We start from the raw sequence: 288,358 nt of genomic DNA on the forward strand, positions 1-288,358 counted from the left end.
TGCACTTGGGATCCACTGTTGCGTCACCAGCACTGTGTTGCTGATGAAAGAACAGCCCCATCTCCAGCATCACTGGCTTAGTGAAGGGTCTTCAGACCCATTCCAGCCCTCCCTAAGGACATGAGCATCCTGGTTTCCCTAAACATTCCTTGCCATTTCCCCTCACTGCTGTAAACAGTCGATAAGTCATTGAGAGATCAAGAGAGTTTACAATCTCATGGTGAAATAGTCCATTCACAATAGCTCACACCCGATTAATACAGCGTCTGAGATCTATGAGCATGGCAAACTTTTAATCTTCTGTAGTCATCACAGAGCAAAAGTGGGCTAGCAAGATGACTAAAGAGGGCAAAGAAAGGGGCTTGCTGCCAAGCCTGGCAGCCCTCCTAGCCCGCCAAACCTGAGTGCAATGCTTCAGACTCACGTGGTAGAAGGAGAGAACAAGCTCCCACGAGAGTGCATACAACCATAAGACGTGTGCAGCTGAGAATTGGACATAAATAAAATTCATGTCCACAAATAAAAGATAGCAAGCAGGTTCTGATATGCTTATGAGCCATGATGGGAAACTTACTAACAACAAGGAATAAGGCACCAACACATGCAATGAAGTATTTGATCTTAAAAACCATTAGGCCCCAGTTCTTCCCAGGCTGAACATCCAGAGGGAAAAAAAAAGCCCCAATGTTTATCAGGCTGAGCATTGTTTCCTTGTGTGAATTACAAGGGGTTACCAGTGAGCACTAGGGAGCTGCAGGGCTACACACTGGCTGCTCTTCCAGAGGTCCTGAGTTCAATTCCCAGCACCCACACGGCAGCTCACAACTGCCCACAACTGAAGTCTCGTGCGATTCAGTGCTCTCTTCTGGTGTGCAGACATACAAGCAGACAAAGTGCCCCTATTCTTAAAATATAGAAGCAAATCGAACTCAAAAAAAGAATTGCAGGTTTCGATACGAGTTCAAAGTGAAAGCAGGCAAAGTCAAGATTTCCTTCTGGACTATTGTTCGCTATTCACTAAATGCTGTGTGTGTCACTCTCTTGCGGATAAAATGGGCATCTGCTGAAAAGATGTCCAACCGTCCAAAGGACAGCGTGACTCTCAGCCTGATGTAGCCTGATGTCTTGCCGCTTGTAGCCACTGCCAAAGATGGAGACGCTTATGAAACTCGACCATCTAACATGAGTCATTCAACTTTCATGACTGTGGAAAAATCAAACGGTTAAAGTGAGTTATTCTCCCCATATGAGGTACCTTTAATTTTTAATGACTATTAATCATGTAGTCAACCCAACAATGCAGTTTCACATTTGACCACCAGAGGACGGTGTATGCCTGATAATTTGGGACCCTCTCACAAACTGAGCATCCTCAGCCGGCCGCCTGGCTCCTGCACCTCCCCTCCTTCACAAATCTCCCCTCTAAAGAACTGCGCCTGTGCCAAGAGCACGCGGATATTTAAGTCACTATTACATCATTTATATCCTCGCGGTGTCTCGAGCTCTCCATGTGCCTTCTGTCCCTCCGTGACTGATTTCATAATCCTCTTGTTGGGATTTGGACTTCATCATTTAGAGTCCTAAAAGTTGAAGACATCACCAATTTGTTTTAGAAGTATTTAAGGGCAGAGTGTGCCCTTGTCCTAGAGAATCCAGGACGCGAGAATCTCCGCAATGGAGGCCACCAGCACCAGGGATACAGCTAAGCCACACTGTTCGCTGACCTCATGACACAGCATCCTTACTGACTCATCGGGCTGCGTGGCCTCAGTTTTCTCAAAGATGCACGAGTAATTCTTTAGCTTAATTAGACGCCTCAGGTCACGGAGACCTGGAACGATTTGCCCTGTTATTTTTGAAGGCCTTTTTCCAATAAGAGGCTGAAATGTTTTCCCAGTGGGCTCATTAAGTCAAGCACTTGCTGTAACTACATGTCCAGTGAATGTGGAATCTTACAGACAACTCTTCCCTGGCAGGCTGGGTTAAGAAGGTATGTTGGCCCTCCCTTTCTCCTAGGGATGGAATTATACTGGGCAAAGGTGATGTTTGGTCATGAGACTGTGCTTATTTCAGCTCTGAAACACCTAGTGGAAAATCACAACACAAAGTCTACTGGAGACAGGAAGCTGGACATGTCTGACATCTCAGATCAAAAGCCAAGATGCTTTGCAGATTTGCTTCATTCACAGGCTTAGAACCCTGCCCCGCATTTAGGTGTTTCTGAAACATAAAGTAATATTCTGTATATACCATCCTGGCAATAAATCTGCTCACCTCGACATAAGCAGGGAACATATTTCCAAACTATGAGGTGAGGGAACATAAAATCGATCTCATACTATTTTGACAGGTCTATGTGGATCTTGGGAAGAGGTGGAAATCACAGCCAAGTATCATATTGGACACTTGCATACCAGAAGGACTTTCCGCAGGCGGCAGACAACACATGCCACGCTAGTAATTCTAAATACATCTCTTTTCAATGGCTGTGGCAAAAATTGTAGATGTCCAATCACCTAGGAGAAACTTTCATACAGAATGAGATGAATGTTTCTCCCTGAAAAAAAAAATGTTTCAAGACTTCAAAGCCAAGGGCGAAAATGTAATTTTCTCAGGTTGTGTGCCATCTTCCTGGACTGTTGGTTAGCTCCCTAACTCTGCTCTTTCAAGCAAACTTTCTTTTTTAAAAAAAAAAAAAAAAAACTTAAATAACATTTTTTCATTTATTTTACATACCAATCAGTTTTCTCTTCGTCTTCTCCTCCAGTCCCCTCCCCTTTCCAATCTACCCCCCTCCCCATCCACTCCTCTTCCATCTCCATTCAGAAAGAGACATGGGCTTGCACATCAAGTTGGGGGGCGGGGGGAGAGGAGGCAGAGGCAAGTAATCCAGTTTGTAGTACAGGCCACCAAAAGCCAACTAAGCACCAGGGAAAGGTCCTGGTACACAACTGCCACACACGTGCAGAGGGCATAGGTCATGCAGAGGGCATAGGTCAGTCCCATTCCACCTCCCTGACTGTTTGTCCAGGGTCCATGACCTCCAGTGAGCTCAGGTCAGCTGTCTCCGTGGTTTTCCTTGTCTCCCTCATCCCCCCCACACCCTCCCCACCCTCCACCCACACCCACCCCGCATGTATAACTTTCCTCAAGACTCTCGGAGCTCAGCACAGTGTCAAACAAACTTTCTAGAAATGTCTTTGAGAAGACCATCAGGGACAAAGTGCCCCAATCCCTCGTCTACAAGAGCGTGGCAATAAAACCTGTTCTGCCTATGAATTGGGGTTCAAAACGACCACAAAGAAAACCCTTCCGAGGATGAGAGTCTGACCCTTTCTGGATGATTCGCTTGCTGTCCATCAGTTCCGTGTGGAATGGATATCAATTTTATTAAATTAGGTTTGCTTTGTTAAACAAATTTGTTTTCAGAACTGAAAATTAAGCGCCACTTCTCATTCTCTCCCCGTCTCCCAATTTCTATTTTCTCATGCAGTCTTAGAGATTATTTCCAGTATTTCACTAATAGAATTCAAGGGCATCAATCTTTGTGTTTATCTTACATACTTGCTGGGAGAGTCTACAGTACATTCCTAGACATCATGAAATGGGTACACATTCAATGTTTTAATGGATGCCATCAAAACTCCCTACAGAAGGGTGTAAAGAAATTTCATCCCCACTAGCATTGCCTCACACTCTTGCCAGAGTGATTTTTAAACAGTTTCCCAGTGTGGCGAGCATCATTGGTGCATGTGTGACGTGTTCATTTTGCGTCTGTGAGCAGGCGTCAGTCATGCTTTCCTTGGGTTCAGCCCCTCTGCTTCCTTTTCTGGAACTTTCTTCCTAGTTATATCTTTCAATAATTGATTCTAGGGAGCTTTGGAATTTAGACCTACAATCTGTAAAACCAATCCCTTAGCCTACAGTGTCATCTGTGTTCATTGGTAGATGCTCAGTCTTCATTTGTTTGATTCACACACCAGAGAATCCTAGTTTGTGTCATTGTGGGCAGTGCTGACTTTGATGATTGGACTAAGGCTTCTTTCCATCAGATGTACAGTTGTTTTTACTGCTGTTTTGGTTTGGTTTGGGGGATTCTGTTTTATTTTGTTTGTTTGCTTTTTTCGAGACAGGGTTTCTCTGTAGCTTTGGAGCCTGTCTTAGAACTCACTCTGTAGACCAGGCTGGCATCAAACTCAGAGATCCACCTTTCTCTGCCTCCTGAGTGATGGAATTAAAGGCGTGCGCCATCACTGCCCAGCTCTTTTTATTGTTTTAACTATGATACAGTTTTCCGACAACTTTTATCTGATGACTTTAGCACTCACGGGGGGCTTTGCTTAAATTAATGGTTACATTAGCGGTTGCAAAGGGGAGTTATGTGACTGTGCCATTAACTATATATCATTACCCCTTATTCTTCTACAAACTAACTTCTCCCCATGCCCCTCATTTCTGTAGGCTCAGGAGTAAATTTCTTCAGCGTGGCCCCAGGAGCTCCTCAGGTCTTCCATTGGTCTTTACGCATGCCTTGCTTTGCGAGACAACACACCTTGGTCTTACTCTCACCCAAACTTGTAATCAGTTCCTATTTTCCAAAGATTAGCTCCTTTCACAGACAAGTGATTCCTAAGAGTAAGAACTGTCTCGTTTTCTTGCTTTCTGGAAACATCATCTCTCTTGTCCACCTTTATCTGCCATTATTTGTTGTGTTTTGGTTTTTATTGACACCTTCTGATATCTAAACAAATGTCACATGGTAGACACTCTGAGTTCCACGTTCTTAGTCAGGATCTTTTTCTGAGGTCTGAATTTTCTCAAACATTGCTAAGGGGGAGTCTGAAGATGGTCATTCAGTTTTTGTTCTGGTAGTCTCTTCCAGAATCGTTTTCAAGTGTCTACGTGTTCCAGGCCCAGCGACTTGTCTCTTTTCATCTTGCGTTGTTTCTTCAGAGAGTACAGACATCCTCCATCCTCTGCTGCCCAGGAAAGACAAGACTCAAGGAGAAAGCAAGTGGCTCCTCACTCCTCATCGGGTTGTTACCTGTGCTGCCCGGCTCACATGCCCACACTGCTCTGCTACAGCAAACAGCCAGGTGTTCCCCCTGCTACCCCACGTGATTCTCATTCTTGTCCCTAAAACTATTCCTTAATGCTGCACCGCAAACAACAGGAGACCCTTACTGAGGAAGAAAAACTGCGAAGTCAGAAAAGTGAGTCTCCTGTTGAAAGAGGAATTTGCCTCAACTTTAAACATTTCGTTTTTGTTTTTCTTAAAATGAGTAGCTTTGGGATTGATGATAAATTACTATGTGGTGCTTTCCCTAGGGTCATCCTCTGACCCAATTCCTTCTTCTAACCTTGAACTTAAACACACACATGTGCACTCACACAGAGGGAGAGAGAAAGAAGGAGAGAGAGAGCACCAAAAATTAACAGACTTTAGAGTTCAGTGCTTTATGGGAACTTGAATTATTATGCAAAATTGAGAGACACAGGATTATTCCACCTTTCCAAAGAGGAAGGTGCAGGCTCTTGGGTATATTTCGGGAATCTTCCTAGAATAAGCACTCAATGAGAAAGGAAGAGAGATGTCATGGGTGGACCGAAGCCAGGACAGTTCCTGAAAGGTTTCCATGCTGGGTCCAGGTTTTCATTCTCATTTTGCTCTCTAAAACCACAAGGTAGGGTACACAAGCAAGAGTTTACAGAAGCGTAAGTGGCAGTCAGCTGGTTGCTAAGGGCAACAACCCACTGTTTCAGCTCTTCCTCCAGGTTATTCTGTGCCAGGTAACAAGTGACTTCATGCTTGGCACATAGGCAGATAGGCAGTGTTTTAAGGAAATCACCAAATAAGTCACTGTCTAACCAATGAACTCTTCTACTTTACTCTGCTTTGGGCGTTTGTAGAGGCAGGAGCATTGGCAATGCGAGCCAACTGGTAACTTCTGCTTGGCTTCTCTTTTGGCACCGCTCACCTGTTTAGTGAGGTCTCTTTGATTTCAAGAGATATAAAACAACTTGAAGTAGACAGATTATTTCACAGTTCATGTATTTGTTGTCTTGCAGTAGTAAGAAAAGTCTTTGAAAACAGCAACCTCGGGGAAAGCTTTCCCTTGGGTTCGTAGTTCCAGGGTACGGTCAGTCCATCACAGCCAGGAAGTTTTGGCAGCAGGAGCTCTGGGGAGCTGGTCACAAAACCAGAAACATTTGTTGTGGTTGAAGCACGATTTGGGGTGTACTTGCTTCGGTGCCAAAATCTGCCAGGATGTGTTTTTATCTTAAGGAAAGACCAATCAGATGATTTGATCATGTTTATATTTCAGCTATAGAATCTTGCACAGGTCGTTACACATATTTTATATTCACTAAGGAGCTATTGAATGGTTTGTTTTGGTTTTTTATATTGATATTATAATCCAGATGCAGTGAAAACACTGAACTGGACCATTCTGAGGGTAGAAAAAAAAGTTCATTGGGTATCAGAGTGCCAAGGCTCTCTCTGGGGCAAGGGAGGGTGCAGAGAGAAGAGCAAAATAGTGGGGGGGAAAGGATATCTTATGCAACTGTCAACAGGGCTGTTTAGATTGACTGGGCACCATGCCCTGGCCCAAAGTGGCTCACCTTTCGGGTAGTTTAAAGAATGTTCCTGGTGATTCAAGGGAGGTTCCTAGTAAACAGAAACCCACTTTGAGACTTCTGTTTACCCAATAACAACCCTCTTTATCCAGCCACAGTCCAACTGTTGAGGACATTGTCATCAGTACTGCCATTCTGGTGACCATTTTAGGCCTAGCGTCCCTGTCCTTTAATGATGATAAGGCATCAATGCTATTTCCTGTTGGTTGGGGGCTTTACAAGAGGGAAGTCTCGAATGCAGGTCCAGAGCAGAGGCTCAAGTTAGCAGGTGAAGGTAAGGAGACCTAGGAAATTCCATCAGAAGCATCTAGTTTATGCGACCATAGTTGGGTTATTTCACTAATTCTCTCCTGGAGGAAGCTTCTGGGCTGTCAGCAAGTTGAGGGTTGGCCAGTTTTGCAGGACCAGCTAAGGCTAGGGAGATGAGTAATTGCATGGCTGACGTTGTTTCCTGCGTGGTGACTGTCAGCTGAGTGGAGTCTACTGGGACAGATATAGACTATGGTCAGAAAGTACAGCTAAGGACTTAGGAGGATCTCAGGCATATGTCTGAAATCTCCAGGCCTTTCTCAGACAAGAGATCTGGAGCCCACTTGAGCTGTGACAGATGGATCCAAGTCATGTCTCCCTAAACCTTACATGAATTTATTTTTAAGTTAACAAAAAGAGACAGGAGTTTTACATATATCAGCAGGACCATGGTCTGTAATCTACGCTAACATCATCAGTGTAGAGAAAGCAGTTAACAAGTCTCCAGACAGCTCGAGGGGACTCATGCCTTTGACCATAGCAAAAATAAGGCCAGAACAGTATTGGTGTGATAGAAGTGTGAACGTCCATCTGTAGTGAGAGAAATGTCCTGATAGGAAGGAGAACAAAGAGAAGAAGAGCTGCAGCACAGAAAGGATGGTTCTGGGGGAAGAAGCACAAACACTCGTTCTTCTTAGACAGAGGCCTGCACAGATGTAAATTGGACCCAGAAGTTTTCAGCTCAGTGGGGGACATTTTAAGTCTATATTTAGAAGAGAAATCAGCCAAAGGAAACTTAAAATTTTTTGAGCCTGTGACTATGATAATTTTATTTTCCTAAAAGCATTAGTCGTCAGTGTTTCTAACTGTTGTATCGCGGGGGCCCTTCTTCCATCCTGCCCAGCTCACGGCCACCCAGCTAGTTTATCCCCCGAAATAACCACATGGAAATTGTATTAATTAAATTGCTGCCTGGCCCATTAGTTCTAGCCTCGTATTGGCTAACTCTCACATCTTGATTAACCCATTTCTATTAATCTGAGTATCACCACAGGACTGTGGCTTACCTGGAGAGATTCAGCATGTCTGACCTGGTGGCTGGCTCCATGATGGCTCTCTGACTCTGCTTTCTTCCTCCCAGCATCCTGCTCTGTCTTCCCCGCCTACCTGAGTTCGTCCTATCAACTAGGCCAAAGCAGTCTCTTTATTTAACCAATGAAAGTAACACATAGACAGAAGATCCTCCTACACCATCTAACTGTCACCAAGACCAGATTAATCACTTATCAGAACTCTGTTGATCAGCATTAAACTTTGAACTTGGAAGTTTTGCCATAACACATATCATTTTAAGTCTCATTTTCCACATGCATCAGTTTCTCAAATCATCACAACTTCCACAAACTTCTATTTTTATTTCCCTCCTGAAAACATCTCATCTCTTTCATCTTTATTATAATTTGCGTGTTGAGAGTAGTCATTGAGTTTAATAAAGGAAGAGTAAAAAGCAATATGTAAGTCAGTAACTACAGCATGGTAGTTTTTGAGCCTTTTTTTGTGTGGAGGCCCAAAAATGTGAGCCTGTTTCCATCTTGACCAAAGGTCAGAGAGTTGAAACTTACTTCTATCCTTCAAAGTTATTGTCTGTTTCTACCTCAAGCAAAGGTCCCACCTAGATTTCGATCAGAGTTCTGTTCTCTCAAGGTTATTGTCAACAGGTGTGGCTAATATCCAGACATTGTCTTTCAGGAATAGAGAAGTAGATCTGTTTATGTCCAAACAAAAGTCTAAGGATCCTACTAAATTCCTACACCCTCAAAGAGACAACAATGGATTCAGCCTAGGGAGTGATTTTCCTACAAAATGTTTTGGTCTAGCGTGTGAGATGACTTGTCCTAGCAACAGAATGTTTAACTAAGAATGTAGCCTGCCTAGCAACAGAATGTCTAACTAAGAATGTAGCCTACCTAGCAACTGAATGTTTAACTGAGAATGTAGCCTGCAACCTTTGACTGGTATGTTCATTTCTTTGCTATCATATTAATGCAGTTTTTTTCTTAAAAAAAAAATCTTATTCCTACCCTTTGGTGTTGAGGTATTTTAAGCAATTGGAAATTAAACATGAGTGATTTCAGTATTCATTGGAACTCCTTCCCAGTACTATTCTGTGTTTTCTGTTTTATTATTTTCACTTGCATCTTTGTACTCTTTTCTAACTTTTCTAATCCCCATGCCCATACCCCGCTAAGTGGTATCTTTGTGATTGCTAGTTTCAGACATTTTTTTTATTTAAAACTCTCCTTCTAGCTCAACAGTTCTCAACCTGTGGATTGTGATCCCTTTGGTAAACCTCTAACCCCCAAAATATTTATATTACAATTCATAACAGTAACAAAATTACAGAACGAAATAGCAATGAAAATAATTTTATGGTTGGGAGGTGCCTAGTCTTACTGCATCTTGGTATGTCATGTTTGGATGGTATACATAGGAGGTTTGCCCTTTTCTGAAGAGAAAGAGAAGAGTAGTGAATTGGGGGTCAGAGAGGAACTGAGGGTGGACTGGGAGAAGAGGAGGCAGGAGAAACTACTGTAAGGATGTAAAAAAATAAAAATTGAAAAATTAAAAGTTGGTAACAATAACCCATCAAAATAAACCATGTTGCTGAAAGGAATATATTCTCAATAGTTCTAGAGACAGTTTAGTATCTAGAGGAAAAGCTGAATTTAAATGAGTTTAATTATGTTGGACTATTAGACATCAGCAATTGAAGGCAAGATTTTCCTTATTGTTTTTCTTTGTCCTGTTGACAAACCTTTTAGACCTCTGCTTTAATATCAATTGTGAATTCTTAAAAAGACTGGCACAATGGAGATCATACTTGAGTCATGCTACACAATGTAACCACAGAACACAAAATACAGTTCTTTCCACTACCAGGTTATTTGGGCAGCACATCTGTTACGCTGATTTTACGAGGGGAATAAGAATTCTGTTTTCCTCCAGTGTTTTTATGTGCTATGTCAGACACTTAGAGACCCAGGTCCCCTCTTCCTAAACATTCTGTTTGGAAGTCAGTTCTGGAAACAAAGCTATTCATATAACTTTCTGAAGTAGCACTCCCTACTCAAGTCTCAGACCATCTGAAAATCTGACTGTTAATTCATCCCCAGTGCTTTCTTCTGTGGATGGAAAATATGATGAGATAGTCAGGCTATGGTTCCAGGAACTGGGATGGAGGCAGCCAGCGTCTTGTGCACTGAGTGCACAGAGGAGAACAAAGAAACATCTAGATAGCAGCCCCAGGTATGCAGGTTTCTGTGGTGTCTGCTCCCCTTTCCTTCCCTAAGCTCACTTTAATTAGCCACCGTATTCTGAGCGCTAGCAGGAGACCAGGAAAACAAGCCAGACTGCAGACAGCATTCTTCTCCAAAATTATTGCTGTAGTCTTGACATCAGCCCAGTCAGAATAAAGGAGAGAATGCATTACATCATGTGAGAAGAGGGGAGAGTTGCCTCTTTCTCTTCTACAAAGCACAAGCGATGGAGAAACTGAAGTAGCTTATCTATTTGAAAGTCATGATTCACGGCCCCTTTCCAACCCTGGGCCGATGTTCATTTTCAGACCTCACTAGCTAACATACATTAACATTGTTCAGAATAGAGTCTGAATTAACATTAGGGTCATTATACAGAATTTTGAGACCCTTCTGCATGCCACTTATGTGAAATACAGCTGTAAGTTGGCTAAGGACCTTGCACCGAAGAAGTCTATGGAGCTTACAGTTATAAATGATGAATACAGTGGTGTTATGTGAGTGCGTACATGCACACACACACACACACACACATATGCACAGAGAGAGAGAGAGAGAGAGAGACAGTCAGACAGAGACAGAGAGAGAGAGAGAATGGGGTACAGATGAGTTTGTGTCTCCTGGAGGGGAAAATGTAGACAATGAATTACCTATTTTAAATTTAAAATAGTGTTTCTTGACATTTTTAAATTATCACACCTCTAAAGATCATTTTTAGATATGTTTCCCCTAATTGTCTCCTCTCCAATGAAATAAAATAAGCAGTAATAAAATTCAGCTGCATACGTTCAGATCGTAGAGAGCCACCAACCACCACAACATCTAAGAGTTTTCACCTTCCATCACCCAAGAGCCAACCCCTCGAGGTGCACTTGGAGGAACAGATCCACGGGAATGTGAGGAGATCTCCCTGCACAGTATAGAAGAAAACTTTCAAAAGATGGATTGGGAAAGCCTGTCAGGAAGCAAAACAGACTGGCTTTGAAATAAGGCTACAGTTTGTTGATGAAGGGAAAGGAGCAGCCAGGTGGGATGAACTGTGGCCCAATCCCAGCACCCTGCAGGGTGAGGCAGGAGGCTCACAGTGTGAGTTCAAGGCTATCCTTTGCCACATAGCGAGAAACTGGGGAGGAGGGAGAAATGAGGGAGAGAGGAATGGAGGGAGGAAGAGAGAGAGGGAAAAAGCAGTGAGTTAACGGAGCTTCCCAGTATTTCAGAGTTGAGAGAGAGAAACCCTGCCAAAGTTTCTAAATGGCCCTCCCAGCTCATATTCTTTAGGGTTATAAGATTAATTTTTATTTATTAATCTATACAACACATAGTTTTGATTACTATTAAAAGCTTACTGGAGCGCTTCCAACTGCTTGGGTTCTCATCAGTGGTGAAATCAAAGACAGTTGGTGTGGTGATTTGAATGTGAGCTTGTAGGGGCTAATTACATTCAAAATAATCTTATAGCCCTAATATCTTGTACCTACATTTTAAGACCCTGACATCCAGTCACACCTGCACCACTTTTCAATCCTGTCATCCTTGCTCGTGTAACTGCTTGTCTTCGTTAGCACAGTCCCTCCTGGCTCCTCTGGGAACCGTATTCTTTCTCAAGCCAGGCATCACGGTGAACGGCCTCAGTTGCCCCCACCACTCACTTCCCCGTTCTTTTTCACCAACCCACATGTTTCACTCACAGGGTTAGCTACTTTTCTCTTCTTTTTTTAATAACTACTTGTCTTTTAATTTGAAGTTGATGATTTATCAAACAGACCTTTATTCCAAAATTAGAAGAATCCACATAATTAAGAGTTATTAAAAGAAAATGTCAGGAAAAAAAGTGCCTTGGTCTTACACATTTAAAGGAATGCTTGTTTAAGTGTTTGAAATAATCTTAATTACTTTCTTATTTAAGTTAAAATTTCTTTTCATTTTATGTACCAGCCTCAGTTCCCTCTCCTACCTTCTCCCGTCCCCCCCTTTCTCCCATTCTACTCCCTATCCACTCCTCTGAAGGAGTAAAGCCTCTCTTGGGGAGTCAACAAAGTCTGGTATACCAAGCTGAGATAGAACCAAGCCCTTCCCCTGTATCTAGGCTGAGCAAGGTATCCCACCATAGGAAATGGGCTCCAAAAAGCCAGTTCATGCCCCCAGGATAAGTCCTGGTCTCACTGCCAGGGCCCTCCCAACAGATCAAGCCACACAATTGTCACTCACATTCAGAGGGCTTAGCTCAGCCCCATGCAGGACCCCCAGCTGTCAGTCCAGAGTCCCGGAGCTCCCACTAGCTTGGGTCAGCTCTCTCCGTGGTTTTCCCCATCATGGTCTTGCCTTTGCTCATGTGATCCCTCATCCCTCTCTTCAACTAAGCTCCAGGAGCTCAGCCCAGTGCTTGGCTGTGAATCTCTGCATCTCCTTCCATCAGTTACTGGATGATGATTTAGGGTAGTCACCAATCTGATTATAGGGGAAGGCCAGCTCAAGCAGCCTCTCCACTATTGCTAGGAGTTTTACCTGGGGTTGTAGCGCACCACGCCCATCTGTGCTCTACAGTTCATGAACCGGGCAAGGGGCTGGAGATTAAAACACACAAAGACACACATCCTTGAAACAAGAATGCCCCCTTTATTGTGTCCAAGGGCAGCTTATATAGGGATCCTTAACTGATAGCCACACCCCAGCCAAACCCACTAGAAACCACTCCCCTGCCACCAGGAACTCCTGAGGGTCTTGTGCTTAGAGCAGCTGCAAACATTACAAGTTGTTTACCAGAAATTCAGGATCTGGGGGGTTCACAGCTCCCAACGGGGGTCATCTTTGTAGATTCCTGGGAATTTCCCTAGCATCTGGTTTCTCCCTAACCCCTTAAATGGCTCACTCTATCAAGATATATCTTTCATTGTAACCTCTCTCCATTCCTCCCCCAACTCAGTCATCTCAAGTCCTCATGTTCCTATCCCCCATTCCCTCCCTTCTCCTCCTCTTTCCACTGTACCCAGGAGATCTCTCCTAGCTCACCTTCACAGGGAGATCCACGTGTGTTCCTCTTAGGGTCATTCTTTTTACCTGGCTTCTCTGGGGTTGTGGATTATAGCCTGGATATCCTTTGCTTTACATCTAATAGCCCCTTATGAGTGAGTACATACCATGTTCGCCTTTCTGGGTCTAGGTGACCTCACTCAGGATGGTTTGTTCTAGTTCCATCCATTGGCCTTCAGAGTACAGATGTCATTGTTTTTTACCGCTGAGTAATACTCCATTGTGTAAATGTACCACATTTTCTTTATCCATTCTTTGGTTGAGGGGCATCTAGGTTGTTTCCAAGTTCTGGCTATTACAAACAATGCTTCTATGAACATAGCTGCTCAAATGTCTTTGTAGTATGAGTGTGTATCCTTTGGGTATATGCCCAGGAGTGGTATTGCTGGGTCTTGAGGTAAGTTGATTCCCAATTTTCTGAGAAACTGCCATACTGATTTCCAAAGTGGCCGTACAAGGTTGCATTCTCACCAGCAGAAGAGGAGAGTTCCTTTACTCCACATCCTCTCCAGCATAACCTGTCATCAGTATTTTTGATCTTAGCCATGCAGACAGGTGTAAGATGGTATCTCAGAGTCATTTTGATTTGCATTTACCTGATGACTAAGGATGTTGAGCAATTCCTTAAATGTCTTTTGACCATTGGAGTTTCTTCTATTGAAAATTCTCTGTTTGTAACAGCACCCCATTTTAAAATTGGATTGTTTGGTATTTTGATGTTTCTTGAGTGCTTTAAATGTTTTGGAGATCAGCTTCCTGTCAGATATGCGGTTGGTGAAGATCTTTCCCCATTTTGTAGGCTTCCATTTTGTCTTATTGACTGTGTCCTTTGACTTACAGAAGCGTTCCAGTTTCAGGAGGTCCCCTTTATTAATTGTTGTTCTCATTGTCTGTTCTACTGGTGTTATACTTAGGAAATGCTCATCTGTGACCATGTGTTCAAGGTCCTTTCCACTTTTTCTTCTATCAGGTTCAGTGTAACTGGATTCATGCTGAGGTCTTTGATCCATTTGGACTTGAGTTTTGTGCATGGGGATGGATATGGATCTATTTGCATTCTTCTACATGTTGATATTCAGTTATGCCAGCATCATTTGTTGAAGGTGTTTTCTTTTTTACATTGTACAATTTTGGCTTCTTTGTCAAAAATCAGGTGTTCATAGGTGTGTGGATTAATATCAGGATTTTCAATTTGATTCCATTGATCCACGTGTCTGTTTTTATACAAATACAATGCTGTTTTTTTTTTATTACTATAGCTCTATATTTTAGAGCTTGAAGTCAGGGATGGTGATGACCCCAGAAGTTCTTTTATTGTACATAAATGGTTTTTGGCTAACCTGGGTTTTTGGTTTTCCATATGAAGTTGAGTATTGTTCTTTTGAGGTCTTTGAAAAATTGTGTTGGGATTTTGATGGGAACTGCACTGAATCTGTAGATTGCTTTTGGTAAGATGGCCATTTTTACTATGTTGATCCTACCTATCCATGAGCATTGGAGATCTATTTTCTGATACATTCTTCAGGTTCTTTCTTTAAAGACTTAAACCTCTTGTCATATGATCTTTCACATGTTTGGTTAGAGTTACCCAAGGATATTTTATGATATGTGTGGCTATTGTAAAGGGTGATATTTCTCTGATTTCTTTCTCAGCCCGTTTATCATTTGTATAAAGAAGGGTTGCTGATTTTTTTTTGAGGTAATCTTGCATTCAGCCATATTACTTAAGGTGTTTATCAGCTGTAGGATTTCTGTGGTAGAGTTTTTGGGGTAATCTATGTATATTATCCAATCATCTGCAAATAGAGAAAGTTTGACTTCTTCCTTTCCAATGTGTATCCCCTTGATCTCCTTTTGTTGTCTTATTGCTCTAAGCTAGAACTTCGAGTACTGTATTGACAGAGTGGACAGCCTTGTCTTCTTTCTGATTTTAGTGGAATTGCTTTGACTTTCTCTTCATTTGGTTTGATGTTGGCTGTTGGCTTGCTATATGTTGCCTTTATTATGTTTAGGTATGTTGTTTATATCCCTAATCTCTCCAAGATCTTTATCATGTAGTGTTGTTGGATTTAGTTGAAGAATTTTTCAGCATTTAATGAAATGATCATGTTGGGTTTTTTTCTCTCAGTTTATTTATATGGTGGATTACATTTACTGATTTTCATATGCTGAACCAGCCTTGTATCTCTGAGATGAAGCCTACCTAATAATAGTGGATGATTAGTTCATGTGTTCTTGGATTTGATTTGTCAGTATTTTTGCATCAATGTTCATGAAGGAGATTGCTCTTTCTTAGTTGCGTCTTTCTGTTGTATGGGTATCAAGGTAATTGCAGCCTCATAAAAAAAGTTTGGCAATGTTCCTTCTGTTTCTATTGTATGGAACAACTTGAGGAGTATTTGGTATTAGATCTTTGATAATCTGGTAGAATTCTGCACTGAAATCATCTGGCTCTGGACATTTTGTGATTGGGAGACTTTTGATGAAAGCTTTTATTTCCTTAGGGATTATAGAGCCATTAAAATTGTTTATTTGGTCTTGGTTTAATTTTGGTATATGGTATCTATCCTGAAAATTGCCCATTTCTTTTACATTTTCCAATTTTGAGGAGTACAGGTTTTTGAAGTATGATCTAATGATTCTCTGGATTTCCTCAGTGTCTGTTGTTATATCCCCCCTTTCACTTCTGATATTATTAATTTGAATATTATCTCTTGGCCTTTTGGTTAGTTTGGCTAAGGGTTTGTATATCTTGTGGATTTTCTTGAAGAACCGACTCTTTATCTCATTGAGTCTTTGTTTTATTCTTTGTTTCTATTTTATTGAGTTCAGTCCGCAACTTACTCATTTCCCACCATCTTCTTCACCTGGCTGAATTTGCTTCCTGTTCTAGAGCTTTCAGGTTTGCTGTTAAGTTGCTAGTGTGAACTTTCTCCACGTTTCTTTTATAGGCATTTAGTTCTATGAACTTTTCTCTTAGCATTGCTTTCATAGTGTCCCATAAGTTTGGGTATTTTGTGCTTTAATTTTTATTGAATTCCAGGAAGTCTTTAATTTTTTTCTTATTTCTTCCTTGACCCAGTAATGATTCAGTTGAGCATTGTACAATTTCTTTTTCTTTTCTTTTCTTTTCCTTATTTTTTGTGGGGGGGGGTGTTGCTTTTCAAGACAGCATTTCTCTGCAGTTTTGGAGCCTGTCCTGGAATTCTCTCTGTAGAACAGACTGGCTTTGAACTCTCAGAGATTTGCCTGCCTCTGCCTCCCAAGTACTGGGATTAAAGGTGTGTACCACCACTACCTGGCCCATTGTTCAATTTCCATGAGCTTTTAGGCTTTCTGCAATTCATGTTGTTGAATTCTAACTTTAAGCCATTCCTTTATTTAGTTAGTTAGTTAGTTAGTTAGTTAGTTAGTTAGTTTTTGTAACTGTTGAGGTTTACTTTGTTGCCGAGTGGTGTGGTCGATTTTAGAGAAGGTTCCATGAGGTGCTGAGAAGAAGGTACATTCTTTTGTGTTTGGGTGGAATGTTTTATAGATATCTTTTAAATCCATTTGAGTCATAACATCTGTTAGCTCCCTTATTTCTCTGTTACGTTTCTGCCTGACTGACCTGTCCATTTGTAATGCAATGCCTGCTCTATGTGTCATGTGCTACTATGTGTCATGTTCATGAGTCGGGCCATGGCCTGAAGATTGAAATCAGACAGACAGGGTAATGCCAAGAATGCTTTTTTTGTGTTCCAGGGCAGCTTATATAGGGTCTCCTTGACTAAAGGCCACACCCTAACTCTCAGATGCAAGCTCACCAGAAACCACTCTGCTGCCATCAGGAACTCCTGAGGGTCTAGTGCTCAGAGCAGCTGCAAAACAAGTTGTTTGCAGAGAGCAGCTGCAAGTATAGGAAAACAAGATGTTTACTCCAGCAGGTAGGGGGTCACAGGAAATTCAGGGTCTGGGGGTCCACAGTCCCCAACATCCATTGGTGAGAGTGAAGTGTTTAAGTCTCCCACTATTAGTGTGTGATGTTTGATGTGTAATTAAAACTTAAGTAATGTTTCTTTTCAAATGTGGGGCAGACTTTCAGGCAAGCCGGACAAGGGCCGGGAGGTTTAAACACACAAAGCTTGAGACAAGGGTAAAAAAGAATGCCCCTTTTATTGTGTACCAGAGCCGCTTATATATGGATCCTTGATCAATAGCCACGCCCCAGCCAAACCCATCAGAAACTACTCCCCTGCCATCAGAAACTCCTGAGGGTCTCATGCTCAGAGTAGCTACAAACAGAGGAAAACAAGTTGTTTTGCTCAGAGCAGCTGTAAGCATAACAAGTTGCTTACAGGAAATTCAGGGTCTGGATCCACAGCCCCCAACAATCCCAACTGAGAGGTTGAGACTGGAAGAGTGTAAATTCAAGGCAAGCCTGGATCCGCAGTTAAATCTGTCAGAAATTTGTAAATATTTGGAAACTGTGAAGAGATGGGCCATAGCCCAGTGGCAGAGTCCTTACCTAGCACGTATGAAGCCCCGAGTTTAATCGGAGTACCACAAAACACAAAAATCTCAATGCCGAGTGTGAACTGTGTAGCCACTGGGTGCAGCGGCCCAACCAAGTCACTAAAGACACACATGGCTTACTCTTCTCTGCCGTCTTTATTTCATTCAGTCTCAGGCCCAGCCCATGTGCCCCAAGACAACAGTAATGGATCCAGGAAGCAGATCTAGATATATCAACAGCCAAAGAAGGGCACAAGCCATCCGTACTATAGCTCCTTTTTAAAATACGAAAAGTGTCTCCCTCTGAAAACCATGCATCGCCTTGAGTCACGTGACCTGCACTGAGCAGACCTCTAACAGAGCATTCCTGCTGCAGATTTATTGTAGGACAACTGCCATTGAGCTCACAGCAGAGTCCAGAAATAGACAATTTACACTGGTGATTCTTTACCTGATAGGCCACAGCACAAAGACAAGAAAAATAATAATATTCAACTCAATAGATACTCATGACATGAACAAGGTGAACAGTTTGGCACTAAAACAATAAATAAACATTAAACCTGAACATAGTCCTTTCCTCAGAACTCCTCGTTGTTAGTGACGAGCCAGAAGATGCCACAGGCTACCACGAAAGTGACTTAGCTGTTACACTGGGTACAGGCTAACACTGAGAGCTCACTTCAGCAAAAGCCTTTCTCAAGCTGGACACGTTGTGACCCTCCTCCACCAGGCCGCCCTCCATTCACACCCACCATGTGGCTCAGACACCATCTCCAGCCCCAGCTGTTTTACTGGGGCAACCTGCACTCTTAGAATGTTCCCGACGGTTTCTGGAACCTCTCTACTATTTCTGGAAAATGACAAATGACCAGACTTGTTTTTTATAAAAAGTGACTCTTCTCTGGAAATAGAAGCTGTGGGTTTTGCTGCCAACAGCCAGATAGATAATTTACAAGCTTGCGTTCTAAGAGAATCAGAGGGCAGTAAAAGGGGATGGAAGTCTTTCCTGGCTCAGCACGTAGGACCCGCATACACAGGGCAGTTTTGGCTGCCCCCGTTTGGAGTCTGAGCCACAAGCTACATACTTTAGGATATTTAAAATGTTCTTTTTCTAAATCCACAGTTGGATGAAAGGGTGGCTCTTGTGAATGCTTTAATGTCATAATTCTTTCCCAACACTCTTAGGAAGATCAAACATGGATGGCAAACTTCATTGAAAATCACCTTATTTCCATCTCTGCTAAATCAAAGCAGCTTCACCAAGCAGGCGGTGTCTGGCCTTGTTGCCTTCTCTGCAGACACTAACCAGGAGGAGATAAATGGTGCCTGGGAATGGAGAGCGGAAGATGAAAGGGTCACTGTGTGCTCTTCTGCCAGCCGTTCTGTGCGACTCCTCTGGGTGCCTGACTCCACTCGGGCAGCCAGCAGGAGATGCCTGTTGCCATGTTTGTATTCCTCTACCTCTGCAAACACCCAGGACAACTAAATCTTAAGCTAGTCAATATTTCTTTTAGCTTAAGTCATTGGTTTTTATTGTGATATAGAAACATAATGAATAGCAAAAATAATACAAATGGAAAAGACAGAAGCACTTTGATATTCATATTTCTGACAACTCAGAGATAAGAGTTAACTTGTCGATGTATACATTTCCAGAACTGTCTGTGCATCAAAATGGATCTACACATACACATATTTTTTAATCAAAAGACTGTAATACATTTTAATTTACTAAATATATTTTGGTAAACACCATTATCCATGGTTATATATAATAGTACATTACTTTGCTATATATTAATTTAACAAATTGTCATTATCTTCTTAGCTGTAAATATATTATGTCCATTGTTCTAATTAAAGTCACATTTTAAAGAATGTCTGTCTATTTCTATTTGTTAATCTTTTAACTTTTTAAGAAAATATAGTTTAAAATATTATGTTTTCCAATACTTCTTTTCTGTCTAAAATGAAGAAGATAAAACAATCAAGAAAATTTGATGTCACTTGACATATTAAAAATGATATAAGTGTCACCTGGCATCATTGGAATATAGCTATATTTAGTGATTGTCTAGTTTTTATTTGTTTTTTGTTTGGTTGGTTTGGATTTTTTGAGACAGAGCTTCTCTGTGTAGCCTTGGCTCTCCTGGAACTTGTTCTATAGACTAGGCTGGCCTCAAACTCAGAGACCAGCCTGCCTCTGCCTCGCAAGTGCTGACTTAGAAGCATGCAGTTCTTTAGAGAGGTTCTCTCTACATGACTCTGGCTGTCCAGAAACTTCCTATGTAGACCAAGTTAGGGTTAGAGTTAGGGGTTAGAAGTTAGCGTTAGGGTTGGAGTTAGAGGGTTAGGGGTTAGTGGTTAGTGGTTAGGGTTAGAGTTAGGGTTTAGTGGTTAGGGTGAGATGGCTAAAGTTAGGGTTAGGGTTGAAATTTTAAAAGAGATTTGGATTTTCAAAGAGATGGTATTTTAAAGAGATTGAACTTTTGACGTGTTTGAATATGTAAGAGGCTTTCAAAGTTATTTATGTATTGTGGTATCAATTTTCCATCTTGGGGATGAATGAGAAAGAAAAGGTTCTAATTGAAAACGAATGTGCCTGTGTGTCACGTTGACAAGGGGTCAGCTGTACTGGCTAGTTTATGTCAGCTTGACACAAGCCAGCATCATTGGAGATGGGAGAGCCTCACCGAGAAAATGCCTTCGTCAGATCATGCTGTAGGCAAGTTTGTGGGGCATTTTTTCAATTAGTGATTGATGTGGGAAGGGTGGTCCTGGGTACAAAAAGAAAACAAGACATGAAGAGCAAGTCCATAAGCAGCACCTCTCCACAGCCTCAGCAACAGCTCCTTCCTCCAGGTTCCTGCCCTGCTTGGGTTCCTGTCCTGACTTCGGTTGATGATGAACTGTGATGTGAAAGCATAAACCAAATAATTTCTTTCCTCCCCAAGTTGCTTTGCTCATGGTGTTTCTTTGCAGCAATAGTAACCCTAAGACAGTGGTCAATGTAAGATATGAAAACATAATTCAATAAAGTCACATAAAGAAAATTACAGACCAATCTCCCTGATGAACATAGATGTAAATTCTCAGGAAAATGGTTGCAAACCGAATTCAAGATCACTTACAAAAGAGTGTTCCTCAGAACCAAGTTGCCTTAATTCTGGCAATGCAAAGATGGTTCAACATATGTAACTTAATAGTTATAATTCATCCCTAAATGGACTCAAAGACAGAAGCCACATGATCATCTTAAAAGCACCAAAAAAAGGCTTTTGTGGAATTCTAACATCTTTTCATGAAAAGAAAATGATAGTTTAGTCATGGGAGGAGCATGACTTGACACAATGAAGACTATGTGCAACAAGCTAACCTCTAACCATGATGCTTAAGGGAAATCTCAAAGCCTTTTCACTGAGATAAGGAACAAGACAAAGCTGTCGACTCTGTCTGCTTCTGTTCAATATACTACTTGAAGTGTTAGCTACAACAAGACAAGGGAAGAAAATAAATATAAAGATGAAAAGATGAAAAACAATATTTTTGTTTATAGATAATATGATTCCATACATAAGAGACCCCAAAGACTCCATCAAAATTTCTTAAATGACACAAAATTAACACACTAAAATCAATAGTCTTCCTATATGCTAATAACAAGCATACTTAAATTAACACACTAAGATCAATAGTCTTCCTATATGCAAACGACAAGCATACTTAAAAAGAAATCAAAAGAAAAATATTCTATTCGCAGCAACTATAAAAACAAAATTAAAATGCCAGGGAATAAACCTAACCAAAGAATGAAAGGCCTAGACAATTAAAACGTCAAGGCAGTTAAGACAGATACTGAAGAAGATGCTGGATGCTGAACCGCCCACATGACCTGAAGTTCCTACTACCTTCTAACAGTCCTGTGGGCTAGGGACCAAGTGTTATTAATAACACGTGAGTAGTGGAACGATATCCCACATCTATACTACAGCAATAATGTAAGGCTCACACACATATCAAGTATTTTCAATACTTTGTAAGTGGAGATCCTATGGGACAGACATGGCCTAGACAACATAAAAAGTAGCTACAGTCCTCATGAAGCACATGACAAGGAAACTTGTTAGAGAAAAAGGTTGATTTCAAACACACCAGCTCAAGGCATCACAATTTGTTGTAGTTTAAGTCCCAGAAGACTTTGCCTTCCTAGCATACCCACCAACAATGCTAACTAACTTGGCCTCCATGACTGGGTGACTGGTATCTTCATATTCTTGGTTTTTTGTTTGTTTGTTTGTTTGTTTGTTTGTTTTTGGTTTTTCGAGACAGGGTTTCTCTGTGGCTTTGGAGCCTGTCCTGGAACTAGCTCTTGTAGACCAGGCTGGTCTCGAACTCACAGAGATTCACCTGCCTCTGCCTCCCAAGTGCTGGGATTAAAGGCGTGCGCCACCACTGCCCGGCTAGTATCTTAATATTCTAAGAGGACTCTACAGCTACTTCATAGTCAGAACAATTCTCCATCTCCAATTAACTAGGACTCAAATCTGACTCGTAACTCTTTTTAAAACCTGGGTATCAAGCTTGGTTCAAAGTTCCTTTCTGCCTCATCTCTCCGTCACCCCATAAAGACATAGTGTCTAAAGTGCGGGCACGGATGTGGTTTCCTCCTAACTCATTTTTTCCTTGCCACAGACATTTGCCACTCTGGATTCAGAGAAGAATGGGACTAGAGATATGCAATGAAACCCTTTCCCATAACGGGGCAGCGTCTGCATCAACGGTGTACGTTGAAGCTTCAGGCTGGGCCTCTCTACGTTTGGAACCTTCTCTATCTCCAGGAGCCCCTCCACAAAAGAACTCACTCTTTACCTCACCACAAGCATGTGTCAAAACATTCAGAACCACAGCCTTACTCTTTCTTCTCTTCTCCCAGTGAAGGGAAAAAGCTGAAATGTACATCACATATTCAACAACAGATCACGTTTCAAGATTCTGCACCTAAGTAAATATTTGGAGGGAGAGGCTGACAACCTCCACTTTCCCAAGATGCCCTTGGTCTGCATGAGGGTGGTGTTGAGAATGTGTCACTCGGCTCCTTGGACAGAAAAGCAGTACTGCCTCCTCCAAGGGCAGGGAAGGGAGAGCATCAGCCGTAAATTTTGAGTGTTTACCCTCCCTCAAATTCTGGGAAAGCACGAAGAAATGGGGATTTGAAGGTAGCTGGTGATAAGTTATCATGACGACTGTCATACGGTAAGCCCCAATGTCTAATAGTGGCTTAGAGAACCTCAGTGCCATGTGTTCACAGCTTGGCTTTTAGACTCAATTCTGAGACAACAACAACAAAATAAATCAAAGTCCAGATTCTCTTCCACACCAGGTGGGTATTAAAAGCACCCTTAACTGTAGGTCTTAAAGTTTCTGTCTTCTCACAGCAAAAAAAAAAAAGATTTTTAGTCGTTTAAAGGTATGTTCCAGAAGAGTCTCCAAGTCAGAGTAAATAAAACCATCTGCCTTCTAATACTTCACATTTTATGGCTTCAAATGTGCTGTGTACAGCCAACCCCAGAGGAGGACAGCACTAACTCACAAGGACAGAGCCAGAGCGTGAGCCAGAACTTCCCACATATGGGCTGCCTGAGGCAGCCAGGGGCTCCAGATGAGCACAGCAATTCCCAGGAGAGGAGGACCCAAGGCAGGTGACTTCCACCCGAGAACATGAGGATGTCTCATGAACAGCGGACGTGAACATCTGATGGCATCAACTCTAACACAGCCCATAACAAGGCATGGGCCTCGCAGTCAAAGCCCTGAGCTGATGATTCGTCTCAGCTTTGCAGCAACTCTGTTGATTTCAGCAAGAAACAAAACTTTCTTTTTCCCTTTTTTTAAATTGATTTTATTGAGCTATACATTTTTCTCTGCTCCCCTTCCTTCCTCTCCCCTCCCCTTCAACCCTTTCCCATGGTCCCCATGCTTTCAATTTACTCAGGAGATCTTGTCCTTTTCTACTTCCTATATAGAAGAAACAAAACTTTCTGTACCTCTTTGTAAACACATGTAAAATACCCTATATATAGCCTTAAAGGTAATGTAGGATCTTGAAAATGTATGGCTTATATTGCACATGCAACTGTCCTTATTAATTTTTTTATTATTGAAAGGTTTTGGGATTGACATTCAAGGGAAGCACTGAGGATGATTTCCTTTGGGGTGGAAAGTTTGTTAGAAGAGTTATTAACACCATGGTCACATATACAGAAAAACAGATAACAGAAGCCCCAGGGAGAATTCAGGTCCCAGCCTCATGGGAAGACAGACAGCATGATGGGACTAGTCAAGTCCACAAGGCAGGCTAGGGATCTCTTCTTATAGGTCTCAAATAAAGGGAAGGCTTTCACAGCAGGAGCTTGGAGCCAGGCAAGGGAAGGAAGGTAATCTAGGGAAGGAGGATGTGTATCCAAGGACATATGGAGATTCAAGGGCAGGAACACAGATAGTGAAGGTGTACAATAAATGTGTGTGGTGGGAACATGTTGATGCTCTAATATCTTAGGAAATGTGACAACCTGAGGTCTATAGACCTCCTTGAATTGAGAATGGACCAGCCATTCTCCTGGAAGCTGAGCTCCTGGGATTCTATTTAGAGGGGTTAGAGCTTCACAGAGAGACCCTTAGTAGGGGTTGGTCATATCCTTGCATCCACAGTGCTTATAAAAAAGTAGCTTCTGCAGGTGGGCATGGCCTAGGGATAATCTACACTGGACCCTAATAATTGCATTCAATAATAATTGAATTAATCTATGACTTGTCTTGAAGGCTTTAGAAATGAGCGGGTGGGGGAGAGAAGATGCTAGTTCATTTTCTGTTACTACAATGAAATGTCGAAGTTCACAGTTTGAATGAGGAAAGTCCCCCATGGGCTTATGTATTTGAACACTTGACTCTCAGTTGGTGGCGCTGTTGGGGGAACCTATGGAACTCTTGGGAGTATAACCATATGGAAGATATCCATCACCGGGAGTGGGCTTTAGGGGTGACGTTGTGTCCTGCGTATGGTCTCTCTGCTTCCTCTTGCTGCCACAATGCCTGTCCTTCCTTGCCCTTGCACTAAAACCAACTCTTGAGCCATGAGCTAAAACAAACTCTTCCTTAAGATGCTTATGTCTGCCAGGCGGTGGTGGTGCACGCCTTTAATCCCAGCACTCTGGAGGCAGAGGCAGGCGGATCTCTGTTCGAGGCCAGCCTGGTCTAGAAGAGCTAGTTCCAGGACAGGCACCAAAACCACAGAGAAACCCTGTCTCAAAAATCAAAAAAAAAAAAAAAAAAAAAAAAAAAAAAAGATGCTTGTGTCAAAATTCTTTATCATAGCAACAGAAAAAAACTGCTGAGGTTTAGATCAGAATGGCCACCACAGACTCAGATATTTGAAGGTTTAGTCAGTATGGAGTGGCACTATTTAACTGGATTAGGAGGTATGGCTTTTCTGAAGGAAGTGTGTCGCTGAGGGTGAGCTCTGAGGTTTCAAGAGCTAATCCATGTCCAGTGGTTCTCTCTATCTGCTGCCTTTGGATCCCGTTCAGAACTCTTAGCTATCATGTCTGCCTACGTGTATCCATGCTCTCCACTATGAGAATAATGGACAAAAACTTTGAAACTGTAAATAAGCCCCAATTAATTATTTTCTTTTATAAGAGTTGTCATGATCATGATGTCTCTTTACAGCAATAGATCGGTGACTGAGACAGAAGCTGGTATCAGGAGTGGGGTATTGCTGTGACAGGCCTGACCATGCTGCTTGTTGGAAAGTGGACTTTGGGATTTTGGATTAGGAGAGCAATTGAACACTTTTGGTAGGTTTTTATGTGTCATACTAGAAGGAGCATGGAGACTGCTGCTGAAAGTGTAGATTGTGAGGGCCCAGCTCAAGAGGTTTCAGAGGAGAAGAATATTAGTAAGTGGCCTAGAGACTGTTCTGGTGATATCTTGGAAAAGAATGTGACCACTTTTGCCCTTGTTTACAATATCTTTCTAAGGCTTAATTGAAGAGTTTTGGATTAATGACTTTGATAGAGAAGGTTTCAAGACAGCCTAGTATTGACTGTGTCACATGGTTATTATCTCTGTCACATTGTCACTCTTATGGAAAGGAGCAAGACAGGTAAGGAAAACTATGAGGGTGCATGTTAAAGAAAAAAGGGGCACCAGGAAGTGTAATAGAGCTAAGTCCTGGGCTCAAGAATATAAAAATATCAAAGCCTGGTGCTAAATAGAATAGAGTAGTGACCTCATGACAAGACTCCATCCAGACAAGTTTCCAACTTGTGAAAAAGAATTAAAAAAAAAGTTAAGTTGTAAAAGAAATCGTCGAAAACAGAAAGCTGATGTAATTGAACAAGTGGACCATGTCCAGCTGCAGCAAGCAACAAAACTTGGCAGCTTCAGCTGAGTGGTTGTGTCTTCAGCATCAAAGACACAAGAAAGGGGTTGTGGGATCTGCTTATGTGACTGAAGAAAGCTGCTGTGGCCATCCATGTGACAGGGATGACCCTGCACGGAGGTCCAGAGAGGTCATTGTGAGGAGATGTGAAAGTGAAGGCTGGATTTGTTGGAGAGCGCAAGATGTGGAGATGCCCGAGTCTTGGGACACCTGCCAAGAACTGCTAACAGGGTGTGGAACCAGCCCAAGAGAAAGAACTGTGTTGCAATCAAGAAAGCTAAAAGAAGTGGGAGATCTGAAGAGTGCTTTGACATCAGATGTGTAGATTCAGAGTTTCGAGCTTGCCCAGCTGGTCTTTGGTCTTGATTTTGGCCAATATTCCCACACTATGGTCCTTTTCCTTTCTTTTGGAATGTCAATATGTGTTCTGTACAATTGTATGTTGGAAGTATGTGATCTGCTTTTTGATTTTGATTTCACAGAAGGTTAAAATTAAGAGATTGTCAAGTGTCTCAGAAGAGACTTTGGGCTTTGAAACAGTGTTGAGACTGTGATAGACTATGGGAACTTTTGAAGTTGGACTAAATGCATTTTTTTTTCATTTTAATTTATCTACAAACCTATGGGGGGCAGGAAATTGAATATGGTGGTTTGAATAAGAATGGCCCCCATGGGCTCGTATATACTTGACTGCTTATTCTAGGGAGCGGCACTGTCTGGAAGAATAGGAGGTACAGGTTTGTTTGGAGTAGGTGTGACCTTGGTGGAGGAAGTATGTGACCGAGGGTGAGTTTTGAGGTTTCCAAAGGCAAGCTAGGCCCAGCGGCTCTCTCTCCCTACTGGCTTCAGATTTCCATTTAGAAATCTCAGTTCCCATGTCTACCATGCTCCTGTGCTACCACGCTCCCCACTATGAGGATAATGGACTAAACCTTTGAAACTGTCAGCCAGCCCCCAGTTAAATGCTTTCCTTTATAACAGCTGTCATGGTCATGGTGTCTCTTCACAGCGAGAGGACTCTTAATAAAGCAGTAACTAATACAGAAATTGGTACCAGGAGAGTGGGGTTTTCGCTGGGAAGAAATTGACCATGTTGTGTTTTGGAGAAGCACTGTACTAGAAAAACAACTTAGTGTTCGGAGTTTAATGAACCATTGTAGTAGGAATGTGAGAAGGCTGCTGAGAGTAATACGGACAGTGGAGGCATGGTTTACAGAGTCTCAGGGGGGCTGGCACAAGGCTGTACTAGCGCCCATTCATGCGGTATTTCGGCAAAGAATCTGACTGCTTTATACCCATGTCTGGAAGTTTTGTATAAAGCTCAATTAAAATATAGTAGATTATTTTATCTGAGGAGCAAAATTTCAGGACAATAAGATTTTGAGTCTATCTGTGGTGTGGTATAGCTGATTATTCTTGTGCAGGTCAGCAGCGAAGAAAAGCTACAAATGAACACAGAGAGGAAAAAATTCAAATGTCCAGTCTGTAAAGAGAGCACTGGGAAACTTAAGTGTTGCCACAAAACCCTGTGCTGAAAAAGAGGCAGGAATTAGTAAATGGAATTGCGCATGAAAAGGAAGGCTCTTCTCTGCGCAGCTCTGCTCTGAGACAGTAGGAAGGGGTCCCTGCAGGCATGGCCCCACCCAGCTGAGAAAGAAAGTCTAAGGCGTTTCTTACTCCACGAAAGCAATTGGTTCTGAGTACAGAAACTGCACTAACTGTGATCCGGTCTCTAATGCATATTCTGTGCCATTGTATGCTGGAAACAGAGAATTCATTTTTGTATTTTACAGAGGATAATGGGTAGGAGAGTGCCTTGAACCTCAAAACAGACTTTGGGCTTTAGAACACTGTTAAAGACTATGGGGACTTTTGAAGGTGGGATAAATGCATTTTGCAATAGGAGACAGCCACAAGCCTTTGGAAGACAGCAGGATGGTTTGAACTGGAAATTTTATCTATAACCTCGTGTATTTAAACACTTAGTTCCCGGCTGGTGGCTCTCTTTGAGAGGATTATAGAACCTTTTTAGAGGGGCAACCTTGGTGAAGGAAGGAAGTACATCATTTAGGATGGAATTGAAGATTTCTTCAAAACCAACCTACTTCCTATTCTCTCTCTCTCTCTCTCTCTCTCTCTCTCTCTCTCTCTCTCTCTCTCTCTCTCCTGTCCATTTAGATAAAGATGTGAACAGCCAGCTTCCTGACCCTGCCACCCTGCTATTCCTTCCCTGACATTGGGGGCGCTCTCCCTCTGGACCTTCTGGAAACACAAAGCCAAAGGAATCCTTCCGTGAACTGTGTTTGTCAGAAGGCTTTCTCACCGCAACAGAAAAGTAAAAAAAAATACAATAAGATGATTAACATACAAAGAAAATAAAAGTTATATCACTCCTCAAATCTAAGAAGTTTGTATTTCCAGTGGTACCAAGGAAGACTAGAATAAGAAAGCCAGAAAGTAGTGGGCATAATCGACTCTTCCAGCAGAGTGCACAAAGGGACTGCAAAGCTGCTTATTGGGTCAGACTGTGTTAGCCTCACCCTTTGACTTCACCAAACTTTTCTCTGTGGAAACTGAGAGCCATGATTACGCCTATTCGCTAAGCTGGTGGAAGAATTTTTGAATACCTGCTGGGTCAGTGTTCTCTGGGGTAGCAGAATTTATAGAATGGCTCTCCAGAGAAAGCAAAAGAAAGGAGATTTATTAGAATGACTTAAAGGCCAAGGTTCAGCTGATCCAACAATGGCCAGCTGTGAATGGGAAATCCAAGAATCTCGTAGTTGCTCAGTCCACGATGCTGGCTGTCTCAGCTGGGCTTTAGTTTATGCTAGAATCCTGAAGAATTAGACTCTAACGCCAGTGAAGGAATGGACTTGTCAGCGAGAGTGAGGGCAAGCAGGCAAAGAGCAAAACTTTCCTTCCTCCATGTCTTTATATAGACTTCCAGCAGAAGGTGCGGCCCAGCTTAGATCTTATTTAAAGGTGTGCCTTTCCGCCTTGAAGATTCAGACTAGAGTGAATCCTCCTCCTTCAAATTAGCAAAAATCTCTCACATGTGTGCCCTCCACTTTCAACTATTAGTTCCAGATGTATAGTCAAGTTGACAACCAGAGTAGCCCTCACGCTTTCCCCTTCTCTGTATCAGTGTTCCTATCAGTGTCTACCGTTGCTATATGTGTTTGTTCCTATACTTATCTATTGTTCGCCCGTGTCTTGTTCCTGTGCCTGTGCTCTTATCTATGTCTGTTCTTCCCATCTGTGTCTATGCTTCTATATTTAACTATTGTTCCTACCTGTGCCCATGTTCTTATCTATGTCTGTGGTTCCTATCTGTGTCTCTGTCTCTTTCTGCATCTATGTTCATATCCATGCAGACAGGAATATAAACACAGACAGGACTTACAGATATGAACAGGAAAGTAGACCCAGAGAGGATCAATTGACATGAATAGAAACATTGACACAGACAGGAACAATAGTCACAGATAAGACTAGAGACACAGAAAGAAACCATAGCACAGACAGAAGCCATAGTCACAGATTGAACACAGACACAGAGAGAAGCAGACACATATAGGAACAGAGACACAGATAGGAACCATAGCACAGACTGAACTTAGATACAGAGTAAAACATAGGGAGAGATAAAAAAACACTATAAAAACATAAAAAGCACAGATAAAAACATAAACACAGATTGGAATAAAGAACATAATAGGAACATAGATACAGATAGGAACATAGATACAGAAAGGAACAATAAACAAAGATAGGAACATTGAATTCTGCCTATGATGAAATGTTAACATTTTGAATTTTGACATAAGAATACAAGCAATAAAAAAATCCAATGACTTTATTCATAATCTAATCTTAGACCGTGACCTGTCACTTTGAGACATATCCATTTCAAGAGAGCAGGTGTGGCTTCCGGGGAGAAATCTAGTCACACCTACCCACAGTTACACTCTATGTCTTTTTGCAGGTCCAACAGCAGATGCTAACAAGAGTCCCTGACTCCACCTCAACCACTATGGCACACATCATCCCATTGTCCAGCCCAGGATGGCCATTAGTTACAGCCTTCCTTCTTATCTGATGACTCCAAACAGTAGTGTCCCCAAGAACAGTCCTTCTAATAAAAGGCAAATCTCACCTTGCAGCATCCTTCTCTCCGGAGACCTATAAATATTCCCTTGTTTCTCTAGAACTGAAGTACCCATCTCTCCCTTCAGGAACCCCTCACACTATCTGTGAGCTGCCTCTGTTACTGAAACTTTTCTTTCTCCCCAAAGGATCGTTCTCATCCTTCACGGTCTCATCATCACCACCTGCAGTAAAGATGCTACAACTCGTCCTGTAAGGCTCTTCTAAGGTAGTGTAGCCCGGCACCTTTCTACAGACCCTTAAACATCTTACATTGTTTAAATAACACCAATGATGATGATTTTACATGTCATTGTTAAATCTTTCCCGAAACTCTAGACTTAATCAAATTGTATGCAGAATACAAGGAAACTAGAAGCTGAGAGACAGACCTAAATGTCATTCCTTGTGGCGATAAAAATGAGGAAGCTCATCACTGCACAAGTAACAGCCAAGACCAAGAAGAAAACACGCTGAAAGTTTTGTCTCTGCAGCAGATCCCTCCACTGACTAATCCTTGCTAATTAATACTTTCTCAAAAGCGCAGATCTGCACAGTTAGAACTCACTTGACAGTTTATGGTTGACCTCACACTTTCCTACCAATCTCAGAGCCATGCATACTGATTCTCTAAACCTGATGTCTGTGATACATTATTTTTACATTCTGTATCATTGACTGAAATTTCTTTGCCTAATTGTGTTCTATATAAACCTAATCCCTAATTCCTTTCTATCAGGAGAGCTCCAAAAAAGAATATTTAATTGATGAATTGATAAAAATTGCCAGAATTCAACATCTAATTCAAAATTAGACATTAAAATGTATGAGAAAAATATTGAAAAGATGCAAAAGACGGTCATACATATGCAAATCTGTGGAAATTAAAGAAACAGAATCAATTTCACTGGTCAATGAGAAGGCGATGAGAAATTTAATAACTGGCTTCAGGTTAGGGGAAAAACTACAAAGCAACACAACCCCTGGTATTTCACAAGAGGTTCTGGTGAGAGAAAGGGAACATTTCCTTATACTGAGAAATGACTAAACCTTAGTACTTACTGGCAATCCAAAATCAGCAAATGGACTTGTTTTTCTAAACAGTTTTTCCAATCATTGATCACATCCTTCAACACCAGCTTCCTACTCCCTCTTTCTGGAGATATCCAAGAGCCAAATGAAAACCATTAGAGTGGAGTGGCCGAGCAGAGGAGGCCCCAGGAGTGGGGGAAATGACAGTCCTGAGAGCTCCGGAAACAGGAAGAATATCTGATCTCACAGGACCAGAGGGGAGAGACAGACATGCCAGTGATGCTGGGTTCCATGTCCCCAGTGCGGTGAATGCTGCTGCTACCTCTGGAGATATTTTACACAAGAAAAATCAAAGGCTGAAGAGAAACGTAGAGAGAATTGGGGTAGCGTGCGTTCCTCCTCTCACGTATTCCCAAGCAATACTGTTGGCACAAGCAGTAGAAATCGTCGGGAAGCAAATAGACATCACACTGGTGCAAGGCTAAGGAAAGGGGCCCAAGTTCTGCTTGTGGCTGAATTTGACCACAAAGAGAAAGTAAAGAAGACTTTCTCCCATTCAAGTCCATGGACCCATTTAAATACTGTGAATAATAGGAGAGGTTTCTTTTCATCACCTAAAAATTATATAAGACGGTGACTTCCCCCTCCCTTTTTTGAGACAGGGTCTTACTATGTAGCTCTCTGGCATGTATACCTCAGACTCACAGACATCCACCTGACTCTGTCTCCTGAGTGCTGGGATTTCAGGTGTGTGTGCCACAGCCAGCTCTTAACTTCTACTGCTGTGTGGAGACACCATGACTAATGCAACCTATAAGCACTTTGTGTGGACCTCACCGTTCAGAGAGTGCATCGTGGCCATCCTGGCAGAGAGCATGGCAGCAGGCAGCAGGCAGGGCTGGTGTAAGAGCTGTAGCTGAGACCTTACATCTGGTCCACAAGGGCAAGACAGAGAGAGGGCTACCTGGGAATGGTGCGAGCCTTTGAAACCTCAAGGCCTGCCCCCAGGGACGCATCTCCTCCGACAAGCCATACCTCCCAACCCTTCCCAAACAGTTCCACCAACTAGCAACATGTATCATCAAATATGCAAGCATATGTAAGTATGAGAGACACACTTACAATATACAGCGGCCCAGCGTGGACTTTCCCGTTGCAGGTGGGAGGAATACAAAGAGAGCGATTAAAGATTGAACCAAAGCAAGACTGAACCCTAACAGGAAAACACAAAACCATGGCTCTGTGTTTGACCTTTTGGGATCCTGATGGCATGTTCTGTGCTCTATCAGATTTAGAAAGTCTCATATTTTTTTTAGCTCTGTTTACATATGTAAACTCTCTTGGGCTGATTCCACTTTAAACTCAATCATGTCCTCCTTTTCTCACCAGATTTCGCATTGCCATGTCTTTTTGCTCCATTCTCTCACCGCAAATCTGGCAAAGGTCAGTGAACATTAACCACAGCACAGCCTGAATGTTTGCTGTGTGTCCATTTCCTCCACCAAACAACTTAGTTTTTTACTTTAAATCCAGACTCACTCAAGCCTTTGAGGCAGAGTCAGACTCTGTCAGATTATCAGTTCCCTGTAGGGTCTGTGTTCCCTTTTAAAATCTCCTAAGGCAGGCCTTTACTACCCACATGTCTTTTGGTGTTCTGGTCTTTCAAACTGTAATCTTTTAAACACTGCCTGGCCCATTAGTTCCAGCCTCTTATTGGCTAGCTCTTACATATTGATCTAACCCATTTCTGATATTCTGTGTAGTACCACGAGCTGGCTTACCAAAAAATATCTTAACCTGCGTCTGTCTGGAGTAGGAGAATCATGGCGACTCACTGGCTCGGCTTCTTTTTCCCAGCATTTTGTTTTGTCTACTCCACCCACCTAAGGGTTGGCCTATCAAATGGGCCTAGGCAGTTTCTTTATTAATTAACCAATAAAAGCAACCGATTAATACAAGACCCACCTCCATCACAGAACAGTCCCTTAATTTCTGCTTACAGCAGTCTAAAGCTTCTTCAGTCCACAGTTCCAAACTGTCCCATGTAACCGCCACTAAACTAATCTGAAAGTCCCCAGGAACCACATGGTCAGGATTATCCCAATAACCCACTTCTCAACAGCAGTTTTCTGTATTGGTTAATTTTCTTGTTGCTGGGATTAAATATCTGTTGAGAAGCAGCTTAAGGAAGGAAAGGATTATCCTGGTTTACAGTGTGAGGCTATAGCCCATGGTGGCAGGGAAGGCATGGTGGCAGTGGCAACCTCTGATTGTGACAGCAAGAGCCTGGCGCTACTCTCTCAGTGTCTAGCCCAATCAAAAAGCAGAGACAACACTCAATGGGTACTCTCTGGGTCCTCAAAAGTTTGTCTGAGCCAGAGATTTTGAAGTGAAGAGAGCTAGGAAATATGATCTGAAGATTTTGAGGCCCCTGGCATGGAAGCAGGAGCAAATCAGAAGCCAGGGAAGTTCCAGCAAGAAAGAAGAAGAAATCCCTCAAGTACGAGGAAGTGCATTTTTCTCATGCAGGCTACTGCTAAGTCACCTCGCAGCGAGACCTTCTCTGACCACTTAGCTCATCCATCCATGCTCATGTATCTCTGCGCGGACACGAAAACCCGTGTGGGCAGGAACCCTGAATTCTAGTGCGTGGAGCCAAAAGAATCATTAGTTGAGGTGTTAATTGAAGGATCCACTGAGTTTCATTGAAGACTCTCTGAAATTTTAGAGTTTCATCTTTAAATGTTTTTGATTGAGTGACTAAGTAAACAAATGAGGAAAAAAATCCCAGTTTATTTCTTTATATTCCAAGTACTAATAGAGTCGTGGAGTTGTTGTGGAACATGGGAGGGAAGAGGGGAAACTGAATTAAGCAATAAAGTCACCAAACAAGTTAAGTCACTAACCTTTATACTCAGTCTTGGATCTGTTGCTAGCATCACTTCTAGCAAACAGTATCCTTTAACTTTGGACTCTGTATAGGGAAAGATGTGGCGCCGCTAACACCTAAAACCAAAGCATACAAAGGAGCGTGTCTTCACAACAAGGCAGACGCTGAAAAGATACCTGGTGTGTTTAATGAGAAGCTGAGGGTTTATTAAGGAAAAGGAAATGTGGTTCACAGGCCGCGTTAAGCAAAAATAACAAAAGCTCAATTCAATTCGTGCCCAATCAAATATCTCATTTCTTGGAGCCACAGAATAATTCATCACCGCAAACAGTCATTTCCTTATTATGGCTGAGGCCATATTTAATATTTGTCTTAAATGAATTGCGAAGCTAACAGCAATGTCATTTGAGGTCAAACATTTCACAAGTCTCCTTGGCAGAGCCCATGACAACATTTCAGTTTGGTTTTCAAACTATCGCAGTTGGACGGGGAAAGCGGCTCAGTGCTGAGTGCCTGCTCACATGCACAAGGCCCCGCTGCCCAGTGACCAGCTCTGCCAGAGAACAGCATCAAACCCTGTTTTCTGAGAAAAAGAGGGGAGCAGCAAATGAACCCGACGATAAGGGAACTGGTGTGGGTGAAACAGCCTTTGTAACGGAATAGCTTAGAAAAGGAAGCTGCTTCTTTCTCTGTCTGTCTCTGTCTCTCTATCTCTGTCTCTGCGTATCTCTGTGTCTCTGTCTGTCTGTGTGTGTGTGCACGCATGTGTGCACGTGTGCACGCACCCGTGTCTGTGTTGTGAGAGCGAAACCCGGATCATTGAGCATGGAGGCACTATGTAATATCCTCCATTCAACAGATGCATTGTTTGAAGAGTCCCTAGAACGAACACTTGGGGACAGTGGTGTTTCCAGAGCAGGTGTCGTGGCCTCATCCTGTCCGTCATGGGCTCATAAGAGAGAAGGGATGCTGGCTCCTGTGTCCTGCCTTGTGCCTGCTCAGACACAGAAATGGGTGGGTCCTGCAGACTAGGTGCGAAACAAAGCTTGGTTTTCTTCAAAAACTAGGAGGGCATTTCCATTTTTAATAATATGCTTAATATACTGTAAAATAGTACATAAAATTAATACGTATATCTACTCTCTGTGTGTCTGTATGGTAATAGGAAAGGAAAAATTACAAATTTAAATTGTTAACATGAATTTTGGCATTAATCTTTATATGATACAATTCCAGTTTTAAATTTCAATATAAGAACATTTTATTCGTGTGCAAAAATCATCAAAATTGCAAAATTCATTATTTCATGTTCATACATGAATATTTATTTTGCTCTCAGAAAAACAAAGAAAAAGCACAAAAGGAATGTACCCCCCTCCGTTTCCACCTTTGCTTTCTTACTACAGCATATTCTAGGGACACCCTTGACCTTTGGCTCACTGGTAAATCAGGAAAAACTTAAACAACAAGAAACTGAAAAGCTGCCCCGTTTTGTACATGTGTGTATTCATGTTGTGTAATGCTTGCATCTCAGGCCCTTCTAAGCCAGTGGTTCTCAAGCTTGTCTGAGCATGGTGAGCAACCATGCTAAGCCACACACCACTGGGCCCACCCCCCAGGGTCTCTGCTTCTCTAAAAGCCACTGTCCTAGCTGTCAGGTGGACCCAGTAAGAGCACAAATGCTGTGATTTAGAAAACGAATAAAATCTTCGGTTGTTGTTAAAGAGAATAAATACGTTCCTACCTCTAGCCCAGAAATTTATCTTCGGACCCAAGTGTTCTGAAGTGAACTTTACTAAGCAAAGGTGAGGTAGTACCTATTGTTGCTTTGTTCTGTTCTTAGGACTTTAATATTTATTTTACTTACCCCATGCCATTGTATCTGTGTGGAATTTGGAGGACCACTCAGGAGCTTGTTCCGTCCTTCTACCTTGTGAGCTCTGGGGCTCAGACTCTGAGGTTGGCAGGCTTGTTCAGCAAGCACTTTTACATGCCAAACCATCTCTCTGGGCCCAGTATCCATTCTTAAACATCCAACGTATGCCTAGCATCAGCACACTGGATCTCTTTTTTTGTCTTCCTATTTAAAAGTTTAGGCATGGCTATTTATTTTTAGCTTGGCAATTTTGGAAAGAATGTGAGTTTTTCCAGTTCAATGTAACATACAATTAAAGAAATTGTATTGCATTTAAAGAAAAACTCATGTAAAAATTACATGCAGAAAGCCAGGTATGGTGGCTATAATCCCTGCACTCGGAAGCTGAGACGAGAGGGTCACAAGTTCAAGACCTAGGATAGACGATAAGATTCTGTCTCCAAAGAAAATTATTTTCACACATACTTATAGATTTTTCTAGAACTTTAAAAATAAGCAGTATATATGAAATTAATTTTTCTAAGCACATTCACAGTAAGGCAGCTATGCTTTCCACCAATTATGTATAATTTTTGTTGAGCTGAAACCATGTGTTAAAATGTACAATTTGAAGTATCTCTTGACATTTTCTATGGTAGTGTAATAAATAGCATTTGAACCAAAACCCAACACACCTGAGAGCACTAAATATTTACTACACAGAAAGTAAATGATACTATGACTGCAATAAATGTACCACATATTAGTTTCCTAAGTTGTATGGTATACATTAGCATCCAAAGGAATTATTTTCACTTGGTAATTAAGGATTTGAAACTGCGAATTACTATGTATCTATGTTGAAGCTTAGTTTTCACTGATTTCACACTTCATATATTTTTATATTTGCAGAAGCAGGGTTTTTTTGAAGTGACAGTGTAGACTTATTTCACAAACTCCACTATTTGTCTCTGTGGAATTTATCCCTTCAGTTGTACAGGTTAAATGAGATAAAAAGGATTTTTTGTTGTGGCATTATCTTTGGATGAAGTTACTTTTTAGGATTTAATATTTCACTTCATAGCTAAGCACAGTCTTAATAACGACCCAACCCAGAAGTTTGTTTTGTGATGTTTTCTCTTCCTCTCAAAAGTCTGAAAAGTACACTTGGCCAAAATTAAGGGAATGAATAAATTGTTGGAGCTAATGAATAGTTGCTAACACAAAGGAAAGCAATTTGTGTGCAGCCACGGTAGATGTGAAAATCGGCAGGGTTGGCTGTTGGCTGAGTAGACTAGAATGGAGCGCCTATGTTCATCCCTGTATATTCCACCTGTTCTTCCCAGTCCTGTAATACAGCACCATCTTCCCTGGCTCGTCTCCTCCAGGTCCATCACAGCTACTCAGTACCAGAGGATGTCTGAGATCTCTCATTATCTGGTCCAAAGCAACCTCAAACACAAGAGGTCCGGCACACTAAGTCAACCTAGCTAGTCGTCGATCTGGAGCCCAGCTATCCTTTTCATTTCATCAATGCCTTCATTAGTCCTTGTTTCTCTCCTGGTTTCTAGCTTGCCTTCCCCTGTACACATGGTGTGTATGACACACATGGAATGTAGCTGCAACCATCACAGTGGTCACCATGCAAACTCTAAGAAAGCATTATATAACTCCGCAACTAAGTTCAGGATTTTCTACATGAACACAGATCGATTCTGTCACATCACATGCCTTCTGGTAGGGGAGACTCTTAAGACTCTACTAATAAATTGGCTTGTTGACGTAATCCTATGTCTTGCCTGACTCTGGTAGGACTGAGGTCACTGTGCACCCAGCATCTACCCTCCACTGCACCTGGTCCCAACACCTACACGCGCCTTGCATGTGCATAAATGATGCAGTAAGATATTTGATTGCTATAAGCATGTGACTAACTTGTGTGTTTAGAGGTAGGCAGACTGTGGAGAAGACCGCCCTTTGTACCGTAGAAAGGGAAGAGCCACCTGAGGACGTGGTGCAAGCAAGTAGCTCAGAGTCTGCCTTCATTAGCTTTTTCATAGTCCAATGGAGTTGTGGGCTGTGGTCTGCTAACCTCTGAAAGGCGCAGTAGGTGAGAAATTCCTATGGCTGCTGCCTGGTACCCAAACACAAGTAATAGAAAGTTATCTGAAGCGTAGATGAGATGTCCCAGGAGCTCCAGTAGAGAGACTAAGTGAGAAGGAAAGGGCATGTCTTTGTCCTCACAGCCAGGGCTGCTTACTCCAACAAGCTACATAGTTAGCAGAGTGTAAAGATTCTTAACTCACAGAGGAAATGTAATATAACAGAATCATCTGCCTTCATGTAGAAAAATCAGGAGCTCAATTGCATCGTTACATAATGCTCTATTAGCATCTGTGTGGTGACTTTTGGGATGGTTGTAGATACAGTCCATGTGTGTTATAAACACCATCTCTCAAGGCAAGACAGTAGCCTCATTCGACTTGGCTGATGATCCATGCATTGATGTCTGGGTTTTCCTGTGACAGTTTCTTTTCCTGTATTACTGCTCCACTCATCCATCCCACTCTTCTCTCACCCATTCCCACTGTTACTTTGTTTTGTTTTTTTTATGGTTGTTGTTACTATGTTTTATTAGGTCTTAGTAGAAGGTCTTAGTATCTACCCAAGACTGACTTGTAACTCACCATATATTCTAGGCTGGCCTCAAAGACAGAATCCTCGTGCTTCAACCTCTCTAGTGCTAGGCTTGTGCATGGGAGTCAACACACCCAACCCTACTAACTCTTAAGAGCACCCAAGTCTTTTTCATGTTTAGTATGGCTTTTTTTAAAAAATACTTACTGGCCTAGAAAACTTCAAGACAGTGGTTAAAACAAAAATTTGTCCTCCAAGTTTTTGGACAATTGTTGACTAACGATTGTGTCCCATATTATCTTATAATAATCAAGAATAATCAAGTTCATAATGTAATCTCAGATCAATAAGGCCGTTAGTGGTCATGAGACCCTAGACACAATTCTTAGTTTATATTTAAAATGTAGCTTTGTCAGGGACTGGTGTCAACAGTTCTTGAGAGCCCCTAGAAGATGTTTCCTTGCTCTGCGGAGCACAGAGCTGAAAAGAGAAAAACCATTAGCAGCCATTTCGTAAAGCACACAAATAGTCTTTCTAAGCCAAGCAAAATCAGGAAGAGAAGAGAACAGGTGAGAAAGGCTGGGGTGAAGGATTATAAACAGGGGTGAGGCAGAAGACCTCAGTGGGATTGGACTCCTGCCATCTGCACTTCCGTGAGCCTGGCGAACTCCTAAGAAGTGGATGACCCTATAAAGCAGCTGGCTTGTGAGCACAGCTGAGGGGAGAAACGGCTGTGAGCTGGAGTTCCTGGAAAAGCACTTGCCACTCAGCCTGACTCAGTGAGTGCCATTTCCTGACCTACGTAAGGTCAAAAGAAGGATCCAACTCTCTCATGCTGTCTCCTTACCTCCACACACGTACAGCGGCACACGCGCTCCAACACCCTCCCACACACATAACACGCTCATAAATGTAATGAAGTGTAATTTTTTTTTAAAAAAAAAGATGCCTCAAGAGTGAATGATTAAAACTCTGATTATAAAGAGTTAAAATGCCACAGATCCCAAGCCAATTTATCTTGGCTCATTTTTGTCCCCCTGAATAGCTATGATTGTCTATCTGACCTGGCATCCTTTCAACGATCAGGTCACAGCTCTGGAATGCATCAATGGACACGTGACTTTTCCCCACACAGAAGCTTAGCATGCCATCTTCTCGCACCCGCCACACAATTCTCCACACTGTGCTGTGACCCGCCTCCCTAACACTCCTACCAACATCTTGAGAAAACACTCCATTACTGATTGTCTTCTGTCACTGAGTACGGATGTGCATATCTGCCTCCACACTGGACCATGGGACTGGGACAACCTGAATCCACATTCCCAGGCCATCACCATGCATATTCAGCTCAGAATAATTCCTCTCTCTTTCTCTTTGTAGTGAGAATAATGTTTAACAGTGGGAGGTGAAAAGTCATAAGACTCCTTCATCCCAAACTGGGAAGCCATTAAGTTAGTTACTCATTTAAAAATTCCTTCATATCTGGGAAGGGCTGGCAGAGAAAAATAAATATGGTAAAGACATGTATGAAATTCTTAGGGAACTAATTACATGTTTTTAAAGGATATAATACAGAGGCATATTCCACTATTTATAAGAACATATCATATATTAAAGATACTTCAAATTTTGTAGAAATATTCATTAGTACATAATATTTTATCATCAAATTTCCCATTTACATTAAAACGAGAGGCTACACAAGAGGCTTGAATATTTCTGTAATCATGAAGAAAAAAGTTAGTTTTTAAAAATTAAATCAAAGAAACTGTGAAAAATTATTTGACATAATTTTTGACGGATTTTTCAAAGAAACGGAAAAGCACCATAAACCTTTTGAGGACACAGATGAGAAGCAGCCTCTCATTAAACAGTTGCCTCTGGGATTTAAGCCTCTGGCATTGCTTGCCACTTCCCCCACACACAACTGTGGCACAGAGTCCTGTCTGCTGGAGTCTCTAGGGATCCCAATGTGAGGAATAGCTCTGAGCGGGGGCTGGTCGTCCATGTGTCACAGCCTAGCATATGCTAACTGACAGTGAAGTTGATTACTAGATGTGGTGTGTTATCATTGACATGGTATTGTTTATAGGGTACATTGTATAATAACCCACATAAAACATGTGTGCAGAAGGTATTAGCATCAAGACTGGTGACAGCCAGAAAGACACGCTCTCAGACTAGGGAGCTTGTCAAGCCTGATAGGCGTTTATTGACATTGTTACCAATGATAACTTGGCAAGCAGACGATGTCAATCAATTTATAATCCTAGGACTAGAGATCACACCGACTTAATGACGGATGCTCGTTTCCATGATTCACATAATTTTACAAAAAAACATATTAGCTTTTTAACTGTTAGCCAACTTGACAAAGGGGTGAGAAGAGAGAAGAGTTGGTGAGTAATCATTTGCCCCAAAAGTCTGACACCAAAGTCAGATCCTTGGCACTCTAGAAAGAGAGAACAAACTGAGCAAAGCTGCTCTTTGTCTCCACATCTACCCCATGGCATGTGCCTGCACATCCATACCCAGACAACAGTAACAGATCTGTTTTTAAGAATAGGAATCTTGAAAGAAGAAATAGCTGAGTCTAGAAGCTCAGAACTCAGTGACTTAAAACAACTATATTTGCAGCTGCGTCTTAGCATCAACAAGTAACAGAGAAAACTGAAAGCTCCTCTCAGTAGCAAAGGTGGGTTCAAAACAGCCTTTTGGTAAGAACTGGCGTAAGATGGGTCGTTATGCACATTGTTAAAATCTCTGGAACGCCCATGAAATTTAAGAGTGTCAGACTACCTATTAGTGCAGCCGTGCACAGCTTTCTAACTAAATCAATGATTCTTGAGAAAAGACTGTCTAACTACAGCCTAGCAGAGGCAGGGTGCCTACATAAAGTCATTAAATGAGACAGAAAGAAAGGGACAGCACAGCAAATCAGAGAGCAGCATCCACAGAACCACCCCGAGAAGAGACCGTGAGTAGCTATTCAACGGTGAAACTGAGTGGAGAGGAAAAAAAAAACAAGAGCCCAGTAATGGCTCTGGGCTGCTACAGAAGTTGCCAGTCTAGCTAACAAACTATAAGATGTGTCAGTTTGTTTACACAATGGCCTGAATCCCAATAAGTCTCCAAAGGGGGCCCATCTTCCCACATCCGCTTCAGATATAGATTTTTTTCATGAGTCAAAGGAAGCGTCTTCCTCCAGAAGACTGGCAGGTCCTCCTCCTCCATGAGATGACTTCCAAAGAACAGATAGGGGGCCTTGAACTCCTGTTTCTCCCACTCTGGCCCCCAAGTGTTGAGATTACAAGCACATGTCAACACACCCATCAATATTTTGAAAGACTTCCATCACCAGTTGAGCCAGGAGTAGATCAGATTTTCCCATAGTGTGGTGAATAGTTACGCTTGGAAGTTTTTACTCATCTGAAATGTAATGAGAGAAATGAAGGTAGTGTGATTATCTTAATGAAATATAAAGAATTCCATTAAAAGAACTGTTTACTTAGGAAAGGGTGACTTTCTTAACTTCATCTTCTTAAAATCTCATTACATTTGCCAAATGGTGGTAATAAACAGTAACTTTCATTGTTGTTACTAATGTTTTTAATGTGGCAACATTAAGTCTCTTGATTTCATCTTATCCAAAAGTCCAAAGCTTCTTCTACACTCAAGGTGATCTCATGTGAACTTTCACAGACAAAGATAAGTCATTTACATGGAGTCGGAACTGACCATCTTTTGTAACCAGGCAAGGCTTCCAGTGGTCAGACTGGGTTGCCTTTGGTTGAGTTATTGGCCAACCAATTATCTTGTTGAGATCCTTAAACAACCCAGGCTGATGCTAGAACAGAAGGCGGCTCTCTGAAAACTCTCAGCAGGGCCTTGTTGCCAAGGACAACATCCATACAGCCCAATGAATATCAGGGCTCAAGCTGGTGCCTGCCTGGAGCCTTCACCTTACATTGCAGTCTTTTTGGTGTGAGAAAGCACTCTGCAGACTACAGAAAGAGAAAACTGGATGCCAACACAGTCACAAAACCCTCCACCTACAATCGGTGCTGCCTGAGAAATGTTCTGAGGCAATGATGGTGCAGAAAGTGTCAGAGTGGCCAACCAATGTCTGCTTGAACTCAAGGTCCACCCCATGAGAAGGATGTCATGCCTACACTGCCTGGGTGGCCAGGAACTGGAAACTGGACAGACCAGAGACCTAGGATTTATTCAAACATGACTGTTCTTAAAATAAAAAATCAGTGAAATCATTCCAATGATATTCTGCTGTCCTCATAGATTAGTGCCTTGTCCAATCATCATCACAGAGATTCCTTCTGGTAGTAGATGAGAGTGGATGTAGAGACCCAAACATTATGCAGAGAAAGTCTAAATTGAGAGGTATCTATTAGGTGCCTCCACTAGAAGATCAGGGAGCCCCTCAGAAGAGGGGGAGGGAATGTTATAGGAGTCAGAGGGGATGGAGGACACCTGGAGAACAAGACCCACTGAATCAAATAAGCAGGGCTCATAGAGACTGAAGCAGCAAGCAGGGGCCTTCATGGGTCTGCACCGGGTCCTCTGCATATATGGCTGATAGCTTGGTGTTTTGTGGGACTCCTAACAGTGGGGATGGTGTATCTCTAATTCTTTTGCCTGCTCTTGGGACTCTTTTCCTCCTGTGGGGTTGCCTTGTCCAGCCTCGACATGAGGGCTTTTTCTTAGTCTTATCATATCTTGCTTTGTCCTGTTTGATTCTTGACTCTTGGTTGCCTGCTCTCTTCTGAAGAGGAAACAGACGGAGTAGATCTGCAGGATAAGGGAGGTGGGAGAGGTGGAGGGAATGGAGGTGAAGGGAAGCTATGCTTGGGATGTATTGAATGAGAGAAGAATCTATTTTCAATTTTAATTAATTAATTAAGTTGTGCATTTCTAACACAATAAAAAAAGACTAAGCATTATCTTTGGGTGAAAAAAAAACACAGAAGGACAAAAATAAACCTTGAAGTCCATGTCTAGCATCTGTGGGATCACAATAGCATCATCCAAACTCCAACAGGAATTGGTAGCCCCACTCTTCCAGCTGTGATGCCCGCAACACACATGGTCTCTCTCGGGACAGTTCCTCCTGATACAATCCATTCTCCTCTGTGGACTTCCCACAGACATCTCCAGGATACTGGGGTCTCTGTTTCCCCCTACAGCTTTACATGTAGCTGTCTCAGGAGCTCCATGGGGGAATCTGACCTTACTTCATACTGCCTGACTTCGGTGGCTCTTTGGAACCTTGATGGACGTCTCTATGACCCCCTAACTCTTAGAGTTTTCATGTTTATAAAATCAGTACTGTATGTACCATGACAATTTCTGCTGATAGCTGGAAATAGATCCCCTTGGACCACAGTGGCATATATGTGCCTTCAAGGATGCCCTGTGGCAACACTTCTGTGGGAAGTACTGCTGAGGAGCAGGGTACCCTTAGGGGAGAGGCTCCTTGTTCTAGTGATCTCTTGTGTGCTTGCTATCTATCTATCTATCTATCTATCTATCTATCTAGATACCTATCTCTATCTCTCTGTCTCTGTCTCTCTCTTTTAATGAAAGTTTCACAAATTAGTTTACTCTCTGGAGCTCTTCATTGACTGAGTCAAGGCATTTTTGAGGGTTTTCTTAACTTCACTAATCTCTTCAATAATACAAGCCCTTTGTCAACAACAGGTTCTGCCCACAACTTTAAATCTGTTCATGCTCTTTTCCTCACCAATGGCACTTTTTTATTTGTATCTTTCTATTCCAATTTTTAGAAACCTCTTTCACTAAAATCGGAGTAGATGTGGTCTAAACATGCCACCAACTCCATGATTTATTGTCTTGGAATTTCCTCTACCAAACAAATTAGTCCATTGCTCTTCATTTTACAATCACTTGAGTTTTTGGATACTCACAGCCGGGTTTGTTTGCCATGATATAACATGAATGACATCTAGCCCAGTTCCCGACAGAGCCCTTGTTTTTCTCCATAACCTTATGAGGCCCGCCTTTCCGGCCCACACTTTTATCTGCATCCTGATCTTCTGAGTTCCCTCCAGATGGCCCATTAATCTCTGCTCACAGCACTGTAGGACTTCTCCAGCCTTCAGGTCTTAGCTTCCACATTCCTCCCACAAGCTAGTTCCAAACGCGTATGAATCACGCAGTGAGGCAGTCACAGCAAGGACTCATCTATATCTGGTACCAGTTTTACACATTCATTATTTTGCTTTTTAATATACTCAATATTCCCTTGTTCCTTGAGAATTTCACACATGCAAACAGTGTATTTCCAACTGTCATGTTTGCTTCCCTTCTTCACATATTAGTTATTTTTTCTTCTTACTGTGACCCAACCCCTGACAACGAGTAAGTTAAGGCAGAACTACTTATTCTGAGTCATAGTTTTAGGATACAGTCTACAGCAACAGACAAGGTATGATGGGGGCCCTTGTACCTGTGATAGTGGAAGCCTGCTCACATTCCTCCCAGCTGGGCATTTTAGAACAGAGATAAGACAGGAAATAGGAGAGACTATTGCCCTGAAAGCCTGATTAGCCCATCAATAACCTCTTCCAACTAGTCCCCATTTTGTCAGCGTTCCACAGCCTCCCAGAAAACCGCCATCACTTGAGGAACAAGTGTTCAAACATACGAGACTGTGAGGAACATTTAACACACAAAGCATAACATTAGTATTTTGGGTGTGTTGAATCTGATCAAATTTATCATTAAAACTAAAATCACTTGATATTTATTTTAGTTCTTTAATGCAGATTCTAAAAATCCCTTAAAATTGTATATCTAGTTCACATTCATTTCTCTTAGGCTTCCCTGTTCTAAAGTCAAGCTGTGTTTATGTTTAAATACAATTAAGGTGATGCTTTTGCTCCATTATACTGGCGCATGTCTGCAATACCATCACTCTGGAGGCTATGAGGTTGTGAGTGCATGAGTTTAGGCCAAGCTGAGTACATAGTAAGATGTCTCAAAGGAAGAACATAGACTGTTCTTTCTAATAAAGATTTTGATTGCACACGACACAGTCACATCAAAATATAACAGCCGACTGTTGTGTAGCAATTTTCTCCAAGATTAAAACCCTCCATCTTGCTCTTAGTCCATTTGCCACATTGCTGCTTTATCCTGTCGGACTTGAATCAGCTGAGCATTAATTTAAGGAGAGTGAACCTATAGTGTGATCATGAGGGAAGCAATTGAAACAGCTGATGATACTAAGGTCTATACAGAGTTCGCACTTAGCAAATATCATAGACTCTACAATGAAGGGTAGATTAAGAACAGAGATGCGTACATGCTTCTGTACACACCCATATATACAGAGGAGAGAAATTTGTGCTTTTTTAGCCATGCCTCGTTCTCTTTATACTATCAGTTATACAGAGGAATACTAAATCCACTTCGCCGTTAAATCCTTCAATGGGACATTCGGCATTATATGAGTTAGGACTTGGTTTACCACTTACTAGAAAATTTTCCACAAAAATAGTGGTTTTGGCCACTTTTCATCAAGAACAAATATGATTGGGGTTTGCATAAAACACCTTTTCAAACCCCTGCCCCTCTAACTACTCCATCCAACTCTATGTTCCGCAGTGTTATCAATATCATTCTCCAAAAGTCACCTCATCTTGGAATTGTTTGATTAATGCTAAATTAAGACAGCTAAAATTGCCTTTGGGTGGAACTTGGGAGTGATGAGTACCTCAAGAGTCTTGGTTGATTGGCAGCTGTCACCTATAATAGAACGTGAGCCACGTGATGAGCAACTTGACAGAAAGCTTCCTTTGCCCTTGGCCTGTACTTTAATCTTATCTTATGGCTAGCAAATCATTCTGGGAACCTCTCTACGCTGTGAAGCTCCGAGGAGATTTCACTAGCTTCTTGTGCTTGGAAAACGTAGGTCTACAATTAAAAAAAAAAAAAAAAAGTTAGCAAAATGGCTGTCTCCATTGCTAATCATGATAGTGACTGATAGGCACAGCGCCTTCCAGGTGGGGAGGGATGAGAAAGTCACAGGGTCTCTAGATCTGTAAGTGTGCTTGTGCAAGAAGGCTGTTCTGGCTCAACTCACTGGTTTGTGACAAGGAATAATTTTCTTTTTCTTTCCTTTTATTGATTTTTTTCTCTAAACTTGGTTTTTCTGTGTGATCTTGACTGTCCTGGAACTAGCTCTGTAGACCACACTGGCCTTAAACTCACAAGATCCACCTGTCTCTGCCTCCAGAGTGCTGGGATTCAAGGCATGCACCACCACCCTGCAAGAAGTGGTTTTCAGACAGAGAGCTTTGCTGTTCCTCACAGTGCTCCAATGGGCTTTACAGAGGAGCTCTAAGATTGGGGGTTGGGGTGGGGCATAGCTCTCTTAACCTAAGTCAGCGCCCAGTCTGGGAGGAAAATCAGAAGGATGCTTCGCCATGCACTGGCTGTGGCACCATGCATTCGACCAAATCACTCAATCATGTTTGTAATTGACTAGCAGAGGCATAAAGAGAAAGAAGAATGCACTCCAACTGTTCTTGTTCATACATACACATATATGCATAAACACACACACACACATATATATATATATATATATCTTCAAATTGCAAAACAAGAAAATACACTTTAACACAAACTTTAGGTAAAAAAAAATTGATGTCAATAATCAGACTTTTAAAAACAATGTCTAGCCAGGCATTGGTGGTGCATGCCTTTAATTCAAGCACTTGGGGGGCAGAGGAAGGCGAATCTCCGAGATAGAGGCCAGTCTAGTCTACAGAGAGAATTCAGGACAGCCAGGGCTACACAGAGAAATCATGTCTCAAAATAAAATAAATAAATGAACAAGCAAAAATAAAATAGTGTCTAAACATTATTCAACAGAATGTTTGACAAAAATCCAATGATTCTCAATTGGGGGCCATTTTACACCCTTTTTCCAATGTCTGAAAAGAACAGCCTCTAAAAACAATATATATTTCACTGACTTTAGTTATGTGAAGTCTATTTCTAAATAGTAGCCAAAAAGTTATTTTAATTGTCTCTTTCCCCTGTAGAAATCATTTATCTCATAGAAAGAAAACCATGACTCCCCTAGCCACGAGTTTTGACTGTGTTTACAGTACCATGCATGAATGTCCTTCTGTGTAACTGGACTGGAACCAATCAAGAGAGTGGGTAGTTCTACTCACAGACAGTCTGCCGTTATTGCCCAGGTGTGTCTTGTCTGGAAGGTCAGTGTTGTCGCAGGCAGGTATCAGTTCTGGGAAGGACCAGGGAGGCCTTTTTCCCCCAGCAGCATGCATAGCTGTTGCTATTACACGAACTGTTTCTCTATGCCCTACAGCCAAAGTGTCTCACCACCTACTGAGTTTGGAAAACCAGGGACAATGGCAATAGCCTATTCCTTTTCGAGTGCCTCTGGGCCTTACTGACCTCAACTCAAAGGGAGATAACCTGTGCCTCGGGTAACACTGAGATTTCTTTTGAAATTCATGGGAAAACCATGTAGATTTTTCATGCATGTGGCTTTTCTCAGTTTAAACTCTTCTCTTTAAACACTAGGATCTGTGTCCTGGAGCTCTCTCCACAAAGTCAGACATTCACCTGCCTCTGCCAGTTGAGTGCTGGTATTAAAGGTGTATACTGCCACGGCCACCACCACGGAATTTGGTTATATTTGGTTGTATTTTTAATTAGCTTTCAAACTAGCATAGTGTGTTCCATAAGGCTTCTTTATATACTCTTAATTTGGTTAACACATCCCTTATCCCTACATTGTTATACCCCATACCCTCATCCCTGCTTAAACCTTTGACTACTGGTCTCCACCCCTACACACACACACACACACAAACACATCCTCTTATATAACATGTGTGTTCGACAATCCACTCATTATATTTCGTATTGGGTTGCAAGATTTTGGGGATCCTGAAGAGTTCTATGCACACTCCCTCCTCATTCACCTACCTTCTTTCAAAGCCTGGTGGTCAGCGGGATAACCATTAATTCTAGAAATACACTGCTAGGTGAAAAATTAGAATTGTAGACTCTGCCTAAGACAAAATGATGCCCAGGGAAATGTTATTTGTATTTATATACTTTTCTTCTTCACCAGCATGCCAGTATTAAAATACTGTCGCGTGAAGGGTCGCCATTTGGCAGTTACCTGCTGGGCACTAGGGCCTGTGCACTGGGGACTGTGCCAGTCATCTGATGTGCCCGGAGGAGAGCCCAGAGCTGTCTTACAGAACTTGGATTCTCTTCCTGAAAACCTAGCTTTGGATAATAACTGCCAGCCCCAGAGTGCCTGGCTCCCTAGGATCTGAAGCCAGGAGAACTTCACTGTTCAGTCACAACATATCAAGGTCTCTGCTATAGTCAAACCAACATGCACAGTTTGAAATATTTGATTTTTCTGTTTTTTTCTCTGAGCCATATCTATTGCTCAGATTTCCAAATAAACTTAAAAGGCCACTGCAGTCACACCTTAATTCCTGATCTACAGTTGTGCCACAAGAGCATCCATAGAAGAAAAAAATGTTTTGCTTGGGGTTTACCTCGGCTCAGTCTGCTTCTAACAGTTTTGAGCAGGTCAGAGTTCTGTCAGTGTTCGTATATGTATGTGGAGATTTTTCAAGGCAGAGAAACAAGATGTTTAGAGGAAATGGACCTGTATGCTCTCAGAAACTTTCCTTCTTGTTGCCTGCATCTCTCTCTCTCTCTCTCTCTCTCTCTCTCTCTCTCTTCTCTCTCTCTCTCTCTCTCTCTCTCTCTCTCTCTGTGTGTGTGTGTATGTGTGTGTGTAAAGATATTAAGACTTTCAGAAAAGGGAATCAAGAGAAGAGAGGGGAGGGGTGGAGGGATAAAGGAAGGAAGGGAATGAGGGAGGGAGGGACAACGAGAGAGCGAGAGAGAAAGAACTGCCTTCTAGCTGCTAAGACAGCGGACAGAAATAGCACAACCACTGTGAGCTGTGCGCGACTCTTTGTATCCAAGACCACATTTTATCTACGTTCATTAATCAGTTGCTCAGAAAGAAGGAAATGACATCTGGTCCATTCTTCTTCTGCGTCTTCATTATTGGAAAATATTGTGAGTATGCTCAGCATCTAATTTTATGTGCCTTAGTGTTTTGTGAAATAATCACAAGTGCAAATGTTCCTTCCTTACACGTACGCGTTGAAGATAAAATGCATGCTCCGATAAAACTGCAGTCTTACTTTAGAGTCCTTCTGCTTAGCCGATTTCTGATGTTTGTCCTAGAATATTCTGCCATAATCAAAAGTTAAACAAAATTGGCATGTTTTAAGCCCATGATTAATATCAGGCAACTTTTATAATTGATAAGTAGTCTTTTAATATTGAAAAAGACTGTAGATTCTGTGCAAGGAGCATGTCCTGGGGAGTTCCTGATATTGGCTCATTTCTGTGTGGTTGTCGCACGCTGCCACCCTTAATATGCTCCCTGAGGTTTGCATCCACACACGGATGCAACCATGTAACTCTTCTGCCAGATTTTGCACGGGTCCTTGAAAGAAAAAACAAGAGAAAGAAAAAGCAGTGAAAAACATGGATAGCCAAGAAAATAAAAAGTCATTTTGCTTGTAATAGAATGGCAATTTTCCTTGGTGTCTGTAGCCATAGGTCTTTTTTAAAACAGGGAAGGAGCTGTTGTGTATTATTTCTCATTAAACTGTCATGTCTGGGTTAAGAAAACACTTATGTGTGTTCGAACAATGAAATAACTCAAACCTGGTACAGAATGAAAGTTTCTGAGTCCCCCTCATACCTTAGGATTGTGAGGGAGTAAACATCACCAAATTTAAAACACAAGCATGTTTATATTCTTCTGGCTCTCAGAGTCTACAAAAGGTTTGTTTATACTAAGATATTCTTAATTTCTCAGGATAACCTTCCATCTTAAATCTCTTAATTCTGACAGCATATAGTATACTTTGATGATTTTTTCCTCCTTTTCTCTACAGTACAAGTAATCTAAATAATCAAAGATTGAGATGGTTTCAAAACCAGAGGAATGTCTAGGAATCCCTGAGAGTGTTCTGCTCCTGTTTTTCTCTACCTCAGTCTTAATTATGACATTCCCACATGTAACTACAGTAAGAAAACCTCAAACTTCTCATCACCAAAAGACTGGTTCTCTCTAATTATAACCTATTACTTAATGGATCAGGGCTACACACACACACATGCACACGCACACACACGCACGCACGCACACACACATGCACACACACGCACACACACACACACACACACACGAGCTGTGCCCAAGCTTTTGATATTTGCAACAGGAGTCCCTTGAAATGAAAGATCAATTTTAGCATTTTCTATTCCATTTGAAGGAAGTGCATGATTGAGAGACCCAAAGAAATCCTCCTAGAACAGGTGTTCTATGATAAAGAATTTCAGATGTGTTCAGGACAGGCTAAGAAGGAATTTGGGCTGGTGTGCTACTAAAGACATTCCAAGCTATTAAAATGTTCCATGTGAACATTCTTTTGTTAATAAATTATTTTCATGGGCAAAATATTGAAAGTGATAAAGATGAAGACAATGTCAGAACCCTCCATCCTTTTACATTTAAGTTCTCTTAAGTTTAAAAAATAAAATACAGTGTAAGTTGTTGCACAGTCGCAAACTCCAAATTCTCCACATTCCATGTGGATGTGGGAATGAGGGATGAGGGAACCATGGTGATACAGAGATGAGGAGTGGGATTCTAGGCTGCTCACTCTATCTGAATAATTGGGGGACCTTGGGAGAAGCCCTACACTAGTAACCACAATAAACTCAGCCCACCTTTATTGTAGCCCATCACTCAACACTGAGTGGGGACTTTCTGTGCACACAGAAAGGACATGAGCAAGGTGATCATCAGTAGCAGAGAAGGGCAGGCTCCTAACCCCCCACTGCTGTCCTGAGCTGTGGGTTGTTTACTCTGCTTGCTGGGCTTGCTTGGTTCGGCTGTGTTGGTTGCTGTGTTGTGTTGATCCAATCCTCTGCTGCTTCGGAAAGGGAATGTGGTAGCATGGGAGACACCATCCTAACACGTTCAGCTACACTGCCATGTTCTGCTTCTACTCTTCTCAGCCATTAATTTACCATCTTTGAACCTTAGTTTGTAAAATGGCAATCAAATACTTCATGGTATCTACTTTCCAGGACCCTTGTATTCAGCCTTTGCTAGAAAAAAAAATTAAGTCTTCACAATAACAATTATGTAGAAACAATTCAGTAAGACCCAGGGACGTTTCGTGCCTTGTCATAAGACTCACACTAATAATGCCAAGAGTTGAGTGATTTGGGTTCGTGCTCTTCCTTCTGGACAATGATTGTCCACAGCAGGGGAGGCACAGATAATTGGGCCTTGAAAACAGCAAAATTTCCTATAGATGGAAAGAGCTCTTGGCCACGTTTAATGAAAAAGCCCAATTGAATGCCAGATGCTTTAATAAGCAATGAGATAAAGTGTCACTAAAACTTCAGCCTTGCCGAAGATTAACATTAACCCAGCACATTAACCCAGTGCTGCTCAGTGACACACACACAGCAGCAGAGCTGGGCTCAGGAAAGCCAGGCTTTTATCCTTCAGTCCTCTGCCCATGCTCTATGAATCGTAATAAACCAAAGTTAATCTGTAGTGTGATGCTACTTTAGCTATGTGAGACTGTGACATCAAAGGAAGCTGAGCAAAGGGCATGTGGGATCACACTGTGACATTTTTTAAGTTCTTGTGAGTCTACAGTTACTTCAAAATTACAAATTAAAAAAAAATCTCTGAATGTGTTTTATCATAAATCCTTATCAGAGATATTTTAAGTATTAAACAATATCATCAAGCAAAACAGTCATTGCACATGGTACTTTAAGGAGGCAGAAAACAAGGTAGGAGAAAGCAGGGGGCTTTAAAACAAGCTTGAACCATTTTTAGAATTCGTCTTCTTCTTCTTCTTTTTTCTTTGAGACAGGGTATCTCCTTGTTACTCTGGCTGTCTTAGAACTCGCTCTGTAGACCAGGCTGGCTTTGAACTCAGAGATCCATCTACCTCTGGCTCCAGAGTGCTTGGACTAAAGGCGTGTGCCACCACCACCAGGCCACTTTAGAATTTCTAAAGGACTAGCCCAGATGTTGAGGGCTTCAGCTACAGGTCCCTAAGGAGACCTAGCAGACCAGTGTAACTCTTAGCAACTCTCTAAGAAGAAAAGAAAAGCAAAGACAGACATCCCATAAAGGGCCATAAACTTGATGAAGACATTCAAAAAGACCCACACTGACTGACAGACTTATCCATGTCCAAACGTGGGAGAATAAGTTTACCAATGCACAGACCACAGGATGTCTAGTGTTCCTAGTCAAATCTGTAAAGGTTGCTACAATTTTGTGCTATTCTTACTCTGAATTTGGACTCACATTTTAAAGTTTCAAGAAGATAAGGAATTAATAAATCCTTACCACCGGAATAGAAGGAAACAAATTATGTTTGTGAAGCAAATAGGCATCCAGCATAATTTCATACCTCAGAACAACCTTGTTCAACTGAAGCACCTGGAGGTGGGTGCTTCAGTTAAGCTTGATCTTTTTCATTTAGGAAAAAAGTTGTTAGCATTTAAACAACTTATTTTCAAACTTTATAGTGATTGTTTTTATATTTCCCATTTACTGTGAGCTTTCCAAGAACCAGGAATCACGTCAAATGTTCACAAATGTCTCATGTTCCCCCATGACTTAGGAGATGTTCCTACCTTAATGTAGAAAACAAGAACTGCTCTGTAGCACATCCTTGGCTCCACTTTCCAAAAAGTGTTGCAAAAGAGATTTGCATCCAACTCTGTAAACAGCGCCCTGTCAGTAAAGCATAATTTGGTCCCAATATTTCTAAAATTATAGTATCTTAGAACTTAAAAGTACTGGAAAGACACCTTGATTGAGCTCACTTGCTTTCATACAAATTACATAGTACCCACTTCAGAATCTGAGCAACCCTAAGTCTCAAAACCAGAAATACAGGTGTTCTACCAGACAGGGCGAGGCCAGGCAGTGTACTCCTCCGCCCTCGGCGTTCAGGCACGTCTTCTTATGGACCGGTGAGGCTCCATGTACCAGTTAACACATACCAACAACCAGAGGATTAGGGTACAGATGTGAGCTACTTGTATCTACAGAAAACACTTTGGTTTCCAACCGTGTAGCAAATGCCACTAAATATCAGCTTAGTTCCTTTGTCAACTCCCTCCTTCCTTCTCCGTGGCTATGTCCTCCCTCGCTAGCTCTGCTGCCCCGGGAACACCTCTCTTACCTAATAAAGAGAGATCCAGAGCCACCCGGCACTGTTCAGTTCTACAGGTCCAGACATTGGCTCAGTCAGAACACCCGGAGTCCACCCCTGACACCAAGACCCCTCTCCGTCTTTGCTGAAGCAACAGGAAGTTAGGAAAACTTCAGATTTAGGTCTTCATCTCCAACCCCATAAACGAACAAACAAACAAAAAGATTAAGTAACAAGAAGAGGACCATACAGAGTAAACTCTCCTGTAATTTGTGTTAGGAAATGGTTTTTCTTGTTAAATTGTTCTGAGTTCCTTGCTCGTGCTCACTCTCCTTCTGCTCCTCCTTTGGATCGTGAGACTTCAGTCCAGTGCTCCAATGTTGGTCTCTGTCTCTGTCTTCTTTCATCGCCTGATGAAGGTTAATATTCAGGGGGATGCTTATATGTTTTTCTTTGGGTTCACCTTCTTATTTAGCTTCTCTAGAGTCACGATTTATAGTCTCAATGTCCTTTATTTATGGCTAGAAACCAAATATGAGTGAGTACATCCCATGTTCCTCTTTTTGGGTCTGGCTTACCTCACTCAGGATAGTGTTTTCAATTTCCGTCCATTTGTATGCAAAATTCAAGAAGTCATTGTTTTTTACTGCTGAGTAGTACTCTAATATGTATATATTCCATACTTTCTTCATCCATTCTTCCATTGAAGGACATCTAGGTTGTTTCCAGGTTCTGGCAATTACAAACAATGCTGCTATGAACATAGTTGAGCATATACTTTTGTTGTATGTTTGGGCATCTCTTGGGTATATTCCCAATAGTGGTAGTGTCGGGTTCATTGCCACTTGGGTTTCATTTTATAATTGATTCAATATTTACCTGCATTAACAGGGGTCTCTCATTACTTCAATCTTCTATTATAATGAATATTTCCTTTGGAAATAATCAAAAATTTTCTGAGTGTTCCTCATGGAGAAGAGGGCTCGCTCTCAGAGCTTTCACCGGCTGTTCTGGGTCACGTGACACCCCCGACTCTGGCTGTGGCGTCTTCCCTCTCTGCCTGTCTCTCCGAGTGGTTCTTCCAGGACTGTCTCAGGAACAAGAGCGCTCATTCACTGTAGAGCCCGACCTCAGCCTCTTCCCCAAGTCAGCTCCAGGTCCACCTTTAGTCAAGGTGCCCAGAAAAAGCCCAAATGTCACCCTCATGATTAACAACAAAAGGGGGCAGCAGAGGTTCTAGCAAATTCTTCAGTGGTGACATTTGCTATTTTTTTAAAAAGGTAGTTGACATTTTAAGTAATTTGATGGTTTTTTTAGAGGACCCATAGGCACTTGAGCTCAGAGGCCATGGAATTGTGAGCAATTTTGATGACTGTAACATTTAATTATATAGAGGTCTTCTAAGCATCTTTTCCCTTGGCTCTTACCTAATTCACCTATGGAGAAATAATATGAAGTTTCTTTTTTTTTCCTCTCTTTTTTTGCTGCTTGGAGTCTGAAGCTCAAGTGAATTGCTATTACCTTAGGCAACTCCATAAGTATTTTTAAAAGACATTTCGGCTTTACACAAGTAAAGCTCCTTTGAGTTGGAAGGAAACCTGAAGTTTCAGAAGATGACACCCACATCTCTGACACGGGAAGACGTTACAGTTTTTCCTTTTCTCTGCATGATCTGGGTTCTCTTCTAACCATGGCTCTCCAGTTGTACTCATAGGTGATAAAGGACAGGAAGTAACAGAAGGGCAGAATATCGCCTAAACAGAAATAATCTAGACTGAAGCTCTTAAATTTAGTATCCAACAAATTGCTGGTCTCAAATACTGTGACTTAGCCCATATGCTACCCAGTAGCCAATTTTCCTGCACCTGCCTGGTAAACAGACGCTTCTGGTCTTTCTCAGAACCAGCAAGAAATGTTCTGATCCCATGTCTCCAGCGCTGTTCGCAGCCCAGCCCTTTGTCGGAGATGGCAATCTCTGTTCTCCAGTGCCCCCAGGTATCAAGTCACTTTCTATTTTTTCCCCAGATTTCTCTGGGAGTGTAGGTACTGAACACCTGTGTATCCCACGTCTCCCTGCCTCTTCCTCCCTGCAGGAAGAATGCCACCTCCCTGCCTGCCCACTGTTCTGGTGCCATAGAGTTAGGACAAGAGAAACAGTACTGAGACACAGCACCACCCTACCCCTTGCTTCTTGTTCATTGACCAGCCCAGTTTCTAGAGTAATGTGTTTTATTTTTTATGTGGAGTGAAAGGTGCTTGTGGGAGCAAGCAGTGAGCCTTCACTGTCAGGGAAAACTACCTCAGGCTTTAACAAGCCATGGCTTGCTGCCATGCTGAGCCTACATTGGCAGACTGTTGTCCATTACAGCACATCTCGTCTCTAACTCATCACACAGAGCAAGAATGTTGGATTCAGGTCTTGGAATGAAATGGGCATGTCAAAACACAGCCGTTATCTCTAGCCCCCTTCTAACCTCCTTGGGTTTGATCCTACTGTGTGCTCTGTTCTGCCCCTCTTCTCCCCTATGCAGAAATAACTGGTTGTCATGTGTACATTTCCTTTCCCACTGCCAGGAGCCCAGATGTGAATGTTGAGAGGATCAGACATGTTCTCCTGTTCCCTTCATGTTAGTTTCTCCCTTCTATCTTGTCTCCTTTCCTTAGTCTCTCTGTGACTCCTAATAGCACCCACAGTTCTCCTTTCTTGATACCAAATCCTGCTCACCTCTTCTCCCAAGTACTTCTTCCTTGTGAATGGAAACTTCCACAGAAGAGTTGTGTGAGGCATCCTTACAAAAGTGACAACAACAACAACACATACACACACACAAACACACACACACAGACCTATTTTGTTGTTATCTGGATTCATAGGCTCTGGAGCTGAAGTTTTCAGTTATTGAATAAATTGGTTCCAACATCTTTCTCAAACATATGGAAACTATTATCCTACAGTTTTCCTTAGCCACATCCATTTAAACAGATAAATATGACTTCATAGTGTTGAAATTAAAATGTTATGGAATAAAAATAAATACGAACTTATAGACCTTAATGAAAGTGCATGTATCTTGATCTACTGAGAAAGATCAAATAAGCAGTCCTATAATGATTTCCACTTTTATTGAGGTTGCATATTTCCAATATGTTAATAAAAGCAGCTGATCAAATTCTGGGGACATTAGGCACCAGCTTCAGGGACCGAGCTCGAGTCTCCGTCCCCACATCTCTCACAGCTCCTGGTCCCTGTCTTCCTTTCACATCCTCTTCTTATCCCTTGCTGCTGTTTTATTTGTTGGGGTTTCATTGTTGTTGACATTTTAATGTGTTATTCCAAGGTGGGCTAGACGTGCCTGATGCATTTTGAATGGTCCAGAAGATTGACCATTTTTACTTTCTCACTTGTCACTAATTAGTTGGAAATTGCAAACGGCCTCATGGTTTATAAATCTTTCTACTTTTTCACACATCTCAAACCTAAAAAGACGACACTGTCAGACGTGCTTCTCCTAGCCTCTGACTACCATCTTCTTTGTATAAGACCCTGGGAGGGAGGAGACCCAGAGAAATGGCCAGTTAGTTCAGTTAAATTTAGATTCTTGTTTTTGCTCTTCTGACTGTCTTACCTTGACCCAGTAAGCTGACATCAGAGTTTAAGTCCTTGGAGAAGAGATGGATTTTAGTTTCTAGGTGTTTCAGCAACATTCTGGACAGCTGAACTCACCCCAGCCCTGGCCAGAAGCAATGCGGTAGCATTTGTCCAGCAAATCCGCTTTAATGGAGAAAGATGCACATGATTCGTTTGAGTTGCTCTTGGACACCTGCTTTCAAGCTCCTATGCCAACATATGTGGCAGGTCCAAATTATTCTCACTATCCAGCAAGCGAGAAGCGCTTCACACGCCAAAATGTAAAAAACAGACAGTCTCAGGTTCCCTTAATGACTTCATAATCAGTGATAGACAAATAGAAATAGACAGAAACTTGGTTTGCTAAAATGCAAACAGAAACACCAAGGCCAGCCAGAGCAGCATCATTTCATCCACTCAACAATTTAGATTTAATGCAGCCACAATAAATGCCTGAAGAGGTGAGAATGGATGGATGAATGGTATGGTATTCATGAAGAAAACTGGACTCTAGCAAGAATGTGAATTATGGAGGGAAGGAAAAAATGAAGAATGGTGGTATTAAGTAAAAATAAATGGTATTTTGGATGGCTTGTAGGCATGGCGAAAGCTCTGAGGTATAAAGAAGGCTTCGTAGCAGCTTAGGACCTAGAGCCAAGACAGGCATTAGAGCAAGGAATACATGCTGGAGGTGATCTTGGGGCAACTGTTATTCCATGTCCTATGCCAGCATGGTTTGTCACTGCCTCTGAGACGGGTTATAGAATGTTCACTTTATTATAGCTACTCAGTTCTGTTCTGAACAACTGTGAAAAAAAAATCTCATAGATCATAAAATCAGAGAACATTTGACAGTAGGAGCTATAACCATGAAGCCATGGTACTTTGAAATCCAGTTGTAATGAAAACCCAGGTGAAATATGAACTCAAGACTTCTTGGTTTACAGCACCAGAGTTTTAACTCTGTCCTAACAGTGACCAGTGGACACCAGTGAGTGCACATGTTAACTGTCATCCCACGAGATGGTACAAGAGAATCCAGATCTTCAAAGCTTTACCAGTGGCTTGTGTTTATTCCTTTAGCAGAGAAGAACCCCTACTGGGAAATAAAAATGTGTTTAAATCAAACTCAGATATTTTGACTCACAGTCCTACCTCATGTTAGATGTCATTCCTCCATGTTTTTCTATTTTGTTGCTGTCTTACTTACCTTTCTGTTGCCGTGAAGAGATGCGATGCCCAAGGCAACTCATCAAACCGAATTGGGTCTCACAGCTCCAGGGATTTAGAGTTAGTAGCCGTTGTGGCAGGGAGCATGGCAGCAGGCAGGCAGGCATGGCTGATGTTGGAGCAGTAGCTGAGAGCTTATACCTTGGTCCACAAGTGCAAGGCAGAGAGAGAGTTATCTAGGAATGGTGCAAACTTTTGAAACCTCAAAGAGCACCCTCCAACAAGGCCACGTCTACTATGCCATCCCAAACAGTTCCCCTAAGTGGGGACCAAGCATTCAAATACATGAGCATATGGGAACCGTTCTTATTCAAACCACCACAATTGACCAAACTAGTTTCTGTTGCTTTACCTTTGCTTACACCTACCTACACTGCAAGTAAATTTTATTTTTAGTACCTTGTCCTGGTTTCTGAGGCAGGTATTTTTGTGTTGCTGGGACTAAAATATGTCGAAGAGTAGGAAGAAGGCATGATTTAATTGGCTCGCCGATTCAGGTGGTTCCACCTCAGGTGCTTGATTGCCTGGGCTTGGGCAGAACACAGTGGCGTGGGACTGGGTGTCAGAGTTGCTTCAAGGCATCCTTTTAAACAGCAGGCAGAGACAAGAAGAGAGGGAACCAGTGTCGATTTCAGTCCTGTGACATGCTTCCTCCAGTCCTGACTCCCAACATTTCCACAGCCTCGCCAAATAGTAGTGACACCTGAGGACCAAACCATAAGAACACAAATCCGGAAAAAGGACATGTCATATTCAAACCATAAAGAAAATAATGTATGCATTTCATACTTTGCTTTTCCCTTTTTTCTAGCAACACTATTGGTAGTATTATAAAATAAAATAGCCGAACACGGAAATGTTGCTCTAAATATGGAAAGTTCCTAAGGACTGGTGTTATTAGCTTTATTAAACAAAAAATTGTCCAAGGAAGTCCCTAAAGCCATATGATGTGTAATCCATAATTAGAAGGAGCAAAGAATGATATGATATAGTAATCTCCTCTGCTTGGAAGCTGAGCTGTCTGATTAGTCACTGCAGCATGTATTCTACTTTAACATTTACGCTGGAGGAAATCATGGCAAACTTTTAATATGAGCTTTAATATTCTTTAGTCCGTGTACTTAAATACACAGACGTGCTCAACAAAGTCATTGCGCTTTGGTTGTTGGTATGAATTACCAACCTTACTTAAGTTGTAGCACAGTCAGGTACATCACCGAAGTTCTAGTTAAACGACTCAGTAATGTCTACTTAAACCATAGAGGGGGTACATATAGCATTGTCTCTCCAAATGAAGGCAAGGCTCAGCTTCAGAGAGATTTGTGAACTGGCCTAGGTCACAGGCTCACAAATACTCAGGGTTAAACTCAGGTTTATCTAATTCCCAAGTCAAGCATTTCTGCTGAGCATGCCAACACCAAAGTCATGTTACACACGGCTTGTGTGTGGTCTGTTATTTGGGCAGCTATTCATGTTCCCATACATGGATGAGCACGCTGATCCAGTAATCCGCAGTCCGTTTAGATCTACCAGGGATTACTTCCCCGGAAGGAGAAAGACACCACACAAACAGCAGTGGTACGGCGTAGTTGAGGGTCCAGGACAGGGAGGGGCGTGGCAGATGTGGGAGATGACAAGAAGGTCAGTGGTTTACGAAAGGCTGAAGCAAACACTTGAAGAAAGCGGGAGAGCATCGTGGCAACTGGGTCATGAAGTTGGTTGCCTTTGGTTGCCACACTCCGCAACTTAGACTGTATTCAGTGAATTCATCACAAAGTGGTGGAAGGTAAAGGAAGGGGCCATGACCAACCGATTCGGTTGCTGGTGTTCAAGTTTTTGAAGGACGTCTTTATGTTTTTAATGTATTTTCTCCCTGACACACATATATAAAACACCCAGAATCCACGTGGAACACATTGCATAGGTTATTTTTAATTGAAAATAGATTCCTTTCTTATATACTACATCCTGATTATAGCTTCCCCTCCCAGTTCCTCCCCCACCTCTCCTCCCCTCTGGATCCACTCCCTTTCTGTCTCTCATTAGAAAAGAGCAAGTGTCTAAGAAATGACAACCAAACATGACAAAATAAAATAGAATAAGATTAGATAAAGTCTGAGAATAAGGCAAGAGATAAAAGCATTGGAGAAAGCAGTGTCAGCAATGGCTAATTCAATAGTAGACCCCAAATAAAGGCACACAATGATGTGACACAATCATGTGAGTAAAAAGGCAGGCAGTCTCTGTAAGTGTGTTACATACTCTTTAATCAGTGGGTTCTCTACAGTGAGGAGCTGGTATTGAGAAAGCATTTGTGAACAAAAGCGTCTTTCCTCACCTGTGACGTCACGACAGTAGAAAGCATCATATGTGCAAATAATTTCAGCTACTTAGTTCATAGGACCAAAGCGTGGCATCTATAAGAAAATAGTTTTTACTGTACTTTGTTAATATTTTGAATAATGGCACCACTCAGGGTAAGTTTGTGCACAGGTTTATGTGCCTGTCTGTGTTCACCTGGAGTTTTCTTTGGGGGGGGGGCATGGAAGGATGCATTTTTCTTTATAGAGAAAGAATCTGTAAGAGCAGAATGCAATGGGGCCTGAACCTGAAGCTGCACTGTTCACTCTGGACCAGGAATCCCCACACTCCCTCAGAACAGTTTTTAATTTCCGTAAAAACTGCATAACTGTAGTCGTGCTAACTGATTCGTTTGGAAAAAAAATCCTTAAAATAGGAGAGAATACATCCACTCATTCTTGCAAACAATAATGTAGCCAAAAGATCCCTGAAAGCGACCTTTTGCAGATACATTATAAAGCATTGCAATTGCTTCTGTGTGAGTAGACAAAAATACAGATTCATAAGGAAAAGTCTACACCTCTTCAATATACTTATGAAGATTAAGGACTCACCTTCAGCTGCACCAAGTCGGGCTCTCCTAGTTGGTAAATTTCTTGCTGATATAAACTAAAGACACATTTGAAAATTTTGGGGCAGGATCTCAAAACGACACTTGCCAGGAAATCAAATGTATTCTGGAATTTCAAAATCAGTGAACTAAATCAAATTCATGCTGGCTGGCTAAAGGAATTTCTTAAACGTGGGCTACGCCATTTGATCGTCTGTTATAAGCAGTGAACACTGTCACAGCTACTTTTCTTTTTCTGTGTTAAAATGCCGTGAACTTCCAGGGGATTAGAGTCATGATGGCGGAGTGAGCACAGCAGGTGGCAGGCAGATGGAGCAGGAGTTGAGAGCTGGCATCTCACCCAGCCAGCAGGAAGCTGGGAGCACTAACTGGGGATGGCCAGAGTCCTTGGAAACCTCGGAGCCCACTGTCTCCGTTACTTTCCTATTACTGTGAGACACTGTGACCAAGGCAACAAACATATAGAAGAAAGAGTTTGTTTGGGTTTCCAGATTTAGAGAATGAGTCCATGGCCATCCTAACCAGGAGCGTGGCAGACGGTGAGCAGACACGGCGCTGGAGCACTAGCTGAGAGCTTACGTCCTTCCTGACAAGCTGAGGTGGGGGGGAGTGGGGCTGAAGGGAGAGGGAGAGAGTGCACACAATCTAACTGGAACTGACGTGGGCTTCTGAAACCTAAAGGCCCACGTCTAGTGACAAACCTCCTTCAACAAGGCCATGCCCCCCTAATCCTTCCCAAACAGTTCCACTAACTGGGGTCCAACTATTCAAATATATGATCCTATGGCATCCATTCTCTTTCAAACCACCATACCCACCCACGGACACACATTTTCTCCAGCAAGGCCACACATCTGAATCTTCCCCAAACAGCTACCAAGTAGGGATCAAATATTCAGAGGTCTGATGCTTAGAGAGGGGGACATCTCATAACCACCACAAGCACTGCTCCAATTATCGGAATTGAGCTCCTCTGGGAAAGCTGACTTCTAGTTTAGAACGTACAATGTACGCTCTAAAGTCTAAGTGCAATCACTCTGAGGTTTTTAGCCATTGTTTGGTGACAAGGGCGTTGTGAGGAATCAGGGCTAGCCCCACAGGTGGAGGCTTTACTGAAGAGCTAGCCATGATTTAAAACATTAAATTTCTTAATCTCTTTCTTGCCTTACTTTCCTTCACCATTTCTAAAAAAAAAAAAAAAAAAAAAAAAAAAAAAAAAAAAAAAAAAAATGTTAAGTTTCCTTAGTCTAATTGTTGACAGACAGAATCTGTGGGCCCTAGAGTTTCCGAAAGGCTGCTGAGGGGCAGCGTACTCTGAGGAAACAAGAGACGAGGTCTCTTGACTGACTACACCAATCTCAAACATCAGCGTTGTTGGCAGACATTGCATCGAGAGGTAGAGGCTGGAGAAAAGGTCCACTTTCTGCGCATATTAAAGATAGCTTCCCAGCGTCATGACTTTGAGTTCTGTCCTAAATGCGGTAACTACAGAACTAGTCATCATTCGTAGCCTCTTTCCTTCTACTCTGTGTGCTTAGCACAGTGTACCTAGGGCCAGTAAAGTCGTAAAGAATCACTGGGGGACAACACGAAAAGACCCTTCACCCATAGGAATTTCATTCTGGCACTGGACAGAAGGTAAGCTCATTGTCTGAGTCTCATTTCCTGTGACTGTGATAAGATACCCTGACAAAAGCGATTTCCAGGAGAAAGGGTCTCCTTGGCTCACAGTTACAATTGCGTGAAAGTCAAAATAGCAGGAAGCAGGGGTCGCATTACAAACACAGCCGGAAACAGACCAGCGAATTAGTGACTTCATGCTCAGCTCTCCCTCTTCTGTTCATTCAGCACAGGGCCAAGCCCATGAAATAGGATTGCACATCTTCAGGATGGGCCTTCCCACCTCAGTTCACCCAGTGTAACAATAATGATTACAGAAGAGGTCTTAAACTTGAGTGGGAGGACGAAGGAGAATTTGAAGAGGGGAAAAGGTGGGGCGGATATGATGTAAATACAGAAATTCTCAAAAACATTAAGTTTTAAGAAAGAAAATTCCTCCCATGCATGGCCATGAGTCAGCCTAATCTAGAGAACTCCCTATTTAGACTCCCTTCCCACTTTATGTTTTATTGAGCCAAAAATCAAAACTATTCATCACGCTAATAAATTTCTCAATATGTTCTGAAGAAAATAAACACATGGGCTAGGATAGTAACGAGCAAGGAATGCGGGGGAACGTTAGCTGGAACAATCCTAAACAGCATCTCCCATCCAAGTACTAACCAGGTCCAGCATGCTTCACTCCAGATCAGGGCAATGTTTTACTAGATATAAACAGTCTTTCTAGGGCAGTGTTACTTACGAGAAGAACCCCTTGCCTTGTAGAGACCTAGACAACAATAATCCAAATATCCAGAAAGATAGACTGACTCACAAAAAAGACCTGGAGAAGCTGAGAACACAGTAAGGGTAGCGCTGACAGAGGGAAGTCAGCCAGGGGACAGCTGTGACCTATTCATAGACGATCTGAGAGTAAAAGTGAAAAAGGTGTATGTTACTCTAGGGACTGTGAGGTCCCAGAGGAATTCTGGAGGGAGAACACTTTGTAATCTCGTTTTTTTGAAGAATATTCTAGGTGGTGTATGATGACCAGGCTGGCAAGAGACTGAGAGGAAGTCAGAAGGCCAAGCAGAGGACAGCTACTGTTCAGTCAGTCAGCCTGGTTATCCACACACGGGACACAGAAGAGATGAGGAGTTTACACACTGTTTGTGTACAATCATACACAAACGTTCTCTAGCACTTGAAAACCAGATGAAAAATGAGAAAGAAACTTGCTTACCCCTAGAAAATAAGAGGATATAAAATGACTCAAAACGGTCAATCATTTTCAGTTTTAAAAAAGGAGGGAGGAGTATGTAGGAGTCTAGATCTTCTCTCCCCAATCATGCTTGCCTCTTCCCTGCCACAGATGTGCATCTAACCCACTTAGCAATCTTGAGAGCTGGATATAGAGGGGTATCCAGCAACCAGTCACACAAAGCGAGGTCTGGTGGCAATGGCTGTATCAAAGTGCAACTGGAGATGGGGGAAAGCAATCCTCCCTCACTACTTAACTTAGTGACCGGAATTGGCAACCATGTCCATCACAAGCTTTACTCTTAATTTGAGGTGGCAGCATGGACAGAGAAAGGAAGTCATCCATCCAGCAACATCAATGAAGTGCTTGCTAGCAGGCCTGTCCGTGACGAGGCAATCACCAAAGAGCATAAATATTGGCCGGTTCCCGATAGACACTTATAAGACATGATGGAAGATGCCGACAATTCCTTCCACATAAACCACACGCGACAACACGTGTTTTTTTTTAAAATATTTATTTATTATGTACACAATATTCTGTCTGCATGTATGTCTGCAGGCCAGAAGAGGGCACCAGACCTCATTACAGATGGTTGTGAGCCACCATGTGGTTGCTGGGAATCGAACTCAGGACCTTTGGAAGAGCAGGCAATGCTCTTAACCACTGAGCCATCTCTCCAGCCCCGACAACACGTGTTTGACATAGAGTGCTTATAACTTTATGGACTGGTGTTTGATGGGATATTTGACAGAGTCCATGAAATATGATTTTAGCACAGCTATTAGTTACCATATAACTAACCTGGAAGTAAAGACAGGTGGTCGTGCAGAGGTAATGAACATCTCCACTTGGATGTCAGCCAAGGCAGCGGTGAGTAGGTGCTTCAGATTCCTTATTGTTCACTTAACCACACTAGGTGCCTAGGAGTTAGTGAACCCTATATCTAAAAATAAAAAATGTTTAAGAATCTGTTCAGGGGTTGCAGAGACAGCTTGGAGTTAAGGAAATTTGTTGAGCTTGCAGGGGACACCTGTCTGGGTTCCAGAACCCACATGGCAGCTGCATGTTGGAGTTGTAACTGTAACTCCAGTGTTGAGATAGGTGGAGGCCTGGACTGACCAACTCCGCTACTACCCAGGCCGACATCCAGGACTTTGGAGTTGGCCCTACTCATTATCTACCCCACCTGGGAACTGCAGGAGCTTATGAAGGAAGTTGCCCAACTATAGCCAAAGAATCTCGATGACTCCCAACAGAAGGTTATCTGAGAGAAGTTTTCATAAGGATTCAATATCAATGATGTACCAGAAGCCAGAGGCCTTGAACCTGACCAACAACTCATTGCAAGGAACCTTTGCAAGCTTGCTCAAGAGGGCAGACTGCATAACACGCCACAGCTCCCAAGGCTCCTTGACAAATGAATATATGATGGAGAGATAAGAAAGACAAAGGAATGAAGTGTCTGAGTCTGGGGGAAGGGTGCAAGGGTGGAGGACAGACATGCAAGAACTGGAATATGAATGAGTTTGGGGTACACGATAAGAAACTCACAAAAGCATCAATAAAACTATGTTAATTAAAAAAGAAATACATAAACACAACATGGAGAAACCTCAGTTGTTCTGCATTGGAAAATGTGTCATCCATGTGTCTTTTATGCAGAATGGGGAGCCCTGATTAATGTGTAGAACATCTCACAATTGCAAATTGTTTATACTACACCCTCAAAAACCGGTTCTTAACATCCTAGGATTTAAAAAACAAAACAAAGCAGGAACAACAGCAAAGGTATCCTGTGTTCCCAGAGCATTTTTGTTCGCTCTTTATGCGGAGCTCTAACAGCCATGAGATGTCTTCCCCTGCCCCAGGCGAGCTTCAGCTCAGATACTGAGCTCAGAACTGTAGACATGACTGCACAGAGACAGACAGGTTAATGCCACAAGTGGGTGGCTGGGGAAGCACAGCAGAGAAAAGCTAACCAACGTTGACAGGACTCCAAAGAACAGAGTGAAAATCAAGTGGCCCTGAAGACATCACTGCACTGCTCAACAAGATAAATATTCCATTGGGGGAATTAGGGAAACTTCGCAAGTCAAGCCAACAACTGTCTGTCAGAGGCCCGTGTGGAGCTCTGGCATACACTTTGCTACAGAGGAGATATAAGAAATGAGGATCTAAGTGACATGGGAAGGAGAATCAAGAAACTATTTCTTTTGTTCTTCTTTCCTTTAATTGAAAATCCATACAATATATTCTGATTACTGTTTCCTCTCCCCCATCTCCTTCCAGATCCTCCCTACCCATTCACTTCCTTGATCTCTCTCCTTAGAAAACAAACGGGTAAAAAGAAGAAAGAGAGAAAAAGAAAAAGCACAAGAAACACAGAGAGAGTGGCATGACACATACATGCATACACATAGAAACAGAAAATTGGAAATTATAATACGCAAGCAGAAGACTAGCTAGATTTTTTAAATAGCAAAACAAAGCAATATGAGACAAAAATAACACTGAATTGTTGGTTTTTTGTTGACCATGTACTGTTGGACATGTACCCAGTGGGACTCCATTGAAGAAAACTAACTTTTCCATAGCAAGATGATGTCAATTGGAGGCAGCTTCAGGGATAGAAATGGGGACTTGTCTCCTCTTCCCCTTCAGTGCCGGAACTCTGTCTGACTTGAACTTGTGAAGGTCTCGTGCACACTGTCACAGTCTCTGTGGATTCATATGTGTATGTGATAACCTTATAGTACCACAAACACTTGTCAGTGGGGATGAAGGCTCTGGTTAGGCACCAACTTGACTTCTCCATGTCTCCATAAGATTCTAAGTCTTATCTTCAGCAGTTAGGACTTTCCATCAATTTGTGGAGACCAGCCAATAGCCTTGGCACATAGCTATTTGGTATTGGGTTATTTGGGTATTTCCATAGGGCCTCTTTGACCAACAATACAATTAGATGTAACCCTTTCCTGGTACTTGAAGTTTCACTTGGAAGTGAGAAATGTCTAGTTGGGGCACTATCTCCCCAATTTCATATATATACATAGCAGCTTCTACAGTAGTAGACTTCCATATGACCTCTCAAATATTAGTGTTACATCTTAGTATCAGCCGTCTCCATGTTCCCTCCCTTGACCCTCCCCATTTAATCATCCTGTTCCAGTCTCTCTCTTGTCATTCCTTACTATATATTTATTTCCCCTTCCTTGGAAGATGCTCCCCTCACCACTTACTTTATACCTGATCCCTGTGGTCTGATGGATTATGGTTTGCCTTTCAAAGGCTTGAAAGCTAAAATCCTCATTTAAGATTTGTGTTTTGAGGGGGCTGGAGAGATGGCTCAGTGGTTAAAAGCACTGCCTGCTCTTCCAAAGGTCCTGAGTTCAATTCCCAGCAACCACATGGTGGTTCACAACCACCTGTAATGAGATCTGGTGCCCTCTTCTGGCCTGCATGCATGCCTGCAGGCAGACTACTGTATACTTAAAAAATAAATTTAAAAAAAAAAGATTTGTGTTTTGAGGTCAGCATTACCTCACTCAAGATGATGTTTTTTTCTAGCTCCATTCATTTATCTGAGCATTTCATGACTTCATTTTTTTAAAGCAGTAATGTTCCATTGTGAAAATTACTACATTTTCTTTATCCACTCATTTCTTCGTGGACATCTAGGCCATTTTCAACTCCTGGCCCTTATGGAAAGAGCAGCTATGAAGATGGTTGAGCAGGTGTCTCTATGGTAGGAAGTTGAGTTCTCTAGATATATGCAAAAGAAGGGTATACATGGATCTTGAGGTAGATCTACTCCCAGCTCACTGAGGAGCCACCGCACTGATGTCCATAGTGGCTGTACTAGTTTAGACTCACACCAACAATGGTTGAGTGTTCGGCTTACCATCATCACCAGCATGAGCTGTCATTCGTTTTATTGATCTTGGTCATTCTGATTGGTGTAAGATAAAAGCTGTAAGTAATCTTGATCTGCATTTCCCTGATGACCAAGGAAGTTGAATATGTCTTACTTGTGTTTCATCTTATAGTGGTTCTATATTTAATTATACCCCATTTTTAAATTGGGTTATTATGGTTTTTTATTTATTTTTATTTAATGTGCATTGGTCTTTTTATCTGCATGTATGTCTGTGAGAGGGTGTTGGATCTCGTGGAGTTGGATTTACAGGCAGCTGTGAGTTGCCTTGTGGGTACTGTGAACTGGACGCAGCTGTGAGCTGCCGTGTGGGTACTGTGAACTGGACCCAGGTTCTTTGGGAGAGCAGCTAGTGCTCTTAAACGCTGACCCATCTTTCCAACCCTTGTTTTCTTAATGTCCGGTGTTTTAGTTCTTTATAGATGTTAGATATTAACTTTCTATTGGAAGTATAATTGGTAAGGATCATTTCCCATTTGTAGGCTGCCACTCTATCCATTGCTATACAGAAGTTTTTGAATTTTATGAGGTCCCATTTATTGATTGTTGTTTTTAGTGCCTGTCCTATCAGTGTTCTGTTCAGAAAAACTTGTCCTGTGCCATATGAGTTCAAGGATATCCCATATGTTTTCTTCTGTTAGATTCAGGGTGTCTGGCCTTTCGTTGAGTTTTGCGCAGGGTGGTAAATATAGATCTTCGTATTCTACATACAACTTTCCAGTTTGATCATCTTGTTAAAGATGCTATCTTTTTTTAATCAATGTGTATTTCTGACTTCTTAGTAAAAAAAAAAAAAAAAAAAAACAGAAGTCCATAGATGTGTTGACTTATGTCTAGGCCTTCAGTTACATTTCATCGATCAACAGGTTTGTTTTTATGCCAATATGATGCTGTTTTTATTACTATAACTCTGTATATAAATTGAAATTGAAATCTAGGATGATTCTACCTAAAAAGGAATTCAACAATTCCTTTTTCTATTCAGAATTGTTTTAGCTATCCTGTGTGTGTGTGTGTGTGTGTATATTGCTCCGTACGTGTGTGTGTGTTGTGTGCGTGTATGCGTGTGTGTGTGTGTGTATCTCTCACTCTCTGTGTGTGTGTGCATTGTGTGTGTTTCCACATGGAGCTGGCAATTGTCCTTTCAATTTCCTGTGAAGAGTTGCATTGGAATGTTGGTGGGGATTGTGATGGATATGTAGATTTTGGTAGGTTGAATAAAAATGCACTGAGAGCATGGAAGATATTTTTATCTATTGGTATCTTATTTCTTTCTCCAATTCTTTCGGTTATCCCAAGATGTTTTTGAGGCTACTGTGAAAGTTACTGTCTCCCTGGTTTTTTTCTTATTTCGTTTCAGTTCATAAGGAAGGGTTACTGGTTTTTGTGAGTTAAGTTTGTAACCTGCAACTTTTCTGGAAGTGTTTATCCTTTGTAGGGGTTTCCTGGTGGAGTCTTTAGGGTCATTTATATACGCAATTCTTTCATCTGCAAATAAAGATATCTTGACTCCTTCCTTTCCTATTTTACCCTCTCGATCTTTTTCAGTTGTTTTATTGCTCTAGTGAAGATTTCAAGTGCTATACTGAATGAGCATGGAGAGAGGAGGCAGCCTTGTCTTGTTTCTGGTTTTACAGGAAATGCTTTGGATTTCTTTCCATTTGGGTTGATGTGGGCTGTGGGCTGGAAACTGCCTTTATTGTGTTGATGTATGTCCCTTGTATCCTTATGCTCTCCAGGACCCTTGTCATGAAAGCATGTTGGATTTGTCTGCATCTGAGATGATCATGTGGTTTTTGTCTTTCAGTTTGTTTATGTTGTGGATTATATTCATCAATATACATATGTTGAACCATCTCTCCCTCTCTAGAACCAAACTTACTTGACCATAGAGGATAATCTTTTTTGATGTGTTCTTGGATTTGACTTCCAAGTATTTTATTGAGAGTTTTTACATCTTGTTCCTAAAGAAAATTGATCTGTATTTTTGTCTTTGTCTATAGGTTCAATGACCTATAGACAGCTATATGGAAATGTGATTGTACAAAAAGGGTCTCTTAGGAGGGGGGCAGACTGGGTGGGACAGAGATCAAGAAGATCTGTGTGTTTGAACTCTTCCTAGCCTCTCTGCTAAGTTTTTCTTTCTCTCAAGTAGGCATGCCACAGAAGATCTCTGACATATTGTGAGACAAGGGCAGGTCGCAGAAGCTCTTTATAGCTAGTACTTACACAGAAAACCAAAGAAAGGTCAGGGCAGTATTTTTAGATTTTATTGCTAACTTTTGAGAAAGTTCCAGTTTCTATGACCTACCATGGGGAAGAAGAATTCCAGCTTCTGTGGCTTCACTAGTGAAGTGGAGGCGGAATGAGCAAGGCAAGAGTAAATCAAAACCTGTGCTTCTGAGTCTGCTTCTGACATCACTTTAGGGTCTCAGTTCTTCTGAGTCCAACATGCCTCCCAAAGTGGAATCATGCTTTAACACTGGTTAGGTATGAAATTCAATTGCTACAAATTAACAAAAGCCAGATTCAAAAGTCTTGACTATTTCAGTCAGACATTGAGTCACTCAGTACAGATTTACTACATCAAGATGTTTCATGAGTGTTCAGTAGACACATCTCAAATCTCACACAAAGTCTAACATGCTCTCTTGGTTTCCTGCTGTATCTGTTTAAGTTAACATGGGTTTGTGGTGCTAACACACTCTTCCAGAAAATGTCCTCTGCCTGTGCTCCCTACCTTGAGCAGGATAGACTTGAATTGTCAAAAACTCCTGAAATGTTCTTGCTAACTCAGCCCATTGTCCAATAATCTTCACGGTTATCACTAATGTGGATATTCCCCACTGATAATAGTGGCACAAACTGCAGTCTTTTTCCCAAGACTCTCATCCAAAACAAAACCGTCACTGTTTCCAAAATAGTAGAACAGCTGCACTCACCCCTACTTGCTAGTGTCCAGCTACGTCTTAATTCTCTTGGGATCCATTACAAAATCTCAACAATAAGATAAAAAATCTTAAAAATAGTGAACTGTCTGCTCCACAATGAGCAGTCTGTGGATGTTTCTGTTATGCATTTCTGTGGTTTGGAAGACTGACTCGTAGAGGTATATTTTAAGCTTAGTCCCCAGACAGTGACACTAATAAGAGGCACAGGGATCTTTAAGAGGTAGGACCTTTTGGAAGGATATTGTGTCACTGGGGATGTGCATTTGAAGAAGATGTCAAAACCCCAGTCCTTCCTTCTTCCTCTTCGCTGACTGGCTGGCATAAAGGCGAGCTGTAGATTTCACTGTGATGCATTGTCCTCTGCAACAGGCCATTGGTCATAGACTAACATCACAAAAACTCTGAGCCAAATAAACCTTTCCTTTTTTAGGGTGTGTTTTTCACATATTTCGTGGCAATTATGGAAATCCAGCTACTCCATTGTAAGTGTTGCAGTTACGAAGTAAAACGTATAGGGTATCCTGGTCGTCAGAAGCTGAGGAATTCCTGAAGAGTTACAGCCAAACATCATGGGACATCTGGATAGTCAGGTGACAGGCAGGCTGGCATGCTTTCCTAGGGATGTTATTTTGCAAACCTTTGGGTGACTTTCCAGAGAGGTTCATTATCACGTCTCGTATTTGCCAGTCCTACAACAACACGATGTCTTCCTTCTGCTGTAAGGAACTAACGCCATAATCAAAGGGAAACATTCTTCCCATGTCTTTACAGGTCGCCTTCAGTGTCTTCAGAACTTTCCCAGAGCTCTGCCTCCTGGCTGTTTGTCCTGAGCAATTGTGCCCTGAAGGCATTTGGGAGCCCATAGGAAGGTGTTCTGTGTTGGGGGTGTAAGGAGTGGCAGGTGGCGGAGCATGCTAGAGAAAGTCTCTGCAGGGAAGGCGGTCCACGGTGGGGGCTAAAGTGGTCAGTCGAATTATGTTGAAGTAACAGAAAGCAGATTCCTCACTGTTAGAAAAGCAGGGAGAGAAACTTAATGAGAGAAAAAAAAATCAGCCTTAGTCTTGTGGTACTGCGTGGGAGGAGGGACTCGGGGTTCAGTATCGAGAGACAGACTGGTAAGTAAATGCAGAAGTCTGCATGCACAGATCCGAGCAACTACACAGTCCCAGTCCATCCACTGAGGACACTGGGGAAACAACATCCCCGTAGCCTTGTATGCTGAGTCCTTAACTTGGTTTCTAAACACAATTCAACCCCCCGGAGGAGCCAGAACTCAGAGAAATGGTGGATTTGAAGCCACAACAGGCAAAATAGATGATTCTGGAAAAAATCATTCAGTGTCCGAAAGCATGGAAGTCCTCAGAGACCAGTGGGTTCTGTTGAGGCTTGAGATGATCAAAGTCAGCTTGAGGTTCCCACCACCAAAGATGAAGAAATTTGGGGAAAGGGGTACAAAGAGACCAGTAAGATGGATCAGCTGGCTAAGCATTCGTCATTGGTTCAATTCCTGGTCCTCGGAGCTGTCTTCCAGCCTTCACACATGTGCCCTGGTACCCTTGCCCGCTCATCCCCACATTCCGCACATATACACAATAATAACGATTTTTAAAAGAACCAAAGGTGGCTCCAGATAAAACTAAAGACATAAGAAATCATCTCGGGGCTAAACCTAAACTTGTCCCATTTACTTACAGGGTATTTGGGAGCCCCAGCTTGAATAGAACCTGAGAGTCCCGTGGCAAAGGCATCTCAGTGTTCATCTGATTTTGATGGTTGTGTCATGTTGTGGAGAAGGCCTTTACTTGTAGGGAATATATAGCAAAGTGTCTGGGGGTAATAACAGGGAGCACTTTACTCTCGGACATTTCAGGGAGATGAAAAGATTCTTAGCCCGTATTTGCAGGTGCTCTGTCAGTTGGAGAATTTAAAATTGTAAATTAACATCAATCTATTATAATATTAATTATATTATAATTATATCATAATGTTATGGAAATAGACGAATTTCATGGTACAAGCACATAAGAGAATTTGGGAACCAAGATGTATTGTCCTTTTGTGAACTGCCTTTATTTTAGGTTGAGGTCTGGCAGGGATAATTACTGTGCCCAACTCTTTGAGGTCATAGATTCAATCCCCACCACTTTGGCACTCATAGAGGTGTGGGGGCAGTAGATAAAGAAAGAGAGGTTGGTAAGAGAATCCTAGGAACAGAAGCCAGTATGAGCATTCTAGTGAGGCAGAGACTCAAGAAAGCAGCCACAGCCACCATAGATGGTAATGCCAGGTTCCTGCTCTAACTGGTCCAGGGGACAAATGTGTGGGAACTATGAGGGGACCACCTTTAGTGCTATGTGTGTATTAACTGTCTCCAAATATTGCATCTCTCTCCCTCTTCCCCAGTCACTTCTGGGAGTGCACAGGATGTCAACTGTCCCCTTGGTTTCTTCCCCTGTGGGAACATTACCAAGTGCTTGCCCCAGCTGCTTCACTGCAATGGTGTGGACGACTGTGGGAACCGAGCAGACGAGGAAAACTGCGGTGAGTGAGGAGCCGGATCACAGCCAGCAAGGCCTGGCCACGCCAACCTGGAAGAGAACTGAGTGTGTAGGGGCAGGGGGTTGATTGGCTTCCGTATCTACTTTGGGAAAGGACCAGAATCAGCACAAGACACCCCAAGACCAAGTTCTCAGCACAAAGGAAATTTATTTGTCCTGGAGGTGTAGTAGGAAGCTGCTTGTTCATTCCTGGCCATTCATACTTGAAATAAACACACAGAAACTATGTTAATTTAAACACTGCTTGGTTTATTAGCTTAGGCGTCTCCTCCTCCTCCTCCTCCTCCTCCTCCTTCTCTTCTTCTTCTTCTTCTTCTTCTTCTTCTTCTTCTTCTTCTTCTTCTTCTTCTTCTTCTTCTTCTTCTTCTTCTTCTTCTTCTTCTTCTTCTTCTTCTTCCAGATAGGGTTTCTCTCTAGCTTTGGAGCCTGTCCTGGAACTAGCTCTTGTAGACCAGGCTGGATTCAAACTCACAGAGATCTGCCTGCCTCTGCCTCCCAACTGGTGGGATTAAAGGTGTGCATCACCACCACCTGGCTTAGTTTAGGCATCTTATTAACTAACACAACTTAAATTAACCCATTCCTATTATTTTATATTTTACCACAAGACTGTGACCTATGGGTAGGTGTATTTCTCCTTTGGCAGCTACATCGCATCTCCCTGACTCTGCCTTCTTTCCTCCTCTATATGCTTGAAATTCCTGCCTCACTCTAGTCTGTCCTGCCATAGGCCACAGCAGCTTTATTCATTAACCAAAGAAAGCAACATATATACAGAATGACTTCCCATATCATTTCCCCTTTTCTGTCCAAATAAAAAGGAAGGTTTTAATTTTAACATAGCAAGATTACATACAACAAAACAGTTAACAAGCAAGAACTATAGTTACAATATTTAGCCTACAATATTTGGCAAATTAAGGAAAATACTCTATTATCTATCATATCTTTGTGAGTCTAAAGTTGTATATATAATTTATCTTTTATCATAAATAAGGAACACTATTACTATAAACATCTATTCTTCAACTCCATCAAAGACCCCAGAAAGACATAATATTACTTAAGAAAACAGGAATTTCATTGTAAGCAACTTCCAAAACTCTAGAATTGACAGAGACATCTTGCTGCCTGGACAGTCGCTCAAAGTTCTCCTGTAACATTGGGCATCCATCTTTAGCCTACAGACTCATAGTATCTCACAGGGTTTTCCATGCAACGGGAAATTTGAAAGATCATTTCATCTATATTGGCAGTTTGTTAGTCACTTTCCTCTGTTTCCTGCAGAGTGTCTGGAAAACTCTTTCATGGAGCAGGAACCTTGAAGGAACATCTCACCTTCTTTTGGCAACTTCAGCAGTCATTTTTCTGTGGGTCCTGCATGTCCAGTTTATACAGCATACCATCAAGCAATCCAGACAAGAACAGTTTCTTGCCCAAATGGCTAGCCTTGTCACATTGAAGGCAAATTCCATAATGAGTTTTTTCTAAGCTCTTCAACCTCTCTGAAGTAATTGGTGTTTTTAGAAACAGATATATCTCACTGTTGAGAAAAGTCTAAGTTCTTAAAACATTTTAAATGCCCTATTCTGAAAGTCTTTGAAAAGTTTGAAGAATACCTGTCCATCTGAAATATATCTCTATATATCTAGAAAACCTGATTAATATGACTACAAACTTGACTATTATAGATGACTATTTATTAACCTGTATTTCTTAATTATATATTACATTTTTAAATGAGCTATATAAACACAATACTTTAATCAAGAGCAGAAATATACATATAACAAAATTGACCTTAAATTTGTATCAAAAACCAAGATCCATACCAATGCAAAGTATTGATCTCTGTATCATATCACCCTTTAAAGGAAAACAAATATTTAAACAATATTTGGGAATTTGGGCATAGTTCTCTCCAAATGCTCCCTGCTGATTGGGGACACTGTTAATCAGGTCTTTCATGGGGCATCCTGTGTGGTAGGTCCATCTCAGCCAGCAGTCCTGAAGCTGTCACAGATGCTGGACCATCTGGGCCATTGCTTCAGGAGGTCTTGTTTAATGAAACAATATTAGCTGGTTCAAGTTTCTGAAACTTTAAATTACAAATTTATCAAAACCACTTGAATGCCTGAAGCTGGTTCACCGCAAAACAAATCTGTTAATCGATATACAAGCTAGTAATATTCTCACTTGTGGGAAAATATGAGGCTATTTTTGGAAGGCGGAAACATACATACAATGCTAAGACTGGATGCACTGTATAAATGATAAGCCTGCAGGAGGCCTCACTGCCTACTCTGGGCATTCCAGATTTGCAAAGCACCAACCCTAATGGCCGAAACTTCCTTTACACACAGAACCGAAAGGAGACAGGTTTAAAAACCTCCACTCTGAGTAAGCCTCGCTCAGCTTATATCATAGAGCCAGCACTTGGGCCTTGAGAAAAAGGTCATTTCCTGTAAATGAATCTTATAATCACAAACAAACTCAAATCATCTTCCTAATAGGGTGTGACGTAACCATTTTCACCCAACTCCTGCATGTGGGAATCCCAGGGCAATAGCCAAGAATGGTAAAGTGCTAACAACGTCTTCAGTTTCACTGCCTGAGGCTCCTCTGGCCGAGCTTCTCACCTGGGCTAAGGTGCAGAACTGCAAGATGCACTTTCTCTTCCTTTGTGACCACAAACATCCATGTGTTTGATCCCCAAGCTAAGCAGACAGAACTGAAGCTGCTCTGTTTAGGAAAGCGGTCTGTCACTGAGCCACACCCTGCAGCCTCAGGCTTTTATGGTTTGTTTTGCTTGGCTTTGTTTTGCTTGGCTTTGTTTTTGTTTGGTTTAACACCTTCCCCCTGGTTGTATTTTCACTGCTTCTCAGTTTGGAACACTCTCTCTCCACAGGGGGTAAACCAAGTGCAGACACTTAACTCATGAGTGAAAGCTTCACTTGCCTTTGAGTGAGAGGTCCGCAAACATTTCAAAGAATAGCATTTGCTAAAATCACCGAAAATTGCAATGCAAACGCAACTGTGATCTGTCCGCGGCCAGCCGCTTCCCTCCGCACCTGCTTGGTATTTGGACACAGTCCCAGGTGGCGTCCGGTCAGGCGGAATGGGTTCCAGGAGGCAGAAGCCGGGTAACTGTCTCAAGTTCACCAGTAAAAGTAGGTCTTCCGCGTAAAAGGAAACGCTAACTTTAGTGACAGTCTTAAAGAGACCATATTAAAGAATAAAAATAATAAGTTGCCGTCCTTGTGATAATAATCTTTACTCTGGTGCATTCCTCAAGACTCCCTAGTCAGCGGCGCAAACACAGACAATAAGGCATTCAATAAAGCTGGCTCAGTCTCCAAAATTTCTACTTCAGTGCTGGCCTGAAGGGTGGTAAACAACCCTTCTCTTTTCTTTAAAAAAAAAAAGTGTCTATCACTATGGATGAGTAAAAGGATTCAGTGAAGGCTGGAGACAGAGCTCAGCAGTCAAGAGCGCTTGCTACTGCCACTCAGCTGCCCGCAGAACCATCTCTAACTCTAGCTCCAGAGGATATGATTCCTTCCAAGAGCAGCACACACATTATACACACATACAGAGAGACAGAGCGGGGAGGAGCTTGAGGATTAAATGAGATGCTATATAAGAGGTGTTTAGCAGAAGAGACATAAGACGCTTCTGTGACCGCCCCCCAAGTTTATGTATGAGTATCCTACCCTGTAACATGTTAAATGTTAGCTCTGATCAAACCTCTAACATATCCAAGCATGTACTACTGCTGTCTGTCCTTGCCAGCGTGGGCTGGCGCGCTCAGAAGAGCCTGCAGAATCCACCACCATCTGTAGAGTCAGGTGATTACAAGTAGGAGCTTGTGTTGTTCTGATTTCCCTGGCCAGCTGTGGCTTTTTATTTCTTCCCTTTATGGTATCTGAATAATTTATGCTCCCAAGGCTGCTCACTTTTAAGACATCCATATTTAAATTCTTGCTAATGCTAATTAAATTAAACCAGAAATGTGGTCTTTTCAGAATATATAAACTTCATGAATATCTGATGAAGCAGTATTAGATATATTTCCAACTATGCAAAATAAAGTGTTTTAGCTTATATAGATGGAAAGAATTCATGATCATTTGTGATTAAAAGTATATTGTCGAATCAAATGTCCTTTTTTAGTGGAAGAGGACATTTTTCATTAATCAGAAAAAAATTCAAAGTAAAACTTAAGATTCCAACATTCAGGAGACAGAGGGAGCCAGTTCTTTGCAAGTTGGAGGCCTGTGTGGTCTATAATCTTTCTTTTCTTTTCATTTATGAGACAGGACTCTGCAGCTTTGGAGCCTGTCCTGGAACTAGCTCTTGTAGATCAGGCTGGCTTCAAACTCACAGAGATCCGCCTGCCTCTGCCCCCCAAGCGCTGGGATTAAAGGCGTGCGCCACCACCGCCCAATTTAAATCACTTTTATTAGATATTTTGTCATAGCAATGAACATTAAAGGTAACTGATTCAGAAGTTGGAGAGATGGCTTAGCAATTAAAAGCAGTTGCTGCTCTTCCGGAGGACCGGTTTGATCCTGGTACCTACATCAGGGGGCTGTCAACTGCTTGTTACTCCAGCTTTGGGAAATCTGACTCCCACTCTGGGCAGACAGACAGACAGACCACATACACACACACACACACACACACACACACACACATATTCTCTTTTTCAAGCAACTAATACAGAAAACAGGTGCCAGGAAGTAGCATCCTTGTTGTGATAAACATGAACACGTGGTTTATAGGCTTTAAAAACTGGTCTGTGAGAGGAATGTGGAACAGTTTGCAGGTACAGGGTAAGGAAATCCTAGAACATTGTGAGCAGAGATTAATGGGCCATTCTGATGAGAGTTTGGGAGACCAAAAGGCCAAAGGAAAGGCGAACAGTGGAGGCCCAGCTCCTGAGTTTTCAGGAAGAACGAGGCCAGAAGTCATTTTGGGAGAGATTCTGACTTCATTCGCCTGTGTCCTGATCTTAACTCTGATCAACCTCTACGATGTCCCGGGATGTGCTGCTGCTGTCTGTCTGTGCCAGAATCATCTGGAACACTCAGGAAGGAAAGCAGAATCACCCATCCTCTGTGGAGTCAGGTGATAAAACGTGGGACTGAGTGTCGCTGAATTCCAAAGAAATGGATTTTTCTTGTTGTTGTCGCACAAAGGAAATTCCAAAGCAGCACAGCATTCAGGCCGGGACATGACGGCTGCTCGTTCTCTTACCCAGATCTACAGTGAAAGCAAGGAGAGGGAAACTAAATCGCTGAAGGAAGGGGGTTTGAGGTTGTGGACAAAAAGACCGTGTAGCAAAAGTAGCTATGATATGTAAAAAGATTAGCACCGGAAAAGATGAACATCATGTTCCGCAATGGGACCATAGGAAAGGTGCCCTAAGCAAGAGCCAGCCAATGAAGCCTCCAGCCTGCAAAACACCAATTAATTTGGGAGGGGAGAACCTAAGCTAAGAATACTTAGTTTCTTTTTCAAAAGCAATAACCTAAAAAAGAGTTGCTCAAGGTTGAGCAGGACACAGCAGCGGCTGCATCCATGGTCCAAGAGAACCAGACCAACCAAGAGCTGGCAGCGGAACTTGGCAGCAGCATCTGTGTGGTACTGGTTTTATAGGCATGAAAGATTTGAGGGTGAGGGAGTCATGCAGGCTTGCAGGAAGTTCCTTAAAAGCAGGCTGAACATCTATCTTGTGCTAGGGTTGGAGTCCCTATAAAGGTGATTCTGAAAAGCAATTGCATGAAGCTGAAGGGGTAGAATCTACATTGCAGTGGAAACTTCGGGATGTTGGAGATGCAAGGACCGTGTGGTTTCCACTAAGGAACGCTGCAGAGACAGAACAGAGGCCGCTCGAGAAAGAGACTGCATGCTGCGGGAGGCAGAGCTGGAGGCACAGGGCTAAAAAACCACTTTGGAGTCTAGATGATTCCTTCAAAAGTCCGAGTGGCCAAACAGTGATTTCCTTCCTGGGTATTCATCTCCTTTGGATTGTTCTTCCCTCGCTCTGCCCCCTCTCTTCTCTGCTGAAATGGGCATATTTAGTCTGTGCCACTGTATATTAAAAGTGCATGAGATTTTATTATTATTTCATAAAAAAGCACAGTTAAAAAACCGTCTTGAGTCTCAGCTGAGACTTGGGTTTAGGACTTTTAGACAGTGTTGAAACTGTTCAAGACACTGGGGACCTTTTTTAAATTTTTTTTTTATTAAAAATTTCCGCGTCCTCCCGCCTCCCTTTTCCCTCCCCCTCCCCCCACTCCCCATGTCCCACTCCCCTCCCCCTCCCTCTCCAGTGCGAAGAGCAGTCAGGGTTCCCTGCCCTGTCTGGGGATCTTTTGTAGTTGGGCTAAATGCAGGTTTCGTTATTAAATGGTTGTGAACCTATGAGTACAAACTGTGGAAGATGTGGCTTCAGGGTGATACATTTGTGTGCCGGGCTTAGAAGAGGTAGACTTGCGATGGTTAACACAGATTATCAATTTAGGACCTAGAATTACAAAGGAGGAAAGTCTCTAGGTGTGCCTGTGAGGTAGTTTCTAGACTGAGTTCATTGCAGTAGGAAGGCCCACCCTGCCGGTGTGGATACCATTCCATGGACTGGGGTCCCAAGCTGAATAAAATGGAGAAAGCAAACTGAGCATATACGGCCATCTTCAGCAAACCCTAAAAAGGGACTAGCGTAAGCAAGAGAATAACCATAAAAACGTTGAGCCGCAGCATTCATCTCTGTACACTTTCCGACTCTAAGGCAGCCAGCTGCCTGAAGCTTCTGCCCTGCCTTCCATGCCATGATGAGTTATACCCTTGAACTGTGAGACAAAGTAAACCCTTAATTCTTTAAGCTATTTTTGTGGTAGTTCATCCAAACAGAAAGAAATTAACACAATAACCAAGTATGAGGAATAAAATACCTAATACAAAAACCATTAAAACATATTCAACCATTGAACATGTCCATGGGCATAATGCAAGAAAAAAATACTTAGAACCTTTCAATTGAATTCATGGGAATCTTTTTCTTTCTAAAAAGTAATATAGAGGCCACATATGTAATTTACTTAGATAGAAAAGTGAATTTCTCCAAGTTCTAGTATTTAACATATAATTTCTGTATTTTTACCATGTGTCACTAATACAGTTTTCATCTCTCCTGAGACTTTTCCACGAACGCAGTCTGAGCACAAACCAAACAACACTCTGAAGTCATCAGAGCAGAAATTTGGTGTGTCCTTTGCAGAGAGAGAGAGAGAAACCTTTCCTTTTTTGTGCCCAAAACAGCAAGGGAATCTGATTACAAAATGCTGACAGTTCTCATTTAGAAATCACATGTGCTCATTTCGAACCGAATGCCAACTCGGTCGTGAAAGTGTAAAATTAAAGTCTCATCAAATTCTTGGGTGAGGACCGGGGTTGGAACTCAGTGGTAGAGTGTTTGCCTGGCATGTGCAAGGCCTTGGGGTCATTTACCTTCCACAGCCAATGTGCGTTTGTGTGTGTGTGTGCATGTGTGTGTGTGTACCTATCAGGTCAATTCACCACACCTAGATTTCCACTTGAGAGAGCTCTGCATTTCCAACTTCTCTTCATGTTTTTTAAGTAGAGCCAGTACACAGAGTGACCCCTCTCACGTCAGCTACACCACCTCGTTTGAAGCTATACTGCTTGCCCTATTATGGAGTTCAAGACTTCTAAAGACCAAGTCATCATGCCTGTCCTTACTAGACTTGCTCTTAGAACATCTCTCGCCTCCTCTACACCTCTACAGCACCATGCACAGAAAAAGAATGAAGACATTTCTGACCATTTCCACACTAGCCTTTCTGTAAGCCATAGAAGAAATGGCATGAAACATCTTCTATGACATTTGGAATGCTGTACAGTAGAGAGAAAATGTCCAGAAAGCTTTGTGCCCTCCTGGAACCTATGAATGTGACCTTATTTAGAAGCAAAGTCTCTGCCAAGAGGAAGATTAAGACCATGTTCTGACAGAATCGCTAGGATAGACCCCAAAGCCAATGACAGTGTCCTTGCAAGAAAGAGAAAACGGTTGCGGAGATGGAGTGTTCGTGGGCAGACAGAGGCAAAGGCTAGACTCCTGCTGGCACACCAGAAGCAAGCAACAGCCCAAATGGGCAAAGGCTAGTCTCCTGCTGGCACACCAGAAGCAAGCAACAGCCCGGACAGGCAAGAAAAGATCTGGAGCCTTGTATGTAGCTCTGCTGACACCTTGAGTTTAGACTCTTGCCTCCAAAACCATGAGAGAATGCATTTCTATTGTTTCAAGTCACCAGATGGCGGTAATTTGTTAGAGCAGTTGAGGCAGGGGATGAGAAACAGAAAAGGGTAGCCCTTCTGTAGACCTGACCCCCAATCCAGATGAAAGCAATCTGGAGTTGGGTACATCACAGACAGCATTTCCAATGCGGGGTCTTTGCCCCTTACTGCGTGCGGCAGAGACTCTCTAAAGATAAGTTCTCTTCTCAGATGGTTGTTCTTGAAAAACATCTTTTTTGGTGGATACTCTTTGTTCTTTTACGTGATGATCAGTCATCCATAGTCACAAGGGAGGCACAGGAGAGGAATGGAGAAGAAGAGTCACAGTGACAGGAGAAAGAGCTCTCCGTACAGAGCACCCAGAAGACATTAATGTGTTAAGGAGACAGACAGGAGGAAGGGAAGGTCTTTGACCAGAGTCTTTGGTGTGAGCTCCGTAGGAGAGGAAAAGCAAACTGAACAGGCCAAGCCTGAATAACTTCAAAGGGCTCCACGCGGTAAGAGTCGTCACTGGCTGCCTCTCCTCTCCCTGTAGCTGGTTTTGGATGCTTCGAGAAGAGGAAGTTGTCTCCCAGGTCCATGGGCCAAGAGATGAACTCTTTTGGCTTCACACTGATGATTTCATGTGTAATTGGGCTAAATGCATTGCTCATTGTTAGATGGTCATGAGCCTTTCTCCCAGCTGTGTTCTTTGTTCCCTCTGAGAACTGTCAAAAGTGGAGAGCCAGCTGTCCTCAGCCAGAAAGGTTAGTGGCATAGCATTCCTGGGCACAGGCACACAAAAATTAGTGTGGAGTATATGAGGTCTTCGTGAATTCAGCTGTACTAGGACCTCCTTGCCTTCCTCCTCACAAGCAGTTAGCAATAAACGGATGCCAGCTTTGACTGCACTGAAAACTGCATCGTGCTTCCTGGGTAAGCTCCCTGCAAAGATAAGAACGATCGCTTACAGAATTTATATCGCAGCTGTGCATTCACTTCCTGTCCCTGTAACAAATTCCTAAGAAAATCAAGTAAGAAACCTAAAAAGACGAGAGGTTCATTGTGGCTCACAGTTGGCTCACAGACCAGTTGGGCCATTTCAGCTCATGGGTTCTGGTACATGATTGATGGCCCTTGCCATGGCAGAGGCACATGGCACAGTAGAGCCATTTACTTCATGTCCAGGAAGGAAAACAAAAATAGAAAGGGATAACAGTCCTCTTTCTGGCTACATGTCTGAGGATCTGTAGACTTCCAACTAGTCTACACACATAAAAATCCCATTAGCATCACTTTTAAAACCAAGCCTTTAAAACATGGACCTTTGGGAGACAGTCAACACTCAGACCTCAGCTTGAACTTTCCAGATTTTACCTTAACTGCTTCTCCTTTGCCCCTCCCTCTAGACATGTTAATGCTGTATTTTATTTGGAAAAATCCCAAGGCACTGGAGAGCCCATTTTTTCATAGCTTTCTTTGTTTTTCTTACCTTCTTGATAGTAGTTGGTCTTCTCTAACTGGAGTTATAACCAGATTGTCTTCTGTATTTGAGTATTCATGTGTGCACACATACAAGTCCCTCATATGCTGCCTTTCATTTCATCCTCACTGTAAATGGGTATGCTGTAAGATATGCATTCCATAAATATGGAAAATAAAAGTGCAGAAAGATGACGTTAGTCTCCTGATAACAGGGTTATAGTAGAATCCCATCCCAGCTGTTTGGCTGGTGGGCCAGCTTCCCCTCACCCTAACAGTTTAGGTAATCGACCTGGTAACAGGAATCAGTTTATTTTGGTTCACAGCTTAGGAGGTTTCAGTTCATGATCACTTTACCCCATGGCTTTAGCCTACAGCAAGGGAGTGTGCCATGATAGGAGCATATGGGCAGAGAACTGCTCACGGTCAAAGGCCAAAGGGACTAGGGTCCCTTCAAGGACCATTCTAACCGGCCTAAAGCCCCCTCTTGGCCCCAGTTCTCAAGAGTTCCACCATCTCCCGGTAATGGCGTGGGCTAAGGACTTTGAGAGACTCTTATCTAAACACCAGAGCTTCCACATCCTGTTTCTGCCTGGGTGGAAGAACAAGGCCCATGCCGTTAATCATTAGATGATTTTGCATTCAAACAAATGTCTTGTTGATAAAATTTAAATTGGATGGCACCTCCTCTTGCGTGATATTTAAAACATTTAGACTTCTTTTTAAAGGAAAGTATTTTTAAATTTTTTTCTTAGAAAAGTAGTGTATGAGAAATTAGAGATACCTCCATATTTTAAATATCAAGTGTGGTGATGGGAGTAAGAGCTGATGTTTGTACGTTGTTACTAAATATAAGATACGATTCTAAGTCTGTATTTTACCTCATTTAATCCCCATGACGGTCTTTGAGACAGGAACTGTTTCATTACCTTTAAACTGGGAAGTTAAAGCCCTACCCTGCACATGAACTGGGAATGTCAGCTCCCGTCCCCAAATGAGTAACAGTCTTTATGCAAACCTTCCTCTGCGGCCAAAGGTTGTTGCTATTATAAGCTTCCATCCTTTCAATAGAGAAAAGCCATTAAACATCTTGTCTATTTCCTTTCTACTAGGATTACAGCTGGGCTTGTGTGTGACAGGACACTATACGGGATCCACAGGGACAGAGGTCTGGCTCACCGTCGTCTTGTGAAACCACATAATCCCCTGAGATATGCATGGATTATTCTGCTCCTTTGCCTTAAACACCTCTGAGTAGTCACCAGCCTGTCACAGACACTCCACACCCAGTCTTTCTTGCCTCCATCCTTAGCCATCCAGGACTCGAGGGTAATATTTCATTGTTCCTGAGTTAGCTGTGCCCCTAGAGAACTTCTGTGCTCCTGAGGCTCAGCTGCCTTAGCCATTCTAGTCTCTTCCACTCCGCTGCTCCATTGTCAAGCCAGTCTCTGACTGTAACAATTGCCCCGTGACTCCAGGTCGCCCTGCTCCAGAATCCAGTGAGGGAAATATGACCCATAACTAAGCCAGAAATGAAGTACGTCTCAGCCGTCCTTTTTCGGCCCAAGTCTCTTATCTCGTTTGTGAACAGAAAAGCCCAATGGTTCTCTTTAACAGGCTTGCAAACCTCTTGTCAAATGTCACTCTTAAGCATTTGAAAATAAAATTCCAGGAATTTAGCTCTCCTGTGAACCTTTTGAATTTCTGGGCCATCTTTTTCAGATGATGCAAGTGTGAACGTCTAGTTGCCTAAAGCAGGAAAGGGGTAGGGGCTGCAAGATATTTAAGAGAAGAGAAACTGTTAACACCCCGGGGGAGTTTTTCCGACACTGGTTTGGCATTGACTTTGAGAAGTAGATAAGCAGTGCTTATTTTGGGGTGTGATGGTGATGATATGTATTTTTAATAGGATTAGAAACCCAAGTATATTCAAGGACTCTTTTAATGTTAATTTGTCCTGCATTTAAAATTCAAAAACATTAGATATTCTTTAACTTTTTAAGTAAGCTTCTTATGTTGTTCTCAGGAGGACGACTGTGCCCAGCAGAGCGATACTGGAATCAGCTCCCATTACAGAATACCCCACTAAAGTCATTGATTCATCTTTTTAAAGTTAAAAACAGGGGGGGGGGAAGTGACATGGGTCATGACTCTTGTATTAAAGTCGTGATTTGGGTCTTTGTGCCTTTGGGGGACTGAGAATTGATCCTAGAGACTGGCATAGGAGAGCACTCACACCAACCTGTGGCTCAGCCTTCTTTTTGCTTTTATCTTGAGATATGACCCCAGACTGACCAGAAACTCACTCTGCAGCCTAAGCAGTTCTTAAACTTCCTCCCTTCTGGATTAACTTTCCAAGTAGCTGCACCATCATCCTTTTGGAGACTTCAGAGATCTGTTAGGAATGTAAACATATTAAATGTCATAAGCTGTAAATCTTAGGGAAGTTAAGGGACGATTTTCTATTAAATATATCCAGGGTATCCAGGTTTAATAATAAATAGCTCTTTAAACTTAAGTCTGAAATCAAATGCAGGAAGCTACATGAAACATAAGGCTAGAATTAGTTAGTACTTTTTAATATCACTTATATTAAAAAGAAATTTTAAATTTCAAGATAGTACTTATACCCTAAGAAAAAATTTTAAAGAGTCAAAATAAATTCAAGCGGTATGAGCTTTGTGACAATAATAGTCCTGGATTTTTATTTTATTCTGTCCCATACCAGGTGGTTCTTCTGATACAAGACAGAGACTTTGAATTTTCTTTTAACAACATGCTTGGGTTTAGAAAAGGAGAGAGTCACACTCCAACTTCAAAGTCAGCTTTAACTTTTAATTGAGTCAGGACTACATAAAGACTACCTGTTTAACATGTCTGTAGAATCCAGCAGAAATCAACATTTTGAAAGGTTTACGACACTTTTCCTTGTAGAGTATTTTATGCCATAAAGCCAATTATTTGGTATTTTTTTTTCTGGATGGTTCTCCCTTCTTTTCTCAATGTTTGATTTGTCCAAAGATCTTTAGATTCCTCAGTTGGATGTTTTTATTTTCCTGGAAATGCAAAGACAAAACCCTGCCCTGACCCTAATTTGGTAAGTTTTTTCTTTCAACACATTGAATTGCTACCTTGGTTGATGAAATATAGCAGAATTATTATTGAGAAATATGTGCCATTTACTGTCACTTTGCAGTGTTTGATGTTTTCCAGGTTCTCTTCTGCTCAACCACCATTCTGGCATGGTTTATTCCTTGCTGTAACCTTGTGGATGATGTGTTTGTCTTCCCATTCAGTCTGAAGTATTTTTTAAATATTCTCTGTGCAGTTGGCTTAGTGGCCAGCTCTTTCTTTTGCATCCTTTTACAATAGCTAGTTTCTCTGGGTATACTATTCCGAATTGGCTGTTGTCGTCTAGAGTTTGAAATAACATCCTTCAAGGTCCTCCTTACTTTAAAAGTTTTATTTTGTTTTGCTTTGTCTTGATTTGTTTTGTTTGAGAAATTTGCTGCTGTTAGGATGGTGCTGTCTTTATATGTGGCTCTGTGTTACTGTCTTTCCAGTTCCAACATACCTTCTTTATTTTGGATACTTAGTCCTTGATGAGGAAATTCTTTTCTAGTCTTGTTTCAATGGGGTTCTAAATGCCTCCTGTATCTGGATAGGTATTCTTTCGTTAAATTTGGGGAATTTTCTGCTGTGATTCCATTGAAACTATTTTCTGTTTCTTTGAAGACAAATTCTATGTCCATGATTCATATATTTGCTCTCTTCTTAATGTTCTAAAGGTTGGACCCCCTAGAACTGGGCTTGCCAACAGTTGTAAGTCACTTAACTAGAAATGAAGCTCGGATTCTCTGCAAGAGCAGCACCCACTCTCACTCTCGGCCACTGAGCCATGTCTCCATTTCCGGTGAAGTTTGTATTGAGTGTTGTTGTTGTTGTTTGGCTTGGCTCCTTGAATTTTACATTTCTAGAATTTCAGTTTAGTTTTTCTTCAGTATTTGTGTCTCTTGATTGACTCGTACTTCCATGCCCTATGTCGACTTCTTTTGTCTTTTCTGGGAATTCGATCAAGGGTTTGTGTCCTCTGTCGTTTCTTTGTACAACTTATGCTTATTCTTTCTCATTCTTTTTATGGGATTCTGTCCCCTTCACCCTCGTGGGAGATGAAGTCCTGGATTCTTATGCTTCTTGTTTACTGCATTTAGAATTATTGAAGCAGTTAGGCCATTGGTTGTTTTTTTTAAAAAAAAAAAAAAAAAAAAAACTCCTTCATTCAGGAGAAGTATTTGCAAATTTCAAGGAAGACCAGGTTGTGGTAGCATGGAAGTGTCATTTTCCTCTACTGGACTGTCGTGCAAGGCAACAGGCTCACTCCCCGTTGCTGCCCTGTGAGAGGAGTACTGTCTTCAGAGCAATCATTATCAAAGGGTTGTCCTTCTGTGAAAATACAGTAATAGCGAACAGTGCCCCTGAGGACTTGCACTAAGATTCCCCATGATACATAAAATGCAGCTATCCAGCCCCATAGTGGCAAAGCCCAGACCCCATACTGTCAAAATTGATGAGAACTGGAACAACAGAGTCTGTGTTCTTGGTAGGGCCTCAACTTGCAAGTTCTACTAGAGCAAGGGAGCCTGAGTTCTCTTTCACTGGTGTATCTTTAAGTACTCCACCCATTCAGCGGATATCCCCAGTCTTTTTTCAATGTAAAATACTCTGCAGATTACCCAAGATCACCTCAAAAAAAAACAGAGATCTAAATTCCCGCAGTAGTTACTAATGTATGAAAAACTGTGTATCCTTAAAATACCAAGTGTATATGAGTTAAAATATAGAAACACATAATACTAAAAAGCTGTTCTCTTAAAAATGCTAACTCCGACTTTGCAATTCTGGCTACATGTCTCTTGTTCTGTGTGCTTGCCTTCTGCTGGAGGAAGTAAAGGCTAGGAAGAAGAAAATGCCTTGGCAAGCAGAAAGAAAGTAAAAACTCATTACCAAATGCTTGTACTATTTAAAAAGAAATTTCTACAAAATACATACCTCCGAACTCAAGAAGAATGAGCAAGTCTGTTCTGTTTCTGCTAGTCAGAAATCCCTCATTGACATTCCGATTTTTCTTTCTTTTTTTTTTTTTTTGGATTTTCGAGACAGGGTTTCTCTGTGGTTTTGGAGCCTGTCCTGGAACTAGCTCTTGTAGTCCAGGCTGGCCTCGAACTCACAGAGATCCGCCTGCCTCTGCCTCCCGAGTGCTGGGATTAAAGGCATGCGCCACCACCGCCCGGCCTCCGATTTTTCCTATTTCACCTTTTCTGTTTCCCCACTGCTCTCTGTATGCGTGGGGTGGTGGTGGAAAGGAATGAAGTAAGAATGAGAAAGAGAAGGAGCGGGAGCAAGGATGCCTGTGGCTCCACTCTGACCTCACACGTGTACTCAGTGTGTCAAGGACACTGTCCCAGACACAGCAGTTGGAACAAAATCACAATTGTTTGTTATGAGCAGCAGCTCAGCTACAACAATCAGTGGAAATGACAGGAAGAAGTTCAGAAAAACAGCAGCGGTGTAGGGGTCCCCTCCAGAATGGTCCATGTTGCCCAGCGACATCACCTTTGAGAAGGTCACTGGCGTGACAGTCACTCGTGCTGAAGGGGCTGCTGACACCATGGTCAGCTACTCTACCTCAGTGATAGCGTGCTACAAGAGGAGCCTGTCTACAGCCAGGTCTCCCATTGCTACTTGGGCTTCAGGCTTTCCCATCGCTGATATCCACAGGCCCCTGCCCCTCTTCCCTTACCATTCACATCAACCCCGACAGTGTTGGATGGCATTATCATCCCTTCCCCAACAGCCAGCTCTGCATGCAGCTTGTCCCTGCTGAAGGAGCTTTAGACCCGAAAGTTCCATAAATACATATGACAAGGGTGTAAATATTTATGATTTTTAATACCTGTTATGAGACAGATGCAGTCCACGCTGTGGGGTTTATGGTGATACATACATTGTGGTAACACCTACTCGAGGGTCAATATTAGCTGTGAAGTCACCCTTGCCTGTAACAGTCCACCTGATCCCAAACAGTGTCCCAGGGAAAGCCTTACTAAAGCCATTTTATAACAGAAAAGAAAGGAGAAAGAGCGAGCAACGACAAGACCTAAGCAACTACACCGTTTGAACTTGATTGACAGAATTGTTGCCACAGTGACGGCCAAGGCTAATTGTCAACTGGGAAAATCCAGAATTACCTGATAAACGGGCCGCTAAGCATGTCTGCGGGGAGGGGCGGTATTGTGACTGGGTTAACCGAGAAATGGCACCATTCCCTGGGCAAGGTTTCCTGGAGTTGTCGAGGGTAAAGAAGGGGAACTGGGTGGTAAGTGGCATAGACGAATTCAGTGCAGGATGACCAGCTGCCAAGTTCCCATGTGACTGTAATGTCCCCAAAGCAATGGACGGTAACCTCGGAGCTAATATAAACTCGCCTTAACTAGCTTTTGTCAGAGGATTTTATCACAGAAACCGTACGGAAGCTAAGATAGCCACGCATAGCGCATGCCTTAAAATAGCAGAAAGGTCGGAGAGCACTCATGAGAGATTAATAACCAGGAAGGGCACCAAACCGGTGGTGTCAAGTCACTGTACTGTGTATGACAAAGATGTGACAACTTAAAATAATCCGCTTACAAAAGCTCTGAGTTAAATATAGGACCTGCTAAAGGAGCACCGAGAAAAGCAACATCGCGTCAGTCACTGGCACGTCTGTCAGTTTCAACAGCAAGGAAATACCACCTGCAAAACAGCCCCGTGTCTGGGGGAGCTGCCGGGTGTCCGTTTCCCTGCACTGCTTAGGAATAGAGGCGTGGCCAAATGAGCCTCGGCTGCCGGGGTCCACGGTTTCACAACCCACCCTGCAGCCTGCAAGGTCAAGACCGAAGACCCTCCTAAGACATGCTTATCACTAGCTCTCTGGGCTCTGAGACAAAGAACAGTCTTGGTTGTAGGAATGAGAAGATTGGGAGTGTTACCTCAGTAGTAAGGTGCTTGCCTAGTACGTGTGAGTCCCTGGGTTAGAGCTATAGCGTCACAGCCAAAGAAGAAAGAGAAGAGGGAGGGAGTAGGAGGGAGGGGAGGAATGGGGAAATGGGAGAGAGGGAGGCAGAACACGCCACCATATCCTGTTTTCCTTCTTTTAGGTTTTTGTGGGTTTTTGTTTTTTTTTTTCTTTTTTTTTGTGGATTCTGTGTGTTAAACTCTTAAAAACAAAAAACAGATGGAAGGGCATGGTGGCGCACGCCTTTAATCCCAGTAATAAGGAGGCAGAGGCAGATGGATCTCTGTGAGTTTGAGGCCAGCCTGGTCTACAAAGTGAGTTCCAGGATGGCCAGGGAAGTTACAAAGAAATCCTGTCTCAAAAAAAAAAAAAAAAAAACCGAGGTTCAGGGTTTGTACAGCAAACACTTTACCAGTTGAGATACCTTCTGGGCCTGTTGCTTCTTGTCCTAAATATAGCAGTATAGGTACCTTAGTTAGTGTTCTGGCGGTGTGAAGACGCCTGACCAAAGCAACTCTTTAGAAAGGGAGCTTGCTTCTGGCTTCATAGAATTAGTCTGTGATTGCTACTGCGGGAAGCAGACAGGCATGGCACTGAAGATTACATCATAATCTGCAGGCAGCAGACAAAGAGAGATGCTAGAGCCGGCATGGGTTTTTGAATCCTCAGATCCCACCCCAATGACACACCACCTCTTTCCAGGCCATACCTACTTCAACAAGGCCATACCTCCCAACCCTTCCTAAACAGTTTGCCAACTGGAGACCAAGCATGAGACTAGCCATTCTCATTCAAATCACCACGGTCACCTATTCACGGACAACCAAAACCAGCTTTGATGAATAAATATGTGTCTATATACACCAGGGATCAGTTTCCATTCATGAAGGCGGTCTAGGAAACTAAAAACGATGTGGAGAATGGTGGACCACGTTTCGGCATTTCTGCCACTGGCTCACGGGTGGTCAGATATGACTTGCAGGAAGCTATGACAGTGTTTAATGAGCAGGGAGAGTTGGGTCACCCCAGACCTCCCACTGGGGACAGAAACGCACCCCTGCAGGAAGTCCTTGGTGGTAATTACCAAACCACCTTGGAGATTCACTGGCTTATTTAGAGGGATTGTCTGTGCCGAGATAGCGAAGTCTATCTGCTTGGTTTTCCTTTCTGACTCTCTCGTTCTCGGATTTTTTTTTATTTTCAGGAGACAACAATGGCTGGTCTCTACAATTCGACAAGTACTTTTCCAATATCTCCAAATTGACTCCACGACCCCCTTCTGAATGCTGTAAGTAGCCACACAGCAGATGAGTTCATGGTAAGATGCCAAGCTATTCCGTTTTGGAATTTTTGAAAGTCAATTAGAGTGTTCTAGTTGCAAATGTTTTAAGAAAGGAGGCCTTGGTTTGGAATTCCATCTTTAAGTGCACCTGGAATCAATCAAAGCAGGTATCGCAAACAAATTCAGTGTCAGTGGTCAGGGTTGCTGTTTTCTAGAATGCCCTCTTTTGCCCACCGCCATAAACTCTGCAGCAAAGGAAAGCAAGGAGATGGAGGAGGGGAGCCGCTGCTTGGGTCCTAACATCTGTAAGTGGAGAATGCTTGCTTCTGCCGTTGAAACCACAGACTTTTGGAAGCCAGAGTCACTGCATCTGGCTATGCAGTCACTTGCTGTTCACTTGCAGACACTGCACAGGGTACAGAAGGGAGAAGCCTAAGCAGCAGCTTTGTCAGGTTTCAGATCAGGAATACTTGCTAAAATAATGCCTTTTAAGTGCACTTTGTCAGTTAATAAATTATTGGACCTGTAATGTTCAAAGCTCTCCTCACAAGCCAAGGGCTGGAGGCAGGAGGACTCTTTGGCTGTATTGTTCTCCACAATCGAAAGTTTAGCTTTTCAAATTGCTAATACTTTTGGTCATCACTCCTCAAATGGGATTGATAGGCTCCCAACAATCCACAATATAGAGGCGTGCACATTTCCCCCCCATGAGTCTCAGGGACACCCACCAAGTTAGCAGCATCACACCTGCCTCTCAAAAGAGGGGAGCCAAATAATTGGATCCTTAGAAAGCTAAAAGTCCAGCAGCGATGAAGCTCCTGTAGGACCCTTGCCTAGCATTTGTGGGGCCCCAGGTTCAATCTCTAATACTGCTGAAAGAAAAAAATGTGAGCTAAAACCTTTTTGAAGAAAACAATTTAAAAGGTATAGCACTGCTATTAATATAATAGAAATATGAACTAGATGTATTATCTTAAAATGTAATTTCATTTTCCATTTTATATATTAGTTTTCATTTCTTATATTTTAACTGAATTTTATATCTCACACTATTAAAAAAATTGAACTGAATCTTCTATTTTACTACATTCCAAAAAATTTAATTGATTTAATGTTAAGATATAGGTATTAACAGAATGAAATCAATAACATATTAACAAGTTATAAGAGGCAGAAGTTGAATGGCAAATGAAAAGGTAATGGCTCAAAAAATATCCTCTAAGAAAATGCTTGGTGTGGTGTAACGGTGCACATCAGCACATAAGTCAACCAGGAAAAGCTCTATGTGCAATGTTGTCATGACAGCACCAGAACCCTGGGTAGTAGGATCTGGCGTCCAAGGCCATCCTGGGCCACGCAGTGGGAGCCTGTCTCCAAAAACACTGGAAAGAAAAAGGGGAAAGGGAGGCAGAAAGGAAGAAGGAGACAAGATGGAAGAGGGAAGGGGGAAAAAGGAGAAAGAGGATGGAGAGAGCGAGCTGGAAAGCTCTTGGTGAGGAGAGTTCAGCGACCACATCCAAAGCTCAGGTCACTAAGGTCAAGGAGAGGAACCAGCAGCTTACCTAACTCACAGTTTATAAGCAAAAATAAAGTGGAAAGAACAGACTGAGTTGGCTAAAAGACCCTATTTTGCCCACTCTGTCACCGTGGAAGAAATTTGTCATAGGTATAATTACTCAAGGATCGTGGCACTACACAATAAACGGAGGATCAAGATCAGCACAGAGGTAATTTTTTATCAATGCTTAGAAACATACAAAGCTTGATTTTTTAGTTAGATTTCTTTAGAGAGAGTGGGGATTAAAATTGCTAAATTAAACCTCTTTTTCAAGCAGTACATGAAATACAAGTGCAGGATAAAAATGTTGGGGTGAAACTTAAATTAAGGTTCCTATCTGCAGCACTGTTCTCGTATCAGATTCCTGGTGGAAATTCACCTAAGAACAGCTCAAAAACGTTTTCGGGTGCTTGAAAGGATGTGAGCCGCTCACATTTTAAAGTCTGCTCCTCGGAGGAAGGTCGTGGGAAGCGTCACACACAGGAAAACCAATGCATGACCAAAGTTTAACTTTGAAGGATTTGAGGAAGAGATTGTTTACTCAGTGTCCACAAGCACTAACTGGCGAACGCTTTCATCTTTTTAACCCAGCTAAAATTCTTACACGAACAATTTTTAATATGATTTTATATTAGCAGGTTGGCTTTGAACCCACAGCCCTTCTACCTCTGCCTCCCAAATGCTGGATCACAGGTGTGTGCCACCACGGTCTGCAGAACAGGTACAACTTTGGGATGTGACGGGAGTCAGTTTTCCAAAGGCTAGCGTACAACATCATTTCTCGTCATACATAGGGTGAATAATGCCTAAAACTGCACTTACGGGGTGAAGCTTTGCCGGGCATTCCAAGGTCACTGACATTGGGTGCTGGGAAGATGCAGAATGGGATGGGTGGATGCTTTTAGCCATCTTGCAGGGCTGGAGTATCTTAAAGATGAGATTCAGCAAATCTAGAATCCCCTGGAGACCTGCAGTGCACACAGCTAAGCAGTTCATTGGTATGCTCGCTGTGGATTGACACTCCCAAGACAGTGAGGGTTGCCCTCCGCTTTATTCCTCCCTGGTGCTGGGAGCTTCACGGCTGCAGCTATAGCTGCCGACACTTACTGCCCCGGTGAACAAGGGAAACCACTTCCAACTGTTGTCAATCAGGAACATGTTGTAGCCATGTCTACCAACTTTTTCAAAGCAGCTAAAATTACAGTGCTTTCCATATAATTGCTTATTTTTAAGACAGTTATAGCTCATTTAAAATGCTATGTGGACAAGCAGAAGCTGCTGTAGGGTTTCTGCTCTCTCAGTCCTCTGCCCTGAGCTATCCAGGAAAACCCTTCTGAAAGGATAAAGGCTCATCATTCAGTGCTTAGGTCTCCTTTCTTGCTTGCTTCTGGTTCAAATGATTTAGTCTTCCAGCAAAGGCTTTTTTTTGTTACTTCCGATTCTCATTCTCAAGCAGAAGCTTGCAAGCGGACATTAAGCCCCCCCCACACACACACACACTACCACTTCTCCAGCTGGAGACAGAAGCAGAAGATTTCATTCATTTGTGGCAAATGAAGGTCAATTCGATATTAAAAATAAATGGGTGGAGCTGGGACGATGGCTCTTCTGCTCCTGCTCTCTGCTCTCCCGTCCATCCCACTGTGTGATTCCTTTCCTTATCTCTTAGGTCTAGAGAACTTAAAAGATCCTAAGGAACTTTGTTCAGGAAACTCTCTTCTTGCCCTAACTCCAAGTTAGCCAGATTTCCATTAACATAACAAAGATGTGAGTTGTCAAGAACATTTTCTTCTCTTGGAGACCTAGAGTTTGGTTCTCGGGATCTACCACCTCCCACCTCTCCCATCCCCACCCTCATCAGCAGATACTCACGATCACCTGTGACCACCAGTGGCAAGAGATCGATCTACTGCCCTCTGGGCACCCAGGAACACACACACACACACACACGCACACACACACACACACACATGATCAAACACATGTGCTCAGGACCACATACACATATACACTTGCACAGACACACAAAAATCAATCTTAAAAAAAAAGAAAGGAAGGAAGGAAGAAGGGAAAGGGATGGGCTCCTCAATGCACGTGTTTCCTAACGTTAATGCTAGACCAGTCTGGTCTTGAAGTTAAATTCAGAGCAAACTGTGGAACCTTAATTTAAAGCCTTCCCCCAAGCGCTTGGGTAAAGAAAGCATGGTAGACTTTTGTACTCGTCAATATTCTCATGGCTTTGCATTTCTTTCTCTTCGTCCCCTCCTCTCCCTGGCCCCTCACTTCATCACTCCTCCCCGCTTCCTCTCTGTTCAGTGGTTGGCTCTGTGCCCAAGCACTGTATGTGCCGAGATCTAGAGATTGACTGTGATGGAGCCAATTTACGAGCTGTACCGTCAGTTTCTGCCAATGTGACTGTAATGTAAGTAGCAAAGACTGGCTCGTCCTTAAGGCTGGATAGAACGGCAGGGAGACCGCCCGGACTGACACCAGGTCACTCCTGACGAGGCATTTGTGTTCAAAGACCGCTTCATCTGTCCATCAGTTATAACAAACTTTTCACACATAGTTCTAAACACTTTTAAATACTAGGCCTCACCTTAAGTTACTCCATAAACAATTCTGTGAGGTGTTGACTACTCACCGTATTTTATCCAACCAGAAGTTGCTGTCCATTTCGACTGTTACTTGGGGTGCGGGGACTAAAGAAACGATGATCCCCAGCTTTCCCCATTACACAGAAATTTTACTGGTTGCTTATTGCAACAGCTGGTTTAGAGTTTGTTATACAGGAAGACACTTTTGTGTATTCTTGAGTACAAGTAAACTTAATTTACTTGAGGAACAAGTAAAATAAATTGGATAAATTATTCCCAGAACTTCACATTTAAATTAACTTCTAAATCACCTTGACATTGTGGTCTTTGCCTATGAAATTCAAACTTACATACAGAAAACAAAAGGAGTCTATTAGGAGTAATAGCGTCATGTTGGGCTCAGTGTTTGTGGTGCTAATTCCTAGTTCTGGTTATTTGAACTCAACCAGATGTGAGCAGCACACAAACACATAGTTTTTTGGTCCAGATTTTTTTTTTCAGGAATTCGATGGAAAGTAAAAGTCTTGATATATTTTTTATTCAGCCGGTTGGGGTTGGGGTTTTGTTTGTGTGGGCTCTTCCTTCATGTGTTTTAATGTCTTGTGACTCTGGCTTTCTGGTTCATGCAGACACAGTAAGAGTAACCCTTGAGTATACAGGTGTTGGCAAGTCTTGTCTTTCTCAAACAACCTACCAGACAGCCCAGATGCTTGGCACACAGGTAAAGGAGCTGCAGCAGAGTCCCATCAAGTTGGCAGAGTCTGGGTACTGCCCCATGGATCTCAGTCTGGGAACATAAACAGAGAACATAGGAAAAATTATTTACACAAACTTGCTTTCTGAAGGAAGCGACATTTCCTGAACAAAGAGGAAGTATCTGCTAGTGTTCCTCCTTTCTCGCCTCCCGTGACTTATCATAGCAATTAGTCCTGCTAGAGAAAAAGTAATGATTTCCCCCCAAGGAAACTGAAGGAGGTCCTAGGAAGGGTTTCTATAAATTCCTTGGTGAGAGAAATAATTATCACCCCCACTGATTACATCGAGTTGCTGGAAAATCCAAATGAAAAAACTGGTGCAGCCAACCTGACTTTTCATTTGCCCACAAGTAATATTGGAATCCATTTGCCAACAAGCCAATTAACCCTTATGAAAGAAAGGAACAGAGAAAGAACGCTAGAGGGAGGGAGGTTGGGGGAAACGATAGTTAAATTATTATTCGATTTAAAAAAGGAATGTTCTGACCACATATGTATAGTATACATACATAAATAGATATGTATCAGTCAAATTTAACCTAGGAAGGAAGGAAAAAAGGAAGAAAGGAAGGAAGGAAGGAAGGAAGGAAGGAAGGAAGGAAGGAAGGAAGGAAGGAAGGAAGGAAGGCAAAGGTAGGAGGGAAGAAGAGACGGAGAGAGGGAGGGATGGAGAGGAAACACTAAAGCTAAGATCATATCCTGCTAGAAGACAAGTGGAGACCATGGGTGAAGTGACTTCAGGGCACCTACTCTGGAGTACAGATGGATGGAGAAATGAAGAGGCTAGGTCCCAGTAAGTGGGAATGACCAAGACTTCAATGATAGATTTCTTATTTCAACTTAGTATAGCAGGTCATTCGGTGATAGTCAACAGGCATTTATAGATATAGGTTTAATGCTCATAGGTCTAAGTCTACAATATTTGACTATTTGTGATTTTTTAAAAAGCATTATTAGACTTGGGGTGTAACTCAGTAATATTGCACTTGCTTAAAATGCATGGGGCCCCTGAATTCATCATCAGGACTGAAACACACACGCACGCATGCATGCACACGCATGAGCTCACACAAACTCTGTGTGTATGTATACCAATAAATATAGCTATACAGCATTGTCCCATACTTTTGGTTAAGCCACTTGTTTCTATAGACTCTTCTCTGCAGATCCTGGCTCAATTTCATACCTTGTTCCACTCTGTTTGCTCTGTTCAAGAAGAAGAAAATATCTCTAGACTTTGGTGTACATGTATTAAAGACTAAATATCACATTCCATTACTGAGTTCTTCCAGATTTTGAGTTGCAACTATTATAGAAAAACTTCAGGAATGGCTTAACTCACATGTAAAAAAGTATCTCAGAGGCTAATCATCCAATGAGTATTTACTGAAGTTGAGACTTATGGGAAATGTTTCAAATAAATGCTAAAGAGATGGGCAAACACAGGTAGCTATGAATATTTATGCATTGTTCTTGCTCAATAAATGTTAACTTCAAGAGTTGACTTTTAGATCCCCGAATGCAACCACTGAAAAGTGAAGCTCTGCCCTGCCCTTCGCTCTCTGTGACAAACACGTGCTATATATGAGAGGGTGTATGCATATGATTTAGTGAGGAGTCGAACAGGATACCAGATTTTAAAATATAAAGGTATCTTATTGATAAAAAGTGTTTGGGGGTTTTCATAATCAATGTAACTAATATCTACCCTTTTTAATATGAGGATATTTTGAAAATATAAATGAAGCTATTTCTTAAAATATTTTATATCATTTAGAAAGAATAATATTTGTCTATAAACCCTAGGGATGCATTAATAAGGATCCAGCTCGTCAAGAATGATTTCTTGGAAACCCTTGAAGAAGCCTACCTCCCTGTATGGCAATCCACTCCACTGGAGGGTGGTTAGCCCCTGCTTTAGGGGTTCTCATAGAATCTTACTTGGACCTCTCTTTAAGAATATTAAGTGTTTCCATGCATAGTCTTTGGGGTCCCAAACTTCTCTTACAAGAGGGGGAAAAACCATCATCTCCATAGTTTTTCTAGATATCTTTCAAAATTTTGGTGTATAAACACCAAAAGACTGTAAGGCAGAGTTTGGTTCAGAAGCTCAGTCAGAGCACTGGTTAGAAAGGATGTAGGGTGAGCTAGGATAAAGAGGAGAGAAGGTTCAGTGGTGGCCCAGCTGCCCAGAGGGGCTTGGAGAATGTGTGGCTAGTTCAGCTTTGTCAGTCACTCCTCAACACATCATGAAACCAGTGCATCCAGCTCAGGCTCCAGCTCAAGATCGTGGGGTAGGTATTATTAGAAGTAAGACTGCTCAGCAAGACCGAACTGTGTGTGTGTTTCAGGTCCCTGCAGCGGAACTTCATAAGAACACTCCCTCCCAACGGCTTCAGGAAGTACCGTGAGCTCCAAAAGCTGTAAGGAAAACTCTTAACACTGGGCTTGCGATGACCCTGCGGTCTTGTGTGCTTGTTTCCTGTTCCTTCTGTAGAGAATAGCATCATAGCACGCATTAATTCTAATAATCCCATCTGGAGAAATTATGTGCCCCTTATCTGGAAACTTGTAGGCAAAACTTCTGAGTATTTCTAGGAGACATTCTAGAAAAAAACTCAGATAACAATTCCTAAACAAACTGGAACCCATATGCTGTGACTCCTCCACCATGCTCCACAGAATGGAAATAAGTATTTCTGCCTCCTCCTGTCATGGATCAGCTCAAGGCTCATCTCAGAGAAAGTGTGCTGAGCTTGGGGTCAGCAAGATGGCTCAGTGTGTAAAAGCACTCCGAAAACCTCCTTGGTGACTGGAGCTCACCCTGTGAGCCTGTATTTTTATCTTGGCATTCCAATCTAATTCATAATCTTCCAGTCTTGGTTTTTTCTTTCCCTGTCACTCTTTGGCCATTTAAGCCCTTGTAAGTTGTCTCCTGTGATTTTGTGAACAAGGATTAGGGTGTCAGATTAATCAAACTAAATTTGATTTACTAAGATTTGGTATTGTTATGCAATATAGTTTTTGGCATAACATGTCACGAACACTTTTTTGGGGGTGGGGGGATTCTGGTTCTTTATGAGTGCTTACAAACCCAGATAAATGTAGCAGGAAAGTTTTAAGCCTGCCTTTCAGGCTTTCCTCTGCATTAGTTCTTGTCTAGAAAATTCTAGATGGTAACTTTGGCCCCTATCTGTGTACCTTTACAGCTTCAAATGATTTTTTATACTTTATTGTTTTTAATTGAGCTATACATTTTCCCAACTCCCCTTCCTTACTCCCCTATCCCCTTCCAACCTCCCTAACCGCCACACTCCCAATTTACTCAGGAGATCTTGTCTTTTTTCTCCTTCCTAGGAGGATTCATTTTTTTCCCCCTCTTAGGGTCTTCTTTGTTGTCTAGGTTCTCTGGGTTTGGGAACTGCAGGTTGGTTTTTCTTAGTTTTATGTCTAAAAGCCATTTATGAGAGAGTACTTATTACATTTGTCTTTCTGGATTACCTCACTCAGAATGTTTTTACCTAGTTCCATGCATTTGCCTGCAAATTTCAAGATGTCGTTACTTTTCCTGTTGTGCAGGACTCCATTGTGTTTTTGTACCACATGTTCCTTATCCATCCTTCAGTTGAGGGGCATCTAGGTTCTTTCCCGGTTCTGGCTATTATGAATAATGCTGCTATGAACATGGTTGCACAAATGCTTCAAATTTTTATAATAGTTCTACTGATTGCAAATTTCATACAATGTATTTTTTATCACATTCATCCCACACTCCCCCCAGGTTCGCCTCCCCACCTTCCCTACTCCCCCACCCCTCCCAGCTGTGTGTTTTCTTTCTGTGTGTTTTTCAATGACCCACTAAGTCTAGTTTGTGTTGCCCATATACTCACAGAGGGGTGCCATCCCCTGGAGCAAAGTCAACCTACCAGGGCTCATAGTCTTAAAGAAACCTGTCTCTCCCTCCTCCTAGAAGTCACTAACCAGCAATAGCTCCTCAGTTAGGGGTGGAGGCTCATGATGCCCTCCCCTCCCTACTGACTTGACCTTGTGCAAGGCGACATCTATTGTGAGCTCATGAATGTAACGGTTCGGTCACAACCAGAACACACTGTCTCGCGCCTGTCCTCCAGACCTCTGGTTCTTACAAACTTCGTACCTCCTTCACAGAGGTCCCCGCACCTAGGGCAGTGGTGTGATGCAGATGTCCCAGTTAGCCGAGCATCCAACGGCACATGAACTCTGCACTTTGACCCATTGTTAGCATCCACCGCATGGAACCGTCTCTGAAGAGGTCCGAGAGCTGAGCTAGCCTACGAGTGGATACACACAGTTAGATACTGTTTGCATTTACACCTTCAGCTTGTAAATAAAAACTGGCCCAAACTGGCATAAATTTGGCATCAAAATATCAGTTTCAACCAGTTGATCTACTGTGACCCATTTCCTCTCAAGTCAATTTCTAACTTCAGTAAGAAGACTCTCAGTAAGATGCGCTATCCCAGCTGACAGAGGCCATCCGCACATGCGCGTGCCGCTGCCACTGCAGGTTCTTCCATCCTGCAAAGCTGACACTGTTTTCTTATTTTCTCTTTGCCTGCTCTTGCTCACAGGTGCCTGCAAAACAATAAGATTCGCTTCGTGTCCGTCTCGGCTTTCAGAGGACTGCGCAGTCTCACCAAACTGTAAGCACAGATGGGGGGACTGGAGGGGAGTTAACCGGTTCCCTGAACGGACAGCATCCTGTCAGGCTAACCCATTCCAGCCCTCTCCTGCCAAGGGTCTGCAAGTAGTGCAGAAGGGACAGTGTAGTAGGGGCTGGGAGCATGGGATGGGGGTATCACTGTGTTCAGGCTGAGCCATGAATTCGCTTGCCAGGCAGGTGGCCTTGGGTACCAGCTCCCTCTACTGAGTGATGCTTGCTCTAATAGTGCCCACCGCAGGACTGTGTGGGAACAAATGAAAAGGCACATAGTCATTTCTATGTGTGCATAGAAACAAAGTCATTGTGTGCTGGCAAGGGAGGCCGGAATGCTAACTGAAGGACCTCAGTCAAAGTGAGAAACCCGATGGCGTAGACAAAAGGGGATTCCCCAGTTTCCCGAAGGATTTTACTTGCTTTGCTTTCATGCTGGGGGTAAAACCGGTGTCTTGTGTGTGCTAAGAACAAACTGACAGTCCCGCCAACCTCTCACTTACATTTTTATAAGTTATTGGGATAGTATCTCACTGTGTAGACCAGGGTGGCCTTAAACTCACAGAGATTTACCTGCCTCTGCCTCTGGAGTGCTAGGATTAAAGACACAAACACCATGACTGACTTCTTTTGTAATATTTAATCCTTCCTTATAAATGTTTAACATATAATAGATTTAGGGGCCAGGCGGTGGTGGTGCATGCCTTTAATCCCAGCACTTGGGAGGCAGAGGTAGGATGATCTCTGTGAATTTTAGGCCTGCCTGATCTACAGAGCGAGTTCCAGAACTACACAGAGAAACTCTGTCTCAAAAGACAAAATATCCTGGTGCTTGTGTGCCTGTGACCCAGGAACAGGAAGAGGCAAATAAATGTTTAATACACAATAAATTTGAAAGAACAAAGCTTGTGACTATGGAGTCTGGCTTATTTCCTGCCTCATTTTGCCCTGTCTCCGACATTCCTCCCTGTAGCGTGGATCAGAGATTCCTCTCTTTTCAAAGCTGCATAGTGTTCTAGTGTGTGTGCATGTGCCACATTCCACTTACCCATCTGTCTGTCCATGGGCATTTGAGAATTTCCATCTGTTTCTGGCGTGATAAGACTACTATTATGCAATCCACACATCTGGCTGAGTCCCTGCTTTTAGGTCTACTCAGCGCGCTAAGGCAGGGAGTATAATCTCTGTCCATTGCTGATTCTACCCATGATTTATAACCGCTGTTCATGTGCTGACTCTACCCGTGGATTATAACCACTCTTCATGAGCTGATTCTTTTTTTTTTCTTTCGGTTTTTCGAGACAGGGTTTCTCTGTGGTTTTGGAGCCTGTCCTGGAACTAGCTCTTGTAGACCAGGCTGGTCTCAAACTCACAGAGATCCGCTTGCCTCTGCCTCCCAAGTGCTGGGATTAAAGGCGTGCGCCACCACCGCCTGGCCATGTGCTGATTCTTTTATAAGTTACTATACTGCTTTTCCAGCTGACATTTTTTTAATTCTTTGAGAATTTTATCAATATAAGTTTAACATATTTTTTCCTATGCCCCAACTTCTCATGGATCCTTGCCCCTTTCTTCCCACCCAACTTCATGGTTTTTCTCTTAGCAGCACAGCCCCCTCCAGATTCCAAGTTCATTCCCAGGGTCCTGCCATGGTGACTGTCTTAGTTAGGATTTTTATTGCTGTGAAGAGACAACATGACCATGGCCACTCTTATAAGGAGAACATTTCATTGGGGTGACTCACTTAGAGTTTCAGAGGTCCCGTCCGTCATCATATGGTGAGGAGCATGGCAGCATGCAGGCAGACGTGGTGCTGGAGGAGCGGCTGAGAGTCCTACTACACCTTGCAGGCAACGGGAAGTCCATTGTCTCACTGGGTGGTATTCCAAGCATTGGAAACCTCAAAGCCCACCCTCACAGTGACACACTTCCTCCAGTAAGGCCATACCCACTCCAGCAATGCCACACCTCCTAATAGTGCCCCTCTCTATGAGAGTATGGGGACCGATCACATTCAAACTACCACAGTGAGATACACTGAATTTTCTAACAATGTCTTAACCCCTTACTCTCCTGGAGTTGTTGCTTTTGCATATGCTATTTCTTCTTCCTAAAGCAACTCCTGCCAGTTCTTTGCCTTGTGGACTTCCTCCTTCCCGTCGCCATTCCCTGGTGTTCCTCAGGGTCCCATCTTTACAGATCAGGTGCATTCTGTAAATGAAGAGTAACCACATGTTCTACACATCTGTCTGGTTTTGTGTCTTACCTGTTACCTGTTCGCATCGCTGTCTGCCTTTCCAGATTCAACGGTCCGATAGACCTGCTACAACTATCCCCTTTGGTTAGTTCTCTGTCACTAAAACAAAATCCCTGAGCTAACTCATAAAGAGAAAATATTTTTGGCTCACACATTTTGAGGCTTGTCTGATATTGACTGCCTCCATTACCTTGAGCCTGCGTTTGAGGCAACACAAGCCAGTGGGAACTCGTGGTGAGCATTCACCCACCTCATGGCTGGGAGGTAAAGAAGAGAAAGACATCCTTCAAGCGCACCACAGAAAAGAGCATCCCCAGTGACCTGAGGATTCCCACAGGGACTCCAGAAAGGTCCTCAGCTCCTCCCAACAGTGCCCCCTGGGAGCCAAGCCTTTGACCCACAGAAACCTATCCAGCAGAATTAAACATAGGCCAATTCTTTAGCTAACTATGGGAAATGAAAGGCGAGAATCGACACCGTCAGTGGCAAGGGCTCTTAGACGTCCAAACTGGAAGTGGCAGGAAGAGAGTGCTGTAGGAGGGGACTCCGGAAGGATGATGACAATCGCCACCGTCCTTCTCGCGAAACATCGAAAAGAATAAACTCATTGCAGTTGTGTCTCCTTCCCAGGTATCTCAGCCATAACAGAATAACCTTCCTGAAGCCAGGAGTGTTTGAAGAGCTGCACAGGCTGGAATGGCTGTATGTCTCATTTGTGTGGCATTTCCTTGTATTAGTTCCGATGTGCCGAAAATACATATGTCACTCTGCTCTCTTCCTGCTGACAGGATAATCGAAGACAATCACCTCAGCCGAATCTCCCCACTCACATTTTATGGACTGAATTCTCTCATTCTCTTGTAAGTACTCAAAACAAACAGGGAGGCCAGATGCCTCAGTGAGTGAGATGGTTCATGGGCAGTCTGGTTCAATTCCCCGGACCTAAAGGGTTGAAAGACCAACTCCAGCTGGCTATCAGCTCTACATAAAGACTGGCATAAACACACACACACACACACACACACACGCACAAACAACAATAAGTAAATCAATGTAGCAAAAAAAAAATTTAAACTATTCCAATTGAAAAAAGAGACAGAAATAAAAGAATTAAGGCATTAAGCGTAGTAGCATTAAATTTGCAATTATTAAATCCTAAAGGAAGCTCTCTTGACTAAGACCCACCTTGCCTATATTCTTTCAGGCTACTGGTCTGAGCATTTTGTAACAAAGTCCTGCTGGACCAGTCTGAGGGCAGACTCCGGTCGTGCCCCACAAGTACTCTAAGCACCGCCCCTCCTATCCAGCAACTCCCCCACAAAGAAAAAGCCTCACACACGGCCATTGTACAGCCCCCTGCTGATGGGCGCAGGCTTCGTCCAAAGACTGGCATTGCTGCTCCCTGCAGGAGACCCGGAGTGCGTAGAAATGTGCTTACTACCAAAGCACTTCAGTACCTTGGGGTGTGTAGAGAGAAGGCGGTGAGGAGACTTGTAGCTTGAGGGTCTAGCAGCTTCCGAATAGTAATGGTAACTGTCTTTGCCTGGAGATAAAAAAGAACCAGAAAATGTGATGTTGGTGGTCTCTTTCCTTTCTAGAGTGCTGATGGACAATGTCCTCACCCGTTTGCCTGACAAACCCCTCTGTCAGCACATGCCCCGGCTACACTGGCTGTAAGTCTCTTCTCTCTCTCTCTCTCTCTCTCTCTCTCTCTCTCTCTCTCTCTCTCTCCCTCTCTCTCTCATACACACATATGTATATGTATATATACATATATATTTACATGTATATATATATATATATATATGTTACATATTCTGAATTTGACTACTTAAGACACCAGGGGCCTTCTGTGCCAGGTGGTTAGTGCATCGTTTCCTTGTTTTATTTTATTGTATTTTTATATTAGACATACTCATTGGCTAACTTCTCTAAACTTTCACCAAAATGCAATATCTGGAAGAGAAAATATATATATATTGGAGCTGGGAAGAAGGAAGACAGAAAAGAAGTCACGGGGTCAGCATCACACTTCCTTTTCCAGCTGCCAAATCACTCACCTATTAAGTTGGCACAGAAAGATAAGTCATTTTCATGTTATCCCTGAATTCTGAGCAGTGAGAATGTGTTGCTTAGCACTAATCATGAGAGAATGGGGCTGTGGGATGTTTTGAGACAGTCCCTTACAGGTTCTGTGTAGTTTTTTTGGCACAGTGGTTTTACCTGGTAACAAATATCACTATCACTCCACTAGGGAGAGGTCAGTCAGCAGTAAATTTGTTTATTTAGAATATAGGTTTGGTCATGTGTGGTGGCTCACACCTGTAATCTCAGGAGGTTAAAACAAGAGGCTGAGGAAGGAGAAGCACTATAAATTCAAAGGGAGCCAGGTGTATGGAGTGAGGCCCTGTTTAAATTCAATCCACAAACTGCCAGAATCAGGAAAACTTTCTACATTTTGTTTTATGAGAAATATTCAAACCTTGATTGGTACCCAAGTTCACAGCAAACTAGAGGTGTCAAATAGCAAGGACAGGATGATGATGAGAAACACCGTGTTTGTGAGTAGTGACAGCTGTCAGCCCCATTGTAACACAAGAGAAAGGGGTCAGGTAAACAACAAAACAGCTTTGGCCTGTGCTCACTTAGAATCCCTCCAAGGAAGCAAGCATTTCACACGCATTGCTAAGGTCAGAGGCATTTTGGTACAACAGCCCAGCTCTTTCTGTACTTGGACAACAAGCTGAAGCCATAACGAAAAGGAAACATTGAATCCGTGACCTTCTTCGTAAATGAAGCCTGATTCAAAAGGGTTCTCTAACCGCCGTTTTAATTAGTGATGAAAGACAGCTGAGCAGTACTTGCACACGCAATCAACAGCTAAAACAGTGGACCTTGTGAAACCAGAGCGGGAGCTCAAGAGTGTTTACTTAGTGCGCGGCATCCTGGGTTGAATCCCAAGCGCACACGCGCACGCCCCGCGCACACACACACACATAAATGTGAATTAATACTAATTTTTTTTCGTAAAAACAAGGTTTCGTTATGTAGCCCAGGCTGGCCTTGAACTCACTCACGGGTATGCTCCTGCCCCAGTCTCCCCAGTGCTGAGATTGTAGAGATGGGAGCTAACTACAGGCCAACACTTTGAGTATTTTTTAGAGAGTACTGCCACCTGGTGGTAGATTCATGATTAACTCTTGGCAATAAAATAAAAGGAATTTTTAAAAAATGAATAAAAATTTTAAAAGTTAAAAATAAAATAAATATGCCGGGCGGTGGTGGCGCACGCCTTTAATCCCAGCACTTGGGAGGCATAGGCAAGCGGATCTCCGTGAGTTCGAGACCAGCCTGGTCTACAAGAGCTAGTTCCAGGACAGGCTCCAAAACCACAGAGAAACCCTGTCTCGAAAAAAAACAAAAAAAAAAAAATAATAAAATAAATAAATAGAAATAAAAATATACATTTGATTTAAGAACTAACAAAAAGCCTACACCAAGTCAAGACTCTAAGCATTAGCAGCCACTTTCATTGAACAAAAACTCTGCCTCCAAACTGTTTGTTCTACAGCCTGACTTCAAATGTATTTCTCTTAGGTTACTCCCCATCCTCAATACACCTTCATCTTCAACAGGCTCAATTTTCAGATCCATTAATTCCAAATCCTCCCAGCCTTTGAGACATATTTCACTCTGCAACTTTGGTGCAGTTCCCAAAGCATGGCTGGAAGTCCCCATGAAACTGGTGGATTGTGGCTTTCCTCTAGAGCTTTCCGACTTTTCCTTGGCGATTTTGGGAGCTCTTCCACACGTGTATCGTGCAAGAATCACTGTCTCTTCTGAGTAACTCCATGCCATCTGGCAACCATTACACTAAGTGTGTGATGCCCTTAGACCCAGGGGCAGTGTCCAAGGCAACATATCACCCCCTTCGGCTCTGCCAACTTCTACCAGGCACCTAGTGATGGGGTCAAAGAAGGGGAGCCGTAGGAGAACAACTCCAGCTGGGGACACAACTCAGTGGTAGGGCACTAGCATCTTATATGCAAAGCCTTCCACTTGATGCTCCGTGCACTAAGGAAAAAAAGGTACCTTTCGATGCTGCAACTAGAGTTCTTGAGATGACAGCCCCACACAGCGCGAGTACTCAAGGGGAATGCCTAGTGGCTCCCCCTACTTGAGAGTGGAGAGCAAGGGCAGCTCTTATAGCCATCTGAAAAAGCAATGACGATGCCCACACACACACACACAGAGGCAAACTGTTAAGAATCTTTCCTAGGACTGTTTAAGTTAGGGAGAGGGAAACTAAATAGTGTCTTCTGGAGACCATCACAGAAAACAATGGCTGTCAAAATGCAGAGAACAGCTGATCGTGGTGTGCACGGCCCCAACAATAATAACACTAAGAGACACGCTAAAGTCGAAAGGGGATGTATCACCGAAGGGGGATATCCACCCTGTGACAAAGAGGTACGGGCAACTCATGACTTCTGGGAGAGGGAGAATTAATCTTCCCAGTGATGAGCATCTAATTGGTTGCCCAATACCAAGTGGTCAGCTCTGAAGTCATATATAAACAAACAACACTAAAAGATTCAGCAGGTCGTATTTATTTATGTATATATCCATATATATGTAAAAATAATAATCAAAAAAAAGGCCAGGAATTTGAGAGGGAGTAAGGAAGTACAGGAGAGACTAGAGGAAAAAAAATGAAAGGGTAAAATTATGTAATTATATTTTAATTTTAAATTAAGATAATAATATCTTATTATAATTATAAAATTATTAATATAATAAAAATTCATTTCTGCTTATGGAAGTACCTTACACCTCTGGACAAATGACAAGTGTTTAATATGCTTGACTACTAAATATTTATTAACAAATTAGATACTTCCCGCAAGAACTGCTTTTCTTCAGTTTCTTGGAGTAATAATATCCATGTCATTGTGGACACATAAAGAAGATGTGACTCAAAACATTTTTACTCCTTGGTACTGGGGATTGAAGCCAGGACCCCATGTCATTTTTACTATTGATACAGAAGACAAACAACAATACTACACATACATAACATATATATAGTATATGTGTAAATTCAGCTGCTATACAAAGGATTTTAAACAGAATGTAAAAAAAGATACTTTTTAGAATTAAGATAATTCTTATTAGTTTATTTCTGGCAGCAGTTTAACTTGATTGTGTTTTATTTTTATGTTCTAGGGACTTTGAAGGCAACCATATCCATAATCTAAGAAATTTGACTTTTATCTCCTGCAATAATTTAACTGTTTTGTAAGTAATTTTTTTTTAAAGTAATATCGACTCCCCTTACAAACCACATGAATCTTGTCTATGGGCAGAACCCGGCCTGGGCGTGTGCGGAGGCAGGAAGGTCTGGGCGTGTGCGGAGGCAGGAGGTGTGACGTCTTTGTCTGTGCGTGTGAAATAAGCCAGACTCAAAGGCAAACACTGCACGTTTTCTCTCATAAATGGAATCGAATTTGCATTTGTGAAGTGTGTGTGTGTGCGCGTTCGTGCGCACACATATGAGTGTGTGTGCATGCGTGTGCACACATGTTATGAAAGTAGAAAGGGGACCATGAGGAGAAGGAAGAGATCTTAAGGAGCTGCAGAGGAGAGTAAAGACACCAATAGTGCACATATCACATCAAAGCAAACTGAAGGACCATTAGGGGATAGGAAGGGAACAGCAAGAATAAGGCAGGTGAGATGGAGGGCAACATAGGGATCACGGTATGAATAAAAATGAGGTATTAAGGCATATATATATGAATCCCAATATTTTATAAACTAAGTTTAAAAGTTTTTAAATAAAAGAGTAAATTCTAAAACAATGGAAGCCCTTTGAAATTTCCCAAATTAGCCATTTATGCTGGTAGCTAACAGAGATCCTCAAGAGGGGACAGGGACAGGGTGTGAAACTAAAGTACAGCAAGTGCGCAGCGTGTGTGAGGTCCTAGATTCAACCTCTCTCTATCTCTCTCTCTCTCTCTCTCTCTCTCTCTCTCTCTCTCTCTCTCTCTCTTTCCTATCTGTCTCTTTCTCTGCCTCTCTCTGTCTCTCTCTTTCACACACACACACACACACGTGCGCGCGCGCGCGGTCAAGAACAAGCACTACAGTCTGACTCATGTTTCCAAACTAAAGAGACATTGAACTGGTCCATTCAGACAACTTTCTCTCAAGTATTTCAATCCTAATTCTATGCTCTAGCAAACAAGAGCTCTGTGGTGCATGGAGCCTTTTGTTAGACAGACACACTTTGCAGACTGAGGAGGTAAGTCTAAAACAATTCCCATGCTCATAGCTGCAAAACGCTCAGTTCTTGTTAAGGAGAGGTGAGGTTCCCTATTCCTTTCAAAGCCCTTCTTCATTTCTAATTACAAATTTAAATTACATTTCATATGGTCCCTGTTAAAAAGACTCAGGAAATTTAAGAATAAAATTGAACTGAAGCGGCACACACCTGTAATTGCAACTCCCAAGAGACTGGTGCAGAAAGGCCGTGAGTTTTAGGCCAGCCAAGATTGCATAGTTGAGACTGTTTTTGAAATAAATAATATCATACTGATATCCTGACATGAGGATGCACTCTATCTCGGTCTCTTTGAGGGGCCCTTGGCAGTGGGATCAGGATCTACCCCTCATGCATGAGCTTTTTGGATCCCATTCCCTATGGTGAGATGCCTTGCTCAGCCTTGATGTGTGGGGGGGGAGGGAGGATGGAGGAGGCTTGGTACTGCCTCAACTTAATGTGCCAGGCTTTGTTGACTCCCCAGAGGCGGTGAATGGAGAGTGGGTTGAGCAGGAGGTGCGGGGAGAAGGAGGAGGGGAGGAAGGAAGAACTGTGGTTGGTATATAAACTCTATAAAAATTTTAAATAAAAAATGCACTCTATATTCATTATCTTTGTAGGAGTTATATTTAGTAATCTATGTGATCATTATGTTGACATGTTAACACGTACTTTTCCTTTTTCTTTCAGGGTAATGAGGAAAAACAAAATTAATCACTTAAATGAACATGCATTTGCACACCTCCAGAAACTAGATGAATTGTAAGTTTAACTAAATATGTATTAAGAATGCTTTTGTCAGTTTTACTTTGTACTACTTATACATATAATGTTCATATATTTCAGAAATATTAATTTTCTCTTCCCAAACAGTATTTATATGTAACATGGATCACAAAACAATTCAGATAGCTTACAAAAGTAAACATAAAATAAAATATGAAATAAATAGTTGAAATAAGTTAGGTCAGGGCTTGAGATACGGCTCGTTGGTTAAGAGCTCTTGCAGAGGACCCCAGTTCAGTACCCAGGACCCTGTCGGTGGCTTACAAGGACCGATAACGCCATCTTTCCAGAGATCTGATACTCTTCATCCCTCAAGCTCTTCCACGCTTGTGCACTTAGCCACACACAGACACATACAAAATTTTTAAAATAATAAAAAAATCTAAAAATAAATCATTCTACCCAATGATTAACCAACTGGCATAGGCAACTTCTCAGCTTTTCTCCTGTCTGTCCCCTGGAGGTGCGTGGGGGAAGTTACATTTTCTGTTTGAATTTAGTCACCTAATTCAAGCTCACCGAGACGTCTTCTTGTTTCAAAGAAGCTGCAGTCTTTCTCGTGAAATCTGTCACTGGAGAAATGTCACCGCTTCTGCTGCTGAAAGCTCCTCTTAGCTCCAAGGTGACATCATGTTAGGCACCCCCTCTGCACATGTGCATCCTGCCCAGGAGAGTAGAAGCCTGTGCATCTCTCTGAAAGAAATTTGAACCTTAAATGGCATGCTTTGAGGTCATCATAATGAACCCGGGCAAAAGAAAAACCAGGGCCTCAAGTCATGTTCTCAAACAGAGGAGGAGAAAGGGAAGAGAGAGGATGAAGGGACATCATACAGTCCATAAATGAAATTAATATGTCAGAGCCACGTTAAATACCATGGTCTGTCTCCAAGGAAACCTGAGATGGAGGAGCATTGGTAGCCCATGCTGGCTTTGGGCACACTCAGTTATAATTGAGAATGTCCATGAACTTCTGATCCTCCTGCCTCTGCTTCCCCAATGCTGGGATTATAGGTGTGTACTACCATGCCTGGCTCAGGATAAAATGTTCTGTGCCCCTATTTTTAAAGCCTCTCGACTTCCAGGACCTGGAGTGGTAGGGCACACACTGAGCAGGAGAGAGGCTGTGACTCCAATCCACACAAAAAGGCGACACTTACTTCTTGGTATTTAAAACAAGTAACGAATGGAGCTGTTGGAAAATTGCAAATGGTTTTCTAATAAATTTTCTACCAATGAATGAAGTCTTTAGAAAGCAATAATATGATTTGCTTGCAATTGTTTCCCTAGGGACTTGGGAAGCAATCGGATTGAAAACCTTCCACCGAACATCTTTAAGGATCTGAAGGAGCTGACACAATTGTAAGACATTAACTTAACCACTTCCTTTCTTTATCTTATTTTTCAACTGTGGTAAAATATACATAGAACTGAGTCCTCCATCTGTTTCTGTACCACTGGATTACATCAAGATCTTCTATATCATTGTTCAGCTCTCACCAACATCCACCCTCCTAGCTTTCCACTGAGTACAGAGCTGAAACCCTGTAGCCATCCAGCAGTAACGCCACATTCATCCCGCCACAGTCCTGGCAAGTCCCACCGTGCTGGTTCTCTCTGTGTGGTGGTTGCCATCTTGTGGCTGGCTTATTTCTCTTTACCAGACCAACATGGTGCATCAGTGTGGTGGTCTGTGTCAGAATTCCCTTTGCTCTGAAGGCTGAAATAGCACCTCGTACGCTGTGTACAGCCATCTGCCAACGTGTGGGCACTTAGGTTGCTTCCACCTGTGTGCAAATTCGTGTCTGGATGCCCACACTCAGTCATTTGGGTTTTATGCGCCTTCTCAGCTCACAGCAAACTTAAATACACCCAATGAAGGCATCATAAATCAGAACTGTTATTTTTAAAATTCATTTAATGCACCTACCTATCAACTATGGTAACTTAGAAACCAGTTCACTGTAGACTATCAGTTTTGTACACCTGCGTTTCCATGGCTGGCTGGGAGCTGCAACACACATTATATCATAACACACACTGCTATCACAAAGAAAGATCAAATAGGATCTTTTCCTTATCCCTTTCTCCCTTCCTTCCTCAGTATCTCTGTGTTGGAATTCAGGGATGCGAGCACTGTACCTCTAACCACTTCCCTTTAGTGCAACTTCCACTAAAGGTTGTTTTTCACTGTTGTAAAGTGAGAACATAATAAGCCAGAAACCACCTCTACACCCCTAGACATTGTGGGGCTGGGTCACATGGCAGCTCTACTTTTGTTCTGTTTAATTCTACTTCCTGTCAGAGCTGTGCCATCCTTCATCTCTACTATCAGGGCACAGGGTCCTCATTTCTGCAGTTCCAACACCTGCTGTTTTCATTTTTCTGGCTCACAGCCGTCTCACCTGAGCATCCTTGAGGATCTGATTTTCATCGCTCTGGTCTCAGTGACGTTGAGCATCTTTCCCACGTGTTTGGTCGCCTGTCTGTCTTCTTGTGGGGAAAACTACTCAAGTTCTTCATTCATTTCCACGTGAGCTGCTTTTGCACTTGCTGAGCTCTCATCTTCATCCTTCCTGGGACTCAGCCCCAGACTCGTTTTTTCCCGCTATTGTGGGTGGCAGGTCCCTCTGACGCAGTGTTTTTTAATTTTAATACACTGCCACTTTTTAATCTTTCGCTTCATTATCTATACTTTAAGTTTCACAATGAATACATGACACTGCCAAATCCACACAATGGATTTTTCTTCCTATATTTTCTTCTAGTTTGATAGCTTTCTATTTAAGCGTGTGATCCATTTGAGTTCATAGTACAGAAGGGTCCATTTCTATTCCTTTGCATAGGATATTCAGTTTTCCCATCACTGTTAGAAAGATTGTCCTTTCCCTGTTGAATGCCTTTGGCACCTGTGTCAAATGTTATCTGATTATGTCTGAGTGGGGTTGTTCCTGGGCTCTGTAGTCAGTCCCTTTGGTCTGCGTAGCTGTGGGTGACTGTGCAAACCCTGACTTCCTTGTTCTTTTTTTCAAGATCGCTTTTGCTGTTTGGGCTCCTTTGATGTCTTACATGAATTCATAAACTTTAATATGGACTGAGTCTTCCAATGCCATGAACAAGAGTATCTTCTTCACTGGCGTTGATCTAGTCCATTTTCTGTTAGTGTAGAAGGCTACCACAGCCTGGCGAATTTATAAACAATAGAATTTTGTGTGGCTCACTGTTCTTGAAGTTCAGAAGTTCAAAAGTCAAGGTCAGATCTTGTGGGATGTAATTCATCCTCAGCCATATGTTGTCTCTAATAAATAAGTTAGCATTTTCTAACCAAGTGCTTCATATATCTCCTGGCCACTTGTTTATCTTCCTTGGAGAAATGTCAGCTCAGAGTCTTACTCTTTTTCTTAATTGGATTACTTGTCTCTTTACTATTGATTTGAGTTCCTTATATCTTTGTAGATATTAATCCATCCCCTGAGATATGCTTGCAGGGGTAGGGAATCTGGCTCGGTGGTAGAGTGTGTACTTGTGGTCCCTGAAAAGAATAAAGCAGTGGAGGAAAGAGACGGCTCTGCGAATCATGTCTTCCAGGCTGCAGTCTTCTCTTATGGTGGGAAGAAACTTTTGGCTTTAATGTGGTCCTCTTTATCTATTGCTGCCTTTACTGTCTGCATTTTGGAAATCACATCCCAGCTTTTACTGTCTGAGTTCTAGAAGTCACTGCCAGGCCAGTGTCAGGGAGGTCCTTCTCTGTAGTCTCAGGTCTTACGTTTAAATCTTCAATACACTTTGAACTGTACTATACTTTTTTGGTAAGTGTTTCAAATTCACTCAAAGTCAACAAATAAATTCTCTTGGCCCAAGCAATTTTTAGGAATGACGTTGCTTTTTTTTTTTAAACAGGAATATTTCCTATAATCCAATCCAGAAAATTCAAGTAAATCAATTTGATTATCTTGCCAAACTCAAGTCTCTGTAAGTATAGCCATATACAGTTTTGCTTCAATACTAATAGAATATATGCTCTTATGTCTTTTAATTATGTTTTATTTCCAGCTCCACAAAAATATATGAATCGTTGATTGACTATAGACAGCTATTACTTCTACCTCAAGTGTTAATAAACTAAAAATTAAACGATAATGAATCCCTACATCTCTGTCCCCAGAGATACTGAATTGTGCATTTATATCTCTCGTGTATAGGACAGAGTTGTGGCCCCATTAGTTCTGAGTACACCATATTTTCTGTGGGTGTATGTCCTAGTTTGTATCTCCATTTCTGTAATAAAGCACTCACCAAAAACAACATGAAGAGAAAAGGGTTTATTTGGCTTATAGGTTACAGTCCATCATTGAGGAAAACCAAAGAGGAACTCAGGGCTTAAAGCAGAAATCATGGAGGAATGCTGCTTACTGGCTTGCTTCCCGAGCTCTCACTGCAGGCTTTCTTACACAGCCCAGAGTCAACTTCCTAGGGATGGTACCGCCCACAGTGGGCTGGGCCCTCCCCATCAACCATTAATCAAGAAAATACGATATGCCCACAGATATGCCCACTGACCAAAATGATGGAGGGAGTTTCCTCAACTGAGGTTCCCTCTTCTTAAGTGTGTCAAGTTAAACACCAAGAATAGCAACCCTATCCTAAAATAGAATTTTCTAGGCCATGTAAATCATGCCTCCCACATCACAGAAAGGACAATAATTCTATTAATGTTAAGAATGGTCTTTAGGAGATAAGTCTTAGCTCATCTCGTTTAACTATTCTACAGTAAAATAGCACTTCACTGGGAAAAAAATATGACTTAAAAGGTATTAGGAAAATTTAAAGGTGTCCAGAATATAATGTGCATGCTCCTATTCTACAAATATTTATTGACTAACTAGCATGCATTAGGCAGTATATCATGAACTGGGAATATTTTTAAAATAGGCTATGCATGTCTATAACCTGGGGAAGTTCAGGCAGGCTGAGTGTGAACATTTCACTTAGAATGATGCTAACCTAAAGCATTTGACTGCATTGTCCTTCACCTGTGGATAACCTATGTTCTCTTGACCACTACTTGGTATTTTTAGCAGCCTAGAGGGAATTGAGATCACAAATATCCAGCAGAGGATGTTCAGACCTCTCGTGAATCTCTCTCACATGTAAGTAGACGTTTGCTTGCCGTTCACCGTCATTTTAATCTGTGTCCCCACATGTCTTGTGATAATACTCCCATACTAAATGCAAATAAAATATGAATAATTTCTACTAATTTGCCTCTGTATGCTTAGTATTTAAGTCCCTCTTCAAAATTATATGTTACAATGCTAACTGCAGAGTGATGGCATTATTAAAAGGCCAAGTCTTGATTAGCCCTAGAGGGTAGCACCTTCATGAACAGCATTAGTGCATTTAAAACAGAACTGAAGGCGAGGGGTGGTGGTGCACATCTCCCATCCCAGCACTTGGGAGGCAGAGATAGGCGGATCCCTGAGTTTGGAGTCAGCTTGGTCTATATGGCAAGTTCTAACCTAATTAGGGCTTCACAGTGAGACCCTGTCTCAAAATTAAAATGAACTTGAGAAAGACTGAAGCTAATGCATCATAGTGTGTGTAGGTTATATAAAGCAGTTATAAACAGGGCTGAGGAAATGGCTCAGCGAGTAAAAGTTCCTGAGTTCGGATCCAAGTACAGGAACAGGTGACATGTGCCTCTGATCTCAGCGCCTCAGGTGAGCTGGGATGCAGACAGGAGAGCCCGCCCCAAAGCCTGGGGCCGGATAACCTAGACTATGAAGTGCAACAACAGACAACAAGAGAGATTCTGCCTCAAAAACAAGGTGGGGGGGTCAGGACCAGCACCCAAAGCCGTTCTCTCACCTACACACACACACACACACACACCATGACACACATGAGACACACATGAGGTACATACACATATCTCACACACAACACACGTGTGTATGTATGCACATATGTCTATATTAATTTGTAGCAATTATTTTCTACCTTTTAAGTATTATATATGATATACATGTATATGTAATATACATATATAATATATAAACACATAATTTGAATATTCAAAATAAAGAGTTGCTACAAGTTAATGAAGGCAGGAGAACTCTTCCCCAGGGAAAACTGTCCCTAATGTCAAAGTATGATCAGAGGAAGTACAAGGATGAAATGGTAGCCTTTTTAAATCCCATGCAGTGTGTCTTGTTTTGCACTGATTATAACTTTTCTCAATATTTTGGGTGAAGCTCATAGCAAGTGCTCGAAGCTGATAGAAGTACTAGATTGCTCTTCACACTGGCAATTTTCAATGACTTAGAAGTACCTTGTCAGCCACGCTGCCATCTTCCTGGCACTGTAAGTCTAACGTAGGACATTGTTTATGTTCCCATGATTTCTCGGAAACAAGGCTTTTATAAGTTTCTTCGCTTGCCTACAACAAAACAGTCTGACCCAGAAAAACTGAGTTGATTGGAAGAAACTGGTGTAGCTTGTAAAACTGAGAAATAACTAAAAGGGGAACCTGAGTTGAGCAGGTATCGTGGAAACAAGAGTTGGACCACACGCATGAAATAAGCCATTCACACAGCAACACTAGGCTCAGGATTCCTTATAGCATATTTGCCGACCCTGGGCTAGGGAAGGGTCTCCACTGTTCATCCGCTGAGGGTCCTGGGGCTAGAGAAGGACTTCCCTCAGAAGAAATCAAGACACTGTTGCTAAAAGTTGAATCTCTGCTAAGCAGCTAAACTAGCAATCAAGTATCTGCTCAAGTTCTTTCTATGAAAGCAGTTCATCCCCAGACACTTACAAGAAACATCACGTCCTCCCTTATACTCTGCTCCACCCCATCACAGCTCACAGAGAAACCAAACAAGCAAATGGACACACCAGCAACCGACCTTGCTATTCCACAAAATCTCATATGAACACATTTTTGACTGAGAAAATGTTGAAAACAAATATCAGAGATGTTTAACTTAATGTTAAACATGTGCTCTAATTTTGTCTTCTCTTTATACGCCAGCTATTTTAAGAGATTTCAGTACTGTGGCTATGCCCCGCACGTGCGCAGCTGTAAGCCCAACACGGATGGAATTTCGTCTCTGGAGAACCTCTTGGCAAACATCATTCAGAGAGTCTTTGTCTGGGTTGTGTCTGCAGTTACCTGCTTTGGAAACATTTTTGTCATTTGTATGCGACCCTACATCAGGTCTGAGAACAAACTGCATGCCTTGTCCATCATTTCTCTCTGCTGTGAGTACCTCCCGGTTAAAGAGGAGCTTGGTTTGAAATGTACAAAACTGTTGCTACTAGAAAATAAATTCTGTGGAACTGAAGAGACAGATCAGTGGTGATGAGCACACACAGGTCCTTTAGAAGACCCAAACTGGGTTCCCAGTGTCCATACGTGGTGGCTTACAACAGCTTGTAACTTCAACGTCTCTGGTCTCCAAGGATGAATACAAGCATGTGCACAGAACCACATGCAAACACAGATGTACCCATGCATAATAAAAATAAAATCTTGTAAAAGAAAAAGAGGGACCAAAGGGGCCGGAGAGATGAAGTAGCAGTTAAGAGCATATGTTGCTCTCACAACGTACCCAGGTTCAGTTCCCAGCACCCACATGATAGTCTACAACTGTTCATACCTCCACTTGCAGGGGGTCCTATTTCTGACTTCCGTTGGCACCAGGTACCCACCCACATGATACACATTCTTACCTGCAAGAAAACACGTCCATACTATAAGATAAATAAATCTTAAAACAATTTCAGAAAGAAAATAAGTTCTGTGAGTGTTAGAAAGATGAAATTTAAAATCTTTCTTCCTTTTGTTTGTATGGTATTTCTGCCTTCTCTACATAAAAAAAAAAGATCACTTTAGTCATGAGAAAATTAGTTTTAAAGCTGAAAAAGCTTAGGGGCTAGAGAAATGGCTGAGCAGTTAAAAGTGGTTACTTCATAAGGACACACACATACAGAATAAATGAATCGTTTTAAAATAAACTGAACTGAGCCATTTCACTACAAATGAAAGTGGCAACTTCCCCTCTGAATCAACTAAGCAAGGCACATATGAGCTCAGACTGCAGCAGCAAGCAACAGGGCCTACACGGGTCTACCCCAGGTCCTCTGCATATATGTATATCGCTGTTAGCTTAGCATCTTTATGAGTCTCCTGACTGTGAGAGCAAGTGGGTCTCTGACTCCGGAGCCTGCTCTTGAGACTCTTTTTACTCCTCTTGGGTTGCCATGTTCAGATTCGATATGAGGGGTTTTTTGTTTTGTTTTGTTTTGTTTTGTTTTGTTTTGTTTTGTTTTGTTGGTTTTTCGAGACAGTTTCTATGTGTGTAACCCTGGCTGTCTTGGAACTTGCCCTATAGACCAGGCTGGCCTCAAACCTAGAGGTCCACCTGCTTTTGCCTCCCAAGTGCTAGGATTAAAGACCTGCACCACCATCACCCACCCAGCTCAATAGGATAGTTTTTGCTTCATCTTAATATATTTTATTTCATCATGTCTGGTTGTTGTCTCTTAGAAGCCTGTTCTTTTCTAATGAGAGACAGAAAGGGAGTGGATCCAAAGGAGAGAAGAAGTAGGAAGGAACTGGAAGGATTAGAGAGAAAGGAAACTATAATCAGAATGTATTGAGAAATAAAAGAAGAAAAAAAACAATAAAGGAAAAAAGAACAATTTCACACCCAGAGCTGTGTTTGTTGTTTGGTTTGCATGTTTAGTTGATAAACACTAATTTTACTGCTTGTCATTCTTCTGGTCTCTGAGCTACTAGAATATTTTTCACTTGAAGCTTAAAATATGCAAATAGGGAAGTATTTCCAGGTAGTATTAATTTTAAAAAATCAGACTTCAGGATGTCCCAAAGCTGGTTATGTATTCATAGCCCCTCAACCAAGTAAAGCAGCCCCCACACCATGCCCGGGGTGGGATGAGCAGCTTCCTATTCCAGACACTGATCAAGCCTGAGTCTAACCTGTTTCCATTGTTAGCTATGCTATGTGGGAAGCAGAGCTCAACAAGGTGTTTACAACAGCTTTGCATGGTTAGCTGAAGTATTCTAAGTCAAGTTCAATTTCCCTACTTAAGTAGAGAGGATAACTACATTTTTGAAAAGTGAAGGCCAATGCTCACAAAATAGTATTCTCCAACAGAGTCTCGCTGGGTATATTAATCACATTTCAGGGCAGGCCCTATGTAGGGGTAGTTGGCCAACCCAAAGCAAACTCAATGTTTTTTTTGTAGACCTTTGTCCCATATTGCTTTGTTTTGTCATTTTTTTGTCTTATTATTCTTTTGCTCACATATTTTGAGTTGTTTTGAGTTTGTGTATGTGTTTCTTGGAGTGTTCGTTTGTTTAAAGAGATAGAAAGAGAGGGTGTGGAGTTGGGAGGGAGGGGAGTTAAAATCTGAGAGCATTTGGGGGAGGGGAAAGCATGATTAGAATTTATTGTATGAAAAAAATTAATTAAAAAAGGCATTTCAAAAAAATCAGAATCAGTCTTATTATTTCTACAAGATATGATTTTAAGGACTTAGAATATTTAAACAGTCAAAAAGTCTCAAATTTTTCCTTGAATATGAAAATGTCAGAGCACATAATATATTTATGAAAATGTCATTATGACCAAAATACATTCTCAAAGAATAATTAAAGTATTATTGTAATAATAAGAAATAAATAATGAAAACTATCATTTTGCATAATAAATACACACTAATTGAAAGAACATTTAAAAGACAAAATGCTAAGAAGTGTACACACTGAGTGCTAATTAATTTTGAATATAAGAACCTAAAAAGAGATAGATAAATATGGAAGAGAGGATCAAGAAAAAGCTCTTAAATGGTGCTGGCTGGAAAGCTATGCATAATAGTGCATATCCCCCAAATTTATAAACTTCAAAACTTTTTGCCATTACTCTGTCAACAAAACTTCCAGATTAGTGTCTCAATGTACAGCATAACCAATTTTATTGATTTGTTTTATACCTCCAAGCAATAGGGCTAGATGAGCCCAAAACAGAGAGGATCTCCAGTCTTACAGACTGACACCGTAAGGAAGACAGTCAATTATACTATAGTCTTCTCTTTTTAATGTGTGAGTTCCCAAGGAGGCTAAAGGTACCTGGTCTCCCTGGAGCTGGAGTTATGGCAGGTGTAAGTTGACGGGGAGTCAAACTCCGGTGGCTGCTGAGTCTTCCGTGACAGCGGTCACAAAGGGAATAGATTAGAGGGTTCTCCTCCACGTTAGGGATTTGCTTGGTGCTAGGAGTGGAACCAGGGCTTCATGTACGCTAAGCAAGCACTCAGCTGCCAAGCTACATAACCAACCAGACCAGGCTGGCCTCGAACTCACAGAGATCCGCCTGCCTCTGCCTCCTGAGTGCTGGGATTAAAGGAGTGCGCCACCACCTCCCGTCTCCAACCTATGAATTCTTAAGAGAGTAAAATGTGTCTCCTCTTAATATAGAAGAAACTGGATCATTTAAAAAATGTTTGGTGTAAAGATAAGCATACTTTGTGTTTCTCTGAACCTGTAAACTTCGGACTCTCATAGGTGCTGACTGCCTAATGGGAGTATATTTATTTGTAATCGGAGCCTTTGATCTCAAGTTTCGGGGCGAATATAACCAACACGCCCAGCCGTGGATGGAGAGCGCTCATTGTCAGCTTATGGGGTCTTTGGCCATTCTGTCCACGGAAGTATCCGTTCTGCTTTTAACATTCCTAACCTTGGAAAAGTATATCTGCATCGTGTATCCTTTTCGGTGTCTCAGGCCTCGGAAATGCAGAACAATCACGGTTCTGACTTTCATTTGGATTGTTGGGTTCATAGTGGCTTTTGCTCCACTCAGCAATAAGGAATTTTTCAGAAACTACTACGGCACGAACGGAGTGTGCTTTCCACTTCACTCAGAGGACTCGGGAAGTACCGGAGCCCAGATCTATTCCGTGGTGATTTTTCTTGGTAAGAAACCCTGCATCACCAACCTTTGAGTGTTCCCTCTCTAGCTAGAGTCATTCACAGCGGGGGGCGGGGAGGGGGAGACTCATTTATTCATGCCTTCTATTGTTACAAAGTTCTGTCCTTCCAACCTGCGGCTGGAGGGGTGAATGCAATCAGAATCAGAATACCAAGGGAGAATTCTTTTTCCTCAAATGATACTTTTTTTTTAAAGATTTATTTATTTATTATGTATACAACATTCCTTCCGTGTATGCTTGCATGCCAGAAGAGGGCACTAGATCTCATTATAGATGGCTTTGGGCCACCATGTGGTTGCTGGGAATTGAACTCAGGACCTCTGGAAGAACAGTCAGTGCTCTTAACCTCTGAGCCATTTCTCCAGCCCTCAAATGATACTTTTATCAGCTAAATTCCAATCTGTGATGTATTCAATAAAGGACTTTAAGCAATTACAGTTTACATATTTACCCCAATAATGTAGACATAATGATATCTGCTATTTTTCAAATACCTATGTACAGGCACGTATAACTTTGGCTGTAGCATATATGTGAAACTGTTTTAAACCAAAAAAATGAAAATATTCTCAAAGTATAACACAAGGTTTTAAAATATGAGAAAGTATCATTAATATTAGAGAGCAAATGATCCGTGATATTTGTCAAATTTATTTAACATGCTATATTAAAATTAAACATACCATCCTTCATTACTTCAACAATATTTGAGTCAAAAGAATTCATGACTTCTGTGTACGAAGTGATTCTGAGAAGCAAACAAAAAATAAGAAAAAAGACTCATTAAAAGTTAAGCATGGGCTGGAGAGAGAGCTGAGCAGTTAAGAGCACTGCCTGCTCTTCCAAAGGTCCTGAGTTCAATTCCCAGCACATCCTTGCCGGCATGAGTTGTCATGTGTTTTATGGATCTTGGTTATTGCAACTGGTGTCAGATGAAATTTCAAAGGAGTTTTGATTCGCATTTCCCTGATGGCTAAGGCTGATGAACCCTCCTCTAAATGTTCCTGAGTCATTTGTGTCTCCTCTTTCAGAACTGTCTTTTTAAGTCTGTACCCCACTTTTCATTGGTTTATTTTACTGATGTCCAGTTCTTTTTTTCTTTTCACCTCTTTATATATGTTAGATATTGAATGTGTATTTAATTAAAATCTTTTCCCATTCTGTGGCCTACTGCTTTTTCTGAATGGTGGTGTCCTTTGCCATACAGAGGCTTGTCAGTTTCATGAGGTCACGTTTATTAATTGTTGTTAGAAGTGCCTGTTGAAACAATCTTTTTCTATGATAAAACTATTTCCCATTTTCTCTTCTATCAGATTGAGGATATTCGGCCATATGTTGAGGTCTTTGATCCACTTTAACTTGAGTTCTGTTCAGGATGATAAATATGAATCTATTTGAATACTTCTACATGCAGCTTGTTTCTTAGTTCTATTTGCTTGGAATAACTTTTTCCATCGTTTACACTGAGCCAATATCTATCCTTGATGTTAAGGTGTGTTTCCTGGATGCAGCAGAATGGTGTATCTTGTTTTTTAGTCTGTTAGCCTGCATCTTTTTATTGGGAAAATTGAGACCATTGATGTTGAAAGCTATCGGTGAACAGTGTTTGTTCATTTCTGCTATTTAGATGTTATGGCGTGAGATTTTTCCACTCTTTTGATTTGCTGGTCTGGGATCATTTATTCCCTATGTTTTTTTAGGAGTGGTTACTCTTCAGGTTGAAGTTTTCATTCTAGTGCCTTCTCTAGGGGTTGATTTGTAGATAAATAAATTTGCTTTTATTGTGAAGTGTTTTTCTTCATCTATTGTGATTTTTGCTGGGTATAGTAATCTGGGGGTAGCATCTGTGGTCATCTCTTAGAGTTTATAAAACATCCATCTATGCCTGTCTGGCTTTTAGAATCTCCACTAAGAGGAATTGGGGTTATTCTAATAGTCTGCCTTTATATGCTACTTGGTCTTTTTTCTTCCAACATTTTCATATTCTGTCTTTGTTCTGTTTATGTGTTTTGATTATGTGTAGTAGATGAGTTCTTTTCTGCTTCAGTTGGTTCTGTCTATTTGGTGTTCTGTATGCTTCTTGAGCCTTCATAGACCCTTCCATCTTAAGAACGAGGAAACTTTCTTCTGTGATTTTGTTGAAGGCATTTCCTGGGATTTTGAGGTGGGTTTCTTCTCCTTCCTCTATTCTTATGATTCATAGATTTGGTCTTTTCATAGCGTACCAGATAGATCCTGGATGTTTTGTGCCTGGATTTTTTAGATTCAACATTTTTATTTATTTATTTATTTTTTTGGTTGAGGTATCTCTTTCTTTTTCCGTGTCTTCCTCTTCTGCCTCTTGTAATCTGCTGGTGAGGTTTTTGTTTGGCTTCCCAAATTTTTAATTTCCAGTTTTACCTCAGTTTGAGTTTCTTTAATGATTCTACTTCTACTTTCATGTCTAAAAGCATTTTCACCATTTCTTTCCACTGTTTGTTTATGCTTCCGCAGATGTTACTATTTATGCCCTCTTTGGGGTCCTTGAGCATATTCATAGTAGCTACTTTGAAATCCTTGTTTTAGGCTGAAGCTATATAGCTTTTTCAGAACCTACTGGACTAGGGTTCCTGGGTTCTGGTGGAGACATATTGTCTTGGCTACTAACTATTGTGGTTTTTTTTGCACTGGCATCTAGGCATCTGGGTTTGTGTTGACAGAGTTTCTGTCCCTTCTGGTCCCGCAGCCATTCAGTCCCAAAGAAATACACAGAAGTCTACATTAATTATAAACTGGTTAGCATATTAGCTCAGACTTCTTATTAACTAATTCTTACATCTTAAATTAGCCCATTATTCTTGTCTATGTTAGCCATGTGGCTTTTTCAGTGAGGCATTCTCATCTTGCTTACTCTGCATCTGGGTGACAACTGCAGACTGAACCTTTTCCTCTTTCCAGAATTCTCCTATTCTGGTTACCCCGCCTATACTTCCTGCTTGGCTACTGGCCAATCAGCGTTTTATTAAAATAATACAAATGACAGGATACAAGACCATTGTCCCTCAGCAAGTTTGGGATTAGTATGAGTTAGGTGCTGACGTCAGGTCTTGTCTTTGATAGGTTGAATGTTCTTGCTTCTGTTATCCTCTCTGGATCTTCGGAGACTATGGTAGCTGTGGGTTGCCTGGGAGGGAGTGCTTTTGAGTCCCTGTCAGGTGTGGCTACTGGGAGTTCCAGATTGAATGCATTTCTAGGTATTATTGGGAGCTGACATAAAGGAATGGGGGTGGGCGGTAAGAGAGGTGGGATCGCAAGGGTCTACAAGAGGGAGGAGAGCTGGGTCTGTTGCAAGGTTTGAGGGAGTGTCCAGAGAGTGCAATCAGAGAGAAAGGACAGGCACTTGTAGGTGGTCTGCCACAGAGCTGAGGTGAGACTGGAGTGAGACTGGGGAATGGAACTGAAGGGCAGGAAGGAGAGTGAGAGAATCAGTGCCTACCTAATTCTCAGCATGTTCACAGGTAGAGCGTGTCTCTGGGTATCGGTGGCTGACACAGAGGGATGGGGTATGAGAGGAAGGCTGGGTCCAGAGGATCTGCAGAGTCCCTGGGGAACGCAGGCAGACCTGGGAGTAGTCTGTGACAGCAATGGGGATGAGACTGCAGAATTGGAAATGGAGGTCAGGAAGGAGACCTGGTACACATTTGTAATCTGCAGCAGGACTGTGAGCTGGTGTCTAGCCTAGGCTACCTAGTCAAGCTGAAGGCTAGCCTGAACTCCACAGTAAGGCCCTGTCACCAAAATGAAGTGGGTAAATAATTAAGTACCACTTTAAGGGCTCCGCGGTCTGTAATAGTGAAGTCGAAGGCCTGTTTTGTCCGTTCTCCCTAGGGGAGCGCTAACACACACTACTGCTGTTCTCTGTCTGCACAGGTATCAACCTGGTGGCATTCATCATCATCGTGTTCTCCTACGGCAGCATGTTTTACAGCGTCCACCAGAGCACCATCACAGCGACCGAGATCCAGAAGCAGGTGAAGCGGGAGGTGGTCCTCGCCAAGCGCTTCTTCCTCATTGTCTTTACTGACGCCCTCTGCTGGATCCCCATCTTCATCCTGAAATTTCTTTCACTGCTTCAGGTGGAGATCCCAGGTACAAGCTTTTGCCGGAAAGGATGAATCCGTGCGGGGCTAATGACCAACACGCTTAATACTAACTCACTTCAAGAATTCCCAGTCAGGGCCTGGATGGCTCAGCAGTTGAAAGCACTGACTGCTCCTTCAAAGGACCCAGGTTCAACTCCCAGCACCCACATGGCAGCTCACGCCTGTCTGTAACTCCAGTTCCTAGGGATCCAGCACCCTCACACAGACATGCAGGCAAAACACTGATGCACATAAAATAAAGTTTTGGGTTTTTTTTTTTTGTTTTGTTTTGTTTTTAAATTACCAGTCAGAGTAATGTGGACTCTGGTTCTACCATTAAGGAAATGTTTACTGATGGGTACTGTTCAGTCCTTTCCAGAAACGCTAAGTGCCACAAAAACAAAGTACCATGACCAAACAAAGTGGTTTGCAGGGCTGGAACTGGTTGCCTGCTTAAGATAACCATGATGAAAAACAAGCTGAAGGAGTTACCACATCATGAATTCATTTTTTAAAATACTTATTTATTATGTATACAATATTTTGTCTGTGTGTATGCCTGCAGGCCAGAAGAGGGCACCAGACCCCATTACAGATGGTTGTGAGCCACCATGTGGTTGCTGGGAATTGAACTCAGGACCTTTGGAAGAGCAGGCAATGCTCTTAACCTCTGAGCCATCTCTCCAGCCCCATGAATTCATTTTTTAAGAACATAATGGATGCTCCTCCCTACCTCCTATGTTAGGGAACACTGCACCGAGGGTGACATATTAGAGAACAAAACAAGGTTTTAAAATAATGTACATTGCATGCGTCACGGTGACTGTTATGTTCAGAGAGGGAAAATATGGATATGAATATGAATGTGTTGGCGAGAAGAAAAGTGACACTTTGTGCACTGATAGCGGAATCAGAACACCGTGTAGCCACAGAGGAAGGTGTGCTGGCAACTGCCAAATTTTAGATACAGGATTGCCAGACAACCCAGGTATTCCACTTCTCGATAAACGTCCAAGGGAATTGAAAGCCAAAACTAAAATAGATATCCGCACACCTATGTTCACGGTGGTGCTAGTCACAACAGCCAAGAGAGAGCAGCAGCAGAGTGTCTACAGACACATGGATGTATCCAAAGAGCACATGGATCCCATTACTCAGGTGTATAAGGGAAGGAACTTTTATTTTTACATTTATGTAATTTTCATGTGTATGCATATGTGCACACACACTTGTGCTATGACACACACGTGGAAGTCAGGGGACAATCTGCCGGAGTCAATTCTCCCCTTTCACTGTGAGTATCCTGAGCACCAGACTCAGGCTGTCGGACTCGTTAGCACGAATCTTGACTCGCTGAGCATCCTTGTCATCCCTGAGAAGGAGATTCTGTTACATGCTGCGTGATACATGAATCTGGATGGTGTTAGGTAGATAACCTTGACACAAAAGGAGCAAGAGTTTTATGATTCATCTTACATAAGACTCTTGGAATAGAGTTCACTGTGAGGTCCTGTCTCAAAAAATAATGCGGGGAACAATGGAAATAGACCTGACATTGACCTCTGGCCTCCACATGCATGAACATACATGTGTACATATACCTGCATCTCTCTCTCCCTCGCTCTCGCTCTCTCACACACACACATGCGTATGTGCGCAAGCCTTAAAATGTGTGCGGATTTTTAAAACAAACAAGTCTGGGAGCAGCTGAGTACTTGCCTAGCGTGTACAGAGCACCAGGTCCCATCCCTAGCAGTGCCACCAAGAAAAGCAGAAGAAAATCAAATAAATCACAAAAAGAGAATTCAAGATAAATCTACATATTATGAGAAATATAACATGTTCTTGTCACGCCCATATCATGGGTTCCCCAAAAAAAACACCACAGAGTCTGCACTCACACATAAAAGCAAAGAGCTTTTAGTCAACCAAGCTTAAGCTTGGGTTCTCCACCTATCCCTTGAGCGGTTGAGAGCAGAGAGTGCCCAGCCCAGTCGGGATAGGGTTTTTATTATAGTAGAGGTTGAAGTGAGGGGATTTCTGGGGTTCAGGACCCTGATTGGCTGACATTTGTCCAGGGGTCCTGACAAAGGAGAATATGTGAGTCCTGGGCTCAGGGACATTTGGTGATCTTGTCTAATTTCATCCAATGGTTGGAACATTAGCTACTGGCCCTCCCTGGGTGGTATCAGCTTATGGCTTTTCCTGGAAACCGGTGTTGCCTGCCATGGCAGCTATGTGGCCTGGCCCCCACATGTGGCCAGGCTGCCCTGGGTCCCACATACTTCCTATTAATCAAAACATTTGCAACAACCGGGCCATAGTGGCACATGCCTTTAATTCCAGCACTCAGGAGGCAGAGGCAGGTGGAACTCCATGAGTTCGAGACCAGCCTGGTCAACAGTGAATTCCAGGACAGCCAGAGCCATTACAGAGAGGAACCCTGTCTCAAGAAATTATATGTATATATATATATATATATATATATATATATATATATATATATATATATCAAAGGGTGATAAATGGTAAAGAACATGGTTTTTCTTTAAATGAATTCATAACGATACGTCATGACTTCGTGTAAACACTCCCAATAGAGCTCTTTTGATGGCACTTCGATATAGTCAGGAAAAAAACACTCAGAAAGAACCCCATGCCTTCACAGCACTGGCGTTCATGCCTTTAAACACTGACACTCCAGAAAGACATCCTGAAAATAACAGAGACTTGGTCTTTAAAAAAGAAAAAGGGGGCTGAAGATGGGAGACACAAGAGATGCCTGTGCCATGTATGAACACTCAGATTTTTCCACTTTTTCTCTTCCAGACACTATCACCTCTTGGGTGGTGATTTTTATTCTGCCCATCAACAGCGCTTTGAACCCAATCATCTACACTTTGACCACCAGACCTTTCAAGGAAATGATCCATCAGCTCTGGTATAATTACAGACAAAGAAGGTCTGTGGACAGAAAGGAGACTCCAAAGGCATTTGCTCCCTCGTTCATCTGGGTGGAAATGTGGCCCGTGCAAGAGATACCCACTGAATTCATGAAGCCAGCGGTTTTCACAGACCCCTGCGATCTGTCACTAGTTTCTCAGTCATCTAGACTCAATTCTTATTCATAACTGGTTCTGGGAACCATTTCTTCTCAGAGAATACTGTGAAGTGCGTCTAGAAGGACTTGCTGATACGAAGTAAATATCACAAAATCTATAACTTATGGTTAAGACAAGTTCGCTTACAGTGACGCAAGGCAGGGAAAGGTAGCTGGTGTTCATACAAAGAGAAGCAGCTTACTGACAACGTGTGCATGGATACTTGTACACATTTGCATAGGAAACGAAGGGGACTCTTTTTCTAGCATGCGTTTATGCACACTGCATGGAGGTAAAGTGCTGGACACACACAATATAAAGCCTCTTTAATCTACGTATTGTGTTTAACTGCTAACGACACAAATTCTACCCATGGCTCCTAGATTTCTCTGCTGTGCATATCAGCAAGCATGAAGCCCATAGACATTTTAAAACTGAGGACAAAAGCTTTATGGTATTCAAAAATTATAGCATCAGATACAATGTGTGGAGCCACGGAGGTGTTCGGGGGATAAAAGTGATTACTTTACAAACGTGCTGACCTGAGCTCAATATCTGGATCCCATGTCAAGCAGGAAGGAGAGATAGACTCTGAAAACTTGACCTCTAAGCTCCACCTGTGTGACATAGCATGTGTGTGCACATGTGCACATCACACACACACAAATTATTAAATACGGTTGTATGCAAAGCAGAAACATTCTATCGAAAGAATCCTCTGTATTGTTCTCTGAGTCTCCACGCTTGAGAGTCAACACAACATATTTATTCAAAGGACTCTTTGCTGCCAGGTGTGGTGGACACACCCGTGATCCTCACGGTAGAGAGGGAGAAGCAGGAGCACAAGTCCAAGGCCGGCCTCAGCAACCTAGAAAGACCCTGCCTCTGACGTGCAAACGTAGAGCCTGGGAGAGGGCTCAATCGCTAAAGCGCTTGCTGCACACACACGGGGACCTGAGTTTGACTGTGGTAGAGCATACCTATAATCCCAGTGCTGGGGAGGCAGGATCCCCAAGGCTTGTTGATCAGCTATCAGGAAGACACCTAACGTCTGCCTGACTTCCACACAAGTGTGCTCGTCCATATGCACAAACATACAGACACAACAGACGTACACAGAGATAAAGGAGCCAGGCAAGCTTTGTTATCAATTCAGAACCAGCAGTTTTGTCTCTCCCTAGTCACTTTTCTTTTGGCTTTTCTTTAAGTGAGCGCCATCATGAGGAAACAGGACAGTAGGTGGGAATATTGTAGAGGGGTGAGCCAGAAAAGGGAGAATGAGGGCGTTAAATCAATGAGATCCAATTCTGAGTCCAGGAATAAACCTTCATGTTTCCACCAACTGATTGTTTAAAAGGGTGACAAGTATAACCGAAATAAATTAAATCAGGAGGATATAAGCAACTCACACCCAGAGCCAGCCAACAACACTCTCAAGAAAAGCTCCTCAACTGTTCCTCAGACGGGAAGTGAAAACACACCAGCAAACTCACTCCAGGAGCCCAGCACAGTCCTGCCCCAAACCAGAGAAAAGCACAACAAATAAAAACTACCTGGCAAACATAGATGCAAAGATTCTCAGTAAACACCCGTAAGTCAAAGCAAAGAACAGATTGGGGAAAATCACGCACCTTCACCAAGTTTGTTTGATCCAAGGATGCAAGTTTATGGTCCAATACACCCAAATCAATAAATCTAATATAACACACAAGCAGAAAAGGGCAGATCTCACATGATTATTTCAAGAGATGCTTTTAAAAAAAAGTTTTTGACAAAATTCAACACCCTTATGATAAAAACCCTATAGAAACTAAGAATAGAGGAACAAGTGACAGTGTAATAAAGGTTATAGAGACAGAGCTTTAGCTGACTAAATTAAGTGGAAAATGAAGGAAAGAACTTCCTCGGGGCTGGAGAGATGGATCAGAGGTTAAGAACATTGCCTGCTCTTCCAAAGGTTCTGAGTTCAGTTCCCAGCAACACATGGTGGCTCACAACCATCTGTAATGGGGTCTGTTACCCTCTTCTGGCCTGCAGGCATACACACAGACAGAATATTGTATACATAATAAATAAATCAATATTTAAAAAGAAAAGTCTACTGCAGGGAATGAGATAAGAGTGTCTATCAGGGACCACACAAGTGTCACGGGTGGCAGGAAAACCACCTGCCTGAGGTGAAGAGGGAAACTTGGGGCAGCACCAATTTTTCAGGCGCTGGAACAAAACTTCCAGAGTCTACCTTGTGGTTTATTTTTCTTACACACTTAGGCATAGTAAAACTTTGGAAAGAGGTTTCCATGTGACAATCATCACAACAAAGCTAGAGGCAAAGGTTCGTAGAGACTTCCCTAGCAAAGTGGGAAAACACGTGTGACCTTTGCAGTGTGTTCTATTGACTGGTAAGCAGCGCTGAGGCTAGGGCCTGAGGAAGAAGGACTTGTCATGAGCATAAGCAATAATCCAATGGTTTCTATCGGAGGAGGATACAAAGTACATAGGACCTCTGTCATAAGGATGGGTTCTAGTCACTGAGAGACAAAGCTCAGGATTAAAGCCTAAACAATGCCCAGGATTTGGAGGGATTCAGGTAGACTGACTCCATAGAACAGCAAAAATATCACCAGGTAGTCAAGACAACATCCACTCCAGCCGTCCAGGTGACCAAGCTCCAGTCATGTTCTTCTTCCTTTGAAGAAAACAGGCCCGTGAGTTTAACAGTTTTGGTTCCTCCAATGCGTTCTTTAAGCTGCGCTTCCTACAAGTGCCCGCTTACATAATTCTTACTCAAGACACTGTTCAAAGTTTTAGCTTGAGAAAGAATAAAAAGAAACAATGAACACAAACATGACAGGGAAAAGTTAATATAGCCTTATTGTAGATAACCCAAAGCTACACTTAAAAGACCCTAAAAAGATTTCACCAGAAAGCTCCTGGATCTCAACATTTTCTATATAGTGTTTCTAATAAAAATACCATGTGACCTAGCTAATCAGTTTATGGGTGTTATACCCTCTGTGTTAACAGACCCCTGAGATGCCTGTGTACCCATATTTATTGTTAATTCTGTTCACAAAAAAAAGGAAAGAAAAAAAAGAAAGAGCCTTGATGTTCATTGTACGAAAAAGAGAATTTACATACTTACAAAAAAATTAGTAGCCTTCCTATATATCAATAAGAAACTTCATTTGAATTGAAGCAAGTTCATCGTGGGTACATAGAAATACTTCTGGTTTTAGATTCATTTTGCATTCTATCTGTTAGCGTGGAAATCTCCAGTTACATCCAATTTTCTGAAAATGCCATTTTCTTTTTCTTGATGACTGAATAAAGTTCCATTATGTAGACATTAAATGAAATAAGCCAGACTCCAACAGTAAATAGTATGTTCCCTCTCACATGAGTGTGCGCGCGCATGTGTGTATGTGTGAGTGTGGATACGTATGTGAAATGAAATTACAAAAGGAACTGTGAGAGGGAAGACATATTGCGTAAGGGACAGGGAAGAGAGTTGGGGAAGAAGGGGTAGTATTTTGTGGAGTTAGGGGCACAAAGCCTGGCAGTATGGGGGAAGAAATGAGAACAAGTGTACACGTGTGTGATGACGCCATGTACACTCGTTATTTGGCATGTGAACCTCAAAGTAACTTCCAAAGCTCTCAGAAGAAAACACAGTGTAATTCTCTGAGATTTTTAGATTATGTAATGGATTCTGAATGACGCAAAAATGAGAACAAAAGAGGAGAAATGGCTTTATCTCAGTTCAGACCTTTGGACATCAAGGGGGTGAACCGGGTTGGGAGAACACCGAACCCTTGCTACTTTTCCCGAGGACCCAAATTTCACTCCAGGTACTCTCATTGGTCCAGAGTATTTGATCTGACACCCTCTTCTGGCTTCCTTGGACATGGCACCCATGTGAGCAATCTCTTTCTTCTTCTTCTTCTTCTTCTTCTTCTTCTTCTTCTTCTTCTTCTTCTTCTTCTTCTTCTTCTTCTTCTTCTTCTTCTTCTTCTTCTCCTTCTCCTCCTCCTCCTCCTCCTCCTCCTCCTCCTCCTCCTCTCTCTCTCTCTCTCTCTCTCTCTCTCTCTCTCTCTCTCTCTCTTTCTCTCTCTCTCTCACACACACACAAATGTATACAAAATGGTAACTACTATGGGAAAATTTGGCCTTTCCTCAGAACACAAACACAAAATAAATCTACCATGTGACCTAGTTATTCCACTGTGAGATACACTCCCATAGGAGTTGAAAACAGGACACAGACAAGCACTTTCAGAAAGACAAGGTTCTCCTCATTGTAAGACCTTTCATGGATAAATTTGTTGAATTCCAGAAGAAATGAGAAGAGTGAGAGCCATAAGAAGTAGAATCAAGGACAGAAGTCATGCTAACACTCAGGTTCTTGCTGGATCTACTTCCTGAAGGATATCTGGAAGAGATAAATTATTTATAAAACAGGTTGGAGGTTGTGGGAGAAGGGATGTGAGCGTAAAGACAGTCTTTCATAGGGTTGTCATGGATGTCCCTAAGGTTAATCTCAGCTCATCAAGCATCAGAGCAATCAGGCCCAAAGGAGACAAGAAAGGAGGTCTGAAGGGTTAAGACCCCCAGAGTGTTTGCCGTGGCACTGTTTTAGGTCACCGACAGGTGCCAAAGGCAGCCAGGACAAGGACTGATAGGCCAGCAGTATCTGTGCCCATTTTGAGGTCTGGTGAGTCAGAGTATATGAACGGGAGAAAAAGAAACAAGCTTCTTGTGACCCTAGTTTCCCTTCCAGAATTGTGGTCAGAGCGACAAGTGTGAAGCCAAACTCCTAGCTTCCCAGCAATTGGTGGATCTGGGGAAAGGAGCAGACTTCAGCCCAGAGATCCCGTTACCTGGTACTAGGATGGACAGGAAGCCTGGGAAATGCACTTGGGAAGTGGAGGTCACGTAGGAATTCAAGGTCACTTCAAGTTCCATATAGGCTAATTTAAACACCTTGTCTCGAAAACTAAAATACCTGTGGTGTGGTGTCTTCGTTAGGGTTTCTATTGCTGTGCCGAAACACCATGACCAAGAAGCCAACTGGGGAGGAAAGGGTTATTTGACTTGCGCTTTCATACCAATCTGTTCATCACTGAAGGAAGTCAGAACAGGATCTTAAACAGGGCAGAAACAGCGAGGCAGGAGCCGATGCGGAGGCTGCTTTCTGGCTTGTACAGCCTGCTTTTCTCACAGAACTCAGAACCACCAGTCCAAGGACACCACCTGCAATGGGCTGGGCCCTCCCCATGTCACCAATAAAAAAATGCCTTGCAGCTGGATCTTATGGAGATGTTTTCTCAACTGAGGTTCCCTCCTTTCACGGTGACATAGCCTAACCAGCACATACAGAAAATATAAAAACACAAAGCATACACAAGGCCCTCAATTCTCAGTATGATGTGGGGCAGCAGGGGATACAAGTAAGCAATTATTTAAAGCATGTAATCACAAAGTAACAAAAAATGAACACTTCTAAGGCTGTGGCTGTAGGAAGAAAGACAAGGGGATGGGTATAAGAGGTAGCAAAACACATTTCCAGTGGTTCTAACATTGGGGAGGGGGCAACTGAAAAATGCAAATATTATCTCTGCATGGTAGGAATGCACGGAAATTATTTAAATCATTCACCTTTTCTGTATGGCTGATCTACCTCAGAAAGTTTTAAATAAATAACCAAGGAAACAGAAATTTACTTGTAACACATTTATTTTTATACATTTTTAAACTGCAATTTTCAGATTACAATTGGTATTTCTCTTATACAGGAATAAGTATCTCTTTGGTACAGAAATCACACCATACGTGTTGTGTGATCTTAACTAAAAGACAAACAAACAAAAAAATTAACTATGACTGTGTCAAAACTAGTCTTTGCCCATCCGTTTGTCCCCTACCACAGCTCACTGTGAGACTTTAGAATACAGTTCTGTTCACATAGACATATCTACAGAGACACCACAATAAAGATACTTAAAGCTCCTATGCATCAAGGTGTACACGGCTTGATGAAAGATGGCACAAATTGCATAAAATACAGTACAGGTAAATTCAAACCCAACAGCAAGGGCAACTGATATGAAATGCATTGAAACAGTTAAATGGGTACACTGGAAACTAACTTTAAAATAATGCAAATAACTTACAAAGCTCTATTAGTAGCATACGGTCATAAATTTGGTTGCATATTTCAAAGATAACAATCAGACATATAGAACACTAACAATAAGAAAGATATTTGCTATAAAAGCAGCTAACTGTAAAAATAAATATACCAAAGTATGTAGTCTATAAAAGTTTTCATTTTATGAAGTAAAAGCTTTTTAAAAATGGGATCATAGAATGGGAAAAATATTTTTAAAAATATCTTAAAAAGTCATCATCAAGACTCAGCCCTACCTAGTCAGGGTATGGGGCTGCCTACAGGACTCCTGCCTGCCGCTGAAGAGCCTGACACAGAAGCCTGGTCTCAAGACAGAAGAACACTCAGATTCCCACAAAATAGATAGTATTTTTTCTTCAAGCCAATAAGTTTAGACTCAGGTGGTTTTCGTAGAGAAACAATTAGTCTTCAACCTAGAAATCAGGAGCAAAAGTGCTTCTAGTGACACTCATCAGTCTCAGTCACAGGCACTGAGGGCTGTGTGATGTGGCTTTGGGTACTGACAAGGAAAGAAGGCACCATCACTGGTCCCAGGGAGCTGGACCACCACCTGAAGTCTTCATCGGCTGCCTTAAGGGACAAAACGACTCCAAGCTCAGTCATTTTGGGAATCTTCTCGAAAAACAAATAATGACCTGGTTGCACTGGGGCACTAAGATAGTCAATTATTTACTGATGAAATTAGCTTTCATAAAAGAGTCTACAAAAGCTTAGAGGGCAGAAAGTATTTAAGATAAACACTGTCATAAGAGAGAAAACAAACAAACAAAACGGCCTTCAGTATTCTGCTTTCTCAAAGTCAAGAATACCAAGAAAACTCTCGATCTCGGCATGTCTGGAAACAGGCGGCCCCATAAACGTGGTCTATGTGCAAATATCTTATGAGTGAGTCATTCGTTACCCGACTGCATCTGCAAGTCAGTTATCGGGTTTCAAGGAATCATAGCCTTCTTTCAGGAGGCCCCGCCACGTTTTCAGGAAGCGTGCATTTTCTGTACACTTCAAGGCAAGCTCCTCCACCTGGGCTGATACCGCTGATGTGGCTTCGAGAAGTTTCGTTAATGAAAACGCCGCCTACAATTTAAAGAAAGGAAAGTCAAGCGGGTTTGTGGTCCCGGGGACAAAGCAAGCTCAGCTCCACCACTGAGCTACACCCCAAACCCCACACGTGCTTATTTTTTAGATTCTCATCTAACGTCATAGTTTAAAAATAGCTTAAGTCAGCCAATCAAATGACGTGTTTTTCATTAAAACGAATTTTCAAATAAAAATACTGCTTCTTTCTTGAACCCAAAGCGTCAGGCCACAGTAGGCACAAAGCTCTACCCCTGAGCTGCACTACGTGGAAACCCCTTGGCATCTAAAGAACTTGCCCATAAGCTACTCCCGCTAATAATTAGGTAACAAAAGCACTGTCCCCCTGATCTGTGAACACTTATTTTTTTTTTTTTTTTTTGGACTACAAAAAGAAAAGTGTGAAATCAAAGGCTGACATTCTGAAAACATTTAAAATCACACACAGCTATGAAAAACTCCCTTTTAGATCAAATGTTTTCTCCACCAGAGATATAAAATAGCACTTTTTTTGGATATGACTTCGGTACTTAGTCTACACATTTACTTTACCAGTATTGTTTAGCAAAAAAGAAATAAACCCTGGACCAGCACTTCAGTCATCTATTAAAAAGGAAGGTTATCCCCCACAAACTTCATTCTGCTCTACCTCTCCAGAGTCCCTAGAAAGTGAAACTGACACCCTCCAACCCCCTCAGCGCCGTGCGTGTTGAGGTCAGGTGGTGATGTCTGGAAATCCGGGACCCAACAAAAACTTTCCAAAATGTTTGTCTTGCAGGAATCAGTGAAGCATCCTGCCAATAGTCTCAGCGGAGCCCTGGTCCGCTCAACTCCAGCACAGAACCAGCCTGCGACACACAATAGCATCACCAGCTGGCACTGGGCTGGTGGCCAACGAGAAGAGCAAGCTCTAGTCCCTAGGAGAGTACCATTGGGAAGGCAGGGAGGCTAGGAGCGCCCAAAGCACTCCGAGAGCTGTGAGGAGGTGAACGGATCCCGGTGGTGGGGACCACAGCAGGAGGGGAAGGGGAAGATGAGGAGCGCGGCCGGGAGCACCCTGGCTGCTTTGCCAGCAGCTCCCGGGGCGGGCGACACTCACGTCCCCGATCTGCAGCTCCACTTGCTCCAGGGGGTCCACCGCTGCGGCATGGCTCCGGCTCGGACTCCGCCAGCCCAAACGCACTGGCATGCTGAGGGACGACGAAGAGGCGCCTGAAGACGGAGACGAGGGAGGCGGCGGCGGCGGCGAAGCCCGAATCTCCTCGGGGTCAGCCATGGGGCCGGCCGGGGCCGCACCGAGCAACCGAAACCGCACCAACCGCCTTTCAACAGCTCGCGCCCAAAGCCCGCAGGCTCCGCCTCCTCCCCCTCGGGGTCCCGCCCCATCTTCGCCTAGGTCTCCACCCGGGACCATACCACGGGCGGGCTCGCAGGACGCTGGGGCCGAACACTACAACTCCCAGAAGGCCGAGCGACTCATCCCGGCTTTGTTGTCGATGCGCGTGCGCGCAGCGGGGAGAGGGCGGGGCTTGTGGGCCTCTTCCGCAGACTCGGTTCCTGGATGAGGAGGATGGCTGGGAGATGCAGTCTTCTGCCTTTTTCCTGCTTGTGCGGGACCCAAAAACCTTATTGGCCGTCGGGTCGTCCGTGGCGCCGGCGCAAAGCAGAAGAGGGGGCGGGCACGAGCGGAGCAAGGGCGCTCGGCACAACCCACAGAGGCTGACTTCAGCGACGCAGTCGGGGCTTCCTGGCAGGTGATGGCGCCCCCCGTGGCCTAGAAGTCCAGCGCCCTCAGCCCGTCGCAGACAGGCCTCTCTCTCCGTTTTGTCTTGGGCAAGTCTCCGGGCTCCTTGGAACATGTTGGTGCGGCTAGCCAAGCTGTCGTGCCCTGGTGAGACACAATTCCTGGTGGGGACAGATGGACCAAGGTGGATAAGTTGGGGCGAAGGAGACGGGGCCATACCTGGGGTGCTGCGAGCGCCTCTCTCCTTTTCTTAGGCTAAACTAGGGCAAAGGTCAATGCTGCCAGCACCTTTTGGTGGACCTGACTTCCGACCTTGAAGTTGCCCCAGTTGGCAGAATTAACAACTGGGTTAAAAGTCATGAGCGGAGGAGACTTGTCAACACAGCTCCCACGGTCCTAATCTTTATCCCAGGGCTCAGGTGTTATCTGCTGCCTTATTAGGAATGGGAAAGAAAGGAAGCAACACTTGTGTGGGATTTCTCCTTGACTCTGACCAGTCTTTCATCTTCGTAGCCATTCGCGTGAAGTCTGAGCTGTCATATAGTGTTTTGTGCTGCCCCTGTCACCGATTATGTCTGGAACCTCAACATTTTCTGCGTGCTCAGTTTAACTCCAGATGCTCTGTGATGGGTGCTTTTTTTTTTTTTTTTGGTTTTTTTTTTTTTTTTTTTTTTTTTTTGGTTTTTCGAGACAGGGTTTCTCTGTGGTTTTGGAGCCTGTCCTGGAACTAGCTCTTGTAGTCCAGGCTGGACTCGAACTCACAGAGATTCGCCTGCCTCTGCCTCCCAAGTACTGGGATTGATGGGTGCTTCTTAAAGCAGTTGGATGATATTTTTAAAGTTTTACCTTAAAACAACCCCTAATTCAAACAGAAGTTTAGAGGATCGTGAATTCTGATGTAACTGACTTAATAGAAAGCTTTACTGAAGTTAGGATTTGGCTGCGGAATTTGTAAACAAGTATGCATGTTGTAAATTCAAACCAAGTATCTCTTACACACAGGACACACAGGGTATGTTCTGTTTTGGGGGCCATCGATGTATCAGATCTTGTCCCCTTTACAGCCTAGTTTAGCTACCATCAGTCTTGAGTTCAGTCAGTGTCTTTTCTTTGGATGCTAATTTGTTAGGTTACCATAACCCAGCGTTAGCTCTAGTGACAGCTAAATAGATGTGAGTGTGGAATGTGTATGGCTGTGTTGTTCAGTGGACTCTGTGACTTTGTTTCCCCACCGTAACTCAGCCTCTATGTTCTATGTGCACATGCCTCCTGAGAGACGCCAGGCTCGTTTGAGCAAAGGAGTAAAGGTTATGCCTTTTTTTAAATTCCCTGGTGGAAATCAGAGGTCATGGTTCCAGCTGTTCTCAAGCAAATCAGTAGCTGAACAAATAACAAAATTAAAGTCTGTCATATTCCACTCAGCTTGCAGAAGTAAATGAGAACTTGTATATGCTACACTCTAGTGTATAATACCCTTTTTAAATGATAGTATGTTTGAGCTCAAACTAAATTCATATATAATATTTATAGTTTTCTTGCTTTCAAGATTTAGAGTACATGAAGACTTAATCTTGGTCTTAATAAAGTATTCCCAATATAGATTTTATACTTATTTATTTATTTTGGCTTTTTGAGACAACATTTGTCTTTGTAGTCCTAACTGCCCTGCTACTTGTTCTGCAGACCAGGCTGGCCTCAGAGTCGCAGAAATCAACCTGCCTCTGCCTTCCAAGTGCTATGATTGAAGGCATGTGTCACCACCACCCAGTAATATTGTGACTTTTAGTGTGCATTACAAGTAGAGAAAATGGGTTTCCCTGCCACTTGAAAGTTATCAAAAGCAAATGTATAGATAGCACTTAAAAGACGTTAGGCTTCTACTCCAAATGCTTTCTCCCTCTCCATCCACTGTAACGTTTAGCCACATATTACTTTAATAACTACTTTGTTAAAAAATATTAAAAGATATTAACCATGCAGTTGTTACTAAAAAATAAAATTAGTTTATGTCAAGTTGATTTTGTTTAAAACAGGCCTTTTTTCTATTTAATTAGAAGAAAAGAAAAATTTACCACAACCTCAGGTTCCATTACTTCAGAGATCAGTTACTTCAAATCAATTACTAGTCTCAGAGTTGGACAGTTATTGGAAAAGACTATCTGAATTTCTCCCTGTCTGCCTTAAATAGGGATTGTAGCTACTCCACATATCTCAGGAAGTTCTGAGGGATAAGATATGATGGGTTTGTTTTGTTTGGAGTGGGTTCTCATGTATTACAGGCTGGTTATGATCTCATTACTTAGCCGAGGATGACCTTGAATTTCTGGTCCTCCCAGCACGCATCACCACTCCTAGTTCACGTGGTGCCGGAGATGCTCTGTCACCTGAGTCACATCCAACCAAGACGTAGTGTTTAAATGGAACATTCTTAACCATTCATTGTGTCCTAGAAAGTATAAACTATGTAATTCTTTGTCTTTACTGTTTACTTTTTACAGTCCATATATAAAAGTTTCTTCATTTGACACAGTTCAAGTTAGAAAGGGCCAGAATTTACTATTTTGCCAGAAATTAAACAGACCTTCATAGGCTTCTAAGTATACAACCATTGAAATTGTTCCTAGGAAGGTCCTGATCCAGTGAGCACACAGGTATTCCTTGTTTTTTGAAATGGAGTCTATGGTCAACCAGAACTCTCTCTGTGTAGTCACAGAGATCGGCCTGCCTCTGCCTCCAAATCCTGGGATTAAAGACGTGTGCCACCAAACCCATCTAAGTAGTTGTCGCTCTTGTATTCCAGTCTTTGATCTACTTCCATTCTCACTCTATTCTTTATTTAGGTTTTTATTTTGAACCTGGTTTCGGCTTTCAGATGAATTGTAGAGCCAATATAGAGTTCCCATGCACCTTTTCCGGAGACTAACAGCTTACATAATCATGGTGACTATCGAGACTAAGAAATTAACATTGATGAAATGTTATTACATGACAACGTTATTCCGATCCCTGTTTTTCTGGTCCAGAATCTAGTTCTTGTTGCTTTTAGTCAGCATACCTTCATCTGTTTGAGTGAGGCAGTTCCTCTACTTGTCTTTCGTGACCTTGATGTTTTTAATGTATATTTGTCAAGCATTTTATTGAATGCCTCTCAGTCTAAAGTTTCTTGGTGGTTTCACATGATTTCCTGACTAGATGGAGGTGTAAGGACTTTGAGGGTGTGTACCATACAGGTAAAGACTCTCTCATTATATCCTATCAATGGCATGTGCTATCTGCGTATGGCTGTAACATTTAAATGATATTTAGTCACGTAATTCAAATTATATTTACTGACGTTTTTCTACTATAAAGTTTTTTTTTTTCTCTTCTAGTTTACTGTTTACTAGAAACTAGTTAAATCCAGTCCACACTCATGGGAAAGAATCAAAAAATATAGGATATATCCTCAGTCTTTTTAGTACTTTGAGTTTCTCTCTAAAACAGTGTTTGATTAAAGCTTAGTATAGTGCTGTTCACCTTTAACCTCAGCCCTCGGGAGGAAAAGGCAGGTGGATCTTTGTAGTTCAAACCCAGCGTCATCTATATAACAAGTTCCACATAAGCCCGGGCTGTATAATGAGGCCATTTCTCAAAAACAAGCGCGCACACACAGACAAAACATTTACTGAATGGAATTCGTTTTGACATAAAGAAGAGGGTATATGTTTTTTCCTAATGTTTTTCTGTCTGTTTTTGTGCCATTTGATGGATAACCATCTCCCCTGTATGTATTCAGTCTCTCGGTCATTCATTTTATTACACTATTTCTTACTCGTTTTAAAAGATTTGAGAATGTTGCATCATGACCAAAAACTAGCAGTGTAATTCACCTGAGAAAGAGCATGCTCCATTTCCATGTGTCATTCATTAGGAACAGTTGTTCTGCTTAGAGACTTTCATTTTATGACAGGTAAAGACTAATTTTAAAAAAGATATTGTTCATAATTTTTATGCAGTGTATCAGTGCTTTGATGCCTTAAAAATTAAGAAAAAGTGCCTACCTCTGTGTGCTACAAGATGGTCTTCAACGTCTGCTGTGCCTCAGATTACCACCCACTACACTGTTCATCCCCGGGAGAAAGACAAACGGTGGGAAGGTATGTGGTGACTTTCACAGAGTTCTCGAGGCTTTCCTACATACTTTGTATTAGCTTGTTGCTCTGAATATTTTATTTTTCATGGTAATTTAAAAGCATTCACTATATCTCACAGCTTCATCAAATGTATTACATATTACTGTTTAGATAAATAAAAAACTTGGCTTTGTTCATTTGTTTCTTTCTAAGAAAGGTGCTTCATGTCGTGGTCTGGCCTTGAGCTCCTGGTTCTCCTGCTCTTACCTTCCAAGTATTGAGATTATGAGTGTGCACCACCATGCCTTATAAATTTATTTTTAAAATAAATATTCTTTATGTGCATTGGTATTTTGCCATGGGTGTCTGGTCCCCTAGAACTGAAGTTAAAGACAGTTGTGAGCTGCCATGTGGGTGCTGGAAATTGAACCCAGGTTCTCTGGAAGAGCTCTTAACCCACTGAGCCATCTCTCCAGCTCATAAATTTATAAGAATGGATTTCAAAGCCAAAACTTGGTTTATGGGAACCAGAGTAAGATACACACTGAAATAGAACCTAAGAGAACGTGAAATTCATCAAATAATATGTTTACTATAATTATTATGCATAGCCCAGAAAGAATATAAATTATACTCTGAAGCATTGTAGCATACTAAAATACATATTCAAGTATCCAGTACCAGCATATGACTTATGTGCTTATCAGGTCATATTAATCCAAGAATTGTTGTTTGTTTTTAACATGTTTCCTCCCAGGAGTGAACATGGAGAGGTTTGCAGAAGAAGCAGATGTGGTAATAGTTGGTGCCGGCCCTGCAGGGCTCTCTGCGGCTATCCGTCTGAAGCAGCTGGCTGCTGAGCATGGGAAGGACCTCCGTGTGTGTCTGGTGGAGAAGGCCGCTCAGATAGGAGCTCATACGCTCTCAGGGGCCTGCCTTGATCCAGTTGCTTTCAACGAGCTCTTCCCAGACTGGAAGGAGAAGGGGGTAGGACAAGTTGATCTTACACAAGGTCTAATCTTTGCTGTCCTCTGTAAGAGCAACAAGTGCTCGTAACCACTGAGCCACCTTCCGACACCTGATAATCTAATTTTCTAAAGAAATAATTAAACTCAGCAGAAAATGCTATAGGTGTGATATGCAGAGGACTCGGTGCTAAGTTTCATTGTTCTCAAAATTAGTTTAAAACTGGTTAAAATCTTACATTCAACTTTTTCTTTTATAGGATGAGTTATAAATGTTCTGCTTCCAAAGTTAGAATATTTGTGAATATTCTTTTTTTATTTTATCTGCATTAGTGTTTGGCCTATATGTATGTCTGTGTGAGGGTATCAGATCCCCTGGAACTGGAGTTACAGACAGTTGTGAGCTGCCATGTGGGTACTGGGAATTGAAACGGTGTCCTCTGGAAGAGCAGCCAATACTCTTAACTGCTGAGCCATCTCCACCCTTGAGAATACTCTTTTGGGTTTTTTTTGTTGTTCTTTGTTTGGTTGCTTTTTTGAGACAGGGTTTCTCTGTAGCTTTGGTGCCTGTCCTGGAACTTGCTCTGTAGACCAGGCTGTCCTCGAACTCACAGAGATTCACCTGCCTCTGCCTCCCAAGTGCTGGAATTAAAGGCATGTGCCACCACCGTCCAGCCCTGTGAATACTCTTAATAAAGGTGAAATAAGTATATGAATATCATTTGAGCCGGGCGATGGTGGCGCACGCCTTTAATCCCAGCACTCGGGAGGCAGAGGCAGGCGGATCTCTGTGAGTTCGAGACCAGCCTGGTCTACAGAGCTAGTTCCAGGACAGGCTCCAAAGCCACAGAGAAACCCTGTCTCGAAAAAAAAAAAAAGAATATCATTTGTACTCATTTTTTATGGAATACGCTAAAATCTGAAACTTTCCTTTGTGTTCTCCTTCCCAATACACAAAAAAACACACAAAAAAAGTGTTTTAACACAAAAACACTTTAAAGGAATTAATTCTCTTCAGTATATCAGAAACCAGGAATCATTGAATTGGTACAGCGTCAGTTCTATTGTCAAAGCTCTTTATTGCCTTGACACCCTTACACACACACACACACACACACACACACACGGTGTCAGTGATCTGTCATTACATACATGTTAATTGTCTGTATTACCCGAAAGGATAGCTTTTGTATTTTGTTTTTCAACAAGGCAGGCAGTTTCAGTTGGAGCCAGGCACATAGGCTGTGCTCCCACAGAGACAGGGAAACATGATGGTGGCACAGTTCAAACATGTCTCCGGAGCGTCCAGAAAATAGTCGCTAGGACAAAACTAGGAAGAGGTATGGGTTAGCGTTCAAGACTTCTATCTCAAGGCTGGAGAGATGGCTCAGCACGTTAGAGCACTGCTTTTCCGGAGGATCAAGATTCAATTCCCAACACCCAGTGTGGCAGCTTACAACTGCCTGTAACTCCATTCCAGGAGATCCAAAGCCACCTTCTGGCCTCTGTGGGCTCTCAGCACACAAATAGCACACAGCCTTACATATAGGCAAAACACCTTACACATTAAAAAAAAGAAAAAAGATTTCTGTTTCAAAGGGACATAAAAAGATTTGGTCACAGAAGACTGAAAAAAGGAAAGGAAGACAGGAGTCCCTTTCCCCTTCTCTCTTTAAGGAGCTTTTAACAATGTGTATGTTCACCCACACAAACATAACTAACCATTTCCTTCCTGTTTTCATTTGTTCCTAGGCTCCACTTAACACTCCTGTAACGGAAGACAGATTTGCCATTTTGACAGAGAAACACAGAATCCCCGTGCCGATCCTTCCAGGTAGAGTACGGCAGCCATGGAGCAGGGACTTGCTCAGCTGAGAGCAGCCGCACCTCAGTGGGGAAGTGGAGCCCAGAGAAAGCGAGCCCAGGAGACAGCCAGACTAGGAGCCGTTCTTTGTCTTCTAGTCTAGAAGAGCCTTGTAAGCCAGCCAGGAAGTTTAATTCTAGGCTTTACTATTCATTTTATTTTAATAGACTGGAACTTTCAACCAAATAAATAACATGTATTAAATAACATGTTACTGTGACCATAAAGATAATTCAGCAGTACACACTGGTTAGATTTTTTAAGTATAATATTATATTATTTAGATACCTTAGCAATTGTCAGGTTTTAAATCACATAAATATTTGCAGGTCTTCCGATGAACAATCATGGCAATTACATTGTACGCCTAGGACATCTAGTGAGCTGGATGGGGGAGCAGGCAGAGGCTCTTGGAGTTGAAGTGTACCCTGGATATGCTGCTGCTGAGGTCTGTATAATTTTGTTTTTAATATTTATAGAAGCAATATCTTCTTATTTTAAAAGTAAAGTAATAATTTTATGGAAGTAATTTTTTAAAAAAATCATAAGATTTTAGAATTTCAGAATTGGGGAAAATAACTAAAATGTTGTAATCCAAAGAGGAGTTGATTTTCTTACATTGCCCTCATCATGTGATTGAACACCATGGGGATAGGACTCCCTCAGTGTGGAGTCTTGGTCATCTTACTTACTCAGTGGAAGTAATCTGCTCTGTGTGTTACAGAGTAAGTCTGTGCCCTCTCCCAAGGGCACCCTTGTGTTTCTACTCTTCTTCCCACCGTACTCACCAGGAGGTTTCTGTTTGCAAGGCTATGTGATCTGATTACCTTCAAAGTGCTGCTGCCCTCGAATACACACATTCCTTTCCACCCTTTTAATACCTGTAGTGGTACTATGTGTGTACACGTGCACATGTACACACACACACCTATAAGGAATAAGCTCGTTCAAGCTTTGTGTAGATTATTCTTCATTCTGGAAACGTCTTTTGTTAGTTCTCACAAAGTAATAGTTTTGGGTAACCATTTCAAACTTTGACCCCCATCAATAAAATTTGAAAACCCAGAAGAATCTTCATAACTTGTAAAAAATGACTTAGATCAATTTAGTATTGAATGAGCATTAAATCAAGAACACTGCTGTTGTCACAGGCACCTGGGCACGATGGTGCATGCCCTTAATCCCAGCACTCAGGAGGCAGAGAAAAGCACATCTCTGTGAATTTGAGGCTAGCCTGGTCTATATAGCAAGTTTCAAGCTAACCAGGGCTACATAATGAGACGCTGCTTCAAAAACAGAAAGGAGGGGACTGAATAAAGAGGGTGGCTCGGCAGTTAAATCACTGGCTGTTTCTCCAGAAGATCGAGGTATAGGTCCAAGCACCTACATGCTAGAACACACAACTGTCTGTAACTTTAGTCCAGGACATCTGCCACCCTCTTCTGACTTGGCTACAGGAAACAGAAATTAGGAGGTAGAATAGTATAGTTTCTTGTCTTCACGATTGTACTTTTTACCTCCCCGCTGCCTTCTTGCTTCAAAAATAAACTGCGGTCGCCATCGTTTAATAAACTGCGGTCGCCATCGTTCCGAATGTGTCCAAGTGTGAGCACCGAGGTAGTAGTAATCTTCTTTAATCATTCCTAGGTCCTTTATCATGAAGATGGCAGTGTGAAAGGAATTGCCACTAATGATGTAGGAATACAAAAGGATGGCGCACCAAAGGTATGCCTTTTAATAGTCATGTGCTTAAAAAGAAGAAGCAGGGGGGCTGGAGAGGTGGACCAGCCGTTAGGAACATTGGCTGCTCTTCCAGACACCCAGGTTCAATTCCCAGCACCCACATGGCAGCTCACGCCTGTCTGTTAACTCCAGTTCCAGGAGATCTGACACCATCAACCAGACTTACATGTAGGCAAAACAACAGCACACATAAAATAAAAATAAAATTAAAGAAAAGAACAGGGCAGGGTGGTATATTTGCAGTTCTCAGCTTGAGAGGCTGAGGCTGAAGGTCAAGACCCTTTCTCAGAAAACAAAACAACAGCAAAAAAATACCACCAACCAACTCAAACTCAATATTTAGGTTTTCTTATAAACAACACAGTATGTGGAGTTTAAATATAATTAATTATAGTGGTTTTTTTGTAGTTGATAAAAAATAGAAGCAAGTCAGCTCAACACAAATATACCATGTTTAAGGATAATTTCAGAAGATTGAAACATGAGTCACAGTGCAGTCATCTGCATTGGCTCACCCCCAGTTCCATTCCTGTGGACAGGAGCTGTTCACTCTATTAGCAACAGAAAGCTTTTGGGAAATGGAAACTGGTTGCCTTCCTCTCATTCAGAATGTCAGTCTGACAGAGTACACACGGATACATGCTAGCTGCCACTGGAATGTGGAACACATACTACAAAACCTGAAAAGGAGTCACTAATTAGATTAATAAGTGAAGTATGGATTTAAACAGACATATCTAGAGCCAGGCATGCCAGCGTGTACCTGTTGTCCTAGCATTTGGGAGACTGAGGCAGAAGGATGACTGTGAGTTTGAGACCAGCCTGGGCTATGGATGAGACCCTGGTTTTTTTTGTTGTTTTTTTTTTTTTAAATGTTTGAAAAAAATGTTTCATGTAAGCTTAGGTTGAAGCTACAAAAGAACCACAAAGCTCTCAATTGTTAAGTTTCCTTTCCTATGAAAAGAATAAACACAAATTCCTGTCTTGATACAGCGTGTGATTATTACCTAGTCTCCCAACTATATGCTCAGTTCCTTGAGGACATAAGTAGTAAACAGTTACTCTAGTTCTGGGCAACTGTTTATTGATATTTGCCCCTTTCTGCCTCTCTTGAACAACATTGGGAGTCTGGTCTACTCCAGTATGTCTTCCTGCTTAGAAAGCAAGTGGCAGAGGCACACAAGCCATGCCATGCCATGCTGTTGTCCTGTGCGATTATTTTCTATATATATTGAGAATTTAGTTATAAGTTTATCAGAACATTTACATATAACAAATAATAAATAACATTACAACATCACAGCAAAGGTCACACAAATTCTACCTTTCTAATAGTTCAGGTTTTTGTTCTCATTCAAAATTTTTCATATTCTGATGGTGAGTGAAAACTCTGGAACTCTGGAAGGCCTTTTCCTTTGTAGAGACGCTGCGAGCGTAAGCATGCTTTACTTTTCTGGAACAAAGACATCACAGAATTTAGATTCTACTTCTAATAGTTCTGTTAGTTTTCTTTCTGGTGTACAAGTCTACTATGTCTTGTGTACCTAAATCATAATTTAACTTTTTTAATACATCAAATATTGTTACTTTAATGTATTTTTGCTTTTCAGACAACATTTGAGAGGGGACTAGAACTACATGCCAAAGTCACAGTCTTTGCAGAGGGTTGCCATGGACACCTAGCCAAGCAGCTCTATAAGAAGTTTGACCTGAGGGCCAGCTGTGATCCCCAGACTTATGGAATTGGTTTGAAGGAGGTATCCTAGTTTGCTTGTACACTTTTAATTTTTTTGAAGATTTATTTATTAATTATATATACAGTGTTCTGTCTGCATGTATGCCTGCAGGCTGGAAGAGGGCAGTGCTAGGGATTAAACTCAGGGCCTTGAATATGTTAAGTAAACATTCTACATTCTACTGCTGAGCTATATCCCAAGCTAATTTAAGAATTTAAGCCAGGCATGGAGGTATAGATCTGTACTTAGTACTTGGAAGGATGGGGCAGAAGGATTGAAAAGCTTCAGATATATAGCAAAGCTCAGTCTAAATAAGTAAGTAAAAAATTGTGTGTGTATGTGTGTGCGTGTGTGTGTGTCCAGACAAGGTCTCACTATGTAGTTGGGCTGGCCTGGAACTAGCTATGTAGACCAATAGACCCAACTGATCTTGAATTTATAGAAATCTGCCTCCCTCCCAAATGCTGGGATTAAAGGCTTGCACCACCATACCCAGCATATGTGTGCATTTTTAAGGGGCTAGAAATGTCATAGAGTGCTCACCTAACATATATATGAGGCTGTTCGAGTTCAGTCTCCAGCACTGCAAAAATGAAATACGCTGCTTATTCTGTGCATACACGTATGCAGTGGCCAGTTTCATTGCATGGCGACTGCAGTGGGACAGACAGACAGACAGACAGATCTGAACTGAGTGCTCTCTTCTTGTCCTTCTCCCAGCAGTACTCAGAGATGGCTTCTTCAGTATCTTTTCTGTAACCCCACAAAAAAATTCTTAATTTGAGGTTCTAATGTCTTGAACGGTTCATAACTTTAATGACCCATTTCTTTGTCCTGGATTAACATGTTATCATTTGATTGTAATTTTCCTTGATGTACAAAATCATTTTTTCCTGCTTTCATGTAATGCCGTCAGACTTATTGGGTTTGTTTTTGCTTTTAGTTATGGATTATTGATGAGAAGAAGTGGAGGCCTGGCAGAGTAGACCACACTGTCGGCTGGCCCTTGGATAGACACACGTATGGAGGCTCTTTCCTTTATCATTTAAATGAAGGTGAACCTCTAGTAGCTCTTGGTCTTGTGGTAAGTTTTCTCCTTACTGCAAAAGATTTTGCCAAAGTTAGAGTGACTTGTGTGCAAACAGGGTTTTAAACCTGGAAAATACTTTTCCATTAGAAAGCTGACTTTTGAATTTATCTGCATGTAAAATGTCTGTGGCTACTGTAGACATTCAGCTTACTCAACTAAAATACTAGTAGCTACTACACTCTGGACACTGTTCTACAAGCCGTCCTGTGCTATGAAATATATCCTTATTATGCCAGTAAGGAAATCAAAATCTGAGCAAATTAAACTAGTTTACCCAAAGGTCACAGTAACACCTGCCTCATTATTGTTCTATTACTGTGAAGAGACACCACGACCAAGGCAACTCTTACTAAAGAAAGCATCTCATTGGGGGCTTGCTCACAGTTCCAGAGGGCTAACCATGTTCATCAGTGGTGCTGGAGCAGTAGCTGAGAGCTTTACATCCTGATCCAAGCCAGAGAGAGACAGACTGGGTCTAGTCTGGGCCTTTAACCACACCAAGCCCATCCCCAGGGACACACCTCCTCCAACAAGACCACACCTTGTAATCCTTCCCAGACATTTCAACTAACTCGTGAAGCAGCATTATACCTGAACCTGTGGAGGGTCATTCTCACTCAGTTCAGCACAGTGACGGAGGCAGGATTCATGCCTGATGCTGACTTTAAAACCCACTTTCATTACGACATGCTGCCATGGAAAATAAAATTGGCCCTCATGTGAACCTACTGCTTTAAGAATAATCACAGGCAGTTTCCTCTTCCATTACTCTAGCAATAAGTTATATCTTGAATATTCTGAAAAATGCGAACTAGATAGTTTCTCCACCTTGTAGCTGACAGCAGCAGCATGGTGCACTGCCATGCCCTACTTCCACTTGACACATGATTAGATTAATGCGCTGTCAGTGCTTAATCCTCAGGTCTCAGTGTCACTTGTGGTCCTCACCCTAGTGACTCAGTCTCATCCAAGGACAAAGGTGTAGCTGCTAATTCTAGCCATGAACCTGCTGTATTTCTCAATACAATCTACATCCCTTCTCTTCAGTTTTGCCCTAGTAACAGTGTAACGTAATTACTGTCTTGACAAGTTGGTATTGATAAACCAGTAGTAAGTAATCACAACTCCATTTGTAGACACTTATTTAAAATGGGGTTTGTTTTTTCTCCTTAATTTGAACTTGGATTTCCAGAGCACAATGGTTTGTTAATGTCATCTTAATTGTTAAAGTTTTGCTGCTTAGGAACAATTATCCTTTTGCTTACTTTCTTTTCCTCAGTTTTAGAGTTTACCTGTTTGCATTTTGGTTTTGGTTTAAGGTGGGTCTCGACTATCAGAATCCATACCTGAGTCCATTCAGAGAGTTCCAGAGGTGGAAGCACCACCCCAGCATCCAGCCCACACTGGAAGGTGGGAAGAGGATCGCCTACGGAGCCCGGGCACTCAATGAAGGCGGCTTGCAGGTAGATTCCAGCACTTACTTGCATTTTGTAAATTAAATAGCCAGTTAAAAATAATATTTATTTTATAAGACGAAAATTTATTTGAGGAATTTAACAAAATACTGTTTATAAAATTATGTTTGAACACACTAATTAAATTATACCATGAATTTAGTTTCAAGAATGTTGAGAGGCTAGGCAGTGGTGGTGCACGCCTTTAATCCCAGCACTTGGAAGGCAGAGGCAGGCAGATCTTTGTGAGTTCGAGACCAACCTGGTCTACAAGAGCTAGTTCTAGGACAGGTTCCAAAGCTACAGAGAAACCCTGTCTCAAAAAACAAACAAACAAAAAGAACATTTGTTCTAGCCAAGGACTCAGGCTTAGTGCTCAGCACCCACATGACAGCTCACAATGTCCCCAACTCCAGTTCCAGGGCATCTGGCACCCTCTTCTGACCTCCTCAGACACTAGCACACTCATGGTGAACAGACATACAGCAGAACACTCACACACAGAAGAAAAAAAGAATATATTGACTTCATTGTGTGTAGTGGTACATGCCTTTAACCTCAGCACTTGGTTAGTGTTGTAGACGAGCTTCGACAAACTTACCAGGGTAGGGGCATGAGATTAGAAAAGTTAGTCAAGAACACAAAGACACAGTGAGAACAATGAGACAGAAAACACAGGGTAGTTCTGGGAGGGAGTTCCAGTGAGTACGCCCGTGTTTAATTTTCTACACATCTTTATACCCCAACACAACAGGGGAAGAAGACAAAAGGCTGCTTTAACATGATACAAAGGACAGTTAATTAGAACAGCTATTTGCTTTAATACTTTGAGACATCAAGTCATTAGCATCCTGTTGTTTAGGCAGTGAACCCACCCTAGACCAAGTGTCCTGAAGGCAGCCACTCACAAGGTCAAACCTCCTATTTCAAAAGGAGAAGTACGCTTGCATTCACCATTCGTCAGGGTGGAGTGGATGTACCTGTGCTGCTCTCTTAATGTCAGAAGACCAGGTATCCACGTCCTGGGTCAGGGTGTGCGGACACACTGTGTCAACAAGTCACCGACCCACAGACACGCGTGTTTGGGCCTCCACCGGATAGCAGAGGCAGGTGCATTTCTTAAGTTTGAGGTCCAACGAGTGTGTGTGTGTGTGTGTGTCTTCATGGCCTTTTGATATTTTTCTTACTAGGAAACAAAACCTGTAATTCATGTTATTTCCTTTTATTCCTTAACTACACCAGGAAACTGAAAAGGAAATTTATTTTTCAAAAATGATTTATCCCAACTAAGTCTTTCAGGTAGCTATTAGGATCCTATCACTAATTATTCTGTTAGTACACATTCAAAATAAATATTTCAAAATATGATTGAGTATGCATTAATGAAGTAAGACCTAACTGACCATGATCAAAGCTGTCAGTACTGCTGTAAACAGTCAGACCAGGAAGAGAAGTGAACGCAGCTCTGAGGGTTCGACCCAACTTCTCTGCCCTTCTGATCCTGTCACCCCTTCTAGTCTAGATTCCCAGACTGGGAATTTGGGTTTGGGTTTCTTTAATTGATTAGAAAAGTAATATGGGGGAGCACTTAGCCTTAAAATAAAGCTCTGAATACATTGCTACTGTTAACAGTAACTCATAAAGTTAAGGGAAGTCATACTGGTATTGTAAACAAAGTCACTCAAGTGTGTGTGTGTGTGTGTATACATGCATGAGGTCAGAGAAAAACTTCTGAGTGAAAGGTTCTCTCCTTCCACTGTGTGGATTCTGAGGAGTAAACTCAAGTCACTAAGCTTGACAGCCAGCTTTACCCACTCAGCAATCTGGGCATGGTCCTTCTGATTCCCTCTGCCCTCAGGTTTTGCTTCTTGCTTTAGGATTGTACCATTGGTGGGAACTTTGGCCACAGACCGTTCCCCATGTCTCCTTTGCAGATGATGCCAAGTTTTGTGAGTCAGTCAGCACCATCAAACTCTTACAACTCCACCACCTTGCCAACAAAGGCTGTCTATGACTGATTTAGAAAGCCCCTAAAGAAACACTGCAAATGAAGAAAGAACAACCCTGCATTGGCTTACTTCCTTTTCAAACTAGAGTACATGTTCCCATGCAGTCTTTTTTTTTTTTTTGGCTCCTATTCCTTAGATAATATACTTTTATTGGCTAAATTAAAAAAATATGATACTTTATTACACTGGTGATTTTATCAGAAATTGAAAGTTCAGTTTGTTAAGCTAATAAAATTTGTTTAGAGTAGTACCTGGTTATTGTAATATCATTAGAGCATGTCAGAATAAATAAAAATAGGTGGAATTTTTTCCAAAATATATGAAAGGAAGTTATAATTTGTCAACCAAATTTAGAAAATCTTTTAACTGTGACACAGATACATATAAATAAAAACATGTCATTTCAAATATGTTTTGATAATTCTGTCCCATAGAAATAAAAATGAGATAGGAAAAAAAAGTAGAAAAATGGCCATGATCCTAATCCCACACTGCCCTGCCTCCTTCCTTGTACATTCCTTTTCATGCCGTGTTCTAGGTTTGGGATGTGTGTTCGTTTTGCCTCATTTGAACTGACATGTGTTTTGGATCTTCTTTTCAGTCTATTCCAAAACTCACTTTTCCCGGTGGCTTACTAATTGGTTGTAGCCCTGGCTTCATGAATGTTCCCAAGATCAAAGGTACCCACACAGCAATGAAAAGTGGAAGTTTGGCAGCAGAATCAATTTTTAATCAACTAAATAGTGAAAATCTCCAATCAAAGACTGCAGGTGAGGAACTCTTCCCATAGTGAAGAAACAGTACTACAGTCAGAATTTTATAACTGTCATTTTTATTCACATCAGAGGTACAGGACCAATGATTGTCTCTTCAGATCTGATGCTACTGCATCTGCACTGCATATATAGAATGACTCAAAAGATGTCACACAAACATCCATAGGCTAGTAACAGAGCATCACTAAACAGGGCAAAATCAGCCACCTATCCTTAGCAAACCTGCAAGCATAATCACATGAGTCTGTTGTGGCAGAGAACAGACATTACCACCACCATAAATCACTAAGAGGCCATCTAACTGGGCATCCATCAATCAAAGGAGAGACAGGCAGATTCTGATGAGTTCCAGGCCAACCAAAGCTATGCTCTGAGACCCTATTTCTAAATCAGTTAATTAAAATAAAAAAGACCCCCTGCAAGTCTCTTGTTCTGAAATCTAATTTCCCTTTGATTTTCCTTTTTTTTAATTTTTTTAAAAATATTTATTTATTTATTATGTATACAATATTCTGTCTGTGTGTATGCCAGAAGAGGACACCAGATCTCATTATAGATGGTTGTGAGCCACCATGTGGTTGCTGGGAATTGAACTCAGGACCTTTGGAAGAGCAGGCAATGCTCTTAACCGCTGAGCCATCTCTCCAGCCCCTTTATTTCCTTTTAAAAATATATATATTTATTTAATATATATACACAATGTTCCTCCTCCATTATCCCTAAGGCCAGAAGAGGGCACCAGATCTCATTACAGATGGTTGTGAGCCACCATGTGGTTGCTGGGAATTGAACTCAGGACCTCTGAAGAGCAGCCAGTGCACTTAACGTCTGAGCCATCTCTCTAGCCCCCCTTTTTTTTGTTTTTAAATTATTGTGTGTGCGTGTGTATGCTGCTGTACCTATGTGGAGGTCAGAGAACTTAAATATTTTTTTACTATTGTTTACTTGTGTGTGTAGGTATATGCACACGAGTGCAAGTTCCTGCAGAGGCTAGAGGAGTCAGACCCTTCTGGAGCCGGGATTGCAAGCACTTGTGAGCCACCTGATGTGCATGCTGGGAATTGCACTTAGGTCCCTATCTTCCTAACTGCACATCATCTCTCTAGCTCACTGTCAAAGACTTTGGCAAGTCAGTCCTTACACATGTATGTAGGTTCCAGGACTTGAACTCAGGTCCTTATGCTTGTTTGGCAAGTGCTTTTACTGACTGAGCCATCTTCCTGTTGTCAGTGAAGCCTCCCAAGGAACTGTGATCACACGAAGTATTGCCAGTGGAGCAGCTCCATGTGGTCAGCTGGAGGGTTTGTTGTTCTACCACTAAGCTGCTGACTTCATAGCCCTGCGTTCCAGCCACTGTCTCATGGCAGTTCCTGACCGTGCCATGCACGCTCTCATCTTCACATGGTTTCTGCCTGTTCACGTGCACTCTCAGAGAGCCTCTCTAAGTCTTACCGATTGGATACACATACACGCAGCCCTGCTACCCCTGAACTGTCTATCATCGTGTGCCATCACTGACACATTATATATTTGGCTTAATTTATCTACTGCCCCAAAAGAAATTTTTTCTATCTACTGTCTCCTGTCAAAAACTCCAACAAAGACTTTTGTTCATTTTTAGTTCTAAACACTAAACCCAACAAGTATTTCATAAATAAACCTAGTCCTTAGAATCACAGATAACCAATGTTCCTTTACTAAGAAATAGCAACTCAAAGACTCAGGGTGTGGCTCAGTGGTTGAGGGAGTGCCTGGCATAAACAAGACCCTAGGTTTTATTGGTCCCTAGCACTGAAAAAACCAAAGTACAACTTGGTTATGCCTTCAATTATGTAAGAATAAAGGTCTAGCACATGGGCTTGGTAAGCAGTAAGAGGACCATAAAAGCCAAGAGAACAGGTGAGATGGAATAGATAGCAGAACTTTCTCTTAATTTTCTCCCAAGTGCTGTTCCTTGTGGAACCACCAGCCATACTCTCCAGCTGTTGTATACACAGTACCAGATAATCCTGGAACTTAGTATTAGAATAAGGAGAAAAATCCCTTGAAAATTATAACAGAAAATTATTAACCAAAGTGTAACCACTTTGTAGTTTGTGCAAGTCAGTTAAGACTCAATTGTAGGGCTGGAGATTGCTTAGAGGTTAAAAGCATATACCTACACACACAAGTAAACAACAGTAAAAAAAATTTAAGTTCTCTGACCTCCACATATGTACAGTAACATATATACACACACAATAATTAAAAAAAAAAAAACCCAGTTAATTGTCTACAGTCGTCCCATTACAAACCCAGTCAGCCAGCCACTAGGGCTGAGGCAAAAGATATTCTTGCAGGGACATGATTCCACTTACAGTAGATGTTTCAGAAATGATTTTGTATTTTTTAAAATTTATGTCTGCAAATAGTCTGAACCTGCATTGTTTCCCTTTTCAAACTAATTCTTTATGCTTCCAGTATAAAAATTAAGGTCAAAGGTTTATAGCCCAGGGGTAGGATATTCGCCTACAGTCCCAGTGCCACCCAAAGGATATAGAGTATCTTGTTGAAAGATGACAGCATTTGTGATTCTGCATGGATCCACATGGCCATGTTTCTAAAAACTAAGACTCACCATCTATGTTTTACTTAATATTTCTTATTTTTCATAAAAGGACTTCATGTAACTGAGTATGAGGAGAATTTGAAGAAATCTTGGGTATGGAAAGAGCTACATGCTGTTAGGAATATAAGACCATCCTGCCATGGGATACTGGGAGTATATGGAGGGATGATTTACACTGGAATATTTTACTGGATATTAAGAGGAATGGAGCCATGGACTCTAAAACATAAAGGTAATTTAAATATAATTAATGCCAGTGTTGATCTTAAGCACCTTTCTACTGAAAAAGTGTATGTGTGGAGGTGTGTTCATTAGTAGAGCATATAACTTTTAAAGTTTTGGGAGTGTTAGGGTTGGCCCTGAGGCTCTCACTAAGCTGGGTCTATACTGTCGTGATATTTAAACTTGTTTTGTCAGCAACGTGGTAAATAAAGAGAAGGGGCATTTTGAGACAAGATCAAATGTAACACAGATGATGTCAAATTTTCTTTACAAAGGGTGATGTAAAACTATTTCTCCTGCCTCTACTTAAGTGCTGGACCATACCCAACTTAAACTCAGTATCTTTAAAAGGTAAAATAGCCTAGACTGAGGTCTTTTCTTTGGTATGATGGTAGCTCCAAGTTGTTCTCATATACTACTTGAGGCCAGGCATAGGCAGGAGGTAAAGGCAAGAAGGTAAGTTCAAGGCCAGTCTGAACTAGGTAACAAGATTGTTTCATTGACAGACTGAGAGTGAAATTCAGTGGTAAGAGATTAGTATGCATGGGCCCTGGTCTGGTTGAATCACAGCACCAAAAAAGACAAAGTACTGGAAAATTATGTTACTTTATTAACCATCTTCCTCAAAATTGCTTAAGGTTCCGATTCTGATAGGCTCAAACCAGCTAAGGATTGTACACCCATTGAGTATCCAAAACCCGATGGACAGATCAGTTTTGACCTCTTATCATCTGTGGCTCTGAGTGGTACTAATCATGAACATGATCAGCCAGCACATTTAACCTTAAAGGACGACAGCATACCTGTCAATAGAAATCTGTCAATCTATGACGGGCCCGAGCAGCGATTCTGCCCTGCAGGTCAGTGACAATTTCCTTCTCCTCCTAAACATGAACAGATTTCCATTTGGAGATGTTCCTTTTCCATTCTGCATTGCAAAACACTTCTGTGTTCAGCATCCTTAAGGAAACTCTGACTAGCAGTGATAGAAGAGTAGGGATTCTGGTTAAGACTAGTTTGGGTGATCCATCATCTCAAACAGCCTTCGTGTCTGTCTACCTTTAGACAAGAGGATTATAGAAAACAAACACAAAATACCTGTTCTTGGGTCTTTTTAAAAAGCTGTTTCTGAAATGACTGTTTGTACATGTGTACACATTACAGCCACACTGAGTTCAATGACTGACACTAAATTTAAATTCATCAGATGTTGAATCTCTTATGTGTTAAGAGCTTTCAGTTAAAATTAATGAGAACCAGAGCTAAATAATATGGGAGAATAAACAGCACTTGGATATATGAAAATTAGTGTATGCTCAAGTGAGATTAGAAGTAAAAGATTTCAAGAATGAGGTCTTGTGTTGACTTTTAAAGTTATACTGTACTATAAAGTCTCAGAGAAAAGGACCGGAGCTCATTTGTTAACTCTTGTTAGACTAACCAGGCAATAATGCTGTACTTTCACTATGTTTAGGAAAAGTGATAAGTTTACTAGGATACTAATAGCAGCAACATACACCAAGACCAGATAGTCTCTGTGGGGAAACATGAAAGCCTCAAAGGCTTCTAAACTTGTTCTAAGATTTTAATTTCCACTCACTGTTAATATTTTTACCTTTTTGTTTTTCAGGAGTTTATGAATTTGTTCCTTTGGAACAAGGTGATGGATTTCGATTACAGATAAACGCTCAGAACTGTGTGCATTGTAAAACATGTGATATCAAAGACCCAAGTCAGAATATTAACTGGGTGGTGCCAGAAGGTGGAGGAGGACCTGCTTATAATGGCATGTAACACAGAAGCGCCTTCATGTACTGGCACATTTGACAGCCAGTTTCTATAAAACTGTAAATGTTTAGATAACGTCTAAACAAGTGTCCTTAAACATTGAAGGGAAAAACTTTATTATCTAAAGTTGCCCCATAAACTCATGAACTATTCCTCATAAATAAAACTTTACAAATAAAAGAATGATGTAGCATCTCACTTCCCAAGTCCTTTGAACACTCAGTACCAATGGGAGCTTGTATCTTGGCCTTCACAGTGCATTTGTCTTGCTAAACTTAAATCTTCAAATTTAAAAACAAATGTGTATTCCAGACCAAGGACGGACATCCAGAACTAACCACAAAGTTTTACTGAGACACAACAATGCCCACTGGCTTGTGACAGGCTAGAGTAGTGGTTCTCAACCTTCCTAATGCTGTGACCCTTTAATACAGTGTGGTGACCCCAACCATAAAATTATTTTTGTTGCTATCTCATAACTATAATTTTGCTACTGTTGTGAATCATAATGTAAGTATCTGTGCTTTCCAATAGGCTTATTTATTATATATACAGTGTGTGTATTATATATACAGCATGTGTGCCTGTGGGCCAGAAGAGGACACCAGATCTCATTACAGATGGTTGTGAGCCACCATGTGATTGCTGGGAATTGAACTCAAGACCTGTGGAAGAACGGCAAGTGCTCTTAACACTGAGTCATCTTTCTAGCCCCAAAACTTAATTTTAAGACTTTAAAATTTAAATATTGGCCAGATATCATTCTTGATGAAAATGGAGACAGAATTGCATTTCATAACACTTTATTAAAGAAGAACCTACGTCAGTACTTCTATGTAAACAGTGATGACAAAGAATCAGGGATCACAGGTAGACAGTAACTTACATTATCTTTTATATAATCAACATGTAATAGTTCAGCACAGTTTAATTCTTTCTAGGCAAACATTTTTGCATACACCGCCTTCTCTTTATCTTTCTGTGCCTTTATCATTTGTTTGACTTTAAGCAATTCTGCCTGGATAGCTGGGGGGAGAAAGGCAATGAATTAATTCTCAAAGCATCTAAAAAACTAGAAAAACAACAGTGCAGTCATAACACAGCTATCCCATGCCACGGCCACATTTTTAGCAGAGATATCTAGACCTAGAGACACTCGTCATCCGCTTTCCCTCAGAGGAAGTCCGTTCTACCACAGCTACGCCGGACCATACCCAACACACAGAATGTTCTGGTCATAGCCACATTCAGCTTAGGGAAAGAATGTCCCGAGCTTTAAAATTACAATGATTAAGGGCTGGAGAGATGGCTCAGTGGTTAAGAGTACTGACTGCTCTTCCAGAGGTCCTGAGTTCAATTCCCAGCAACCACATGGTGGCTCACAGCCATCTATAATGAGACCTGGCGCCCCCTTCTGGCTTGCGGGCACACATGGAAGGAATGCTGTACACATAATAAATAATTTTTAAAAAAAAATTACAATGATTACTCTATCTTATATCTTACTGTTGACTTTTTGACCAGCACTGAGGTCACAGAACCTGCATCCCAACAGACAGGGTCGTAGAAGCAGTGTGAAGGTGTATTAAAGAGCTAGTAGTACACTCGAGCAGAATTAGAATGTAAGCTCTGCACAGGAGAGGGACGTAAATACTGGTCTATTTACTACACACTCAGTGCCTGGCCCAGTGACAGGCACTCTGCAGTATCTGAATAAATAAATATATCAAGGTTATGTGTTCAGTTCATGAGGATCACCTCCGAAGGACAAATGAGCTTCACGACAAAACCTGCCAGTTTACCTTTATCTCCTGGGGCTATCTCCTGCGCCTTCTTAAGATCAGCCTTTAATGGGGGCAGAAAGGGGGAGAATTTAAGAAACATAAGACATTAGGACTTTTAAGCGATTATCTATTATAAAACAATGAGACCAAAATTTACCAATGCTTGATCATATTCTTTTAATCCTTGCCATCCTTGTGCTTTGCGGTATAGTGCTTTGGTATTTGACGGGTCCATTTCAAGAGCCTATGGGAAAAAGTTATACAATCAATATTTCTATCTAAAAGTTACTCCAGTGAGTTTACCAGTAGAGGATGCTGAGTGGGTGTGGAGAGGCTGCTCTGCACTGGTTTCTAGCTCTACTGGGCCCAGTTAGAAAACATTTTAAATACAGTCGCCTTCTGATACCGTCATTAACTCAACGGCAGCCCAACACTGGAAAACCAAAATCCAGTGGTACATAAGTCACCCAATTGCCATGTAACTACTTGTCCAACTATGTTTATTAGGGAATGATGACAATAACATGTTTATCAGAGAATATTCCACCTGCAGTTACTTACATAATCTGAGAACACAGAATCCAAGGATGGGGGCGGGGGGCAATTATACTACAAAAATGAGCACCTTTTAACAGTCTCTCCCCCGAAATAACATTTTTAAAGCAATATATTGTTTACATGACAGCTCTTAAGAGAGCCAATCCTGAGAATTTTTTTTTTCACGACAGGGTTCTCTATAGCCTGTCCTGGAACTAGCTTTTATAGACCAGGCTGGCCTCAAACTCAGAGATCCGCCTGCCTCTGCCTCCCGAGTGCTGGGATTAAAGGCGTGCGCCACCACCACCCAGCGAGAATTTTTTCTTAAGATGGAGTATTACTGCTTCCCAGGAGAAGTGAAGCAGTCCAGAGTGGATATGTGAGCTTTCCTCTATTGCATGTTCCCTTCTAACAATAACATTTCCTGTTATCATTCATCCCATCTACTTAAGAGGAAAGGCTGGGCCTGAAGGGCAGCCCTGTGACTATTATCCAAGTCCTACCACACCACATGTAGGTCTCACTTTAGCTCTTGCTGAACACAGGTGCAAAAACAAAGCATAGCCCTTATTAGAACAAATCTTTCTCTGTATCCCGGTGATAACCAGTCTCAATACCAAATAGAAACTGTCTGCTCACTGTGTCTTATCCATAAGCCTTTTGAGGATTGGGCTTTAAAAAAAAATAAAAGCCAGTGAGATGACTCAGTGGATAAAAGGTATTTGCACGCATGCCTGAACCGAGGCTCAATTGCTGCTATTCACATTAAGGTGAACATGTACCACGGTGCATGCACACCCAACTATAAAATTAAAATACACCAAGTACAGCATGGTGATAACATGTCTGATCCTACCAACTGAAAGGCCGGCAAGAAAACCTTCTTTGGGTCAGCCTGAAGTACATGAGATCCTGCTTCAAGAAGCCAAAACTGTACTTAGGACACACAGGTAGAAGAGCGTATCTACACACATGCTCTAGTTTCGTTTTTGAGCAGGGTCTCTCTCTCGTAGCAAAGGACAGCTATGACTTTGTGATCTTCCAACCTCTACCTCTACAGTGCTGGGATTACAGGTGTGCATGACCACACTCATACCTGCATTCTTCATCATTCCTGGCTGTGTTCATATATGTCTAGCTCGTAATACAAATAAATAAGCAGAGAAACACGCTTTGAGAAAGAAAAGCAGAATTCCTCGTTCATATTAGGTGACAATTAAAAGCAAGATTAATGAATTAGCAGAAAGAATTGAAAATCCAAAAATTTCACTAGGTCCTAGGAAACTAAAATACATTAAGAACCATTGCCTTTTTCTAACTATTGCCTTAAATCACACTCCTTCCAAAGGTTCACCATCACAAAGACTTACCTCCAAACAACTATCGATCGCTCCCTGCCAATTTGACATCTTCAGCTTACAAGCACCAATATTCAGCACACAGCTTAAGGCTATAGGCTGCAGTCTGGATGAATCTGCTTTCTCAACAACAGCCTTTGAACTATCCACATATCTAGAGAACATATTAATAAAGGCAACATGTAACTCGCACCGCTTCTTCAGCATTATACCTGATACTTGACACTTGTTTTTCAAATGCAGGAAAGGAAACCCAGGGCTGTGAGCCTGCTAAGCACACCTTCTTGCCACTGAGCTACACTCCTAGCCCTGCTTCTCCAGAGGATAGTTTTTAACATCAACTTCCCCCAATGGCAACAACGAACAATAACTCTCATATCTAACTATGTACAATTCAGGTTCATATTATACACCTTCTAATACAATTATGTTCCAAACCTGTATTCCTACATTAGGACGACTGAATTCAGTGGAAAGAGGTAATGCAGTAATGTAGTGTTGACATCAAAATATTCTGTGTTTGATACAGGTGGTCTCCACACATAAACACGCACAAACACTCACACACAATTTTTAAAACACATAGCCAAAAGATGTCTCATAAAGAAAAAATAAGCCTGATACCCTGAGTTCAATCCCAGGACCCACACGAAGAGAGAACTGACTCCCACAAGTTGTCCTCTGACCTCTACTCATATGTATGGCACATGCATTCACACACAAGATATCCACTATAAATCGTTTACATGAGTAATTAACAAAGACACAGTGACTCACTCACACTCTGAATTCCAATGGGGGGGGGGGGTGTTCACACAGAATAGTAAGGTGGATCTGTGGTCTGAGGCCAGCCTCGTCTACATACATAGCAAGTTTCAGCCAGACAGAGCTAAAAGCTCTGTCAAAAAAGAAAATGCCCTGGGTGCAATGATCAAAGAGCAGCATTACTGCCAAATACCTATCTTATATCTTAGTCTGCATGCTGAGCTGAGGGGAGGGGCTAAAACAGGCTATGTATTTGACATTGCTAATGCTGTCTTACTGAGTAAGTGATTGAGACCTCCTCTGATCTTTAACAAGTACATTAGGTGCTGATATACTTAGGAGTAAATATGCTATCTACGAGTTCTTTAGAGTTTGGCAAAAACAAGTTAAAATCTTTGAAAGAGTAAAAACATGTAATTGAGTCCCACTTCAACTTTTCTGGATTTTTGAAATATTTCAAAATTAAGTCAGGGCAACAAAAGAAATGTAATTCTTTTGGGGGTAGAGGTTATTGTTTTTTCAAGTCAGGTTTCTCTGTGTAACCCTGGTAGCCCTGGAACTGTCATGGAGTGAGATCTGTAGACCATGCTAGGCTCCAACTCAAAGATCCACTTACCTATGCCTTCTTAGGGCTGGGATTAAAGGTGTACTCCACCACATCCAGCAAAAAATGTAACTCTTTCAATACAGCTTTTTATTAAATAAGTTGCTAAACATGAGTCTGAGTCTTACCTCAAAATAATTCAGTTTATATAGTCTTAAAATTTATTAAAAATGTTTTATTACCTTAAAACCTTTGCATATTTTTTAACAGCCATCTCCCAGTTCTGAGATTTGAAAAAAGTATTTCCAATGTTTTTTAAGTCTTCAGTTATTAATAAAATTTTATCTACCTGTATAAAATACAAATACGTTGGATGTTAGTAACAATGGGACTTAAGGCTAAGGTTCTATCATGACAAGCTGATCATGCTTTTAGAACTACTTATTCTACTTCATTTAAGTAAGTAAAGTGCACTCATCTGAAAGTACTCACATCTTTTAAATCTATGTCTGCATCCTCAGGAAAGTCTGGATGACTGTCACCAGAGCCATCTTTGGGGAATATTCCCCAGTCATCCCCTTCCTTCAATTCTCCACACTCTGCAATAATACACAGCTGCAAAAATATGAATTTGAAGTGAATATTCAAATATCTTCAAGTCCACCTTTAAAGACTGCACAACTCAGAGTGACATACAACACTACTACTACTGTCAGACTGCACCTGTCTGCTATAGTTACAGTCATTTCCTTTTATGTACATCCCCACTAATACGACAGTATCACTATTCAGTGTTTTACTGTTTGGGGGAGCTACGAGCACAGTGAGCTAAGAACTGCATTGCTGTGTATGAAGCTGTCTGAGACAACAGTCTTTCTGTCATGTACTGCTGATTGGCTGCCTCCTATGAGGTATTTCTAATTCCTGCGGTCTTGTTACTTAATGTGTCTCTCTTTCACTCTGCTTCACAAGTATTTAGAATACAATACAATCTGAAACACTTAAGCAATTTATACAGGGTCTAAAAACAGATCAAGTAACAAGATCTACACCAAACTTCCAGTTAAATGGCAGTGACCTCACTATCTTCTTTCTAGCATGTGCTGTAGTTAATTACTGCAGGCGCAGAAGCCTCTCGGGTATGGGAAGACTCCAGCAATCTTACACAGATCACTGTTAGACCACACTGAAGCTGAAACAGGAATTAAAATCTCTTTGTTGGGCAATGTTTAACCCTAGCACACGAGTAGCATTAGCAGAGACAAAAGGACTACTGACAATCCATGGAAAGGCAGGTCTAGCTGTTTCAAAGGAAAAAGAAATAAACAGATTTCCTTTTAACTAATCTTCTTAGCCACTGTTTAAAAAAGTTTCAGAGAAAAGTGGCCAATCCAGGCTCCTACAGCAAAAGCATCCCACCTTCTTTCTTTCCTCCTTTTCTAGCTAGCAGTCATCCGAGCCGTGTAAGCTGCACTTCTCTGACATGGCAGCTAAGCAGGTAGGCTTGTCGCCCTGTGACTTGTTACTTACTTTGGCAGGCTTTTCACCATTCACTTCTACATTTTCAAGCATCCTTGCCACACCCAGTCCTTTAATTACTTGACCAAATACCACGTGTTTCCCATCCAAATGAGGAGTTGGAACTGTTGTGATAAAGAACTGAGAACCATTTGTATTGGGGCCTGCATTTGCCATGCTCAGCAAACCCTCCCGATCGTGCTGCAGAGAGAAAAATCATTACAAGGAAAACAAAGTTAGAGGCCTTAGTCCGCATTTCCTCTTCCCAACTTACCTGACACAGATGGAGTGCTCACAACTCACTCTTCTCTATCAATTTCACTCTAAGTGTGTAAGTACCCTGTTCTCATTGTACTTTAAGAAACTTACATGGATAAAACAAAAGTGTCTAAGAGGCAGGTATTTATAAACTGGCCATCTGCAAGTTCAATTCAATCTTAAAGATGGCGATGCCACACTAAGGACATCTAGCAATTTATTTTGCTCTTTTCTGTGGCAGTTACTATTTTTCTGGAATACCTGTACAGTCTTCCCACAATCAGAAATTGGCCTACATTATGACTCTTCCTTTTCCCAAACTGAGACAAGTTATTCAAAGAAGTACTTCCCTTATTTGGAAAATAATTCCAATCTTATGGCTTTTATGCAGGTAAATGAATAACTCAGAGACTATACAAAAAAAATAATAATTCTTGCAGGGCTGGAGAGATGGCTCACAGGTTAAGAGCACTGGCTGTTCTTTCAGAGGTCCTGAGTTCAATTCCCAGCAATATGGTTGCTCACAACCATCTATAATGAGGTCTGGTACCCTCTTCTGTTCTGGCATGCAGGCATGGATGCAGTCAGAACACTGTATACACAACAAATCTTAAAAAAAAAAAAAAAAGAAAAAAGAAAAAGAAAAGAAAAGAAGAAAATCTTGCAATTAGCACGTTCAAGAGCAAGAGTTGCTTAGCTTGTCTACTCCGCACAGCACTGACTTTCTGATCATGCATCTCTAGTGCCCACCTAAATCCAATTCAGCTTTCAGGGTCACTGAATTTTCACAAAACCACAGCCAAGTCTTCTTTTCCTTAGGCCTATCTTTTCATCAACGCGATGGTCAGAAATACGTTATACCTGACAGCACTGTTCGGTGCTTTACTTCAAGTGTCTACCACACCGTACGCTTGGCTTTCCACTGCCGTTCCCTGTTGCTGTCACCATTGTCATCTTGATATCTGTATTTCCATCCCAAATCAGCAGAATCTCAGCCGCCTGACTCACGCCACCAATCTCCTCAGTGCCCCCACTAACTTGATCTGTCTCCTATCACAAGGCTGGGTGTACTTCCACACGCTTTTAATCTCAGCACTCAGGAAGCAGAGACAGGTGATCTCTGTGAGTTCAAGCCCAGCCTGGTCTACACAAGTTCCAACCTAAAGGTTGAACTTTCCTAATCTGAAAACCAAAGTCAGACATGTTACAAAATCTGAAACTTTTGAGCAACAACTTTCAGACTTCAGATTAGGGATGCTCAGCCTATAAAGTCTATGCAAACATTTCAAAATCCAAGTAATTCTGAGACCTGAAATATTTCTAGAATAAAGCATTTCATATAAAGGACAGTCAATCCTACCAAAGTTATACAAACAAATACAATCAATCTACTTAGCATTTACTTGCATATTATGTATTATTATCGCCCACTGTCCCTTGTATTTTAAATAGCCTCTCATCTTTTATTAGCTCTTTGGCACAGTGACAGAACTAAGCATCAGAAACTCTCTTTCCAACTCACCCTAAAATTACCTTCCTTATACTCCTCATTTCCAAAGACATCGCTTTACTTTTGTACTTACATGTCTGTTCTTAAAACGGGAATGGTGCAATATACCCCGAACATTAACCATATCCGCTAGGTGGAAATCCCCTGACATCCTGGGTATTAGCGGTGGTTTTGTTGTTCTTCAGATTCAAGGATAAAGATGCACAAGTTACCATCCTTACAATAATGACAACATTTTCCTGGGATCAATTTTGCCATGGGAGCTTAAAAACTCCTGGCTTATCTGAAGCATATTAAAACTGACGGTAGTGGATTAGGTCTGTATCTGTGCCAGGTATGGCACAGTTTATCTACCATTCCAACCTCAGGAGGCAATGCAGGAGGATGGTAAATTCAAGACCTCCCTGGATTACACAGCAAAACACTGTCTTAAAAAAGAAAATTGTTCTGGATAAACCCTTTCTACATTGAAGATGCGTGTTGAACTCTGACACAGCTCAAGCGGTACAAAACTTGCCAAGAATGCACAAGACCTGAGCTCATGCGCACCCAGCATCACACACCCTTGAAACATTTCACAAATATGAGTTTGTATAAGAAAAACATAGCCGGGTGGTGGTGGCGCATGCCTTTAATCCCAGCACTCGGGAGGCAGAGGCAGGTGGATCTCTGAGAGTTCGAGACCAGCCTGGTCTACAAGAGCTAGTTCCAGGACAGGCTCCAAAACCACAGAGAAACCCTGTCTCGAAAAACCAAAAAAAAAAAAAAAAGAAAAATATAATCCATACCACGCCTGCTGACTCAGGTTTATCATCCCAGCTGCTAAGGAGCATAAGTAAAAAGGATTGGGAGTTCTGGGCTACAGTGAGTCTAAGGCTGGCCTGAGCAACTAGGCGAAAACCAGTCTCAATATGGAAAGGGAGGCAGCTGAGAGATGAAGCATCTGTGTGGCATAAAAGGCCCCAGTTCCAGAAGGAGAGCAATTGGGTCACACTCAAAACATATTTTTCTTGGTGTATTAATGCAAGTATGTCTCAAAAGCACAAGTTTTATATTAGAAAAATCAAGAATTTTTCTTTACCTTATAATGAAAATTTTCATCTTCAAATTTTTCACCATAAATACTTTCTCCACCTGTCCCATTCTGATTTGAGAAGTCTCCACCCTGAATCATAAACTTCTTAATAACTGCAGAAAAGGAATATGGCTTTAGTAACTAAAACAGAAGAGCACGGCAGTGCTCACCAGTGAGCTAGAGATAAAGACAGCGCCCCGAGCACAGCTGCAGCAGGGCACCTCGCCCTCCCTGCCTCCACTCATCAGCGCTAACCCCAGCATACTTTTATTACTCACAGGCTCCCAAAAATTAGTTTTTGAACTAATTCAAAGGCATCTCCCTATAAAATTGTCACTGAAGCACAGAAGGCAGACCTAGTTCCAATCATTAAACTGACCCTACTTCCATTTTAAAACGTGATCACCTGTGCCCTTCCAACACGAACTGCTTACAAAGCATTTTACTCCTTGAAACTGTGTAGACACTTGCTCCATAACGCCTGCCAAACACTCAGCACTGTCCCTAACAATGCTGACCATACAATGAGGACCGCACCTGGAAACTCACACGTGCTGAGAAACCACCCCATGCTCACTGGACTCAGCACGTGGCTACACTGTAGTAATAAACACACACAATTAGCCAAGAGAAAAAGAAGCACAAGTTGGGAAGTATCCATGTCACACTTCCTTGGGCTTCCCCCTCTCAAAAATGCAGAAAAGTCCTCGATAATTCTACCCAAGCAGAACCCCAGCACTCAAAATATTTCTTGGGGCCTTATCATGAAAGTATTCTCTGTCTAACATGTCCCAAAATTCAAGACTAAGAGTAGATATGTCTTATCAATCCCATTTGTAAAAACAGTGTAGGCCTAGTCATCCAGCTTGTGATTTAAGTTCATGGGCCATGTTTCCAACTCTAGCCAAGTGCTTTAGGAAAGTGTTAAATCTACTGTGTTAACTATCTTATTTTCTCTCTTCTTTTAAGCATTAGTCATTGGTATGTGTGGGTCTATGTAAACATATGTCACGTGTGTGCAGGTCCCTTAAGAGGCCAGGTGTCGGATTCCCTGAAGCTGTACCTACAGGAGGTAGTGAGGCACCAGGCATGGATACAGGGAACCCATCTTAGGTCCTCTCAAAGAGCAGTAAGTGCTCTTACCTGCTCAGCCACCTTTCCCTTCCTGTTAACTGTTTTCTAAATGCATTTTTATTACCATACTTTTATATCTTATTAAATATGAAAGTAAACCAAGTTTAAAACATTTAAAAAAATAAATCAATGTTCATTTTCCTTAACAATATCTTTAAGAAAATTAAAGCCAGGCAGTGGTGGCAAATGCCTTCAATCCTAGCACTTGGGAGGCTGAAACAGGAGGATCTCTGAGTTCGAGGCCAGCTTGGTCTACAAAGCTAGTTCCAGGAGAGCCAGGATTGTTACACAGAGAAACCCTGTCTCAAAAAACAAAAGGAAAAGAAAGAAAACTGAACTACTGGAGTAGGTGTGTAGATCAGGGTATAGTAAGACCCTGGATTCAATTCCTTGCAATCAGGAAAATTACCGATACTGTAATTTATCCACAACGGTAAGTTCATAAACATTTACTATTTACTTAGACTTTTACTAGATGCAAAAATAAATGGTGAGAGCATAGAGCTCCCGAACTTATAACTACTGAACCTACAAACTACCAGGACGACACTCAAATAACCCATGTGAAAGGGCAGTTTAATCACACTTTACCAGGGTGTCCAAGACACCGAACAGTCAGAGACTTCTCAAACGATTCTGCCCAGGCTGTCAAATGACCTAAGATCAGCTTATCTATCGTTCATGCTTTTTCTTTCCCAATGAAATGGTTGGGAGAGGAGAGTCAGAAGACAAAGTTGGGCTGTCCATTTCCCCGGAGATAAACTTTAGTGTGTTCACAATCAACTCCACTGCTCACAGCCAAGCCTCTATGACACTGAACTATCTATCACCTGTGTCCAAGCATCCATCAAGAAATTAAGTCCTTAGACCCTTGACCCAACCTTCCACTCTTCTTCAGCTCCTAGGAGCAGGACTGATATCTGTACCAGGACAACCAGAGAAGTTTATACACCTACTTCGGTGGAAAGGACATCCTTTAAAATGCAGAGGTTTCCCAGTTGTGGCTCCAGTGCCTTTTTCTCCTGTACACAACGCGCGAAAATTTTCTGCAGTTTTGGGAACAATATCTGCAAACAATTCTAAAACAATTCTGCCAACTGAAGAAAAAGAAAAGGAAATCACGTCATTGTGCAAATGGGTAAATAAAAAGAGAATAACCAGTATACCTAACCAGGGAGTAACACATGGTTGGATTGGATGGTCATTTAACTCTCTTTAACAACATGCTATTAACTGTAGTTACAATGCTGCAAACAAACCCTTTGAGCTTACCTGGCTTTAAATGAAATTATGTATCCTTTGGCGGACATCTCCCCAGCCCCAAAGGGAACCTTCTTGTTACTTCTCTGAGTTCAACTTTTTAAAGATTCCATGAAAGTGAGGTCCTGCCACAGTTACTTCACTCAGCCTAACCTCCTCGAGGTTCAGCTATGCAGTCTAAGTGAAGTTTCTTCCCTTTCAAGGGCAGAGCTATAGTCTATGTACACAGCACACTGCAGGTATCCATGCTTTGATAAGCATTAGGCTGCTGTTGTTTCTTGACTAGGAATAACACTGCACTGACACAGGGGTGATACACACTTTATTTTCCTTGACTATAAGCCCAGCCATGGAACTGTTAGGTTTTATTGTCATTTTTCTAATATTCCTATTTAGTCTAAGGGGAGCTTCATCTGAATTTGAACATTACAGAGATTATAACCAATTACAGCATCCAGCTGATTAGCAGCATAGAAAGGACACCATGAGTGCAAATGGTTTAAAATCCTGAATCATTAACTAATCAGGCTTTTTTTTTAAAAAAAAAAAAAAAAAAGTATTTATTCTATGTTTGGGGCTGAGGCATGCAGTGTGGAGATCAGGGGGCAACTTCCGGCAGTCAGGGTTGGCAGTAGACACTGTCACCTGCTGAGCTGTCTCAGTGGCCCCGTGTTAAGAACTTCTAGTCACCATGTAACCAACAGAAGACAAATACTACAGGAATGGTCGGGCTGCCTGGGCTTTTTAGAATTTAGTCGCTCTCCGTGCTCTGTGGAAACTGCTCCCAACGACTCAAAAGACAGTAACAATAAAACCTTAGTTCCAAAACAAAGGGAATGCACATGGAAATTCATATTTGTTCCCCGCCCAGTATTTCCAGCCAGCAGCTCTGCAACATGTTTCAGAATAAGCCGTATTTAAAGTAACAGGTCCCCCACCTGGTTCTCAAGGGCTTAGGGCTCGGGTTCACAACCTTCCTAATGCTGCAACCCTTTAATACAGTTCCGCATGGTATGATGACCCCCGACCATAAGATTATTTTTGATGCTACTTTGTAACTGTAATTTTGCTACTTTTATGAATCGTAAGTATCTGACATGTGACCCTGTGGTCGTTAGAAACCTAGGGATTGCGATCCACAGGTTTTGAGAAACGCAGGCTTAAGACTTCTTAGATCTGAATCTAAGGCAACCACACAGTTGTGGCGCTCAATGGCAAGATGCCAAAACAGCAGAAACGATCGCCTACTCGAACTTCAGCTACAATCAGGAACGAGGAAAAAGCACTAAGCAAGTCACTTTTTTTTTTTTTTTTTTTTTTTTTTTTGGTTTTTCGAGACAGGGTTTCTCTGTGGTTTTGGAGCCTGTCCTGGAACTAGCTCTTGTAGACCAGGCTGGTCTCGAACTCACAGAGATCCGCCTGCCTCTGCCTCCCGAGTGCTGGGATTAAAGGCATGCGCCACCACCGCCCGGCAGCAAGTCACTTTTAATTGGCAAACGACACCGTGGCTCCCGATGTATTGCGTGTGGCAAGGGTCCTATGGAGTGACTTGAGGCCTGCAGCCAGCTACCCAAAGAGCACCCCGAACTATGCACCACGCCCATCCAATCATTTCATTTTACAATAAACGGCGGTGCAAAGGTTGCTGGGAAGCGCGAACAAATCAAGAGGCAAACGTAAGGGACGCCACGATGCCTGAAACAGAAAATTCGAGAAACTTCCGAGGGAACCAAGGCATCGCCTACAAGGGGGCAGGCGCAACCTGAACTCGTGGATGCCAGGCCGTGCTCTGGGGAGGATCCGGGCTGCCAGCTCCCTCCCGACCCCAGGCCCCGACTCCAGGGGCCGAGCAGACGCGCAACCGGGAGGCCCCGAGCGCGGGAGCCGCTCACCTCGCTCCCCGCCGATGTCCACGTCAAAGAAGACCCGCGGGTTCTTGGGGTTGGAAGGCTTGGCTGCCGGAGACGGGTGCGCCATCTTCACCGCAGGCGCCGGGAAGCAGGACGCGGGCAGCACGTGCGCGATAGGGGGACAAATTCTGCAGCGCCACTGCGTGCGAAGCGGGCGGCACGCTGGAAACGCTCCTTCCGGCACGGCGTCGGAAGCGGTACTCTGGTTTCCGCTTCCGCCCTGTTTGTTTCCTGTTCCTGCGGGCGGCCGCTGTGGTGGCGATTTTAGAACTCACCTTAGCCCCGGCTCTGCCACGACCGGGCAGGAGCCGCTCCGAAACAGTTCACTCGCCTAAAAAATGGGACCAAAAACGCCTGCTTTAACCGAGTGGTGGTGGCGCACACCTTCAATCCCAGCACTCGGGAGGCAGAGGAAGGCGGATCTCTGTGAGTTCGAGGCCAGGCTGGTCTACAGAGCAGTTCGTGTGATGCACTCAGGCGCGCGCATACATAAGTTAATTTAAAAGTGTTTTTTAAATACTCTCCTACCAGATTAAAGACATAAATTACTTGTCAGGATGCCGGACATAAACTTGTGACTCCCAATCAACAACCGCTATCCTGTTAACACTACCATATGGTTGTCATTTGGCCACAGATTGTAAGTGACCCAGTCTAGGACCTAAGAGTCCGAACCCCCTGATGTTGAGAACCCAGAAGCGGCTGTTTTTGACTCCTGTTAAAACTCCATACACTATTAGAGTACTTTTTTCCTAATGGGCTTGGTTTAAAATGTACATCTTAAAGCTGCCGTGGTCATCTCAGCACTGAGCAGGTAGTGCGACAGGAGGATCCATGCAAGTTCCAGGCCAGCATGAGCTATGCAAAACTTAGGACCCTTTTTTAAAAAATAAGAACTAAAGTATAAATAAGATGGGTAGCTTTGGCACATGCCTATTATTCCAGCAGTTGTATCCTGAGCCAGGAGGGTCAGTTCTAGCTGTCCTGGGCTACATAAAGAGGAACTCTCTAAAAAGTAAAAAAGAAAAAAAATAAATAAAAATTAAGACAGGCCAGGTGAAACCTTCCTGTATCCTCAGAACTTATGAGGTAGAAACAGGAAGATGGCCCGTTCCGGGTCAGTCAGGACTGCAGAATGACACCTTATCTTTAAAACAACAAACAAGCCCAGGATGGTACCTGGCACCTGTAAATCTCAGCACTAGAGTCAGGAGTACCAGGATTTACAGGGCAGCCCCTGGTGACATGAAACTGTCGCAAATAAGTCTTTGGTTTGTTTTTTTTTAATATCCCACCCGTGTGTATGAGAATACAGTGTCACCTCATGACATAGTCTAATGTTGCATTTTGAAAAAATGGCAATCCCCAGTGCATCTTGTTGGCCTCAGAGCTCTGTGAGAGCCGTACCATCTAGATACAACACGATGCTTACCTTGTCAATAGATTTCCCTTTTTTCTCATCAGAACTAAGAATGTGGAGCGCGGCTAGCAGCAGCCAGCAGTGTCTTTGAAAAGAACGGGAAGCAGGTGTAGCTGCCACTGTCTGTACGAGGTGGTGAAGATTCCTTCCCGTCCGCTGCTAGTTTGGGATCTGTGAAAACTTGACTTACAAAGGCCAACTAGTTCCTGTTCTGAACTTGAAGCAGTCTGTACCATCATGAGCTGGATAGAATTGAACACTAAAGTTGATAAGTTGATCGTTTTTTTTTTTTTTTTTTTTTTTTTTTTGGTTTTTCGAGACAGGGTTTCTCTGTGGTTTTGGAGCCTGTCCTGGAACTAGCTCTTGTAGACCAGGCTGGTCTCGAACTCACAGAGATCCGCCTGCCTCTGCCTCCCGAGTGCTGGGATTAAAGGCGTGCGCCACCAACGCCCGGCTCTGATCGTTTTATTTTTGAGACAGGATCTTGCTATGTAACTCTGACCATCTTGGACTCAGTGTACACCAGATTGGCCTCAGACTTGCAGGAGTCCTGCCTCCCCCACCCAGTGCTGAGATTGTACACACAGACCGCTCAGCTCAATGTGTGCAGTACTGAAGTCGTATGTGTATTAGAGCTAAGTGCTCTACCAACTAAGCTGCATCTCCAGTCCCACCCAAAGTTCATGTTTTTTGTTTTTTTGTTTTTTTTTCTGTGCAAGAAGCACTTGGTTATGTTTTGTTTGTTTGAGACAGTCACAGAGACCCATTTGCCACTGCCTCCCACAGGCTGGGCTTAAAGGCATTTGACATCACTGGACACCTGGAGAATATTAACTTCTTGTGTCCTTCAGTTCCACGGTACTTATTCTTCAAGTTTCTTGAAAACTCAGGGATGACTACAGAACTCCTATGTCCTTTGATAATGTGGCAGCTTGAAGGGGAATTATCTCCAGTAGTGTTAGGCATTTTAACTCTGGCTCGCTAGTTGATAATACTGAGGTATGGTCTTGTTGGAGTAAGCATGCTGCTGGAGATGGGCTTTGAGAGTTTAAAAACTCATCTGCTCTCTACTTCCTGCGTGTGACTCAAGATATAAGCTCCCAGCTTCCTGATGCAGCTGCCATGCCTAGATTCTGTCATCATGGACTCTAACCTGGAACTGTAAAACCTAAACAAACTCTTTCTTCTGTAAGTTGCCTTTTCGTGGTGTTTTACACCACAATAGAAAACTAACAAATACACCTAAAATCTTTCTTTAACCTACTCTCATGTCCGGGCTGCAAACTGATGATATGTGTTGTCTTACGTACTGCGGTGACAAACTAATGAAAATGAGTGCTCTGGGCTCTGAGAAGATGGCTCAGTAAAGTGACTGACACTCAAGCTTGAGGACCTGAGTCTGGATCCCCAGCACCCAGCCAGAGCCGTGTGTGGTGTGCGCACCTGTGAGCTCAGTGCTAAGGAGGATGATTCCTAGAGCTCATTGGCCAGTCGGCCTCACTAAGCCAATGATCTCCACTTTAAATGAGAGACCGTATCCCCCAAAATAAGATGGAGACCTACAGAGGAAGAGACTGCACATCAGACTCTGGCCTCCACATACAGACACACATCCAGAGAAACACGGACACACACACACACACACACGTCGTTCTGAGCTACTAGCTTGAAATCAGGTGAGAGCAGCCTGAAATGCCAAGAAAGGCTATCTCAAAAGGAAAGACAAAAAGGAGGAGAAGAGAAAGGAAAAAAAAAGAGGCAAAAGGTGTGTTGAGAATGCTGCTTTTTTCTTGGGAGAAGAAAGCTGGATGGTTCTGTTGTAGATGTTTCTGGGTGTAAAGAATGAATCTAAACATTACTCTCACGGTATCTTGACTCTTTCCCTCAGTAAGTTAGCAGCTTTTTTTATGAAACGGTCATTACTAGAACCAAACCAAATGAAAGAGTCAACCTTTTTAAAAATTCTGCGTCTGAGTCTGTGTGTGAGTTTGTGACTTTGGGTGCCCACAGGGCAGAAGAGCATGTCGGCTCCCCTGAAGCTAGAGCCACAGGCAGTTGTGATCCTGCTCATGTAGGTACTGTGAGCTAAACGCTGGTCCTTTGAAGAGCAGTCTGCTCTCTGGCCTTAGAAGTCAACTCTTCAGCCCTGGAATCACCCCAAACCTGACTCTATAGACAAGGCAAGCCTCTCAAAGACCATTTACTCCACCAACAGTGTGCTTACATAGGACAGGGCTTCTTGGCTCTGACATCTCAGCAAGGAACAGAGCAAAGAGCTGCTTCTTAAGGCTGAGGGCGTGGTTTCACCTAAACGGAGGAGAAGCACTATCTGAGAGCATTACTAGTGTTATTTCATCCTGTCTGCTATTCATAAGCACGAAAGGACGACACTAACACATTCCACGCCAGGCTCTTTTAGTTCTTGCACGTCACTCCCCCCCAGACAAGCAACGGAGTATTTGGTGTTCACTGCTTCAAGAGCAGAGGTGTTTTCCAGGTCTTGGTGTCACAGAAGACCTGGTTTTTCAGGAATGGAAAACATTATTGGTAATAGAGTTGAAAAAAAATTCAGTTTTTTATTTGTTTGTTTGTATGTAAGACAGGGATTCTCTGCGTAGCCCTGGCTTCCGTGGAACTCATTCTGTAGACAAGGCTGACCTTGAACTCAAAGATCTACCTGCCTCTGCCTTCCAAGTGCTCGGTTCAAAGACTGGTACCACCACTGTCCAGCTCCAACACCAACTTTTGTAAGACCATGTTTTTATTTTTTTCTCAAAAGAAAATAAAATGAGGCATGAGAGTTCATGACCATAATCCAGCACTCAGGAGGCAGAAGCAGGTGGATCTCTGTCAGAGCCTGGCTTACCCTACATAAAGAGCTCCAGGCTATCCAGAGCTATATAGTAAGACCAACTAAATCAAGAAATGCCCATTCTCATTCTGGAAAAGGGGAGCTTATGGGGTGACAGAAAAGACTAAGAAGGAAAGCAAGGAAGGACAAAGCAACTTGCCATTTCACTGGGGTGGGGGAGATTGATTGATTCACTTACCATGTTAGCCATCGTATCTCTGGGCACCTGCAGGCACCACAGATAGCAAATGAGATTGAAGCGCAGAGAGTCCAGGCATGCTTGTGCCTAATCAGCCCGCGTGGGCTGTACGCCACAGAAAGCAAGCTTTGGCTCATGAAGGACTCAGAAGCTAGGAAGTAGACAGTCTCCCAACATTCCTATGTACTCAAGTGTTTAGGACAAAGAAAAGGCAAGTCAGGTGTGGGGGCACACACCTGTAAGCCCAGCATTCAAGAGGCTAAGGTAAGAAAATTATAAATTTGAGACCATGCTAATCCAGAGTAAGATTCTATCATCAGGGGAAAGGAAGGAAAACAAGACCCTATCTCAAAAAAGCTTGCATGAATGACCTCTGAACTCAGTAGAAGACCAAGAAGACTGCAGATGAGTTGGTGAGCTGCATGTTCATGTGCCCAGACATTGAGAGCTAGCAGCCCCAAACCCAAAGCCTTGCCATGATATTACTCCTTCTGACATTTAGATCTGACCTCTACAAGAAAAAAGGAGGGATTCCATAAGTTGATGATCAAATTGCCAGTCCTTTGGAAGAGACAATTTGAACTTAGTACTGTAATCTCAATTGTTGGGAAGCCGAGGAAATAAGATTGTGAACTCAAAGCCAAACTAGGCTACATAGTCTCAAATAAAGAGATGGGAAGGGCAAGAAAGGAACGGAAGAAGAGAGATGGAAGGAAGAAGGAGGGAGCGAGAGAAAGAGAAAGAAAACAACCCCTAATGAAATCTAAAGTGAGTTACAAACAAATAACTATTTTTCAGACATTTCTACGTTAATGTTTTTACAGAGCATAGGCTATGGATCACTGAAGTCTCTATCAGCACTCCAGGCAAATCTGAAATAGTACCCAATCTTGTTCTCAAAGGGAACAAGTTAAAAAGGACCCTGAATATGAAAGAGGAAGTTCCAGGGTCCTATGTATACTGTTGGGCTCTGGCTGTAAAACTATGCCCAGAAAGGGGGTTAATTGTTGGGTAAGAGCACGCATAGTTGCACACCGAATGGGGGCATTGTGTGCAGGAAGTCACACACACTCTGACAGAACTCCCTCCTGGAGAGCCCCAACCCCTCTCAGTTCTGCGGAGGTCCTGTAGCCATCACCAGAGGAGGCAGGAGGGGCTAGCAATCTCAGCAGATTTTCTGAGCTACAACGGAATCAATGCAAGGCAGCAGGGGGCAGCAGAGTCTCCATCGCAACCAACTCTGCCCACACAGAAGCAGCATGCTGGAGTTTGCGCCTGTGAACTCCCCAAGGATAAAATTCTTCATCCTAGCTGGACGTGGCTAATCCCAGCACTCGCACTCAGGGAGGCAGAGGCAGGCAAATCTCTGTGAGAGTGGGTTCCATGACAGCGAGGGCTGTTACACAGAAAAACCCTTCTCAAACAAACAGAAACAAAAAGGAAAGGAAAGGGGAAAAAGGAGAAAGGGAAAGGAAAAACAAACTTGCAAGCACACATCTATATAGTTATATTTACAAAGTAAAATCAAATGATGAAAAAAATATATACACATACATATAGTGAAAAATTTTCCAATCATGAGTTACCAAATTCTAGATTTGGATAATATATATATATATATTGAGTTAATGGGATTGCCAAACAAAGATGGCATAGGGCTGACCCAGTGACAGAATGCTTGCCCAGCACCTACAAGAATTGGGGCTCAGTCTGCAGCACTGAGAAATAGAAAGGTATTACCTACCCCACTCTTTATTTTACACTATTCTGCTCTTTGCTTCTTTGAGTTAATATTCTTGGCAATTGATAAACCATTCCCCTACACACACACACACATACACACACACACACACTTTACATGCCTGGCTGGCCTGAACCTCACTCTGTAGACCAGGCTGGTATAAATTTACAAAAGGTCCACCTGCCTCTGCCTTTGACATGCAGGATTAAAGGCCCGTGCCACCATGTCTGGTTCTTCATTTTCTCTTAAGCAATGTGTTTGATTGTTGAGTCCTTCAAAATAGCCCCCTTATAGGTGGAGGTTTGGGCTTCTGTGCTTTTTCTATTATGTCTAAGCATTTACCTTTTACAATTGTGTGTGTGTGTTTGCATGTGTACACACGTGAATGCAGGTACCAGAGGAGTCAGAAGAGATTCCCTAGAGCTGGAGTCGCAGGAGATTATGAGTCCCCTGGCATGGATGCTGGAAATTGACTTAGGCCCTTAGCAAGGGCCATGCAGATTCTTCACCAGCAAACCATTTCTCCTTTTTGTTTGATAAATCCTAGTGGAAAGAATTGGTTATCAATAAGTATGTGTGGACATTTTAAATTTTGTTAGCTATTGTCAAGCCATTTTATGTGATGGTTTTACTAAATTATATTCCCCATGTAATGTAGAGAGAGCTGTCTCATACAAAGAGCTGCCCCTGTCACTAACAATGGATTTTTAAATTTGTTTGTCTACCTGCCTTGCTTTTTGAAACAGGGTCTCAGGCAGCCCAGGTTAACTGAATTTGCTTTGTAGCTGAGGTTGGCCTTGAACCCTGAGCCTCTGGCTTTCACCATTCAGGTGCTAGATTACACGTGTACCGCCATGCCCACGTATTAGATTGCGTGTGTACCGCCATGCCCAAGGGCTAGATTGTGTGTGTACCACCATGCCCAAGGGCTAGATTACGTGTGTACTGCCATGCCCAAGGGCTAGATTACGTGTGTACTGCCATGCCCAAGGGCTAGATTACATGTGTACAACCATGCCCAAGGGCTAGACTATATGTGTACCACCATGCCTGACTTTTTATCTTTTCTTTTCTCTCCCTGCCACAGGTTTTGGTCCTTGTGAATCAGATTTGAAAAATCCTTTAACACTTATGCTTTAAGCCGGGCGGTGGTGGCGCACGCCTTTAATCCCAGCACTCGGGAGGCAGAGGCAGGCGGATCTCTGTAAGTTCGAGGCCAGCCTGGTCTACAAGAGCTAGTTCCAGGACAGGAACCAAAAGCTACGGAGAAAGCCTGTCTCAAAAATCCAAAAAAAAAAAAAAAAAAACTTATGCTTTAAATGTATTTATTATCCCCATAACACTAATACTATCGTTTTTCATATGAGAAATTTAAGGCTTATAGACTAAGAGACTTGCTCCAAGTCATTAAGATAAAAACAGCTAAATTATATATGTGTGTGTGTGTAAATATTATAATAATTATTTTTGATGATTCAAGACTTATTTTAGAAAAGTTGAACCATATGTAGTGGAGCATACCTATAATGTCAGCACCCAAGAGGCTGAGACAAGAGGACTGTTTAAGTCCAAGGCCGGCCTGAGCTATATAGTGAGCTCTGGACCAGCATTAGCTACAAAGTGAGACAATTTTTTTTTTGTTTTGTTTTTTTGTTTTTTTCGAGACAGGGTTTCTCTGTGGTTTTGGAGCCTGTCCTGGAACTAGCTCTTGTAGACCAGGCTGGTCTCAAACTCACGGAGATCCGCCTGCCTCTGCCTCCCAAGTGCTGGGATTAAAGGCGTGCGCCACCACCGCCTGGCGACAATTTCTTAAAAATAAAAATTAATAAAGTTTAGAAGTTGTCAGTAGTTTCCTGCCATCGTTATCAAGAGAACTGTCACTGAGTTATTGATGTGTGTCCCAGTTTCAAGGGGAAGAGTCTCAGTGAGACAAGGTTAAGGAACCACTGCCAGTGGTCTCACGGCGCCACCAGCTTTGAAATGTCACTCCTGCTCCCAAAGCTGAGCCCTTATCACTCACACCCAGGGGCCCTGTTTCACAGCTAGCCATGCAAAGATGGTGAATTTATACTGGGTGGAGCCAGTTTGCAGCACAAATAAGCAGAAACCATTTCCTAGTCCCCGGCACTCTTTGACGTGACCGCAGAGAGCACGTGGGGCGAGTGGGCTAATACAAGAATCATGCGCTCTTGTTAGGCACAGCTGCAATCTGCAGACATCATACACAGGGTTATGGGGTGTTGGCCTTTAGCACGCTACAGCGTTGACCTACCTGTAGTTCTCATTAACATGCCTGAGGCTTCTGCCACTGAGTCACAAAGACAAAATATTATTACCTCAACTTGAACTCAGCCATTAAAGGCTCCCTCAGAGTCTCCTAGGTGGTATTTCACGTTTGTGGAGAAATTAGAACATCCAGGAAAGGAGCAGTCCTATCAAATAAAAGGTGAACATACGTGTTACATTTGTATCAAAATGTGTTCCAGAGGAACAAAATGCAGAAAGCGTTCTTAAAGGTTTGATTAAAAATACATATTATAGTGTGTGTGTGTGTGTGTGTGTGTGAGGGGGAGTAGGAAAGGCCTCTTAAAGTGTAGTTGATATTCAGAATATACAACTACGATGTTAACAAAAAAGACTTTCACATTTTAAAAGATTGCATGAGTAACACATCATCAAGGCCTAAGGGATCGCTCAGCAGGTAAAGACACTTTTCACCGACAACCTGTGTGCACTCCTGGGCACCCACGGCGGGAAGAAGGGCACCTCACTTTCCCACTGTACCCACGGACACACACAATAAGTAAACACAATTTAGAAACAAATGCCCACCCTCAATAAAGTCAGAAACAATGGACAGATGGAAAAACGTCCACTCCAACTCGTGACACAGACCAAATGCTCACTTCCTATTGTGCAAAGGGCCTCTGCACGTAAGAGGAACCAACAGCCCAATGAAGTGGGCAGGGGAGTGAATAGGACTTTTGTCAGTGACTTTAAAACTGATGCTCACACTTGCTTATCAGAAATGAAAATTAAAACTACATTCTGTCAAAAATCAGTTAACAGCCTCAGCATCAACCAGGTATGGGTACAGGTCTGTAATCCTAGCACTCAGGAGTTAGAGGCAGGAAGAGGACCACACATTCAAGGCCAGTTTACTATGATCTACATAGCAAGTTCCAGGGCAGCTTGGGCTACACAGTGAGACCTGGTCTAAAGATCAAAACCAGCAAACCAAACAAAAAAGTTAATAGCCGCAGTTATTAACTGGTCATGCTGTGGGGAAAAACGGGCATGCACACACAGTATCAGTAAAAGGAATCTGCAGTATTCATCAAAACATAAAGGTTAGCCAGGCACGGTAGCACATGCTTGTAATACTAGCCCTTGAGCGGCTATGACAGAAGGCATCCCAGAGTTTGAGACTAGCCTGGGCTATTTAATAAGACTATGTCTCAAACAAATAAACAAACGAACCACAAAGGCCTTTGACCTTCGGTCCCTCAATTCTAGGGGAATAAAGTTTTGAAGAGGAAGGTTTGAAGGACTCACGGGAGAGGAAATGAGCTGTGTGCATGTCAGGAAACGAGCGAGGAAAGGAGCTGTATGTAAGTCAGGGAACAAGCCCACATAGACAATTAAGGCCCCACTTGAGAGGAGAGTGCAAGTTGCTCACTGCAAACTGCAAGAAAGCTTACCCTATGAGCTGGTCCGCATAAGCAAGAGGAGAACACTGACCCACAGGTGAAAGCAGAATTGGGGATCAGGTGGTTAATCACTCTAAGGAAAGGGGAGAGTCACTGGGGTGTTCTGAACTGAAGGCGGATTAAAGATGACCTGTTTAAAAGTGCAGCCTACTACACAATGAAGTGAGGGATGATGGGATTGAATCAGATGGCCGCAGTGGGCCAATGCGGCCAGGTTGTGGGCACCTTGCGACCTGAGGTTTTTGTGTGTTTCGTTAATTTGCTGACTGTTTCTGGCAGTGCTGGTGACTGACTGAACCTAAGGCCTTGCACATACTAAGCACGCATGGTACCACTTAGCTACACCCTATCCCAGTGGGTATTTTTGAAATCAGAGCTGCCAGGATGTGCTGGCAATTGACTATGAGCCACAAAGAAAGGATCCAAAATGATCCTAAGATTCTTGGTGTGAAAAACCAGAAAGACAAAGTTGTTGCTGAGAGAGGGAAGAAGGAGAAGAAAGTTACAGATTTGGAAAGAAGTTAGGAGTTCTTTTTAAAAGATTTATTTATTTTTATGTGCATTGATGTTTTGCTTGCATGGAAGTCTGGGTGAGGGTACCAGATCCCCTGGAACTGGAATTACAGACAGTTGTGAGCTGCCATATGGGTGCTGGGAATTGAACCTGGGCAGAAGTTAGGTCACATGGACACAAGACATGACTCAAATTTATAATCCTAGTGCTTAGTAGCAGAAGGATTAGGAGTTGAGGTCATAGTCAGCCTGAGGCCAACCTGAACTCCACGAAACCCTGTCTCCAAAACAGACAACAAACAAACAGATGGCGGGTCTAATCAATTGTGTGTGTGTGTGGGGGGTGACTCTCTTAGGAATTGGAGAGACGGTGTTGGGCGTGGTGGTGCACAGCTTCAATCCCAGCACTTGGGAGTCAGAGACAGGGGGATCTCTGTGAGTTCTAGGCCAGCTAGAGCTACCCAGTGAGACTCTATCACCAAAAAATAAATAAGAGGGGAGATGTCATTCAGATAGATATGTCAAGCAAACAGTAAGGTGATGGGGACTTGTGTTTCCTGGGAGCAGTCTAGGCTGAAGTAATACATCAGAAATGTGAGTGCAAAAAAAGAAAAAATCAATTATAGCCTGAGACCTAGGTGAGACCAGCAACAGAGCCAGTACAGACACAGAGAACTTAGGTTTCAGTTGTCAGGGAGCTGGATGGGAAAGGGCCTCACAGTACAGGTTGAGTGGGAGCAAGGAGAACTTGTGACTAGGCATCACAGGAGCAGGCAGACTAGGCATCACAGGAGCAGGGCTGATTTGAGACCGGGGGAGGGGTGACAAAGGAAGGATATGGGCTACACGGACAGGACAGCCGTCTAGGAGGTGAAGTAAGGGAGATGAAGGGCACCCTGGGGGTCTGGAGCTTCCTGGAGAGCCTCTGTAAACAAGAATAAAGGGTGATGCTGTTGAAATGGGGGGTGCTGTCTGGGAGTTAGGGGATACTCTGAGCTCTTGTTGCTGCATGCAAGAGTAGGAGCAGACCTAATTTGAAGGGGGGAGAAAAAAAAAGCTTTACAAACTCCAATGAACACTCTAGAGAAAGGACCAGATTCTCTGTGGGTTTCCGGATCTGGGCATCTTATGTTGTCCAGTGGTTTCTTCCCTGCCTCATTTAGAGGCCAAGAAAAAGAGCAATGCACAGACCAAGCAGATCAGATTAACTTCCTTCAGAGAACTATGCAGGTTGACTGGGTCATGGCTGCCCCCTCGCAGGGCTCAGAGGAAATTCCTACAGCATGGCCTTCCCACACCACACTCTGTCACCCATTTTCTAGGGATTAGGAGCCTTTGAGGCTTTTCCTGGCACCCTCCCAGATTCCTCCTGGTGCCTTCTCAGCTCATGAATCGAGTCTTTCATTCATCCATGTATCCAACAAGTATTTCTTCCCTTAGCAACCAGTCCAGCTTCAGGCCACGCACCTAGGGAATTACCAACAATCTAGTACGAGTTTACAGTCCATCGAAGAAGACTAGAGAGGACGATGAGAAGGAAAGGAAAAAGTACATTTAAAGTAGCCCAAGCCAGAGGATCTAGAGTTTGAGAGCAGCCCAAGTTACTTAAACTACAACCTCACTGAGCCATTTAGTGAGACCATATCTTGAAAATTATATGTAAATAAATAAATAAGTCAAAATACTATTTTAAGCTGGCAGTAACCTCAGTGGTAGATAATATGCCCAACATGTGCCAGGCTCTGGATCCATTCCCAGCATGGAGCACCCATTCAAAAAGTTATCTTTTATTTTGTTTGCTTGTTAAGATGGGGTATCACTAAACTATCCCAGCCATCCTTACGCTTCAGCCTTCCAAAGTGCTGGGACTACAGATGTACGCCACAATGACCGTCATGCAGCAGCAGCAGCAGCAGCAGCAGCAGCAGCAGCAGCAGCAGCAGCAGCAACAAAACCCCTTCAATTAAAAAGACCGTGAAGCCAAGAATAGTGGCACAGGTCTGGGATCCCAGCGCTAGAGAGGCTAAATTGGAAAGACCATTCTGAGCCACAGAACATGGCTCTGCCTTAAAATAACCAATGATGCTCCCAGACCAGGCCAGACTAACTGGGAATGAAGTTCAGTGGTAGCACTCTTGCCTAGCCTGTGCAAGCAGAACGTTAGTTTGCAGCTTTGGGAGAAAAAAAAAAAAAAGAACACATGCAAGTGAAAAAAAATAAATAAAATGTGGTAGTCCTTGGAATGAAATATTATTCCGTCTTTATAAATTAAGGAAAAAAATTCACTTTTGATAACACGAATTTGGAGAATCTTATGCCAAGCCAATAAGCCTGGCACAAAAAGAAAAGTACTACATGGTCCCACCTGTATACAAACCTAAACAGGTCAAACCTATAGAAGCAGAAAGTCAAATGTGGCGATAGGAGATAGGGGTGGCCTTGGGGAAGAGAAGACTGGCCAAAGATCAAGTCTCACTTATGAGGAGTAAGTTTTCTGTATGCCATACATTGTTACCATGGCGACATAGCTAATAATAGTGTATATGTTTCCAGATTTTGGAAAGAATAGATTTTAAATGTTCTCTCCACAAAATGTATGTTAGCTGACGAATAAGCTGGATATAATCATTGAAAATTCGGTACATGTATCAAATTATTATACTGTGCCCCAGAAATACTTAAAATTATTGTTGACTGAAAACAAAAATAGGAGTGTTAAGATGATGGCTGCTTTGGTAAAGGGACTGCCGGGCAAGCATCAAGACTTGAGTTTGGGAACCCAGCACCAAATCAGAAACTGCTTGGGTGTATGTAGATATAACCCAGTGCACAGGAGGCAGAAACAGGAGGACCACTGAGGCTTGCTGCCTGCCCCCCAGTACAGCAGAGCTGGTGAGCTACAGGTACCGTAAGAGACCCTGTCTCAAAGCCAAGGTGGGGAGGCTCCTTTAATCCCAGCACTTGGGAGGCAGAGGCAGGCGGATCTCTGTGAGTTCGAGACCAGCCTGGTCTACAAGAGCTAGTTCCAGGACAGGCTCCAAAGCTACAGAGAAACCCTGTCTTGAAAAAAAAAAAAGAGTACTGCATAAGCACGGAGACCAGGATTCCAATTCTCAGCACCTGTGTAAAAATCTGGGGCTGGCACCTGTAGTCCTATCACTATGGGGGACACAGGCAGGAGGCCCATTGGGATCGCTGGCCGATGGTCTAGCTCTAGGAGCAGTGACAGTACCTGTCTGAAGGGTGTGGGAGTGACAGAATAGGATCTGTGACAGACACCTTACTGCGTACATGCCCTACACATACGTGTGCATACAATAGACACACATGCACAGCAAGATGCAGAGCAGCAGAGGAAGCTAGCTGATGTTTTCGGGACTTCATATAGATACACACAACACCTCTTCCCCTACACACTTTTACACATACAAGCATCCACACATGAACACACGAAATAAGAACACAAATTTGGTGCGGCATGGTGGTGCACAGTTGAAATCTTGGGATCGAAGTCAGGAGGATCTTGAGACCAGTCTAGGGTGCACAGAAGATCCTGTTTCAAAACAGAAATGAAAACGGGGTAGTGAGGTGGCTCGGTAAGCAAAAGCCCCGTTTCATATCCCACCTAAGTACGGGGTGGGGGGGGGGGTTGACGACCCTGCAGAGAATAGCTTTAGGAACAGAAAATGTCTTTAGAAAGGTTGTTTCCTAGTTTTCTCAGAAATCACCACACTGGCATCCAAAGGGGCTGTACCAGCTTGCATTCCCACCAGCAATGCAGGAGTGTTCCCTTCTCCCACAACCTCTCCAGCATAAGTTTCATCAGTGTTTTTGATCTTGGCCATTCTTTCAGGTGTAAGATGGAATCTCAAAGTTATTTTGATTTGCATTTCTCTGATGGCTAAGGATGTTCAGCATTTCCTTAAATGTCTTTCAGCCATTTTAGATTCCTCTGTTGAGAGTTCTCTATTTAGGTCTGTACTCCATTTTTTTTAAATTGGATTATTTGTTCTTTTGTTGTCCAATTTCTTGAGTTCTTTGTATATTTTAGAGATCAGACCTCTGTTTGATGTGGGGTTGGTGAAGATTTTTTCCCATTCTGTAGGCTGTCATTTTGTTTTGGGTATATATCCAAAGGATACTCAATTGTGCCACAAGAACATGTGATCAACTATGCTCATAGCAGCATCATGTGTCATAGCCAGAACCTGGAAACAACCTAAATGCTCCTCGACTGAAGAAGAATGGATAAGGAAAATGTGGTATATTTACACAATGGACTACTACGTAGAAAAAAATAATGACATCTTGAATTTTGCAGGATAATGGATGGAGCTAGAAGACATCATTTTGAGTGAGGTAACCCAGACCCAGAAAAGCGATTATCACATGTACTCATTCATAAGTGGTTTTTAAACATAAAGCAAAGAAAACCAGGCCACAAATCACAATCCCAGAGAACCTAGACAACAATGAGGCCCCTAAGAGACATATACATATATCTAATCTATATGTAGAAAAAGACAAGACCTCCTGAGTAAATTGGGAGCATGGGGACCTTGGGAGAGGGTTGAAGGAGAGGGGAGAGGCAGGGAGGGGACAGAAAAATGTAGAGCTCAATAAAAATCAATAAAATAAAAAAAATGCATCCATGCGACATGTGTATGCACATGTGTGGGGATCATGGCTCTCTTCCTACCTTTCATGTGAGCTCTAGGATCTAACCCATGTCACCAGGCTCGTAGGTTCTGAGCCAGGCACAGTGGTGGCGTGCACAGAAATCCGGGCCTCTGGCAGCAGAGGCAGGAGCGTGGGCAGTTCAAGGTCGTGCTCAGCTGTGTAACCAGGTGGGATCCAACCTGGATTCCAGGAGTTTGTTCATCTCTTCCTCAATCCAGCCTGAACTCCCCAGGAGTCTACCTATCTTATCTCTTCCTCAACCCCCCTTCCCCAAATGCATGTGGGTTTCAAAAAAGAGGAAATGTCCAATCGCTACGTTGATTACAAACATTTCCTGACTGTAGAACCACATGGGTCCGTGGGCACCACTGTGAGAGCATCAGGTAGATGGAGTTCCCTTTCAGGCACCACAGTTTGCAGTGAATTAGCCCTTCGGTCACGTGGGCTCATTAGGCCCCATCAGAGACTTTGTGAGCCTGCTTAGTCCTTAGTTAAGGGTAACTATTTTGTGAATGTCTTTACATTATTTTGCTACAGGTTTTCTGTAGTCTAGATTGGTCTACATGTAGCTAGTCCACACATAGCTGAGACTGACTGTATCCTCCGGGTTTCCCATCTTTATTTCCTTCCTGAGTTCTGGGACTATAGGGAGGTTCTACCATACCTGTACCCAGGGATTATTACAAGATTCCTCAACAATTATTCCTAACTATGCTACAAAGGACAAAAAATGGCAAGATAGAAAAGTGTTGAACTGATTGGTGTTTAATTCACTGTGTATCCCAGGCTGGCCTTGAACTTGTGGCTGTCCTCCTCCCTCAGACCCTCACATGCTGTAGGAGTCATCCTATCCCACTAAGATATAGAATTGGAAATCTCCTAAAAGGTTGATTCAACAGTGAAACAAACTGTTAATATTAGATCAGCCTTCCTTCCCTTATCGGATGGCCCAAATGCTGCAATGTTCTTTAAGGGAATATAAAAGTAATCTGGAGATATTATCTTGGTCATTATTTTAGAGCTTCTATTTTTTTTCAGGGCTTTAAATTTTTATTAGAGCATGTTTTTACTTTTAAAATGTGCTTACATAGTACAAAGACATGAAGGGGGATGAAGACTCTATCTTAGAGTTTTTATTAATCACTGATGGGAACCGAGAATCTTTCATTGTCTTTCCACAATGTCAAAGAAAAGAAAATCTGATAAAAAGAAACTTCTGAAATAGTTAAAAAAAAAATAGAACTGTCTGAGCCTGCAACTAAGTTTGTGTAGCATGCACAAAGCCATTTTTTGTTTGTTTGTTTGTTTTTAAATCTCCAGCACTGTGTAAACCAGGCAAGTAGCACACACCTGCAATCCTAGTACTTTGGACATGGAGGCAGGAGGACCAGGAGTTCAAAGCCAATTTCAGCTAAGTCTGAGTTCAAGGTCACCACAGTTCCCGGCGAACAGGTCCGGTTTACCCTAGGTTTAGTCTCTACCCAAAAGAAACGCTGGGGTGGGACCACGGGGGTTGCATGTTTTCTCTGGCATACTAGGAGTTAAAAATGCAAGTTTACTCATGACGTAGCAAGCAACAGGGAACATTTTAAAGATGGATTTCTCTGGATTCTGATAAAACTTCTGTTCTAACAGAAGGCATCCATTTAGAAAAGCAGGGTTGTAGACTAATAATATCAATGATACTTCTGTCTCTGCCATCTCTTGGCCTGCTTTAACCTTCCAGCCTCTACCAATATAGCCGTAGCACTGTATTCAGATATTAATAACTGTATTTCAACCAGGAACGGGGAAACCTCTTCTCACTCCTTTCCCTCCAGCCTCTTCGGGAAGAAGGGGGACCAGGCTTCAGGAGGCTTCTAGGACTGTCATGATAATCTAACAGAAATCAAGTCAGAACATTACAGAACATCCATGTACTGAAAGAAGTCACGATGATCGGGTAGATGAGCGTACAGAAGACAGTCCTTTCCCATCTCATTGTTACTCTGTCATCTCCCAGCATTCAGAATATTCTGTCCATTCCTGGTCCTCTTGACAGCCACACCCAGAGCCGTATGGCAATGCTAGAGACTGGGGCTAAGTAAGAACTGAAGACGCAACCACTGGATTGGAGCCTTGAACAGTCCAGAGTTCTGCCCAGTCCCTTTTTTGATTACTTATATTTGTGAAATATGTTTGCGTTTTAAAGTCTAAATGTCCTCTTTTTTTTCTTTAGATTTTATTTTTTAACATATATACACGCGTGTCTTGTGTGGATTGTGTATGTGAGTAGGACTGAACCGATGGCTGGAAGGAGAACTCCAGTCCCGTGCAAGAGCAGCCTGTGTTTGTAACCACTGAGCCACGCTTCCAGCTCTAACTATCTCCTTTTGATTAAGTCTAAGAAATCTCGGTGGGTCCGTTGTTCACCATTCACAAACTTGGGGGAGACGAAGTTGAACTCGAAGTAACGCTAGTTCTACCACCTACCATCTGTCTGAAAATCTTTAGAGCGCAATGTTGCAAAACAGGTTCATAAACTGTTTTGAATGTGGTCAGACTCTTCATAACCACAGGTTCTTAAAGAGTCTTGCACCACAGCACACTGAACTCTCAGGGGATCTGAGGAGTGATAGCGCAGGCAAATGAATTTAATTAAGGACACACCCTTTCCCCCCCAAGAAAGTATGTGCTGCAGATTTTTTCTTATGTGCTGATTATTTGAACACGAACTAGGAAAGAAATCATTTGTTATATATATATTTTTTCCTCTAAAATTTCTAGAGCTAGAGAGCTCCGCGGTGTGTGTGTGTGTGTGTGTTTAGGGCTTAACTACATGTCGCTTGTTGTGCGATCCAGCTTCCAGTGGGGCCCAAGACACCAAACAAAACAGTGACCTGAATAAACTGTAAATCCAAACTTGAGCCCAGAGATTTACTCTGGCCATGGTAACAGCTTCCCAAGACCTCGAACGCGGAGTGGTTTGGGCTGGAATTCCCAGCAGCAACCTCTGGCACCAAGTTGCTCCTCCAGCAGCTCACGCTTTTTGCTGGAGAATCCTGCACCACATGACGAGGACCAAGTTCAGGGGCTTCTACAGTAAAGAACAAAGACTTCCGTAGCCGCGCTCCCGCACTCACTGGCTCAAGTGTGGGAAGAGCCACGCAGCCCACCCCTCTCGAGCGCGGGTCAGCGCCGAGCAAGTGGCTACTCCGGCCGCGCCCCTAGTGATGTCGCCGCGGCAGGGCGGGCAGAGCCAACCAATGGCGACGCCGGGCTGCCGAGCTGCCGTGCTCCTCCCTCACCTCCTGCCGCCGGAACGCCCTCCTCCCTGACAAGCCTCTCCCCGCGAGATCCTCCTTCTCCCACATCGCCCCTCCCTACATACACTCCCCCCTCCTCCTAACACGTACCTCTCCCCATGCCCCGCACTCCTCTTAGTCCCTCGTGCTGCTTCCTGGCGCTTCTTCCCCATCCCTCCCCCCAGCTTCTCCTCTCTCCGTGCTCCTCCCTCTCCCCCGTACTCCTCCCCCTCCCTCGAGCTCCCCTCCCTCCTATCCTCGTGCTCCTCCCAGTCCCTCGTTCTGCTCCCTGGCGCTCCTCCCCTCTCATCCCCCCCCCCCACAGCTCCTCCGCTTCCTTGCCCTCTCCTCCCTCCTATCCCCTTGCTCCTCCCCCGCCCTCGTGCTCCTTCCCCTTCCCTCGTGCTGCTCCCTGGCGCTCCTCCCCGCATCCCCCAGCTCCTCCCCCTCCCTCGTGCTGCTCCCCGGCGCTCCTCCCCCTCCCTCGTGCTGCCCTCTCCGCGCTCCTCCTCCCGCGGGAGCGAGCTGTCAGCCGGGCTGGCGGGCTCCGTCATATGACCTGCGGGCGGCCGCGGCGCTGCACCTTCCTTCGGCTGCAGCGGTCCCGCGCTCGCTCGCACTCCTCCGGGCGACCGCGCCCCCGTCCGTCGCCATGGTCCCGCCGCGGCCGCCGTGGGCTGCGCGCTGAGCCGCCCGGGTCCCCGAGCGTGGCCGCCCGGGCCGCCGCGTGCACGCACGCCATGGCCCCGACCCTGCTCCAGAAGCTCTTCAACAAAAGGGGCGGCGGCGCGGCGTCCGCCCAGGCCCGGCCGCCTAAGGAGGAGCCTGCCTTCAGGTGAGTGCGTGCGAGCCGGCGGGAGGCCTGCGAGGGGAGCCGACCCCCGCGCCGCCCTGTCCCCCTCCTCCCGGGCGGGACCCGGCACCACCCTGTCCCTTCTCCTCAGCTCCTCCCGGGCGGGACCCCGCACCACCCCGTCCCTTCTTCCCATTCCTCCCGGGCGGGACCCCGCACCACCCCGTCCCTTCTCCCAGCTCCTCCCGGGAGGAACCCCTGTCCCCTCTGTCACATCTCTCCAGGTGGGACTCGGGCACCATCCTCCCCCCCCCTCCCTGGGACCCTCCAGGTGGACCTCCAGGGCTCCCAGTCCCCTCTCTCCAGGTCTTTCATGGTCCGAGAGCCACGAGTCGCCCTGTCCCCTCTCTTCTGTTCCTCGGGCGTGGGACCCCAGCGCCGTCCTCTTCCCCTGCTTTCCAGGTCTCTGCCAAGGTGGGAGACCCGCGCCGTCCTCTGCCCTCTTCCCCCAGGCTCTGCACAACATCTCCCTAGATGCTCCCGCGTCCGAGCACCTCCGGGGCCCCTGTGTACCTTCCAGGATCTCTGGAGGGAAAGTCACTTGCATCTCCCCCGTTCCGGAGCCTGGAAGCTGTCATTTTGCAGGCAGCTCCAACCTACTGAGTATGTGACAGTATTTTGAAGTTGTAAAGGGTGGAGTCACGAAAGAAGCAGCTTCTTTCCTGCAGCATGTGGCAAGCTCGCCAGCGGAGGAATAAAAGTATGTAATTTCCTCATCAGTTACAAGGCTGGTGCCGCATGAGGAGTGGAAAGGGAGGGAAGTGCCTTCATGGACCGTCTCAGGGTCTAATTTGACAAAGCTGCTGCAGATATTTAATAGTTAGTCTTCGGAACACATACTTTTGAATTAGCATGTATTAGGAAGCTCGCTCAAGATCCACAGCTCTAAGTGGCAGGTCTTGCATTTTGATCTTAGCAATTGGCTTGGAGTCTAGTCTTTAAAATCCCTACACTATTAATGCTTTTGAGTAATACGTTTCCAAAGATGTTTCCTGGACCCTGTACTGTCTCTGCATTCTTATGTTGAGAAAGTCATTTATTTGCCTGTTAACTTTTCAACATTTAAGAGAAATTGAACACCTCATAGCGATTCTGGCATTCTGGTGGCGCTTTTCGTCCAGACTGCAAAAGCAGTTTATTGTCAAAGAAGTCTAGAGTCAGTACAGTAAACCTTTTAAAAGTTATTAAAACTTTGAAATTATTATTATTATTATATTTTAATATTTGAGAAAGGGGCTCATTCTGGTAGTCCAGGCTGGCCTCATACCCTTGGCAATGCTTTTGCTTCCCAAGTTCTGGGATCGCAAGCATTAGGCATTTCACATGAAGTTTGATTAAATTTCATCTATATTGTTTTAAAAAAATTCCTTTAAAACACATACAAACCCTCACTATAGTTATACAAGATTTTCTTTGGTTTTGTATTCTGACGCCGAGTCTTATGTAGCCCAGGCTGACCTCGATCTCCTGATCCCCACCCCCTTACTGCCTCTCAAATGTATTTATCACAATAAATGTGTACTGCCATGCCTGGCCCCTACTGTGTTAGAACGCAACATTAACTAGACCAGGACTTGTGTGTGTGGTGTTTGGAAGGTGAACACTGCCCGTCCCGTGTGTCATCGTCGGTGAAGCTACCGTTGGGCAGACCAAACCTGATGATCTCTGTGCTTCTTGCTTGCCTGCCTGCTCGCAAGCGGATCACTCCTCACAATGGTAGGGTTACTTTGGACTCAGGATGTGTAAGTTTTTTTTTTTTTTTCCTTCTTCAAGGTCTGGAGAGAGAAAGGCTTGTGTGATCCAGGTATCTTCACTTGGCAGCCCTTACCAAGGACTTTAAAGCCACTTGAATGCTGATGGAGATGCCCTGGTATTGTTTCTTGAACTCCAGGCCTGTTTGTCCATAACTACTCCCTCCATGGATAAGGTTAAATCTGGTGTATTTTGAGCCACAACAACAACATGTTGAGGCTATATTTAGGGCTTGGCCATATTAAGAAAATTGATTCCCGCTTTGTGAGCACATTACTAGGACTGTGTTCTAACTTCTCACTGGTGTGTAAGGAAGAATAAAATTATGCCATGTAATCTTTAAAAAAAAATTTGCATCATATAGTCATTACTGTGCATGTGTGTGCGTGTTCGTGCATGCACTCAAGTGCCATAGCATGCACGTGGAGGTGGGACAACTATCAACTCACTCCCCGTCTACCATGCAGGTCCTGGGATTGGAGCTCAGGTGATCCGGCAGGCGGCAAGTACCCTTGGCTGCTGCAGAGCTACCTCCACAGGCCCCGTGAAGGGTTTCTTTTCTGTTGTTCACCTCATTGAGGCCGATGTTTTTTGAAGGATTTCGAGATTGCTTCTCCTGCCTCCTCTTTTTGAGACAGGGTCTTAAATAACCCAGGCTGGCTTAGAAGTCAAAAGCTCGACCCTAAGGTGATCAAATATTGGGGTCACAGACTCGCCACCGTGCTGGGCACTGTGTGACCGTGCTTCTTACCTGGGCTTTCCGCTCCTCCCGTTGTCATCCTGCAGTTTTCTTCTTGTGCGTCAGAGGTGGTTTGTCGTGCATCAGAAGTGATTTGTTGTGCGTCAGAGGTGATTTGTTGTCTACAGTGAGTGGCTCACACCGCAGGCTGTGTCCGGATCACCATCTGCCAATCATCACCTTTAGAGCGTCATCGCAGTCAAGATTCCTTCTTACACACTTCGTTTACGATCCGGGGAAAACGCCCATTTTTTTATGGCCTTGGTGGAAACAGAAAGGAATCAAGAGAGGCTGCATTTACAGTCTTTCCCAAAGCAGTCAGGAACAGGATGCAATTGTAATATTTCAGAAACTTGCCGGGCGGTGGTGGCGCACGCCTTTAATCCCAGCACTTGGGAGGCAGAGGCAGGCGGATCTCTGTGAGTTCGAGACCAGCCTGGTCTACAAGAGCTAGTTCCAGGACAGGCTCCAAAAAAACACAGAGAAACCCTGTCTCGAAAAACCAAAAAAAAAAAAAGATTTCAGAAACTTGGGCCTTGCTTAAAATTATATTGTGTTTGACATTACAGAAGGTTTTGTTTATTGGTCTTCCAAATACTTTTCACTTTTAATTAATTGTTAAGTATCTATTTGAATAACCCTCCAGCCAAGGCCAAAAATGAATACAATTTAGAAATAGGATTTCTAGACTTAAAGTCAATATGCTTATATAGGGCTTTTAAAATATTTACTTGTGTGTGTGTGTCTGTCTGTCTGAGCATATGTATATGCATCAGGTGCATGCCGAAGCTTTTTCAGAGGTGTTAGGTCCCCTGGACCTGGAGTTGCAGCTGATTGTGAACCATTAGGTGGATGCTAACCAAACTTGAGTCTTCTGCAAGAGCAGTGAGTGCTCTTAACCACTGAGCCATCTCTCTAGTCCCCACATAGGTCTTTAGAGTTTTCGAGACAGGGTTTCTCTGTGTAACAGCTCTGGCTGTCTTGGAACTCACTCTGTAGACCAGGCTGGCCTTGAACTCACAAAGATCCGCCTGCCTCTGCCTCCCAAGTGCTTGGATTGATAGGTGTGGGCCACAACCAGCGGTCTCTACTAGGTATAGCCAGTGTCTTCTGTATCTGACTCATATTTGAAATATTATTATCTCCCCCCCCTTGTACTGTTGACCAAACCCAGGGTCTCATGCATACTAGTTAAAAGTTATCTTAATATTTTTTTTTCATTTGTTTCGAAACAAAGTCATGCAGCCAAGGCTGACTTTGAACTCTTGATTCTTCTGTCTTTACCTTCCAAATGCTGAGATTACCAGTCTGTACTACTATGGGTGGATCTTGTTTTATTCTTATTTATTTATGTATTCATTGTTCAGCCTCGAACTGAATCGAGAGCCTTGCATATGGTAGGAGTCTTCAGGTTTTGATTCTTTTGGATTTTTGAGGCAGGGTCTCATGTAGCCCAGGCTGGCCTGGAACTTCTGATCCTCATGCTGTACACTTGAAGATGTTTCAGTTGTAGGCATGTGCTATCATGCTTGCTCCTTGGTTTGGTTTGGGTTCTGGTTTTTTACTACAGGGTTTCTCTGTGTAGCCCTGGCTTTCTCTTGCTCTGTAGACCAGGCTGTCCTGGAACTCACCGAGATTCGCCTGCCTCTGCCTCCGAGTGCTGGGATTAAAGGCGTGCATGGACCACCGATGCCTGCCTCTTGTTTTGTTTTTTAAATGTGTCTGGTAAATTATTGGACCAGTTTCCACTTAAAAGGTGGTGAAAAGAGCCGGGCGGTGGTGGCGCACGCCTTCAATCCCAGCACTCGGGAGGCAGAGGCAGGCGGATCTCTGTGAGTTCGAGACCAGCCTGGTCTACAGAGCTAGTTCCAGGACAGGCTCCAAAACCACAGAGAAACCCTGTCTCAAAAAACCAAAAAAAAAAAAAAAAAAAAAAAAAGGTGGTGAAAAGAGAAACTGTTAAATGTTTTCTTTTATTCTTGTTGGTTAGATCAAGTGGACATCTTGTGGGATATGGGGAATATATGAAAACATTGCAGCTGCTTGGTAGTTAACCCAGTAAATGCCACCAAGAGGGAGGTATGAGGCCATTAGCTGTGTAAATGACATCAAGAGGAAGCTCAAGTCTTTTCTCCGGTCCTGAACACCTAAGGCCAAATGGCCTAGTTAGTGGTAATCCCCACTTGTTCTGTTAGAACAATTCAAATAATCTGTTACAGGGCTAGGATAAATATAATTAAATCCACAAAGTCTGCTAGGATATCCATGGTTATGTGCCCTAGAGTTCAGGGTGTAAAGAACAATACAGTATATACTAAGATGAATAAATAGACAGATATATACATAAATCTAAATCTGAGCGCGAATACAGTTTTATACTTAGTTCAAAATTAAGGGCTTGATCACTGTTATTACGGTAGGCATGATTTGGTCAAGACTGCCTTCCTTCACATTACAGGGTGTGGTTATTTCTAATGAGATTGTTCTAGGGTAGAGTAGAGAATATTCTGGGAAAAGACATGGCTTTTGTTCCCGTGGGGTGTGTGTGTGTGTGTGTGTGTGTGTGTGTTCTGCATGCATTTGTGTGGGCATGAGTGTGCCGCAGCGTTCTTGTGGTCAGAGGACAGGTCCTGGCTTTCCGCTTTGCTTGAGACAAGGTCTCTTTTTGTTGTTGGTCTGCTGCGTTGTCCACAGTTGACCTGCAAGCTTCCAGGGACACTCTTGTTTCTACTGCAGAGATGACAGACCTTTGTGCCATGTGGATGACTTTTATATGGGTTCTGGATTCAAAGTCTTCTTATGCCTCCATGGCAAGCACTTCACTCACTGAAGCATTCCCCAAGCCCATTCATTCACATTTTAATGCCCATAAAATCAGACTTTGTAGAGATGTCCTTGGCTGCCAACTCTTATCTTCTGGCTTATTCGTGATGTGCCCCCTTGTTTTTGACATATTACCCCATATTATGAGAGGTTGCTAGTGATTTTAGCACAGGTGAATAAGGAAACTATGCTATCTAATGCCCTTAGAAGATCTAAGTACAGTGGCGTGTGCCTGTAATCCTAGCTTTTAGGAGGCTGAGAATTGAAGGCTAACCTCAGCTTTGTAGGGAGTCCGAGGCTAGCCTAGGCTACATGAGACCTTGTCACAACACAACAAAATAAACAAAAATAGATCTTGGAAGAAAAAATAGGGAAGCCATTTAGTCTTGCCTCCTGTAACATGCTGACGTGAAGCTGAACAGTAAGTCTGTAGATTTCTTTGCTTGCCCAGCGTGAAGTCATCTGTAAAATGGGTTAGAAAGCTTTCAGAAAGAATAAAATGCAACTCAGAATTTGAAGTTGTAGTAACTGATCTTAGTGAAGTTTAGTATTGATCTTCTGAAGCTTTGCTAAACATTGAGTTATTCTCAGAGTCTTGAGGCAGGTGAGGGAGATGCTTCTGTCGCTTGTTTCTTTCTTTTTATTGTTGTTATTCTGTCCCTGCGTTTTTGATGTTTAGCCTTGATGCAGTCAGCAATAAAACACAGACCCTCTGATTTCAGAGACACATTAAAGACAAATAGGCAGGATTCCAGGCCTGGACACTGCACAACCAGGCGACTGCACATCCAGGAATACGTTTAGTAACACAGTACTTTTTTTCCGAGTTATTTGAAAGTTTTTTCCACACCCAAGCGTCTTTCTAGTGGAACAGATGAAATCCATACCTTGTAGAGTTTAGCCTAAAACTAGATAGTTCCACTTTGCAGCTCTGTATCGATAGATTTGTCAGAAGACAGTGGATTCCGAAGCTCCAGCTATCCGTGGGAAGACACTACTGTTGTTCAGTACAGAGGTCTGCTGTGTTAACATATTTAAATGGCTTGAAACATTGTCATGGGCAGGTATTAATGATATAAAACACTGGGTTTCATTCTGACATTTTCATACATGTATATAATATGCTTTGCTCAAGACCATGGGTTTCTTTGTGGCTTCTCCATAAATGTATGTAATGTATTTTCTTATGCTTAGTTCCCTATTGATTGCCCTTCTCTTTTCTCCCTTCTTTCCTCATAGTTTTTATTATCAAGGATGAAATTTTAGTGGAGCTGGAGAGACAGCCTAATTGGTAGAGTACTTGACCTAGCATGCAGGAAACTGCGGTTCAACCCCAGCCCCACGGAACCTGGGTGTGGTGATGCACACCTATCATCCAGCGCTAGCGGGGTGGAGGCAGGGGGAGCTTAGAGCATTAGAGGCGAGCCTGGGGTGCACTAGACCCTACCTAAAAGTTAACTTTTTCCTTGTTGTTAAGATAACTGAAATTTCCTGTTGTTAAAATGACCTGCTTGCTGTGAATGTTAGTGTATTTTAAACCTGAGTCAGTACAAGTCTTAGGAGGCCAGATGTATTGCTCCTCCTGTGTCCGTAAGCCCTGGAACGGCCTTTCTCCAGAACTGGAACGTAGTTAGTTCTCCTGCTGAATGCAGGTTCCCAGCTTCACTAGAGACGTCTTTAAAAGGGTGATGGAGTCTTTTATGGTTTTTGTTTGTTTGTTTGTTTTTGTCTTTTGAGACAAGATCTATGCAGCCCAACTTTGTACCTGTTCTCTTCCTGCCTAAGCCTCCCCAGTACAGGGTTTATAGGTATGAGCACTAACCTGGGTGAGGTTAGATATTTATAAAGCAAAACCAGGTAATTATATTTTTGTTATTGTTTTTCTGTGAGTCAGGGTGTCGCTGTGTAACTCGGCTGGACTGGAAACGGCTGTGTAACCCAGTCTGGCTTCATGCTTGTGCTGTGCCCTCCAGCCCTGTGTTGTACCTTGTGTGGCTGCTGTCAGGCAGTCCGCCGTGTTACACGTTACTGTTACTGTTTGCTGAAGTTCGCAGGACTGAGATTTGGACCTGGGCATGTGCAGAAGTTATAGCTAGAAGGAAAACATTGTTTTGTTTTGTTTTTTTATTGTTGTTAGTTCAGAATGTGTTTCTCATGGTTTGTGTCTAAAGGTTGCCTTAAAGAAGCTACTTTGTTTCTTGGCAAAGGAAGCTGTTTTTTTTTTTTTTTTTTTTTTTTTTTTTTAAATAAAAAAGATCCATCTTGCCCCTTTGCCTTGGCTGTCAGCCTGACCTGCTGGTGGGTGAGCAGGAGGTGGAAATGGCAATGTCTGTTACTACTTCTCCAGCCACTTCTTCTTGTGTGTTGTGAAAACGGACTCATGACTTACAGCGATTACAAGGGCCTTTGCCTAATGTTGTTCTCTGGCCTTGGGCTGTGAGGGCATGTTCTTGGCTGTAAAAATAAGTTGGTGAGTTTCTCTTTCCCAAACATTCTTTATCTCAGGTTTGTAAAGAAAAAAAATGATTATTATATAAAATCGAAAAACAGGATGGGCTTTTCCAGCTCACTGGGCACGTAATAGTGATTTCTGCCCGCCCCGCCCCGTCTGTTGGTGGAACACCCATGACTCACCAGGGCCACACAGGCACTTTTGTAACCCTGCTGGAAGGGGAGGGTGGCATGGGGATGGAGGGAGATGGCCTGGCATCCCCTTTGTTCAGGCACATTCTGTCCAGCTGCCATGGTATGGACCTCTGCAGAGCCCAGTGCCTCTCCTGCATCTCACTGCAGAGCTTCTGAAACAGCTCTCTGTCTGGGCCGAGAGGACGCAGTGCACCCAGTGGGAATGTAGCGCTGTGCGCCCGTGTTGTGTAGTGAAGGGCTCTCCTGTTACATAAGATTTCAGTGTTAAGAGCCAGGGAGGTGGTTCAGATGGTTCAGGGGTCAGGGTGCTGGTCCTGAGGCCCCAGGACGCAAGTCCAGTCTCTGAGATCCGGGCGAGAAGAGAACCGATTGTTCATTGAACTCCACTTGTGTGCGTGGCTTGTGTGTCTGTAGTCTGTATACATGCACATCCAAATAAATACAGAATTTAGAAAATATTATAGTATTATCATCAGTCTGCGTTCCTTACATTTTCCTCTAAGTTGTATTCCTTTCATTATGATTATATTTAGATTTTTTTGTGTGTGTGTGTGCCTGTGATCTTTTCTTTTTTTTAAAGGTTTGGTGTGGCTGGGCATGAGCCCAGGGCTTGCTTTCTTTGCACTGAACTACATTCCTAGCTTTTCAATTAAAAAGAATGTTTTAAAGTTGCCCAAACTTTCTCTCTTGCCCAGGCTGGAAGCTTTTATTTCAGAAACTAACACACACACACACACACACACACACACACACACACACACTCTCTCTCTCTCTCTCTCTCTCTCTCTGGTCTTCTTTCCTTCTGCCATGTGGACCCTGGGAAGGAAACTCAGGTTGTTGGGTTTGATGACCACCTCTCCCCCTCCCCGCCCAGTCCTTTTACTGGCCCTCTGCCTTGAACTCTTGATAATTTTCCAGTTTCAGCCTCCCAGTTGCTGGCTGAGATTACAGATTTGCACCATCACACAGTACCCATGATTGGCTTAATTTGTAAATTTATCTCTGAGTTTGTACCTAAGCATGTGGCTGTAGATTTGCTTTGAAAAGTTATTCATGCTGAAAAATTATTTCATATTGCTTTGAAAAATGTATCTTTATCAGTGTATCTAGAATTTTTTTAAAAAAATACTATTTTATTCTGATTCTGTTTTCACTTATATGTATTAGTATTTTGCCTTCATTTATGTATGTATTCTATGTGCGTGTCTGATGCTCACAGAGACCAGACATGGGTGTCCAGTTTTCAGGAGCTGGAGTTACAGAATATTGCTAGCCATCATATGGTTTGGTTGAGCTGATCCTGTGTCCTCTGCAAGAACAGCAAGTGCTCTTAATCACTGAGCTATCTCTCCAGTCCTGAATTTTAAAAAATAATAAATAAGAGCATGTCTTATTTAGATATAGATCTTTAAATTAATGACCATTGCTGTTTTTTAATCTACTGATACCTAACAGAGAATGAAACCCAGTTACTAGGTATCAAAGTGGCTATGGGCATTGGAACTAGAGAAATGCATTCTCCCAGGGCCGATGGGGAGTCAGAGCACCTGCTGAGAGCTTCCTCTGATTTCCAGTAACCTTAGTTGTCTGTTGTTATGGCAAATGTTACATTTTCACAAGTTGGAGACAGGTTAGATGCCACCCTGCACATTCCTCAAGAGATGGTCTGGGGTTGGTTTAGGACGTGTGAGGAAAAAGCTACAAAGTCACTAGTCCAGTCACTGCGGTGTTTAACACTTTTGATGCCAGCAATCTCTCCCGTGTACCCAGAAAACTGGGTATTCTCTTTCCTACTATACTGCCAACACTTTGGGGCTGTAGGGCAAAAGTGTGTTTATTATCATTTAGTTCTTAATTAACTGTGTTTTTGTTATTTTATATGATTGAGAAGTAATAACAAGGTTCTCTTTTAAATTTGATGTAACGTCTTTCTAATTTAAGCTTCCTTTGCAGGAACCAAGAAAATGGACTTGTGTTGTTAGGGCTGCCTAAGAGATTTCTGCACGCTAGCCCTGTTACTCTGTTGAACACTAGCACAGCATGTGGAAGTCAGCAGACAAGCGCTTGGTCAGGGATTAGCAAGTGTACTGGCGGGTTCTGAAAACGGATGCTCCTCAAAAGCTCGGTAGCTTTCCAGAGCTGGACTCTGTTTCTTGTTTTAGTGCAAGAGATAGAACCTAAGGCCTCAGGAGTTCTAGGTGGACATTCTACCACTGATGTTCCCTCTGTGTGCTGTGATTACCATTAATGAATAAAGAAACTGCTTTGGACGTTAGCAAGGCAGAACTTTGGTAGGCAGGGAAAGCTAGGCTGAAAGCTGGGAGAAAGAAGGGCGGAGTCAGGAGACACCATATAGCCTTGCTGGAACTTTAGCCAGTAAACTACAGCCATGTGGCCATACACAGATTAATAGAAATGGGTTGAATTAGTATGTAAGAGTTAGCCAATAAGAAGCCAGAGCTAATGGGCCAAGCAGTGATTTAATTAATGCAGTTTCTGTGTGGTTATTTTGGGGCTAAGTGGCCTCCTTACTACATATTGTTGTGTCTCACTCCTGTCCCAGGATTCAATCTTGGCCTGGTCATTTGGGGACGGGGGTGGATTTTTGTAGTTTTACTGACATATAACATTAGTAAAAGAAATCTCTGACTCGCAGGATGGCTTAGCACATAAAGGCGCTTGCTACCAAGCCTGATCTGAGTTCTGTCCCTGGAACCCACACTGTGGAAAAAGAAAACCAACTCTTAGAAGTTGTCCTCTGACCTCCACTCACACACAGTTATACGTAAATAGAAATATGAAGTTATTTAGAAAACAAAGATTTGTGTTAGTACTCACTTGCACTGAGGTGCGGTGATGGCAAGTTCCAGGCCAACCTGCTCTGCATAAGCAGCCCAAACGCACCCCCCACCCCCAGAAAAAGAAGGCAGTCTTATTATAGGCAACTCAAAGGCGTCTTTCTCTTTTTCATTAATACTTTGTTTTCCTGGCTACCAAAATGATAGGGTAAGTGTTCAAAAGGATGGATTGATAACCCCTACCCCAAACAAAACCCAGAACCTTGTTTGAGTAATATTTCAGACCTAGTCAGAAATGACTCACTGAAAATGTGTTTAGTTTGAATAGTATGTATGAAATGCAGGTATTCCTCTGTGTCGATAACAACAACAACAAAAATGTCCCGTGTGCACTCGAAAATCATTTGGATTATCTTGTGGTAAGACAAATCAGGCCTCTCACTTAAGATATAGCTCACCTAGTTACGAAGTCAGTATTGGCATGCCAGAGCTTGCAAGCATGCATTTTATTTGCTTGTTGCATGAAATACGGGCCTTAGGAAAAAAGATAGACCCATGGATACTTTCCATGTAGGATTTTCCAGTTGAAAAATTAATTGGATGGGTTAACAGGAAGAGTACATTTGAGGCTAGCATGTCATTAGTGGTGGCCCCCAGTGGCTGTGGCAATGAACCATGAGTAAGCAGTTTCCCTGAGCCTACCAGGCAGTGGCTGTCTGCTTTATGATGGCACACTGAATAAGTTAGTTGTAGGGCAGACGGAGGTGGCAGGAGCTACTAGCACCAGCCTGCAGAAATGGACTCCTGGTAGCCAGTTTGTTCTACGTGGGCAGGATTTTGTGGAGAACCTGTAAACGTTGGTATCTAGTTCTTACTACAGAATGGTGTGTGTGTGTGTGTGTGTTGCTTACTTCGTATGTTCCTGAATAAATAGTGTGTTCATGGATTTATTTTTGTTTAAGGTTATTATTACTTTCTTTCTGCAGAGTAGGGTTAAATGCTAGGCAGATGCTGTACAGCTGAGTAACATCCTGAGCCACAGATTCTTAATATCTTAAAAACATATCTTAATATCTTATTTATGTATGTGTATGTATATATGTTCCACCAAATGTGTATGGAGGTCAAAGGACAACTTTGTGAAGTTTTTTCTCTCTGGAATTTATTCCCTGGACTCCAGCAATTGAATTTCAGGCATCAGGCCCAAGATTATTATTTTATTATGTTTTTTTTTTTTTTGGTTTTTTGAGATAAGGTTTCGCTGTAGCTATCGAGCCTATGTCCTGGAACTAGCTCTTGTAGACCAGGCTGGCCTCAAATTCACAGAGATCCACCTGCCTCTGCCTTCCAAGTGCTGGGATTAAAGGTGTGCGCCACCACCGCCCAGTTAGATTATTAATTTTTAAAAGCACCTGTTAAACCATCAAACAATTTATATAGGACAGGTTGACAGGCAAGTCTTTCCCTGCACATTTCTGTCCTCAGGCTGCCATTACCCTATCAGTTCCTTTTGTACCCTTCCAGAAGTCTATCCAAATACAAGAAAAATATTATGTCATTGCCTGTAATGGCAGTTGCAGTTTGCTGTTTGGGTAGCCTGTCTTGTGTTTGTGTATGCACGTGCACATATGTGTGTACGTGCTTACACATGGACAGAGGAGGGTAGCCGGGGCTCGGCTGTATTGCTTTCCACACTGTTCCCATGAGCCAGGATCTCTCACTGAACCTGGAACTTGGCTAGACTGGCAGCCACCAACCCCAGCTTCCTCCTCTCTCTTCAGCCTCACAGTACTGGGATCACATGCTTGTGCAGCCATGGCCTGGCTCTTTGATATGTGTTATGGGCGTCATGGGCATCAAACTCAGGTCCTGATGCTGGAGGAACACGTTTTCCTACCCATGAGCCACCATCCCAGCCCACTAATAAGTATCTTGATTTCCTTTGAATAAATATCAATTAATATTTAAATAATTATCAAATAAATAAATTTCCTTTAACCAAATGTACTCCTTAACTTCATCGTCCTCTAGGCTGGCTGGACATTAAAGTCGACTAGCAATCCCTGCTTACTCTCTTAGAGATCCTGACTTTTGTGTCCGGGCTGACGCTTTCAGTGTCTCTGAAACCCTTCCTGGATAATTTCAGTGCCCAGCCAACCATTTTAACTATGGTTGAAATGGTGAGATTCATGTGAAAGAGTCCTTGTGCGTAATGTCAATTTTCAGAGTCATTTCTGCCAACCTAAGAGTTTCCACATGCTCACACCCTCAGCGGTGGTACATGCTGGAGGCTGCTTAGTGGAGATGGTTTACGTCACAGTAAAGACACTGTTGGTGGTGGTGAATTTGGATGCCAGCTCACTTGGTAGTTGTTAATCACTGTGTAGCTCGGTGTCACTTGATTGTTCCAAGACCCATGCTGCTCATTTTGGCAGAGCTATCTGGATAGAAGAAAGGGGTGTTTTAAAAATATATACTTTGTGCCGGGCAATGGTGGTGCACAGCTTTAATCTCCTGGGAAGCAGAAACAGGTGGATCTTGGAGTTCAAGGCCAGCCTGATCTATGGAGTGAGTTCCAGGACAGCCAAGGCTACACAGAGAAACTCTGTCTCACAAAACAAAACAAAACAAAAAAATTTACTTTGTTTTCGGTGTATATACATATTTGTGTTGGGGGAGTGTGTGGGCAGGTGTTGGTATAGGCCAACATTATAGATATAAACATTAGGAGTGTATATATATGTATATATGGAGATAAACATTATAGAGATAAACATTAAGAGTATAGATATCTGTCTATCTATATATATAAATATTATAGAGATAAACACTAAGAGCCCTCCTCGGTTGTTCTCTTATTCCATTTTTTTTTTTTTTTGGAGGGGAGTGTTTCAAGACAGGGATTCTCTGTCTAGCCTTAGCTCTCCTGGAACTCCCCCCATAGTCTAAGCTTGGCCTTGAACTCACATAGGTCTGTCTACCTCTGCTTCCCCACCCCACCCCCAGTACTGGGGCTTAAGGCATGCACCACGATGTCAGCTTGCTCTCTTATTCCTTATTCCTTAAGACAAGGTCTCTTACTGTGTGTGGGGCTCAGTCCGGTTCTGGAGTCGCAGGCGCAACCTGCAGCTCCTGTCTTTCACATGACAGCCTGGGATCTGGACTCTGGACCTCCTGCCGTCTCCCCAGATCCCACATTGCTATTTGACCTAATAACTCAAAGGAAATGTGCCTGAAGACTTAAAAACCAGTGTATGTGTAGACGGACATTCTTTAGGCACTGTCGTTATGCTGATTAATGGCAGACACTAACAGCTGCACAGTAGGAAAGCAGCAAAACTATGGTGTTAGCTTCCTAGGATACCAGGGGATGCGGAACTGTCTACTGTGGATTGAAAACACCAAAACTGTTTGGTATCGGAGTGGTGAATGTGTCACTAAATACGCAAATAGATGACCAAGAACTAGAGAGCGAAAAGGAAGTTGAGAAAAAAATACCGTGATAGGGTGACGATTGTGGATAAGCGGCTTGGAACAATGAGAAGGGGGCAGGTGTGTCGGGAAGCTGTACAGACATCTTTCCAGAGATCTCAGCCTCCAGTCTGCTCAGCAGTGCTCTGACTGGTTTGGAGAGCGTGTGGCGGGCTGTAGCTAACGTCTGGCTGCTCCAGCTGATACTGTGAGCATCCACTCTAGCTCGCGTTGGTGCAGACTCACAGTCTGTGATTCCTTCTCATGGTGTCTTCCCGCAGCCTTCCTGGACTTTAATCTTAAGGCTGCTGGCTTGGTTTTGTTTCCTCCTGCCCCAGACTCCCCGAGTGCTGGGATTGTAGGCAGGCATGGCTACACGGTGTGTGGGGCAAAACTCTATGCTATATTTTAAATCTATTTATTTACATTTATTTATTCTTGGGGGGAGGCTGTGCATGCATGCCATGGTTCAAGTATAGAGATCAGAGAACCAACTTGTGGGAGTCTTTCCACCATGGGACTTCTGGGGATTGGCCTCAGATCAGCAGGCTCAGGGGCGAGCGCCTTTATCCCCTGAGACATTCCACTGGACCCCTATTCTTTTCTCCCTTCGGGAAAATTGAACTTAACATTGTCTTTAACATATCCTAGCCATGTGAGGCGGGGTGCGCTGAATTTGACCTTCTTGTATGCTAAGCTAGCATGCTGTGGCCTTCCCTGAGAAGCTGTGAGGAAATACCTGTTCACTCCAGATAAGGTGCCAAAGAAATGACTCCATCCAAGTCCAGCTTGGTCCATCCGAGTTTGTTGAGGTGACTTACAGAAGTGTGGGTGTCTCAAGGGCAGCTGTATCACCAGAAGGTCCCTCTGAACATGTGTGAGGAATTCTGAAAGCCATGTCCCCAGCTCACAGGCTGCTCCCCAGTAGTTACTTACTGCATGTATGACCTTTGTCAGTGGGTATGTGAGTCTGCTAAGATCTCTGGACTTCCAGAGCCTGGTACAGTCAGAGGGATTCCTGAGTGGTCAGATTCCCGGTGTCCAGGAGGAAATGTCGTTGGAGCTCACAGGAAGGAGCTGCAGAACATGATTAATGCTGACTATCTGGAGGGTTCTTGCCAAATCACATCAAGGTTATCACTTATCAGAACTGTTGAGTCGCACGCGCCAGACTGTAGTGAGTAGTTTCGTTGTGGGTGAGACACTGTCATGATGTAGCTTTCTGGTTTAATTTGGGTTAAACCCAGGGCCTCACACATGTTCATATGTGTTTTACCACCTAGCCATGCCCTAGCTTCTGATCATATTAGAGACCTTTATGTGCAAGGTACTGAGCCTCCTGCTCACCATTTTCTTCCCTTTGTTTCTTTTTAGATCTTCCTTCTTTTTATTTCATGTGTATTCATGTTTGCCTGAATGTATATCTGCTTATAGTGCCCCGGAAGGGCAGAAGAGGGCATTGGCTCCTCTGGAACTAGAGAACCAGAACGTCAGGGTTTTGAGCCTGAGTAGTCCAGGAGAGTGGTAGCATTATGAGTAGAAATGGGAACTTATAAGGAGAAATGGGTTCTTAAAGGAAGTTGTGCATACATTTGGTGTCACATGAGATGTATTGAGGTGACATTTGAACACTGCCGAGTAAAAACATGTGACCTTAGATTTATCAAGACTAGAGTCCCAGGTGGTTGTGAGATGTCAAATCTAACTCTGGAAGAGTGTTTGTAACCAGTAAGCCCCCTCTCCAGCCTCCCTGTTTGCCTTCAAAGGTTTACCCCAGAGATATCATTAGTGAGGAGGGTACAGCTATCTGTGAAGATAAAACCTTGTTTAAAAAAATCCATTAAGCCGGGCGGTGGTGGCGCACGCCTGTAATCCCAGCACTCGGGAGGCAGAGGCAGGCGGATCTCTGTGAGTTCGAGGCCAGCCTGGTCTACAAGAGCTAGTTCTAGGACAGGAACCAAAAGCTACGGAGAAACCCTGTCTTGAAAATCCAAAAAAAAAAAAAAAAAAAAAAAATCCATTAAAAAAAATCTGGAGCAGGACACAAGGCTATATGCGCTTGTAATATCAACATTTGAGAGACCTAGGCAGAAGGAATGAGAGTTCAAGGTTAGCCTAGGCCACATAATGCAGTCGAGCATAGCCTACCTACAGTGAATCCCTTTAATAAACAAAGCAGTCTAGGATGTGGGGGCCTTGGTCAGCTATGGTCTAAACCTTTGGGAAGTAGATCTGCGCACACACCCATCTCCCACCTCCTCGGGTAAGAGAGGAGGTCATTCACTATTTTTGGCTCTGAGTGGTATAGGATCTCCTGGTTGGGATTCTTCTGATCCCGTGGGGTTTGAAAGGTTGGTCCAGTTTAGGGCTGAGATTTGTATCAGAGTTTAGTATGAATGATAGGATACTGTGCTCCCGTTGCTGTCTCTTGGGGACAGATGGATGGATGTACAGGTACCTTTTCAGGGAAAACAGGACAGGATGTGGAAATGAGGAAGAGTGAACATGAGAAACAGTAAAACTAGTGATACTTAAAGTAGCGTCAGGGTTTTGAGCCTGAGTAGCCTGGGAAAATGGTAGCATTATGAGTAGAAATGGGAACTTATAAGGAGAAATGAGTTTTTAAAGGGAGTTGTTGCATACATTTGGTGTCACATGAGATGTATTGAGGTGACGTTCATTTCCAAGTAAAAACGTGTGACGTTAGATTTATCAGAAGAGATGTTAGCCAGCATTGATCAGAGTACCAGACTTCATCTGTAACTATTCGAACCCTTTCTTTTTTCTACCCTCCCCACTTAATTGCTTTGTTAAAATCGTTCCTTCAAACTCAGGCCACCTGCTACCCTTGGTTGTCTTTGACGATTGCTTCAGAGAGCGTGCTGGTCCCTCTCAACTTCTGAATTTTATTATTTTTATGGGGCAGTTGTTATACCCTAAGCCTGTTTTCTTTCAGACATATGTCTGTATTTTGATTTTGAGACCTGTGAAAGGGTGTAGGGAAGAAGGCAGAGGAAAGTGGGGAAAGTGGGGGGGGGGCTATGAGTGAGAGGTAAGGCAGGGAAAGGGGAGGGGGAGTGTCCCAAGTGCGGTCGGTATGGGCATTGTGGAAAACGGTTACTTTGTAAGCTAATTTTAAAATAGTACAATTGCTTTAGAGAGCCAGTGCGTGGATGTTGGGAGCTGTGAGCCCCCAGATCCTGAATTTCTTGTAAACAACTTGTTTTCCCCTGATCTGAGTGCCTACAGCTGCTCTGAGCACGAGCTCCTGGGGAGTTCCTGATGGCAGGGAAATGGTTTCTGGTGCGTTCGGCTGGGGCATGGCTATCCCTAGATAAGCTGCCCCTGGACACAATAAAGGGGGCATTCTTGGGGCATTTCTGGCATCAAGGATGACCTGTGTCTGTGTGTTTGTGTGTTTCAGTCTCCAGCCCCTTGCCCAGTTCACAAACTGTATGGAGGCGCATAGAGCACAGACATGTCGCACACTGCACATGGAAGTGTCCTTTGTATTTCTTCTCTTTCAGACTGTTCAGTGTTGCATTTATTGACCTTTGGGAAGTTAAGTTTTGTAATTCTGTATATATTTAGATATTCCTCCCATCTAAAATATAGCTGATAGATTTTCTTCCATTCTATAGGCTGTCTTGTCTGTTCATTCCATTGGTAGTTTCTTTTGCTCTGCGGAAGCCTTTTAATTTAGTGGGGTCCTGTTGGTTAATTTGGGGGACTATTTCTTGTGCTATTGAGGGTCTTGTTCACACATTTCTAGCCTGTATCTTCAAATGTTTTCCCTTAGCGCTTTAAAATTTCTGGTTTCTAGGTGGTCCTTTGGTTCCATGGTTAAGAGCATTGGGTGCTCGTCCAGAGGACCCAAGCTCGATTCCCTGCGCCTATGTAGTGGTTCCAAACTCTCTGTAACTCAAGACTTTTGGGGTCCAGTGCCCTCTTCTGGTCTCTGCAGGCATTGCATGCATATGATACACAGGTATGCATGCAAATAAACACAAAGTTGTAAAAATTAACCCAACATTGATTCATTGCTCAAGATTGACAAGAACAAGGTGACTATAGAACTAGCTGACTCCTGGACAAGGCAATATCTGGTACATACATCTTCTGATCTCTGTATCGTGCTTCTGCTAGTTTATTGTCCCCCTTTCTCAGCTCCCATTCTGTGCTCATTGAAGATTGTTACTTTTGTGACAGGGTCTTTAGCCCAGGCTAGCTTTGAACTATATAGCTAAGAATGGTGTTCAACTCCTGATCCTCCTCCTTCCCGTCACAGATGCTAGATTATAAACCATTCATTGTCATCACACCTGTGCCATTACTCTGTATTTTTGTGTCATTTTTGTTAGCATTTACTTCTTTCTGGCATTGACAGAGCAATTGGGAGACTCTTAGAGTTGAAGCTGGCCTCCTTCCCTCAGCTAGCTGTCTCCTGTTCTTCCCTCATGTCCCTTATTCTATTGTAGCGGACTTGTCTCCGCTCTTGACACAGTGTTGACTTTCCTCTTTGTGAAGGTTCTTTGCTTGGGACTTGTCCTGTCCCTCCCTTCTTTGTTTCTATTTCTGCAGTGTTGTAGGTAGCTTGGGTTGGTCTTGAAATCATAATCCTCCAGTCTCAGTCTCCAGGGCGCCTGGATTACAAGATTATTCCCAATGCCTGTCGTGCTGATCATGGCTTCACCTACGATGATGGTGTTAGGAGTCAGGATCTCGCCCAGAACTTGGAAATCTTACTGATGGGGTAGACTGGCAGACCAGCAGGCTGTGGGGGATCCATCATTCCCTTCTCCCCACAGGTCTAAAGTTACAGATGCATACCATTGTGCCAGGCTTCTATGTGGGTGCTGGGTATCCAAATTCAGATGATCATGCTTGTGCAACAGGCGTGTTACCAACTGAGCCCCCCCCCCCCACTTTCTCCACCTTCTCTCTCTCTCTCTCTCTCTCTCTCTCTCTCTCTCTCTCTCTCTCTCTCTCACACACACACACACACACACTTCCTCTCTCACACCAAAAAACAAAAACAACCCGTAGTTTTTTGTTTTGTTTTTCTTTAAAGAGACCACCACATTAGCTACTTTTGTACCACTGTGGCCAATTTCACTTTAGAATGATTTATTTTGAAGGGTGCAGTCCGTGGTCATTTGCCTGCAGGTGCTTGGGTAAGCCCCGGCTGCAACGGGAGCATGGGGGGGCGGGGGTTTCTCCGCGGATGGAAGCAAAGAGAGCATTTGCAGCATTCCTTAGACACACATGGTTCTGCAGGCCACAGGCTGCACTCTGGAGAACACTAAACTAATACTATTGTAGTCTGGCTCTAATCTGATTATCATCTCGGCTCCAGCCTTCTGCTCTGTGGACCACACTCTCAGGATTTCCTGGCATTCACTTTTTGTTAGTAATCAGGTGAAGGGAGGCCACAGTGTTGCGGCCTGAGGCCTCTTCACCGTAGATAGTCATCTTCGGTCAGGAGCGGAAACAATGTAACAGGAACTTCTGCCCCAGGTTTTTGACTGGAGGTGGAGAGCCTGGAGAGCCGCTTAACCCTGGCTGGGAGAGGTGTTCACGATGAAAGGTGCCTTCCCTTGGGGGTAGGAGACCTGGTGGAGGGCCGTGTGATGAGAGTTTGTGTGCTCTGCTCTTCAGTCTGAAGCCCTTTCATTCTTGGAGGAATGAAAGCAACCCTCAAATGCTGAAGAGTTGATCATATTTTCCAGCTACAGCAGTTGGACCGCCAAGTTTGGTTGTACACCTGGGACAACAATTTCTTCCATCAGATTGGCCTGTGGGCATGTCTGTGGGGCATTTTCTTGGTTGCTGGTTGAGGTAGGTGGGGGCCCACAGCCTGTTGTGGGTAGTGTCTCTCCTAGGCAAGTGAGTCTGGGCAAGGCTGGGCTGTATGAAAACGGTGGCTGAACCAGCCACGGAGAGCAGGTGGGAAAGCATCAATTCCTCTTTGCTCTCTGCTTCATCCTGCCTGGGCATCCCTCCAGGATGGATAGTAACGTGTAAGTCCAGTACACCGTTCTTCCCTCAAGCTGTCTTTGTGCAGTGTTTGATCGCAGCAGCCAAAAGAGGAGCGAAAAGTAGGTGACTGCCACCAACCAGACCTGACAGTTTCCCTACCCCACCCCTAAGTTCACATTCCCCAAAAGAGCAGTCTATGGGCATGGGTGAGAACAGCCCTTCCTGAGGAGCATTCCCAAAGCTCACTTATTAGGACAAGGGCTTTTGTGGGATTAGCCATGTACTATCACCACCTTTATTACGATGCTTCTGATGTGTGCTTTGAGCTAGAAGGCTAAACATAAAAAAGAACTTGCCTGAATGCCCCCCCCCATGGTAAAACAACTCATTTTCAAATTCAGTTTCTTCTCCGTTCCCACAGCATAGACATTTCTGACCTATGTGAGGTTCTTTACCACAAACGAAGCAGGTAAGCGGCCAGTTCTGTAGCAGTCTGCGCCTCTGAGGTGTTCGGATTCTATTGTTTTTTTTTTTTTTTTTTTTTTTTTTTGATTTTTGAGACAGGGTTTCTCTGTAGCTTTTGGTTCCTGTCCTGAAACTAGCTCTTGTAGACTAGGCCTCAAACTCACAGAGATCCGCCTGCCTCTGCCTCCCGGTGCTGGCATTAAAGGCGTGCGCCACCACCGCCCGGCTCTATTCAGTTTTGACACTGTGAGATTGGGTATCCATGGGGAAGTAGCGTCGTGTCCCACAGGCTGAGGGCTGAACCACAAGACTCCTCCCTTCAGGTGCCGGTTCCAGTCCCAGGTGGCTTCACCTATGGTTCTGATCCACCAGTTGTCAACCAGGCTTACCACAATCCTCTCTGCAGGGTTGATTAATGGGCTTGAGGAGACAGGTGGAAGCTATGGTGTTCTTTTGGAACATGCCATCCTCCAAGAAACACCATGTGTCCATCTTTCTGGAAGCTCTTTCAGTCCTTTTCTGGTGTCCTTGTGGGTTTTGCTGCAGGAATATGATGGAAGCATGGGTCCAGTGTGGAAGTGTGATGGAAAAGGCATGACGTAATGCTAACAGACTGGACCCCCACTGAGGCTTGTCCAGATTCTTTAGGCTTCCTTTTCCTGAGTGTGGGCAAGACCCCATCTCCTAGCAGACAAGGCAGGTTAGAAAAAGGCAGGGCAAGAGGTCTTCTGTGCCTATGGCCTGTTGCTCTGGTTTCTAGGGACTGCTAAATTCATAGTCTGGGGCTGGAAGTCTGGACGAGATGCCCTGCAGGAGCTCGGTTTGAGGAAGTTTGCTCCCCTTTCTTCTGTCAGGAGTGTGATGGGAACTGACTGCTCACCAAGAGGAATACCCGGGAGGCCCGGTAGCAGCCAGCAAGGGATGGCTTATGAGCCGTTTAGGCCTCTTTGTCCAACAGAGTCCTTCGTTTCCATTTCCTCTTTCAGTTTGCACTTTGGCCTTGAGCCTGGGGTGTCCTGTAGCAGATGCTGTCCTTGAACTCACTGTGCAGCCAGAAATAGCCTTGAACTCTGCATCCCTCTGGTGTCTGAGGTGGTAGGCACGCGCCACCAGGGCCAGGTACTCTACGCGTGATTTTCTGTAACTGAATCATGACTAGAATATGTCGCCAATTTTCTGAAAGCCTAGCCCAAGGGAAGGAAGGTGTGTGGGCCCGAGAGGAAGGTAGAGAACAGGCCAGCAGTAAATGAGGCCAGGTGGTGTTTTTGTTTTGTTTTTAATAAGAATTGGTGCTTTCTCCTGAGCACCGACAATGTGGCTTCTACTTCTCTAGTTCTCATTGTAATGTTATTTCATTTTTCAGTGTTCACAAACATTCCAGGTTTTAGATGTTTCTTTTACATTGAGAATGTTTTTCGTTCTTTGTCTTTTTGTTCTTATTTAAATTTTATTTTGTGTGGAATGTGTGTATATGTCAAAGGTTAACTTGTGGAAAGTGGTTCTCTACTTCTTCCCTGTGGTTCCTCAAGGTTCCAGGCTTGCTCTTCTGCTCTTCTTTCCAGCTGAACAGCCTTGCTGGTCTGAGTTCTCTCTCTCTCTCTCTCTCTCTCTCTCAATGGCTTGTGCATTGGCATATTTTGGATGCAGAGATTTTGCTACTTACAATCAACCACTGTGAAATACTGGAACTTTTCTCTCTGTTGTTGTTCCATAAGCTTCCAGGTTGTGATGCCTCCTTGCTCAGACTGCCTGTGTGGGTTATCAGCAGTTCATGCCCCCACATGCTCTACAGTGTGTCAGAGACAAGAGAAAGGTCTGAAAATAGGTGAAAGGTGGTAGTATTGGGGGCACTAATGGAGATGAGGGACAGTGAGACCCACAGATAAGGATTTTTCTAGCCTTCCTCTTTGTCTAGAGACTCTCTTCCTAAGAGGAGGCAGAGCTAAATTTGGGTATAGCTCTTGAGGACAAATATTTATGAATTTATGAAATGCCCTCTGTATTCCAGGAGCTGTGCTAGAGTTTGACAAGAGGCTGTCATTTGAGACTTGATATGCTCCCAGGGGATATAGCTGACAAATGAACAGGAAGTTCACACTACGATCTATCAAGTACCAACAATGTAATCCTTGTCTGTCCCCCTGTTCGCTACAGTGTATTTGTAACTGTAAAAGCGGTATTCCACAGTGTAACTGCAGAGAGAGCCCCCTCCCCCTGCAGAGAGTGACATTGATGTGTACTTTCTAGGTTTGTCATCTTCTGGCTCAGTTTTCAGTTCCCTCGTCATAGGGTTTTGGTTTTCATGGCATTTGACTCTGGTGAACGTACGACTTACCGTCCAGCAGATAGAGGTAGCGATTCCTCTCAGTTCTGTTTGTGTAGGATGGCGAGACAGGCCGCTTCTCCAAGCTGTCACTGGTAACTCCGGATCCTACATCTCAGCCATTAAAACCTGTGCTACTCACTGGGGACTGGACTTCCTTTTTTTCCTCGCTGATCTCAGTGACGGAGGCTGAAAGTGGGAAACAGGCAAATCACTTGCCATCCTTGCGATTTCTGATCTGTGCTGCGCAGCTCAGCATAACGACCACAAGTGACTGTTGGTACTTAACCCCTGTCTGATATGAACGAAGGTGGCTGCTGAGCCATCCAGGTGCGGTGACATGCTGTAATCCCTGGGCTCCAGAGAGTGACGTGGGAGGATTGTTGAACCCAACCTGGGCTAAAAACTAACCAATTTCAGGTGCAGTCCATGTTGTCGGAAATTTCCTTACCTAGCTCAGGAATTCAGCGAGGACAGGCTAACACTCTGCTGTGTGGTGAGGTGTGAAGGGGAGATCCACTCTTCAGAACATCAGCCAGGGCATTAGTGCAGACGGGAAGCGGACACTGCTTTCTCACATGTTCCTCACGGCAGTTGTGCACAGTTCAAAAGGTCTTGCCCAAATTATGCCTCCAGGGCAGTGTGGGAGTAAGATGGCTCTAAGGGCCACCCATGGGGAAGACCTAAAGCTCAGGTGTAGCAAGGCAGTTCCGAACTCTAAGAAGCAAATCCTTTCGAGTTCCGTCTGTCTTCCTACAGTGGATGCTGGAGCAATTTTTTCAGAACGGCATTGTGGGAAATTCTTATGGAGCGGATGACCGGTTTGTTGCTGAGTGAGCGTACAAGGTCTGGCTTGGAAAGTTACACAGAAGGTGTTTTAGAAAGATTTGGTGTGATTTGGGGTGCTGTGATTAGGGGGATAGGCGTTCTAAAGGGGTCATCGTGAGTGGAATTAACTTGTAGCTCATTATTTCGTAGTTAGAATTTTCTAGCTCATATTGATTTGCTCTCCCGTTTACTGTTCTCTCTGGACTTTGCAGAACCTATCTTAGATTGTGTAATTTCTTGGAGATTCCAGAGACCCGGCTGCATTTCGAGAGGTTGAGATTGAAGTGAGGGGGTGGCTGGTTATAGTAAGATCCTTTGCCAGATGTTGCGGCCAGTTGTTTTCTCTTGGCTTTGTGACTCGCAAGCTGTCATCATAGAAAACAGTTATTGCTTCTGGCCTTGTGCACGCAGATGGACAGAACTTCCCATCTGTCTAGAGCGGAGTAGCTTGTCCGAGGGATTCTCAGCTGCTCATGTTACACACTCCCGCAGCCCTGGGAAATGAGGTGAGTTGAGGCAGCAGCTGTGGAGACTTAGAATGACTGAGTGCTTTTCCCAGGTCACATGGGCGGTGAGTAACTGGGCCAGAGCTAGGTGTAGCTTGCCTTCCAGCCTACATTCTGTTCCTGGTGTGACTAGCAGGGCCCCAGCTGACGGTGACCCCCTTGCTTGCTCCGATGTCTCTTGTGTTCCTGGTACTGGGGCTTACCATGAGGCCCTTACTCAGAGATGTGTCTGCTGATTCACAGTTCAACATCCTTTTCCTCGCTTTCTCTTCTCATAAATTGATTTCTGCATATCCTTAAGCAGCAGATGTAGGCTTTTTTTTTGGCTATTAGAGCTTAATGTTGAGTCTTTCTTAGTTAGTGGTGTATTTGTTATGTGGGAAGCTTTTAATTCTAGTTCTATTATGATATAAATCATGGTAGTTACCCATCAATCTAAACTGGAAAGAGGACAGGAGAGAACCAAATTTTAACAGATATTTAGTTAGTTTTGAGATAAGGTCTTATGTAGCCAGCCTGGACTACATAGTGAGTCCCTTAATCAACACTTAATTGATATATATTATGTAATATCATATATGTATATATGTGGCATTTTGGCATGCACCTGGGAGGTGGAAAGCAGGGGCTCAGGAATTCGGGGCATCTTTGGCTATATAGCAAGTTCTGGGATAAATGAGACTTTGTCTCAAAAAGCCAAAAGAAAAACAAGAAGTAAACCAAACACACTCAGAATCTGGCTGTAGAACTCTGGCCTAACACCAGCAAGGCCCTGAGGGCCATCCCTGCCCCAAAGTTTTAAATATAAGAGGGGTCTTTTTTACAAAAGATCTGTTTTCTAGGGGGTCCCGGGAACCAGTCTGATGTGGGACAGGTGTGTGTGGCACAAGGCCTAAGAGGAAGTGCAGAGGGTTGTGAAAAATAAGTCTCGCCACGGAGGGTCTCGCTGATGGGCCAGTGTGACTGCCGCTCAGCTATGGACAAAGTGAGTGAATCGAGGCTTCTCAGTCCCCTAATGACCCTGGCCATCTAGAGAGCTCTGCATCGTGCGCTTGGTAAGGAGCGGCTTGTTGAAAAGTCTGGCTGGGAAGTTGTATTATAGCTTTGCATCCAAGAGAAAGCAAAGAGGGTTCCGTAGCATTCTCCGCTAGGTGCGTTTCCAAACATGCTCTCCCCAAGGGGTAAGATTCTGATAAGAATAATCGTAACGCTGACCGTGGTGCCTTGTACCTGGACTCTGAACACTTGGGAGGTGGAGGCATAAGGACCAGAAGTTCAGTCATCCTTGGCTAAAGAGGACATCGGAGGCCAGCCTGGACTATTTCTGCAGCTGCTCTCCAGAATGCCGTGTACTTGCAACCGTGTGCCCCGCTCACGTGGTTTTCAGGAAACGAGAGACCTGGGAACGATTCCGGACAGGATGGCCTCAACCCAGTAATAGCTCGGCTTCCAGCTTTCTAAACAGGACTGCCTGGACTATCGATGCCTTTGCCGAGGTCCAAGTGCTGGCGGCAGCCTGCAGACATCAGAGTTAAACTTTAAAAGTTCTGTAATCTTTGTTACTAATGTTTTCTCATGGTCTGTAATCTTTATCTATGTACCTTATGTGTATGAGTGTTTTGTTCAAATGTATGTCTGTACCACATGTGTGCCTGAGCAGAAATAAGGCACCAAATCCCGACACTGGTCGTGAGCCGCCATGTGGGTAGGGCCTCAGCAAGAACAAGTGGGGTTTTTGTTGTTTTTTTTGTTTTGTTTTCCTTGGTTTGGTTTTTCGAGCCGGGGTTTCTCTGTAGCTTTGGGGTCTGTTCCGGAACTTGCTCTATAGACCAGCCTAGCCTCGAACTCGCAGATATCCACCTGCCTTCTGCCTCTCTAGTGCTGGGATTAAAGGTATGCGGCACCACCACCGGCAAGAACAGGACTTTTTAACCAGAAAGCTCTCTCTTTAGCCACCTAACTGTATATAAACTCAAAATAAGTGTATGGCTGTTAATTTTACCCAAACAGAGGAATAGGTTGCAAAATTATAATAAAGAAGAGAGACTGTAGCTTGAAGTCTCTGATGCTGGACCTTAAAGGAAAAACAAAAAAACAAAACAAAAGCCCCCGAAAGTCTATCTTAATGCTTGCAGAGAGGGCTGGTTATTTTTCTCAGACAGTACCTCTTGGGTACAGTGACATTGCACTCTTGGGACAACCTCTTCACAGCCCTCACTTGGTGCCTCTTTTGTGATAAACAGCGTGAGAATGAGCAGAGCTTTCGCGGGGCTGCTGCTTCATGTGTTAGGCCGGGAACCTGCAGCCTTCTCCTCGTTCCTCCTCTGCTGCCAGCAGGCGGGTACTTCCTCAGAGAACCTTGAATAGCTGGCTGTCCTTTCAAAGTAATGTGAAGAGTTTAACAATTTCCCAGGACAGGGAGATGGCTCAGAGGGTAAAGGTCCTTGTCACTAAGCCCGCGGACCAGAGTGTAATCCCTGGAGCCCACATGGCGAAAGGGAGAGAAACTTGTCCTTTGACCTTCACATTACTCCCCACACCTGCAGGCCCACACGATCGGTAATTGTAATTCAACAGTCCGTCCCCCCCCCCCCCCCCGCATGTGTTGCATTGCTGCTTAGCATTAAAGCCTCCAAATGAAAGGAATTCTGGAGTTTTGTTTTTAGCTGCATCGCTACACCGTTGGCTGACTTAAATAAATATTAATGGCAGCAGTTATCATGGAGAAAAAAACAGTGTGGGCACAACTGTGCACTTGACAGGGCAAGTGCTGTTTAAATGTTTGCTTATGGTTTGTCTGCTTAGCTGTCTATGCGATTGCATTGGCTCTGGTTCGTTCCTGTGAAGTAAGACCTATAAAAGCAAGAAACCAAGGGATCATTAATGGCAAAAAAAATTTTTTTAAAGTCATTTTGTCTATTTGTAAATAATAACCACACATTATTGGAGATATAGAGAATAAGTAAAGAAAAAGAAAAGTAGCATCAATTTGGCTCATCTAAGATGTTCTGATGTTTACTTCTTGTTTGGAGAATACATGCAGTATCAAAGTGTGCATGCCACTTCGAGTCTTGCTCTTCATATTCAGTGTTTTGAAGGAGGCACGCTCGTCCTTTAGTTATTGAGTGTCTTTGATGGCTGCTCTTCAGAGTGTGGAGACGGGGGGGGGGGGGAGAAGGGGTAGAAAGTAACTTAGATCCTAGGGAGGAACAACACAGCACCCTTTCTGTGTGCTCTTTAAGACTGGGTCTTCGTAGGTAGCTGTGTAGCCCAGGCTGATTTGAGCTCATTACGTAGGTCAGTCTGGACTAGAACTCAGTCTTCTTCCTTAGCTCTGAGAATGCTAGAGTCCCAGGCACAGCTTTAGGAACCATAGATCATTACATTTTTTTTTCATGTAACTTAGAAAGAAAATCGTGACCGGGAATGACCCCCAGGCTTGATAGTGCTATGCATGAGTTTATTATAGGTGTGCTTAAAACTAGGGAAAACATCATGAGTATACCTCTGAAGTGGAAGCTGTAAAGCCGGTTGGCTTCTAGTGTACATTTAAGCTAACTTGGTTTGCAGTGGGGTGGAGGGGGAGAGCAGTGGAGCCTGCACCCCAGCCACCCCCTGAATGCCAGGCTGGCCATGTCCAGCAGCAGCCCTGCTGGCATTCCATGGTCTGCTTGGCTCCTGCACAGGGAATGTTTACATGGGAGCAGGGCAGGGTTCATGGCCAGGTGTCTGGCAAGAGACTTAGTCACCCACAGAGCATATGACTTGCCCTCAGTGCTAAATTAGAATCCAAGCAGCCTAAGTGACCAAGGGTTCAAGATGGTAGGAAAAGAATTTGACTCAATGTGGTGATATCTGGTGTGTACAGACGGCCACATCCGGGTGGGTACCTCTTGACAGAACGGCGTGAGGGTGCTCATGATTGACCCAGTGCTCGCCCTGCATTTGAAGCCATGGCCCGGCCACTGATGCACTGTAAGCTTTGGGTCAGTCCCTCTCCCTCCCTCCCTTTCTCTCTTCCTCCTTCATTCAGTTCCTCCTTCCTCCACCTCTACTTCTGCAGTGTAAAAATGAGATACAAAATGCAACCTTCCTGTCCTTCATTCTCCTAATTCTGCAGGTGGCAGGGAGACCCCTTCTCTCTGCTGTCCTGTCTTGGAGCGGAGGTGGTCCCGCAGCAGTGTGCTGAGTGGTTTCGAGAGGAGTCTGCATAACAGGAAGCAGTGTTGTGGGTGATGAGAGATTCTTACCGCAGAGTGCTGGGCAAGCACATTAAGTACATTTGCTATCTGAGTAGTAGCAATGTTCCTTGCTGTTCATTGATACAAACTTGCCGTTCTGTAGTACAGTTTCAGTGCCTAGGATTTGTGAATGGAAACAGCACAACAGCTGCTTAAACAATTGAGAGCCTGGGACTGACTGTGTTCAGGGGTAGAGCACATATCTAGCATTTGTGAGGTCCTAGTTTCAGCCCCACTACCAGACACTTGAACCTGTAGTCCATTCCTCCCCAGCTTCATCGCACCTGGCTCTTAACATCTCCAGATGTTTGCTGTGCTGTGGCCAAGCCCGTGGTGTCAGCAGAGGCTCTAGGCACGGAACTGAGCGGCCGCTGGCCTGCGGGTCCGTTCAGTGACTGCAGACCGTTTCCTCAAGTGGAGCCTTAGGTGACTTTGTTTTCCATAATGTGTGGACACACTTTGTGGGAGAAAGTATAGAAGTTCACCGTGACTAGGACTACAAATCAAGTTGGTAGTAATTATAATATGTGTGCTTTTAGTATTTCAGAATAGGGTTCCCAGCACTGTCGTGCCTGCTTAGGTGGGATTTTAAAAACAGCAGCATAGGGCTCAGAAGATATAATATACCTTTTCTTCCCTCTGTCTACCCTGGGAGTGCTGTCGTGTCTCAGAAACGTGGTAGTGATACAGCTGTTTTTCCTTTACTGCAGGAACTCAAACTCTTATTTAAATGTAAGGGGTAGAAAAGAGACTTTCAATTTAAGTACGATAATGTGGTTTTGTGTTTTATTTATTTTATATTCTTACTTTATTAGATTTTATTAGATTTTGAACTATAAAATTAAAGATTAAGGAGCATAGTAACAAAGGAAATGTCACTTTCACATTTTTGCAAGTTTTGGTGTTGTGTTCTTTCTCGTAATACATGATGTGAATCATATTGACTGGCGTGACAGGACCCTAAAGTCTCTGCCGGAACTTGGCTTGAGTAGGGGGAGGATGCACATTATAGCATTGAAGCCCCCATCTCCCGGGCTGGACATCAGACTGCCACAGAGGTATACTATTTCTCTGCAGGTACATTGTGTGAGAACTTTAATGCAAATATGGAGTGCTTATTAAGCCAATCAGAAGCATCTAGTGGGCATCTACCAGATGTAAAATCTCTCTGTGATTCAAAGAATAACAAGACCTAGTTTTTCTATGCTAAGAGTTTATAGTCTATTTAGCATCCTAAAATGCAGGTATTCTAGGAAAATAAGCATGCATTAGTCATTAAAAGTGTGCTTAACATTTTTGTAGAAGAACTCAGAACAAAGGCCTGGGTCATCAGGAAGACTCCTGTGGGGAGGGTGCAGTTTCTTCTTAAGGAAGTGATTCTCAGGTGTGTGGTTAGTTTCTGTTTAAGGGAATCCCATCCAAATGCAGCCAGATCTTATTTCATCCGCATGTCACTTGTGAGCACTTTTTCAAAAAAACAAAACTCAATTTTTTTTTTTTTGTTTTTCAAGACAGGGTTTCTCTGTAGCTTTGGAGCCTATCCTGGAACTAGCTCTTGTAGACCAGGCTGACCTTGAACTCACAGAGATCCGCTTGCCTCTGCCTCCTGAGTGCTGGGATTAAAGGCGTGCATATCTTTTTTTTTTTATCTGTTGTTTTACATTATTATATATACTCCTTGGGTAAGGGGTAAAACACATGTATTTTATTATCTGGAATTACTTTGAGAATACTACTTTTGTGGCTAAACTTCTAAATTATGTGTCTAATAGATGTTGAGAGATATTTCATGGCTGTGGCAGAGCTGGGGATATATAGCTCTGGTGGAATCATTGCTTGGCATGTATAAAGCCTCTGCGTTCCAGCTTAATACTCGTTTTTAAAATGTTTTATGATCTTAGATTCTAGGTAAATATCTGGTAGAGGTTGAAGTGTGTATGTGTGTGTGTTTTGTAACCCTGACTGTCCTGAAACCAAGACCTTTAGACCAAGCTAGCCTTGAACTCAGAGCTCTCCTGAGTGCTGGAATTAAAAAGGTGTGTGCCACCACCACCAGCTGTGAGATTGAAGTTGCAAGCCTTTTTTTTTGGGGGGGGGGGAAGACTGTCTTTTCATCTCCCCAATAAATTTAGTCTAAATATCACATGGCTGGGAGATGCAGACTTGGTTTGTAGTAGGCCGTTCCCCTCTCCCCCCCAAAACTGTTCTGTCTTTTGAACTGGAACGATTTTAATAATATTTGGCTATTCTCTGTTGAAAGTAGTTTTAGATGGTTGAAAGGAAGGAAGAACCCATGACCCGATTGTGCCCTGTAGGAAAGCTGTAAGCCCCTTCCTGGAAAACTGGGCCTATCTTGATACCATCGGTGTAGCAATCCCCACAAAGATTCACTGTCATAGGTGTGTTGCAATCTTGATCACTTGGGGGAATCTCTCTCTTTTCATTCATTTTAGGAGTGCTTCCTGTCTCGTGAACAGCCTGTAAAGTTTCTGAAGACCACTGAGGCCAATGCCTGGCATTAGTTTTCCATTAGTGGAGTGAAATGTAACCACCTGTATAAAGATACATTTAAGCCAGGCATTGGCAGTGCACGCCTTTAATCCCTGCACTCGGGAGGCAGAGGCAGGCAGATCTTTGTGAGTTCGAGGCCAGCCTGGTCTACAAGAGCTAGTTCCAGGACAGCTAGGGCTGTTACACAGAGAAACCCTGTCCGAAAAACAAACAACAAAAACCAAAACAACAACAGCAAAAAGATATACTTAAGACTAAGACTACAAAACCAACGAAGGGTTCCCTAGACTTTAAGGATGGACCCAATAGTATTTTCTTCAGCCAAATTTTAGGAAAAAGGAATTGGTGTCATTTGTATACTTGTTTTCTAGACTTGGCCTGTGTTTTGAGGGCATGTGGTTTTTATTCTGAAATGAACACCTTTTCTCCACAGACTCAAATTTATCTTACAACATTCTCATAACCAGGTAAGCCATGTTGATGTTAGAAGCCAGAACAGTTCTCCTGTTCTGGTGACTGGGGCTTTCTCTGCTTTATGCCCAGGAACTCAGCGCAAGAGTGAGGAGGCTTTCTCGTGTTAGTGGTCTCTCTTTATTCTCCCACACCCCCACTCATGATGGCAGGAACATGCCCTGCTCTGCTTCCTGTCCCACTCATGACTACATATCTGAAGATCTCCATTTTGGCTCTTGTGGGTAGCCATCCCTCACTGGCTGTGGGTAGTTTCACAAGGTTGTGGAGTAGGGAGTGTCAGCTGACTCTTCCTCACGTGAGAACCATTAAGAGAGTGGTGTGGCCAATGTCAGAGCAACCTTGCAGCTGAAGGTTTGCCCAGAGCCACGCGAAGCTGGTCTCATGACTCGTGACTCGTAGAGGGAGGGCTGTATAAACTCAGCTGGGGCTGCAGATGGTGTGAGTCAGAGCAAGCTACAGGACCTGTTGAGTTCGCTGAGTCCAGGCTCAGTAAAAGTAGGGAGAGATTTGTGCTCGGCTGCTTTATTATAGGTTTACTGAGAGCACGTTTTATAACGTAATGGATACACCTGCTTCCGGAAGTCATCCCGGGCCTCGTGTATGATGAATGAGCCTTTTTTTTTCTAAGCCTCTAAAGGAGGAAGTTAGTAGCTTGTCTCACATGCTGTGCAGAAGTGAATGATCTTTGCGCTGGCGCTATTGCTGGTCACTGTGGAATATCCCTCAGACAGCAGCGGACCTTCAAGAGTGATCTCGTCCACGCTGGTGGTCAGGAGCAACTGACGAGCGTCTATGCCTCTCAGGAGATGTGTGGTGGCACAGCAAAAGCTACAAACCGGCCAGCAGGCCAACAGGAGTCGGCCAGATGTGCAACGGATGCCACTTCTGGTGCCGGGAGGATTTTCAAGACACTCGTGTGTGCAAAGATTCCAAAATGCGCCAGAGGAGGAAGGGGAGCTGATGCTGCAGGGCTCAACCACAGGTTTGAAGCTTAGTTCTCTTGCAGTCCGGGAAATACTGGCTTCAGCCGGACTCTTAAGAAGTTTTATTTGAATTGTTTTCAAAAATGCTTTGCATAGGAGAAATACGGTTATCAGTAGTTTGCAGAAACAAGTCCTTCCCTTTACTCTATTGGCTGTTTGGACTCCATTACTATCTTGCCTTCCTCTGCTGGAGCTACCGTGTAGTTGTGACCTCATCTGGAATCTTGAGCCACACTCTTGCACCTAGAAGGTCAGAGTTAAAGCCCCGAGTACCGGAGCACACAGAGGACAGGGCAAGGACTGGAGTTCTGCTTGGTGGTCACTGCTGAGGCAGGATGCTGAGGCAGGATGCTGAGGCAGGATGCTGAGGCAGGCTACTCTGACTAAAGACTTTCATGAGAAGGGTGTGTCATGACCAACTCACTTTAGTAGTAAAGTCATGAGGAACACAGTTGAACCTGCTTTACTTATATTCTTCCTGGTTACTTCATGTACCTTTTTTGTTTGTTTGTTTGTTTGGATTTATTTAGTTACATGTATGGGTGTTTTACCTGCCTGTATGTGCATCACTTACATGCCTGGTGCCTGTGGAGGCCAGAGGAGGACATCAGATCCTCTGGAACTGGAGTTACAGATGATTGTGAGCCAACGTGTGGGTGTTGAAAATTAAGTCCCAGTCCTTTGGAAGAGCAGCCAGTGCTCTTAACCGTTTGAGCCCTCTCTCTTCAGCCCCTTTAGCTACTTTGGAAGAATTAATTTCCCTAGTAGGAGAACTTAATTGAAACCCTTTGTGAGATTTTACTGTGTATCCAGAAAGACAAAAGGAAGAAAAATGAAATAGAAACTCTGTGAAAATTGCATTTCATCCCAGAATCTTAGGTTGAAAGCCGAAAAACTGGTGAAACTCCAGTTTTTGTGATTAATGTAAAAGGTAAGTTTCTAAATGGACTTAGGAATTTTACTTGAGAATGCCATGGGTTGTAGTGATGGCTAGGTAGTTAATAGCACTGACTGCTCTCACAGAGGATATATGGGTTTGGTTCTTCCAAAGGACTGGGACTTAATTCCCAACACCCACACGTTGGCTCACAATCATCTGTAACTCCAGTTCCAGAGAATCTGATGTCCTCCTCTGGCCTCCACAGGCACCAGGCATGTAAGTGATGCCAGACATACAGGCAGGTAAAACACCCACATACACATACGTAGTCCTCACAGAGGGCTCTTAACTCCAGTTCCAGAGGACCCAGTACCTTCTTCAAAATTCTTCAGGACACTGTATGAGCATGGTGCACATGCATATACCCAGGCACACATAAAAGTAAAACTGTAGAATCTTGACAAAAAGTAACATTTCTCAAATCATCAGCTTTCACAAACTGCTTATCCCGTATAAACTGTTATATTTATTGGTTTAGCTAAAAGAAATCAAGATACATGTTTGAGACAGGTCTTCCTGGATGGCCTAGGCCAGGTTTAACCAGGGTTAACTGCCACACCCAACTACAATATAGTTTCTGTCTTTGTCTTAGTACGACTTAATAAAATGGTTAACCTACTACCAGACACAAGCTCACTGGAGAGTAGGAGCGGTCATTTCACAAGTGTGGCTCACGTGCTTTCTGCCCAACAGAAGGGATCTGTTCTCCAAATGAAGTGGGACGTCTCTGAGGATCTCACTTCTTGTGTGCATTCTTGTCTGCATCTTACCAAGAAGGAGTCGAGCGGTGGGGGAGGAGTTGGAGCTAAGCCCCCAGTGCCGAAGCTGTAGCTACAGGCCAGACTGGCTTTCTGAGCCCCACTCCTGCTAAGCTGTGGGGTAGCTCCAGACTGTTTGAAAAAGTCTTCTCGGAGGTTCTGAGCTGCAGCATCAACACCTTCTGTCTTCTGTTTCTTTGTCCTTCTAGAATTCCGAATCCCCCGGTTGTTACTTGGGGAGGCTGTCCACATAAAATAACTTGGTTAGTGCCAATTTCTTTCTTTAAAATATGTTTAAAAAAAAAAAAAGCTTTGTGTGAGCCGGTGTTTCTTCTCTGTTGCTTCTCAAACTTAAAATAAATTTTCTGTTTTAGTACGCTTGCTTTCGGTAGTTTTCACCTAGGCATGACTTTACACACAATAGAACACTTTGCAGCCCATTTTCCCCCTTGATTTTTATCTCAGAATTTCATTCCTTGGGCCGGAAGGTTTAAAGACTTGTCTTTTGTAGCTGAGTCTTGTACAGAGAAGACTTTTTATGGTAGAAACCTAAGTGTCTTTAGGACTGTCTGTTGGCAGTACCTGGAGGACCGTCGTAGTCCGGAGCCAGTTGAACCCTTGTCTTTTCTCCATCCACTGATCTGACGTTGATTCCCATCAGTGCTGAGCTGCTGCAGTCCTTTGATTGGGCACTTGTTGGCCGACTCAGTGGTCAGGGGAACTTGGTGGCTCAGTGGCCAAGTTTGTTTCTTCCAGGGGCATTTTGGCCAGCCTCCAGAATACAAGTGTCTTGACCCTCTGGGAAGGTGTTTGAAATTCATAGGGATTCATTTCAGGTCAGACCAGTTGCCTCATCTGCTCTCTTTCCCTTCCTACAATCTTAAAAATGTCTGTGTGGGCTGGTAAGATGGCTCAGAAGATGAAGGTACTTCCGAGAATCCTGTAGCAGTCACACAGTATAAGGGGAGCCCTGACTCCCATAGATTGTCCTCTGACTTCCAGATGGGTGATGGGTGTGTGTGGGTGGGTGAGGTATATGTGTGTGATGCTTAAGAGCCACACAGACAAAAATTGTCTGTGTGTAAGTTACTTACAGTATTGCACTGGTTTCCAGAATTCATTTTCGAGCCCTGGCTAACCAAGGGTGCTTATAAATTATTGACAGTAGCTTGCACAGTTGGGACCTGGCCCCAAACTGCTCACTGGTTTCTGTTTGCTCAAATCATGTGGCTGTCAGAGTGACATCCAGCTCCGTTCTTGTTCCTGTACACCTTAAGTCAGTAGTTTCAGATCTTATTTGAGCATCTTGATAAGCTGCAGCTTTTTATGTATTTATTTTTGCCTCCTCGTGTTTTTCCAATCATATGAAAAAGGGAAAATCCAGTAAGTACAATGATCACATGGTATACATAGGTAGCATCCGCCCAATGACTGCCCGTGCAGACCACAGTCCAGTGGAGAAAGGTGCATTTTGGTGTCTGACTGTGGTTTACAGGTAGAAACTCTCTTCCATATTCCTTTGTTTCTCTAAGGACAAACGGTTTATGGATTTTCAGAATCCATATCAACAAAATTCTCTCTCTTAAATGGTTTGCCACTAAAGAATTTCTTCTTAAAACTCAATTGAAATCTGGTAAATTTACAACATCCTGGGTATGTGATATAGTTTTCAAATAATCGTTTCCAACCTCTTTCCTTAAAATGTAATTGTAGCAAAGCTACTGCTGGTTTTTGATTTTTCATATTTTCCTGAAAAATTGAATAAGACAGAATTGTTCCTGAAGTGTCTTGGGAACGCTTGCCAGCTGTATATAAGAAACAGGAGAAGTTGGCCTCGCCTTGTCGCTGGATCGAAGAGGAACCGAGATAAACACTTCAGAACCGATTGTGCTTTGCAGTTTCAGATCTGCAAGTTTGAGTTCAGAAGAAACTGTACCATACAGGATGGGGGCTGGGGGAACTCAGGTGGAGCCAGTGCTGAGAACGGGCCACCCCAGCCCCCAAAACATACCACACCATGATCAGCAACGTGGGTGGGCCAATCGATATATGAAGACCATTTAAAAAGGGAGATCCATAAACTGAAGTAGCTTAGTTTCCTTTAGCAAACTGAGTCACGGGGATAAGCGGACTGTGGTACCGAGGATAGTCAGTAGGGGATGCAAGAAGAGTCACAGATTTAAAGACAGAAATACTAAGGTGGCGAACAGCAGAATTCTGAAGACTTTTGTAAAAGGCCATTAAAAGAAAGTGTTCGTGTAGGCTCCAGGTGTGGGGAGTGTCTTCCACTGAGTTCTCCACACGGACGCTGTGAAAACCATTCCACTTAGTAGGGAATGCGTCTGTTGGAAAGGCTGGATGAAGTGGGTAGAGAAGCAAACTAGAACACAGCCAAACAAGTGGGAACCGCAGCCCGAGAGCAGACAGCTGGTCGTCTTGTGTTCATGACGAGTGTTACAATCCTGCTGGGTGTGACTCTTTCTCAAACAGGTCACAAGGTCTGGCCTTCATGCATGTTGTATTTGCAATAAGGAGTTTTCTTTGACTGGTTGGTAGGTGATTTCCAGTGGTGGATGACTCTGATTTGGAGATGTAATCTGAGACTGACTGAAGGAACGCTGTGGTGATTTCGTGCCCCAAGTTTCAAGAATTTTTCATCCTAGGATACATCTATTCCTCGGCGAGAATGGAGCAGAGCAGATACAGGGGATTCATGGAAGCAGACAGCTGACAGAAGCTTCTGTCTGGGTCTTGTTTTGATAAGCTTTGGTGATAGCTGGGTAAAACAACACTTGTTAGTCACCGTATGTAATCCAGTCTGGAGTGACGTGTTGGCGTCCCGCACAGAAAACTGGGCTACTTCATCCTGCAGTCTGCAAGTTAGCCATTGGGCAGCTGCCGAAGCATTTCTGCTCAGTTTCCTGTGCTGAGCTTGGGTGCCTGCTGGACTGCTCCCCACTTCCTGGCTCTCCTGTTCTCATTCCTGTTGTGAGTCAGACTCTGGTTTAGCCTGTCCTGTTGTTACATTATTAACAGAAGCCGGGAGGGTGCTGAGCAGTGAGCAGCCAGCTCTGGTGGTGACCTCCTTTACCAGGGCCACACTGAGGAGGACGTAGGGAGTTCCTGTCCCGCGTCATGTCTCCACACCCAGAGCCTCCCTCACATGGTGGTTGGTGCATGTGCCTAGTGACACATTGTCACCCAGAGTCGTTCATTTAAGTCTGGGTTCGCTCTTCATGGTAGATATTGTTTGTTTTGACAGATGAGATTTATAGTTTCAGCACCCTAGAAATCGGCTTTATCTGTATGTCCCATCGCAACAATCTTTTTCAGAACGTCGTTTGGTTAGAATCACACAACAGACAACCTTTTCAGATTGATTGTTTTACTTAGCAGCGTCCATTGAAAGTTAATCCATGTCCGTCCATGGCCCGATAGCTCATTTCTTTCTTTCTTTCTTTCTTTTTTTTTTTGGTTCCAAATCATTAGTTGTTTCCTTACCTAATGAACAGCTCGGTTGCTTTCAAGAGTTTGACGTTTATCAGTGAAGCTGCTGTAAGCGTCTGTTGGCAGAGCTTTGCATGTAGGTTTCATCTCATTGGGTTAAATAGCAGAAGCTCAGTTGCTAGTCGTACGAGAAGGGTGTGCTCCAGTTGGTAAGGAGATGCTAGGCTAGGCTGGCTCCCAAAGTGGCTCTGTCTAGCAATGCATGAGAGCCAACATTGGACGGGGTGTGTTCTAGATTTTGCCTACACTAGTAGATAATATAGTTGACACCTCACTGTTATTCCAATTTGCATTTTTTTTTCTGGGTTTCCCCTTTGTTTTGTTTTTGAGACAGTGTTTCACCTGTTGCCCTGGCTGACCTGGAACTCACTATGTAGACCAGGCTAAGACTCAAGACTGTCTTGAACTTGTGGGCTATCTTTTCTAGCTACCTGAATCCCTGTTGTTGTGAGGTACATATTCAAACCTCTTGTCTACTTTTTAATCATGCTTTCTTTTAAAAACCTTAAAGTTTTTTTCTATTTATTTATCTTATTTTGTGTGCATAAATGTTCGTCTGCATGTGTGCATGCCTGGTGCATGGGAATTGGAGTTGTAAATGGTGTGAGTCACCCTGTGGGTACTGAGGACTGAACTCAGGTTCTCTGCAAGAACAAGTTCTCACCACTGAGCAATCTCTCCAGCTTCCCCCTTCCTTCCTCCCTCCCTTCTTTTCTTCCTTTTGTCAAAGTCTCTCTCTGTAGTGATATCTGGCCTAGAACTTGCTATGCAGACCAGACTGACTTCGAATTCACAGACCTCTGCCTGCTTCTTCCTCCCAAGCACTGGGATGAAAGACGTGAGCCACCACGTCCCTCCCACGCTTGATTTCTTATCAAGTTTTAAGGCATCTTTATTTTGGATAGCAATCCTTTGTTAGATATATCTTTTGCAAATTTTTTTTTTCTCCAGCCTGTCTTCTCATTCACTTGACAGTATTTGATAGAAGTTTTAAATTCAGTACGTTTGTCTTGCCAATGATTTGCTTTGCGGACCATGTCTGTGATGTTGTATGTAAAAACTGTTATCCATGCCCTAAAGTCATCTATATTCTCTCTTGTAGGCGTGCTTTGTTTTGTTTTTGAGGCAAGAATCTCACTCTTCAGCCTCGTGTGGCCAGGATCTTACTATGTTTCGCCCTGCTGCCCCCCACACAGTGACTCTCCCTCTTGTGCTTCCCCTGTGCTGGGATCACAGGCAGGAGCCACCACACCCAGCTAAACTACACTTGGGTTTGTGATTCATTTTGAGCTATCCGTAAGCAGTGTAAGCTCTTTGTCCTCATAGGACCCTGAACTCAAAAAAGACGGGAGAAAATTGTCTTCGCTTGATCTTTTCCTAGTACCCGAATCTCCAGCCTCACTGACACATACTGTAATGTTTGTGGCTGTGTGCACAGATTACACAGGGATTTAGGCGTTTTTAGTTAGTGACCTTTGCTGCCATTTATTGACACTATTTCAGGATTGGGGTTCCAGGTTGTAGAGACCTGGAAGCTTATGTATTCTTTTGGTTCTACCTTCAGGTAGAACAGCCATCAAATGGTTCAGCAGTTCTTTATCTTAAGTTTCTAAAATCTTAAAATCTCTGAAAAGCCTCCAGATGATCTGAACTGATAGCGAAACTGTATGAAATGTTTGTATTTAGAATATATTCATCTCTTGGACTGTTGTAATCTGATTTAGGAGTTTGATTGCCTCTCCCACTCTGGAGGAGGTCTTATATAATATTCATCTTTCTAAAGTCTTTTTAAAAAATCTGAATTTTGAAACATCTGGCTCCCAGGAGTTGTGTTAAGGGATTGTATGTCTGAATTGTCTGTGTTTGAGCCGTGCCTCTCAGGAGCTTAGTCCGTCTTTCTCTGACAGACTTGTAAGTTGTGTAAAGCACCAGGTTTTGGAAAGCTCTGTACTGTAGAGTTAGTACTTCCATAGTTAGTTCAGAGTTCTGGGTGGGAACTGCTGAGCTGGGAGAGATGGCTCAGTGCTTGTGAGCATGCAAGTTTGTGCAGACGACCAGGGTTTGAATTTAAGCCCCTGTATTGTGCCACTCACAACCACCTTCTGGCCTCCAAGGGCACCCATAGACACGTAGACATGCACATAAATCAAATTTAAAAAAAAAGTCTGTTTACTGCAGCATCACCATCAAAGCCTCTTCTAACGTGTCCTGTAGATCCATGCTGTGAATTTGATGTCTGAATTTAGACATTTATCTCCGAACCTCTCAGGGTGTGGCTTTGTTATTTAAGAGTATTTTGATATAAGAACTCAGGTGTCCCAGCCTGTGTGAGGAGCAAATCCTGGTGTGCACGGTCAGAATTCAGTGACATTACTGTTCCTGTGCCATGCTGCGGCGTGATGTTTGTTCTTTCATTCCGCACTTCGTGTTTATAAGCAGATGGAAAGTTTATACATAACTTATGTTCTTAAATGGGAAAACTACAACCGGCTTGTAAATATCTTTGGGTAAAATAACAGGCGGATCCATTTAACAGAATACTTTGCAAATAAGCGTCCCTAGCTAACATTGTGTGAGAATGGTGGTTTTGTGGCCCTCCTGCTTCTCTTGACTGCAGGCCAGCGAGTCAGTGGAGGAAGTTTTTATACGAAGTGTGAACCAAGGCAGTCTTGCGCTTAATGCTATTATAAGTAAAGCATAAGAAAGGAAAGTCAACTAATTTGACGATGACTTTTCCTGTGAGCTGTTTGTTTGGGTGTATTATTAATCTAGCAAAAGTACACGATTTCCCAATCTGTTACTACCATCTATGTAGTTTTTTTCTTGAAACAAATAGCTTGCTGATGAGATGAACTGTGATTCATCTTTATCACAACATAGTTTCTCCCTTTCCTCCATACCTAGTCTATGTTTTGTTTGTTTGTATTTAATCCTTCAAATTATGGTCCTTCTTGTCTCCTTTCTGGCATTGTTTGGTTCATCTTATTGGGAGGGAGGGAGGGAGGGAGGGAGGGAGGGAGGGAGGGAGGGAGGGAGGGAGGGACTCATTATATAGCTCACAGTAGTCCTGAACTCAATGATTTTCTTCTCTCAACCTCCCTAGTCCTTGGATTACTGGTGTGTGCCACCATGTCCTCCAGCAAGCTTTTTGAGAGATTTCTGTTTGTAGAAACTGGTTTTTAAGAGAGGAGGGATAGTGTGAGGGTTGTAAACAAAGAAGGGCATTTAAGAGCTGTGGGGTTGTGTCCTTATGATACTTACAGTAATCTTTATGGCTCCAGAGGTCATAAGCTGCTCAACCTTGTCCCAGTGCCTGGGACACTGCTTGGCACACAGTGAGCAGACAGGAATTGCCTGTTAAATGGATGAGTAGCTACGAGTTTCTCTGCTCTTATTACTAGTGTTTGTGAGGCAGGGTCTCACTGTGTTGCCCAGGCTGGCTGAAACTGGTGATTCTCCCGCCTCAGTCTTCTGAGGGTTGGCATTATGAGTATGTACCATCATGCCTGCTCAGTTTTGCCTTATTTAACATTTTCTTGGATCATTTAAAGTTCCCTATCATATCTGATTCTTTAAATATTGACATGGAACACAAGACTGCCTTTAAATTATTCCTGTGTGTTTACTTTGACTGTGTATTTTTACTTCCTTGTGTGAGACCCAGAGGAGAACCATATATCATGGCTGATGACCTGGGCATACTTACGCCACTGCTCATCTTAACAATTATAACAGTTTAAGGGAGGTATAAGCCCAGGGAAGTAACCTGGTCTGGGGGGCGGGTGGGATAGCGGATTCTGTGCAGCAAAGTCCATAATGACGATTCTATTTTTTATGAGGTGTTCCTCCTTGAAACCACAGGTCCTTGATGGTGCTGCTCTGCCCTGAGGATGTTCTCCTCTGCCTTAGAGCAGACCTCTACCTGAGATCACATCAACCCCTCTCTTGAACACTTGAGTCAGCGCATCATTATGTAGAAAAATGAAACATTCTCCGGCTGAGTATTTAAAGTCCATGCACGTTCTAAACCGGCCTCACTGCCTAGTTTGGCACGTGACTCTAGCAGGAGACACACTCGATGCCCTCAGGAATTGGATAGGGCACCATTTGCCTTTTGGTAGTTGGACTGTCTTCAGCAGCAGGACATTCCTGTGTGTCATTCCGTGTCTGCGTCCAAATCCCATTCTTAAGAGGATCCTGTCATGAGATTAGCACCCATTCTAATTCAGCACGATCGCACCTCATCTTGTTCATCTCCAAGGGCTTTATTTCTAAACAAGGTCTGACTCGTGGGTGCAGGAGTTAGGACTACAACATATCTTTTCTTTTTTTACATGGTTAGGGGAGGCACAGTACTAGTCATAGTTTTGTTACAATACGTGGGATGTGTGTATATATACATTTATGTGTGTATGTATATATATATGTATATATATATATGTATATCACTCATTTTGGTGTGATTTTGTTTTATTTTTGAGAAGGAGTCTTGTTCTATAGCCCAGACTGACTTGAATTTTCCTAGTTTGGGTTATAGCACATATATACTTTAAAGAGATGTGTTTTTTTTTTTTTTAAATATTTATTTATTTATTATGTATACAATATTCTGTCTGTGTGTCTGCAGCCAGAAGAGGGCATCAGATCTCATTTCAGATGGTTGTGAGCCACCATGTGGTTGCTGGGAATTGAACTCAGGACCTTTGGAAGAGCAGGCAGTGCTCTTAACCTCTGAGCCATCTCTCCAGCCCCCCAGAGAGTTTTAATATAATAGCCTTGTATACATTTTAAATTTGGCAGTTTGGGTCGTATTCATCAGACCTCATTTTGACAGAATTGTCCAGGAATAGCACACATAGAGGGCCAGCAGGAATCGGTCTCATTACTTTGCTCTTGTGCTTACGTCCACAATGACTTCACCTAACAGCCCTTGCCACATGATGATACCTTGCCACATGATGGCTGGACTGTAAGCTGTGGCTCCCATCTGTCAGCTTGGGGTCATGTGGCATGCACGTCTCATTGGTCAGACCTTAAACATGGGCTTCCTCTGGACTGAGGGCAGAGGAAAAATGGTTTCCAAAGTAAATTTGCCACAGTGTTCCACGTCAGAGGGCAAGGATGAAAGAAGGGATGAACAGAAGTTTCTGTGTTTTGCAGTTGGTGTTTAGGAGAACAAATCCTCTTGCTGCTCCCCATAGTAACATGGTTGGCATTAACCACCGTTGCCTGCAACCGGGAAGGACCAAAGGCAACTCGGCTTCTCACAGAAACCAGCCTTCTCACTGCCGGGAGTGAGCTTAGCATGTTGGAGCTCGTGTGTGTGTCAGGCTACTGTGAAGCCCTTTATGTATTTTATTTAATCCACACAACAGGTTTGTGAAGTCAGCAGTTCTACACCGATTACTCCAGTGGCCAAGTGGAAGGTGAAGACACTTGGACTTGACTCCAGCTGTGTCTGACCATACTTACACAGTCTACTTGGATATTTTCCACCTGTCCCTCCTTTATCCCCAGCCCAGTTGTCACCCACCCCGACATTGTCCTTCCCATGTCCTCTAGCAGAGTCTGCCAGAGCAGTTGGCACCTCTTCTGCCTCAGGCACATCCTCTAGATTCTGCCTTAATCTTCTAGATTCAAGCTGGACACACTGCCACTGCCGGTGGTCACAGCTCGCAGCAGGAGACATTGGCGTCTTGGCTCCCTGTGCCGGGCAGCCCAGCGTCCACTCCCACCTCCGGATTTTCTTAGGGCAGCAGCTATCTGATCTCTTATCAATGTCAGCTTTCCTTGGCTGCTCTTTGTGTTCGGAGCCCATCCTGTCTGGGCCTGCTTCAGCTCCCCCCAACCCACACACACCCACGGGGCTGGGGAGTAGCTCTCTGGTTTTCCTCTCTCCCTTTCCTGTGCTACATTTTTGCGTGTTGTGTGGTATTCTTCAGGTCTGCATTTAAATGTTGCTTTAAGTTCTCAGTGACTTCTCTGTCCCCCTCACTCCTTAAATCTCACCTTTTTGAGACACGGTCTTACTATGTTGTAACCAGGCTGGTGTCTCCCAAGTGCTGAGACAACGCCAGGCTCGGAGACTCTGTTGTACCCTCTAGTTTTCTTCCTTGAACTTCAGTTTGTAGTTGTATATTTCTGTGTAACTATTAGGTTATTAATATCCCCCAGTCAGCCTTGAACTTCATGAGGACAGGGACTCAAGTCAATTTGATGATTCCCTAGCACCTACAGTGCCTCGACTATAATACAGACTACATGCGTGTTGAATGGATTGCTAACCGTGTGCTGGGAGCACTCCTCTTGTGAATTGTTCCTTTCTCTAGTTTCTGCTTTCTGGTAGAATTTGTTACTACTGTGTAAACCTGCATTTTTTTTTTCTTAATGCCTTTTACTTAGGGACAAACCATGTTTCCCTCATTGCTAATCATGACGGTTAGCAAATACATTTGGTTTCAAAGCCTCTGCATCGAGCCAGACATACAGGGAAAGTACACAAACCTTAGGCTGTGTAACTGCTGCTAGTTCCGCCTGAGCAGGGGTGGCTGGCTTCTCATTCCTGGGTCCACAGAAGCATAAACAACTCCCTTAACTCCTGGGTGCTTTCCCCAGAACCCAGGCATCCCGCAGCCCCCTCTGTGTGCCTTGCAACTTCTCTCTGCCATTTGTGCCCCAACTGGCTCTGGAAGGCAGTGCTTTCTCTCCAGTGGTTGCACCCTACACCGGTCTCGCCTCCCCTGAGGGTCGGTACCATTCGCGCAGCCACTTTCTGGCTGGCACACAGGCCCATTGGCTGGAAATCGTGTTTGCTCGTGATGGCACCAAGCACTGAAGACGACCTAACTCCTTTCTCTTTTGAATCCACAGTTGGTCATGTTCGGAGCTGGACCTGAGCGACATTCGCCTGATAGTGTACCAGGACTGTGAGAGGAGAGGCAGACAGGTCATGTTTGATTCCAGAGCCGTTCAGAAGACAGAAGAGGCAGCTGCTCAGGTATGAAATGCCGGTGGGCTTTCCACCGTCTGTGTTCCCTTCGAGCTGTGTTGTACCGGGCCAGCTAGGATTCAGAAGAACAAAGCTTGCACCCCAACGGGCAAGTGTGTGTCCTGAACATGGGTGAAACTTAACAAGCAGTTATGGTAGGCCAACCCTGTCACCCAGAAAGATGCATTTGCTGGTGTGTGTAATCAGTAGGACTTTGTAAGCATAGTAAGAAAATACGTTGCTGAGATTCATGAAGTGCTAGAGTATTTGCCAGAAGAGAAGGTCATTCTGTCCTGGTTTTCTCATAGACAAAGGTACCAAGTATGGCTCGTGCTTGTAGTCCAGCACTAGACAGGCTGAGGTAGGAAGATGGTGATCTGGGGCTAGCCTGGGCTACATAGTAAGAACCGTGTTTCAAAAACCAAAATAAATAAAAGATATTTTGTAATACATGTTCAAACAGAATGAAAAGACCTCCTCCTTGGAGGGCCTCAGTGTGCGCGTGTGTACTGTCTATATGCACGCCGACTGTCTGCACGTGTGTGCATTGTCTGTACACGTGTGCACTGTCATATTACCCCTTCTGACCAAGGAACCTTTCCTTAATTTCCCTGTTGTCTGTGTGTGTGGGAGGGGTGATGGGCACTGGAGGTGGGAGGGATTTGGAATAGCCAGTGAAGACAGGAAGAATCTTGACCTGTTTGATCCAGACCAGGAAAGATAAAATCATTTGGGAAGACCCTTGCCCTCCCTGATCTCTGGATATCAGCCAGGATACCTCTAATCTATTGCTATGGCTACACCATTCTCTTCAGTATTTGTTCAGATGCTTACAGATTCCATAAAGCCACTGATACTCACTCTTTTCTTTAATTCTCGCTTCCCATACTGACCAGATTCTGATAGTCTGTAGATTGTGGTTTAAAGAACGGTTACAGCAAGGCCTTTGACTCCCAAGGGCCAGTGGGCCATTCTCCAGTTGTAGTTCCTAGAAATGACCGGGAACCAGAGGACAGCTCTGTGGCCTTGGTCCTTTCTTCCGCCTTTAGGTGGGTTCCAGGAATCAAATGTAGTCATGAGACTCGTGGGACAAGTGCTTTTCCTTGCTGAGCCTTCTCCCTGGCCCGTGTTTTCCAGCTTTTGATAAGAATCTTGGTTTGCAGGAAGGAAATGTTTGGTTGAAGGCGTTGAGCCGGGTGGATACCGCAGCACTTAGGAGGAGTTCTGCCAGACTGCTAATCTTTATACCAGTGGCTGGGCTTGGTAGGTGGGTGGAGGAGAAAGCTGAGAAATCTCTCGGATGATTCATGTAAGCTTTAATGGCAGATTAGGACCCGGAGCTTAGGTGAGCCAGCTCTTGATCCCTTTATTTACTGGACAGGAGAGGGCTCTACCCAATGCTTCTTTCTACCAGAAGGCCGAGCTGCTGATGGTGGCAAAGTTAAGAGGGAAATGATTTTCACAGGGAACTGGAGTTAGTCAGCATACCTGAGCAGGGATAATTTGATTATCTCTATCGGTTTCCTAGACATTTTCTTGTGATTAAAAATAGCAACATAGAGGCCGGGCGGTGGTGGCGCACGCCTTTAATCCCAGCACTCAGGAGGCAGAGGCAGGTGGATCTCTGTGAGTTCGAGGCCAGCCTGGTCTACAAGAGCTAGTTCCAGGACAGGAACCAAAAGCTACAGAGAAACCCTGTCTCGAAAAATCAAAAAAAAGGCAACATAGGCTCAGGAACATTTTTGTAGCTTTCCAAAGACGACAGAAGCCAATTGGTAGCCTACCCTGTACCAGCTGCTACTTCCAGCTTTCCTCATTGCCCTGTCCTCCTGCAGTCGGCCCGGAGGTGGTACTTCCTGTCATAGCTGTCAGCCCTCTGAGAGGCTGTTTCTGGTAAAGAGGTATTAAGTAGCAGTTGGAGCTGGAGAGCATGTTGAGGGCACGCATGCAGGATGCTCAGGACCAGCCCTGCACAACCTCAGGTTCCGTCGCTGCTGCAGTGCTGCTGGAGACCCGCACCTTTCATGTTCTCTTTACGCTCCTTTTCTGATCCAGCACCTGCCCAACCTCATCCCCTTGATAAGCACAAAACACCATGAGTTTGAATCGGCACATGACAGCATGTGCCTTAGACCACCAGTCACACTTGAGATTAGATAAGCTGCCTGTTGCATTCCTGGGTTCCCAAGCAAAGGCAATGGAAGAAGGGAAGGAGGAGGCCAAGGAGACTCCACAGGAGAGAAGTAGGAAGGCTGCTCTGGAGGGCGTGTCCTCCTCTGGGGGCGGGCGAGGGCATCTTTATCCTTTATGTCAGCATTTCGGGGAGTATAAAGTAGATCGTCCTCCGTTACCTCTGACCTTTAAAGACCACGTTCCCGTCACGCGCTCTGGGGTTCACAGTAGCTCCTGTTTCAGGGCTCCGGCTTCTTTTTTCACAAGTTCATCCTGGTAGTTTCCTTCCCTGCGCTTATAAAGGAGTGCTAGAAGAAGTGTGAGAAATGTAAGCCCGCCCGCCCAGGCTAATAGGTTTCTTTTCTCAGTAACATTTAGTTGGTAAAATTTCATGAGTTTGTGGTCATTTTCCTCCTCATCGGTTCCATGTGTTAAGACTACATAATACTAAAGTCTCCTAAAATCTGTAACAGGGAATAGTATTTGTCTATGACTTTACAGTGTAAATTTTTAATGTAAATACTAACAGTTAGACATAGTGTACTCTTTAAATAGTTTATCAGATATCCCCCTGTCTCGGTCAGTCTCTATCTTGTCTGTATCTGTGCAGACACCCCCCCCCCCACTTCCCAACTGTCCCAGACTCCCAGGAATGATTTTGTCATTATAAAGAACAGTTAAACAGAGCTTTTGTTTTCAATGCAATTCAGACATCCGAATGTTTTGACAGATTTCCACTTGATAAAGAGTGTTGGTAAAGCCTGACACACTTGCCTGCCTTTCTCAATCCAGAAAGCAGAGGATGTCCCTGTTAAAATGTCAGCCAGGTGCTGTCAAGAACGCGGGAGTGTTGGCAGCGGCGGCAGCAGCTCTTTCCACAGCTCTGGAGGATCTTTACAGCACGCTAAGGAGCAGCTTCCGAAGTACCAAGTAAGATTCGTTGTCTCTAGAACAGCCATAAGTGTGGGCACGAGCATCTCGAGGGAGGTGCTGTTTTCTTTGTTCTTGTTGTTTTTGTTTGTTAGAGAAAGGGTCTCCAGTGGTCCAGGCTGGCCTCATATGGCTGAGGATGACCTTGAATTTCTGACCCTCCTGCCTTCACCTCCCAAATTCTGAGGTTTTCAGGTATGCACCACATCGAACTTGACGCATTCTCCCCTGTAGTAACCCAAGCAGGCGTGACCTCGCCATGGAGGCCAGGTTGATCTCAAATCTTTCTGTTCTAAGTTTCCCTGGTGCTCGGATTATAGGCATATGCCACAATAACCAGCTTTCTGGTTTGTTTGTTGTTTTAATTTTAATGTTTTATTATTTTACTCATTGTGTATTGGATGTAAGTCTGTGTGAGGGAGTCAGATCCCCTGGAACTGGAGTTACAGTTTGTGAGTTTCCATGTGGGTGCTGGGAATTGAACCTAGGTTCTCTGGAAGAGCAACCAGTGCTTCTAATTGCTAAGCCATCTCTCCAGCCCTCACTGTTCTTACTTTTTAAACCCGTTCAGACTATTACCTCTACTGTTACTGGTTAAACAAGGCCATGATGATTACCAGCAGCCACGGGTGAATGAATAAGCCTTGAATTTTAAGACTCGTGTGGCACATTTTGCCTGTATTTTACCAGTACTCAGTGCTAGTTGAGAATCCGAGTGGCCACATGGTCTTTGTACCGAGAAAAGGCAAATCATAAAACAGAGAGGGTGGGTAGAATTTATTCGTAGGGAATATGAGAAATCAGCTGGGTTGTGCCTACAGCGGAAAGAGGTTGTTGGTATGAACTGTACCCAGAGGTGAATCCAGCCGCCATTAGCAGCACTGACAGGTTTAGCTTTCCCTTTCCTCTGTGCAAAGATTCAAGAAAGCGTACCGAGGCACTTCCTTTATTTTTTCTTCATGCCGAGAGCACACTTGCGGAGCCTGGCTGTTAGACCTCGGTCAGGCTGTACTTGTGGGCCTGTAGCACACTCGTTCATTTATGCTTTTCTTTGACTTGTCCACAGCATGTCATCATGGATGGCAGTCACTGAGACAGTGGTTCTCAGCCTGTGGGCAGCGACAGCCTGCATGTCGGATACTTACATTACGGTTCCTAGCAGCAGCAAAATTACAGTTATGAAGTAGCAACAAGATAATTTTATGGTTTGCTCACCACCACATGAGGAACTGTATTAAAGGGTCGCTGCCTTAGGAAGGTTGAGAACCTCGGTTCTATGACATTTTATAGCCGAAGGAGAGGTGTTATCCTAGAAGTAAGTCATAGGGGCTTTTCTTGTACATAACAAAGCAAAAGAATGGTGGAAACGCTGCTGGACAGGAGCAGCTATATTCAAGGAATGATCTGAGAAAGAAGAGATCCAAGGAGAAAGGTAGTAGTGTCAAATTAGATGTGTTTGACAAAGTAATGCATTTGGTAGAGTAAATTAGAATGTGTCTACTGGATTTGAAGGACGGTGGAAGATGGAGGTCATCAGAGCAGACAAATCAATCAGGCAAACCCAGGCTTTTCTGAGTCAGAAAGCTGGCGTCACACCTTACAAGAAACTGGTTAGAAGTTGGAAGTGTTTTTGAAGTATTTTTATAAATTTTAGAGCGACAAGATCTCCTTTATCTCCTCGGTCCTCACACAGCCTACGTGGACACGGCTGCAGCCTTGTAGGTTTTCTTTGCTCTGGCAAAGCAGCACAGCCAAGGCAGCCAGCAGAAAGAGTTTATCGGGGTTTATGGTTCCAGAGGGCCACAGTCTGTGATGGCAGACCAAACACGTGGTAGCAGGAGCAGGCAGCGAGGGTCTCACATCTTGAACCTCGAGCATGAAACAGAAATCAAACTGGAAATGAATGACAGGAGTTGAAATTCTCAAAGCCCTCCCCCGGTGACACATGTTCTTCAGAAGGGCACACGTCCCAAACCTACCCGAGCATCAAATGGTGTAGGTAGATATTGCTTGTTCGTTTCCTGGCCACCCGGACCCAAAATAATCACACAGAAACTGTATTAATTACAACACTCTATAGCCAATGGCTTTTGCATTTTTCTTGTTAACTCTTAACATCTTGAATTAACCCATTTCTATTCATCTGTGTGTTGCCACGAGGCTGTGGCCTACTGAGTAAGGTTCTGACGTCTGTCTCCTTTGGCAACTACGTGGCTTCTCTTTGACTTCGCCTGCTTTCTTACAATAACTGTTTGGATTTCCCTCGTGGCTCTATTCTGCCCCGCCATAGGCCCAAAGCAGATTTTTTTTTATTAACCAATGGTAATAAACATATTCACAGCATACAGAGGGGATTCCCACATCAAACTGGTGACGAAGCATTCAGACATCTGAGCTTATGGGGCAACATTCTCACTCAGATGACCACACTAGTAATTATTTAGTTGGATAATACTAACCCATGTTTCTTGTCAGGATCTGCTACGTACCCAAAGAGATAGCCTGGTTCTTCCAGAGTTAGAGTTTATAAATGGAGAGGAATAGTCATTGTTGTGTGAGCACATTGTATAGGAAAGAAATAAAGTATAGTAATATTTGTGAACTTTATCAGGTAATCACTGTGTTGATGATAACTGAGATGGACAGCTGTAGCTTTAAGATACTGTCAGCCCACTCAGCTAGAGGCCCAGAGATTAGCAGACACTGTGTTAACCAATGGTAGTAAAACATTGCCTTGTTCCGTGTTGTGCTCTGACTGGCTGATTTCCGTGCACAGTACACAAGACCGGCGTCCGACGTCAACATGCTTGGGGAAATGATGTTCGGCTCTGTTGCCATGAGTTACAAAGGCTCCACCCTGAAGATACACTACATACGGTGAGGTTGCCCCTGTGCTGTCTGCGAGACCCCAAAGGCTGATGCCGGCTTCCTAATCTACAAAGCGCTGCCTCCCTCTTCTTGTCTTTCAGTTCTCCTCCACAGCTGATGATTAGTAAAGTCTTCTCGGCTCGAATGGGTAGCTTCTGCGGAAGCACAAATAAGTAAGTGTGGGATTTCACACCCCTGCCCTATGTTTTTTCATAAGTCTCTTTCTAGATAAATTCGGTGAGGGTTGTAAGACATTTTAAATGAATAGTAAGATAAGTACAGGTTAACAAAGAGGTTTTAGTCATTTTCTAATAACAGCAAGTAAAAAAAACTTTGGGTTTTTCTCAAGTGACCCTAAAGACAGATGATTTTTGTCTATTTTTTGAGAAAAGGTCTCAAAGTCCCAGGCTGACCTTGAACTAAACTGGAACTTGCTGTGTAGCTAAGATGGCCTTGAACTCCTGGTCCTTCTGTCTCTCCCTCAGAGTCCTGGGGTAGTAGCTGTGTGGTAGTGTATCCAATTTATAGGGTGGTAGAGAGTGAACCTAGAGCCCAATGTATACCAGGCAAAACTATTCTATTGCCAGGTTGACAAATGTCTCTTGTTTTGGATATGCGTCTGTTCTTCTCTTCTGTTCCTGCTGTCAGTCACCAAGTTTTGATTCTTGAGCCCATGCTGGCAGGGAACTCAAGGTCCTTTCACCTCTACTTCATGAATACTGGAATTATAGGCATACATTACCATACCTAGGTGACATTTGTTTTTTATGACTGTTTTTCCATGTCTTTGGAATAACCTAAATATTTGTTTAGCCCACTAACTCTCTATAATAAAATATTGAGCTCAGATTTAAGTAAGAAATTATTTGAATTTTATTGTGCTGTTTTCTCTTCAAAGTGTTGGTATTTACTTTCTTTCTAAAATAATACATTTAAGAAATCTGCCCTGCCCATCTTCATGAGCGATTCTACTTTTCTTAAAATGGATCATAATTTCTGATCGCGTCCCCGTGAAACAAGCTGCAGAATTGTTAATAGATATTAGCCAAGATTTAAAGTTAATTCATTTTGAGTGTTCATTGAAAACCCTTGAAATGAATAGCAGCATCTTAGGTGTTATTTTGTTAAGCAAAATTTAAAAATGAGTAGCGGTACGGAAGGTGTCAGTTACTGAAGTACGCTTAGAGTTTGGCGTCTCATTTCAGCCACGAAGTGATTATGAATGCAGTTGCCTAGGTAGTCGTGTGGACTGGGCACTTTCAAAACATTTTCGTTTTCCTCCAGCAAATTCCTCCCAACCTCCCATCTTTACTCCCCTTGGTCGATGTGAAACTTTAGTCTCATAAAGAAAAATTCTGAGACACTGTCGAGTTGTCTGTAGTTAGGAATATATTAAAACGAACTTGTTAACGTCTTGATGTCCCTCCCCATCCCCATCTTGATTTAGCCTGCAGGACAGCTTTGAATACATCAACCAAGATCCTCAGGTTGGAAAACTGAACAGTTTGGGTCCCTGTCGCGCTGGAAGTAACCTAGGTAAAACGAGACACTCGACAGCTCTCCTCCGAGTGCTGTTGTTGGGGGCGTGTTCTGCTTTATTTGAGTTTGCTGTGTTTTGGGTTTAGTTTCGCGTTATCTTTAACCCGTGTTTATTTGTGTGTGTGCCCTGCGTCCTCTGTGTGTTCTGCTCTAGGTCTGCTGCAGGCATGCAGCGGCAAGCTGCTGCAGGGGGTGTCCGAAGGAGGACCGCTCCGGCTCACCCGCAGCGCTTCTTTCTTTGCAGGTTTGTGTGGAATGCTGAGCTCAGTGTGGCCCACACGTTAAAACTCCTATGCAGGTTCTAGAAAAACAGAAATCCATTTATTCTTCTTTAGAAACCCAAAGGGCTTCTGTGGCAGGAGATGCTAGTTTTAAATGCAGCCAGAGTCCTGCTGTTTCTAAGTTCCACCTTTTTGTTAATGGTCCAAATGGGAGCGAGCTGGTTTTGATCTGAAGTGAGCCCTTTGTGTTTCTAGGAGAATTAATTTCTTCTGATTTTCCTAGGCCGCCTCTGCTTCTGTGAGCTGGTTCTCTTTGCTGTGGCATCTTTTATCCATCTATTCACCTACACCCTCACCTGCATGGAGTTTCTAAGTCACTCTATTAGAAGGACTCAATCAGGGAGGGCTCAATCAGGTCTCTCTCTCTCATATTAACATACTCAGATTGTTTAAATGCAGTGTCTAGGTTCCTTACAGGTATAGTCATCTTGATATTCTGGGTGCTTTCTGAGATGTACCTGGCCTTGCCAGCAGAGGCTGTTCAGTGTCTGCTGTAGCATGATTAGCAACTGTGAGCAATCTTCAGGACCAACTTAAAGTTGTGAGGAAGGCAAATGGGCTTTTTCATTCTGTTCCTTTTTATAGCCTGACACATACACACACACACACACACACACACACACACACACACAAACTAAACATCACATTTCTCTGATGCCTAATGGAACTGGTCTACTGTCCCTGCTACTTAGACCATGTATAGCTTGTTTATATACTTCCTTCAAAACTTGGAAGATAAACGCTATCAAGAATGATGTCCAGGCACACAGTGGCTTCTTGTTCTTTATAAGATTTTCTACGACACATTCTCATGTCCCTTTCAGTCCAGTAAATCTGCAGCCCAACCAGTCTGAAGCCTTTCTAGATACGTGTGCTACTTAAGAGTGTTTTCCAAATTTTTGTCAGGATATGAGTTTTTCTGAATAACTCGAATACCATGTATGGGTAAAAGAACTGGAGGGAAAAAAACTGTTAGGAAAAAAAGAGTGGATTATAAATAAACATGTCTAGATTTATGAAATGATTTTTCACTATTTCTCTTGCTAAGCTGACTGCAACTATCACTGAGACTAATTGATTATAAAGCATTTTGAAACTATTATACTGTTTAGATACTATAAATAATGAGGAAATGGCTAAAATAGACCGCTGACTGTATTAACTGCATGAGTGGTTTGTTCGTGTCACTCAGAGGAGCCTGTAGGCTCCGGCATAAAGGCAAATGGCTTGTTGGTTTTGCTTCTTGTTATCTTTTTATGTATTTAATTTGCTATCTAGTTAATATCTATTATATATCAGGCCACTCCTCAATACCAGTAACCCTCTCTGAAATCATATATGAAGTCATTTTTTTGAATGTCTCTGTCTTTGGCGAACCTGGTCATTAACGCTTCCCTTGTCTGTCTCTCTGTCTCAGCACACAGCACACCGGTTGACATGCCCAGCAGAGGTCAGAATGAAGACAGGGACAGCGGCATTGCTCGATCAGGTACTTGCTTTTGCTGGTTTAAGTAACCGGTGGGGTATCTACAGTGGGAAGTAGGAAGCAGAAAGGTGGTCCTCGCTCCGTCCTTTCTTTTCTGTGTGTTCTACATCTCTTGTGTGTGAGCATCTGAAACTTGGGTGTTCAGCCTCTAGGAATGATCTGTGCACATGAACTAGTTTTATCTGATCCTCAAGTTTATATGAGACTGATACATCTCTTCCAGCAGGAAGCCTCATTGTACCAGTTGTACTAGGAATTGGCTTGCTGACTGCTCACTCAGGATGGAGCAGGCCTGTGGTGGTCAGTCTGCCATTGACAGTGGGAAGTGCCACCAGCTGACTTGCCCGCCCTTTCTGTCCTATGATGCTGATCTAGAGTGTACCTCAGGTACCCTTCTCTGCTCACTTGGAGCCCTAACCTTGCCTAATACTCCCTTTGAGATCCCTTGGTTTCTGCTTTCATGCACAAGTCAGCTCTTGATTTTTAATTTGTGGCTCTGATTAGACATTAGTTACATGTTTCAAAGGCCAGGAGGCCTATAGGCAGCCTTCTGGTGAGAACCAGGAGTGTCCTACTGGTTTGTCCCGTGACATGAGACTCCTTTACCAGGGGCCTATCACCTGAGTGACACTAGACTCAGGCCTTGGTATCTACCTTTCTTCCTGTCTTCTCACCCATTTATCCCCTGCTGTAGCTCCCAGATTCGGCCTCCAAAGTCCTGTGTTCTTTCTGGGCAGTATCAGAGCCTTCACTTCTCAGCCTATTCAGCTCTGTTCCGTGAGTCACTAATGAAACTCAGCAGCTGCTAAATTTCCTCATTTGGCTTATAAATATGTTGTTAATCTGAGTATTTTACTTACGGTTAGAATGGATTCACTTTGGTTTTTCCCATCATTTCTGTGGCGTTGTGCTTAGAACCCTTGATTAGAAATGTGATGTCCGTTGATTACACCTGTACCGTTCACTGAGTGCTGGCTAAATCTGAAAAGATGCAAGATTACGTGCAGTTGAGGGTGGTGGCACACAACACTTTCAATGCCAGTATTCTGGAGGCAGAGGCGGGCAGGTCTCTGTGACTTTGATACCATCTAGCATTACATATTGAGACTCTTATCTCCCCCCCACCCCAAAAAACTAACTGCATTTGTTTATACTTAATGTTGCTTTAGGATGGTTTCATCCTTCCTTGTGGGTCTATACATGAAAGCCTCTGTGTGCATTAAAAAGCACAGCATCTTAGGACTCAATCTGCCCTGTGGCCCGTGTGGGCAGGCCTGGCTGGAGCTGGCCTTGGTGTGATAGAGTTTCAGAGCAAGAAGGAAAGGATCTATCATTGCGTTGGGAGTGAGGAGCATGACCCTGAACAAGCAAGCCTTGGTTGAAGCTGCTGCCTGCGTGGTAGATAGGACCTGTTCTGCATGGCTTTGCGTGGCACCCCTTCCCTCTGTGTGAGGTTGGATGAGTGCTGCCCTGCTGGGCTCCCCAGAGTGCTCCGTTTCTTTCTGGATGTAGCCTTGTTTTATCCATGTTCCTTTTTTGCTTTTTTTGTTTGTTTTTTTGTTTTGTTTTTTGAATCAGGGTTTCTCTGTAGCTTTGGAGCCTGTCCTGGAACTAGCTCTTCAGACCAGACTGGCCTCGATCTCAGAGATCCGCCTACCTCTGCCTCCCGAGTGCTGGGACTAAAGGTGTGTGCCACCACCACTCGTGTCCCTTTCTGTTCCAAATAGATTGAAATTTTGAGAGAACTGACGTCGACAGGAACATTGCTATGGTTTTCCTAGTTCATTTGCAAGTCAGCAGCAGCTCGTGTTTGGTAGTCCTCGGGTTTTACAGTTTTCTGTAACAGCCTTTTCTTAATTTTGAGAAGCAGGTAATTGAGGGTCCATGTTCACATTAAATACATGAATCTGTGCCAGCTAGATCCAGGAGTTTCCTCAAAGCCTGTGAAGGGAACTTGCGACTGTCAAGTGGGAGTTTTGAGGGTCAGGGAAGACGAACTCTCCTTGGGGTTTAAAAATCTCTTAGCTAGTGGGTTCCGCAAGAGTGAGGGCTGACAGTGCCCTCCTGTACAGTGGCCTTTTGTTCTATTTGCTATCTTGGAATATACATATATCCAACTGCAGGTACTGTCTGCTCTCAGCTGGGAGCTACTCTAAAATCTCCCAGTTGAGTGAGTACATATCTTTACGTCTCGAGGGACTTGGCACTGTTTTAGCATAAAGACTCTTCGAGGTCTTACAGTATTCTAGTCACTAAGATTTTTTTTTTCTCTTAATGCCAAACCTAATAGTGCATGGCTGTAATCCCACCACTCAGTAGACTGAGGAAGGGGGATCATATGTTTTAGGCCAGCCTAGGTTACAGGTGAGTTTAAGGGGAAAAAAATGGATGTTTCCTTATTCTCCACCTTATGAGCCCAAGAGCCCAGGCTGGAGAGATGGCCCAGTGCTTAAGAACATGACTGTCCTCCAGAGGACTGGGGTTCAGTTCTCGGCATCCACGCGATGGCTCACAACTGTGTGTAACTGCAGTTCTAGGGAGATTATAAGCCTTCTTTTGGCAGACACCAGGAACACATGCTATCTCATTGGCTTTTTAATTGCTGTCATTTTACTTTGTTTTAAAGTAATGACTACATACTAAATTTTAAGGACCCTGAAAGCTTTCCAAATGTCTAAGGGAGCAAAGGCTTGACCTGTCGGTATTGCTGGGGTAAACAGAGGTTGCTGTTGTGTTGGGGAAGGACATACCAGATCGGAGTGTGTGCTGCAAGAACTACACCCCCCTGATCACCTAAGGGAGGAAAATGTCCGGGTGCTCAGGGAAAGCCCCTGAGAGGGAGAAGTGCAGCGGAGACAGACATGCCAGGAGGGACCTTTTCCTGAATGCCAAAGCAAGTAGTAGGTAGGTATTGAGAGGACGGCTAGCCAAAGGCTGCGGTGGGAACAGGCTTTGCAGAGCCGTGGGTCAGAATAGAAGGTGGCTGGGAGTGGATAGGCTAGGATCACGCGGATTAGCTCGGTGTGGATGTGTGGCATTTACAGTGCATCATCTCGAAGGAGCCTGTTTGGATGGCTGCGGAAGGCAGGGATTGCCGGCGCCCTCTACCCTCCATGACAGGAAGCACTCGCAGCTGCTGAGCCTTCTCCAGACGCCTCCCAGCAGTATTTTGTTTTGTTTTAATGATATTGTTCAGTTTTCTTTTTGTAGATTAGTTGTCTGGTATATATTCCCTTTGAGCCCTTCTTGAGTCTGCCTCTTGGTGGCATTTTAACTGAGTCTCCTAAGATTTTCTCTGCCCACTGAGTAAAGAATTTACTTCTGTCATCCATTACTTAAGACCCTAGCGTCTTAGTTCATGTTTTATTGCTGTGAAGACACACCATGACCGAAGCCACTTATAAAAGAAACACTTAATTGGTGGCTTGCTTACAGTCTCAAAGGGTTAATCTATCCCCACCATGGAAGGGGGTGTGGCGGCAGGCATGGTGCTGGAGAAAGAGCTAAGGGCTTTATATCCTGATCAGCAGGCAGGGGGTGCGGGGCAGGCTGGTAAGGTGAGCTTTTGGGGGTTATTCTAATTCAGATCACCATGCCTAGTGATTTATTTTCAGAATATTTGCAACAGTTCAAAATCAGCTCTTCTGTACAAAAAATAAATACCATTTAGGACTAGAAATAGTTTGTTCAGACATGGAGATGAGAGGAGGCCAGAGAAAGGAGGGTAAGAGTTCTGTATTTGAGGGTCAGAGGCAGGCTGGTTTCTGTGCGTTTGAGCCAGCCTGGTCTATATAGTGATTTTCAGGGCAGCCAGGGCTACACAGAAAGAACTTGTCTCAAAAATAAAAAGAAGAAAAATGAGGATCAGGAGAGGGGACTCTATCTTATGTGGATGGATTGGTTACTTTGCCTAAATTTTACCTCCAAATAGAGAATGAAGAAATTGGCAAAAGAAGACACGTGTCTTAGTTAGGGTTTCTGTTGCTGTGAGGAAACGCCACGACCAAAAAGCAAGTTGGGGAGGAGAGGGTTGATTTGCCTCACACTTCAACATTGCTGTTCATCACTGAAGGAAGTCAGGGCAGGGCAGGATCCTGACACAGGAGCTGATTCAGAGGCCGTGGAGGAGTGCTGCTTACTAGCCTGCTTTGCCTGGCTTGGTCAGCCCACCTTCTTAGAGAGCATGGGCTGGGCCCTTCCCCATTGATCACTAAATGAGAAGATGCCTTACAGCTGGATCTCATGGAGGCATTGCCTCATCTGAGGCTCCTTCCTCTCTGATGACTCTAGCTTGGTCAGGCTGACACAAAACCAGCCAGTGCAAACCGTAAACAAGCTTTGAAATGGGATGTGATTAAGTTATGTGCGCTGTGTTCTTAGAAATCTGGAGTGCGTATTCCAATGGAAGGAGCAATAATTCCTTTTGCGTTTGTGATGTAAATCCTGACGGTGTGTGCACTGATCGGGTCTGCGGATTTGTGGATTAGGAATCCATGTGGCTAAGAATAGGAGGTGGCTGAGTATGGATAGAGTAGGATTATTCCTTCCTATCGAAATGGGGTGATGTGCATCTGTGATTTGAAAGAGGGGTGTTGAGGCAGGAGGATTGAGAGTTCAAGGGCAATTTAGTTTGCATAGCAACAGATAGTGTCAAAAAAAAAAGCGAAAAACTGTTGTTTCTTTTCTGCTTATATATAGAAATGTTTGAAAGAAGTTTTAGTCTCCCCCTGCTGGATATGATTGGTAGAATACAAAGTTTCAGGTTGAGAGAGTGTGTGTATGTGTTTATGGTGTTGAAATACATATTACATATAAATTTGCCATCTTAAACTCTTTGGGGGATGACTGTAGATCAGTTATGTAGCTCAGGCTAGCCTGGAAGTTGAAATTATGAAGTTAAGCTGGCCTAGAACTCAAGGTCCTCCCGCCTCTGCACCTCTAGTACGGAGGGTTCGGGAATGCACCACCACGCTTGGCATGTTTATTTGTTTATTACTGATTCACTCACTGGGGGGTGAACATCTGGGTACAGATGTGCAAGCACGTGCTGTGTGAGTTTGTGTCAGAAGTCAGCCTTGGGTATCGCTCGCTTCCTGAGATAGGGTCTTTCCCTGGGACGTGGATCTCTCTGAGTTGGCTAGCATGGCTGGCCAGTGAGCCCCCCAGGGCTTCTCCCGTCTCTTCCTCCTCAGTGCCAGGATTACCAGTGCATACTAGGAACCTAACTTTTCATATGGGTTCTGACTGTCCCCCAGCCTCTATGGAACTCATTGTAAATGGGTAGCCCAGCGGTACAGAACACAGTTGCGTTCTGAGAACTCGAGCCGGGACGCTCACATTTGAAATTTGTTTCCTTGTAGCTTCGCTGAGCAGCCTTTTGATCACACCCTTCCCGTCCCCAAGCTCCTCTACGTCCTCTTCCAGCAGCTATCAGCGCCGCTGGCTTCGAAGTCAGACGACGAGTTTGGAAAATGGCATCTTTCCAAGGAGGTGAGTTACATGTTTCCGCTGGCTACGGAAAGCGCTACTGTAAACAACATGGGAAACCTGGCAGGGTTATCCTTGCTGTTGTCGGGAGAAGAAGACCTGAAACCTTGTGATTAGCTCCAGCTTAGCCTGGAAGTTTACAAGTTCAATTGTTAGGGAGAAGATAATAAATTAAAACTGAGCAAGCTGACCTGGAATACAATATGTAGCCCAGGCAGGGCTTAAACTGGCCTTGCTTTGCTTCTGCTTCCTAAGTGTAAGGATTAGGAGTATGTTGACACTATACCCAGCTGGGGAAAAAAAAAGCTTTTATTTAGAAGTTACTGGAAATGCCTGGGTAGCTACACAATGTATATGCTAGATTTGGTAGTAACTTAAATAATGCTCTCTCTCTCTCTCTAAGCCAGATTTCTTTCAGACATAGCTATAAGTAATAAAGATGGGACACATCTCTTCCCCTGGTTACAGTGATTCCAATGTGGTATTTAAGGCATGATCCCTTTGTGGCACTTAAATTATTAGACTAAACAACATGAAAATGAGTATATGCGGTCCACCACACCCGTCTGTGCTCTATGCGCCGCCATACAGTTTGTGAACTGGGTAAGGGCCTGGAGATTGAAATACACAGAGACACAGGTCATCCTTGATGCCAGGAATGCCCCCTTTATTTTGTCCAGGGGCAGCTTATATAGGGATAGCCATGCCCTAGCCAAACGCACCCGAAACCACTCCCCTGCCATCAGGAATTCCTGAGGGTCTCGTGCTCAGAACAGCTGTAGGCAGTCAGATCAAGGGAAAACAAGTTGTTTTCAAGAAATTCAGGATCTGGGGGCTCACAGCTCCCAACAAGTGTACATAGAGATAGCCTCAAGGTATTCTTCCCTACCTTTGTCTCAGTGTGTTTTTGAATCTGACGTTTCTTCAGTTGTGTTCAGTGTGTAGATTTGATGCTAGACCAGTAGCATCCAGGCCCTTCTTTTTATAACTCTAAAAATGTAAAGGTAATTTTCAAACATTTCACTAAAATAATTTGTGTCAGTAGTTGAGTTTATAAAAATCAAATTGAGTTTGCAATCACTGTGTTTGGAGAATCTGTGAAGGTGGTCCAGCCATGAGCTTGTGTTGTAGTGGTTTATAACCAGGAGGGAAGAGGACAGTAAACAGGTTTCAGGAAACATCGGCACATGATAAATAAATACCATGAAGGCATGAGGTACACTGGGACTTGGGAATAAGAAACATGGTGGAAGGCAGGCGGATCTCTGTGAGTTCGAGACCAGCCTGGTCTACAAGAGCTAGTTCCAGGACAGGCTCCAAAACCACAGAGAAACCCTGTCTCGAAAACCAAAAAAAAAAAAAAAAAAAAAAAAAAAAAAAAAAAAAGAAACATGGTGGATGGGTACTCGTGAAGGCTGATGAGAGCCCTGTAGAAAGATCAGCTGAGCAGTGTGAGCTGGAGGCACCTCTTCTGTTCAGATCCCTGGAGAGCGACATAAAAAGCTCACAGCTGATCCTTCACTGAGCCTCTGCTCTTTGGTGCATGAACTTCAAGTGGAGTGATGGATGAGGTCATGGCATCTGCCACGTGACAGAGCACATTAACTAGGCCTCGGGTGCGTCTTCCTCTGTGCATCAGGTTACTGGAGGTTCAGCCTCAGTGTTATTAGGAGCGAGTCAAGTGGCCAGACAGGACTTGTAGGCCGAGCCCTCGGAGGTTGACACAGTGAAAACTTGTGTTCAGGAACAGCCTGGGCTACACAGAGAGACCCTGTCCCAAAAAAGCAAAACTTTGGCTCTCAAGATGGCTCTGTGGTTAAGTCATCAGCAACCAAGCTTAATGTCCCAGGTCTGAGTCTCAGGATCCAAACAGTGGAAGAGAGAATTCCCAGTTCTCCTTTGACTTCCAAATGTGTGCATGGCAAATTACACAAGCCATATTACACATACAAAATTAAAATGATAATTTTTTTTGAGACATGGTCTCTACATAGTCCTGGCTATCCTGGAACTCACTATGTAGACCAGGCTGCCCTCAATCTCAGCATAGATCTACCTGCCTCTGCCTCTCAAGTGCTAGGATTAAAGGTGTCTGCCACCATTCCTCTGGCATGATTGTAGATAAGATATCGGCCAGTGTGACTTACTGGTATTATTACAGCACCTGTCAAGTTCGTACCATTTCCATCCTCCCTGTCGCTCTGTAGCTTCTGTGATGTGAAGAGATGGATGCAGAAGGCTATCCATGGAGGCTTCTCTTCACTGCAAGTACTTTTAATTCCTTCAGATTTAGGTCTGAAGTTAATCTGTAGCATGTCCGAACCCAGAAGACAAACTGAATGGAGACCTGGCATTGGGAGCTGTGGATGGTTCCTGGATAGGAGTCTCCACCTAAAGGAGTATCTTACCTTCTGATAGCCTGGTCACGTAGTCAGGACTGGCTACATAGTTTATGGGACCAGTGCAAAGCGAAACTGCCAAGCCCTGCCTCGTAAGGCAAGGAGAATGTTAGTGTAAGTGCTAGCGTGCAAAGCTTGCATTTAAAAATAACCTAACTTAAAATATAATAGTATATTACATAGTATAATATATAAAATATAAATTATAAAAATAACATTTTGTGTTATTTTTAATAGGGTATCAAAGAGTATCCTGATTCATTGTCAGATTTTTTTTTCTAAGTATTTATATCCTTTTCTGTTACTGTGACTAACCTGGAAAGGGCACACAGCAGTTAGGTTGTGGATCTCAGCCCCTTCTGGAGGAAGATGCTGTTGAGGGTACAGTAGCCTGCCTCCCTCTGCTGTTACTTCTTCCCTTCCCCCCATTCCCGCTCTGTGTCCCGAGACTGACTGACCTGGAGCATGAGTGTTGGGGCTGCAGGTACCCAGCCACTCTTGGCTGAGGATTGCTTCTTACACTAGTGACAGAATCTCACTGTTTCTGGCTTTGAGAGGAAGTGCACAGTAATTAAAAACATGGCAGTGTACACCTTTGATTCTGACACTTGGGGGTTGAGACACATGGATTTCTATGACTTCAAGGTTAGCCTGTATATATATACCAAATTTTAGGCAAGCCAGGGCTACATGAGACCATATCAAAAAAGCAAAAAAAAAAAAAAAAAAAAAAAAAAACAAATAAAAATAAATTTTAAGATAAATCAAAAATCCTTCCTAAGAGAGTTATAGGTAGTTAGGATAATTCTACTCTGGCTTCAGGCTGCCTCGTTGTGCCAGGTGGCAGGTTGTGGTATTAGGCACCTAGGTGGGGGTGTTAACATCCTGCAGCTGCTCTGCTATCTGTGAGGATAAAGGAGCCTCGGGTATTTTATCTCTTGGAGAAAACTGCCCCAAATCCCAAAGGAAGCCTTTTAATTAGTAAATTGAACAAAGTTTCCAGTGGACTGTTCTTAGACTTACCATATTATTTGTTTCATAGTTTCAATGTAGGTTCAAATCTGACCTCTGCAATAATTGTGCTAAATAGTCCTGATATCAGTTGTAGTTTGTCTATATCAACTAAAATGATGCTGGTTTATATTTTATATTTTTTTAAAATATTTTTTTTGGTTTTTTTTCTCTGTAGCGTTGGTGCCTGTCCCGGAACTAGCTCTTGTAGACCAGGCTGGCCTCAAACTCCCAGAGAACCGCCTGTCTCTGCCTCCCGAGTGCTGGGATTAAAGGCGTGCACCACCACCGCCCGGTGATGGTTTTTATTTTAAGTGATTATGATTTTGAAGTACACACACACACACATTTAATTGTAACAAAACACAGCTTTGTTTCGTTTGAGGTAGGATCTAACTCTGTAGCCCACAGTAGCCTTGAGCTCATGGTACTCCTGCCTTGCTTCCATGTGATAGGGTTAAAAGCGTGAACTACTATACCCCCTCTACTTGCTTTCTCTATATGGAAAAGACCTAAGTGTGCAGCCGTGGTTCTTCTGTCCTGAAACATGTGGGCTGATCTGTGCTTCCATCTTTCCTGTGGAACTGCAGCCATCACAGAGCCTCCAACAGCATGAGCTGGAGCTGGTGGGGCAGGCGGGGTGGACATCTGGTCATCCAGCAAGCCAAGAATGGCAGACAGCTATCCTAGGTTATAATTCTAGCATCCTTACCAGAGAGCTATCTGTTCCCCAGGCAAGCACTGCTTCAGTTCAATATTTATAAAACAGCTTGTGTAGCCTACCCGGTGACCTGGAGAAGTGTCTGGTTATATGATTGAATTCTTTGACACATGCTCAAACATCCCTTATTGTGGGATAATACCTAAAAGATAATTAAGGTTCTCTATGATTTATTCCAGTTTGGATATTGACCCAGGACTACAGACTGAAGCTGGGGAGCTTTAGATTTTAGTGAAGAGATGTAGCTGGTAAGATCTAGTTTCTGCTCAGCGAGGAAGGATTCACAGCAGTTCAGCAGGTGGCACTCTCTGCTGGGCTTACACCAATAGCCAAATTGACCGTCGGCGTGGAGACAGTAGAGATGGAGATGAAGAATAAATAGAGCCCGGTGTTGATCACAGTTTGGCTATTAAAGACCACCTTGGCTGGAGGAGGATTGGAATGATGATACAAGTGGTTTGCTTTTGAGAAAGAATAGCGCAGTCAGCAAAGAGGCAAGTTTTGCATTATAGCTCAGAAGAATATTTTGTTGCTATTCTTTTTTTTTTTTGAAACAGGGTCTTGCTATCCCAACCTGTCCTTGAACTTGAGTTCAAATCTACCTCTTCAGTTTACCTCAGTCTTTTGGGATGGGACTTACAGATGTGTGCCGCCATGCCCGGACAGAAATCAAGTAGTGCACCGAAACAAACTTTTAATACAAGGACTTCACAACAAAGACTAGGAGCCTTTTAAAATATCCGATCTCTTCCCTTGTGAAAATGTGACATTCTGTGTGATTCTCGGAGCTTTTTCTGGTGATTGGGATCTGGAGATTTCTGAGTTGGTAGATTGGTATGATACTTGGTACATTCACACGACACCCACAGATCAGGAGTTGCCATGTCCCTCATCCCCTCATCCCACATCTGAGGGATGCTAAGGAATGCAGAAACCGTCCCTCAGAGCCTAGAGCAAGACACTTTTTCTTTTAAACAGATCTCCTAACCGTGCAACTTTGGTGTGCAGATGTTAGTAAGATCCAGATATAGTTTAAAGCTTACAGAATATTATAGACTTGGAATAGATCCCAAAAGATGGTAAAGTTGGCCACCAAGAGAGCATGTATTGCATGCTGTCGTGTGGCAGGCTAGCTGCACACATCTGCAAAAGCTTCCGACCTTCCCTGCGGTGCCTTTGGAGAACAGAACAAACGCTCTCCTTTTCACTCTGTGTTAGTAGCTGTGTGGTCGCTTGCCCGGCTTTTCATAGCATTTAAATCAGAGTTGTGGTTCAACCAGAATTGTATTATCCCTAAGACAGATTGGATATGTATTGAGAATTTATTGGCTCTGTAGTTCTTTTTATTACAGAAGCCGCCTCTCAGAAGGATCATAAGTTCTTTGAGAACTTGCCTGTACCCAAAGAGTGTTGAGCCTTGCTGCTTAGTGGCTTTCCCAGAGTGCTCAGTCAGTTAATCACTTGGCTTCATCAGGGCATTTAAAGGAGTAGCTTCCTCTGGTGGCTTTAATACCCTTGGGGAAGGTACTAGTAAGCCTTGAAGCGTGATGTCTGTGTAAACAGAATACTCCGTAGGACCGGTCTTCAGTGTCTCATCTCTTCTTGCCTATCAACAAAAACCAAGGACCGATTTCATTTGTTTCTTTGTTTGATACAAACCAGCGTGTGCCAGAGGGCCTGTGTAGACATCAGAGGGCAGCTCTGTGGAGTCAGTTCTTGCCTTCTAGCTTGTTGAGGCAGGGTTTCTCTTGTTTCTTGTATGTGACGTGTTCTAGGCTAGCGGGCCTGTGAGTGTGTCCTCCACCAGTTCTTCTGCCCCTGCCTCCCATCTCACAGTGGAAATGCTCCAGGTGTGTGCTGCCACATCCAGCTTTTTCTGTGATTCTCAGGGACGGAACTCGGGTCACCAGGCCTGTACAGTAAGCACAGCTAGAACCTGTGTTTTGGTTGAGCCGGTGTCTCACACTCCTCCTAAATACAGTTGTCAAAAGGATGAGAGGCAAACGTTTAAATGAACAGTGGCTTTCATTTGAACTTCTTTTGATGGCAGGGTGATGATGTGTGGTAAGTGGTCCTTCAGTCTTCATGACAAAGGAGTGAGAAGATGATGATCTGAGGCAGGTGAATGACCAACTCAGTTCTCAGTGTCTGCCTTGCTTCCTGAGGTATCGTCACACAGCAAGACAGCTTACCTTCAGTGATTCACTGATCCATGGCCACTTCAATTTCAAACTTAATTTTCCTCCAGGTCAGCGGATGAGACGTTTAGCTTGGCTGACGAAGCCTCTAGCTCCAATCCAGCCATAGTGAGAAGGAAGAAAATTGCCATAAGCATCATCTTTTCCCTGTGCGAGAGAGAAGCAGCACAGCAGAACTTCCAGGACTTCTTTTTCTCCCATTTCCCCCTGTTTGAATCTCACATGAACAGGCTGAAGAGTGCCATTGAGAAGGTAGGGGATGGGGATGTACGTGCTCAGGGCTACAGCGTGTGCAAGGGATGGGGTGCAGCTCAGCTCAGGGGTAGAGCGCTTACACAGCGTGTGCAAGGCCCTGGGATCCATTCCAAGCGAACACTTCAATAAGAAAATGAAAGGTAATAAGATTGAAACCTACTGGCAAACGGGAGATATTTGCAGCCAAAGACGGCACTTGTCTGTGTATGTCAGATGGCCTGCGTAAGGAAGTCAAAATGTGCCCTAGAATGATGGGCGTTGGGATTTTTAAGGCTGGAGATCTGACACTGGTTGCTGTAGGGAAGGGAATTACTGCTTTTTGATAATGGGATGCACCATTGCTATGTGTGTTTAAATTTGTTATAACATCATTGTTCATTAATGAGCCCTAGCTGGTCAGTTATAAAGGAATTTCTTCTCCGAGAGTAATTTGGCTCACTCTCTCCCATGAAGGCCATGATCTCCTGTAGGAAGATCGCAGAATCAAGTCTCCGTGTCCAGTTTTATGTGAGCCGTCTGATGGAAGCTCTGGGAGAATTCAGGTAAGGTACAAGGTTTGAAACTCCAGCAGGAAATGATGAACCACAGTATTGCCAGCTGCTGTGAACTGCGCTCTCTCTCTCTCTCTCTCTCTCTCTCTCTCTCTCTCTCTCTCTCTCTCTCTCTTTCAGAAGACTAGGGGACTGGCGGTTTGTAGTCATTTTAATGTCTCCACCCGTGAGGACAGGTTGAGTAATACAGCCCCAAGTAATCTTCACTGTGCCTGGCGGTTCTTAATCGGATTAATTATTTTCTTCGTTGTGTTGTTAGGTTTTCTCGTTTTAGTTTTGTGTTTATTTTGAGATAGTCTCACTGTGTTGTCCTAATTGACCTAGAACTAACTGCCTACTAGGCTGAGCTGGCTTTAAACTCGTAGAGATGCACTGGCCTCTGCCTCCCAAGTTCTGTGATTAAGGCGTGCATTACCTCACTTAGATTAATGGTATTATTTTCATTAGAACTAGAAAGTAATTTTAAAGGATGTCGTATAAGTCCGTTCCATGATCTTACGTCTATCGTCTCATTCATGATGAAGGGGAAACCCCTCTACCCTTTTCACAGATGGAGAAGCTTGGGTTCAGGAGTGCTTATCCCCTAGAGCTCATGGAGATAGTGTGTGCATTCATGGAGACCTAGCTTTCACTTCCCAGAGTGGGTCTGGTGCATATGCCATGCCTGAGGTCCGTCCCCTGGTCTGGATAGCGAATCTAACTGACCTCTGTGTCCGCCAATCACCTGTGGACGCTGGTTTTCTGTAGTCCTTGCCCTCAGAGTGTGGATAGCAAGGTACTCTGCTCCAGGTATGGGGATTTCTCCCGCTGTGCTCATCCGAGTTTCTCAGAGCCAGTCTCTCAGTCGGGAATGCAATCTCACAGCAAAGCTGTTGGGAGTGAATGAACCGAATAGCTGAGAGGTGAAAAAAATTACATTTCCTAGAATGTTAGACCATTCTTTCGCTGATGGGCTCAGTGCTGCTTGAAGCAGTGTAACCGCTTTTTCTGAGCACTGGCTGTGGAAACAGAACTGCTTAGGTTGTTTCGTTTTGAGAAGTGCTGTGGAGATGATGGGAGAGCTGTCTCGTTGGGGCAGCTCTAGGTTTGCAGACAGCCTTGCAGGGGTCACACTCAGCGCTGGCTTGTGCTTGAGGGTCTGGATGCTGATCTGAACGCTAGTCTTTCAGGGGTGAAAACCAGAAATCAAAAAGCTGAGGTTGTATACGTAGAAGTTGCTTACTTATTCTCACCGTGAGCCCTCCAGAATCAGACAAAATAATGTACTAATATTTAGAGACATGAGGGTTTTCATGATTCGTTTTTTTGTTGTTTGTTTGTTTTGGGTTTTGGGGTTTTTTTGTTTGTTTTTTGGATTTTTGTTTTGTTTTGTTTTTTGAAATAGCGCTATATAGTGAGACCCTATCTGTCCTGGAACTCACTCTGTAGGCCAGGCTGGCCTTGACCTCACAGGGATCCACCTGCCTTTACCTTCTGAGTGATAGGATTTAAAAGTGTGTGCCACCATGCCTAGCTGAGACGTGAGTTTCGTGTAGGTAAATCCTAGACCTTGCTACTTACTACCCTTCCCAGGAACCCTCCCATGTCTTCCCCACCCCACATTCTTAAGTGGACACTCTTTGATTATTATTGTTACGTACAGTTTGCGGTCACAGCTTCTTCACTCAGTAAATATTGTTTTTTGAGGTGTGAAGTTTGTTTGTTTTCTGTTTTCTATTTTTGTCGAGGTATATTCATGTTCTGTCCTGATTGCTTTAGGCACATGGCTACATAGTCTAATCCAAGTATGCTTCATCTGTCTTGCCAACCTGTGTTAATTTATTTTTTAATTCCTTAAGGCGAACACATATCCAGATTACAGTGATCAGCTTTATTCTTTGATACTAAGATACCCAAAACAACTGTTCTTGTCCCTTCTCTCTTCCTGTAGAGGGACTATCTGGAACTTGTATTCTGTTCCAAGGATAGCCGAACCAGTGTGGCTCACCATGATGTCGAGTACGTTGGAAAAAACTCAGCTCTGCCAGCGCTTTCTCAAGGAATTTATACTTCTGATCGAGCAGGTCAACAAAAACCAGTAAGCATGACTTGTGGGCAGATCCCAAGCCAGTGTGTGCTCTGCACAGGACGTGGCTGTGTTCTGTATTGGATTAATTTTGGTGTGCTTTTGTCCGTCTTTCCAAGGTTTTTTGCCGCCTTACTGACTGCCGTGTTAACCTACCACTTGGCCTGGGTACCAACTGTCATGCCTGTTGATCACCCCCCCATTAAAGCCTTCTCGGAGAAGCGTACCTCTCAGTCGGTGAACATGCTGGCCAAAACACATCCGTACAATCCTCTCTGGGCCCAGCTGGGTTAGTACCTAATCTGACTGCTCAGAGGATATAGCTGATGAAATGGGGGGCGGGGCAGGGTGGGGTGCTGGAAAGTATGGCTTGTACTGGCTTTCCAGCCCAGTTGTTCAAGGATTGTCTCTGGCAGGAATGAGACTGCTCCGCATCCATCTCCCTCACTGGTAACTTTGTTTTGAGGCAGTGAAGGTCAACTAAGTTCTCCACGTCGCAGAGGCTGTTCATCCTGTCATGGTTTCCTTAGCTACTGACAGACTGGGCCAGATGATTCTCTGTGGCTGAATTGTGACGGGGCAGAGGAGGGCTGCCTCACATCTCGTAGGTTGCTCAGCAGACTCTTGACATCCATTGGTTAGATCCCAGTACAGTTCCTCTCCGCCCAAAGTTATAACCATCCAAATGTCTCCCAACATTGCCAAGCTTCCCTGGGGAGAGGGGCAGCCAAAGGAACTCAAGTGAGAACCATTGCCTGTAGGATAGAATGGCTGGGGAAAGAGAAGGCCAGGGGAAAGCTGCACCTTTCTGGCTACGCCATACGTCTGATGTCTTGTCTGTCACTTCTTCAACCCATATGTGTAGGCTGAGTATAGGAACCTAGCGCTTCATAGGCGAGACTGGGGTTGTCTGCCTGGACTCATTCTCAGAGAGTATCAACGTGACTTACTTTACATGACATTCTGCCCGTGTGCTGGAACTCAGCCTCTCGGACGCATTAGTGTGCCGCCTGCTGGACAAGGCATATCCATGACCAGATCATTTGAGAACACTGTAGCGCATGGAGAAGGGTGGGCAAGTGGATGATGTGGGGTCCGAAGCCTTGCACTTGGTTCCTTTCTGCAGGCAGTCACTTGCTAGCCTTCCTGGGCCTCTTCCTTCTGTGTGTTAAGGATAGAACCTGGCTGGGGCCTCATATGTGGCTAAGCAAGCACACATCAGACGGGGTGGGGTCAGGACTTGTGTTTGCTGTGAGATGCAATCGGTTATACAAAGCACCTTTGCTCTGATGTTGTTACCTGAAAAGTCCATTGTGGGGCATTTACAGAGGGAGAAAGAGATGAATGACGTTTTCCAGGAAGGCTTAGCTGAGGGAATCTCCAAATGGTAATTGGTAGGAACAGCAGCGGGCTGGGAGAAGCACTCTAGTCCTAGCAAACAGGGTGTTTCAGAAACTGTAACAAACACTAAGGCTGTAACACACAGTGTTGCTAGTACTGGATACACATGCTAATTGATGAGTTTCTCATCCTGCCTGTCACAGGTGTCCTTATTTGATAGCACAAATTACATTCTTGTCCTCATGCCTATGAGACACAAAAGGAGATACAAGTCTCATAGGGTAAGTAATAGGTGTGCTTTTAATGAACTACCTAAAGAAGTCATGGAGAGTAAAACCATGTTACGTGACTTGTTATCCCAGGGTTTGGAAGACTGAGGTAGAAGATTATTGTGAGTTGTAGGCTGGTCTAGGCTATTTACCCAAGGCGTTGTCTCAAAAAAATAAAAATAAAGTGCAGTGCTTAATATTTTGATGCTTGGTACAAGGAACTGCTCAAAACTTGCCACTTTGCTCAGGGATGAGTAGCTCTTCTCGAGGGCTTATGTTGTCTTCCTCAATGGGAAGACATTCTTTCCAAGATAGAGCATTTCCTCCTGAAGGGGGATGGGCTGGATGTTAAGGAAATCGTGTGTCCTGGTGTAGAGTCGATTTTCAAACAATGGTAATGAAGCCCCATGCATTTAATTAGATAAATGTATTTAGACTCAGGCTTGCTTCTCCTGTGGGATTGAGCTCCCTGGAGCCGCTGATTCCATGTGTTCAGTGTAACAAGGAAAAAATCCCTTCTTATGGGCTTGTTGTTCATTGCTTTTCTTTGGAGATATACACCATCGAAGGTCTTCAGTTCTCTCTTCTTGAGAAGATGCCCTCCTAGGTCTGGGTGTTGTTCGGAGCTGGTTGAGGAGGGAATGAATGAAGCCTTGCACCAGGAAAGCATCTGACAGCCTTGAAGGCATTTCCATGATTAGAAGATGTACACAGTTCTTTCTGTGTGCCATGGTAGGCAGGAAAATGCAAGCTCTGGGGCCTACACAGCAGTGCAGGTGTGATTTTAATCTAGTTTCCTCAGTAATAAAACCAGTTCTATCTTGAATGATTTCAGCTTCTTGCTGAGAGCTCATCAGGACAGCCCGCATCTCTCGTCTCTCCTGCGCCATTTCTCAGCTGCAGTCTCTCCATATTCCAAGGTGGTGAGCTGGGTGCCTTTGTTCCCATGGGCACCACGCACGGGGTTTCCACATTAGGGATACTACCCACCAGTGGCCTGTGGGAGCCATTGGTGGGCAGAAAAGCGTTTAAACAGGATAGCAGACGTTCTGTAAAATGTGAGTTTTAGGATGTGGTGTCTCAGCAGAGAATTTGCTGTAGTGAGAAATCTGCCCTTGAGCTGAGTGGGCTTTCGCCTGCTGCCTTCGAGGTTTGGACATTTCCGCTGCAGCAGGCCTATCTACTCTTACTTGGGTTCTCCTGCTCGGAGTTCATTGATCTTCCCGAATGCATGAATGACATGACATTTAGATTTCTGGGAATCCTTGTTTTAAAATCTGTTTCTGCTCCAGTCTCCCTGCCCCTCTCCCAGAATCACTACTGTGTGCATCTCGCTGTGCTTGACGAGGCCCACAGACAGCAGAACTGTATGTATCTTTCTTCATTTCTATTTCTCCTCACAGAATGGGTAATCCTACCTGACCTGTTTTCAAACATGCCATCTCTTTTCTTCACCCTGATGAGATCTGATGAGATTTAATGAGGATTAAATGACTATTAGGCTTGACACTTGACTATCACAGGATATCAAGATACCTGTCCATTTTATAGACAAGGGAACTAAGTCTTTGGGAGGGTTGAAGTGAAACTTATCTCTGTGTTTTAGAGCATTTTTTTTTTGCAGCAATTAGTTATTTTCTGTCCAAAAAAGCAAAAGTAATAAACACTTGTAAATCTAGTCTAACAATAAGAAAGTGTACATCTTCTGTTTCTCCTCCTCTCTGCAGAAAAGGCTGCCCACCTTGATTTTGATGCTAACTATCATCTAGTTTTACTCCTCATCATTTTTTATTCAGCAGCATGTGGGCATGCGTATGTATATGTGCATGTGTATATCCATATAGATGGTACAGGTGCATGCAACCACGTCAGGTCAGATGTTCTCTTCTGTTACTCCGCCTGTTCCCTTGAGAAGGATTTTCTCAATGAATCAGGAGCTCTCTGTTGCCCAGCAGTTTGGGTACAGACATGTGTATCTATACCTGGCTTCTTATGTGGATTCTGGGAAATGAACCTAAGCCCTCAGACATGTGAGCACTCCTTCTGAGTACCCTAGCTCAGCACTTACTTCCCCAGCCTGTAGACGGAAGTTTCTGTTCCCCTGCGACTGTTCAGTCCCAAAGAAACACACAGAAGGCCTGCTTATCTGTCTGTCTGTCTGTCTATCTATCTATCCATCTATCTATCTGTTTATTTATAGCTCAGGCTTATTGTTAACTAGCTCTTACAACTTGAATTAACCCATAATTCTTGACTATGTTTAGCCATGTGGCTTGGTATCTTTTCTCAGTAAGGCATTCTCATCTTGATTCCTCTACATCTGGCTGATAACTGACTTTGTCTTTCCTCTTCCCAGAATTCTCCTAGTCTGGTTGCCTCACCAGACTTCCTGCCTGGCTACTGGCCAATCAGCATTTTATTAAACTAATATAAGTGAAAAAATCTTTACCGTGTACAAAAACATTATCCCACAGCACCAACCCTTACTTAGCAATATGTCTTACCTCTTCTTTATCCATTTCTTTCAAAAGACCCCCATTTTTTTTTTTAATGGAGGATTTTTGAACCCTTCCCCTGAGGAAGGGGCTTTGTGCTTTTCTAGTTTTGATGCTGTGTACCAGCTACAGGAGTAACCCTTTGTGATCTGTAAGAAATCATAGACCATGCTGCTCCAACACTTAGAAAATTAATTTAAAACAGGTTCAAACAATTTGGTAACGTTTTTAGATCTGTGTATTTATGGAGAGATGGGAAATAATTGCTTGCTTGTTTCGTACTGTGTAGCCCAGGCTGGCCTGGAACTCATGATCCTCGTGTCTCCGCCTCTCTAGTAACTGGGATCGTGGGCCCACGTGACCAGGACCAGCTTGGATGTAGTACTGAGTTTACAGAAACGCCTCTGAGTCCTGAAGTGACTGTGACGTCCCGAAATGTGGGGACACGGGATCAGAAGGAAGGCACGGCATGAGCTCGTGTGGTCAGGGCAGTTCTCTCAGATCAAACCATAGCATCTCCCCGTACTTCTGAGCTCTGTAAGCCTTCAGTCTTGTCTTTTTATAGAAAAGTTGTTTATTATTATTTCTGTCCTGCCCTTTAAATGTTCTTGGAAGCTGTGCACTGGGGAAAACACTCCCAAGGACAAACTTCCTTATGGTTCCCTAGAGAGAGCTTCCTGCCCATTCTCACAGTGTTTCTCTCAGCCTCGGTCTACTAATTTTAGTTTGCTCTAGCCTGTGGCTTCCTGCCTCACTAGGAACGCATTCCCCAGCTGAGTCCTGATGTCCCCCAGTCTTCTTCGTAACTGTCACAGAGGAGCGTCTCTATTTATGGGACACTGCTTCCAGTGTTAATGGCTTTCAGCCTTCTGGTTGATTTGCTTGGTTGTGCAAATATAATCTGTAAGTGCCTACCCACTCAGTAGATGTTGGTTGTCTACCTTATTAGTGAGCATAAAGCCATCAAGACCAATTGGTGTTGCTCAGATAATCTTGGGTGTGTAGTCTTCCCCTGAAATACGATCGGCTCACTGGGACATACTAAGAGAAAACTGTCCTTTTCCCACAGCTCCATAGCTTATGCCCAGCTCCCATGTCTGTTCTGGAATGTGGTCCGTCAAGTGCTGTGCATGTTGTCAGGACTGTTGTGAGTTCCTATGTGCAGCTGCTGCCCCGCTGTGTCCAGAAGTCATGGTTGCCTTGGAGTCACCCACTACCTCTGGCTCTTAGATGCTCTGGTTCCCTCTTCTGCAAAAACCCTTAAGAAAGGGGGATACAGTATGTGTGTTCTGTTTAAGGCTGAGCATTTTGCAGTCTCTTAGCCTCTGTACCTTGTAGGTCCCTATGCAAATATCCAGCTACTGTAAATAGAAGCTTCTCAGATTAGGCCTGAGAGATGCACTCATCTATGGGTACACAGTAGATCACTAGAAATACTATTTCCATTAGGAGGACCGTATTAGGAGACTCTCCCGAAGGCCTGTGACCCGTCCAGCCATAGGTTCTTAGCTTGATCATTGTGCTGGATATGGGTTTTATTCTGTGGAGCAGGACATAAATCCAAGCAAAAAGTGGTTAGTTACTCCCTCCAAGTTCTTGCCTCTGTTGCACCAGCAGGCGTGTCTTACCAAGTCAGTCGTTACTGTAGCTCACAGGGTTCCCAGCTAGATATGTTTGGTGATTGCGTCTCCTCCCTTTCAGCACTACGAAGGCTAGCCAGTAGGGCGTAGCCTGCAGGTGGGCACCTGCTTGATGTCCCTATGTGGTGTCTTTGGCAATAAGGTCTTACTGTGAAGTTCTGGAGTGTAACTAAGAGCATTGGCAATAGCCTGTCATGTTCGGGGTCTGTGGGATCTCATTAGCCGACAACTCCTAAAGAAATAACCTATCCCTGACTCTGTGATTTTTATTGGATAGTTTGTAGTAGCTAAAGGAACATTGTTGCCCTGTTAGAGGTAGCTACATTTCAAGGTGTGTTAAGTTTCTACAGTATTTGGTTTCCATTTGACTTCTTTGAAAGATCTTAGTTATCTTTCCCATACTCCCTCCTCTATCCTGCCCTTTGTCTCCTCCCCATTTAATCCTTTCTGTTGCATTATTCCCCTTCTTAATCCTTATATCAGTATGTTCTACAGTAGAATGTGCTGGCAGTAGCTCTGTTGAAGGGCTCCTGTCTTCTTCCACTCTTCAGTGAACCCCAAACTGGCTAACTAGCCCATTTTAACCCCCTTACCAGAATATAGCGAAGGAGACATGTTTTGTGTCCCGTAGGCTTTTCATACGGTATGAAATAAAGAAAATTTACAGGTTATTGTTCACGAGTGGGTAATTTTTCTTAAAAATCAAACAGAGTCTACTCTGAGCAAAACCATGTACTAAGAGAGCCCTACACACACTACCTCGTTAACTAATTTGAGCTGATTTGCTTTATATCATTTGAAGTAATTAAATTCTTGAATTTACATTTTACCGTAAGAGTCACCATCCTCGGATTCTTTTTTTATTTTTAATTAGTGTTTGTACTTGTTTCTCTGTGTGTGGGTGTGTGCATGTGAGTTCTGAGGAGATTAGAAGGCGGCCCGTCCGGAGTCACAGGCAGTTGTGAGACGCCTTACCCAATGAGGATATGGGTGCTGGGGATTGAGCTTAGATCCTCAGCACAGCATACGCTCCTAACCTTTGAGCCTTCTCTCCAGTCCTTCCCAGGACACACTCCCCACCCACTGTATTCCTCTAAGAAATTCTTATAACTTGCAAGATATCTATGTAGCAGATCTGGTCATTTATGCAGAACAGTGGCTTCAGCCTTCCCTGGGCCAGCATGCAACCAGCTGCGCCCAGTGCATGGCTTGTGTGTCCAGCAGCACGGCTGCTGTGCTCTGCTAGGCTGCAAACTGTCCAGCCTTCCAGACCTGCTCTCAGTGTCCCGGCAGCTGGAACATGGTCATTCCTGGAAACTTCATATCTGGTGCCTCAAGAAGCGCCTGGAGGCTGAGAATCAAGTAACTAATTTTGTTCTTGTAGAGGGTGGATATTCCATATATTCTAACTCCATCTTTGCCCTGTAGGTGACCTTTATGGAGCGATAGGCTCTCCGGTGAGACTGACCCGCACAGTGGTGATTGGAAAGCAGAAGGATTTGGTCCAGCGCATCCTTTATGTTCTGACCTACTTTCTCCGCTGTTCGGAACTACAAGAGAATCAGCTGACCTGGAATGGGACTCCTAGTGAGGATGACCAGGTTATAAACGGGAGCAAGATTGTAACAGCCTTGGAAAAGGGAGAGGTGGAAGAGACTGAGTACGTGGTCGTCACGGTGAGAAACGAGCCTGCTCTTGTGCCGCCGGTCCTACCGCCAGTGACCACGGAGAGGAGGAGCCCGGAACCTACAGGAGTTGCTGAGACCCCAGAGGGCACGCATACTCGTGAACTGGGTCACAGTCCTGAGAAAAACAAGTGCAAGAGGCCAGAGCAGAGTTCTGAGGCCAGTAGCGTGGGATTCCAAGAGGCAGAACCTGACAGTTCCTGGACACCTCAAGGTGTATTCTGTGAGGACAGCCAGGATGATCAAGAGGCACCCCAAGATGTCTCTTCAAGACCTCCCAGCTCTGAGGTTCCCACGGTAAGAATAAGCATGGATCGTAGAGTTGACCATGAGGAGCTGCATGGGGAGATGCTACAGAAAGCAACTGATAGATCGTCAGCCTGGCCCTGCCCTGACAGACGTTCCCAGGAGGAGCCTTCTGTTGAAAAGGTCACTTTCCACATTGGAAGCTCCGTCTCTCCAGAGTCTGACTTTGAAAGCCGCACCAAAAAAATGGAGGAGCGGCTAAAGACCTGTGGCCCATTCCATGGGACTAGTGCCTCTGCCAGGCCTAACATGGACACTGGCCTGGCTCAAGACCATCATGGCTCTAGGTGTTCCTCCAAAGCCCTTCCTCAGGACCAGTTCTCAGGGGGAGAAGGTGTCGCCGAGGACAGACACCTCCAGGCCAACATCGTGGCAGGTGCTGTGGGACAGCTTAGCCAAGCTCAAGGCCCCCTCGAACCTTCTAGCTGTGCAGCAGCCAGTGGCCAGAAACCACTGGAAGACACTGGAGATGTGCAATTAAAAGGCAGGAAAAGACCTTCATCACAGCCTATAAACACATGTAGCCAGCAGGGTAGCCTGCTGGGTGCTTCACATGTCCCCTGTGGGGATGCCAGTGGTAAGGCCCACTTCAGGATGCAAGGAGACATTCCCAGGAATGAAAGCTTGGATAGTGCTCTCGGAGACAGTGACGATGAGGCGGGCGCATTAGCTCCGCTAGACCTAGGTCACAGTTGTGACAGGACTGAAGGGTCCTTGGAAGTGGAGCTGCCTCTGCCAAGGTAACACTGCCCGGGGAACTAGAGTCTGTCCCCAGCCTGACTCTATGACCACGGTAGCTGTCAACGACCGCTTTATACGCCATATGTGCTTTCTCTTAAATATTAGAGGGGTTGCCAGTTACTTCTCAGGGGGTCCCAGCCTGTGTGGTCTCCAAGGATGCTCACAAACCAGTGGAGCTGTGTTCTTGGACAGAGGACTGGTGATAGGTTGTCTTTGTAGCTCTTGAGACATTTTGGGGGCGTCAAGAGTCACAGCAGCCATGCTAGCAGGGAGGGGAGAGCTCCACCTGGTGTCACACCGGCCATGAGGCTCCCCCGCCACTTCATACTCTCATTAACACTCCATCAGCTTGGTCCTTTGGTCTGTGGTGACTGAAAGTTGCAAATAAAAGTTCCCTCTGTTCTTCCCCACTGTGGTGGACAACCTCCCTCTGCAGATGAGGTCAGATTCATGACGCCTTGCTTTGGGCACCGTGATCCGCAGCCTCCTCTTTCATGCTTCTGACACTGACATACTGAACATCAGGCGGGTGCTCAGTGTGAGGAATAAGATCAGATCCCTTGGTTTTTTTAGACAAGGTCTCACTGTGTAGCCTAGGCTGGCCTTACACTGACATCTGGCTTAAGAATGAAGTTTTTAAGAGCCATGGAAAAAGTATATTTTTTTCCAGGCTTCCATTTTAACTAAAATACTTCCTTTCCTCCAAAAATCCCCTCTTTGCTCACATTCATGATCTCCTTCTAGACTCTGATATGGGCTATAGGAGACTATGATATTTTCTCTTTTCATTGGAGGCTTTGTTCCCACTGTAATACAAAAATGAGTGCTTCTAACTAAGTATTTAATCATTCTCATGTTGTCTCAGGTCTCAGAGCACCAGCAAACCAAGTGTTAGAAATTTTGGCCGCTCACTTCTGGCGGGTTACTGTGCTACGTATATGCCGGATTTGGTGCTGCATGGAACCAGCAGTGATGAGAAGCTGAAGCAGTGCCTGGCAGCTGATCTGATTCACACGGTGCATGTAAGTGACCTCGGTATAGAACCACTGGATGGCCAGCAATGGGCTTTTCAGTTACACTGAAAGCATCAGTGCAGAGGATTGCTTGTTGCTGTGGGATAATGCTCTTGTACCCTGTTCGTCACTTGTATTGTTTTGATAAAACGCTAATTGGCCAGTAGCCAGGCAGGAAAGTATAGGCGAGGCAACCAGACTAGGAGAATTCTGGGAAGATGAAAGGCTCAGTTTGTAGTCATCACCCAGACACAGAGGAAGCCAGATGAGAATGCTGCACCAAGAAAAGGTACCAAGTCTCGTGGCTAAACATAGACAAGAATTATGGGTTAATTTAAGTTGTAAGAGCTAGTTAATAATAAGCCTGAGCTAATAGGTGAAACAGTTTATAATGAATATAAGCCTCTGTATGTTTCTTTGGGACTGAACGACTGCAGGACCAGGCAGAACAGAAACTTCCGTCTACAGCTCATAAAGACAGAGAGTAGCATGACAACCAGTGAGACATAGTTAAGAGTCCTGGGACTGTGAGCATGACCAGGCTAGACTCAGCAGAGGGAAATCAGGTAGCAATAGAACTGTAGGGTCTTAGGAGCAGGAAGAGGAACTGCCTTTCTGGGGACAGTAAGGAAGGTGGGGCATCTGACTGCTGGTTCTCTCCTCCAGCCTCTAGTTTCTTCTGCAAGAGGCCAGAGAGCAAGGGCACAGCAAAGGGCACAGCTGCGATATAGATCCTTTCCATTGTCCACAGAGGTCAGCCTCCTGGGGCTAGAACGAAGGTAGAATAGAGCAAAGAAGGGGTGAGTGGCCATGGGCTGTCCTGGCAAACAGATAAGTGGCACAAATGGTGAGTGACAGTGACATGCCTTCAGAAGGAAGACCAGAGAGATGCTCGTACGGCTTGTTTATTATTCAAACCTTGCAAGTTTCTAAAAGCAATTTTTTAACTGCTTTGCCATCAAGCTCACTTTGATAGCTGGGAGGAGAAAGCTATAGAGAGATTTACAGGTATGACTGGGAAATTGCCTGTAGCTCCTGCTGAGTGCTTTTCTGTTATCTACAGCATGACAGGAGCTGAACGCGTCTGGAAACTATGTCAGTCTGATGGACCTGTTTTTAATTGAGCTGCTACTCAGCAGATGTGCAAGCATAGATGTTTTGCAGTTAGAAATGTACGGCATCTTGGTCTTGGGGACCGAAAGGACCCTGTTGCCTTATGCGTCGCTACTTCCTGCTCGTATCCACGTGTGCAGAGCCCTGGGGTGTTTGCTTTCTGTTGTGCTGTTGGTTTGATTCCTAAGGACTTGGGTTTTGCTCCTTGCGCCTGTTCTCCACCAAGCCTGAGTTCTGCTTCTGACAGAGGCACGAGGAGACTCTGGGAGCTGGTGGGGTTGTCCTCGGTGACATTGAGTATATCAGCTGCTGCATACTTTGCCCAGATGGGCCCAGGTTCTCTTACCACCATGGAAAAGTAACCTCCTGGTTGATAATCACCTCTGACTTACCCGTGACACAACTCAGGAAATTTTGGCATTTTTATGGGCCATTAAGTTCTAACTTCTGAATAATAGATTTTTCATTATAACTGGCTCTGTAATTCCTACATTTGAGAAAATAACCATGTCTGCACTGTCATTCCTCTGAAAGCTTTTCCATGTCTTCCTTTTAAAAAAAAATAGCATTTTTACACTCTATCGGCTCATGTTTCTTTAAATTATAAGGTCCTCTTGTAGTTGAATGTTATTAGGTATAATAACCTGGATGTGATGTCGGCATATACCAAATGCAGCCGTGTACATGGTGTTGATAGGAAACTGTGAAGGGCTTATAAGAATACCTTCAAAATCTAATAACTTCATAATATGTCTAGTTAGCATTAGTGGGCTTCCAATCTCACTTGACACATTCATGAGTCTTTGCTTTTGTTTGTTAGTTACAGGGGCTCACCTTGGCTGGCCTGGAACTCACTCTGTAGATCAGGCTGTCCCAGACTCCCAGAGATCCCCCTGCCTCTGCCTCCCTTGTGTGCCACCATGCTGCTGCTGAGTTTGTTTTGAAATGGACTCACACTCCGGTGTGTGACAATGCTCTGTTTTTACTGTAGAAGGGATTTCACTTCCATCCACAGAGATCTGTGGGAAACAGGGTATTTGTAAGAACTCTGGTGATTGTCCAGGGACAGTGACTGTCAGAGCTGAGGAGGTTGTAGCTGTGAGAGCGATGTGGAGGCCGAGGACCTGTGGGAGAGAAGGGGGAAATCACTTGGCGCCACTCGCTTTCACAACCTGTTTGGAGGAGTCTAAATAGTTTCCGTTTCCTGCCAGGCTTTGAAGACTCATAATTCCTTTTAAAGAAGGATTCTGAATAACTTTGTCAAAGCAATTGATGGAGGTTATTGATCTGTTTTCTAGGCGTATGTGTGGCTGAGATGATAAAGTCTGGCCTCGTTAATAAGCATTGTGTAGCCACGGTAGTTTTCTTTGGAGCATGAGGAAATTTCTTCCTAGAATATTCAACATCAAGGGTGTCTTTTTCTCTTTTTGTTATCCTTGATGTATCGGGGAACAGAAAACCTACCACTAGTCCCTCTGAAAGAGGCTTTTTGCCATTCCTTTTCGTGGCTTTCATGCACTAAGATTGAGGTTCTCTCTGGCTGTTTTGTGTGTCTGTCATTGGAACCCGTGCCTCCTAATACATGTTACTCAGCTTTGCTTCTTTTTCCTATCAACTATAATTACATGTGCTCTTCTCTTTGCTTTCCCTTCACTGTGAATAGACAGGGGACGCATACATAGGCCAGCAGTGCTCGCATCCTGTGACCCTCAAGCAGCCTCGTCTCTCTTCTGCATCCTGTCTGCCAGTGAGCACTGCCAGCTCGGCAGCGTTAGTGACTAAACCAGGGTCAGAGGTGGGCCTGAGAGACGTCAGCAGCACTGGCTGGGGTCTGAGTCCTGGCGTTACTCATTGCGACCTTCAAGGGAGGCCAGTGGCACCATCTCACTGAGGAGGATGTTGGAGGACACGGGAACAGGGAAAGGAGGGTGCAATGGTTCCGAGTTTGCTTTCCAGGTTGGGGTGATAGCTCAGTAGGAGAGTGCTTGCCACGTGAGCATGAGGAGTTGTCCAGTCTGCAGGACCCAGGCAGGAAAGCTGGGTGCTGTGGCTGGACAGACAGGAGGCAGGAAGATTGCTGAGGCTCACTCCCGGTCAAGCCCAGCCTCATTAATAAGGTCCTTTTATGAGCACGTGTCTCAAAATACAAGATGGATGTATACCTAAATTTGACCTCTGGCCTGCCTGTGAGAAGTTGTGCCTCCGAAGAAGCACCCTAGGTTTGAGTTATAGCTCGGTTCTAAAGCCTTTGTGGCCTTTGGGGGGAAGTTTCCGTTCTATAAAATAAACTGTGCCAATGTCATTTGAATTTGAAAATTCTATAATCCACATCAAGTGTTCAGCACAGTGCCCGGCCCACGACTAAAGTACAGTGCCCTGGAAAAGTTAACTATTAAAACAGGAAATGTGGGTTGGGCAGTGGTGGTGTACGCTTTTAGTCCCAGCACTCAGGAGGCAGAGGCAGGCCGATCTCTGTGAGTTCGAGGCCAGCCTGGTCTACAGAGTGAGTTCCAGGACAGCCAGGGCTACACAGAGAGACCCTGTCTTGAAAAAACAACAACAAACAGGAAATGAGAAAGTGCCTCAAGAGTAAAGCAGTAGAGGCGTTGCTCACAGGGGGATACCCTTAAATTGCTATCAGAGGTTAGGAAGATGTACAGGTGTCCCACACACTCTTGTTCATGAAAGCACCTGCCAGACTTGACTGAGCGGAGCCTGCACACAAATTTGCCCTCCGTCACGTCACAGGGAGCAGGCTGGTATCTCTCGCTGTGTAAGGTCATCAGGACCAAAATTAACATCATATTTTAGCTTAAAAAACAAAACAAAATAGTGATCTAGGTTTCAGGCATTTTGCAGACCAATCTATAAATAACAGTTGGCTATAGCAGCCTGCTCCATTTAATTTTAAGAGTAGCAACAGATTGACTCCAGAAATATCACGCAGGAGTCAGTAGCTCAGATAAGGAGCTTTGCTGAGTGCCTGGCTGTGATGCATGCTCATGAATACTAAGTAATTCATATGGGCAGCCAACCAGCTAGACTACAAAGGAACAGCCTGCCCCATCAGACAAGAAAGCATTACTTAAGTAGTGCGCAGTACTCAGGGCACCAGGTCAGCAGCCGCCTCAGAATCAACAGGTTAGAAATGAAGGAGCTCTGGAGGAGCCCCGGTCTTTCCATCTCTTTAGGTTGATGATGAACACACGGGTAACTTGGGGCAGCTCTGGCTTCTGTGGCTGTAGCCCCGGATGCAACCCCATTGGGACTGGGAGATGTGTTTACAGGGCTTTTAAGTGAAATGAGTTTTGTGTTTGTTTTCCTTCCTTCCTTCCTTCCTTCCTTCCTTCCTTCCTTCCTTCCTTCCTTCCTTCCTTCCTTCCTTCCTTCCTTCCCTCCCTCCCTCCCTCCCTCCCTCCCTCCCTCCCTTCCTTCCTCCCTCCCTGCTTTCTTTTCTTTCTGTCAGACAGCATCTTACCATGTAACCCAGATGGGCCTTGAACTTGCAGTTCTCCTGTTAGCTTCCCAGCTTCTGGTATTATACGCATGTGTCACCATGCCAATCTCACTTGTCTTTCCCCTCCCCTCCCTCCGTCCCACATACTAGGCGCGTGTTCATTGAGCTATACCTCTGAGTCTTAAACTACATGTTTTGCGTAATAGCTGAATTTTGACAACTACTTTTTACTGATAGAACTGAAATCCTTCCAGGGAATGAGGGTTGTTGTTTAGTGAGACCTTTATATAGCGTGAGTATATGTGTACACAGCTTCATACATACGTCAGTATGTATACATGTTCACCCATCTACGCTCGTGTGTGTGTGTCTCTGCATAGAGGTACAGTAACCTTAGAACATAAAACCAAGCCCTACTTCCTTGTATTCCTAGTGTGCCACCTGGTGCATGGTGCATAAGAAGTGCTTGTTCATTATAGGTGACTTCACAAAACTGGGTTTAGAACATTATGTGTTTATGGTTGGAACTGGAATTGATGGGAATATGCCTTCTTCTGGGATAAAGAGAAACATGAATCATCTTTCTTTAAAATAACAGAGGAAGAGTGATGTGTTTAACACGGTGCCTGCAGCTTGTTGCATTTACTTTTTCTTAAATGTATTTATCCTTATGGATGTGGGAGTTTTACCTGCAGAGGCCATAAGAGGACTTGGGGTTACAGATGGCTGTGTGGGTTCTGGCATTGAACCCAGGTTCTCTGGGAGAGTGCCCTTACCCTCTGAGCCATCCGAACAGTTCCCTGTATTTGTTTTCTTACAGGAGGCTAAAGTCTTTCAGACCTGTCTCTTGTGTGTGTTGTATCATAGTTCAATCACTTTTCCATTTCCTTTTTAATGAGATATTTAACATTTATGTGTGTCTCCACAAAAGCTGCAAGCCTCCTCTTGCACTGTGGTCACACAGTTCATCACATGACGTGGTTCTGGAACTCTGACTTGGTGCACCTTTTTGTCCCTTCACATCGAATCTGATCTCAGCCCAGCAGTTGAGCTGGTGGCCACAGGCTGACTGTGGGGGTCAGCCCAGTGGGCACAGTGACTATAGCCATAGCCACAGCACACAGAAGCTGGGCTTTTCACCACTCTAGATCGCCTTGCTCTGCTCGGAGTGCCCGCTTCCTTTCCTGTGCTGACCTTGAGCGTGAGGTGTTCTTGCATGGTCTACTAAGTGTTGGGAACACAGTCGTACAGCATCATGAGACCCTTTCCTCTTCAGCATGTGGCATCTCTTCAGTCTCCGGTGACTAATGCTGACCCTGTTTTCAGGAACAAGACTCTGCCGAATACATGCGAATGGCGGTATAAATGCTGTGCTGTCTGCTGACTCTGTTGGATGCACTTGCAGTCTGGTGGCAGCCTCTCAGGTAGCCTGGCTGGCTCCGTCTCTCCACTGATTGAAACAAGCTACAGGAGAGTTACACCGAGGCAGTGTTGGAACATGCTGGAATGCCTTTGATATGATAGGCATATGTATTATCCATTGGAGCCCGAGAGTAGGAGCCCAGCAACATGCTGTACCAGCTACATGTTGCCCTCCAACATGTTGGGATGGCATTGTTATTGAAGTTTTAGGGTATAAGCCTCGGTCTTGGCAGTTCCCAAAAGCTAGGTTTGTCAGCCATCCCCGTATACAAATTGAGGAGCTGATGGCCTGTAAAAGTGGCAGCTTTGGGTTGTGCGGGACACAGGCTGGTCATCATTATAGACCCTTCTCAAAGGGGAATTGTAAAATAAGGACCAGGGCTGGGTATGGTTGCTACCGTTTCCTGTTGCTATGGTAGAACACAGTGACAGAAATAAACGTGGAGAAAAATATATCATAATCACAGCACTAAGGAGACTGAGGCCTACCCTGGTCCCATAGTGAATCCTAAGCAGACTGGATTCTACATGGTAAGCGCACATGTCTCAAAAGCACAGATTTATTAAGCTCCACGGCTTTGGGGGTGTAGATACATATTACTGCACAAACTTTAAACACGGACATTTGGACTTCCTCAAAGTCTGTAAGCCTGGCAATCGACTTAGAGGCCCAATCGCAGTGGATTTAAACCGGCTCCTCTCTAAGGGTTGCCTCTGTAAGGACTACCAGCGGTCTCTAGAATTGTGGAGCTTACGCGCCGTCTCCCTCTGACCCCGTGGAGGTCCAGTCCCCTCACATGACCGCTCATGTAATCTCTGGTGATGCTTTTACCATTTTCTAGCTTCATCCTTTCCCTGACTCTCGAGAGTCATTTCTTTGGAAGATCCTTGTTGGCCTGCAGATGAGTAAGCAGGCTCGAAGTGATGCTGGAAGGTGGGTGTACGCTGCTAACTCTACAGACATTCTCAGGGACTGAGTGAGGAATTCAGTCCGAGAGTGTATAATTCTTGAAGTGTTTTTAGGGCCCTCTTCTGAAAGTTTTCAACATTTCTCTCTTGCTGGAGTCGGTGTCCATAACAGCAAATCCATGCTGTCGGGGAGAGCAAGATGCCAGGACTCCCATCATTTCCCCGTGCATAGCCTTTACTTGAATTCAATAAGTACCGTTTCTCACATGGCCTGCGCCTATGCTACGGAGGAGGTTTAAGGAAACCGCTGACCTACAGATCCTGTGCCTCTCTCCTGTCTTCTTCCTCCTTGTTCCCGTAGAATAAAGGGGACTCACACTTTCCATGTTCTTCCCCTCATGTTTCTTTTTCCTAATGAGTTACTTTAATTTTATATTACCAGCGCCTCTCCCCTTCTTGGCCATGTGTGTTGCTACAACCTTCTGAATTGCTTAAAAACACTCTTCCCAGTTTGATGGGGTGACACACGTCTTCTTAATCCTAGCACTTGGGAGGCAGAGGCAGGCAGATCTCTGAGTTCAAGGCCAGCCCGGTCTAGCCAGGGCTACACAGAGAAACAGTGTCTTGAAAAAGCCTCCCCCCCCCAAAGAAAAAAGAAAAACACTTTTCCGATTGGTGGTGGTACCTTGCAGACAACTGGGCAGTCAGATTGACACCCCTTCCCTCCTTTTTTCTGCAGCAGGGAGATCGTATAAGAAGGGATCATGTGGGACCTGGGACCCAAATCACCTGCAATTCAGTGTGTTAATGACTAGGTTTTGAAGTTGAGCATGGTGGCACTCGTGTGATAATCCCATCACTCAGGCAGCAGTAGTAGCCCGTCTCACAGATATTTTTAAACATGTAATTGGCATGCATTCAGTTTACAGTATACTGGCATGTGGCCAGTGACGAAGGACAGGTCCGTGTTGCATTCCTGACACACACAAAGCAGTTAAAGGGGCTTGGGTCCAGAATTCACACACACGATGTTTTCATTTTCTTTGCTCAGAGAGACCAAGCCCATTGATGGGAGATGGTCATCAGGCTGTGAAATCCGACACCCCAATTAACAAAACCTTGGGGGAACTTACACTGGGAAATTTCTGAGACTTGCGTTACCCGGGAAGGAACTGCAGAACACCAGGCAGGCACACCTAGTCAGAACCGACACTGAGCTGCACCCAGTCCAGATGCTGCACCGTTAGCTGTCTGCTGCGGAGGATGCATTTGCATGTGAGACATGTGAGGGTGGTGAGCAGGTGTGTAGGAAAACCGTGTAATCGTCTGTGCACGAGACTGTATGCCATGGGGATTGCCTTGGGGAAGATAACTTCGTTCACGCAGAGTACAGCTTATCAGATTCTTCATTGGTACTTACACTTGAAGGAATGTTGGACAGTTCTAAGTGTTTGGTTGCTGGCCCTTTCAGAAGCAAAGACAGAAACCTGAAAAGCCTTGGACATAGCACAGGAAGTGTTTTCCCAGCGCTTTTCACACAGCCCATCAGATAGTTCTCCTCATCTGTGAGAAGAAAATCAGAGCTGCCTTGGCTGCCCTTTTAATAACAGAGTCCATGACAAACAGGGAAATGGCATCTCTGCTAACACGGCTCTGTGACAGTGGAAATTTGGTCTCTTTTTAGCCTTCCACACCTTAGTCACTGCCGAGGCTACTGTCGCACAGCTGTGCTGTGTATGTACGTTAGGTTCTTGGTTAGCAGGACCCCGCAGTCATAAGGGAGGCAGGAGATTCTCTATTGGAAGGATGCAAGAAACCCATGCAGTTGGTGAGAGCAGCAGAGCCGTGGGCTTGGTGCAGACAGCAGGCAGGGCAACCCCAGAACGGAACCTGGGTCCTGCGTCTCTGCCTTCTCTGTCTGCATACACAAAGTGTGCTGTACTCCTACAAGAGGATACTCAAAAATAGGGAACTAAAATGCAACAAATTTGCGTTAAAACAGCTACCTCTTAAAAGTGCTATTTTTAAAGAAGCCAGAAACTACAAAAACTGTGGGCCATGTGATCTTATTTATATGAAAGTTTACAGAAGTTAGAGCCGTAGTTCTAGAGGCCATATTTGTGGTTGCTGGGGTAGCTACAGGGGACTAACTACAAAGGAACTTCTGTAGGTCCTGCAAACTTCTAGTACGTGATTACGGCAGTGCATACACAGCTATATACGTTTGTTAAAACTAATTCAATTCACATAATTACTGAATTTTAACACGTGTAAATTATGTCAATAAACGAGACCCCAAAGAGTATAAAGACAAGTTTCCAGATAGCATTTCAGTACCCTCCCAGCAAAATGATGGATGTCAGTCAGATGTCTCTCTCTGTCTCTTGTCTGTCTGTCTGTCTGTCTGTCTCTCTCTCTCTCTCTCTCTCTCTCTCTCTCTCTCTCTCTCTCTGTGCCTACTATATAGGTACAGGTACCCAACACAGCCAGAAAAGGGCATCAAATCCCCTAGAGACTGTTACAGGATGTTGTGTGCTGCCCAGCAGGTGCTGAGAACCAAATGCCAGTCCTGTGGAAGAACAGAAATTTCTCTTAATCCATTTCTCCAGCCGCATCTACCTTGTTTTGTGAGACCCTGTCTCTCACTAGGACCTGGCACTCACCAATTAGACTAGGCTGGCTGGCCACCCGGCCAGTGCACCCCAAGAATACTTCTTTTTCCACCTCCTCAGGGCTGGGGTTGGAAGTGCACACCACCATGCCTGCTATTTTTTAAAATATGCATTCTGCTCATATTCCCCAACCCCTAAAGGGTATAATGTTACCTTGACCTTGTTATTAGAAAAATGGCAATGGGATCCCTAGCTTATTCTGGTTTTTCTCATTCTGAATGGGAGTACAGTCTTTCATACTGATTTGAAACATGGGGAAATCAAGTCCTTTTGTTTATCTATGAACTCCTTAGTACCTTCTGGTTTTTGTCAAAAAGATTTTTAAGAAGAACACCATTTCAACCAGTTTTTTAGAAGTCTTTATTAACTTACTTGGTGTGTGTTATGTGTGTGGAGGGGGGTGGGGCATGCCCACAGAGACCACCGCACATCTGGAGATGAGAGGACAACTTGAGAGAGTGTCTTTCCGTGTGGATCCCAGGAACTGAACTTAGCCCTCTGAACCATCTCAGACCTTCTAACTAGTCTCAAGCTGGTTCAGTGGCACCCCTTTCTGGGGGACCGTGAGGCTCCACACTTCTGCAGTCCACACCTTCGTCTTCTGATGCCGCACCGAACATTCCGTCCGTCCTGAGCTGGGGAACCCTCACCCACTGCATCTCTTTCAGCATCCAGTACTTGACGAGCCCATAGCCGAAGCTGTCTGTATCATCGCCGACACGGAGAAATGGACCGTCCAGGTGGCTACGAGTCAGAGGAAGGTGATGGACACCATGAAGCTGGGCCAGGATGTCTTGGTCTCCAACCAAGTGTCCTGTTTACTTCAGTCCATTCTACAGCTCTATAAGCTGCACCTTCCTGCCGACTTTGTAAGTATTTGGCCTTTCATCATCAAAAAATATGTGATTAAAAGATAACTTTTATTTATTGCTTTGATTATATTTATTTATTGATTTGATATCACAAATTCAGACACATTGTTTTTAATGTACTTAAGGTCTGCTTTAAAGAAAAATGGAACATGTAGCTTCAAAGCCTCAGACAGGGAGGAACTTGAACTTGTAGATGATCCAAGGCAGGGCGGTTTTTTCTGTGAGCATCCTCACAGTTCATTAGGGGTGAATGGGCTCAGTTCATATTTGAAAGGACGTTGTATGAACTTATCACATGGTGTCTCAGTTGTTCCTTTCCAGGTGGGATTTTTAGAAAGACTTTCGTGACATTTTAACTAGAAACTAAGAACAGTCTAGAAGGTCCTAGAAAAGGGTTACCAGCTCTCCCCTAGTCAGTGGACTAGCAAACTCCTGATTCGTGTTGAGTGCAGAGAGTGGTATAGAAGAAGTGTATTCAGAAGGTGAGCAAGGAAGGCTGGACAAGGAGAGAGAGACAGAAGGCGCATAGCTGAGCAGCCTTGCTGTGTGGCCTTAGGGACACACACCACGCAGAAGTGCTTGCCTTTTCTGCTTCCTTCCCTTCTGTGCAGGGTGGCTGTTTGCAGCCAAGCCTTAGTTCAAATTCCTATCCCCCTTCTGGTCTCCGGAGAGAGCACAGAACTGTTTAACAGCCCGACAGGAAGCATCAGCTAATACACCGATCAGTTAATATACACTGGTCGTCTGTCTATCTTCTTACGGCCAGGTCCTCGGTTGCAGCTCTTTGCACACACCGTCAGGACTCTGTTATCAGTGTCCTGAGGGATGGTTGAGAAAGCTGGGGCAGTGTAGAAGGGGAGGAAAACCTTGAAGCAGCCCTAGGTCACATGCCAGTACGCCTTGTGTGGCGAATCCTCCAAGCCCGGGTTCCTTGTTTGCAGCGTGAAGATAGTTTGAACCTGTTGTGAGATTGCTCCACAAACTAGAGAGGAGACCGTGCTTTTCAGACTGGCCAAGCGCCACACCGGCACAGGAGGCTGCAGAAGCCACTTTGTGTGTCGTTTCACAGTCAGGGAGTGAGAACCATTTCTGAGTTCTGTGTATGAGCCTTGTAACCTCTCAGAGACACATTTTCCTCTCTGTACATCTAGAGGAAAAACAGAACCTGCTTCAGGCTGGGTGATGGTGGCGCATGCCTTTAATACCAGCACTCAAGAGGCAGAGGCAGGCGGATCTTTGTGAGTTCAAGGCTAGCCCGGTCTACAGAGTGAGTTCCAGGACTGCCAGGGCTACACAGAGAAACCCTCTCTTGGGGAAGAAAAATATCTGTTTCATATGCTTAGGAAAACGAGTTAATTCAAGCGAAGGACTTGGAATGGTGGTAGGTGTTCCAGTCTATCAGTAAACGGTTATTACTGGTATGTGATAGACAATATTGATGGTGTAACAACTGGCAACATCTTCTATAAAAATCTTTATTTGGCTTGTGACTGAAGCATGCTCTTGCATGGGGTTAGCAGGAGAAGCAGGCTTCTTCTTTTCTCCTAGAAGCAGACTGATTTGTCCATCCTTTGAGGCTTGGGTTTCCTTTTCTGTAAGGGAAGGAGGAGATATTAGAGCCCATGGCGGCTTTCTGCTGTCTTTACAGGTGCCTACATTGGATTCTCTCAAGACATTGTTCCCATTGTCTGACATCTTAACTACCAAAGCAATAAATTATAGAAAATTATTTCTGCTTCATCTGATAGAAATATACATAACTACGTAATAAGACATGAATGACCTACTTCACCTGGCAGAACCAAGATCCAAGAGAATTCTGTCTAAGTGTTGCTTTTGAGAAAATATACATGGGACTTGTATATGGAAGGAAATAACTAAAATTTTAGAAGTTAAATGCTATTCCTTTAGGAGTAAGATCCGACAAAGGGGGTAACCACTCAACGTAATTCTATTTGAGTATGAAGCTTTAAAAAGCCACTTTTTTGTAAATGTGTTTTTCCCACATTTAGCATATATTTCTAGACCCAACATTGCGTCATACAATTTTACCGCGGACTGAAAACATCACACATAAAAACCACTTTAAGACATAAAGAATTCAGTCTGATTTGAATGTTTCTTGCTATCATGTAACTCTTATTTAAATACTATGTATTTCCCTTCACAATGAGCCAAAACTTGGTAGGAAATCTCTCTGCTGTTTACCTTTGAGATTGGTGCCACCCCCCCCCCCCCGCCTTGAGTAGTACTTACAGCTGTGGTTCATCCTCAGCATCCTGCACCTAAGATGCTCGCCAGTGACAGACTCAAGAGCCCCCACGTCTCATAGACACTTCTCCCCCCTCATTGATCAGCCCAGATGGACAGGGTTAATGTCTTCGAATGCATCTGCTCATCTTTTTACCCTGAAAATAGGAGGCCTAATGGTCCAGAAGGAAATTGTGGATGATGGAATTGTCTTGCCAGCACTGTCAGGTGTCATCTCCCAGAGACACTGCGGTGACTGCCTGCCAAATGCAGAAGCCTTTGCTGCTGGCGGGAGACGCAAATGGAGGGCTGTGGTTCCCTGACGACTGAAGCTAAACACAGTTCCAAGTGAAAAGATGTCCCCAAGATAATTGTCTCTCCTTTTGTTATTAAAGACCTAATTAAAGGATCCTCTAGAAAGCAAAATGCAAGTCTAAAGTGACCTTGTTCCCATCATTCTGCTTCTAGGAATGTATTATGCCAGAAACGTCTGAGGTCCAGAAAGAACACAAGAGCTATAACATTCTTTACAAAATTATAGCCCCAATGTAGACTGCCCTACGGTTAAATAAATAGTAGTAAGGTAACATTTTTCTAAAGCACTAGCCATGAAAATGGCCTAGTAAGGAATTCTTAAATATGAGATTATTGGTAAGTTTCTCAACAAGAAATCTTGTGAACAAAGATGTAAAGACAAGTACAAAAATAAATCCACTTCTGCAACCCAGAACTCGCTGTTCTGTAGGGTTCTGATACATAGGAGGAGTGTGTCTCTCCAGAGAGTCAAGATGATGATGGTCCTGACTCCCACATCGGTTCCAAGAACAAAGTTTAAAAGCCAGAAAGACGGATTGTTCATGCTTAGGGAAAAATTTCAACTCTGTAAAAGGTTTTCTTTTTTAAAACATACTAGAATGATATTATATGCAATTGTTAATAGCCATTTTATGAAAAACATAAGCTGGTGGTTCTGGGGGTTTATTTGAAAGGGAGCGGTTACAACTGTGTGTGTAGAAATGGGTAAGGAAAAGCCCAGCTCTTAAAGGTCCGGCACACGCTGAAGGCACAGCCCTCACTGTCAATGCTATTGATTGCAGTGCATCATGCATCTGGAAGACAGACTACAGGAGATGTACCTTAAGAGCAAAATGCTTTCCGAGTATCTCCGGGGACACACGCGTGTGCACGTGAAAGAACTGAGTGTGGTGCTGGGGTGAGTTCTGTGCACGGCCGACCTTTCTCACAGGTGTACTGACCATAGTCTCTCTTGTCTACCCAGATGCACACACACGAGCGCACATGTGCGCACACACACACACTTCCTGGCCTGTGCCATTTTATACCTACTGGATCAATAACCTCACTCAGAGGTGTGCCCGTGCTGCTCCCCAGAGAGCTGTAGGATGTCGGCTGCGGCAACATTCGATCTCACTCTGCCTCTTCATCCCTAGTGACACAGTCGTGATGCAAAAATCGCAAGCTGTCGGGGCAGCGGCAGCTTGTCTCACATTGTGGAGGAGCTGAGAGGCATTTCCTGCGTACCTCCTGAGTTCACCGCACCCAGGATTAGACTGGCTCTTTGCTTAAGGATATCCACCATCTTCCGAGAGCACTGGCCCCACTTTCCCTACGAGAAATTCTGACTTCCTTCATTTTCATTTCCGGTAGAGAAGTAACAGAAAAGACTCTACCTATAAAGAATTTTTCCACCATATCACTGAGGTGATTCTGCTAATTTGGAATAAGAAAATGCTGTGTCTATAATGTCACCCTTAATTTTCTACTAGGCCTGGTAAAGTTTTGTTTTATGTATTTAGTTTTGCTTTTTGGATGATTTGTTTGTTTTGAAGATAGGATATCATTTTGTAGTCTTATGATGCTAGCTTTAAATTCAGGATCCTCTGGCTTCAGTCTCTTTACTGCTAGGATTACAAGCATGTGCCACCATGCCTGACTCCCAAAGTAATATATCATCATCATCATCGTTATCACTAAATGTTTTTATTTTATATGCATGTACACTTGCATGCCACATGTATGCAGGTGCACTCGGAGGCTAGAAGAGAGGGATACTCAGTTCCCTGAAGCTGGAGTTACAGGTTGTTACTGACCTGGGTGCTGGCACTGAACTCAGCCACTGGAACAGCAGCGTGGACTCTCACTGCTGAGCCGTCTCCAGTTCTGACGGCATTGGTTTAGAGTTAGGCCTTGAGTCCTTGTCAGATTTTCTGTCTTTGACAGGTCAGTGTGACAGATCAGTGACCAGGACAATAGAAAAGCTACCACTGTAGAGATGCCGTGGCCAAGGCGACTCCTATAAAGGAAACATTTAATAGAACTCACTCGAGTTCCAGAAGTTAGTCTGTTACATGGCAGGGAGCACACGGCACACAGGCAGACAGGAGGCAGTAACGGAGAGTTCTACATCCTGATCCATGGACAGAGAGACTTGGGCCTGGCGTGGGCTCTCAAGGCGGCAACTCCTAGTCCTTCCCATCCTTTCAAGAGGTGCCATTCTCTTGTGAGTAGGCATCAAATATATGAGCTTGTGGGGACTGTTCTTATTCCAACCACACTCCCATCATATGTTTTTGGTAATTTATTTAAAAATATTTTCCCATTTGGAGGGATTGAGCTTTTGCTCTTACCTTGCAAGGTACTTCGACTGTTTGCCCTTCTTATCCTGCCTCAGATTTCCCGTTGTGAGGTCTGGTCCCATGGTTACAGGACTCTGTCCTACTCTTTGACTGGGACAAAGGGCCATTCATAGTCTTAGAAAAAGTTTTAATTTTGGAAGAAACAATTAGAACTATTCCACAGTCTGAAAGTCTCCTGTCCTTCTCTCCCACATGACAGCACTTTGCCATAAACCATATTGCGCCCTGTGTGCTGTAAGAGGCAACCACTCCGTGTCCGTCTGAAGCGATGGCACCTCTCCTAGTTTCCGTTGTTCACGGAACACTGAGCTCTGTTCCTCAGTAAGTCACAGGACCGTTGTGTGAAGAACCTGCCTTGTCATTTCCTTACTGATCTGAGTATAGGTTCAAAAGCAGTGTGCCTTCAAGAGGAAGGATCTGAGGAACCCGCATCGTGACATGGCCATGCAAGGAATAAGGGCTGGATGTCCCTGCCGTGGGAAGACCAGCCTTCTACCCTCTCTCCAGCACCACCCCTTTTGAAGCAGTGTCTCCTGAGAGAGCTTTTTATTCTCTTGTCTCTTTTACTCACACTTTTTTCCTTACATCTTATTTATTTAGTATATGGGCATATGTGTATAGGAGCTTGCATGTATCAGGGTGTGTGTTGGGGGAGGGTCAGTTCTCTCCATCATGTAGGCCCTAGAGATGACACCTGGGTCATCAACCTTGAAAGCTTTTACCAGCCAAGCCATCTTGCTGGACTGTTTTACCTTCTCGTGAGTTTTAAAAGCTGACCTGGACTAGAAGCTGGTGCCTAGAAGGGATTCTTTCCTATGAAATGATGCGGTTTTATAATACTGTCCTTGAATTTTTCACCACTCAGGATCGAATCTAACGACCTGCCTCTGCTGACCGCGATTGCCAGTACTCATTCTCCCTACGTGGCGCAGATCCTCCTATAGCCGACTGCGGGACAGTTCTTAGAAACCGAGTCGGAAGAGTGAGCTCTTGGTGTTGGCAAAGGCGTGGGAGCACGGAGCAGACACGGAGCCACGACGGAGTGGCTCTCTCATCGGGAGAAAGTGACCTTCCTGGTGGGAGGAAAACGTCAGCCCTACAGTCAGACTAAGCAGACGACTCTGGTGCCGTTGGGCAGAATATTGAGGGCTGACTTTGGAGTGGGGGCAGCCAGCGAATAGAGCATTCCATCAGGAAAATGTTGCCTGTGTAAGCATGAGAGAGCAAGAAGTATTGCTCTAAGAACAAGCAGGATTCTAGATCGGAGCTCTCTTTACAGATGGTGCCGTGAAGAAAGCCACATTGTGCCGCTGTCTGCGCTGTGCCGCGTCACACAGGATGTGGAAGGGGAGAGTGCTTTGTCACTCAGTTTGCTGTGACCCCAGTGCAGCCACATACAGATCTGAGGGACTGCTGGTGCAATAAAGCCCATGCGTGATTCCGTCTAGCACCCGATGCTCCTATCGAGTGCAGCGGTCCGTATCGGCCCGTGCAGTCTAACACTGGGTAATCATCTTCAGCTTTAGCGTCAGCAGCCTTCTCCAGAAAGACCTTCTACCAAAGTTGCTCCCATGAGCTCAGGTGAGCTCCTCTGGTTGAGCCCTCCCAGCCCGAGCCTCTTTCCTCCTGCGAGTCCATGCAGATGCCTGCCTGCACTGAAAAGTGCATCTGCCCACTGGGAAGTGAGCCCTGCAGCAGCTCGGAGGAAGGACGCAGGCAGTTTGGACATGTAGAAGCAATCCATGCACGGTCTGTTTTTACACGATCAGCTCTGCACTTTTTAAAACATCTTTCCAGAAACTGACCATGTATAAACCTTGCCCATGGTGAACTGTAAAAACCCAAAGAACCTTAGACTACTGAGCGTAACACAGTATGTGTCCAGGACTTTAAAAACAAAATCTGATGTTTGAAAGCCAGGAGCCAGTCAGGTCAAGTCAAACCCTGTCAGGTCCTTGGAGGCCTGGCTTTTGGTGCTTGAGAATGTGGGATAGTGTCCAGGGGCTCAGACGACTTCCTAGTTTATATCTGATAAAATCCTGATCCATGTGACATTTCTCTATTCGTTGAGAGCGTGTGCTCCTGTGGACAAATGCCAACGTCATCTCTTAGTAGTCCGGAGCGTGGACGCGCCCTCTCTGCCCCGTCTCCCTTCCCCTCCTGCTCCCTCTCCTCTGTTCACCTTTTGTGATTTGCAGAAGGTACCTCAAGGCACTTAAGATCTTTAATTTGCATTTTTTGTGTTTGTCCCGTTCTTTGAAAGCTTTCCATGTTCTGTGAGCTGGCATTTGAGTTACTGATTCCCACTTGCTGGCTCCACGGTGTCATCCTTTGCTGGGAATCCCACCCGGTCTCAGCTTTCCGAGCACGTGTTTTTCCTCGCCGTGGAGGAATTGTCAAAGCAGAGGTCAGCCTTTCACCCTCACCGGCTCACAGTGCTCCCTGCTCCCCTCCTTTCTCCCAGCTTCTCTCGTTTACATGTGGATACTGCCTCATCACCATCTTCTGAGGTTCTGGAGAGAAGGACTCGGTACACAATTGCTCAGTTCTCATGTTGACAGCCAGACCTGAGGAACTACGCTGTCGGCAAGTTACTTCTCAGCCTCATGCATAAAAATTTAGCCTGGGCCTTCAGATCCTACAAAACAATCTGCCTCTTACTCTAACGTTCCAAATTTCAGAAAAGCTGGGCGGTCACGTGGGGTTATCTCAGAGCCCTTCCTGGCCTCTCTTGCTGCTGCAGAGAAGGACACTCTCCTCCTCTCCTGGCTCCCAAGGTGTGGGACGTCCACATTTTGTCTTAACGTCAGCCTGTTCTCAGAAGCGCAGCAGCAACCGAGTATCTCACGGACTTCTGTTGAGACGCCCACACCCTGCATCATGGATGGCTTTGTTTTGACATAGCTGGAGAGTCCAAAAGGGACCCCACCTTCTCCTAGACCCAACTCAAGGGAAAAAATTTTAAAAAACCTTTTTTTTTAAACGTTGTAATAAATCTACCTCAGTTGACAGGATTCTACCTGCCCTTCGGGCCTCTTCGGCTCGGAAGTCTTACCTGCTGTGTCA

The 288,358-nt window shown here is 43.5% G+C and overlaps 5 protein-coding genes across 14 annotated transcripts in view; 3 read left to right on the top strand and 2 right to left on the bottom strand.

The window, feature by feature from the left end:
• The first annotated feature begins 49,688 nt into the window (after positions 1–49,688).
• Positions 49,689–132,776, top strand: Rxfp1 (relaxin family peptide receptor 1). 5 transcript variants are annotated; one of them, XM_057757229.1, is made up of 18 exons: positions 49,689–49,865; positions 74,003–74,140; positions 92,196–92,279; positions 96,148–96,253; positions 99,535–99,606; positions 101,794–101,865; positions 104,764–104,835; positions 104,922–104,993; positions 105,732–105,806; positions 109,360–109,431; positions 111,146–111,217; positions 112,529–112,600; positions 115,139–115,210; positions 116,317–116,388; positions 118,272–118,501; positions 121,827–122,237; positions 126,164–126,382; positions 129,205–132,776. In XM_057757229.1, the coding sequence occupies exons 1-18, from the start codon at positions 49,817–49,819 to the stop codon at positions 129,504–129,506; spliced, it is 2,262 nt and encodes a 753-aa protein (XP_057613212.1). In that variant the 5' UTR covers positions 49,689–49,816; the 3' UTR covers positions 129,507–132,776. The 5 variants fall into 5 exon arrangements, with proteins under 5 accessions (XP_057613212.1, XP_057613213.1, XP_057613214.1 ...); XM_057757230.1 differs by having other exon boundaries at positions 116,320–116,388; XM_057757231.1 differs by lacking the exon at positions 74,003–74,140 and having other exon boundaries at positions 49,801–49,865.
• A 2,482-nt stretch (positions 132,777–135,258) lies between these two features.
• Positions 135,259–138,177, bottom strand: C24H4orf46 (chromosome 24 C4orf46 homolog). The gene is made up of 2 exons (XM_057757122.1): positions 137,840–138,177; positions 135,259–136,740 (listed from the first exon to the last, which is right to left on the bottom strand). The coding sequence occupies exons 1-2, from the start codon at positions 138,152–138,154 to the stop codon at positions 136,585–136,587; spliced, it is 471 nt and encodes a 156-aa protein (XP_057613105.1). The 5' UTR covers positions 138,155–138,177; the 3' UTR covers positions 135,259–136,584.
• A 206-nt stretch (positions 138,178–138,383) lies between these two features.
• Etfdh (electron transfer flavoprotein dehydrogenase) lies at positions 138,384–159,322 on the top strand. Its single transcript, XM_057757366.1, has 13 exons — positions 138,384–138,631; positions 142,480–142,620; positions 143,354–143,583; positions 145,314–145,395; positions 145,755–145,873; positions 147,073–147,150; positions 148,779–148,925; positions 149,848–149,988; positions 151,314–151,457; positions 154,059–154,227; positions 156,891–157,073; positions 157,702–157,923; positions 158,694–159,322. Exons 1-13 carry the CDS (start codon positions 138,598–138,600, stop codon positions 158,855–158,857), a joined length of 1,854 nt encoding a protein of 617 aa, XP_057613349.1. The 5' UTR covers positions 138,384–138,597; the 3' UTR covers positions 158,858–159,322.
• A 310-nt stretch (positions 159,323–159,632) lies between these two features.
• On the bottom strand, positions 159,633–172,694 carry Ppid (peptidylprolyl isomerase D). 2 transcript variants are annotated; one of them, XM_057757134.1, is made up of 10 exons: positions 172,487–172,694; positions 170,291–170,431; positions 168,207–168,313; positions 165,370–165,558; positions 164,332–164,454; positions 164,082–164,188; positions 162,543–162,684; positions 160,793–160,879; positions 160,654–160,696; positions 159,633–159,877 (listed from the first exon to the last, which is right to left on the bottom strand). In XM_057757134.1, the coding sequence occupies exons 1-10, from the start codon at positions 172,569–172,571 to the stop codon at positions 159,789–159,791; spliced, it is 1,113 nt and encodes a 370-aa protein (XP_057613117.1). In that variant the 5' UTR covers positions 172,572–172,694; the 3' UTR covers positions 159,633–159,788. The 2 variants fall into 2 exon arrangements, with proteins under 2 accessions (XP_057613117.1, XP_057613118.1); XM_057757135.1 differs by lacking the exons at positions 168,207–168,313; positions 170,291–170,431; positions 172,487–172,694 and adding an exon at positions 167,199–168,155.
• Positions 172,695–191,480: 18,786 nt separating this feature from the next.
• Fnip2 (folliculin interacting protein 2) overlaps positions 191,481–288,358 on the top strand; it is a 97,825-nt gene continuing 947 nt past the window's right edge. Inside the window, exons 1-18 of one of the 5 annotated variants that reach the window (XM_057756944.1) lie at positions 191,481–191,737; positions 236,370–236,496; positions 239,452–239,589; positions 242,366–242,466; positions 242,559–242,630; positions 243,905–243,993; positions 244,151–244,240; positions 245,695–245,766; positions 251,124–251,253; positions 257,630–257,831; positions 258,288–258,376; positions 260,316–260,462; positions 260,570–260,739; positions 267,624–268,926; positions 269,793–269,949; positions 280,182–280,382; positions 283,733–283,848; positions 286,158–288,358. The exon at positions 286,158–288,358 is cut by the window's right edge and continues 947 nt beyond it. In XM_057756944.1, the coding sequence (XP_057612927.1) occupies positions 191,643–191,737; positions 236,370–236,496; positions 239,452–239,589; positions 242,366–242,466; positions 242,559–242,630; positions 243,905–243,993; positions 244,151–244,240; positions 245,695–245,766; positions 251,124–251,253; positions 257,630–257,831; positions 258,288–258,376; positions 260,316–260,462; positions 260,570–260,739; positions 267,624–268,926; positions 269,793–269,949; positions 280,182–280,382; positions 283,733–283,848; positions 286,158–286,236 (3,378 nt within the window). In that variant the 5' untranslated portion in view covers positions 191,481–191,642 and the 3' untranslated portion in view covers positions 286,237–288,358. Of the gene's footprint in view, positions 191,738–224,055; positions 224,294–236,369; positions 236,497–239,451; positions 239,590–242,365; positions 242,467–242,558; positions 242,631–243,904; positions 243,994–244,150; positions 244,241–245,694; positions 245,767–251,123; positions 251,254–257,629; positions 257,832–258,287; positions 258,377–260,315; positions 260,463–260,569; positions 260,740–267,623; positions 268,927–269,792; positions 269,950–280,181; positions 280,383–283,732; positions 283,849–286,157 lie in introns of those variants that run through there. The other 4 variants (XM_057756948.1, XM_057756947.1, XM_057756946.1 and 1 more) reach the window with 4 other exon arrangements.

Source organism: Chionomys nivalis, chromosome 24 (genome assembly GCF_950005125.1).
Source record: "Chionomys nivalis chromosome 24, mChiNiv1.1, whole genome shotgun sequence".
Classification (NCBI taxonomy): Eukaryota; Metazoa; Chordata; class Mammalia; order Rodentia; family Cricetidae; genus Chionomys; species Chionomys nivalis.

Excerpts from the sequence above, each read along its gene's own strand:
- Rxfp1 (XM_057757229.1), top strand. The coding sequence starts at position 49,817 with ATGACATCTGGTCCATTCTTCTTCTGCGTCTTCATTATTGGAAAATAT. Across the intron at positions 104,836-104,921 it reads CTGCACAGGCTGGAATGGCT|GATAATCGAAGACAATCACC; the intron begins GTATGTCTCATT and ends TCCTGCTGACAG. Across the intron at positions 109,432-111,145 it reads TGCAATAATTTAACTGTTTT|GGTAATGAGGAAAAACAAAA; the intron begins GTAAGTAATTTT and ends TTTTTCTTTCAG.
- C24H4orf46 (XM_057757122.1), bottom strand. The coding sequence starts at position 138,154 with ATGGTCCCGGGTGGAGACCTAGGCGAAGATGGGGCGGGACCCCGAGGG. Across the intron at positions 136,741-137,839 it reads TGGAGCTGCAGATCGGGGAC|GCGGCGTTTTCATTAACGAA; the intron begins GTGAGTGTCGCC and ends TTTAAATTGTAG.
- Etfdh (XM_057757366.1), top strand. The coding sequence starts at position 138,598 with ATGTTGGTGCGGCTAGCCAAGCTGTCGTGCCCTG. Across the intron at positions 143,584-145,313 it reads CAGACTGGAAGGAGAAGGGG|GCTCCACTTAACACTCCTGT; the intron begins GTAGGACAAGTT and ends ATTTGTTCCTAG. Across the intron at positions 145,396-145,754 it reads CCCCGTGCCGATCCTTCCAG|GTCTTCCGATGAACAATCAT; the intron begins GTAGAGTACGGC and ends AAATATTTGCAG.
- Ppid (XM_057757134.1), bottom strand. The coding sequence starts at position 172,571 with ATGGCGCACCCGTCTCCGGCAGCCAAGCCTTCCAACCCCAAGAACCCG. Across the intron at positions 168,314-170,290 it reads AGGATGTCCTTTCCACCGAA|TTATTAAGAAGTTTATGATT; the intron begins GTAGGTGTATAA and ends CCTTTTCTGCAG. Across the intron at positions 164,189-164,331 it reads CAGACATAGATTTAAAAGAT|GTAGATAAAATTTTATTAAT; the intron begins GTGAGTACTTTC and ends TATTTTATACAG.